General features: G+C 41.8%; 1 protein-coding gene across 1 annotated transcript; it reads left to right on the top strand.

Annotated features, from left to right (window-relative positions):
* The first annotated feature begins 56780 nt into the window (after window positions 1–56780).
* SORCS1 (sortilin related VPS10 domain containing receptor 1) lies at window positions 56781–274664 on the top strand. Its single transcript, XM_081104694.1, has 25 exons — window positions 56781–56838; window positions 105058–105216; window positions 120301–120374; window positions 147009–147073; window positions 158937–159055; window positions 162217–162306; window positions 169173–169352; window positions 177974–178120; window positions 186455–186557; window positions 186822–186898; window positions 188921–189012; window positions 190374–190481; window positions 191996–192113; window positions 193877–194007; window positions 197569–197682; window positions 210845–211016; window positions 224466–224652; window positions 232668–232801; window positions 235617–235740; window positions 241673–241785; window positions 246436–246567; window positions 256695–256794; window positions 272482–272587; window positions 272711–272871; window positions 274308–274664. The coding sequence occupies exons 2-25, from the start codon at window positions 105061–105063 to the stop codon at window positions 274313–274315; spliced, it is 2811 nt and encodes a 936-aa protein (XP_080960820.1). The 5' UTR covers window positions 56781–56838; window positions 105058–105060; the 3' UTR covers window positions 274316–274664.
* The last annotated feature ends 13694 nt before the right edge of the window (window positions 274665–288358 follow it).

Raw genomic sequence — 288358 nt, 5'->3', positions numbered from 1 at the left:
CCAGTATTAAAAAGTGTGCTCTCTTTGACTTCGGAGCTTTCAGTTCAGGGGACACATATTATTTTGAAAATAGCTATTTTTTGTATGAGTTTTCTGTTTTTGATAATATAATTCTTTTTTTTATTGTCTAAAGTTTTACACGTGTCTCCTTTTTCCCGATTGATGTCTCCCCCACCCCCAGCCATTCCCACCCTGGGCAAGCCCCCACGGCCCCCAGTGTCTGTGTCCATTGGCAAAAATAGCTATTCTTTTTTTTTTTTAAATATATTTTATTGATTTTTTACAGAGAGAAAGGGAGAGAGATAGAGAGTCAGAAACATCGATGAGAGAGGAACATCGACCAGCCGCCTCCTGCACATCCCCCACTGGGGATGTGCCCGCAACCCAGGTACATGCCCCCGACCGGAATTGAACCCGGGATCTTTCAGTCCGCAGGCCGACGCTCTATCCACTGAGCCAAACCGGTTTCGGCAAAAATAGCTATTCTTAATTGCTTATTGAATTGATCTTACTTTAGTATTTTTTATCTTAAAATTACTAAATCCCCTGATTAAAATTTACATTGATTTTACTCTCTCATTACTACAATGAATGCCTTGATGGACTTCACTCTTAGTTTACTTATAACTGTATGTTTTAGCTGGGTATAAATAAATTTGCTGTCTCCTGATCTCCTCCTGTGTTATCCAAAGATGGGCAGTATCTAATATGAGCCTCCAGATTTGCCAACAAGGAAGTTATCTTTTTTTAAAAAGTCACCTTTCACTTTCAAAGTGTTTTATTTTAGAATCTATTTAATGACAGAACCCTGATAGTGTGTTCATATAAAACATTTGGTTTGTGCCCAGATTTCCAGGAACCCAGCTATTGTAGAGACCCTGCTACACTTGTAACTCCTTTTAATCAAGAAAAGCTTAACCAAAACATTGCGTTCACTTCTCCCTGGAACCTACTGTCCCTTGGACTCTAGTGTTACCCCCTCAGATACAGGACAGTGTTTTTCTATGGTGTTGTTTTGCTGGGAAGGAACAATTTTTACCATAAAAACACAGAAATAGACTCACAGCAATTATTTGTGAAAAGCTGCATGAACAATTTTCAGGTTATCTAGACATAAAAGGAGAAACTGGTTGTCTAGCCTGAAACATTCTTATTTCTTTCAAGCAATTGTCAAATAGAGGCAACTGTGTGAGGGGGGGAAGTTCTGTTCAGGATTGGAGCAACTCAGGCTGTTACCCTGGGGTCTCAGTGGGAGTTTGAGGCTATCCAGAGGGGCTGTCAATTAGCGTCTGTATTTCAAGTCAATTTCATGCTAAGCAGGGAGCCAGTGTAATTTGGGTGTGAAGTTGCTGCTGTAGGGACAGCCAGTTGAGTGTGGTGGTGGGCCCACCCAGGAGTTCAAGGCAGAGTGTGCACAGTCTAGTCTACCTTGTGGAAAGCTAATCATGCAGAGGGGGCAGCATGACCTGGCTGGCTGCAAGGATCACTGGGGGAATCTGAAGCTCCTTGCTGCAGAGGAAGAGGGGATAGGGGCAGGGACCTTTGTGCTACTCAACAGAAAACCTATAGAAGACAAGATCCAGAATCTTGAAGCTTTGCCTGCTTCCAAAGAGCACTACTGCCAGAGTCTTGATATTTTTAACTTGTGAGGACTCAGTGATTACAGATGGATACATTTTAGTGCATACGGGGTGGGGCAAAAGTAGGATAACAGTTGTTCATATGGAAAATAATATAATAATAAATAATAATACCAAAATAAAGTCTGTGTACTTACAACGGTACTTCTACTTTTGCCCCACCCTTTTGCTGTATAATATATAATATAGGTTCAAAGAGTTAAAGTATAGCCCTAACCGGTTTGGCTCAGTGGATAGAGCGTAGGCCTGCCGACTGAAGGGTCCCAAGTTCGATTCTGGTCAAGGGCATGTACCTTGGTTGCGGCACATCCCCATTGGGAGATGTGCAGGAGGCGGCTGATCGATGTTTCTAACTCTCTATCTCTCTCCCTTCCTCTCTGTAAAAAAAATCAATAAGATATATTTTTAAAAAAAGAGTTAAAGTATAATGTTAGTAATTTTTGAATAGCTATATTTTAGAAAGTATGCAGGCATTTCTGTAGAATAAAGGTATGTCCTGAATGAGCAAAATAATTACTTTGCATAGATCAGAATATCTGATGTTTGTTGAAAACAGAATAAAGACTTATAAAGCCCTGGATACTTACAAAAATTACACAAGGAATGCATTTTGGTGACTGTTCTTGTAGAGAAAACAATTCGCATTACAATCATGTTACCTTAATTGAGCAGAGGTTCCTACTCATCTGCCGCTCAGTGATGTCAGCAGGGTCATGAACATCTGCAGAGATAGAGAGGATGATGGGGGCAACTCTTTCAACAAAATCCTTCCATGCCACCTAATCCTCTTGTTCTTACACTTCCCTTTATTTTTCTTTTGTTTGCCTTTTGCATACATTTCAAAATAGCTTCAAAATATGCCTATATTTATGTAGCTGTAATGTAGTGAAATTTGTATAATTTTTATAATTTTAACAAATATTGGAACTTTTATTGTTGATTTTTTTTACCAGACTGTGTAGTTTTGTCATATCCATTTGACTAAAATGTTCCTTTCAATCATTGAGCAATTTATCATACATCCCTGTCATCATACATTTCTCACTAGAACAAGGTGTTTAAAATGAAAAAGTAAATGATCATTTGAAGAGTCCTTTCAAAAGAGTGAGAAGACAAAACACTGACTGGGAGAAAATATTTGCAAAGGACATATGTAATAGAGGATTGTGACCCAAAATAAAAAGCACACTTAAAACCCAACAGTAAGGAAATAACTCACTTAAAAACAAACAAACAAAACAAACAAAAAAACGCAGGCAAAAGTATGAACAAATACCTCACCAAAGAAGATAATGCAGGTGGAAAATAAAAATATGAAATGATGTTCAACATCATATAAGGAAAATGCAAATTAAAACAATAGTCTTATACTATACACTTTTTAGAATTTCTAAAATCCAAAACATTGGCAAAACAAAATGCTAGGGAGAATATGGAGTAATTGGAACTATCATTTATTGCTGTTGGGAATGCAAAATGGTACAGCCATTGGAAGACAGTTTGGCAGATTCTTACAAAGCTAAACATGATCTTACCTTATGACCCAGCAGTCTTACTCCTTGGTATTTACTCAAATAACTTGAATACATGTCCATACAAAAAACCTGCATATGATGTTTATAGTGTCTTCATTTATAATTGCAAAAGTGTGTATTTAACCAAAGTGTCCTTTAGTGGGTGAATAGTTACATAAACTGGTAAATCCAGACAATGAAATATTATTTGGCACTGATATGAGGTATCAAGCCATGAAAAGACAGGGAAGAACCTCTAATACATATTACTAAATGAAATAAGCCAATCTGAAAAGGCTACATGATTCCAACTATATGACATGTGGGAAAAGGTAAAATTTGAAGATTAAACAGGAATCAATGGCTGCCAGGGTTTGGGGTGAGGGAATAATGAATAGGTAGAACAAAACAGAATACTGGGGAGGAGAGGAGTGGTATTTAGGGCAGTGAAACTATACTGTAAGATACTCTAACACAGGATACATGACATTGTATGTATATTTGTCAAAACCTACAGGATGTACAACACCAAGAATGAGCCCTAATGTAAACTATGGACTTTGAGTGATGGTTGATGGGCCAGCATAGGCGCATCCATTATAACAAGTTTACACCGGTGCAAATGTTGCTAGTGGGGAAGACTGTGTGTGCTTGGAGACCGGGGGAATATGGGAACTCTCTATAATTTCCACTTAGTTTTGCTATGAATCCAAAACTGCTCTAAGAAATAAAGCCCCTAAAAAAGAACACACAAAAAAGTCTTTGAACAATTCTACGTTTTATGATCTCTGTCCTTTGACTTTCTGATCAGCAGTTTTACCTGTATGTATTGTTTGTTTACCCTTATAATTCCCTCAAAGGGGAACAGGGGACTTGTCCAGGTAACCTAGCCTGCTGCAGTCTTCCTGTTGAGCTGAAGTTTTAGGTAGTCTCACCGCCCACCATGTCCCTCGCAAGGCAACCCTATAATCTCTTACACTGTTGAGGTTCTTCATTCGTGCTCAGTGGTGGCTGTATGTTGAGCACATGACATGTGGAAAATGCTCCAAGGAAATCAAAATTTGTCCTTGGCTCAAAATTAAAGAGCCCAAAATAACTTATCCCTTTCATTCTTTCTTAAGCTCTCCTGCTCACCACCTGAGGAGACCTGTCTATTCAGTAAGACTGTCCATTTACAAGTGGCATTTTCAGATTCTTGACCTTTTTATGTATTTCATGGTGGTTTTAACTTCTAGGACTTCCAAAGTTCAGCAGATCAGAGGGGATTTCTCAACTCTGTAGACGATACAACACACAAGAAGGCAATTTCTTAGATTTCCCTTGAGGGAGTAAGGTGCTTGAATTGTATGAGGTAGGACTCTTGAGAGACTATAGTTTTCCTGGAAACCTAGCCAACAGGGGAAAGAAATAAGCATTGTTCAGACTGCATTTGTAATGGGCAGGGGAGGGATGCCAGCCTGCTTACCTGGTTTGGTCTTCCTGGCACCAGACCCTTTATGTTAATACTCACAGAGGGCTTATAGTTTCTTACAGTTTCTCCTGAGTCTGTATAGTTTCTACTGAGGTACCAGTGCTACAGATGTTTTGATTCTCAGGTCAAGTGTGAGATGGAGGCTCCCCTTCCTCCTCAGCCCAGGCCTCCAATGTACTGATTTGCAAGGCAGATGATTTTTGTAACCTGTCAGGATGCTGACAGCCTTCAATCAAACAGAGAGTCGGATAGAGGATATACAAAGAGGTCAGGAGGATCAGAGAATTTTGTAGGTTGGCATCCTTACAAAGAGATCGAAGACAAAGTTACACTCACTCTTATCTTCCTTATTTCAGGAGATGGGTCACGTTGGTTGAGCCTGGTAAGAACCTGGGAGGCGGAGGCATTCAATAGGATTGCATGTGAGGAGCTGGGTGAAGGAGGGTTTCTTGAGAATGAGTTGTCAGAGTGCTGGACTCTTTCCTGTTCATAGGGTGAAGGAATGGGCTTCAGGACAGTTTCACCTGTACCCCCCAAATTTTGTAATACAAACACTGACATCTGAGACGGAGATGCAGTGTTTTGTGGAGTGGGGTCTGACCTCTGCCTAGGAAATCTAGAGGGAGAGGCAGGAGTTGACCACTGCAGGATGCTGGGTCAGAGAGGGTGCTGTGCTTTGGTGCATTGGGGCTGGAGAAGCCGGAGTGTTTGGTGAGGACTAAGCAGAAAAGAATGTCACTGGGTTCCTCTCAGGTCTTCAGGAGGCCAAACGTGAAAAGGGTTGGAGCTGGGTTGCCAGGTGACTATCATCTGGGGGAAGGGTCTCTCTCTAGTTGGTACTTGGACTAGAGATGCAACCATTCAGGTCATGAACACGAGGGAGGGAGCTCAGCCAGGGGCTCTAAAGACTTCACCAAAGAAAAGCATCTCTTTCACCATCTGCCAGACCCAGCGTCTCTGCTGGAAAACAACCAGCCATTAGAATGGCCCTTCCCCCTTCCCCCTTTTCCCTGTCCTGCTCTCCTGAAGAGAGTAGATTAGACTTAGAGAGCAGCAACCCACAGCCCTTTCCTGCCTGAAAGGGGGAGGAGGGTTCAGGGTAGGAAGGTAGGAAAGAGGGAAGGAGAAGGGGGATGATAGAATACAGTCAAATACAGCTTTTTTTAATCTCTGTCTTCCACTGGACATTTTATGTATGGAATTAAGATAGTACATGTGTTTTAAAGTGACTTTGAAATAAACAAAAAGTCCCTGGTCAGGTGGTTCAGTTGGTTGGAGTGCCGTCCCTTAGACCAACGGTCGCCAACCTTTCAGACCTCATGGACCACCAGTTGCGACCACTGCCTTAGACCAAAAGTTTATGGGTTCAATCTCCTGTCGGGGCACATACTGTAGGCAACTGGTTAATCTCTCTCTCTCTCCCTCTCTCTCTAAAAACAATAAATAAATAAAATAAACAAAAAGCCCAGGGACCTCCCACAGAATTGATCTAGGAGTAGGGCAAGATTCCTCCAAAAGGCTAATATTTAAGGGAAGATAGAAACAAACGTGTTTAAAGTCACTAGTCAGGTTTGTTAGGCACCTGGTTACAGATACAGGTGGGAATGTGGATGTGGGTCCTGCATCCCTTGTGGGGATGGGGGCTCTGCCCTGCAGCTCTTGCTCTGCGCCTGCTTCTCTTTGCCCTGGTCCCTGTGTTCTGGCTGACTGTGGTGACGGGGTACCAGTGATGTGAGTGGAAGACTCATTTTGGGAGGGGGATTTAATATTATAGCCTCTGAAGAAGGTGGAGGATTTGTCACCCACTCCCTCAAACCTATCTGAAACCATAAACAGTCTATGGGAGGAAACCTATGACCATCGTAAATGGGATTATACATGAAGCTTAATACATGAAACCAATCACATCCATGGTGAAACTGGAGCCCTGTTTAGAATGACTATATGATTTAGCTTTCAGATTGGGACTCCTTGGAGAGGGGGCACTGAGAATAATCATGTTGAGATAACAGGAATGCTCTGGGGTTGTCCTGAGCAAACCAGGACAGAGATGAGCATTCCACTCACATTCTGCTGCTTCTACTCGGTAGAATTATTTTATTTTATTTTATTTGCTGGAAGCAAGAGATAGAATCATCCCCTGCTTTTGTGCAGCTTCATGCCATTCACTGTGCAACACTATTACACATCCCCTGAACGAAGTGGCTCTGGGAATTTACTGTTTATTCACTGCATGCTTCATGGCACTGTGGCTCACACACTCGCTTATCAGGAGCCAGCCAAGCACTTGAACCGAGGTATCTGATTAGGAAGCAGTGTGTTTCCCTGGGATCCTCACGGACTCCTGGTTAGAGGTCCCAGCACATACTCTTCCCCAGGGCAGACTACATTCAGGAGTGAGAGAGAGAAAAAATGACCTCTACTCTTAGCACAGGGGATGGGGAGTCCCAATTAGGTTTGCTCCTTGTAAGAGCTGGTGGGGCCAGGGTGGGAAGTATATAAGATTTAAAAGCAGGAGACCTGGATTTAAGTCCATCACTCCTGCACCTTGTAAGATTTATCAAATATTTAACTCCCCTGAGTGAAGAGGACATTGCTATCAGACTGTTTAAGAGGTCGGTATTACAGAGAACATTAACATTCATTCTAGGTTATACAGTGTCCAAGGCAGTCATTATGAAAGCCCCTGTTCTTTTTTTTAACACTAATTTTCAATCAGTTTCAGGTATACAACATAGTGATTAGATATTTATATACCTTAATGTTGTAATATACCCCACGGATCACAGAAGGACGCCTCAAGAAGTCGAATTAAAGAGTCACATTTATTGCAATCTGGGACTACAAGGGAGCCATGCACTCCAAATCTCGCAGTGCCCTCCCCAGGCCCACCACACGATTTATATAGGCAAAGATCTCTCTCTCTCTCTCTCTCTCTCTCTCTCTCTCTCTCTCTCTCTCTCTCCCTCCCTCCCCCCTCCCTCCCCCTCCCCCTCCCTCCCTCCCTCCCCCCCCTCCATTGTTGGTGAGACAATGTGTGGGTGAGAGCACAGTCAATGGAAGAGTCCAACCAAATATGTGTTATTAGGAAGCCACCTTGCTCAGGTGCTGTTGTGTCTGGCAGAAGGCCCTGCGATAAAACAGGTGCAGATTCTCCCCCCACAGGAGGATGGAGTGGGCAGGAAGGAAAAAAAAAGAAAAAGTCACAGTGATGAGAACTTAATTGGTGAGTTCAGGGAATAGTAAACAAGATATGAATTCATCTAGTGTTCCAAAGATGTTCCAAATGAGCTGCAGCTATTGAGAAAACAATTGCTGAGGATGAAGTTAGCACAGGCTCCCAGCCAATTTGGCTTCTGTTTCTAACACTTGAAGTGAGCACCGCTCACAGGAGCTGTCAGGTATTTTAAAATATTTGTTCACTTCCTTGACTGCAGTGGAACAACCCCTGGGAGAGTTTGAGGGTCTCTAGGACCCAGAGATTGCCGAGTCAGTTTGCAATTCATTGATCAACACTGATTGGATTCAGCACTTAAGGCTGTGTTCTTAGTGGGGAACGGAGGGTGGGTTTGCCCAGGGATATATTTGGCAATGTCTGAAGACATTTTTTGATTATTTTGACTGAGAGTGGGGTGCTGCTGGCATCTAGTGGGTGGATGCCAGGGAGGCTGCTGAACATCACCAGTACCCAGGGCAGCTCCACACAACAAATTAGTGTACCAGGAAGTAAATAGTGTCAGAATTGACGACCTCTGGCCTCACCTAACTGCAGATATAGCACCATGGAGAACACAAAACAACAAGAAATATGACCTCTGCCCTCGAGAGATTTAGGGCTATAGCTCAGAGACCAGTCCAAAACACCCATTCATTAGTTGAAATAATTCCACATCCAGCAATATTTCCTGAGCACTTACTATGTGCCAGGGACACTGCAAGGTTTTAGTACACTTGGTAGCTGTGGTGCTACCTGTCCACAGAGGCTTAGCATTTCTTGAGGAGGACACATGCTAAAAAGGAAAACACAAAATTCACAGCATGATGGTCTAGGTCCAATTTGGAAGGGAAAGCCAGTGCTGCCCCTACAGGGGAGAACAGGAAGGCTGTCTTTGGTTGGCTGGTCAGGGGAGAACTGTAAGCTGAGAAAAGTTGGCCAGGTGAGAAGTGAAGGGAGACCAAGGCAAGCAGAGGGAGCCATGTGGCTCCAGGCTCGGAGGCAGGGAAAAGTGTGTGGTTTGCATAACTGGGTGGGTAGGAAGTGTATGTAGGTAGGGGGTAGTCAAGCCAATAAACCTAGTAAGAATGCAGAGAAAGGAAAAAGAAACAGATAAGGCTCACAGGGAAAATCGAGGGGAAGAAATCAAGACTGGGGGGGTGGGGGGTGACATGGGAATGCACAGGCTACAGTTCAGAGAGAGAAATAAGCACAGCTGGCTTCCTGGGTTAAAGCAGAACCTGAGAGAAAGAAATGTCAGTGTTCACCAAAGAAATGGGGCCCTTTCTTTGGGGACACCATATGTAGTGATGGGAAAAAAAGTGAACATTTTGGAAAAGTAGACGCTTCTTAGTAAAGGGATGGGTACAGGCAACTTTGCGTGGAAGAAATGAAATCTCTAGCAGGGTAAATCATAAGATTAAAAGCAAGGACTTGGACCTGGATGACTGAAGGTGTGATGGGGAAAAGTAAAACCTATTGCTGTTGGCAACTGTCTGCTTCCTTCCCTTAGTAAATATGTTGGAGTGTGTTAGTACCAGACCCTGGGAACATATGGGAGAGCAAAATAAAAAATGATTTTTGCTCACATGAAGTTCAGGACAGACTCTACTAAAATTAAAAATAAAAAGGTATTCACAGTTAAATACTGAGCTGTATGGATATTTGTACTTATAAAAATGTATGATTAGAGCCTGGCCAGACGTGAGCATCAACCTATGAACCAGGAGATCACGGTTCAATTCTCAGTCAGGTCACATGCCCAGGTTGCGGGTTCGATCCCCAGTGTGGGGTGTGCAGGAGGCAGCTGACCAATGATTCTCTTTCATCATTGATGTTTCTATCTCTCTCTCCCTCTCCCTTCCTCTCTGAAATCAATAAAAATATATTTTAAAATGTGTGATTAGAGAATTCAAGCTAGACAAGAGGGGCAGGAAGGATTTTTTTGAGAAAGGAATGAAGAAGAGGTATGTAGAAGTTGACCTGGGAAGTGGGGTGGGTTGGGGAGGGAGGGTGCGGGGCTTCCAGCAGAGGTATTGGCCTGTGGAGGGAAGAGTCATGACAAGGAGAACTGGGATCTCCTAGAGGACTGGAATGGGGAAGGGTGTGAAATGGTGGGGAGAGCAGGAGGGAAGGAAGAACGGATGGGAGTGGAGTCCCGTGCGGAGGGAGAGAAATGGACAAACATGGATTTCTAAAGGTCCAAGATGAAATGCTGCCAAATCATGTAGGAAAGTACTGCAGAAAATCAGGAGAAAGACTGCAAGGTCATATTGGGGTGAAATGCATTGGTTTGTTCCTATTTAAGAAATGCTCAAGGGGTAAAAGATAAGGCTTGGGGATCAATCAGATAAAGAAGATGGGGGTGTCAAGGGTGGAGGCTAGGTGCCTAATAGGATAGATAACGGAACCATTCCCTGAGAGAGGAAACTGGCAGGGGACCCATTTGGGAGGAGATTACAAGTTCAGTCTTAGAAAGGATGATTTGGAGCTGTGTTTGAGTTATCCAGAAGGAGTTTCCAACTGCAGGTCTGGGCTGCAGATAAGCAGCCACTGGGCTCCTGCTTGATTAAAAGCTGACACTTTCCTCTGCAGAGACTGGCTCCTTGCCCCTGTCATAGTCCCATCTCCTCATAGTTCCATCTCCGTTTATCTGCAGGATTGGAAATGGTGCAGCCCACCCCTGCCAGCGCACAGCACCACTAATCTGAAACTAAGCAAAGAGCCAAGAGAGTTTAAATCCAAGATCAGGGATGAGCATGAGTTGAGGGTAGAAGGAAAGTGAAGGGTCAGGCATCAGGTCAGTCCAAAGAGAGGCACACTTCCGTCCCATGTAACTTGCAGAGAGAGAATTGGGTCTCACCTTAGCCAGTCACATAAGCCTAGAAGTAGCTGATTAATGCTCTGCTGGCTAAGGAGCTAATAGGATGATAGGATTGTATTTTAGAAAGGGATCCTCAAAGTTGTCCAGATCAACCCATGCCGCTTACAGTTGTCGATGAAATTGAGGTCTGGAGAGGATACGGGTCATATCCACATTTACTCTACTTATTAATGATGGTGTGGCTGCCATTGGCCCCCATCTATCTCACTGACCTACTTGGTCTATCCCCCAGAATTTTGACTGTGAAGAGAGTGACATACAGTATTATCTCACTGCTCTGCACTGTGAGTATAAATGTTGATCGCACAGCCCTAGGCCCTTAGGGGAAAGTGTCCTGTGGCTTTTTGTTCGAACACACTTACAAGTCACCCCACAAAAGTCCAGGGGAGTTCATATAATGACATGAACCTTAAAATGTAGCAGGTTGTTACAGTTTCTGGAATTTTTAGCTATCGCTGTTCCAACAGGAGAAAGCGGGCAAACAGTATTAATAGCAAGTTAATAACTTTGATTTTAAAACCCAGCATCTTCCTCCTTTCCCCCAGCAAACGTTGTACATTCTGGGAGTTTATGGTTTGCGTGAGGGAGCGAGCTCCATCCAAGGTGTTTTCATCGGCTTTGAGTTATTTTCTGAGTGCTTATTGCCATGACTGAGGACAGTGATTTGAAGCCAGTCACAGAGCTGGGGGAGATGGGGGCTCACTGTGGTCTTCCCCCTGACTGGGTGTACCTGTTGGTTGTCTTGGTTTGAGGGAACTTAAGAGCAAAGCGGGGATGAGATCTGATTGCCTTTTCTCCATCAGTGGCAGGTGACTCTTGTTTTCCCTTTTGTCACCTAAAAGAATGTGGTCTGGGCACAGGGCACTTCTTAGGGTTCTGTCCCCCAAGTGCTCCGTTTCAGTAGCCCCCCACAGAGTGGAAATGGATGGCCTGGTCTGGGGGTTCATCCCTCCCTGCCTTTAACACTTACAGAAAAACTTACTTTTCTGTGTTAAGTCATGAACTCGGATCAGACCAGCTCTCCATCTCTCTGTATGCCTCAAAGCCCCACTGAAAAGCAAACCAGGCAGTTGAAGCGTGATTGGCTTGGGTTTCCATTTGTTCAGGCCACAATAGCTGCCGCACCACCCACAGCATCCAGCAGGGTGCGCTCCTCTCTCCTTAACAGACAGAATTAAGTTGCATTTCATCCTGTGGCCATTCTCTGAATCCCCAATGGCCAGCATTTCTGAGAAGGCTGTGGACCTGGGCTTTGGAAATGTAAGCACCATCACATTTACATGAAAATCCATGAAGTCCCTGCCTGGGTCTTTACTTATAAGACTTTTAGGTGAAGAATCCCTATATTTCAATTCCAGCATTTCTCTGGCCTCTAAGTCCATCCACAGTGTTCAAAAGTTTGTTTATTAAAGCCGGGGGCCTTGGGTTCCAGCACTGAATAATGAACAATCTAGTGCCCACCGCTTTAAACACTTTCTAAATGTGTGTTCCCTTCTGTGCAAAAGGCAAGTTTATGGAAAGGAGACCTTCTATTTCTCAGTCTGAAGAGAATGACGTAGAGGAGAGGACACTTCGGAGCAGGAGTCATTTGGAGGGAGAAGATCATACATTCAGTTTCAGAGAAGTTGATTTTGAGGTGTATTTGGGACATCCAGGAGGAGCTATCTTGACTGGCCAAAGAAAGATACTGTAGCAATGTGGTCCCTGCATTTTTTTCTTTGTAAGGCCCAGTGGCACTGCCATTGTAATAGAGGCTCACCATCTTTCTGTCTATTGTATTGACATAAGAAATTTCCAAACCTTAAGAATTGTGATGAGTTTGTTTGACAACTGATGACAACTATTGGGAAGCAAAATCTCAACAGATTGAGAAGATACTCTAGAAAATGGCAGCGTTACCACTTATTTTATACGTCAGACTCAAAGGGAAGATGCAAGGGTGTTACATAAAATCCATTGGTGATAGATTAGGGAGCAGGACAAAGGAAAGAGGGGAAATCTATGAAGATGAATAAAAAGGAATACAAATAGACACTTCTGTTACATTGGTGGGTGTAGAATAGCTAACAATTAACATTTCAGCACATAGAGATGGTACGTGGGGAACAAGGTATATATAGTGAGGGGTTTTATAGTCTCTGTGCGGTGATTGTGCCCTGAGGGGTCTGGAGTAAAGGGGTTACTCTGACATTCCAAAGGTATATAATTATAGATGCAAAAAGGCAATAGACAGGCTCAGTTATGGTAAAGGTTGACCTTTCTCAAAGAAGATACCCACCCAGGACTGCCTACCATCCATGGCTCACCTTTATTTAGGAAGTTTTCATTTCAATGTGGTTATTTTATGTCTCTGAGTTTGTAAGGCCTGCCATGCAGGCCTCCCCTGAGCTTGTTAGGTTTTGTATGCGGCCCCTCTTCGTCCTCAATTGCAGGTTTTTAGGAAGCTTTAAAAAAATTAGCAATGCCAGTCCTACACCTGGCCACCTATGGAAGCGTCTGGGTGCTTATATTCTGAAGCTCCAATAGTTCAGTCATTCTCGCACAACCAGGATTCCACTGTCAACAGGATTGTGCAGTCTCTACTCAATGTACTTGCATCCAGAGCAGTGGCCCTAAAGTTCTGTGGATTTAGATGCTCTGGGGAGCCCGTACATTGCAGATTTTCTGGCCCCCAGAGACTGGTTCCTATAGATTTGGGGGTGAAGACCAGATATCTACAATTTAGCAAAATCTTCCTGTGCAAGAAATGAAAAGATCATCTCGTGAGAAAAGGTGGTGTGGGCAGACTGTCAGGAGTTGTTGCTATCATGTTTTTCTTGTTTCATTTCATTTCTGACTTGGTTATTCTGCCTTATGGGATTTAGCCAACTGAAGCTTATTAATTAGATTTTACTCCTACTTCTCTCCATGCTCAGTAGGTGCAGCTTTACCATCTGGCCAAGGTTAACCTAGAGCAGTGATTCCCAAGCAGTGTTCGTATTGGAGAAGCTTTTAATATAAACTGATGCCTGAGCCCCCACTCCCACCAAGAGATCCTAATTAAATTTTTTGGGATGGGGTCCAGGTCAGTATTTATAAACATTTCCCTATGTGACTGACATGTGCAACCAGGATTGGGAACCACTGGCCTAGAGAAACATGAACAGCCACAGGAGTCCTGGGATTGGCAGAGACATACCAGGGGTTGTGCTGTGGCCGCAGGTTCTGACAATGATGAGTGGGGTCAGGTCTTCTGTCTCTGGGGACCTCACTGCTCAACACTGAGTTCAGGATCCTGTCTTCCTGAGGCTGATGGCATAAAGATAATCTGCAGAGAAAATAGAACTGAGACTGTGTGACTGGGGGAAAAAAAAAAAAACCGTCAAGAGAAATAATAAAAGGGCATTTGCGGGTTTCCTTCACTTTCCTGGACTCTGTGGGAGATGTTGACAATCTGTGCTGCTCCAGTAGGGAACCCCAGTGTCCCTCTGGCTGGGGGTGCACGGCCTGCTGGAGTCCTGAGTGACTCATCCACCAGGGAGCTGAGGGATGAAGGAAGCTCTTTTCTCTTTGAAAAGCCAGCTTCTTGGTTGTGGAGGCTAAATCTATACATCTCATCATTAGCAGCAGATAGTTCTTGGACATTTACTGAAAATCAACACCATCCACTTGTGCAATGCTTTACAGTTTACAAAACACGTTCATGCATATTTTCTCCCTGGGCTTTTACAAGAGACCTGTGAACTGGACCAGATGAAGTAAATGGGATCTAGAGTTTAAATGCCTTATCCAAGGGCAAACCTCAAGAATGTATTGTCCAAAGACAGGAGGGGGGTTGGGAGGCTTGGTGAAAATGTAAAGGGATGAAGAAGTACCAGTTGGTAACGACAAAGTAGTCATGGGGATGCAAAGTACAGCATAGGGAATACAGTCAATAATATTGTAATAACTCTGTAGAGTGCCAGGTGGGTACTGGAATTACCAGACAAACACTTTGTAAATTATATAATTGTCTAACCTAAAATTATATAATTATAAATAACTTTGTAAATTATATCATTGTCTGTACTGTACACCTGTAACCAATATAAAATCATACCAAATGTCAGCTGTAATTAAAAAAGAAAAAAGAGTGTATTAACCAATACTCTGGGACAATAATTCAAGTCTTCTGATTCTGCTTTAAATGCAGGTAATTTTCATAGTTGAAACATGAATGGACATATTTACAATGTTAGGTTTTACCACTTATTTTGTGCACATTAAGTGATGATTAACAGCACATCAGCCCTATGAAGTCATGGTTATTACCTTAGATCAAGTGACATGAATAACACCACGTTGGGCCCAGGTGGAACCTGGGGAGGTGACACACAGATGACCAAAACTGGGGTATTACCATCATAGTATGTGCATAGATGCTCGATAGATAATGATCACTGGCTAGGTCGAGTGGAGAAAACCTGTGCTGAATCAAAACAACTTCCAAGAGCTTCGTGTGTCTTTCATGGGAGACACTTGCATCAATGACTCACTGGTAATAATAAATCCACACACTGTACACTTCTTGCAGCAGCGGATGGGGGAGAGGGATGGGATGAGGACTTGTGTGTGACCTTCTGCCTCTGGGGAGCACTTACAGAGAGTTTCCTCTGTGCCAGGCACCCGGTGAACACCTTGCCTGTGTCATCTCATGAAGCCCCACGAGTCAGCATTGCACTTAGCCACCTTTTATGTATAAAAAAACCAGAGGCGCAGAATTGTGACGTAGCTTATCCCAAATGTTACCCTAGTTAGAAGATCAGCCTCCTGATCTCCAGAGCCCAGTTTTCAATCACTGCCCTCCACTTCAGCCATAGAAAAGAATTTCTGCACATGCAAGGTGGGGCTGAATACATCCAAGTTCAGACATAGGGGCCACAGAGAGCAGAGTTGTTCCAGTAATGCATGTAGACAAGTGGTTTTGCTTAGATAAAAAGGAATGGCATGGATGGGGGAGAAAAAAAAATGCCAGGAAGGACTGAAAATTGCTAGAGAACTTGAAAGTCATTTTCCTGCTATGCTGTATAGCATGGATTCCTCCCCACTGTGCCGAGCTCTGGAGACATCATTCTTCCTCCAAACCAGCCACCACATCAAAGCAATACCTGCAGATGTATTGTACACCATGATCCCAGCACCCTAAGATAATGTGTGTGTGTGTGTGTGTGTGTGTTGCTTCTTTATTTCTGTATGTATAATCACAAATAGATAGCTAGTTTAATCATAATACATTTGATCTGTATACTTTTTTCTAATATCAATGTGTACTAATCATAATTCCATGTCAGTAAATGGCAGTGTACATCACTGGTTTGATATGTGACAATATTTATTTAATGTTTTCAGTGCCCCCAGTATTGGACATTAGGTTCTTTCAGATGTGTTACTGTTGTATGTCATACTGCGGTATAGTCCTCTGATCTAGTAATTCCTAATGAGGAATCTTGCAAAAGTTCACACAAACTGTAGTGAATTGTCCTCTCACTAGTTGCACTGAATATATTCCTACTGGCAAAGTTATTCAAGCGCTGCTTTCATACACACTTGGCAGAAGTGGGTATCATCTTTCTTTTTCAGGCTGTGTCCATCTGCTGGCTTGGAAAGGAGGCATGGTGAAATAGCATCTCTGGGTCCGTATGACCTTTTCGTCTGGAGGCTGATTCTTTTATATTATGGCAAATTGATCATTTGGCACAAGCCTTAATTGCACACTCAGCTCCTTCCCCAGGGTGTTACAACTGAACATTCCACACTCTAATAACTAGAGATGCTTGCAGAACAAGTATGGATTTAAACTAGTCTCACCTGTTATTACAACTTAACTAGAGGCCCAGTGCATGAATTCACACATGGGTTGGGTCCAGCTGGCACACCCCAATAGCTGATCAGGCAGTTCCAGGCCAGCTGGGGGGAGGGGATGTGGGAGTTTGGCCAGCCGGCCCCATCACAGATCAGGGTGAGGGGGCTGCTCTGGGGGAGGGGCCGCAGGCAGTTGTCGGGCCAGCCCCATCCCCTGGTCGAACTCCCGGTCAAACTCCCAGTTGAACTCCTGGTTGAGGGGACAATTTACATACTAGCCTTTATTATATAGGATAACTGTTGAACCTAAATACTTCCCCAAACGAGAGAAAAGTGTTGGTATGAGATAAATGAGATTGGGGTTATAAGAGGATAGAAACTGACTTAGTTATAACCTCAGAAATAGTACAGAGTTCTCAATAGATTGTAGGAGAGACTGGCAATAAATTGTGAGATTGTTTTAAAGCATCCTAAAGCTTCCTAAGGTTAAACTTCAGTGTTTCCATGGTTAATAGTAGAGTTGGCCAACATTTACTATAATTCACTTTTGTGACACACACAAAAATACATGAACACACATGTACACATGAACCCATGGTAGTATTTAAATTACTGCCCAAATAGCCTTACACTGGAGCAGGGGTGGGCAAACTTTTTGACTCGAGGGCCACAATGGGTTCTTAAACTGGACCAGAGGGCCGGAACAAAAGCATGGATGGAGTGTTTGTGTGAACTAACAGAAATTCAAAGTAAACATCATTACATAAAAGGGTACGGTCTTTTTTTTTTTTTTTAGTTTTATTCATTTCAAACGGGCCGGATTCAGCCCGCGGGCTGCAGTTTGCCCACGGCTGCACTAGAGCCTTTTGGAGGCAAAAGGAGTGGTAGGGACGAAGGACTAATAGTTTAATTTTTAATAATCTTTCCCCATAATTCTGGTAATTTTTTCAAGTTCTTTATTATATTTTGATATTATCTGTTTTCTTAGAAATGTATATATTTCATCTAGATTTTTAAAATATACTAACATCAAGTTAAATAGAGAAATTTATATATTATTTAAACACGATATGCTTATATTTTCCTTCTCCAACTTATTTATTTATTTTCCTTTATTATATTCACCAGATTCACATAAATGCTTACTATTAATATACTAAATTTGCTTCCCTAGGAAGCAGCATCTGGATTTATTAAGCAATTTTAATGTTTTTCTTCTCTCTTAAGTCATCCTTTTTTGCCTTTATTTGTATTAATTTCTCCTGATTTTGTAAGGATTGTGGTTACTTGTAGCTTCTTAAATTTAATTTTTGCCTTTTTACTTTCATTTTAACTATTGAATTATTAAAACATTTGCGTTCAACACATTTATTTTATCTGTTTGGTGGAGTTGTAATAGACTCCTTGTTTTGATAGTGTTTATACTTTCATTACTTTCTAATTAGTCTGTAATTATAGTTTGTATTTTTTCTTTCACTCAATACTTCTTTTTAGAGATAGTTTTTGATTTTAGTATAATGTCACTTTTATCTAAAATTGCTTAATAATCTATGTTTACTTCTTTTATTTTTTATTTTTAATACATTAAGCGCCCAGCCTGTTTTGTCTTCTGGAAGGAAAGTATAGTGTCAGTCACCGGTGACTAACAGGGCACGTAATGTGTTAAATATATTTTTATTGATTTCAGAGAGGAAGGGAGAGGGAGAGAGATAGAAACATCAATGATGAGAGGGAATCATTGATCAGCTGCCTCCTGCACACACCTTACTGGGGATTGAGCCCACAACCCAGGCATGTGCCCTTGATCGGAAATGAGCCCAGGACCCTTCATTTCGCAGGCCAATGCTCTATCCACTGAGCAAACCAGTGAGGGCTATGTTTACTTCTTGCAGTTAGCAAATTATGTGGCTCACCGCAGCAGAGTCATGGCTCCCAACTTCCTCCTACTTCTAGACCAGATGTCTAAATATAAGTTGGCCAACAGGGGTCTATCCCTTGGCACCATCTGTGGAATAACTAGGTAGGATTTTTCCAAACTTGGCATAATTTAGCTGTAATCTTACTTTATCACCTCTATTGCTGAACATCTTTCTGTGGTTTCCTGGGTTTGTCCAAGAGACAGGAGGGGGCCTCTGGATACCATTAAAACCCTGAAGTTCTGTCAAAAACAGCTGCTGGTCTATTTGAAGGTGTGGTGTAAGCATCCAGGGTACTTGTCTTCCATCTAGCCCAGGGGTGTGATTTTTTTGTCTCTTTGATCCTCAGATGCATTCTTTTCTGTGGCACTTTGTGCTTTTTTTTTTCTGGGCCTGAGGCATTGACATATGGCTCTCCTCTTTTCCATTAGATGGGAAGCTCCTAGAAGACCATTCTGGGTTCTTATATATTTTGATAAAGCCCCGAGCATATACCATACACATGAGTACTAAAGGAAGTTTTGTTTTGTTTTTCAAATACATGTTGAGATCAAGTTTAAATTTGAAACTTGATGTAAATCTGTGTGATTTGCAGATATCATGTCTGCCTATGAGAGTGGTGGGAATAGGCAGAGCTCTGTCTTTACTTGGTGACAATTTCCTTGGTGTTGACATGGAAAATGTTCCAGGGAGAAATTTAAAGGAGCTGGATGATATCCATGATTCCAGTAGCAAACAGGTGAACTTAGGCAATGTCAACTAACTTCTCTCTGCTTCATCTGGAAGCAAGAAGAATCCATGTTTTCCTTGAACTAAGAGTCCTGATTTCTTTTTGTCTCCCTCAGGACTGGGAGAAGAAGGATGGTTTTTATGTTATTACATGGCAAACAATGGCAATGATGCAAACCATTACTTGCCTCAGAGAGACCATAGTAAACAGGCACAAACCAAAAACTAAGTCAACAATCTAGTCCTATGCATACAACCATGGACATCATTAATGAAATTTGCAAATATCTGCAGTCAGGTCCAGAAAACAAAACCAAGCCAATGAGGAAGGGAAACCTTTACCTAGGCTAATGAGCTGTCTCATAGTAAGTAGGATTTGATTTCTTTGTCCCGCTGAGAATGTTGTTATTGATGTAATTTAAAGGTAATTAAAAATACATTTGGTTTAGTTGTTGCTTTCCTTTTGAAATCTTCACTCTTTCTTGTCTCTGAGAAAGCCCTGCTGAGTCAGTTTGAGCTTCCAAAATAAACAAAGTTCATTAATTTACAAAATTTTAGAGAAAATGAAGAAACAGTGATGTGGTAAATCAACACAGGGCCAACACAAAACAGGAGTGTCTTGGATTGCATTTTTTTTTTTAAAGGTTATTCTGCTGGAAATCTTGGAGATGACAAGAAGCAACTGGCACGCACAGTCAACCTCATTTATCTCAATTCAGAAAGTAGTTCATTACCAGATGCATAGCCTTGGCTTTGCTGCTTTTTATGCTTGTCAATTGCCACCCTAATTGAAAATGGAGAAACAAATGCCTTCATAGGGTCCATGAGCCCTTAGAATTAGCATATATCCATTAACCACCACAGACTCTCCAATGGTGGGTGTTATGACTGAAAAACATTAAAATGGAATGTGCAAGGAGACATGCACCATCTAGATTTGGAGGATGCATCAGACAAAGGAAATACTACATACAATATTTTGTTTATTTCACCGGCTGGTGTTTATTCTTGATTCAATGCCTGGTATCCTGTTATGTAGGAATAACCACCCATAGATTCACTTCCCAGGCATAGTCAATACATATTTTAAAATCATTTCACCTGAATGTAAAAATTATGTGTTTGTTGCAGAAAGTTTGGAAACAAGTCACCTGTAATCCCATTATCAATTATAATAAGTCTTAATCACTTGAAGCATTTTTTCCTGTCTTCTTTTCTGGGTTTATGAACATTAAAAATCGTAACTTTGTATCTTATAAAAAAATACAGAGTAGCCAACTTTTAAAGTTTATGTATTATTTTCCATGCCATTTGTAGCTTTCAAAAGCTAAAATTTTAACATTTAAGTATTTTAAAATGTAGTTGAATAACTTTTTTTCTCATGGTTGGCATTTATGTGATTTCTTTTAATTGGCTTAATAAAAATATTGTGGTGATTTTCCTTAAATAATTTTGTTATATGTACATATATGTAGGTGTGAATTATATTATTAAGGCAAATCTATAGTTTAGCGATTATTTTAAAAATCACTGGATCAGATTGTAAGGTCTATATTAAGTAAGCTTTCTATTATAAAATTTCAAATTTATTTTTAGGAAGAGGGGAAGGGGAGAGGATGAGAGAGAGAGAGGTAGAAAGAGAGAAACATTGATTGTCTCTAGTATGTGCCCTAACCAGGAATCAAACCCACAACCTAGGTATGTGCCCTGATAGGGATTTAAACCTGCAAACTTCTTGGTGTATGAGACAATGCTTCAACCAACTGGGCCACCCAGCTGAGGCTCAAATTAATTTTTAAATATTTTTTACCAAATTATACTCCCACTGACACTATACCAAGTCCCTATTTTTCTAAAGTTACACAAGATTTATACATTATTTCAAATTAATCTTTGTTAATTTTGTAATATAATAGTGAAAATCTCATTTTTCAAAGTTGAATGCTATGATTGCTTAAGAAGTTGAGCGTTTTAATGTGTTCTTCTTGTGTCTCATGTTGTAGATAAATTTGTCTCTTGCATATCATTTTAACTTGTCTGGTTTTCATTTAAAAAAGCTATATATATGTATTTTTGCTTCGTACATTATGTTGGTCTATTTTTTAGTTCTTGTTAATGAATCCCTCAGATCTTGGGTGACCATCATGATGGTGATACTGTTTCCAAGACTCTGGAGTGATCTCTGGCCATAATGTGTTCTTAGGGATGGTATTTAGCTTGCATCTTTACTGAGTTGCCAACCTCACCTATGTTAGGTGCTGGGCTATAAACCTTGTCCAGAGGGCAGCCTTTTGGATGAAGGACACCATTAACAACTGGCATGGGAACGTTTTCATTAAAGATGAGAAAAGGACCAGTGGAAGATCAGAGCTGGTAGAGAAAAACCCCATACAGCCCTCCTTGTGGCCTATTGTTCTTAAGTTACACAGCCTCAACTTAATGGAAGTTTAACCTTTCTGTGCCTCAGTTTCTTCATATGGTAATATTCCTAATTCATAGAGTGATATAACTGTTTTTAATTTTAAAATAATATTGTGTACTGTCTTAGTTGAGTACCCCAGAAAACGACTCTGAGAGTAGGATTCTGGAGCAAGTTATTTATTCATGAGATGATCCCTGGAAACAACATTTAGAGGGTGGGGAAGTGAGGCAGGCATAGGAAGCCAGCCAATAAAGGGCACATTTTCCAGCCAGTCAGTACTGTGGGTGATTGGAGCTTCATCTCACTGGGAAAGTCGGGGAGTGTAGAACTTACACTCCTTTCTTATCCGATATTAAGGTTGATAGAATTTGGTTATTTATTCCCCAACTCCTATCTGTCATTGATTGAGGGAGGACTGCTGCAGGGGATAATTCTCTGGCACCTCCTGCCTGCCTCTGCAGTCACTGGAGGAGAAGAGGAGGCCCTGCAACTAGAGAAAAGCCACAGGCAGTTGGAAGTAGAGCGAAGTACATTATAGTGGTGAGGCCAAGGAGACCTGGGGGAAGGACTGACAGCTCAGCTACTATTCCAACACTAGAGACAATAAAGGTCCCCGGACAGACATATCTGAACATGGCTATGACTGTCATGCCTTACCTCAAAGAAGCAATATGACTTCTGATTTCAGTTCTGCTCAACAGACATTGTTCTCAAACACTGTGAAAGCCACTGGGGATATATTGACTAAAACATGGTTTCTGAACTCAAGTCACTCACAATCTTGTTACAAACAGAGGAATAAGTCAAAAAACAGTGTGATAAATGCACAGTTTCAGATTCAAAAACTAAGTGCAATGGAAACTCGTAAGAGAGACAACCATGAGAACTCAGGATGGGAAGCCACAATTTGGGTGTGTGTGTGGGAGTGTGCATTCCAATAGAGGGGACCTTATAAGGTATGAGTAGGAAGGAAGCGACATCCCAAGGAGAAAAATCTATGCACTATAATGAACAAAAGCACGTGCTAGTGAAATAAAAAGGGGTATTGACAAATGCTTCCATGTACCTAGCAGGGAGGGTTTATTTGGTCAGGTGGTAATTGTTGAGTCTAGAGAGCCATGCTGGTGTCAGGTGATAGAGGACATTGTGAAGGACCTCGTGAAAGCCTTGGGACTTTACATAGAGAGCTCTTGGAATGTGCTGTTAGGAAGATACTTTGTGGTATCCTAGAAGCAAGGACACCAATTCAGGAACAACTATAGAAATGCTAGCAAAAAGGTAGTACTCCCTGGTGGCAGAATGGATTTAAGTAATAGTAAAGAGGTAGAATCCAAAGGATGTGAGGTGGCCCATGGGGGTTGGGGAGCTAGAGGAGTGAGATCGAATAGCCTTGGATGATTTTTAGGATTATAGACTAGGCAATTGACTGCATGGCTATGCCACTCGTGGTGTGGCTACTGTAAAGAGAGATTGACCATGTAGGGGCAGGAGGGCTGGATGATGTAATAGGGCAGGGTGTTGCTTACTTAACTTTCTTTGGTATCTGCCATCCCTTCCCTTCTTCTTTCCCCATTAGTGCCTAGTTGAATTCTCAGTCCCAATAGATTATATTTCACTTTTTCCCCCAAACCCTATTGTTAAGTCCCTAGGGCTCAGTGGGGGCTGCCACTGGGTTCATGTGTAGACCGAAAGGAAGGACAAACGGGTTGGTTTTTAACTACTACAGGGGAGAAAAGCAAAAGACAAACAAAAAATCATGATTTGATGCTGGTTTCTCATCCCAACAGTACCATTACCTACTAGTAAAACATTGGGTTGTGTCCTTCTCCACAGGAAAGATTGTTTTGAGAAATGAATGACATGGGAGTAAAAATCTGCTGGGTAAACACTTAAGAAACATATAAATAGAAAAATAACTAATTTACAAAGTAAGGGAAAGAAAGGAAGAAAAGCCAGCACTAATCTCATAAGAAAAGTCAAGACCATTCAGTAGGTCCCTTAAGCATGAACTGGGGACAGAGTCCAAATACTTGTCTTTTAAGGTTTATGGGAAAAGGTAACCATAAAGATAAAGGCAGAAGTCAATGGCTTAGAACAGAGGAGGAAACCATCAGAGTGATAAATAAAACCAGGAGCCCTTTCCTTGGGAAAAAAAGTAAGGAAGAATAAAAAAAGAGAGAGAGAGCAAGAGTGAAAGCGAGAGAGAGAGAGAGACAGAGAGAGAGAGAGAGAGAGAGAGAGAGAGAGAGAGAGAGAGAGAGAAGGAAAGAAAAGGAGAATGATGTAATCAGGCTAGCAGCCCCAGTCTTTCACTCTCCCACAAGGCTGGTTCTGGCTGTGTCAGCCATACCGCCTACATCTCCTCAGCAGTGTAACCTAGATCTGCACTCTGAGAACCAACTTCTGGCACCCCATGCAAAAATGTCCTCTGATCCCTGCATTTTTGCGGCCATTTGTTAGACCCTGGGATTGTGGCTCCCTGTACCATGTGGATTTGGGAATGGTTGTTCTTTAATGAATAAACAGAGGACAAAGATTATGGATGTGGCTGGTTAAATACTGCCTAATCTATCTATAAAACTCCTGCATAGAAAGCCCAACAGAAGGACAGAAATCCTGCTGAAGATGTTGGCTGTCAGACATCTAATTAGGTGGGAGGATCATTAGCAGGCTCAGTGCTGTAGGTGTATTTATTTTAATAAATGATGTTTGGGACATCATTGGGGAGAGTAGCAGTTGATCAGCATGAATTTAAAGAAATATGAAGAGCAAATGACAAGGCTGGAAGTAGAAACATGGAGACATTTAAAAATCTTTTTATAAAAGAACCACTAGGGTGAGAGGTGTTCATAATGTGCTTAGGAGCTTGTTGAAATGTTGGCCATGGCATGGTTTTTTTGAAGTTATTTGTGCAAATAAACATTGTCAGGCAGTGTTTTCTATTTGCAAGCATCAGGGACTAGATGCAGCTAATTTAATTCACGGGAGGTTTACTTGCAGGGGAACTGGTGCTTATACAATCAGTTGGGGTGAAGTCCCAACTTAGGAATGGGTGGTGGCCAACCCCGAACAAGAACAAGAAAAAAAGGGACTTCAGTAACCATCAGGCCAGGATGCTGATAGCAAATGTCCAACCCCACTATGTTTTTTTTCCATGCTTATGTTCTCACTTAAAGTTCAAAATCCTGGGTTAGTGGGCCCCACTGCCTAAGCTTTGGTTATAGGATCATTCTGTGACCCTAAAAGTAAAGGGAAGAGGATTCCCATCCCTTAGAATTCCACAGTGAGAAGTAGACGCTTGTTTTTTGACCATTCCACCCGTGACCCTTATCAGTGGTGGAGAGGGAATTCCCTAGAAGGAATTTGGATGTTGGAAGGGAAGGAAGAATACATTTTGAGTCACAAACATACAGACATGCAGACAGGCAAGTTTTCGTTGTGGAAGCAATATGGAGGTGGTAGAAAAGTCTAACCACAAAAATTGCTTTTTTATAGTGGGATCGTCAAATACTAATATTTCAGACCAAGGTTGAATTGATGGAAAAGGTACATCTCTGGCTCTTCTTCCAGAATTTGGGATCCTTCGTAATATCAATCATGTCAGAAAAATAACAAGTCACTTTTTGTTTTACCTGTTTAAAAGCTTTGTTTTCCTGGTATTCCATGCATCGAAAACTAGGTATAATTTTGAAAGTCTTGAGCAATTGCTTTTCCTGGTCTGACATCTGGCTCCCTCAATTCCTGCTCTTCCTTCATAGGCTACGCAGGTTTATTCCACACAGTCTTTGTCATCCCACTTCGGAGGTCCCCAGCATTGCTGCTGGCAGTCTTGGGGTTATTTTTTGTAAGCTCATTCTTCTAAGGACCTGGCCTGAGATCACCAGGTCTCATTTAATAAAGATGGTCTCTGCAGCCTACATAATTGCTTTAAATTGCTCTCTGCCTGGATTGGAACTAGTGACTTAAAAGTTTTCCTATGTGGGGCATGTAACAGACTAGACCCATGGTAGGCAAACTGTGGCTCTTTGGCCCCTTGAGTGTGGCTCTTCCTAAGCCTTAGGAGTACCCTAATTAAGTTAATAACAATGTACCTACCTATATGGTTTAAGTTTAAAAAATTTGGCTCTCAAAATAAATTTCAGTCGTTGTACTGTTGATATTTGGCTCTGTTGACTAATGAGTTTGCCGACCACTGGACTAGACCAAGTTCTTCCCTCACCTTTACCTCAAACACCTTCCTGTTGTCTACACCACACACACACACACACACACACACACACACACACACACACTCCACATGCTGACAGGTTTCCCCAATTTGCTTTTCATTGAGCTATATTAACTAGAAAGAAAACATGTCACATGATCAAACGTTATTAGATAAAAATGAATTTGCCACCTGCTTTTTCACTCCCACCCCTCCCGAAAATAAACGGAATTGAATTTGCTAAGAGATCCCAGACTTGTGTCTTGTTTTCTTCCTTTAAGGAGCTCCATATGTCAGGGAGAGAGCCACAGCTGTAGTAAGTAGTTGCAAGTCCATCTCTGTTATTAATAAAGAACTTCTATGAAAACAAAAAGCTTCATTTTCTAAGACAAACTTCCTGTTTACTTGCAAACTCATGTTTGATAGCAGAACTGATGATGTATTCAGCCTCATGCCGCTGGCCTGAAAGGCTGTGCACGTAATTATCTATTTTTGAAGACCATGAAGTATTGAATAAAAATGTTTATTTTGGCATCTGAGCTGAATTCTTCCTTTACTCTTCTTCTCCTATTTCTTTTTATTCACATTTTTTTTCCTGTGAATCTTCTAGAAATAATAAAAAAACAACAACTACACACAAAGGAGATTATTTTTCCTGAACCTTTAAAATTATCTATTGTAATTTTCTACTTATTTTAAACTAGACTAGACAAAGCATGTGGTAATTTTTAAATTTTAAGGCTGTTTATGTCTGTTCACAACTTTTTGTGTGTAAGAGTATATTGCATTAATTTCATTCATTCATTTCATGCATTCCCTAAATAAGTAATGATACAGTATTTGCCAGGCATTGTGCTGGTGAAGATAATACATTAATGATCAGAAATACCCATAGCCCTTAACCTTATGGTGCTTTTAGACAAATAGGGAAGGAAAAAATAAATGAATAACTTTATGATGAATGTATCATTATAAATTCTGAGCTAAGATAAATATTTTATATCAAAAGAAGTTTTTCTCAATTATTTTGTGGACTTCATTCACTTGTTAAAGTATTTATGAATGTGATCAGCTTTGGTATCTGATGACAAAAACTTTGTCCTTTGAGCCCGGCTCTAGAAAAATAATAACTCAATCCTTGGGTGAGAGTAGGGGACAGTAGATAAAATTTTCAAATGGGTCTTTCTCCCCCTGTGATTTATTGAGGGGGTTTTAGAAAGTATAAAAAAGACCAAACTTTTTTTCATTTGAAACATGGAATTCTGTAGATAATATATGAGGTTTAATTTATGTAAATCCCTTTAGTACACACTATGAACTGTAGAAGAGTACGAACAATACTTATTTATATATTTACATCTTGTCTGAAAGAGACTTTTTGGAATGGATGAGCGAGTAAATGAACGGATGAATCCTGGGCCTTTGATTAGGTCCCAGCTTATGTGCCTCAAGTTTAAAGGCTTTGAACTGTAAGAATACTTTGATAAATACTCGCACGGAATAGTGAAACGTGTTTGGTGTTCTATAGAGCATAAGAATGACAGAGTCACTGAGATTTCCCAACTGACGCTCTGCTCTGATTGAGGGCATTGTCTAGGGACTACTTGAAATGGGTAAACAGCCACATCTGTTTAAAATAAGTCAAATTCTAGAGAATTTAGAAGAAAAGTTTATTTTTGAATCAGAGGAATAGAATGCAGTTACAATCCTACTTGAAAGTTGTTTAATTCTAGGGTCACCAAGGAGTGTTGGTGACCTGTTGATAGGTAGACCAGTCAATTTGACTATTGGGAAAATCTTGGTCTGTTCCATTTAATTTCACATCTGCAGATTAACCTGAAAGCAAATTAATATAGGGTATAACATGCCTGGAGACTTGGCTCACAGATATGGAGAAGGCTTTGTGTCATGCATAGTCAGGGTCACATGTATATGTAGTCTGGCATAGAAGGGTAGGCTTGGGATTATGGCACTGTTGAAGCTTACCACATTGAGAAAGCTATAGTGGAAAGGATGGTCTATCCCCTACCCAGAAGGAAATGAAAGAACTATATAATCCTTGAAGTGAGTTATGCATGGGAGTAGATTGTCAAATTAAGTTAGAGGTCTTTAAATTCTCCTTTATGTATTTTCAAAAGAATGGATGGATGAATTGGTCCAGTTGAATCTTAAATTAAACTGAAAGTCTGTAATGTTGATTCTTGTTTGGTCTGTTTCAATTTGTTATCTATAATAATAAAAGCATAATATGCTAATTAGACTGGATGTCCTTCCGGAGGAAGCAGGGGCTGCAAGGGAAGCCCGAGTGCCGGGTGCCAGAGGGAAGCTGGTGCTGGCAGCCAGGGGAAGGAAGGCCACTCTTGCATGAATTTCGTGCATCGGGTCTCTAGTCTTGTATAATTGTCAAAGGGGAAATCACTGCATTCAATTTAAAGAAGATCTGAATGAACACTTCCAATTACTTTAGTGTATGACATGGGTCAAGGGAACTCTAGAGTCAAATCTGTCCACTCATTCGTGTATTTGATATCTACTTTACATAGGCATTGTCATTCATTCTGCCCACTCTATCTACTATACACTAACATACTTATCTCTCATCCAAAAATACTTTTTCTTTAAATTTCTAAGGGGCTGCTGTCTAAGAGCACACTTTACCAGGTGCACTATAAAAACAGCTTCCTACTCCCTCCAGACCCATCATCAGTTTGATTAATTAATTTAATCAAACACTCCAGTGTGACAGTTTATCTTAATTAGCTAATAATATTCTATTTCTCAGCATACTCTTGGGACCTAGATATTTTTGTTGTGTAAAATAACACAGTTGCCATGTTGCCTTTCTGTTCTTGAAGGCCTGGGGGCTACCCGAGTTCAGAAGATGTGCTCTACTGAAAGGGAGTCAGAGAAGAAAACAGATCATGAATAATAGTAAAGGAATAATCCTTGAAACTGGAACACATGTTGAGTGCTGATTTTGTTGCTGGAACAAGCATGGTTACTATGATGACAAGGTGGCATCAGTGCTCTGAACTCTGCTCCATATGACAACTTATTCAAATCCTATTGAAATATGTATCCAAGATTTTCCTTTCAGCATAGTTGTACAGAAAAAATGATTTGTGTAATTACAAATGGTGCCAGTAAGTGGCTTCTATGGGGGGTGGGGAGGCTGTTTACAGTGTCACAGATGGGGCCAGTAACTATGTTCTCCCCACCAAAAATTATGAGCGTGTTTTGTTAATTTCAAAGTTTGTGGTGAGCTGCAATGGAGCCAAGTGCCCTATGTTTCGGTTGAGCATTCTCCCCTAGTAGTACTCCAATTATTTCACTGTCTTGTGTTCCTTTGTCTTCTCTCAGATGTCATTTAGAAAAGTTTGCCATCACTAATGCCTCTCAGGGCTGATCTTACATACTCATCACCAGTGATCACATTTTAATTACATGGGCCTTTGTTTGGCTTTCTCCTTTCCTATGAGGCTGCACTGAGGAAACCTTCCCCTTTCTGGGTCTAATCAGATTGTCAGATCAATTAGGTAATCGGCAGTAGGTTTATCACATTCCCTAATCAGGAGTGTAGCCATTTTATTAAAGGAAAACAGTCCTCAGATGGTTTAGAGATAAGAAAAAGGTTCAATCTGTGTACATAGAGGGGAATAGAAAGTCAACCTGAAATGTCAGAATTCTGAATGAGAGAGAAATGGACCCAAGGTCTTCAGAGTCAGACTCCTTCCAAGAATAATGCTGTGTGCATCAGAATCACCTGGACTGATTCCTTAAAAATTCAGATTGCTTCTCCCCACACCAGTCAACTCAGTAGATATGTGATATAGTTCAGAAATCTGTGTTTTTTCAAACACTCAGGTTATTCATCCCAGACACTGGTCCTTGATACAATGCACTTTGAGAAACATCGGTGTAAAATAATGACGATAACAGGCTTTCCTAATACCACCTTAGCCTAGGGCACTGCTTCTTATGCTTTACTGTGTGCACCACTTACCTGAGGGTCTACATATGTCATTATTTATGTGTGTGGTGTGAAGCTGTACTCCTAACAAGCTCACAGGTGATGGTGCCACTGTTGTTGGCAGTGGAATGCTCTTGGGGTGGTGAGGCCCTGGAATCTTGGTTCTCCAATGCTTTGCCCACAGGAAAGTTGGCAGGGGCAGTGGTCAGATTGTCCAGTAGAGCTGCTAAAAGTCATAAGGCAAGAGGTCTGGCTTTTGGACAATGTCTGGCTGCCTGGAGAACCAGAGAATGGGGATGAATCCCAATATGTCTCAGCCAACTGTCTCAGTAACATCTTGACTCTTTCCATCATTCTCTGAAGCTATAGAAGAATTAGGTCTATTTTATGAATACATAACACAAGACAGGCATTCTGTTCTTTTTAATCAACCACCCATTGAAAGGAAGAGTTTATTGGAATGACCTTTATGTTTTATGAATAATTTTTCTCCAGCAAGTCTTATGCTATATAGGCCTCTCCCTAAAAACAGCACCTAGCAATTTGAAATGCTTTCACATTTTACAGATTATTTCACATCTGTGGTTAATGAATTTCTTGAATATGAGTTTTGTTCTATCCCTCCAGTGTCCGACATGCTTGTGGTGAGCACTAGGACTTGGGTTCTTCTATAAAATCATAAGAACTTACAACCTAATTAAGGAAATAAAACATGGTTTCATATCATGTATGATTGCCTGTATTTTTCTTTTTGTATGCAAATAGGATATTCAGTCCAGTGGAGATTAGGTTATTTTTATCTGATAGGGCCACTGAAGTGACACTTCAATTGGACATGGGACAGAAACTTCTGAGGCCAACAAAGCAAAATAGTGCTACTCTCATTTTATGTCATGTAACCAAGGCTCATTGATTTATCAAGAGTAAAAGTAGGATTGAAAACTTGCATTCAAGGAGTACTTATTGCTTATCTACCATTTCCTAACACCACATCCTTGGTAAACAAGGCGGTCTTTTTTTAAAAAAAATCTTTATTGTCGAAAGTATTACAGGTGCCCCCCTTATTCCACATTGACCCCTTCTAGGCCTCCTGCCCCCCTACCAGTCCTTTGCCACACTATTGTCTGTGTCCATAGGTTATGTACATAAGCATATAAGTTCTTTAGTTAATCTTTTCCCACCCAACCAGGGCAAGAGGTCTGGCTTTTGGACAATGTTTCCTACCCACCCCACCTTCCCTCTGAGATTCAACAGTCTTGATGACTTCCCCTATACTGCTCATGGCTTCATCTTTTGACTTTCTTTCAATGCTTTTTCTAGCATTTAAAAAAGAAGAAGAATAGAAAAGGCTCTTATCTCTTTAATGAGTAGGATAGCCTCAAATACCTTATAATTTTGAGCAGGCCTTGGTCACCCGGAACTTACTCAAGAGGCTATAAAGTTAGAAAACTGGAGACTTTATCTCTTTATTAGAGCCCTAACATTTTATTATTTTCATTCAGTCTATAAAATATATAATGCTCTAGCTTTTGAAGAATGGAAAAGGGTTTATGTTCTGTGTTTTTTTGCCTAAGAATTCAAAGAACATTCTCAGATTCTCTTTACCATATAGAGTCTTCCATGACACCATGGAAGGCAGAGGAAAACCAGACCTGTCCCCATTTATAGTTGCTAAAACCAAGGTACAAAAGGTTGGGGATTTGCTTCATGTCACCCAGTAAGTTAGTGACAGAGGAAAAAGTAGAAAACTAGCCTGGTGAGCACACAGTTTTGTGACTTTTCCTACATAGCTACTTCATCTTCAAATATAGTGTATCTGTATGGGCGAGAAAGAAAACAAAAATACAGGGTATTCAGTAAATTGCCCACACTTTAGGAAACAATGCATTTGTAATGAAAATTATAGTCATTTAAACATTAGAGACTGTAGCTTATAAAAGTAAATCTCTGAAATGCTCAACACTAGATTTCTTATTTAAGGTTATTCTGTGTCACTTGTCAAGTATTTTGTAAGCTAATTATTTGTCCTACTAATGACAGTTACCACTTTTTAGAAGCCTACTGTGTGCCATGCACTTTCTATCTCCTTTTTTATTGGGAGTTTACATTTAAGTGTAGTGTTTTAACTCTGTGCCACAGTAATAACATTTTTCATTTTCCAATAACCCTTTAATCCAAGGTTATTGAATGTCAGCTGCAATTTTGCTATCTTAATCTCTATTCTTTTTAACCGAAAATACTATAAGGAAGATTGTATGAATTATTGCTGAGGTCAAATGGTGATGCTATCTCAAAATAGTATAAATTAACACATTTTTTAAAATAATTTTTTGTTGAAAGTATTACATATGTTCTCCTTTTCCCCCCATTGCCCTCTCAATTAACACATTTTTAAATTTTATTTTACCTTATTAACTTTAATATTGGTTTAACAACTTACTGAATTGTGCTGGATTTGTTGAAATATTGTAAGCATGAGCAATTATTAGTTGATATTAATATTAATTATCATTAATTCATTAATCTTCTCTTATGTAACTGACATGTGTCCATTGGTACTTCATTAGTGTTTGTGAATCTGTTTTAACTGATATTTCAGAAGACTTTGACCCTTTAGTCTACAAAGATTGCTATCACATGGGCACCATAATTTTTTTTCAAGCTTTGTCCTTGATGTTGATTACATGTTAATTTCCATGGTTCAGGTGCTTTTGCTTCCCCTGAGAGAAGCATTTGCTTTAGTGAGGGCTTAAAGCTTCCCCCACGTCCTTCCTCAACAATAGATGTTCAGATGCTTGTGGCAGTGACATGACTGTAATTATCCAGTAAGATCATGTTTTGTTTTTTTTTTTCAAAGAAAGTCAGGGGCCTCTCCTCTGTTCCTGGTCTTCTCTTTCTGAATGTTCTCTGTTTAGTGGCTGGCAGAGTCCTGGATACATGATAGCTTCATAAATAACTGCTGGTTATTGAGTCCAACTACTCCAGTCTTAGCTTTGCTCAGTTATTTGTATTGTCTAATAAAGTTGAGCTTCCATATCACACTTTGAGAGAGTAGGTACTTACCACTTAATCCTGTCTGTAACTCTCGGACATTAGAGGTTCAAGATTCTGGAAAGGCAATGAATCTGCTACATCATCCTTCTGTATGCTTGAAAGTCAGTATATTTAGTTTACTTCTAATAAATGATACCTGCAGCGCAGCTCCTCAAGATCTTTAATAACATCCATCTTTCTCTCATGACCAGCCTGGTAATGTTGAGTTTCAACGAGCTGCACAGATCGATAGTAATCACAGGGTGCTTGGAAAAGACTGCTTCCTCTGTAATCCTGGGACAGCTTAATTAGGGTTGTCACTCAACTCAAGATGAGGTGTGTGTGTAATATTTGAAATTAAGGATTTCAACAAAAGCAAAAACACAACACACCAGGTCTTCCTAATTATTAGAAAATAGGCATGTACTGCATGGCTCAGTGGTTGAGCATTGACTTATAAACCAGGAGGTCATGGTTTGATTCTCAGTCAAGGCATATGCAGGCCTGATCCCCAGTGTAGGGTATGCAGGAGGCAGCCAATCAGTGATTCTCATCATTGACATTTCTCTCTCTCTCTCCCTCTCCCTTCCTCACTGAAATCAATAAAAATATATTTTAAAAAAGAAGATAGGCATGTAAATGAAGCAATGGGCACCCCATCCCAGCTTTCCCTCTCCTGAAGGTGTTCTTTACTCCCTCTCACCCCGCCCCTGCCGCCCCCCCCCCCCCCCCCCCGTGGTTCTCAGAGATAGTGGAACAATGAATGCATTCTTTTTTTTGTAAGATCCTCCAAATCTCAGTCCTTCGCTGCTCACGCCAAGGGAAAAAATTATCTGTAGATATTTGGCCATGAGTCCTTTTCTTCAAAGTAAATGATGAGCGATTTACTAATTGTGGGCCAACAAGCAGAGAAACCAGAGCATCCAATCTTGTTTGATCTGAGACTGACCTGTGGAAATTGTAGAATAATTCTTTTATTTTCTCTTTTGTCCAAACTCTCTCTCCAAATATTTTAAATCATCTTTTTAGTATAATAATTCATGTAGAAAATGAGAAAACATAGAGATGAAAAAAACACACAAAAAAACCCCAAAACACAGCATCACCCATAATGAGATCACTATAGCACTGCCTGTCTATATTGACTATTTAAATCCTTTCTGTTCCATGAACCTTTTTCCAGAAATCCAAAACAACATGGCCTTTCACCTCTCCAAAACACATTCTGTCTTCAGCACCACATGGGCACCATGATGTTTTTCAAGCTTTGTCCTTGATGATGATTACATGTTAATTTCCATGGTTCAGGTACTTTTGTTTCCCCTGAGAGATGCATTTGCTTTAGTGAGGGCTTAAAGCCTCCCCCAGGTCCTTCCTCAACAATAGATGTTCAGATGCTTGTGGCAGTGACATGACTGTAATTATCCAGTAAGATCATGTTTTGTTTTTTTCATTACCATTTTAGCTTTTCAGTATGGACAAAAATTTTAACTCTTGAATAGATACATATTCAGGTCTTTTCTTTTTTTAAAAAAAATTTGTTTTATTGCTTAAAGTATTACAAAGAGTATTACATATGTCTCCTTGTTTTCCCCCTTTGACGTTCCCCCGGCCTCCCCTACCCACCAGTGTCTTGTGTCCATTGGTTATGTTTATATGCATGCATACAAGTCCTTCCATTGATCTCAGGTCTTTTCTTAAAAATGTCTTGTGTTTCTGTTGTTTTGGGTGGGTTTCCTAATTGACACCCACTGGTGATATTTGGCATTGACAGTCTTGTGCTCCAGACAAGTGGAGGGAAATTTAATTTGTCTGGTATGGGCTTTAACTGACAAATGTTAGAGATTGACCTTTTCAACAGAAATTTACTTGGAAGTCCTAAGTGAAGCTCTGCTTTAAGCTAAATTTGTCACCAAGACATGATTAAATTCTCTTAAATGTAGATCAATTGCACATATTATTAATGGGAATTGAAATCTCCCTAAATGGTGTCATAAATTTAAAAGAGAAAGAGAAAAAAAAGAATGTGAAGGTTAAGGTGCCTCATTCTCTAAGTGGATCTTATCTCAGAATCTCAGAACTCTGTTTGAGGGAAAGAAAGCGTTCATTCCACAGCAGGCTGTGGCTGCATTATTCAGAATCTACAAAGGCATAGAATGTTATTGTTTTTCATATTGCTGGATTCCAAAAGCCCCACATCCCATAAGACATGGTGGAATGTCATAAGTGTGGTTTAGAATGAGAGAAAGAAAGAAGGAAGGAGAGAGGAAGAAAAGGATCAAGGGAGAGAAGAATACGTTTTGACAACTTTCCTAGCCCACAGAATTAAAAAGAAGGAAACAGTGTTATAGAGATGTGACATGACAAATAACTGATGTTCTCAGCAGAAAAAAATAATAATTGATTGGCTCAGAGCTCTAGCTATGGGTGTATTATCAAGTTTGAGCATGACTTTCTATCTTGATTAGAGATGCCAACATATAAAAACTGAACAAACCAGACACTGTGTGAAGGGTCAGCTTACCTGTTCAAGGTCAGAAACAGCATTATTTTCTTATTTTGTTTACCCTGGTGAGTCAGAAGAGTGTAAGTCAAAGAAATGAGGAGAGAGCAACAGAGATACATCCTGGACCACCAGTTAACAGATTTGCTAATTCTTTTTTTTATGACTGTTACATTAGCTCCTATGTCTCCCATTCAATCTTTGAACAAGGCATAGGATCTATAAGATGAAAAAGAAAGGAAACACTTTCAAAGCAGGAAAATGTGAAGGTATTATTCACATCTGATAATATATTCTAAACTTATGAATCTCACCCCTCATTCAGAAGTACTCTTGTGGCTCATAACATGCTTATGCAGATAAGACACATCACTCTGGTCTGTGGCAAGTGGCTCTTCTAAAATCAAATCAAATTGAAAGACATATGCTTGCTCTGAAATTTCAGTGATTTTCTACAAATGGCAAGGAGAGCAGACTGAGTGGATATCTCCCACGCATGCCCGGGACACCTTATGCCAAACCCCTCTGGGTCTTTCAACAATTATGTCTACATATCACCTGGCTTTGGTGGACAGAGTGATATAACTTTTAATGTATAAGTGGTGATAGTTGTTCAGTTTAATCAGAATGGAACTTGAGTCTATGCTGGTTTTGCTGGCTTTTTTGTTTATTCATTTTGGGGATAATTTAGCACAGAGCTTCAAATCTAGCCCCAGGCTATATCTCCAGACAATGTACTTGTTTTTTGCCCTATTCTTATTAAAAGTCTTTAGGAAAGTCCTCTATCTGGAGAACTTCAGCTTTTCTTTTTTTCTCCCATGCCCTGCCCTAGATCATGTGTGTGTGTGTGTATGTGTGTGTGTGTGTGTGTGTGCGCGCGCGCGTGCGCGCGCTTAAGTAATCTCAGGATAAGAAGGTAAGGCCAGCAACTAGGAATTCTGGTCTAGAGAATCTAGAATCTAGAACAGAGCTATAGTCAAAATCTGCCTACCACCTGTTCTGATAAATGAAGTTTTATTGGAACACAGCCAGGCCCATCTGTTTACATATTGTCTATGCTTTCCTTCTACAGTGGCAGAGTTAAATAATTGCATGACAGACATGAATATTTAGCATCTGGCCATTTATAGAAAAGTTTCTCAAAGCCTGCTCAAGATCATATTACCAACAGTATGAATGCCCAGGATCAGGTTGGTAGAACCAGGTGAATTGCATGTCATTCTGCAGGAATCTTGGTGAAGATGAGGATGATGCATAGACAACCCAAGAGCAGCCACAGTAGATCCAGAGGCAGGGAATTTAGGTATTTACTAGTCTCCATTGGGCATCTGAAAGAGAGAGTAACTCAGATTTCACTTTAGGTGAGCTTGCCCTCAGAGGTGCCAGTGGGAAATGGACCAATTCATATTCATTCAGTGTTCAAGGTATTTACAGGGCCTGTGGCATACAATCAAACATGGTAAATACATGTTGCCTGAACAAATACAAGACTACTAAAGGACGATTGCCACCATAATTATCACCAATCTTCTGACGATTGATAGGATACCAGTAAGAAGTTTATTCCAAAGATAGTGAATTAGGATGGCAGCAAATTTTCAGCTTCTTGTCTCTTGCTGTTAAGGTCATTGGTCTTTAACCACCTTAATGTCTCATTTTCATTTTTTCCTCTTCTCTGTAAGTACATGTTGTAGATCGATAATAGGCTTGAGTTTTATTAAGTGGAATTTGAAGAAGGCATTCCTGATATAAATGATGTTACTGGAACAAATGACTAAGAGATGTTAATGAATTTCCTTTTCTGGCCTTTAAAGTATAATGGGATACAAGCTCATCTCTCTGGAAAGGTTAAAGACCAGGGGCGGGATTAGTCAACTTAGAATATATTTGTCACCCTTGGAACTTTTGTTTCGAATCAAGGAGCACACAGAAGAATAGATATTTCTTAAACAAGCCAAAATCATAGTAGTTATTTTAATTCTCACTACAACTCTAAGTGTTAGGTACTATTGTTCTCATTTTGCGGAAAAAGACACTAAAACTTCGAGAAGATGCAGAAATTACTTATAGCCACCTTGTGAATGAACCAGACAGGATCTGAATGACGTCTAGATGTCTCCAAAGTCAAGGTCTTCCCACTGGACCATTGTAGCCTTTCTGTTGGAAAGTCATTGTTCTTTTTTGTCCTTTTTAAAGAGAGTCACTGTGCTATTGAAAGGAGGATAATGCTTGGTTCTTAGGGTAGCACCTGATTCTGCATACTCGTACAGAGCGGAATTCTATTTTTGTTCTACTCTCTTTTTCCTAACACACACACAAAAGTAACAGACCATTTTCTTTCTTCTACTCATTTGTTAGCCTACTCCTTGTTTATCCTATAGGGTTTCAGACACTCTAAACCTTTTCTCAAAATGGATTGTTCTAAATCCGGGGCGTTGTAGATTCCTGAGCACTTCGAGGACCTGTTGGATTAGAAGCTCTGACGAAGAGACCCAGGAATCTGAATTTATAACAAGCTTTCTTCCTCTCTACAACCCCCACCCCATCATAAATATCAGGGAGACTTTCCTATAGAGAGCTGGCCCTTTGATGTAGTTTGATGACCTAAGATTTACGAACTCTTCAACTTAGAAATGTTTTCCAAATTATGTTTTTAGATTTTTTTATTTTTTTAACATAAAGAGATATTTTCTAGTACTTTAGTCCCAAAGCTACTCTAGTTAATACTTTTTAACTCCAATGTGGCTGAAGTGTGAGACACTTTAGGGAAATTTTCCAGCTTGAAAATATTGGTAGGTTCTATCTGGATCTTTAAACGGAGCCTTGTCTGTTCTTGGCCTGCTCATAAAGTTTTAACAAGTTGCCAAAAACAAATCCCCTAGGTCACACACAAGCTGATCATTTATTCCAGGGGGACATGGATTGGTAGGAAGTGAGGGTTGGAAATAACTGCAGTACTCAGTTCCCTCCTGGGTGGTATGTTTGGGAGACAGTATAAGATAGAGGTTTCAGATACAGACTTTGGGCTCAGATAGACTGGCCTTTGACACCAAGTTCTGCCCTTTATCAGTTGTGTGAGTATGGACAAGTTCCCTCCATTCTAGGAGCCTTGTTTTCACCATCTGTAAAATAGGGACGGGTATCTACTAGTATAAGAATCCCTTGCCAGGTGCTGTAGAATAATCCTCTGATTTTTTTCAGGTATGTCCTCTCCCATGGCTTTGCTTCTCTGCACCCTGGCAGCAGAGTGGGGTTCTGTATACTTCAGTGGACTCATCTTTAGGGGGAGGTGTGTGTTGAATCTGCACAATGAGATTGGGTTCCCAGACGGACTGTACTCTTCCCGAATCTGAAAATTACCACCAGGTCATTCTCCAGAATGCAGTGGGGCCTTGACTTATGAGTTTAATTCGTTCTGAGACCGAGCTCGTTAAGGAGCTTGTTAACTCAAATTAAATTACTCTGTCAACTCAATGCAAAAAAATCGGCCAAGAGACAGCTGGTATCTCAAAAAACTCGTTAGTCAAGGCCCCACTGTACTACCAACAGGTCCTGGAATTTTGTCACGCTGACTACATCAAATCTTTATTTTATTTTTCACTGGTCACCAAACGTTGCCTGTGTTTTTTGCTGAGGGCTGTGCCCATTTTTTGAACCAAGTTCTCCCTTTTCAAAAACACATTGATGCTTGAATTTTATCTTAAAGCCCATTAAGCAGCCTGAGATTTGTTCCCTGAATTTTAAGGACGATTGGTTATTATTCATAATTTGTATAAAAACCCAGCTGTGGCAAAAAGAAAAGGTCTGCCTCAAGATTTTCAGAAATAGTTTAAGCAAACAGGGTTGACATGCTTTTGGAGATATGAAACTAGCAATTGAGTCTCATTAGCCACAGTATTATCAGAAACATTTGGTAAATGCCTGATTACTTAAGGCCGTATGCTAGGCACTATACCAAGGAGACTGTACAGGGCTGATCTCTGTCCCCCAGAGTTTGTTCTAGAAAAATTTCATGGCATGCATAGGCCACATCTTTGGGTACCAGGATGGAAAGACTGATTCAGTTGGTATTCAAGGGTTTGGGGAGATCCCACTTCATTTTGAGAGATTTAGGCTCATGCACCTTGGTGTAGAAACATCTGGGCATTCTGTCTTTTCTCTGCCACCCCTCTCTGCAGCTCCCACACACAGTTCACACTACCTACTATCTTCCTTCCGGGCAGCAGACGGAGGGTGCATCGCCTAGAGCCACCACACTGGCATTTATCTCTAGGGACGTGCTTTAAGGTCACTTCCTGTAAAAATCCATCTGCAAATCCTGTGCTTAACCTAAAGTTCGATGTCAGGGGGACAAAATATTGATTCTCATTTTGAATCATGATTGTTGCTATGAATAGCAAGTTGTCTAACTTGGTAGATCCCGGGGATGCCAAGTGATGGATGAGCTTCTGTTAATTAAAATAAAATGTCCATAACTCCCAAACTATAGTTCAAGTGGAAGTAAACGATAACAATAAAGCACAGCTAATACACGGCTGAATTATTTATGTTGATTATAAAAACCACATCCTCAATCTCAAAGTAGCCACACTCCTTACAGTGTATCAGTAACCATGGTGTCTTAGGAATTGCCCTGTCCTAAGGGAACGGGAGGATCAGGCATGGAATCAAGGTTATGCTAAGAAGTATAAACTGGTAGTTACAAAATAGTCCCGGGGATGTAAAGTACAGCATAGGGAATATAGCCAGTAATATTGTAATAACTATGCATGGGGCCAGGTGGGTACTGGAAATATCAGGGGGATCCCTTTGTAAAGTATATTATGGTCTAATCACTGCACTATACACCTGAAACTAATACAAAATAATAGTGAATGTAAACTGTAAATGAAATATAAAATAAAGTAAATAGAGGGACAGTTAAGGGAAGATTATGCTAAAGAAGAGCCTACATTGAAGAAATTACTCTAAATTAAAAGTAGAAATTTTGTAAATAGAAATCATTATGTTGTTAATAGAAATAATTCTAGATTACTATGCTTTAGTGCAAATGATAATGCCATGGCTACCTCCAAGTATTCCTCCCTAACCAACCTCGCCCAGGAATGAATGACTCCTGACCCACGCCCCTCATCCAAGCCAAACTTATCACCCAACCATCTCACTGCTTTTTCCACTTCTGCCATTCTCTAGTGCAGCGGTTCTCAACCTGTGGGTCGCGACCCCTTTGGCGGTTGAATGACCCTTTCACAGGGGTCGCCTAAGACCATCCTGCATATCAGATATTTACATTATGATTCATTAACAGTAGCAACATTACATTTATGAAGTAGCAATGAAAAAATTGTATGGTTGGGTCACAACATGAGGAACTGTATTTAAAGAGCCAGAAGGTTGAGAACCACTGCTCTAGTGTATCCCCCACTCAGCAGCCAAAGTTATCTTTAAAAAGATTGTCAGTTTTTGACATACCTTTGAACAAATCCCTCCCATGCCTTTCCACCTTTGATCAAATCCCTCCCATGTCTTTTCCATCTCACAGGCGAGAAAATCCAAGCTTCTTACCCTGTATGCGGTAGGAAGCCTATGTGATCTGGCCCCTGCCTGTTTCTCTCTATTCATCACCCTCCAAGCTGTAAGCACAGGCCTTTCTGTGGCTCCTCAAATATACCTTAAAGGCCTTTTTACTTGTACTTTCCTCTGCTTCTGGTGCACACCCACCCCCTCCTCAGCCTATGTCATTGGCTCAGGGAGACCTTGTAAGGCCGTTCCATCTAAAGTAGCCACCACAGTGTCACTTTTTACAACAATACTTTCTTTTGTTTTCATCTGAAAATATCAAATAGTCTTATGGGTGGGATTGATTGTCTTTCATGATAAAATACAGGCTGTAGTAGATAACTAAACCTTCACTGATCTGATTCATTCCCCTCACTTAGGAGAAGAAACCTACCCAATCTCAGAATGAAGGTATTTATAAATGGTAAGAGAAAAAAACTGTTTTAGGCATAATGTTGACTATGATTCTGGGGTCCAGACAGAGGTTTCTGTGATTATGCAGATCTCAGACACAGTGAGCTCATTGTGTATTAGTAAATATTTATAAAGCACTCTATATTGACAGAATGTTTCACAATCAGATTGATTAATGATTCCTCCCAGCAACCTTGTAAGGTCAATCAGCATTGTTAAAGAACAGCTCAGAGAGGTTGGGCAACTTGCCCAAGGTCACTCAGCAGGTCATTGGCAAAGCCTGCATTGGCACCTTCAGAGCCCATTACTGGGACAAGCCTTGGTGTTGACTTCTCTTGAAAGGATGACCCCCTAATCACTTTTCTTGTAAGGTAGGCATATAAACACTGAATGTTCTGGAGGGAGAGAAGTGTGGAGGCCTTGAGTTGAAGGAGTTTGTGTTGCAATTAGAAACTGGAGCCAGCTATTGAAAATTGAAAGTGCTGCTTAACGGAAGTGAATTGGAGGACGTGTTATTTTTGAGAGAATGAGAGAAATGGAGTTTGAAAAATAAGATTGTAAAATGCAGGAAGTACGTAGAAAATAAATTTGAGTGCTGTGGGGGAATAAGTTCTAGGGCAAAAATTCTTTACAAAAATTTTAGTAAAAATATGGGTCATGGTATCAGAGAAAAGTTTTATTTAGAAATAAGTTGAGTTTTCCAAAACAATATGCTACCAACTCACCTCCATTAAGCAGGGTTTTCTGATGCTTTGGGACGATGAAATTTGATTTTCAAATATGTATTATTACAATCCTTGAAGCCCAGTATACATATTACCCAGGCTCAGTATTACCAACATGTCCTGCTAAGGCCCCTCTAGGAATATAGCAAGGAAAGCAATCTCAGTTCTAAGAAATCTTGCTGCATCCCACTTGGCATTCATATTTTTTTCCTGTGTTTTTTCTTCCTCTAGGGTTTACTATAAGTAGTTCTAAGTCAGTGATCTATCAAGTCCCAGATAATTTTGGGCCTTTGGATCTTCAATTTAGATTCCCTAATTCTATTCATTGGAAGCAAATTTTCTTGAACTAACCATCAACCTCAGTAATAGCTGCTTACACTGACAAATACTTAATACATGCCAAGAACATTTTTTGGGAGCGTCTCATGTAACCCTTCCAGCAATCCCATGAGACCATGACCATTGTGATCCCCATTTTACAGGCTGGGAAACTAAGCTCCCAGGTGTAAACCCAGAACCTTCACTCTACAAAAACCTTAGTGAGATCTTCCCCTTCTCAGGGTCTTCCAAAGACTTAACAGCGCAGGCAGACTCCATGTACTTTCGGCGCTGTTATGTTGGTGAGCGACCAACTTCGATAAACAAGTTCCTCTTTGGTTATAGTCTTTGATCCCCACATACTCCCCTCCTTGCCATAAGTCTGGCACCCTGAGCTTGGGCCTGAAGTCGTGTCCTTGTACTTGCTGTCCCCTCTGCCTGTGGCACTTTATCTGGACATAGGCACTTCCCACCTGTATCATTCAGATTTACTGTCAAATCCCATGTCCAAGAGGCCTTCTCTGACTACACTGTATAAAGTGGCCCGTGCCATCTTCACTGTAGGCCCTCCTCACTCTTTCCTTTTGCTTCATGGTGCTTACCATCACCTGAAGAACTGTATGTTAATGTGTTTGCAACCTGCCTCTTTCCACTAGAATTTGAGCTTCACAAGAACAGCAATGTTGTATTCTTTTTCTCCTTTCTGTGCTTTATTGCCAGTGCCCAGAACAAGGCCTGAAACATGGGAAGGGCAGCAGAAATAATTGTGGAATGAATGAACACCACACTGTTTTGCTGCACTGTATTTCTAACAATTAAATTAGGTTAATGGACACTACATATTATGACTGGTTTTGAAGAATCAGTCTTGGATGTTTGGAGAACATTTTGTAGCACCCATTATCAAATATTCAGGTACCACTGATGCTACAGAAAGATGAAAGCCAGGAAGGAGCTGAGTGTTTTAGTTTATCCTGTGTTCATTGTGAAGCACTTAAGAATTCAGAGAAGGGACTAGGATCCAATTGTGAATGGGACTACCAGTGTTTCCTGGATTACTTCGCTTTTTAAATAAAATTGGAAAAGCTGAAGGTACTGGGATCTGGTGGTTCTCCTGGGTACTTGTGGTAAATGTTATGTGGTCTGGAGTAATAGTGTGAGGTAGAACTCCATCCCCAGTCAGCTGCACCGCCCAGATTTTATGAAACAGGTGATGTTCCCTTTGAGTAGGTTGGATATCACTGCATGCAGACTGGAGAGGATAAGGATTAATTGATGACTAATGTATCACTCTATTCCACGAGGGATGCTGGGATACATCTCTGTAAGCATTATATGTATTTATTTAATTGTTAATATCCTCTTTGCCTGACAATCATCCCTAGTCCTCACCCCATTCCCAAATGTGACCGTAATTTTCAGTTTGGTTGATGTAATTCTAAGGTGCAGTTGTATGCTGTTTCTAACACATCTAAGCTCTAGTTTTGGGTTTTGTTTTGTTTTTGTATTGGAGGAGAAGGAACTTTTTCATATATAGTATTGCATTCCTTTCTTAGAATATTGATGACAAGATGGCTAGGCTTTATTAAATTTCTTTGATAAGATGAAGGTCCCTTTCATATTTGATAACTTGTAATTTTGAGAAATGTCATTGCACAGGAATCAGAAAACCTAGGTTCTCTTTTCCCTTGGGCACCAACTAATACGTGGCTCGCTTACTCTGAGTTTGAGCCTCTTCATCAGCAGATTCACATGGTTGGACTTACTCTGTTCTGTGGAAACTGCACTCTGTTGATCCCAAGAGGTCGTGTGAAAGTGTTAAAGAGTTACTAAAGGGGGGAGCAAGGATGCAGGAGGGGAGAGTTGGTGTGGAGGACAGGTGTTTCAATGAGGATAAATCCATATCTGTTTAATATATAATTAGACTAGGGCTTAAATCCTCCCACTGCTTTTTTTCTTTTAATCGAACCAAGGTGAAATCATCTAAGACCTTATTGAAGCTCTATCATTCTAGAAATTTTAGCTTTTTTCAAAGTAATAGGTAGGGACTAAAATTCTTTTAAAAGCTGCAAGTTACGGGTCTTGTATCACAGGAATGTACACATGAAACCTATCTGATTCTATTAGCCAGTGCCACACAATAAATTAAAAAATAACTAAATAAAAAGCTGATATTTTAAAATGATAAAATGATGCACAATAATGAACGCACCATGTTTTCTAACCAGGCTCAATCATTTCACACTTAAAAAAGTTAAGTAGAAAACAGAGAGGATGTAACAGACAGTATGTACCTCCATCCTGACCCCGGGTGTCTCCTGCAATGTTACCATGAGATTTATCTCTAAGGCCAACATCTCAGAGGTCTGTTGTAGGCCTGTCAATGTAGAATTTTGCTGCTATGGGAATTATTGAATGTTCCAGTCATGTCTGGAGATCAGCTGGTCCAGTCCTCTCCCATTACATACGAGGAAGCAATTGTCTCATTTCCCAGTAAACTGAAGACAGCAAATGCTCACTTATGTACCATCATGAGAAACTCAGGCTCCCACCATCTCTGGGATAAAACACAGCAAGGTGACATGACACTCCGAAAACAACTTTTACATTTTAGGATAATTGGATCATCTTAATATCAGGGAACCAAGTAAAGCCCACAGGCACCACTAAATATTTAGTTGATTATGCTTCCGGGAATACATTTTGTATAATGTTCATTTGTATGTTCTGATGGAAGGACTAGGAGGACCTAATAACATTGGCTTCATCTGATAAATGTGTTACTTATGTTTGCTTATTCCCCAGCAAGGCATTCCCAGTGCTCCTTTAGCCAACCCAAGTGCCATGTGAGAGAAGCAGCACAGGACAATGAGCAGTCCCAGCTCAAATTCATTTTCTGACAAGGATTCTAAAGCAAGGAAGATGTATACATATGCCGTTTCAGCTGGGGGCCTGGAACTTGGGAGAAACAACATACAGAATTCTTGAATGAATGAGCATCATAGAGACTACACATTGTGCCTGGTTTTAAAGAACTAATATTGGCTTATTAGATGTTTGGCTAGTGATTCTTTTTCAAAAAGAAAATGGACTTTAGGATGATACCTGGAAGATGTTATGAACAGTGGTGGTTCCTTGTTTGGGAGTCAGGTGATCTAAGTTCTGGGAGCTCCACTGGAAATTTTCATTTCTTTCCAGATAAATGATTCTATCTTTCTACAAAGAGCACAACACATAAATGGTTGAGCTGTCTTGTCTCTGCATTAAGCATGCTGGCTTCAAAAATCAACTGCCTGGGTTTGAATCCAGGTTCTAGTATGATGGTTGTGTGGCATTGGGCAAGTTGGTCATCCTCCTTAAGTCTCCATCTCTACATCTGTAACGTGGGTCATATCAGTACTTATAGGGTATTATGATAATTAAATGAGACAATCCTTGTAAAGCTCTCGTTAGCCCAGAGTAAGGTATGTTTTGAGCATTTGGTAGATGGTCACTGTTATTATTTATAAACCATTTGACACAGTTGGTTATGAGTGTAAGGTAATGCAGTCTATTCATGGGTGACCTTAGCATGAAGATGGAAGTGTTGGATCAGAAATGTCTGGGGATCTTCACCCATGTAAATGATAAATGCATATTGTGTGTTCCATCACGATGTTTATATGTAATATTTTAAGAAATTGATGCATAGTACATTTTACAAAAACATTAGAATGAGTTCTTTCTAAGTAAGAACCTGATTTCTCTTGCATTTGTGTCATGATTAACCATCTGACACAAAAACTCAGCAGGGAGCCCTGATTTTTTTTTGTTTTGTTTTGTTTTGCTTCCTCACCCTCTAAAAAGAAACGAAAAGACCAAATGTGGCATTTCTCAAATTATACCTTCTGATAATAGAGGAGAACATTTCAGAGCAGTGTGTTCAAGCAGTAACATTGTTTGAGCACTTTTTGGATAATAGCAAAAGCTACAATGGTGGAGAGAGGGATAGAAGAGTGGGCGGAAATGCATCTTGCGCTCTAGTAGATGGCCAGCAGGTAGGGAACATCAGATCCCTATGAGGGTAATACCTGGCAGAGAATAAATAGCCTGTGGGAGAGGTTCAGGTGTGCTACATGGGCTATAAAGGAATCATTTCACTTCGCAGAGTGATGTGAGAAAGCTCAGTGGAGGAAGGGATATGTACATCCAGCCTTGAAGTAGACAAATGGATTTTGCTGGGCAGAAAGAAGGGTGAAAGGAGCTCATCCTGCCTTTAGAGAGCAGAGTCTATTAGCACAGGAAACTCTGAACATCCGCAGTTTCAGTGGAGAGGGGTCTGGGGTGTCGTAGAAGAAAGAAGAAAGACTACTGGCGATGGCATTGTCTGGCATCCCGAGAAGGTGCCTGTGGAGTAAGATTGCTAAAGATGGGAAGGAGTATGTGCCCTGGTCCCCAGCACCGGTGTGTCTGTTTAGTAGAGGGTATTGCACCGCAAAGGCACAGAAGCATGAGCGAGGATGCATCTGTGAGAGAGAACAAGCAGTAGTTTTCCCTGTGCTGCTGTGCACAGGTTAAGTCCCAGACACCGCAGAGATGGTCAGGGCCTGCCCAGTATGGAACTTAAACTGAAGTGGAAGGTTCAAATGAGAGACACTGGAGGCAGACAGTCCTGCGTGCGCGCCCGTGTGTATGTGTAGTTAGGAGAATTCTCTTCCTATACCTGTTCCTGAAAAAGCTGAACAGAAGACCTCTAATTTGCTTTCCTTTTCTTTTTTTAAAAAAAATATGTTTTTATTGAGAGAGAGAGAGAGAGAGAGAGAGAGAGAAGAGAGAGAGAGAGAGAGAGAGAGAGAGAGAGAGAGAGAGAGAGGAGAGAGAGAGAGAAAACATCAGTAATGAGAGAGAATCATTGATCGGCTGCCTCCTGCACACCTTCTACTAGGGATTGAGCCTGCAACCTGGGCATGTGCCCTTGACTGGAATCGAAACCAGGACCCTCTAGTGCACAGCCTGACACTTTATCCACTGAGCCAAACCAGCTAGGGCTTTGCCTTCCCTTTCTTAAGCAAAATAGTCAGAAATCCAGTTATCAGTGCCAACCAGTTTGGGTTACCTTTATACTCAACAATGAACTGGAAGGTATTTCAGAGGTAAAGGTTAACCACTATCTTTATTGTTACCATTATTTTAGATCTCCAATTTTATCTACAGCAGAAATATATGGCATGTATGTGACAACGTGCTGTATACTATATCACCTTCTTTTCTGTGGAGCAGTATGCATCCAGTCACAAGCAAATAACATTCAGTTTCTTACCTCAACTGCCCCATGTGACTGGAAACATTAACACCAAAGAAGGACAATGGCCCAGAAAGCCCAGGAAGATAAGAGAGAACTTTCACAACCTGTGAACATGTAGGTACCCACCCATGTCTTACACTGAAAAATAAAATTCTAAATTCTATGACATATGGCAGAGTGGTCATTCCTTTGCATCCCATTGACACCGCCTGCCTCCTAACCCCACAGTTTAACTCCTCTCCCTCTTAATTCTGCAAGTTAACCTGAAAAGTTCAGGGAATCCAAGAAGCAGAGGGAAGCTTATTCAACTCGGCTGCACCATAATGTCTCATCAGCGCGTTTAAATTCTATGGTTAGGCTGCCGGGCGAAGGAATTTCAGGGCAGAATCCTTCGAAAGCAGGAGACAATTGCCTTCAGCTCCCCGCCATCGTTTGATGTAGATTGCCTATTATATTCTCAAGGTATTATGAAACATGCATTTGGAGATCTTTGCTCGACAGTGGGCAGACTACCGGAATCTGGTGACTGTATTTAAAATGTACAGAGGTTTGCTACAGCACGGGCATAGATTATTAGTTGGGCTGACAGGTTAAAAAAATCTGCCAGTGAATGATAATGAAGTTATTTAAATGTCGACTCACACACATTTTCTGAGCCCTAAATTATTCCCATGGCTTTAACCTGGTGCATCCTATGTTATCCAAGAGTAGAGTCTGTGATGCAGCCGTGTGCCTTTGGCTTTGGAAGCTATTTTTGTGCTGCCAAATGCACTAGTGCAATGAAAGGGGCTGTTCTTCACGATTTTAGGAAAGAAGCAAAACACACACGCCACAGCTGCGATTTAGAGGCGAAACGCTGCTCTGCAGGACATCTCCTTGGTGCTGATTTGAGTAAAGCCCTGGCGCTTCCTGTCTCAGAGTTTCCCCTGTCGCTTGTTTTGTGACCTTGGCCATGTGGCTTGATGTGTCTGGGGTAGAATGTTTTCTCTTTCTGGGGTCTGAAGGTGGAGAAGGAGGAGCTCAGGGCATTTGGGTACTTTCTAGATTAGAACCTTTTGAAGAAGTAGCCTGGGTCATCCTTGGTTCAAAGAGTGTGCCCATTACTCATCATGCATTCATTTACCCTCCATGTGCAGAGGGCATCTGTTATGTGTCCACACTGTCCTGGAGAATGGAGATTTGGGAGGAGAAGGTGAACAAAGATAGTCACTGCCTTTGAGGTCAATGACTTGGTCAGGACATGGATGTCAGGCAGAGGTTTCTTGATGGAAAGGTACAGGAGCGTGGAACATGCCCACTCATCCCACTTCAGCCCACATAGCTGATTGTGTCTGCTAAGAGCAGGGAGTAGTAGTCCTTTGCCAGGCTGCGTGAGCTTCTTACTGACTTAGTAGAAATCCAATTGGCCATGCAAGAACAGCAAGCATCTGTCAAGTCAGGATTCACTCAGAACCACACTGTGAGCATCCGGGGTACTCTTCTGAGAGCTAGGAAGCCAGCAGTGAACAGAACGGACATCTTTCCTGCTCCCATGGAGCTTACATCTGGTGGGTGAAGATAGATAACAAAAAACAAGTTGATCTATCAGACGGGGTAAATAGCATGAAGAGAAATGGAAGAGGCTAAGGGGGATCCGGGTGCTGGGGGGAGGGGAGGGGTTACTGTGTCATACAGCGTGACTGTTGTCCAGAAAGGAGTGAGAGGCCATCTGTCGAGGTATCTGGGGAAAGAGCTTTCGAAGTATACGGAATAGCAAGACTAGGATGAGCAGAGGTAGGGGTCAGGCAGAAAAAAAGAGAAGGATTCACGATTATTATCTTTCAGACCTTCAGGTAAAAAAGTAAATGTGGAAATAGCAGATCTGGAGTTTATTTGTTGAGGGAACCAGGGAGCTGAATGGTTACTCAGTTAGACAGGCCCTGCATCAGATTCGATTTGATGCCAAGTGCTCTGCATCCGTGGTATCTTGGTAACCTGCATGAGACATTGTGAGATCATTAAGAGGTGGGCCCACTCATGTGGCCTATATCTCTAGCCTTTCCAGAAGCCAGGGTGGACCAGATACATGACACGGTTCCTTTTCCTCTTGGATCGCTGGGTGAGTTTCTGCTTATACTTTTCTTAAAATTGATTCTTCCTCTGCCCTTTTACTGGATGTGAAGAAAACCCAGGTTTTGATCTACACCATGTCGGAATTTGAACAGTCTCAGTTCATATTTCTTTTACTAAGAAATGCAGGACTAGATTTTGTAAATATATTCTCTTCACCTCTTGTAGCCTTTGAGAGTGTCAGCGTCCCATGGGGTTTAGTGGGGCAAGTTCCAAGTTTGTGGCCTTTGGGAGGCTGGATATACTTCTGGATCCTCCATATATGTAGCATATGGTTAATATCAATGTTCATTTCATAGGACTCTGCACATGAAGTGCTTAGATCATGTTCAATTGTATTATCTGTTAGGTTTGTGAAGCATAATTGTTTATTAAGCAGTGGGATCCTGGCACATTTATTATAGAAGCAGTGTAAATCTTTAACTTGTAAATTTCAGTTCTTATCCTTACTCACCAATCCAAGTCCCACATGAAACTAATGCATGCCTTTTAAAATATGACAGTATGTCCCAACCATTGTGGTACCATTGGTTGAGCATCGCCCCATGCACCAAGAGTCACCAGTTCGATTCCCTGTCAGGGCACATGTCCAAGGTTGTGGGTTCAGTCCCCAGAAGGGAGTGTGCAGGAAGCAGCCCATAGATGTCTCTCTCTCTCTCTTTCTCTCTCTCTCTAATCAATTAAAACATATTAAAAACAAGTAAAATAAGATATAATACTCTAAATTTGGCTTCATTGAAAAATGGTAATAGCTTCACGAATAGCTTTCTGTTCTCAGAAAACTAAATCTCAGTCATTTTCAGAGGTTGAGATTTACCTTGAGGATTTTAATGGATTTTAGTAAGTGTTAGGCAAAGAATACAAAAAAAAAAAAAAAAACAAACCCAAGCAAACAAGAAAAAAAACAAAGGAGTGATAACATGAATAACAGAAGCTATAATTTATAGATTGTTTCTTATATGCCAGCCATTGTGCTGGGCACTTTTTATGGCCTAATTTAGTTTACAGACAATTTTTTTGCTGATTTATTATCTCATTTGATGGTATAAGGTTATAGTAGAGGAAATCCAATCCCACCTTTTACTTCTGCTGCTCCTTGTGGAAACTAGTCACATCCTGTATTGATCCCTTCAAGCATGATGGGACACTGCTATCTGGAAGTGATCATAAGTTCTTGGAAGACAGGTGCCATGCCTTTACCATGGTTCCTCCACCCCTTGAAGCAACTCATTTTAGCTCTGTGCATATGGTAAATGGATAAAGACACACGCTTTCAAATGTTCTAAAAGTCACTATTTAGGATATGTTTGTAAAGAGGGTAAAGTAGGGATTAAAGCTCAAAAGCAAACACGCTCCAGCTTTGATTTAATGCCTTACATATGTATTTTCCTGGAGTGCTTATTTTTTAAGCTTTTAGCTTTTTCTACTACAGCATAGGTGCTGACAGGAGTTCTGTTTTTCCTCTGTAGATAAGTTAGCCTGTAAACAAAACCTGAAAAAAATTTTGTTTTGGAATGTTTTAAAAAATGGTACAGATTGAGACATCAAGGCTACTTATATTGCATCTTAAATATATTTGTGTCTTTGTATGATGCATAATTTTTAAATATTGTTTTCTTGGGTTTTGTTGTTGGTGGTGGTGTTTTGACTTTACAACAATAGTAACATTATGGTTCGCATAGGCTGGCCTTTATGTTTGCAAATTTGGTTTTAAATATTTTTATGGTTCCCCTTTTCTTGTAAAGCCAAGATCCACAATCTTTCTTTTCCTTTTTTTAAACTGATATTGTGTCCCCCAAAGTATGTTGTTCAGAACACTGATCTCATTACATACACCTCAAGAATGGACTTATAATCAAATATATTTGGAAAATGCTATATGACATATACACTTAAGAGTTTCATTGTATTTATTAGAATAATTAAAACTTATAAGTTCTGAAGTAAAGGAACATTAAATTTTGTTTAATCAACAATTTCCTAACTTTTAAAAAAGATCTTGGATAATACTGCTCTGTCCCCATCCCTAGGAATGATACTTAAACTTATTAACAGCCAGTATGTTGGCTCACCAGGCAGCCTGCTGCTCAACTGTCTGTCTGTCCTCTGCTCTTTCTGGCACTTGCACCTGCTGCTGGCGCTGGCCCCGCTCTTTGTTTTTTTCTTGTTGTTTTTTTTTTTTTTTTTTTTTGTATTCTTTGCCTAACACTTACTAAAATCCCTAGGAGACGCAGTTCCCACAGTTAACCATGGAAAGATAACTGGAAGCATCTGTTGGCTGTGAATGGGGTTTGCACATGGCCACTAGGAATTGCCTTCCAGGGTGCAGTGCCTCCCAAGGGCACTGTCGCCTTCACTGGGTGCCGGGGTCCAACCCCAGCAGGTCCAGGGGTCCCCAAAGGTGTGGACGGAGTCGGCGAAGAAGGAAGGACACGGAGGCAGAGTTCAGTTGATCATCATAGCCACGTTCTCTAGGTTCTCCAGCCAGGTTCTGTAGCCATGTTCCCTCGCTAGGTTCTCCAGCCAGGTTCTGTCCAGGTTCTCCAGCCAGGTTCAGTCACCAGGTTCTAGTCAGGTTCTCTTGCCAATTTCTGTAGTCAGGTTCAGTCCAGGATCTTTTGCCATGTTCTCTCGCTAGGTTCTTTCTCTAGGTTCTGAGGCCAGTTTCTGTCCAGGATCTTTTGCCATGTTCTCTCCAGCGAAGTTCTTCTGTCTCTAGAGAACGTTCTGTGTAGGTTCTATGCCTCCTGGTTCTGTCTTCTTAGTTCTGTCTTCTTACATCTGTATTTATACCAGTTGATTCCAATCCTATCAATCTCTATTTCAAAGGTTAGGGCGTTTCTTATCTCCATTCCAGGGAGTAAAGATTATGTAGCTTAAGCATGATTGTTCGTAGTTAAAGTGATTAATTACCCACCTGGCACTTAGTTAAGAGGTTTTATTCCCTCCCTAACTTCAGGGGAAAATCCCTACCTGGGGAAACAACCTTTCTCAGAGACCTTGGTTAAAACACATAGTGCCTAGAAGGTGAGCAAACATATTAAGAACAGTATGCCATATATGCCAGGTCCTTTGAAACAGCAAGGATGGACCGGCTCCCGGCAACTGGGATTGGCTAAAGAATTGACCAATGAGAACATGGGCTCCACTTAGTGTTGGAGCAAGTTCCTTGAGGACCTCTGTGTTGCCAGCCCACCATCTTTTGATTGCTTGACTGTAAAGAGATCTAGGAGGATTCCAGGGGATAAACCATGTGGTGAGGTTGGCACGAGTGCTACCCAGAGAACTTGGTGTTGCAAATATTTGCCAGCTGGTTTGCAAATGTTGGAATGGTTTCATTTCTGTACCATTATGCCAATGTATCCCAACTGATTGTTAGTTTTATCCATGACACATGTCAACTCTCTAATTCTAGTTCTATGCTATAACCTTGAGCAACTGCTAGTCTATGCCATTTTGGGTTTGTGAAAATGCATACTTTTTTTTTTCTCCCTGTCTATTAATAATTACAGTAGAATAATGTTTAAACATGTAGCTTTGCTGGAATTGAGAATTCACACATTTTACTTTACTTTTTGAGGTTTGAAAAATCAAGAGGCAAGAGACAGCACAAAAAGTCATGGCAGATACCTCAGAGGATTTAGATTGGTGAACCTATAAAATAAAAGGCTAATATGCAAATAGACCAAACGGCAGAACAACCGAACAACCAAACAACCGGTTGCTATGATGTGCACTGACCACCAGGGGTCGCGTTTGGAACATGGCGGGCATTGGCAGCAAGTGGGAGAGCATGGAACATGGAGGGTGTCAGCCGTGGTGGGATGGTGGAGCAGGTGAGCGGGAGCACCGGACAAAGGCAGGGTGCCAGTTGCTGTGATGGGGCGAGCCTCTAGTGGTTACTGAAAATTCTTTGCTCCCGTGCACCATGGTCCTGCCTGGCACTTGCACCTGCTGCTGGCGCTGGCCCCGCTCACACCCGCTGCTGGCACCCAACACTGGCCCCGATCACTCGGCACAGTCAGCAGGTGCATGTGGCAGCTGCAGGCTCCAATTGCCCCTCAGGGCTTCTCCACCTCCCCCTGCTCCTGAGGGGCCATCAGGGCTGGCAGCTGCCTCTTGCACCCGCTGCCAGCAACAGCCCTGCTTGGACCCACTGCTGGCGCCAGAGCCACTGCTGGCAGCCGCTGGCAGCGCCTAGCTCCATTCCCGATCACTCGCCCGCCGATGGTGCCAGCTCCAATCCTGCGAGCAGGGCCAGCGCAGTCAGTGCGTGGGAGTGGCGGTGGTGGGAGCAGAGGTGGTGGGAGCGGGAGCGGGGCTGCGCAAAGATGGACTGGGGGCCATAGCAGGAGGGGCCAGGCAGGGGTGCAGAGGATGGGCCGAAACCTGCCCCTGTGCCCACTGCAGCCTTGCAGCCCACAGTTCCTTTCAAGGTGCATGAATTTGTGCACTGCGCCCATAGTGTTATAATAAGAGGGAAGCATCCAATAACATAGTATAAGCTCTCTGAAAAAAAATAAGTTGCTAATGTAAATCTGAACTAGTTCCTTCATTATCATCTTATCACATTGGGATTTCAGTTAAATATACACACCCACAAACTCATGCAAATGAGGATGATTTTATATAAAATTCTTATTGGATAATCTTTATTTGTCCTTGTAGAATATTTTTTTAATCTAAAAATATTCATTGAATAGCTCAGGGGTCAAATTGACAGAAATTATAAGAACTAATCATCACCTCTCTCTGGGCTGGTCCCCACTTCTATAGCCTCCTTTCCTTTTACCCCCTCTAGGAAAAGTGAACCATTTTCCCCTTTCCAACCTAGTTCTACTGATTTCCCTCTATCAATAGCAAAATTTACTAATGTAACAGTATTTGCACATTTCATTCTCTTCACATCACCACCCTTGATGTAGATTTTGAATCTATTTGTTTGTTCTTAAATTTGTAAGTATTGTTCAGAATAATGAATAGTAAAAACTATCCAAGAAAAGGAGCCAGAGAAAGGCTAGTAAAATTTTTGAGACAAATATGTCCTTATAAGAAGAGAAAGATCTCTTCTCACTTACCTTTTAAACTTTTCTCATGTATCCCGGTAAGGCCAGGGTAAGAATGGAAAAACAAACAAATAAACAAATGCTGAGATTGCACTAATTTAGAAAATAAGGCTCAGAGATTTCTTGGAGATAGGAGGAAATTTCACATCAGCATGAGTTTGGGAAGAATATGATCCAGAGGTAAAATCTATGAAAGAGTTTTGGATTTTCTTCAAATGGTCCTGAGGAAAGCAGGTTATATCCTCAGGTTATACAAAGTGCCTTCTAGTTTATAGTGCTCTTACCAGTTCTCTTTTTAAAAGTTCTACCCATTTTCCATTTTCAAGTTCCATAGGTCTTCCAAAAATCTTTGCATAATATCCCAATCCCAATCTTTGGTGATTTGAAATATCATCTAAATTCTATGAAGAATTACTATTTGTAACATATACAAATATATTACATATTGTATTACAATATATAATTGCAAGAATACAATATTATCTATAATATTTATAGGTAATATATATATCCATATAAATATATATATATGTTTATTTTTTTTAGGGTGTAAATACCCTGGATCCTCAACCAGAATAAATTCTTATTTCCTTAATTCCAGAATCACATGTTACACAGCTTTCATGCTGATGTGCCTGGTCTGGAGTAGGCACTTAATTCATGGTGATGAGATTATTAGCACAAACTTCTATTTAGCCTTTCTGACCTGTAGGAATTTGTAACTTTTATCAGTATTAGAAATGAATTAAGGTGATTACATTTTTATATTTTTCTAATTAAACCAACTTTATTTTCTAAGCCTTGTTAATTCTTATCTGTATCATTGCACTTAACACATCATAAGTTTATATGTGTCTGCCTCTCATGTAAAGCTGTTGGATTCTTGAGAGTAGGAGCAATGTATTATGTCCTGGTACATTTTTAGGAGCTCTATAAACATATATAAATGAATGAATGAATGAATGGTATCAGGACTCTCCTATATGTAAAAACTAGGCTGAAAGGAACTTTTATTTATACTTGTTTACTTTAAATAAAAAAAAAAATGAAGCTGTGGCATAGTATTGGTAACACAGCACTGAGGGTCAGAATCCCTAGATTCAAATTCTAGCTGACCACCTATCAGCTATTTTCTTTGAATAGGTCACTTAAGTTCATTCAACCAATTTCTTCAAATACAGATAATATTCTCTGCTGCACATAGTGGTAATAATGGTCTAATACAATTACAATTCTGAAATATATAGTAGCTTTTCCTAGAGAAGGTGATTAAGGCCTATTTATTCAGTCTGAATCAATAAGTTGTTGACCAATGACTGGATAAAGATGAAAGAATCTCCACAGAGATAGGGTCAGTGCCAAGAAGCAATGTCCTCTCACCTCCAGGTTGCTTAATCCTGGAAAAGGCCACTGAGTAAGATGGTGAAATTTCACACTTTAAGACATTTTCTTGCTCTTCAATAACAGGAAATGACCGAATGACCTCTGAAAGGACTGACCCACCATATATTCTATGACTCATGGAAGGAGACACAACTTGTAGATAAATCAGGAGAACCTTTTCCATTGTGCCAAAGATTAAAAGCATCAGTTTGGAAATGTCAAATCTAAATAAAAAATCTCTTTATTCTTTGGTCAATACAAGGGAAATGCTCATCTCTTAAGCTTTTAAAATTAACCACATCCTTTATGCAATGTGCATGCATCAAGGGTTAAGGAGCAGCAGAGAGATGGAGTTTTAATTTTTACCAATTCAATTTAAATGCAAATGTTAATCATCACATGATGCCACTGTGTACATAATTAAGCATCATTATATACTGCATGAATCACTTAGCAACTTCCCTAGAGCCATTCTACTATGGAAAACATACATTATACTGACAAGCAGCCAAATGACGTATCCTTCTGTCCTCATTAATGCTCCTTTTGAATTATAGGTCAACCGATTATGGGACAACCTATGAGAAGCTGAATGATAAAGTTGGGTTGAAAACAATTTTAAGTTATCTCTACGTGTGTCCTACCAACAAGCGTAAGGTAAGAAATGTATATTCAGCATGCTACTTAGTCATGATATGATTTCTGTTTTGCTTGGCTAACCTCTCTAGCCACCTAAAAATCCATTACAGTTAAGCTTTAAGAGATGTATAGATGAGCTGATGAACGTTAAGGTGGTAAAATGCCTGACATTGTAATTTTCAGATCAGCAGCTGTGACTGTAAGGACGGCAAGGCGTAGGTATATCATTACCATTTTCAAAAGGCAACTACAGGCAATGAGTCTTGTTAGATGGAGGCTGCTGACTCTCTCATAAGACCTCTGACCAATCAGCGATGAGAATCAGAATGAGCCTTGACAAAAAGATGGGATTTTCAGCTGATGTCCCCCGTTTTCCATTGACATGGAGTAAATAAATGAACTAGAATAGAAGTGAGTACATTGTTACTATAGCAGGTTGGGAGTTTTATTTCTAAAGTTTATGCAGCCTGCATACAAATGCCAGGATGGAGTTACTGCTGGAATGAACCCGGTAGATCATCATATAGCACACCCTGATTTTTCAGGTGAGAAAACTAAGGTTTAAGGAGAGAAGTGGTTTGCTCCCATGGCAGAGTCATGGGCACAGTTGGGACTAGAATTCAGGTCTCTTGGTTGACAGTCATAGTACAATATACTGCTCCCATTACTCTTCCAAGAGAGAGATTTTCTTAGCAAGAAAATGTTTGCTTTTAAATAAGAAAATTTCAGATATATCAGTAGTGACTGTTAATGGCTTTGGGCAGGGTCTTCATTTTGTTACCCAGACTGTGGAAGGTAGATGAGAACAACTCTAAACAGTTATCTTCAACACTGGCTGCACATTCAAAGCACTAAGCAGTCCCCAAATGTCCACGCCCCGGTCCCATCCTATTGCTCTGGATTAGGGCTCAGGTACCTTGAGCAAACTCCCCAGGTGCTTCTGGTTTGTGTCTAGGATGAAGAACCACTTATGCAAAGTATAATGTTCCCTGTGGCTCTAAACATGTCAAGTTCTTCAAGAGGAGCAGCAGAACTTGCCAGGTGCCCATAGACTCTGGTCCGATGGCTGGAGTAAAAACCCAGCTAAGTCAATTAGCAAGTGTGCAACTATGGTGATCTTCTTACTCTCTCCAAGCACAGTGTCATCAAATGTAAAATAGAGGATAATTATAGGACATCCCTCAGGAGGAGAATTGTGAATATTATATGAAATAAGTCATTTCCAGTGTTGAGCACAGACTAGTTAAGCTTAATCAATGTTTTCTCTTCCCTTTGTTCTTCTTTTCTCACCTTCTTTTTCCTCCTCCTTCATATAATTATTGGAGGTCACAGTAGTGATTATCCTCCATAAATAGCAGTGTTCATTAGAACTTTCTATAGTGATAGGAATGTTTCTCTAAGTTGTCCAGTACTGTAAACAGGAACCACTTGGGGTCTTGAGTATTTTGAAATATGGCTAGTGTGACTGAGGAACTGGGTTTTACATTTTATGTAATGTTAATTCATTTAAAGGCAAGTACCCACATGTGGCTGATGGCCACAGTATTACACAGCACAGTTTAATAATGTCATCTTCAATATTAAGAGATAGACCCTGAACATTCCTATCACCCCCTTACTGGCTGATTATTGGTCCATCATCAATAATTAGATATAAACAATTTTGATCTGCTGTATATACAACTAAATTGAGGAGCTGAACTTATATTCTCTAAAAAAATATTTTTATCGATTTCAGAGAGGAAGGAGAGGGAGAGAAAGAAATACCAATGATGAGAGAGAATTGACTGCCTCCTGCATGCCTCACACTGGGGATCCAGCCCACAATCCTGGCATGTGCCCTGACCGGTAATTGAACCATGACCTCCTAGTTCATAAGTCGACACTCAACCATTGAGCTACACTGGCTGGGCTATCCTTTATTTTTATGATGAGCTTTAGTTATTTTGCTTAGCTTTGAATCAATTCTTGTAAACCCTATTAATTTTTCCTCTAGTTCACATTTTTAATAAATTTTGTTTAGCAATCAACAAACTGTAAGCACCATAGGCTGCAAAGAAAAATAAGCCAGCATTCCACCCTCAGAGGACCTGTATTTTCGTAATGAATGGAACATGACATTTTTGCATTGAAAGTTTCCTCGAGAATATTTCCACCTTGCAGGTGACTGTGGGTGAGTCATTTACATTTCCCCTTTGTAAACTGATCTAGGCAAAACAAAGACATTTACTAGAAGAGGTCTGAGAATTGTTCTAATCTAATGATGTCCATTAGAAGAAAATATGATTTAAAATTACAAGATTTTGCCCAGCCTGAGTGACTCAGTGGTTGAGCATTGACCCATTAACGAGGAGGTCCTGGTTCAATTCCTGGTCAGGGCACATGCCCAGGATGCCGGCTGGATCCCCATGCAGGAGTCAGCCAATTGATGATTCTCTGTCATCATTGATGTTTCTATCTCTCCCTTCCTCTCTGAAATCAATAAAAATATATTTTAAAATATATAAGATGTCAAATATCATAAGTAAGCATAGTCTTTTCATTAGCATCAGAATAGGTGATGACCTAGAGATTCCAAGATTGTTTGCAGGAGCAGGACTTGAAGAGTGAGACTCTGAAGTCCTGAGGTAGGTAGCTCCTGAGACTGAAAGGAAAGCTTAGACAGCATACAGCAAGGTGCCCTGCGATGGAGTCCACTTATGTTAGTACCCCGGTCTCGCTCCCACTGCACCTGAATCTAGAGCAGTGATGGCGAACCTATGACACGCGTGTCAGAGGTGACATGTGAACTCATTTTTTTGGTTGATTTTTCTTTGTTAAATGGCATTTAAATATATAATATAAATATCAAAAATACAAGTCTTTGTTTTACTATGGTTGCAAATATCAAAAAATTTCTATATGTGACACGGCACCAGAGTTAAATTAGGGTTTTTCAAAATGCTGACACGCCGAGCTCAAAAGGTTCACCATCACTGATCTAGAGCTATCTGGAGGACTTTAGAGAGCGTGTTTGGCCACGGGCGTTTTGCTGAAAGCAAGACTTGGCCAACCCTAAGTCCAGAGAAAGAGAAGGGGTTGCCCATGACTTTGAGACAATGGTTTCCTCTGGGACAGCTCCATTCCAGAAGCAGAGCCAGGCCTGAGCTGTTTAAGTCACCATATTTATGAGAGAACCTAAGAGAAGGGACCTTTGCCTCTCTTCCTCTACAGATAACCGAGGCCTTCAGGGTCACTCTCCGTGATGTTGATTGATAGATTTAAGAAATATTGGAGGACCATGGAGGTCTTCCCAGTGGTACAGAAACCGATAAAGTTGACATAGCAATATATTTGTGTACAGTTGTTCTACTTATGAAGTGAAATCATCACCATGAAATACGTATTCCTTCCCCCAAAGGAACATACTTGGACCAGAAATAGTACCTGCACAACATTCTAAAGTGTGAATATATTTCCCCAATCAGTGAAGCTTTAGATTTAAAAAGAGGGGGGAGGAGAAAGAGGAAAAGAAAAGGAAAAGATCAAGCTGTATTAATTATGCAGGACAAAGGCGCTTAAGTTCCTTCCAATTCCCACAGGACTTCTGTGCCCTCCAGTGAAGAGGCGGGCTCCTGTAAAGGGTTTTGTTAGTTCTTTTGAGTTCCCTAGGGAGCTCCGAAACCAGGGGACATCTTTTGTACCAGATATTTCTATTTGCTTTTCATATCTGTGGGAGCAACTGGAATAAAACTGACATTGGGGTCACTGCCTTGCGGTCCCAGAAACCTGTTTTGCCTTCCTGTTCTCGTTGCTATTTGTAGCTGCTCCTGAGGACCAGTGGGGTTCTTCAATCACCCGGTCTCAGGCAGCAGGCCTGCCCTGGCTTTGCAGGCAGTTTGTTAGGGGCGTTCCTGGGATCAGAGTCCAGAACAAAGCAGGCCCTTATTTACAGTTTAAATTGATGATCGTCCACTGGCTGTTTCGCTGCAAGCCTGCTGTAAATTACAGCAGCTTTCCCTGGATGGGTCAGTTACCGTGAAAACTGTAATCTCGTCATAGGTCAAGATAGGAAATCTTGATTCAGAGACATAGAAAGGCTGCTGCCAGGTATTATCCTAGCAGTATATTTGTGTACAGTTTTTCTACTGATGAAGTGAATTCATCACCGTGAAATACATATTTTCCCCCCAAAGGGACATACTTGGACCAGAGAAAGTCCCTGCACAACATTTTAAAGTGTGAATATATTTTCCCAATCAATGAGAATTTATATTTAAAAAAATAAAAAAGGGAGGGAGGGAGGGCCCAGCCTGCATGGCTCAGTGGTTGAGCGTCAACCCGGAGGTCACGGTTCAATGCCTGGTCATCGTCAGGGCACATGCCCAGGTTGCAGCTCAATCCCTGGTGGGGGGCATGCAGGAGGCAGCCGATCAATGATTCTCATCATTGGTATTTCTGTTTCTCTCTCCCTCTCCCTTCCTCTCTGAAATCAATAAAATATGTTTAAAAAAAACGAGGGGGAGGGGGTCTGGGGAAGAAAGAGGAAAAGAAAAGGAAAAAGATCAAGCTCTATTCATTATGCAGGACAAAGGCACTTAAGTTCCTTCCAATTCCCCCCAGCATTATCTTATACTGCCTGACCTCTGATGTACAAGATAGGCTCAAAGGAGCAGGGATGGGGTGGATCCTAGTGGCAGAGGATAGACAGGCTTAGCTGTCTGTCCTGTATCTCCAAAGGAGAGCATTCTACCCCCCCTCCCCCTGACTTCATGGTAAATCCCAATGCTTGTTGGTGTCAGCAGTGGTTTGTTGGGTACATACATATAATCCTCTATGAGAAAAGATGATTTAACCGATGCCCGAAATAAACAGCTGGGTTGTAGAGGGTAAATGAGAAGAACAATTCAAATGTAGCAAAGAAAGAAAAAAATCAATGTGGAAAGCTCAGCCTCCTTTTTAAATTCTCCCGAGTTTATTGGTATTCTGCCTAAAAAGAAAACTTTCTTTATCCTCTGTGTGTATCTATCAGCAATACTTTCCCATTAGCACCAACCAATTTAGCTGTTCTCCCTTCATGAGATGTTAACATCTTCAAGGATTAAAGAATACACAATCCCAAGTAGAATTCATTGGAAGACAAAAGAAACAAAAAGTGTTTTTCTTTAAATGTGTGCAGCAGTCAGTCATTCTGTTGTTAAATCCTTGTACTCTCTGCACCCTATGTTCCCAGCAAAGAAAAAATCCAGAGCGTATTTGTTCTTTATATTTCCTGTGCCCCCTTCACATTCCTATTCCTTCCGCTTTCTGTGTTATTGCCAGTTAATGAATGTAATTCTGCTGAGAGAGCCTCTCAAGACTTTCATCCTATAAATAGGACCCTGACTCCCCAGAACACATCGATCATTCTTTGGGGTCTCTTGGTACATGCCAACATTAAACACTTTTCTCCAGATGTTTGGGTTTTCATTACTATACCATATGTGGCACTTTCTAAATAAGCATTTAATTATTGACTCCTTGCCTTCTCTTTCCATGCTGGACTTCCTTAATTCCCCTTATCATTTGCTTGGGTGGTCTGCATCATGTATGTGCCTGCTGGGGACAGGGAAGAAGTGGTTGATAGAGTATGCCAGTGTCTCTTAGGGAAGATTATGGAGTCACTGAGTCAGATTCTGCCTTTTCACTTCACAGGTATGGAAACCAAGTCAGGGAAAGCTGAGTGACTTGCCTGTGTGAGGCTCCATGTAGCTGCTGAATGAAAAACTAAGAGCATTAGACCTTTAAAGCAAACCTCACATGCCAGCTGTTCTATAAAATCTAATCAATTCCACTAGTGAGATTTTCTCACTCTTATCTCCAAGACATTTGCTTTTCTATTCTAGCACTTTTCTTGCACTTCTGACTATAGTCGTTTTTGACTATATCTGGACTCTGCCCTTTCGAATGCGAAGTCCTACATGGGGTAAAGTGCCTTGATCAGTTTTGCAGCCCCTAACATGCCAAGCATGGGTGTTGGTATAGAATGGGTGTCTAGCTTATGGCTGAGGATTTGAATTGAACTGCTGGATTTTGGGTTGGATTTTGGGTTCCTAGGCTGGATCTTGAAAAGGAAAGTACATTGTGAAATCAGCTTTGACGCATTTATTTTCTCTAATTATAAAATTTTTTCAAGAGAATAAACAAAGATAGTAAAAAAAAATCCCTATAGGTTTCAGTCATGACTAGGCCAGGAGGTATAGTTTTATCTTTTCTAGCCAAAAAGAACATGATAAATATTTAAAATACCGAGACTTTGCAGAGCACTCACCCGACATTATCTGGTGAGGCCACGGGGAGTCAGCGTATTGTATAATACATCAAAGGGGGTGCCTGACATTTCCCGCAGGGACATTCAAAACTTGCTCATTCCACCCCAACTCTTTTATCTGCGTCTTTGTACACAAGATCATGCCTTTGCCTCTAATCTTTTAAAAGGAATGTACATTTCATTCATAAAGAAGTGTGATGCATAGACTCAGAAATAGTGGACATGGCATTTTCCAGACTCCAGTGCAGGTGACTTTGCTAGTGAACACATGCTTACGACCCCCTACACTTAACCAGGGCAGAGGTGGCCACAGGAAGGGACCCTGCCTAGGTACAGCTGAGGGTTTATACGGTTCCAGTCCAGTAGGCGTTGCTCCATTCTCCAGCATCCCAAAAGAAATGGAAACCCAGGAAGGAGTGCCACATCTCTGTTTTTCTCTGGCTGATTTTCCAATAGTCATCCAAGCCCCTGGGTTTCTAACAAGTTATAGAATAATAAGTACAAAGTGTTCTCTTCGAAATAGAGGCAGAGTGCCAAGGGCTATGCCCACTAGTGAGCTCCCTCTTTGCCCTAACGTGGCCCTGGGGAGCTCCGTGGAACTCCTAGGCTCCACAGAACACAGTTGGGAGAAGAAAAAGAACCCACACTGATCCTAGGTCATCCCTCCTCTATATACTGAACAACACTCGAAACAGCCATGTACCTTGTACTATTTTATAGAACCAAAGCACCTATGATAACATTCATAAATTAAAAAGCTAATAAAGCCACAGTCTTTTTATTTCAGCACAGCATGTTACATACGGAGTACCTCTTTTGAATCATATTTGTGTCTAACACTACTGTTTAAAAAACAACAAAAAAAGCAGCTCATAATATGCCTGGTTTCTCAGAACCGATCACCTTAACTAGTAGTTTACTGTTTTATTTCATGTATCATTAAGTAGTACTAAGTATGTTTTTGTTGGAAAGAAGCTTCTTGCATAATAGTACATATTTGTTATCCCTCATTTGTAAGATGTTGTGTCTAGTATGTTCCGTATAATATGTATCTAGTACTTTATGGTTAATCATGAATTTCTCATCTAAAAATTATCATTGTATGATGATCAAGTTTATATGATGTTGATGTTATAATGCAGAGTTTACTATTTTTATTAAAAAATGCAGGTAGTGGCTAGATAAATAGGTAGAAAGATGATAGATAGATCTACACATCAACGTTTTATACATTTAGATAATGTCTTCTTGTTGGCTTCATGAAGTTATTTCTTTACCAAAACAGAGAAGATAAATAAAACTTTGTCTTTTGGTCTTATTCCTTTTTAACAAGGGAAGGTCATAGGATAGAGATAGCCTGTATGGGTCTCCAGATTGTTATGAAGTAAGACTTATCTGGACATTGCGTATTTCTTACACCACTGACTGGGTCTCATAGGCAGGTTGCTCTGTGGCCACGTGAGCAGAAGTTCTCAGCAAGGAATGGAAGCCTGCAAACGGGCTGATCATTCTTCAAATGTGCATAATAGACTACCTGCTTAACCTTCTCTGTTGAGCAGACTTATAAATTCAGTTATATCTCTACCTACATATTTATGTATGTTTGCCTCATCATCTGTCTTTGCTGGAACCGGCATTCTCTGAAGCCTGGCTGGCCTAATGTTAACTGTCCATCCATTACCCTTTTGTGAAGGTCAAATGCATTATTTCAGGTTGATTCCAAGTTACGCTCTGCTGCGGAAAAATGGTCAGAGGTCTTTTCAACATTCTGGTCTGTTTGCTTCCAGCATGCTCCCTGTGGTTTCTCAGAGGTTTCCATCATCTGGTGTTTGACATACTGTATCTAGAACATTTGTTTCTAGTGGATAGCCCGTGCTGCTCTCATGATAGATGGAGATGAATGCCAGCAGCGCCCGGAAATTTGCCATATTTACTAGGATGGGGACATCTCACTGCAATAGATCAGATCTGCCCAAGCTTTCTCTTGGTGCTGTCATGGAAAACAAAGTTAATATTGATGAATCTTTAATAAAACTACTTTTTTTTTCTTCCTTGGAGAAATTAAGAGAGTACCACCAGCCTCAGGGGCTAAATTGTTTCCATGTAGACATTCCTTTTTCTGACCTGATCTTTCTCTTGACCAAATCTTCTTTTGATGGTTTTTGTCCCTCTGTTTCTCTAGGCATCTACCTCCCATTTGATTGGGTCCCTGACTCTACACACCCGTCTCATTCCATGACCCTCCAAGTCAATGACTTAAAATAACTTTTGCAAAACAAAATACTATAGCTTGTTGGCAATAGGATGGGATTAGATATTTGTAGGTAAAAAGGCCTGCAGTAGAGGATGTGCAATTTGATGAATGAAAGAGCGATCTATTCTTCCTTGGCTGCTTGGGGCTGTGTGTGTTTGGGGACTAGAATACCAAGTATTGCCATGATTGACAGCATCTGCCACCAGGAAATGAGCATGCCTATAGAGGAGAAAAGGACCATGAGGGGGGATCCAAAAAAATAAATAATGGGAAAAAGAAAACACCCTGAATTCTCAGCCTCTTACAGATAAGAGAGGTATACGAGGAAAGGCACAGTTGTTAAGCCAAGGGGGGAAGATGGCAGAGATTGGTACAGAGCATTGAAAGTAACAAAATAGTAACGAGAGAAACCTAATACGAGGAGCACGATGAAGACATTGGCAGAAGAAAAAGAAATAATGAAATCATAAGTATTTTCAGCAAGAGATTTAGAATCTCCTAAGATTTCTCAGAGAGAGAGGAGGGCCAATTTCCCAGGAACTTATTAAGACTTTCTGAGGGAGTACAGTTTGCCCTTATCTCTCTGTTCTTCCTGAGTGCTTTCAAAGGGGTAAAGGATGTTGATGGCTGTAGCTGAAAGTGGTTTTGCCAGGAAGGAAAGCACAATTATGACTCAAGTATGGGGGAGTGGCAGATCTAGATCTGGGCTCCCTAGCTCCCCAAGGGCAGACTCAAGTGAAATTGTCTGCAGTTACTGAACTTGTGCCTTTCAATGCTCTCTCTCCCCACTCCTCTGTAGAATGGCCTCTTCTATTTATGTGTAGTATCTGCATATGTTAGGTGTACCAACTCAACACCTATTTGCAGTCACTCTGGAGCTACACTTTAAAAATATTTTTATTGTTTTTAGAGAGGAAGGGAGAGGGAGAGAGCGATAGAAACATTAGTGATGAGAGCGAATCATTGATTAGCTTCCTCCTGCACGCCCCCCACTGGGGATTGAGCCCACAACCCAGGCATGTGCCCTGACCTGGAATCGAGCCTTGACCTCCTGCTTCATAGGTTAAGGCTCAACCACTGAGCCACACCGGCTGGGCAGCACTTTGTCATTGAAGATGGTCATTGTGAATTTTTGCTGGGTAGAGTCACTAGCTGTGGTGTCATGGTTAATAGAGTGAATCCTAGAGCCATCTCCCTGACTTTAAATTCCAGCTAAGCCACAAACCAGCTGTGTGCCTTTAAAAAAGGTTTTCTTTCTAGATTAGTTTGTTATTAACCTCTCCATGATAGTTTTCTCATCTATAAAATATAATGATTGCGTCAATATCAAAAGGTAGCTATGAGAGGACTCAAAACAAGCCAAGAACAGTGCCTGACTCTTAGCAAGCATTCAAAAATGTTAGTCTCATTATCATTGGTATTATCTCTTTCAAATTATATGGTCGTGCCTTATGCTGTTGTTTGTCAACTCAACCAAAATTATTAAATGTGTATATTGTGGCACATCTTGGTTGAGAACCAGGAAGTGGGATGGAAATATAAGGCATTGTCTTTGCTTTTAAGGATGTGCAGTCTGGGAGAGGAGATGAATGTGTAAACAGCCAACTATAGGACAGAACTTATGTATCATAATAGCTGTGTACACAGAACTCTATCTTTGGGGACTCAAGGAAGGCCTTACAGAGAAGCAGGTATTTGTCAACTTGAGAAGGAGAAACAAATGAAAACTATTTTTCAGTGTATGTGTTGTGAGAAACCACTGTTCACAGACTGCAGTGCATAACATAGCTGTGATTGATTTGCAAATATTAAATGGATAATCATGTGTTTTGACTCTTAAGACATGCTAATTTCCATTCATATCTGACGTAACTGACTAATTAGACCCCAAAATATTTCAGTCTCCATGATCCAATTATACTGTAACTCTAACGTAATAGCACAATTTCTTTTTAATTGTTATAAACTTTCTTTCTGTGTTGCCTATAAAATCAATAAATGGGCAGTGGTAACATTCTTAATATTAAGTTAATAAAACTAAAATTTACCTTATGGATTTGTAATATTCATCATTTATCTTAAACAACTTTTGGTCAGTTAGAATTATCAGTAAGATTTGGGGTGAATTTTCCGAACTCAACTGATACATATTTCATGGAACACACTGTCTGTGCCGAGTTCTTTGTGAGCACATTGGTGAATATTTTAAAAAAGCATGACCCCTGCATTGCCCTTATGTAGTCTCCCATCCCAGTGCAGGGATGCAATTAAAGAATAGTGTAAGACAGAAGAGACCGATGATCTTGGGTCAATAAGGCATGACCATACCATCTGAAACAGATAATTATGATAGCAATGAGACTCACATTTTCCAATGCGTGCTATGAGTCAGGCACTGTTTTTGGCCTGTTTTGACTCCTCTCCTAAACTGCCTTTTGATATTGACACAGCATCATCAGATGACAAGGGTTTAGAGAGGACTGTAGCCTGGAATATTCAGGAAAGCAGCACGAGAGGTCTTCAGTTGCCCAATGAAATAGACTGGTATGATGTTCACAACAGAAAAATATGATTTAGTGAACCAATATTTATTGAGTGCTAGGCAGTAGATACAATCATGCATAAAAAAGGGTCCTGTCTGCAAAGACAGGCAGATGAAGGGAGAGGTGTGTAGGTAGAAATGAGCATAGGGTTCACACTGGCACAGGTACTGTGCCTTTCATTTCTTGAACTATCAATAATTGAGTAATATATATTTCATGTCCTACTTGTTGGCATCCTAAAAGTGCTCCTTTGACAGATCGTTTATTCTAAATCTTGATTTAGAAAACATAGTGTCCCAAAATATATACACATACTTTGAATATTTAGAAAGGCATTGCTTATTAAAATATATTTCATTTTTAAAATTGACCTATAAGCGTGTATGCATTTTTTTGGGGGGAGCACCCTGTATGGTCTCATAAAATATCCTATATAATAAAAGGGTAATATGCAAATCGACTGAATGGCAGAATGACCATTTGCTATGATGTGCACTGACCACCAGTGGGAAGACACTCAATGCAGGAGCTGCCCCGTGGTGGTCAGTGCACTCCCACAGGGGGAGTACCGCTCAGCCTGAAGCAGGGCTTATGGCTGGCAAGCGCAGTGATGGTGGCGGGAGCCTCTCCTGCCTCTGCAGCAGCACTAAGGATGTCTGACTGATGGCTTAGGCCTCTGAGGGCTCCCGGACGGCTAAAGGGTGCAGGCCAGGCTGAGGGGATCCCACCCTCCCAGTGCACAAATGTCGTGCACCAGGCCTCTAGTGTTGAATACTTAGGAGAGTGCCCAGATCAGGGAAGTAAGTAACTATCAGGGATCATGGGGAAGTGAAGTGAGAAGCTTGGAGTGAAACATGGCAATATAAGAAGCAGTCAGACGTTTGGGGGATCAGGATGGGAGGGGGATAGCGGCTCATCTTTTTTCCCCAACCACTTTCTAAAAGTGGCCCAGATTCTGTTGAAAGATAGAATAGCTACAACTTATTAAATGCTGATGCTTTCTCTTTCAACAAACCCAAATTTTACTGGGTTCATTGTAGCTTTAGGAGCAAAACCACCCTTCTGGCTTGACTCAAAGAATTACAGCGGTTAAATTCCAGAGCATGTCCAGTAAGAGCCGATTGGTGCTAGGAAAAAGATGTTGGATCTTAGGAAGGCCCTTGTCTGATATTGGAACGTCTACTTTCTTTTGAATGTACACTATGTGGTGTGTTTGTGCGTGTCCACCCCTTATGTTTTATTAATGCATTATTTAACCAGCAGATTTACATATTTTCTTGACTAGCTAATGTTGTCTTTGTTTCTTAGGCCCAAGACCTCTGTGCTTCCATTTGGAAATACATCACTGACATTTACAAACTCCCTTGGAGGACTCAGTTAATTACCACCATAGACACCCATTGTTCCAAGAGAGCTGACCTTCACCCCTAGGCACCAATTAAAATCTATTGCTTTTTACTCCTGCAGTGCTTGCTGTAATTCTGGCTCAAAGCCCAGTCTAACTGGTGGGCTGCATTCCTCTTTGTCCTAAGCTGCTTATTTTTCCTTTTCAAACAAGAAGAGAGTGCAAATGGAAATGCATGCTTTCTGTAGAAGAAAAAGGAGCAGACAACCAGAGTTAACAACAGTTTTTAGTTAGATCACCTTTTGTATCAACACAAAATAAGGACCCGACATACATAAATAAAAGAATTACACAAAATTTGGGACATTGTCTGCAGTTTTATCCCAGATTCACCTATCAGGAAAGCACTCCAATCATAACATGATGGGGATTTGTTGTTAACTGCAGGCCATTCTGTCCTATGCATAGCTGGCCTGCTCCTCAGCAAGCTGATAGAGAGATCAAGGTCCCAAACAGTGGGAGTCAGGCACCCAGCCCTCCACATTCAAATTACATGAATTACTAGTACAGTGCTAGAATGGTAGCTTTTTAGGTAAATGTGAGTTTCTTTTTCCTTTCTATTTTTCCTTTTAAATATATTTATTGATGAGAGAGAGAGAGAGAGAGAGAGAGAGAGAGAGAGAGAGAGAGAGAGAGAGAGAGAGAAGGAGATTGGATTATTGAATTGTTGTTCTACCCATCTATGTATCTGTTGGGTGACTCCTGTATGTTTCCTGACCAGGGATTGAACTTGCAACCCTGGTGTATTTAGACAATGCTCCAGTCAACTGAGCAACCCGGCCAGGGCACTAGAGTCTCTCTTTATAATGGAATTTGAGATCAGGGCTTTTAGAGCTGGAAGTAGTTGGTCTGTGATCACAGATGTTCATCATAAAATGATCACTCTTTTTGGCAGAGCAGTATTCTTAAAATGTGCTAATGGAGGGAAACAAACGTGGCAGTACTCAGAGGTGTATCATCTCCTTTGCAGCTCTTTCTAATCTTTACTTCTGTTTCCCCCATCCTCTGTTGAGCGGGGGTATGATAATGCTGACATTTGAATACTGACCCTGTAATTTTAATAGCAATGACCATAGTGTAAACACAATGACCCAGGAATAAGGCTGCTGTACTCAGAATGAGAGGAGAAGTCCCGATTTGCTGAAAGGAAATGGAGCTTGAAATTTGCCTTTCTTTCCCTGTTTAGTTTACAATTTCAGTTCTAAGCAAGTTAAAGTTTGATGGAAAGCACGGTCCTCTTTTAGAAAGCCTCTTCCTCTCTCCCCCTCCCCCTGCACGTAACCTGGCTGAGAGAATATGGCTCATTCTTTGGTCTGCAGAGAAAAGGGTTTTTGCAGTTATATTATCCTCCCCCCTTTCCCCCTCTTTCCTATTTGAAATTTTATAGACTTCTGAAGGTAATACTTGTAGGAGGGCTTCAAATTTCCCAAGAGCCACAACATTCGCATTTGCCACCCACCAGTTTGGTTCAGCCTGGGAATGTAATGCAGCGAGTGGGAAGTCATCTGGCTCCCAGGAGATCCATGTCAGCATTCCATTACCCAGCAGCCAGTGCAAACTGGCTAAGCTCATATGATGAAGCCCAGAAGATTATCAAATCCAAGCCATTTGGCTCCATTTATCATAAATACCAAGTTTCACCTATGTTTCATTATGTTCCTCCCGTATAAACCCAACTCAGGGGAATAACAAAGAAATAAATATGTGGGAGAGAGTGGTGTTGAAATTGAATATTACCTGTCTACAACTACTTAGTTTGTTTCCTCTTTCATTTTCTTTTCTTATTTTCTCCTTCACTCCCTCGCTTCTTCCCTCCTTCCATCCTTCCTTCTTTATTTTCTTTATTTCTTCTTGCTCTCCCTCACAAAGCTCACTTATATGAAAGGAGTACCAAGATCACCTTATTACATATTTAAAATAGAATATAGTCTCAAAATGCTTACAGAGGTGTGTACCTGTGTGTTTGCATGCCTGAGTGTAATTATCTTTATAAAAATGCTATGAGGTGGATAGGAGAGGTTATGGTATTTGATACCTGAGAACTAATTAGCGATTAAGTAGTCTTTAACTAGAACCCAAGTCTTTGCATTCTGGCTATGTTTCTTCTATCATAGTTTACCATTTTCCAAACATTGCTCCCGTGTCCTTGTCTGGGAGGGTTACTTTTTACTAGTGTTCGTGAGGCCAACGACTGATTTCTCTGTAGACCTTTAATAAAGCTCATGTTTTAAATATGAATTACATAATCTCAGATAAAATGCAAAGCACAGAGAAACTGTGGAGGCAAACCGTATGTCACATTTTTAGTCAGCTTGTACAAAACCATTCAGCCTCCTGCTTATCATTTCGTGATAACGGCCTTGGCAGCTTCGCAGGATAAGCCTGATGCTCTTACAAATCTGAAAAGAATTCCACATAGAGGGTCCGAAGGAAACCTCATTTTAACCCCAGTCCTGGCTCCCAGTGAGAACTCAACAAACACTTGCTAATGAATGAATGAGTGAATGAATGAATAACAGAAAGTTTGAGAATATTTTACTTCCTCAATATTTCAAGATTAGAGTTGCCAACAATAATCAGGACAGCTTTTCTAAGGCAGGAGGATGGATAAAATGACCCTCATAGTACTTTTCAACTCTGCTATGTCATTCCTGTAACTGGCATTATCCCTTGTCCTGACTCTGAGCTCTCCTGGTGGCCTGGTAGGCTGCCTCTATTTACTCACAATATGTATTCGTATACTCTCGCTTGTTATTATCCAAGATAGGCAGTGCATATCAGAAGTACCTCTAGCTTGCTTATCACACCTGTGGTCAGTGACATGAGCAGGACAGCTTGGCCATTGTAGATCCCATTATCCTGATGATGCTCCTTGGAGGAATCACAACTGAGCAGTAGTTCTTCATGTCCATACTGGGCAGGTCTTCTTCTTCCCCTGGCCTAGCTTTATTCATGGGCTCTGACTATATCTGTGACTCTGTCATGCCTTTTACTCTGTAGCAACCACCGGGAAATTTCTAGGCACCTCCTTTTTCTGTACGGGTCACTACTCCCTTGCAGTTTCTTAAGAAGCAGATCCTCTTCCCTGTGGCATCAGTGGCCAAAAAACTAAAAATAAAATGAAAAAATAAAGGAAATTGCATTTATCCTTTAAGATTGGACATGTGGGCCCTAGTGAATAACTCCTTCCCTTCCTTGTTTATTTTTTTCTGCCCCAAATGCATAAAGGAAACTGCTAAAACTATTAGAGGGAGATATGTAAAGAGAAGTGTTAGAAAGGAAAGTGTATAAACTAGATCTAATCAGAACTAGTAATCTCTTTGAGCCAAGCAGAGCTTGAAGTATTCCAGACTCACACTTTTCAAAAAAGAAATAGAACAATAATGCTTTCTGCTTCTCAAGTCAGTGATTATAATAAACATGGAAGCTGTAAGATATGCATATGTGAAATGTACTGAGAATAGTCCCACGTATGATGATAGTTGATGCAGAAACCAAACTAAACAAAACTCTGAAATCAGCAGTCTGAGTATATTAACCCCATTGTAATGTTGAGGAAACTCAGGCTCAGAGAGGGTGGTCCAGGTCGTGTAGGCGGTAACCACACAAGGACCTGAACACAGGGGGATTTCCCCACGCTTCTTGGTTAACAGTCACCATCCTTATGCATTAACTAAAGAGTATAATCTCTCCAGGGCCACAGTTGTTTCCCCTAAGGGTACATGAGAGAGAATAGCATCCACTCACTGAAGTGAGCAGTAACGGTATTTCTGTCTGTTAGCTTTTATGGAAGAGTGCCATGGCTCGAATGTTTTGATATTTTTGGATTTCCCTCTGAAAGATATGTCCACCTGCCTTTCAGAGATCAGTGGAATGAAGTGGCCAAATTAGTGCTGAGGTTCCTAAACTTCATGGCTAGCGTATCTCAGTGGTTGAGCATTGACCTATGAACCAGGAGGTCACGGTTTGATTCCTGGTCAGGGCACAGTGCCCAGGTTGTAGGCTCAATCCCCAGTGTGGGGCGTGCAGGAGGCAGCCAATCAATAATTCTCTGTCATCATTGATGTTTCTCTCTCTCCCTCTCCCTCTCCCTTTCTGAAATCAATAATAAATTATTTTTTAAAGATTCATCTAAAGAGCTTGTTGGCATGTAAATTCTGAGGGTCTGTTTCTCAGAAATGCTGGCTCAGAAGCCCTGAGGATCTATATTTTGACAAGCAGATACCGCCTCTCCACCTCCCCATACTTCTGAGGCATATAGACTTAGGACTGCACTTTATTGAATGGGGGGGGGGGGGGGTAAGGGGCTGTACTCACAGTAGGTATTGGTTTTCTTTTTTCTTCTTCTTTTTTTTAAATTAAATCTTTATTGTTGAAAGTATTACATATGGCCCCTTCTAGCCCATCTCTACCCCCACCCCAGGCCTTCACCACCCTATTGTCTGTGTCCACAGGTTATGCATATATGCATACAAGTTCTTTTGGTTGCTCTCTTTCCATCCATCTTCCCCCCAATGAACTTCTTGGTTTCATTTTTCTTTATAAAAATAAAATAAGCCAATCTTTTGGTGTTGGTGACACAAGTATAAAATATTGTTGTGTTTGGAACCAGCTGCCCCCTACTGGACAACAGGAACTTTGATAGAAATTTCTCCATTTGTCTCTTGGACTAACATTAAAACAGGGTTCATTATTCCTCTCACAGAAAGACAACTGCATGATGTGTTTGACTGTTGGGTGGGATAAAGATCAAGGGCACATAGATGTACTCAGGTTATCTTTGGGGTTTGAGGTTTGAGGACATGGGTTAGCCACTGCCTTGAAGAGTGAATCAGGGAAGCTCAGGGTGCAGGCAGCATGCCCCCCCTTCTGCTCTTCCACCCAGGAATCAAATACATAGGGGTTGAGACAAATAAGTCCCAATTACTTCATGGCGAAGAGGTGCTTACTAACAATTTAACTTTGCAGAGTGGTGGGAGGCTTCCAAAGACCTTTGTTAAGCTCAGGGAGGGGGTGCTTCTTGAAATAAAAACTTTTTGTTGAGAGTTCCACTCCCTTATTCCAGGGTTCTAACTTCATTTCTTTTCACAGCAAGTGCCTCTGTCTTGGTATGAAACGCGGGCAGCCCACACAAGCTTATTCGATACAAAGTGCTATTCAAAGACTCCCTGAGAGAGAAACTTGGGACAAATGCAGATATTTTTTGAAGAACAGATTTGGGGATAAATTCTAACCTGTGCCATTGTCTGCGAGATGAATGAAGCGGGGGTATCATTGATTTGAGTTTAGGCCAATTAAAGGATAGTTTTAGGAAGGCATGAATAGGTGAGCTCTGGCCTTATCACTGAACTTGAACCCTTCTCCACCTCTCAAAAGAAAGAAAGATGCCTCTTTTCTTTCACCCGTAAACATTAGATGAGGGAAATAAAAAACAAAGCAAGAAAGGACTCCCGTTTGAAAAGAGAAAATCATGGATGCACAGAGAGGGTTCTCTCACTTTCGACGAGGAGGTGCCATGTCAGCCTACCAAACAGATTCTGGAGGTTTTGATCAGAGTGAAGGGGAGTCTGTAAAGGCTGGGGATCAAAGGGAAGAGTAAATGGTTTGGACACTGTTCGGTGTGCCTTTTCTAGGCCCTTCCTTTGTACTCAGCAGCTCAGCTTTCCTCTGCCCCAGCATCGCCAAAGCCTGGCTGTCACTCGTCTCCATTCTGCAGTTTGGCAGTTGCGCCTTTCAAGGGTCTGCAGTGACAAGTGGCATTGAACAGGGCCAGCAGGGGGATCCCCGCAGGAGAGGGGGCCTTCCTGGGAGACCAGCAGGTCGGACCCTGCTGCCTTCTCCAAAGGGCATCCTGGCTGCAGGGCATCTCAGCCAAGAGAAGAATGAATTTCTCCAACCCCAGCACCTTCTGTCCCTGTGCCAACCTAAGGTCAAGTTTCATTTCCGATATCCAGGAACTTGGAGGAGATTTTTAATCTGGGAGGCTTTAAAAAAAAATAAAAATGGTATACTTACATAGCCCCTCCTCTCCCACCAAAAGAGACAAAGAACAGGAAGGAAGAAAGGAAGGAAAGAAGGAAGGAAGGAAGGAAGGAAGGAAGGAAAGGAAGGAAGGAAGAAATTAGGGAAGAAATTAGGGAAGAAAGAAGGGAAATAAGAAGGGGAGAAAACATGCCTTGGCTAGAAAGAAATGTGCAAAGACTGAATCAGTGTCTGATTACTTGACTCAAAGCCCATATCTTGTTTTCTTTACAACTGGCAGTTAAAGGGACAACTGCTTTGAAACCCTCTCTGTTTTATTTTGAGCATGTTTAATATCCTTTTTATTTCCTTTTCCTATCTTGGTTTAGCTCTAAAATTTTGTAGGGAAACAAAAAGAAGCAGCGTGACTACTCTAGGTGGCAGTGGGATGGAGCAGATGAATCGGGATACAGTAATTCCATCCTGCCTACATGTAGGTGATGCAAAACATGGTTGAGGGTGGCTCCTAGAGGCAGCCAGTGTCCACCCCAATCTTAGCCTCCGTGATGTGGGGGTGTGTGCTTGAGGTTGTACTTCTAGTGCAAAGAGATGATGACAGGGATGAGTGGTGGTGAACATTAAATGAAATGACACACAAAGCATGTGGCCAATATACCTTTGAGTACTGACTTTGTACTAGGTACCGATTTCCTCCCAAGGTTCGAGGTTTGCTTGTCCTTTGTGAACTCAGAATCCATAGGACATTTCATTCTTAAATGCCTTTTATAGGAAAAAAAACTCAAAGTCCAATGGCAAAGAAGGAGGGATTTTTTCCCCAACCCTCTCCCCACTACCATGAAGGTAGTCTGTTCCTGCTGTTTCAGGGCAGGGGGCCTGGCTAAGGGACCCATCTTGGAGAAATGGAAGCCCAGAGGGATATGAACCATTTATTCTGAGTCAGGAGGTTGTTTCATTTCAGAAGGGGTGGGCAAACTTTTTGACTTGAGGGCCACAATGGGTTTTTAAACTGGACCGGAGGGCCGGAACAAAAGCATGGATGGAGTGTTTGTGTGAACTAATATAAATTCAAAGTAAACATCATTACATAAAAGGGTACGGTCTTTTTTTTTTTAGTTTTATTCCTTTTAAACGGGCCGGATCCGGCCCGCGGGCCGTAGTTTGCCCACGGCTGAGTTAGACTCTTAAACATCTGGGAAGTGGGCAAAGTACTCATCCTCCTGCCTCTAGAAGAGCAAAATGCAATCATATATGAACAGATATGTTAATACTTGAAAAATAAGTTTCAGATGTACAAGATCAATGTGGTTTTTTTGGTAGTTATTTCTGAGACAACTTTTTGGAAAAATGTCACCATGGGGAGAGAATGTATGCTTTATATGGAGGACACATTAGTTGAGATATGGAGAAACAAGTATATGGGGGAAGGGGAGAGTAGGAAGAATATGCCTGAAACCTTGCAGTTACATATATATGCTTTAGTTTTTGCAAAATGTGCAAAGTGCGACCTTTAAAACAGAGAAATTTCAGAAGAAGCAAAGATCCCTAACTGGGATGAAGGCAACAGAGTCTTCTGATTTAATTACCATCCCATTTAGCAAAAGTCATCAAGACATCATTCATTACTTTGCCTTAAATATACTCTTTCCTGAGTACATGCAAAGCCGCAGAGTTTTGGCCGTCACTATTTCTTCATCTCTGAGGAGAGATAATAACAGGTATCTTGTTAGCTCATAGCATGGGGGTGGGGACCAGGAAATCACATGACAAAGAGGTGCATATTTATTGAGCTGAACTCAATATTTTAACGCAGCATTTCGGGGAGGAAGCTGGCAGACGGTGTGATTCATCCCTACAGGACAGGACTTTGAAGGACCCTGTGGAAGAAAAAAGTTTTAAGCTTGACTTGGAAAAGGGGAAAGACTTACCAGTACAGAATGCTTTGACATGGCAAGCGAATGGGGGAATCACTGCAGATGACAAAGGAGGCTCACAGTGCATATTCCCCAAATGACTGAGCTCCAAAAGTGGCTGGAGCTCAGCAGCTGGTATATAATTGGCAGAGGAGCCCAAGAAGACAGCATGCGAAGAGGCTTTGGTTTCAAACTGCCTGGTGAAATGCAATTACTTGGAATGGAGTCTGGCCAGGGCAGTTGCTGTTAATATCACTACTCTTGCAGAAAGTTTCCAGGGAGCCTTGATGACTCTGAGTGGTCAGGACCTCTGTTTTAATTCCCAGTGAAAAGCCTGCGAAACCACAGCCAGAAATTGACAGCAGCCAAGAGAATTCACTATTCTTGCTTAGATCTGCAAACTCAACATCTGAGCCCAAAGAGGAGGGGCGGGCAAGAGGGCCTTCAGGCTCCTGAGGGAGAGATGTAAACCAGAGTCCCAGTGCTTAGCCAGTGGGACAGTTTATTATGCCATGTCTTCAGTGCCATTTACACAGAAGTTTACATTTTTCAGAAGGGGCAGCTTCCCCTTTGTGTTAGTATTTGGTCTCTATCCAGACACGAACATGAGGAGACATTTTTTTTTATAGCCAGCCCTGCTTTCTAACTGACGGAATCCCTTACTCCTTGGCTTCTTTCCTTTCTTCTTTCTCCAAAGCAGAGCGTCATGTTAGCAGAAAACCTTTTGATAGTGTTGTTGACCTACATTACAAAACAAGCCCGGCCGCTACAGAAGTAATCTAAAGCAGGATGAGGAAACAAAAGGAAAAGGGGTTGGGTGCCCCTGAGTTAACCTCATTGTGCTGAATTTCCAAGAGAAGTAGGATGGTAAACATATGTGCTTTTCTCCAGTGCCTTTACTGATATTCCGTTCAGGGCTATGGAAATTAAAATACAGTGTCTCAGCTCCACTTATAGCGTGATAGTAAGTGAGGGGGACAGGATGTTGAAAAGAGCCAAGCAATTATGCTTTTCCATGGGTAGTAAAGAAGATGGAGTTTTCTTCTTTCCTTAAAAGGCTTCCTCTCCCATCAAATGGGCTCTAGCTCGCTGTATAATTTGTAGTTTCTGTATTGTTCTGAATACCCAAGTGTGGAGGTTGCTTCAAGAAGCACTATTTTCTTTAGATTATTGTGAAACGTGAAATACATATCACTTTTTTCTGTGTGTGTGTGTGTGTCCATCCAGAGAAAATACACACACCAAAAAAACTAATGAATGCCATCCCCAGATGCCTTGTGAGCATATAAATTAGGTCCTTATTGGGAATTCTGAATGACAAGCCAGTCAACAGGCAGGCCCAGTGGCCTTGGGCAGCTTCTCTAATCTTCCTGGCAGGTGGGAACAAAACACTTAGCATCATAGGATTATGTTTTTAAATGAGTTCAATGGATAATAACTTTCTGATCTCATATTAATGCTATGGGGGTCCTTTCTACTTAATATTTTCTAGCTCTTTGATGTCTACTGCAATCTGCTCTCTTTACTTGACCTTTACTTTGTCCAACTAAGTCAAAATCTGCAGCTGCTGGCTTTCTGCGTGGGAGCCCTGAAGGTAATAGATTTCAAGCCTTATAAGACTGAGGCACATACTTCATCAAGGACTAAGTTAATCCTTTCAAATCTCTGTGGGTAGTTCTACGCCATCTTTATCAGGCTTTCTGATACTCATTTGATAATATCATTTAATCTAATCAATTGGTTTGTTATCTCCAAATGTCTTTTTAGTCTGATTTGCCGCTATTATGTCCATTAGCAAGTGATTATAGGGAGTGAACTCAAATGCTCCATATTGAAATAAAACACCTTTTCAAGTGCTTTGGAAAGCCTGGGGAGTCATCCATCTCCCCTGCTCAGAAAGGCTTAAAAGGTTATGACAATTGGACCCTGAGGTTGATACAAATGGTTTTGAAATTTAATTTTTCATATTTATAGTTTGCACATAATCTTAGGGCATCAATGAAAGGTCATTCTAGAAATATTGAATGGCTAGGAGCTGGTTTGCAAAAGTAAATATAGATGCATACCCCTTTTCTTTTTCACGTGTATCCCATAATGAGTTCATCTATCTTTAGAAACAATGAGATTTTTTTCTCAGAATCTCAGATTTAGTTCTCTGTGTGTGGGGTGGTGGTGGTGGTAGTGTCTTTATTATGATATGTTCATTAAGAGATGCACATATTTTAATTTTTCTTGTGGGTGCACCCTGCTAGGAGATTTCAGTGCTCTATTTAAGTGGAGTTTCTAGATAATTGAAGCTTATCTTTAGAAGCTCATAGAACCTTTCTTTCCTTTAATTTACTTAAAAAGTATTCAAAATTACATTATAATCCCAAGTTCCTTATTAAACAGAGTATTCTGTATTTGTTATTTCCTTCATTAAATGAACTTTAAATGTGTTACTATTCTTTGTAATAATTGTAGTATATAAGTGATAAGTATTTTTTTTATTGATTGAATAACAGTTTTGTAGAAAATATTGTTGGTGTAGCTAAGCTGCTTTTCTGTCTTTTGTTTGCCATATGGGAGAATGTGTCCTTGGATAAATACTTTCTTATAGCTACACTAGAGGCCTGGTGCAGGAATTTGTGCACAGGTGGGGCCCTCAGCCTGGCCAGTGATTGGGCATGGGGGCCGATTGGGGCTGGCTGACTGGGGGGAAGGTCTATGGCAGGCGGGCGTGGGTGGGGAGGGACCTCGGGAGGTTGGCGGGCCTCAGGAGGTTGGCTGTGGGAGTGCAATGATCACCAGGTGGCAGTCCTGCATTTAGCATCTTCCCCCTGATGGTCAGTGCACATAATAGCTACTGGCCAGTCATCCTTTGCATATATACACACACACACACACACACACATACACACACACACTAGAGGCCTGGTGCACAAAAATTTGTGCACTCGGGGGGGTCCCTCAGCCCGGCCTGTGCCCTCTCGCAGTCTGGGACCCCTCGGGAGATAACGACCTGCTGGCTTAGGCCTGCTCCCGGGTTGCAGAGGGCAGGCCCAATCCCTAGGTTCAGCCCCTGGTCGGGCTCCGAGCAGGGCCGATTGGGGAGTTGGGGCGCCGCCCCGTCATGCACAGAGCAGGGCAGATTGGGAGGTTGTGATGCCACCCTCAGTCACGCTCAGGGTAGGGCCAGTTGGGGGGTTGGGGCACCGTCCCCTGTCACACTCAAGGCAGGGTTGATGGGGAGGTTGTGGCGCCACCCCCTGTCACGCACAGAGCAGGGCCAATTGGGGGGTTGGGGCGCTGCCCCCATCATACACAGAGCAGGGCCCATCAGGGGGTTGGGGCACTGCCACTCTCACACTCAGGGCAGGGCCGATGGGGAGGTTATGGCTCAACCCCATCACACACAGAGCAGGGCCCGTGTGTGTGTGGGGGGGGGAGGGCGCGTTGGGGAGCTCCCCCCTATCAGGCACAGAGCAGGGCTGCTCAGGGGGTTGGGGCCCCACCCCCTGTCACACACAGAGCCACAGGGCGATCAGGGGGTTTGGGCGCTGCCCCCTGTCACGCTGATCCCGGTGCCAGGAGGCATATTACCCTTTTACTATATAGGGTAGAGGCCTGGTGCATGGGTGGGGCCGGCTGGTTTGCCCTGAAGGGTGTCCTGGATCAGGATGGGGGTCCCCACTGGGGTGCCTGGCCGGTCTGGGTGAGGGGCTGAGGGCTGTTTTCAGGCTGGGAGTGACTGAAGTTCCCAACCGCTCCTTTTTTTCTTTTTTTTTCTTTTTTTATTCTGGGCCAGCTTTACCTTGAGGCTTGGCTCCAGCTCTTAGGCCTCCCTCCGGTGCTGAAAGTAGGTTTCTGGCCTTTGCTTACAATGTTGCGAACCTGCTGGCTGAGGTCCGGCGGTATTTGGGTATTTGTTACAATGTTTCTTAAACTGACCGCTCAGAGGCCTGCAGCCGCAGGTGGGGAACATCGGTTTCCTCCAATGATCCTCCGTCACTGAGGCAAGCAAGCCTCATGTTAGTTTCAAGCTGCCTGGCTGCCGGCCGCCATCTTGGCTGACAGTTAATTTGCATATCTCGCTGATTAGCCAATGAAAAGGGTAGCGGTCGTACGCCAATTACCATGTTTCTCTTTTATTAGTGTAGATATATATATATATGCATATATATATATATATATATATATATATATATATATAAAAAAACCTTAATATATATATAAAGGGTTTTATGCTCTTAAAAAGGACTTTTCAAATCTGAAATGATAAAGAAATGAAAGTTTTATAAAGACTTAATTTGAAACAATTACATTTTGATTAGCCTCTTATGAAAGTGAAGGATGTCTGTGGACCTCTTAACTAGTAGCTCCCCTGCTAACCTTTGCATCTCTCTAACAAGGATCACATTCTTTTTAAATGCCTTCAATTTCCCCTGCTTGGCTTTCCATTCCCATCTCAAAACCACTTTCAGATGGTGATATTTGCTTATCCTTGATGCATCATCAATGGAATTCTAACTTTATTCAACCAAACTTCTAGGTTGCTGTTTTACCTGAGTGACATTTATACTTGAATTTCCATATAGGATCTTCAGGGTAGAGTTACCCAGCATACCTGAAGCAGGGAAGAAATGGGTACCATCTGACTGAAAAATAAACAAACAAACAAAAAAACAATGGAAAACAAGGAACTATCCTTCCACACCTACTTCCATCCTCCCTTCCACCTCTAAAACGGATGACAGAACCCACAGAGATAGTCCGTGGATCAGTGGCATTCCTAGGTTGGGTAAGAGCCGTCTCTTGAAGATAGAACATGGCCCATAGTCACCCCATGTCCTTCCACTAGTGGCCTCAATGACTTAACTCGGTTCTTTCTCTGGGGTGGAAATGTTAATGATGGTCTTGAAAAGGCAATCGAAACTATATTTGAAGAAGGGAGACAGAGACAAATCCTACCACAGGATTTTCAATTGCTTTCAAGCCCCTCAATTCTATGTGTAGAGCTTTTATGGTCCTGAGCCAAGTTCCCGTCCCTGTCATGAACAAGGCCATACTCTTTATGATTCGGCCAACACTTACTAAACATCTACACTATGTGAGGCACTAGTCTAAGTAAGCAATATGATGGGCAGGATACATCTTCTCATAGTCTGTGATCTAGTGAACAATGCATATTACATAGTGAATACTTAATTTCTAATTGTTATGCCTCACAGAAGGCAGGAAAAGCCCTCAGCGGAGCACTTGACCCAGATTTAAGGAAGGCAGAGGGTTAGGGAAGGCTTTCCAAGGGAAGCTATGTCTCAGAGGAATTAAGGAAATAAATAAGAATTAGTTTCTCTTTGTGTGGAGGATAAGAAAGTATATCTGTTTAACAAACTGCACTGAGAAAGCATTCATAGGCATCAGGCAATTCCTTAGAGTTAGAATTGTGGATGAGGGAAAGAGTTATATGAGGCTGAAGGAGGAGGCAGGAGGCAGACCATAAAAGGTTTTGTTTACCATAATGAGTTTAACTGTCATGCTGAAAGGGAGAGACATGCATTGGAAATTTTAGTTAGAAAAATGGACTTGATCAGACATTTCTTTTGGAGAGTCAGAGAGAGGCAGGAGTGGAGGCAGTGTCAGGAGTTAGGAGCCTGGGGGCAACAACCTCTGAAAAAGAAGATGCATTCCTATCCCCCAGGAACTGACTGAGAGAAATTAATGAACAAATGTAACCCACTACCTGGCAGTAGCATCAGCTCTATATTATCCACCCAGGATGAGACAGGAGGAAGGACCTGTAGTGCACTTGAACCAGGGAGCGGATCAAAGAGTTTAAGTCCAAACTTATGGAGATCTGAAAACTTGAGATTTGGGAAGACCAGGAATAAAAATTATCATGATGTGTTATAAATATGTGGTCCTGATATAAAAGGCCAAGGGGCAGGTGGATATCTGCCTCTTGAAGAGTTTCAAGAACTCTCCCATTCATACCTTTCCCTTTGTAGATTCTGAGATGAAAATCCCTTTTCCCACTGGGCGGTAGACCTCATATCTGAAGTTTACTCAGAGATATCTGAGGGAGGACTTTGCTTGGGTGATCTAAAAACAAAGCCCTCTGAAGATGAGAAAAATTCCCTGCTCTGTGATTTCAGAGGATCTCAGGGGCATCTGTAGATGCTTTGCTTTCCCAGAGCAAAGCTAATGTAGGATTTCCAGGTATGTATGCAGCCAGCATACCTTTCTTCATCTCTTGTCCAGGATGACATCCAAGAATCATACAATCTGAGTCCATGATATCACTGACCTAGGAGTTTCTCCTTCTTGAGCATTGTTCCCAGCTATCCAAATTCCAAAGTATCATCCTTCATTGCCTCCCTGAAGCAACATTTCACTATACCAGCGGTTCTCAACCTGTGGGTCGCGACCACTTTGGGGGTCAAACAACCCTTTCACAGGGGTCGCCTAAGACCATCGGAAAACACATATATAATTACATATTGTTTTTGTGATTAATCACTATGCTTTAATTATGTTTAATTTGTAACAATGAAATTGGGGGTCACCACAACATGAGGAACTGTATTAAAGGGCCGCGGCATTAGGAAGGTTGAGAACCACTGCACTATACCGTTTCTCCCCAGAGGATGAGATTAATTATTGCTATACACCCAGTTCTTAATTATGTTTCTAAACTGCAACTGATAAGGAAACTTGCCGAAATAGTCCCCAGGCACACTGTCTTCTTTTTTGAATAAAAAGAGATTTTTTTTTTTGATGGAGCAATTATGACAAGTACTTTTTCATTGTCTCTCCCATCAGTTTGTTTGCATTACCTGTGCCTTGCCCAACTGACTTTGTCTTCCTGGTGAAATGCCAGGCTTCTAAATGCCCACCTTCTTTGATGCTATCCCCACATATTGGCCCCATCTCCTCCTCAAATTTAACCTGTATGATAGGCTGACTGTTAAATGGTTGCATGTCAGTTTCACTCACAGGAATCATCTGTAGAGGCTCAGAGATTTTGGTATGAAAAATGTCCCTGTAGAAATCAACTGTAATGGGAAACTTTCTCCAGCAATTCTTTGCCAAGGAGCCTAGATTGGGAGCTGAGGGGAAGATAATCTATCTCACGGAATCCCTTGGCAGTTACGATTCGGACAGATACTACATTCAGAACCTCTTTTATCAGTTTTTTACAAGTTTCAGAGAATGTTCTACTCTCTCTACCTTATTCACATCAATCAATAAACAATAAACTAGCTGGAGAGAGGCCAAGGTGTGTCATTGAGATAACGAGGCCTAAAGAGCTGATAGATGCTAGAGAAGAGATCCTGAAGTGTTTCCAGTACTCAGACCAGCTTGGATTCTCACCACCTTCAGCCACACTATCAAAGGGACAGAATCTAATTGCTCCAAAGTGCAGAGCATTGTGAGAGGGAGAGGCCCTGCCAGGCATCGAGATTGTGTGTGTTTCTTTTTGTGCGAATGATTATAGCTTCTTATAATACATTTAGTCATAAGTGCAGTTTGGTGCCCCAATATTTCCCAACTATTCAATAATTTCCAAATAATTATGTGCTCCTTTTATAACATAAACTATACATCTTTGTAAAGGCATATTTAATTAGAGGGATGATTGTATTGTCATAAATCTGCTTCTTCAAGAATCCTACCCTCATTCTCAAACCATGCTGTATGCCTTAAACTTATTCAGTAATGGATGTCAATTGTTTCTCAATAAGACTGGAAAAAAAATCCAAATTCCCCACCAAAACATAATAAAATAAAATGGTTCCTATCTGTAAACAAACAAAACCAGAATTTTCTTGCATTTTAAAAAAAATTCTTTAAAGTCAGTTTTGCTAAGCATCTATTCCATTGTACATGTTTTCCTCCACAGGCAAATCCTCCCTGAAGCCAGGCTTACAGTATCGACCTCACAATTCTTCTGTAACTACCCAATCTTCAAACATGTCTTCTCTCTACTTCTACATTACTTACAGCCTTTATGGGACTTTGTGTTGACTCTCAAGACATTCACTTTCTATTATAGAAGGAATGCCATGCAAAGGGACTGACATTATAAGGCAGTGGCTAAGACATGTGTACCCCTCAATGCGCCTGACCAAGTGATCTGGACTTTGAATGTGTGCTCAATACATGCTTACAAATCCAAGATGAGGCTCTATAGCATAATGGGTAACACATTGCTTCTGCAGCTAAACTGTTTATAATCTGTGTGATCTTGGGCTGGTCACTTAATCTTGATGTGCCTCAGTATATTAATTTGTAAAATAATAATACTAATAGCAGCTGTGTGATCATGGGGTTGTCACTCAACATCTCTGTTTCTCAGTGTATCCTATATAATAAAGAGCTAATATGCTAATTAGACCGTATAGCCAAACAACTGTCCGACAACCGTCAGGATGACCTTCCAGACTAAGCCGGGGCTGTGAGGGCCGGCCAGGGCTGTGAGGGCCGGCCGCGGCTGCTAGGGCTGCTGGGGCTGAGCCCCTTGCACAAATTTTGTGCATCAGGCCTCTAGTTTATTTATAAAGTGATAATACTAATAGTACCCGACTGATAGAATTATAGGGGTACATGAGTTAATATATGTAAAGCCCTTAGAACAGGTCCTAGCATATAGTAAGGACTATTGAATGCTCACTGTTAATATGATATCTTATGAATTAGTAACACATCAAAATTATAGACTATGGTTAATATATAAAGCACATACCGAGATTTAGTTTAATGACCCCAACAATGTTAGTTGGAGACTTTCTTTCTCCTTCCTTCCCTCTCTTTCCTTTCTTCCCTTTCCCTTTGTCCCTATTCTGCTTCCTTATTTTCCTCTTTCCCTTTCTTTCTTGTCCCAGCTGCTCTCCTTAAAATGATGAACAATGGCACATTTATTATATAGTAACATGTGAATATTAAGTGCTCATCTAAATACCTAATGAGTTAATTTCTGAATAAAAACTCCATATATATATACACACACATATCCCTCTCCCTATCCATTCTACCACCAAGTATTGATAACTAACTAGGTAGAAGGTACTAGAAGAGATGAAAGATTCAGTGTCTGGCATTGACACTACAGTCCAGTAGAGGAGACACAGATAAACAACATCAACACCAAGTCATTTGGGGACAACATTACACCCAGTACCCTTTGAAGGGCAGAGGACAGTGCTGTAGCCCAGCCTGCTGAGGGCATGTGAGGCTTCCTGTTTCTTTTCAAGACTGACCTAAAGCCTAGTTACTTGCTGGTCCCTCTGTCTGTGATGTTGGTGATTCATTGGTGACCTACACAAATGGACAAGTAACCCCTTGTATATGGTTTTGTCTACAATTCTAGAAATGTTCTGGAAGACAGACAGTAACCTTTAGGAAGTCTTGTATATATGTTGGCTTTATGTAAGTATTGTGTAGGGAATACTTGTTCATTGTTTTCAGAATGACTCATGGAAGGGAGCATTGACCTAATATAGTGGGTGAGACCTGTGTGTGCATTTAATTTTTCACGAACAGACTATTTCTTGCTTGAGTGGCTGGAGCCTTGGCTTAGGGTAAAAGTGTTAGAGGACACCGCTCACTGTAGGTGGGTTACAGATGAGGCATTTGCGATGCTGCATCCAATGGGAAGCTTTGCCTGAGTTGCAGCAAATAGGACAGGTAAACAGTTCTGAATCCCTGTGACAGGCCCTGCTCCATCCATTTCGCCCAGTGCTATGTGTGCGGATGTGATGCAGTCATTTCGCCTACCGATCTTTGCCTTAATCTAAGAATCCAAGGCTTCTTTTCAGGAAACAGAAGAATAAAATGACACAAGACAATTCCCCTTTTGGGACCCTTAAGAAATGGAACCTCCTATTTCAAAGAAATATTTTTTGTTTCAGATAGCTTTACTTTTTAGTCCAATCTGTACCTACTGTGCCTTTTTCTTAAAATACATATATTTGGAGGATTGTGTGCTTGTCTTTACTTTCTACACCCCAGTGCTACTCTAGCGACGAACCATTCCCTGGGTGGCCTGACAGAGCCCCAGCCTTCAGAAGCCATCAACTGGGAGCGCCTGGCTTCATGGACTGGAATGTGGTAAAAGCAAATTGGCCATCTGTCTGGGGCTGGTGGAGACACATAATAGAGATGATCTTGGATAATATTCAGATTGATGTTTTACCCCAAGGGTGGCTGGAGGGGTTTTGTTTTGCATGTTTTTCCGCAGACCCGCTTTAAAAATTCATGGTTGCACCTGGCTGTTTGTTTCTATCTTTTGTTTCTCATCTATTCTGGCACAGCCCAAAGACTCCTCAGCAAGAGACTAAATTGGAAAAGGGTTGTATTCAGAGCTTAGAAGAAAATGCATGCCGCTTTCATGAAAATCGCCTAAGTATAGGTGCTGTGAATGGAAAGCATGGGGTGTTTTTCAGGTCAAGATTCCCAAGAGTTAGCAGCATCGTGCGGTTTACTTTTCAATGAGTCTCAGAGCACAGCATCCTTTAGCCAAGTGATGTATTTGAAAAATGGAAGTGTGGGTGGGATTCTATTGCCTCTGAATCCCAAAATGCTCAGAGGTGTGTGAAGAGCTACATGCAGACAGAAGGAACCAGACCAAAATGGCACTGTTTTTCCCAGTCGATAATCTTACTGAATCTCTTACAGTAAAGATGATAGATCAGTGAGAAAAACGGTTGTTATTTGATCAGAAAAGGCACTATCTCTTCTATGTAAGATATAATCTTGGTTCCAAGTGAAACTCTGGTTTAGCTATAGATGACTCCATTTAAATTTTGTTAGGATCCAGGGAACTTAGTTTCAGATGAATTCATCAGTAAAAGTGTCAGTTTCCCAAGCTTCTCTCTCTCTCTCTCTCTCTCTCTCTCTCTCTCTCTCTCTCTCTCTCTCTCCCTCCCTTTCCTTCTCTCCCGTTCTCTCTTCCTCCCTCCCCCTCTCTCTGTCTTTCTCTTTCCCTCTCTTCCCTTTTCTCCAAGAAAAATGAAGAAAGAGATTTAGCCTCAAGACTGAGCTTTAAAAAACAAAGTGACCTTTACACTTTAGCTCAGAGAAGGAAATACAATCTTACAGTATCATATCATTGGCCACTGCGCCTTGGTGGGATGGGGTGCACAGCGATAATGCAGTACTAGAAGAATTTACCTTCAGGGATGAGACAAATTCTATAAAAGGACTGTTGAAAAATGTGGTTTGCCAAGACGATTTGCATCTTCTTGAAAATGTGCCACCTTAGATTTAGAAGCATGTTGACATTTCCACAATTTAAAGCTTCCATTTAGCACAAACGTTCTTTCTGCTGTCCTTGTTATCATAGGTTTACCTTGATTTCAGAAAATATGAACTGCCAACATGTGAATTAAGAAATACTTCACTTGACAAAAGGAAGCAGCACTGCCTTCTTTTAAATAGGTTCCTTGTACATTCTGCTGAATTAGGGTAACGCTTAAGACTCAAATGCCAGAATTGAGTGCCAAGATTAATTAAAGATGAAGCGTGGTGTTTGGGGGAAAGATAATATCATTTATAGGTACATAGGATTTGATTCACTAACATTTGATCTGCCTGTAATCTCACTAGAATGTACCTTTTACCCACCCTCCCCCCCAAAAAATTATATAATATTTGAACTGCAAGAGTCACTAGAAATTACCTTTTAGTTCCAACTCAACATGTTAAAATGTTGAAATTCAGGCTCAGAGAGGTTATGTGACTTCCCCAAGGTCCCCAAATTGGACAGTGGCAGACATGGACCCCATTCCCACTCTACTGCACACTGGCTTCCCCCTGTGCTCCTCAAGCAGTTCACCCACCGCCTGGGAACCGTCACATTTAGAATACTGGACCTCTTTCTCAGCCTCTAGTCCTGGCGCATTTTTTAGCTTGATCATGTTGGGTAACTTGAGTACGTGTAACAAACATCTTGTTTTTCATAAATGCCAAAGATAACAGAAAAAAAAGGGGTTCAGAAGAGATGCTGACTTGGTCACCTCGCCAAACATGAAGGGTCAATCAGAGACAGCATTCTTTCCGCCCACGAGGCCAGTGTCAGCGGCACCTGATCTGTCCCTGCTGTTCCCATTCTTACTATTTTGTACCTGGTTCTCACATAGAAATTTGAAAGTAATGAGATTGAGCTAAGGCCCCAAAAAGTCGAAAGCCAGTTCTGTTCATTTGCTAAAGTCTCTGAGAAGCATATTCTGAAGCAAAAAGAGGGAGATGCGTGTGTTACAAGAATGAACTAACAAATGTTACATGCCTCCTAGGAGCCAGCAATGTAGATAGTCAATTGATAGTTCCCAAACTATATTCCTCAGAGCTCTAGTTCTTCTGAAGTTCCAAGAACAAACCAGATTTTGTCTTTGAATTCATGGCAAATGTTATTACACATGTTATGCTATCTACTTGCAACAAAACTTGGGTGCCAGTCAAAGTCAGCCTATGGACCATGGGGTTTTAACCAATGCACGTCACTGTGCTTTTGGCCAAGGAAAAAAGTCTCTCACTGAAATGATTCTTTTTCGCCTGATGGTTTCCTTCGTGGCAGCTCCACATTCTGTGGCTTGAGGAATTTGTTGAACATTGAAAAAGGCACATACGCTCATTTACATTGGCAAGTGTTGAAGTGGGGAGACATATGTTTTCTTTGTTCTCCCCTCCTGTTGGATCCTTGAAGGGTGTTGATTGTCAGACTCCGCTGTGATTTCCCAAGTTGTGTGCTTCTGAAAAATCTTTTCCAGAATCTCCAGTACTTACAGATTTGTCTGGAAATAACTCTGAAGTATGATTGGGATCCCAGTGGATTGGAAGTCTTCAGGTAACACTTCACTGCCCAGCTTCGGGATATGTTATTAGGTCTAAGATTAAAGTGTTCTTGGCACACTTGTCTTAGCTGAACCACAACAGTAATGTCTACAGAAGCTCCCAGCCCCATGTTCTCTTCTCTTTAATCCACATTCTGTATTACCTCCAAAGTGATCACTGACGGGAGCTATAGTCTTTCTATTTTCTAGTTTAAAATCATGACTCTGTAAGTATGGCTCAGAATAAATAGGTTCTCTTGCACCTTCTCTGACACCCCCTGTGCTTGACGAGTGAAATTCTTTCAACTTGGCTGTAGACTGGATCACTTGCCGTCTGCCACCCTAATGAGCTTGCTGTTATCTGAACATGCTGTGTATGTTCACACTTCTCTGTCCGTGCGTATGTTAACTCCACCACCATGAAAACCCTCCCTGCCCCTGTCAACACCTCGACAGCCTTCAAAACCCACTTAAGTGTCCGATGTTCTATGTTTTCCCTCATTCCAACAACAGGAATGCCATTCTCACAATACTTTGTGTCAGGACCTATACACGTGTACTTTTCCCACGGAATTTTGTCTTTTGTCTCGGGGCAGACTGTAGAAGAATTCGCAGGGTAGTAGGGCATTCATTGCCTTATTCGTAATTTAATCTTCAGTCTTAAGCACAGTAGCTATCCCTTAGTGCCTAAAACTACTTACATATATTAGAGGGGAAAAAGTAGAAATGAATGGTTGAATGGTAAGCATCTGGCCAATCCACAGAGAGTGAACAATTGCTTTAAAAAAAACACAAAAACTTTTTATTTCCTGAATCTTGTTTTTCTATTTGTTCTCAGAATAACTAAAAAAAGGATTCTGAAAATGTTAATTTTGAAGATATTTCTATAATTTTATTGAAATATCCTATAGATAAGAGAGATTATAAGACTGCACTTAGTAAAATTGTATCAAAGAGAGAAAATTCCACTCAGTTACATTTTCTCTTTAAAAAATTTAAACATGTTGTTCAATAACCACTCCAGACCTTGCTTCACTGGTTAAAAGACCTGGATTATTATGTTGTCAAATGTTTAAAATGCAGATCTGGGAACAGGTTCCTGGGCGTGAGACATAGAAATGCCAAAAACGTTCTTGAATTACCATGCAGAAATCATCATGCCCCTCCTTGTCTAATGTTACTCCCTTGAGGTTTCTTCAGTGTCCAGTTGGAATGTCCTAATTCACAGCTGTAAGTGCTGTGTAATTCTTAAATGAAACATCATGTATGTATGCCATCTTCTTGACGAGTAGTTTAACAAATTTGAGTTTCTTTGTGCAGTGGGCTATTTTTTAACAGCTTACAATTTATGATAAATGGGTGATATGAAAGTTTTGTCTATGAATTGGTAACAGTCAAAATGGAGAAAAAAAATTTTTTTTTCTGCAGTTTCTTTATTCAGGGAACACAGTTATTGAAGTTTTATAAAGTTTAAAGTTTCTGATTTCTTTACTGTCATTGAGCTTGAAATACTCACCTGGGATCACCTGTGTGTATGTGTAGATAGTATGTACAGAATGATACTTTATTTCTTTTTTTAGATGGAGATATAAAATATACTTAAGCAGAATATTCTAAATAGAATATGATGTAGGAATGGCAATTTATAAAAATCAGTGAGTAAAAGAGAAACAATGATAATTTAAAATGAAGGAAAAGTATGAACAGGCAATCTACCAAGTAAGGCTATTTAAATGACTAAACGCAAATGACAAAAGGAAGCAAGGGACGAAGGAAAGCGAACTTCACTCTTATTATTAATGTGTATTGACACAAAATAAAATGTACCTTGTTCCCCGGTCAGCTTAGAAAATGTAAAAATTAAAGCGAGGTTGGGGGGAGGGGTGGAGAAAAAGTCTTAGTGTTGGTAAATGGGTAAGTTCCTGGTAATATGTTTCAAAAGGAATTATACATTTATATGCTTTGACCCATAAATTCTACTTTGAGGAGATTACTTGGAGAAACAATAATTGATGTACAGAAATTTTAATCTACATTAGGTCATAAGATTATATTAGTGAAATTCGGAAACCTTCTAATAAGAGATTAATTACATAGTGGTTTAGCCATATAATCAAAGTCAATGTATCCAATAAGAAATGATAACACAGAATAATATTTACTAGCCTGGAAAATGTTTGCAGTACAGTTTTAAACTGGGGAAAGCAGGCTAAAAGTATCATGTGGTAGTCTTTCTCTCTCTCTCTCTCTCTCTCTCTCTCTCTCTCTCTCTCTTTCTATATATACACACAAAATTATGTATATATGTGTACCCATATATACATAGAAACAAAGATTGAGAAAGCAAACTTCAAAACGTTAGTGATAATGATCTCGGTGTAGTGCTATTTGAGTGATTTTTCTCTTATTTTTTGTAACTACTTTCTGGAGGACATATTCTACATTTTCCTGTAATGAATACATGTTAACTCCTACTCGTACTTGAGAAAAAAATACTACTTTTTATCACAAATGGAATGAATAATTTAAAAGAAACAAAGTTATTGTAGCATTGGCACAGACATTCCAACAACTAGACTCTTGCCAAGTAGCTTAAAAACCTGCACCCCAAGAGCACTCTATGGCTTCATCCTTTTATTCCAAACTGAAGGAGTCAGGTTCAGTACCAGCTGTTTGTGAATTGAGGAGACACCAGGTTCGAGGGGGTCCCCGTTGGCAAGACTAAGCTGTGGCCTGACGCAAAGTATGGCCTTCGGAGACCAAGGTCGTGGCCGACGGGGGCTCTAAAGAAGAACCTGCCGGTATTATAGGCTGGTCCCCACAAGGAAAAGTCTAAAATGTCTCAGACTGGGAAGCCACTCAGTGTTTTCCTGGTGTGACTTCATTTGGTGATCGAGATATGTTTTTAGAAAATAATATATTTGTGTTAGGCTAGGTTTACTTTGGAAATGTCTTAATTTAATAAAATATGTCAGAAGACATTTTTTAGATTGAAATGTGGGGGAAAGGATTCAATTATATTAATAGGAGCCTCTCTGACGTGGAAAGGGATGGGGTGAGGAGATAAGAAGAATGATTAGAAGTATGGAAACTATTTAATTTTCAGGAGAGAGCTCAGCATATTTCAGTATTTCCAGAAAGCATTGCTATCCTTAACATGGATTAATTGAGAGATATTCTCATGACCCTTAGTTTCAGGGAAAGCTAACTGATTCTGATATAGCCTGTTAAGGAAGGTGCCAGTCTGTCCATCAGTTTGAGGATTTCTTTGTCATTAAATATGGTCAGTATTTTTAAAAAATTGGTTCAGTTACCTGGAAAATTCACTGTTGGGAGATATTCTGTAAAGGTACAAGATTCAGAAATCTTCCTCTCACTAAGACGAGTATATAATTTGTCATAAGCCATACAGATGTGCATCAATAATAATATTTATGATGGTGCAGAAGGAGTAAACTAGGACTTCCCAGGACAAATCATGGCACATGTTCACCCTGCCTGTGATCCATTCCAATAAAACCAAAATGTCTGTGAACAGTCTCTCACAGACATTTAAATCAAGATCAGCCACCTTTGGAAGTGGTAGGGTCTTTGTAAGCGATAGCGTCTTTGTGGGCATGTTGAACCCATCATGAATATGCATCTGGGTTTTAAAATGCCTCTGTATGGTCACAAGATAGAATGACCATTTTATAACTGGTTTGCACGGTAGCCCCTTGATTAAGAATCATTTTTGATTGGCGAGGATGCTAACTTCTGAGCAACTGTGATTAGATACACAAAAGATATTAACCCGAATACATTAAAGATCATGTAATTTGCAAATGTTCTATGATGGCAAATTTTTTGTTTTGAAGGTTTTTTTGAGAACCCTTATATTCCTTTGAAATCAGGGTGCTTAGAAATACCACTAAACTCAAGAGATACAATTTTGTGGTTATTTTCTTAAAGTGTGGATTCCCTGTTGGTAGTAACTTGAAGCAGTTGAGTGTTTTACAGGGTTGGCATAGTAGCAGGATGCATATAGAATGAGAAACACAAAATAAAAATGTTGGATGGTTTTACACAGGCCTGCGCATGATAAAAATCAAACTTGCTGTATATTTCTGGGACATATTTCTCATTCATCCGTTCATCCTCAGACCCAAATGACCTTTTGTTGTTTTTGTTGGTCCAAGACTATAGAAAAATCAATCAGTTTATGTTAAGATCCATGAGAACAATAAGTATTCTGTTTTGAATTGCTAGGTTATGTTGAAATAGATACTGGTGCTTTTGTTGTGAACATAAAGGGACAAAGAATATTTTGCTCTTAAGAAATCCATTTTTAATGATGTCATATCCTAATTTACATGATGAGATTATAATGCCTAGATATGGTCTTTCCTATTAAAGAGTTAGTTAAGTACATTTTAATAGACATTTACCAGATCTGTCCTTCTATAATTTAACCTGGGTAATTGATGTACCCTGAAAATCCACAGGCTGGCCTTCCTTGACCTTGGGTCTCTTAATATTTCTGAGACTGACTAATAACATAATTCATTTGGTCTTCAATAGACATTCATCTTGAATTGATGCCAGATTAGGAATTTACAGCTTTCAAACATATAACAGAACCACTTCATGGCCCAAACCCAATGAAAAACCTGATAACCTCAAGTTATCTTTATCTCAGATATGATTATGAGAAGACCTTGTTATTCATACTGCAGATAAACTAATTTTCTTCTCATTTCTCCCTTCTTTTAATTATAAGTGACAAATTGTATAGTAACTTGTGATCATAGAGCCCTATGGTGGCTGCCATCATACTTACCATCCGTGTGTGTGTGTGTGTGTGTGTGTGTGTGTGTGTGTCCCTTCAGAGATGGAGTTATTTTTCTCCTCCCTTTCAGTCTAACTTAAAAGTGGTGACTTATTTCACCAATAGCAATGCTGCAAAATGGATACCCTGGGACTTCTGGGGACAGGTCATAGGAAGCCTGACAGTTTTCACTTGAGTCCCTTTGACATGCTTCTCTCGGGACACTCACACTGTAGCAAGCCCGCCACCCATCAAGAAATCCAGCTACTATGAAACTGCAATGCGAAGTTCAAGCCACAAGGAGAGAGAGCCTGCGGGATGGAATGCCCCGTAGAGAGAAAGAGAGAAGCTAAGGCCAAATGCCTGCGTGAAGAAGCCATCGTAGAGGTGGAAACTCCAGCTGCAGCCACCACGGTGATGCCATAGGGACCTGGAACTGCCCACCCAGCTGAGCTTTTCCCAAATTTCTGACCCACAGAACCATGAGGAAAATCACAGGTTGTCTTAGGCCACTGTTGTGAAGTAGTGTGTCACATAGCTATTCATTAGTGCAACAGAGGTCCTTTCCTCTTCTATAAAATGTGCCAATTCGGCTGCTTCTGTAGCATGCATTCTGAGCTGCAATTAGCTAAGATATAGAACTGCCTAGAAAATAAAATCATGAAAAAAACGTCTTAAAATGCTACATTTCTATCTCCTGTCCTGACTGAGGGAAAAGGAGAGAGGAAAGGCAGCTGCTAATGTAATTACACTCAGGGGCATGTCTATTAAGCATATTCCCCCTTTTCTGCCTCTCTAAAACAACTTGAGATGATCAATGTCTATCATTAAATACTTGAAGAATGAAGGAAAAATTTGCATGAAATAGATCTTGCTAACAGGAGGCACTTCTTCCTAATGGATCCACTCCAGCCCTGTCTTCCTGAGAGCTCTGCAGCGGAGGGGCCCAGGCCATTCTCAATTTTCACTTTACTCACCTGCCCATTCTGTTTGAGAGAAACCTCTGGTATCTCCATGGTCTTCTCAGGGGAACTAATAGGCAAATATATTAGCAAGGTCTCATGTGGCCGAGGCTTTGTTAATCCTCCCCCGTACACCCTGCCCGTATTTGCTTGGTCACCATGAAGCACTAATATAAGTAAAGCTAAAATATACTTGTCAGGGTGATGATTCAAGTGCAGCAAGGAATGAAGAATGTGAGTACGTTCTGTTCACTAATTTTTAGAAGGAACTCATTCCTGCAGGCCCTTCTTTTCATTTTCCTGACTTTCAACTTGATATTTATTCAGACTCTCCAATCAAATGCACAACTTAAATATTTTACCAAAAATGCTGTGTCCCTCACCTAAATTGAGGTTAAAATGTACTGAAAGTTTCCCTTTCTTGCTCTTTCTTTCTCCCCACCTCTTCTCCTTTTATCATTTCTAGAATAAGGAGATTTCTTATCATGAAATGAACATCATTTCTCGTAAAGTTTCCCATCAGCAAAGAAGATGAATGCCCATTTCTCACCGTATCTCAGCTCCTTCTGATAGCAGCTAACATTTTAAAATAATGTAGCCTCTTGGCATTTATAGGTTTTTTGGGGATTTAGGAGAGAATTTAGTTTGGGACTTGTAATGACCACAAAAGTGTGTTCTGATTGAGTTTGAACAGAGGCCACAGAATAATGCTGGGATATTTAACATGGCTCAAATATTCTCACGGTATTTGATCAGTCTCCATAGCAACTGCAATAATAAAAACGTCTCTCAAATTTGTACATCATTCTTTTCCTCTAAAATGCCATTTTTAAAAACAAGATGATACCATGCTAAGCATTAATGAATATTTTGTCTTTTCTACTATCCCCTTAATATGATGATGGCTACTTCTCCAGCAAAATGAGCTAATATTTTGCTGCTAATTAAACCTAGGATCAGTTTATTAGGAGAAGGGTTATATTGCTTTTGTTCTGATTGGTTTTAATATAAAATTCCCTGAGAAGTAGCTTATAGGGAAATGTTTGTTTCCCTCCCTATACTACCATTAAGTCAGAGCTTTTTGCCAAGTTCTCACCCATCCTATGATAAAGCACAGGAAAACAGGTTTGTTTTTTTATTATTATTTTTAGTTAAGGTATTACAAATGTGTCCTTATCCCCCCCATTAACCCCCAACCCCCCCCCCCCCCGCCCTATAGGGAAATGTTTATTTCCCTCCCTATGCTATCATTAAGTCAGAGCTTTTTGCCAAGTCCTCACCCATCCTATGATAAAGCACAGGAAAACAGTTTTTTGGAGGAGCAATGATAGAAGGATAAGAAAAAGGAGGCCAAAGCTTTTGTGAAAATCTGATTGTGAAACAGGGCTGAGTATTTTGGTACCATAAATTTATATTTAAAGCAAAAAAATCTTTATTTATTCAAGAATATTCTTACCAATTATCTTGTTATAGAGAGTCTCCTTTGTGTAGCTCCTAGCTTCCATTGCAATGCCCCCCCCCCCTCCCCCCGGCCCCTTCTCCCAGCTAGGCAATATTTTATGGGATACTTATAAGGTTTCTCTCTCTCTCTCTCTCTCTCTCTCTCTCTCTCTCTCTCTCTCTCTCTCTCCCTCCCTCCCTCCCTCCCTCCCTCCCTCCCTCCCTCCCTCCTCAACTATCACCTTTTAGCAGAACATATAGTGCTAAATGTGCCATCCTTTGTGAAGTCATAATAATAACATTTGCTCAAAATTCAGCATCACTTTCACACAGATGATCTGATCTTTACACAGACTTATGCAACGATCTGTGTAAAGAGATCTTTACACATGGATGACTTTACCACTAACCAACTGCATGGCCTTGAGAAAATGACCTCACTTCCCCAACTGTCAAATGGACATAATAATATATATCTGAACTGTGTTTTAACAATTTAATGAAGTGATATATTGTAAAGGTTTAGTGGTGTGCCTGGCACCCAACAGGTGCTCAATAAATGTACACTTCTTTATAGTAGCATTACCCTCAATGAGAAAATGGTGGCTCATGAGAAGTTAAGTGAGCTATGAGCTCTCCAGAGTGGCAGAGATGACACTCAAATCTGTCTTTGAAGACAAGCCCCATGGTATTTTCTGTGATCATAGTATCTATTTATGGTTTGTTTTTCCTTCTTCTAATGGTATGAATGACTGTTACTAAACACACTCTCTCTTTTCTGAGGAAGTGCACACAACTATGGCAACATTGGCTGGGATCAGGTTTAGGATTTGGTCAGGGCTCTTCTTATGGAAAACAGGCCTGTGGTTCATGGGCTCCGTGGGTAGCCCTTCAGATCAACTCGTCCAAACACATGGGCCTGTGTTTCCTTGTGAGAGGTCAGTGCCATCCACAGTCTTGGAAGGCAGAGTCTTGCAGTGTAGCGGTGTTTTTTTTTTCCCTTTAAGATTGACTCAGGCAAGGGTTGTGTTCAGTAATCCCAAGAGAAATGAGAAGAAATCTTACATAAACTCTTTTTCTTGAATTGACTTCCAAGGAGTGTAACCCATATGTGGTCATTCCTGGTGAACCTTACTCTTCTCCTGTGTACTCTATATAGTTGGTCAAAAGGGGTATTGAATGAATTACCATAAATGTTACACAATAATTAATAAGTAGGGTCTTCTGACAAGGCTAGTAAGAGACATGAAGAACTGAAATATTATTATACACTTCTTGAAAACTAATTTTCCCCCTAAGAAATAAAAAGTCATTAGGCCCTCATTGAAAAAAAGTTTTTAAAGTAAATTCACAGAATAAACTATTTAGAATACAATGCCAAGTTGTCCTAGCAATTTCACTGAATTAATGTTCAGGTCACACAGGTAGATGGTCTACTGCCCAAACATTTTTTGGTCTTTTAGTATCAAATAAGCCTACTTTGTGTTAATGATCATGTATGGTGCAGAAGGTGAGCTTCACTGAGTTTGGGGGGTTGGGAGTAGCATTTAGAACGAGTGATTGCACGCTGGGTCCATCTTTCTACAGATTGTTTTTTCTCGGTGTTCACTTACTTAAACATTTTCCATTTACTCACTTTCATCTCCTTTTCTCGCTATCGTTTGTATTTCAGTGATTTCCTTTACATGGGCCATTCTGAGATCCTGTGTAACTTCTCCCACTACTGCCTGCCCAACAGTTGTCAACAGATAAGCATGCATTGCTTTCACTTTCAATTCATCTGGGAAAGATAAACATTCAGCTCACATTGGGAATAGGTAGTTTATCACCCACAGTGGTCTGCAAACTATTCAATTGCTCTGATTACACTTTGCTTAATTTGTTTTTAATACTGAAGCCAGAGGCCTGCAAAGAGCCTGTTATACTGTTCCTAGGTAGAATTTTGTTTGGCTAAAGTGGGTAGATAACTGGAGTGCCCAATTAGTCCTATTGCGATTTTTCATTATCCTCATTATGAAAAGTATTTATTATGCAACTGTGATATGGTCATCTGAATTGGATTTAAGCCTTGAGCAAATCAAGAGACATAGCATCAGTACATTATCTCCTCTTGATTCCAATCCACAGATGATAAGGAGTAGACAAATGAGAGGGGGAAAAAATGAACAAAACATAAAATAAATATTCTTTGCTTTAGGACTGAAGAAATGGTGAGATAAAGTATATGCTTATAGATATTGAAGCTGCTCTTAACTCCACCCTATTAAATTATGGAATTCCAAAAACAACACACCTAGGAAAAGAGTCTGAAAAACTAAATAATAGTGACATTTCTGGAGGAGCAATGTCCCTTGTAGACAACCGAGCAGGATCAAAAAGTTCCTATCCAACCTTTTTGTAGAGTTACATCATGTAGCCATATGTTGAATCTGGAGCAAGTCAAAGAGAGTGAAGATGCATTTAATTTTTGATGACACTAACATGTCTGAATGACTAATACTCAAAAAAAAGTGAGAAGTGACATAGTTGAAATCTCTAGATTGCAGTTCATGTTGTTTTGTCAACTCTTGGAAAAGCAAAGTTTTTTCCTTCTCCAGAAGTGGATGATGAATGATAGCTTGGAGTTGGGTGGTGGGAGCCTGTGTAGCCATTATTGACGTTCTATAGAAAACAGTTAATCTGCAGATGCAGTCAACACAGCATCTGCACACCCTGCAAGGCATAAGTAAACTGGCTCTAATACCCGTGGGCTGATCTGAACAGAATAATTACTTTCCTGTTAGAGACACACTTCCCCTTGTTTTTAACCCCCTTGCCTCCAAGTAGAACAGCAGGGGTTTACTTAGGAAGACGCAGACTCCCAGGGTCTCAGGAATGAAGAGGACTCACCTATTCACTCATTTACTTGTTCATTCGCTTAAAAAGATGTATAGACTTCTACTAGAGCCCAAGCTCTACTGGTATGTCAGACAAATAATGGACCCTCTTTTTAGAGAGCTCACTTCAGGAATTGTGCAGAGTTTGGGTTCATGCCTTTTACAAAGTGCTCCAAAATTCCCGTCATTTGGATCATATTCCAGAATGCAGAGGATTCAACACAACAAAGCACCATTTACTTAAAGTCGCACAATGAACCAGAGGAGGAGAGAGCCAGTGTGAACCAGCAGGCAGTGATTATTGGACATGTTTAAGGAGTGTAACCTACACATTTTTGAGGAGTGTTCATGAATTTGAGGTTGCCATTTTGATATTTCACAGTATAATACCTTCTGGGATAGAACATATTTGTTTACAAATGACATCATTCCTGTCTAAAAATGGGATCACACGTATTATTCACATTGTTCCTTTTTTTCAAATAGGCTAAACATTTTCTATGTATATTTTGCTTAAAGACTTTATTTACTTATTAACTTACTTATTTTGAGTAACCAACAAAATGACAGAACAAACCTCAACCCACTGGAAATAAAACTATTAAAATGTTTAAAGACTGAAATAATAATAATAATTTCACTTATTTAGTTAACAATAATTTATTAAATATGTTCTATGGTTCAGCCACTGTGCTGGTTGTAAACTAATGAAGTTGACGGTTTTGATTAAGTAACACATGGTTTATAGTGGTGTATATTATTATGTGTGCATGCATTTGTGTGCTTTTCATTCAGTTGGATTTGAATATAGGCAGTAATATGAAATTAAAATATTAAGTTAAAAATCAGAATAAAAAATCTATGATAGGGTATGTAGATGTGGATAAAGTAGAAAGAAGCATCAACCTTGTTTAAACTGTTGAAAGGATAGGGTCCTGAGCAGTTGATTTTTCTTTTATTTTCAATTCATCTACTGGAGGTCTTACAGAGTTGTTTGTGCAATAAAAAAGGCTAAGTAGAAATAGATCCCAGTTGACCTGTTTGTTTTGAGTGGATTTGAGCAGAGGTTTGAAAGAAGAACCCCTGGAAAGTCTGTGTAATACAGGCACTTATAAATCTTATAGGGTGTGTTTCCTAGCATCTTCCGTCATTTCTAAAATGTCAAATTCCAAAACAGGGGGTTTTAGGTGAGGGCCATTTAGAGAAGGTGAGATTTTAGTCTACATGTTTTTAGTACCCAGAAAAATCTGCCACGGAAGCCAGGAGTTTCATTTACTCGCTCTTAAGTAGTCATGTGTTTGAGAGAGATTTGCATTATTCTACCTCTGCCCTCCCTTATTTAATAGCACCTGGATGCAGAATTATCTTATACAGTCTCATGACTTGGAGCATAAATAACTGTCAAAGATATTTTAAATAAATGATAAAAATCAGCTTGATTTGGGGATATTCTGGAGGCCCAGTTTTTTATTTTATTATTTTATTTTTATTTTTTGTTAATCCTCACCTGAGGCTATTTTTTCCATTGATTTTTATTTTTATTTATTTATTTTTTTAAAAAATATATTTTATTGATTTTTTACAGAGAGGAAGGGAGAGAGAGAGAGAGAGTTAGAAACATCGATGAGAGAGAAACATCTATCAGCTGCCTCCTGCACATCTCCTATTGGGGATGTGCTCGCAACCCAGGTACATGCCCTTGACTGGAATCGAACCTGGGACCTTTCAGTCCACAGGCCGACGCTCTATCCACTGAGCAAAACCGGTTTCGGCTTCCATTGATTTTTAGAGAGAGTGGAAGAGAGAGGAAAAGACAGAGAGAAACATTGATGTGAGAGAAACACATCAATTGGTTGCCTCCTGCAGGAGCCCCAACCAGAGTCCATGTCTGGGAGGACCCTGCAACCAAGGTATGTGCCCTTGACCCGAATCCAACACGGGACCCTTTGGTCCGCAGGCCAACACTCTGTCCACTGAACCAAACCAGCTAGGGCCCAGTTTTTTTATTTTGCTGAAGTGGTCTGCCAGGAGAAGCAGTGGTGGGGTCTGCACTCGTGGGAAGAGAGGAAAACATATTCTGCTTAACAGGGAAATAGGATATCAGAGGAGGGGGGGAAATCACCTTGCTGAGACAATAGAGGCCCTATAAAATTGAGCCGTTTCATATTATTATGGAAATTACTTTGGGCAGTAGTGCAGATGTGATGCTATATATTATTGTTAATTGTGGTTGGAGACACAAAGCAATGTGATCATTTGATGACTCATTTGTTGATTGGAAAACACCTGTTTGTGCTAGTAAATATGAAATCACCTGGAAATATTCTTGTGAATTTAGGTGCCATATGAACATCCCTGTTTAATGCATACAAGAGATTTTAATGAAGCCATGTATGTGAGTTAGTACTTAACAATTAGATGATGGCTCCAAGCCAGCCATCCAATGCGGGAACCCTATCTACGTGGTAAACTCAAGACAAGAAAACAATAACTTTGCCAGAACTTATGGTGGGGAACAGTGGCTTGACCAGAACATGGATTGAGAGGTATTTAGTCTCCAATTTTGTGTGTGCTTTCCATCTTGTCCGTACACACCGGCAGCCACAGTGTTACGCTGCCTGCCCCACATCCCTCTTCTCCTTTTCCAGAAGGGAGGTTGAGTGTGGTTCCATGCACCAAAACGTTGCCAGTTCAATTCCTGGTCAGGGTACATGCACAGGTTGTGGGCTCGATCCCCAACAGGGAGCATGCAGAAGGTAGCCAGTCCCTGTTTTGAGATGTTTTGCTCTCGCTCTCTGAAAATCAATTTTAAAAATTAAAAAAGAAAAAGGAAAAAGAAGGGAGGTTGAAAGAACAGCAAGGAGCTTTCAATTCTCCCCACCTGACATAAACACGGTGCAGGCCGAGTGTGTCTGGTGTGCAATCCTCATGTGACATTTGCAGTGACATTGCAGGACACCACTTTTGAAGATGATACTAACTATCCCCCCAATTTTTTTTTCTTTTAAATATGTTTTTATTGATTTCAGAAAGGAAGGGAGAGGAAAAGAGAGATAGAAACATCAATGATAAGAGAGAATCATTGATCCCCTGCATGACCACCCCACCCCCCACTGGGGATCAAGCCCACAACTTGGGCATGTGCCCCTGACTAGAATCGAACCACGACCCTTCAGTCCACAGGCCAATGGTCTCTCCACTGATCCAAACCAGCTAGGGAACTATCCCAAGGTTTTAATATGACTGCCTCCAAATGCTTGAGAAATCTCAGTGTGTTTGCCTGGCACTCTGCTCTTCTATGACATGGCTCCATTTTATTTTTCCTTTCTCTCTTCCTCTTCCTATCCTAGAACTGCTGCCTCCTCAGCTGGTAATCTTTAAAAACCCTGGGCTACAGTGATTTCTCTTCATACAGCCACACATTAAGCACATCTTTCATGCTTCTCTGAACCAAACTCAGAGAGTGTCAATTAATACGTTGATGGGGAGGAAGCCAGCGGGTAGCATTAAGGCCACCTGTCAGGAGGCATTAGATGTGCACTTTGACTGAGTGAAAGGAACCTGCAGAGAGTGGGGAATGAAGTACTTCATCACGCATTCCTAGAGGTATAGCATGAGAGAATAAAAAAAATCAGTGTTCGGGCAGCTTCTCCATCGTGTTCCTTTTGTGGATTGTTCATTACTGCTCTGACCAAGATGAACCACCCGAACGAGAGAGTGCAAAGCAGCTGACACTATTAAGTTTCCAACAGGCAGAGCATAGTTTCTTGTAGACAGGAAGACGACTGATGGGGAGATCCAGCAGCTCTTCTCAGGGACCTCCATTCATATGTGCTCACACGGTGCCTGGCATGTTTCTAGGTCCATGTGACTACTCTGTAAACTCTTCCCATTCATTCATTCATTTGACACATATTTACTGAGTATCCTATATAATAAAAGGCTAATATGCAAATTGACTGAATGGCGAAACGACCGGTTGCTATGATGCACACGGACCACCAGGGGGCAGACGCTCATCACAGGTGGTCAGTGCGCTCCCACAGGGAGAGTGCCACTCAGCCAGAAGCTGGGCTCGTGGCTGGAGAGCGCATTGACAGTGGTGGGAGCCTCTCCTGCTTCTGAGGCAGCATTAAGGACCCTTTGGGGGATGTCTGCCGAGGGGTTCCAGACTGCAAGAGGGGCCCCCCCACAGTGCACGAATGTCGTGCACCAGGCCTCTAGTATAATATAATCTAGGTCTTACTGTAGCTGCTGGGAACACACTTATGGGGGAGAAAAATAGAGAAATATCAACTACTGCTATTCTCATGAAATTGAAGTTCTAGTAGAGGGTATGTGGACAGTAATCAAAATAAATTAAGTAAATTATATAATAGGATAAAGTGGCCTTTGTACAATTCACAGAGAAGGCTGTAGAAAACTCAGCCTTTGACACAAGACTAACAAAAAAAATCAGGCTAAACGTAGGATGGCATGGGATATTGTTGACATGAACAAGAGGCCTTGCAAGCAAGAAAATCCTGTGAACTCCATCTCTTTCCGTGTCTTTCCACCTCTCCAACAACAGGTGTTACAAGTCTTGCTCTTTAATCTCCCCCCCCCCCCCCAAATTAAAGTAAACAAGGCAAAGTAGGTCAGGGGAACAGTGGGATATAGTTCAGATGAAGGAAATAATTTTGGGGAAAAGAGAACATCCAGTAGCCATATCGAAGCGAAGAAAATGCAGTCTTCTATTTCCTCTCTCTTCCTTCCAACTTATGCTGCCTCCTTCATTCCATAGTGAATCTCATTTGATGTCATTGGGTCAAGGTAGGAGAGCCACCCTGACAGAGTCCCCCGGTGTTCCTTGCCTGCCCCTTTTCCCTTCCTTGTCAAAATTTTAACTCATTGTTAAGATTTGTAAATTTGTAAATTTAACTTCCTGTTATTATCTTTCCCCAACAATTCTTTGCTGCAGATTATGTTACTCACGGACCCGGAGATTGAGAGCAGTTTACTGATCAGCTCAGATGAAGGAGCAACCTATCAAAAGTATCGGCTGAGCTTCTACATCCAGAGCTTGCTCTTCCACCCCAAGCAGGAGGACTGGATTCTGGCGTACAGCCAAGACCAGAAGGTGAGCACGGAACCTTGTTTGAGACAACAGTACATGGTTCTCCTGGGAGAAGCCCCTAGTGGGTCATCTCCACACTACTTCCCCATGACCAGTTTTGTTCTGTGCAGTCGCCTGAACCGGGTGCCTGGGGGATGAGAGGCAGCAGAGCGGGTCTCAGGTCACTGGCTTGAGCTTGTAAACATCTGACCCAGCCCACAGGGGAAAGCTAGACACTAAGGAACTGAATGTGGAGAAGCAGTTTTTGTTTGTTTATTTGTTTGTTTTAAATGTATTTTTATTGATTTCAGAGAGGAAGGGAGAGGAAGAGAGAGAGAAAGAGAAACATCAATGATGAGCAAATCATTGATTGGCTGCCTCCTGCATACCCCCTACTGGGGATTGAGCTCGAAACCTGGGCATGTGCCTTTGTCCAGAATTAAACCTGGAACCCTTCAGTCCACAGGCCAACATTCTATCCACTGGGCCAAACCAGCTAGGGCAAGAAACAGTTTTTAATGTAGATGTTTCAGGCCACTAGGAGCCCCAGACTGTCATGGAATTTGAGAATGAGTTATGTGTGTATCAAGAGGTGATCATTTTTCTAGATAAAGACCCAGGATAGGTTTTTTAAGACCCTTAAAAGGAAGGATGGCCCCTCTACCCCCCAACCCCCACCAAAGGCTAAGAACACTAAGAACTTTCTAAAATGGTGAGAGGAATAATAATAATATCCACAGAGAACATCATTCAGAAACAGGTTATCTCAAGACTTTTCTTCTCTTGGTGGTTGGATTGAAGGAGAGTTCCACTTTTTAAAGAAAGCATTGCATGAGGTTTTGCTATTTGATCTCTCTCTCTCTCTCTCTCTCTCTCTCTCTCTCTCTCTCTCTCTCTCTCTCTCTCTGATGTATTCCATACTATGGAATACATACTATAAAATATATCATGTACCCTATACTACAGATACACTATAAAATACATATAGCCCCTGCTTTTCAGGACCTTACATTCCCGGTAGAATATAAGGCTGCCAACATAAAATGCAGTTAAAATAAAATGAAAAAGAAACAACATACTAGTATACATTGGCAAATGGGAGAGAGACTCTAGCCATAGAAGCCCAAAAGGAACATAGGGAGATATTGGAATATTGTCTGTGAAATGCATGGCTTAGTGAAGTCATTCTTAGAATTCTCCTTAGAGGGCTCATGTGTTAGAAATTATACATATCGGGCTTCTGCGAGTGAGGGGGATGCCCTCGGGTTTTATCTGGAGAGGGTGGTGATGCGTGGGGTTCTTCCTGAAGGGGCAGAAGGCTGGAAGCACCTTTCCCAGGTCTCTACTGACAGAGCATTTTGTAGGAAGCAAATTAAAATTCTCGGTATTGCAGTTTTATTCATGCTGCCCTTCCTGCCAAATGGAATGCACATTAAGTCTAAAAATAGAAAAGATTTACAATTAGGAGTCGTTTCCTCTTGAGTAGCCTGGCTGCCCTTTCAGCAGAATGTACAGTTTCGTTCCCAGAGTCAGCCCACAGTCCATCTGGTCCCAGATGGCGCAGTGGCCACGGGCGAGGCTGAGAAGCTCCAGACACGGAATATTAGTCATTTAATCTGCTGCGTTATTGCGTTTTATCTGACAGTTGGTTAATTTTCCACGCGATGCTAGAGGCACAGCAAAGGCCAGATTTACCTGGCCAAGGGAACCCTGTGCATCCTTGCAGTCCTGTGGAGGAGATGCCCCAGGATGTAACCCTTCAGGTCCCATTACTTTAAGCAATTCCTCCTGGATCGCGGTGGTAGTGTGGGTAGCGCTGGAAGAGATAGGACCTCCGGGCTTTGGCCCCAGCTCAGCCACTCATAGTGAGTGCTGTTAGTGTTGGCTTCCTTTGCTGTGAAATGTGTTCATACAGATGATTATAATTGCAGGGGCACTTCCAAAAAGATTGGGGGGGAAACCATAAATATTAAAGTCCACATCCATTTGAGGTGTTCTGTATGCTGTAGTGTTGCTATAAAATCACTCTAGAAGGAGCATAACCCATCTGGGGAGAGAAGATTAAATACACATGAGTTCACCAATAGTCTAAGAGAGGCCAAAAGAGCATGCCTTCACCCACATTTAGTAGGTGCCCAATCAAGATAGCTGGATGGATTATATGAAATGGGCAGCCCAAAGTGCAGGAGTGATGATCTCATGAAATTATTTTACCTAGACATTCATGAATATGTCATATTTCTTCGGGGCGGCGGGGGGGGGGGGGGGCGTTGCACATTTACACAAGAGGAATGTCACAGACACTAATACAAAGTTAGAAAACCCCTGTTTACAGGATTGTGAATTTGACTATTTGGCTGAAACTGAAATTTGGTTAAGTTCATTATACACTTCCAGAACACAAGCTTGATTATTTTTTATTGTATTGGCTATTTGGTTGTTAGGCAAAGTAATTTTTGTTCTTCTCATTAGGCATCTTTTGAAAATGTTGGTCAGTGGAATGATGGGTTCAGAGCTACAGATTACAAAAGTTAATCTGGTAGAAATATCATAGTGGATTGTGGTAATACATGGTCAAAAGCCAGAAGTCCAGTTAGGATGATAGCATAGCTATTATGGACTGGACCAAAAAGTATCTTGTGACCATACACCAAATAAATTCTGTCATTTAGGAGCTGGAAGAAACATTAACAATCTTTACGCTGTAGAAGCTAACCAATCTTCCCACAGAGAAAACCCACACTTTGCTACCACATGTTAAAGTTCAGTAAATGACAGAAGGCCTTACGTAGTACTTGGTAGGAGTCTCATGTTTAAGGGTGCTATCTTGAGATGGGCAGATTCCTGTTTCTCCAGGAGAGAATGAAGGTGAAATCATGCTGGAAGAAAGAGGGGTAACCTGCCGGTGCAAGGAGGGGTTGGAGAAGAACTTCACATCTCAGGGCTTGAGTCACAGAATGAGGAGTGGGGCTGTAGCCATCAGAGGAACCATTAGCTAATGGGGTTGGCTGGAAGTCAAGTGGAGAGGGTCTGTGGCCACTCAGGTGGGTCAGTGATATGGAAATAATAGCTGGCGATTACCCATGAATCAGGGAGCTTTTAACAGTAATGAGATGCGGCTCTGAGCACCAAGGAGGGCCCCATGCTGGTGTTGGCAGACCAATGACCGTGTTTGCCCGGGAAAAGGAACATTTATTCTTTCACGGACTGCTCATCAGTTTTTCCTGTGACAGCTGCTATTGCTGCTGCCACAAAACTCGCAGCTCTGAGCTGAGCCTCAGTGCTAGTTGTCTCTGCGGGATGCTGTTTTACACCCACGTAAGGTGGACAGGATTTTCAGACAAAAGGTACTGTCTCTTTGAAAGTATCCTGTGTAGGTGGCAGCTCCTTCAGAACTCACCCCCGAGCAGAATCCTCCTCTCTTTCCTCCTGTGCCCCTCCGAGTCCTTGCAGGCATACACTCCCACTTCTGGATACATCCCACCTTCGTTTCCCCCTTACCTCCCTGCTGATGCCTTTCTTCCCTTCCATGATTGAGACCTGCACGGCCCTGAGGACGAGCACAGAGCATGGATCGCTGGCTCCCAGGATGGAGCCCATGTGGGCTGCGCTCTCCTGCTCCATTTGCATTTCATCTTGAAGGCCTGAACCCTGGGGGAGGCTTTTCGATGTGAGCATTTTAAGACACTCCAAGACTTTGTTGAGCAGATTGTCCGTTCTGGCCCAGGATACAGTTCTGCTGGCCATCAGTTCCATAGGAAGCCAGGGGTTTTTTTGTTTGTTTGTTTTTCTTGTGTGTGTATTTTTTTATTTTTTTTAAGATTTAATCAGGGAGAAATGTGTATGATCAAATGCCCTCAAAATCCATAAAATATGGCTGTAGTCTTTTCTCTTAGAGAGAGACATCTCTCTGTGGTAGTCAGGGTCTGGGAGGTGGCCAAGAAGTAAAAATTTTCTTGAATTGGCATGTGGCTCTCCAGGCCCCACAGGGATGACTGGGAGGAAAAGGTTCAGAGCCTTTTTCCATTTGAGGTTCCAAGAAAAGTAGCTGGGGTCCTGGTGGGTTGCTGAGTTGGTTAGAGCATCTTCCTGATATGCCAAGATTGCAGGGTCATTTCCCAATCAGGGCACATACAAGAAGCAACCAATCAATGAATAAATAATTGGAACTACAAATCTATCTCTATCTATCTCTATCTCTATCTCTATCTCTATCTCTATCTCTATCTCTATCTCTATCTCTATCTCTATCTCTCTCCCCCCCCCCTAAAATTTATAAATACATAGATTAACTAATTAAGTAAAAATAATTTAAAGCATTAGCCTGACCAAATGGGAAGCCTGATTGAGGACTTAGTATTAGAAATAGGAACTGAGTTCCCTGGCCTCTGAAGGGTCTGTGTGAGGAGGAACCTTTGGGAAGCCCTGGAATCTCAAGCAAATTAACGTGACAGGCATTACAGACATTTTCTACCCAATGGGAAGAGGGATAGTGATCATGGAAGATCCTACCTCTTATACTTCTTCCAAAGAAAAAGTGAACCACTTATTATAGGATTGCCAAAATCTTGCTTTCCTTTCCTTATTTCTGTACTTTTTTTTAAATCTTTGCATTTAAGCTGTAGAGAGACCAAACATTCTGCTCATTTATTATTATTATTATTATTATTATTATTATTATTTTGGTTTCTTTGCATTAGGAAATGAAGTGAGTGGGAGGATGGAGATAGAGTACTTCACCTCATTGCCAGTCCCCCCCCCCACCCCCCACCCCATCTTCTTGCCTCAATACAGAAAACCACCCAAGGCAGGCTTAGCAGCAGGCTGAGTCTGCCAGATTACATCTTTATTTTAATTTGGCAATAAAGTAGTGTACAAACTGTGCTATAAAACACTGCCTCCAACAGCATCTCTCATTCTGTCTTAAACACCTCACTAAACATGATGTGTTGGGAAACATTTGAAATGAGAGAAAACAAAGAGCAGATGTGACTGAGAGAAAAAATGAATAGGAGAAAAGTCCAAGGATGTATGCATACTTCAGCTTTGCCGGCCATGCTGGCGCACGGGCTCCTGGCTGCTCTGTTAGGGTTGTTTGTACTGGAGGAGTGATTTGCAAAGGAAGGGAGTCGGGTGGTCCTGCAATGTTGTGAAACCGACATGGGCACTCCCAGGACTCGGGCAGGTGGGGAGCTTGGGAGGAGAGGCCCAGTGACCTGCTGGTTCAGGCTGGCAAGTCCCCTTGGGAGGCCCTGCAGAGGGACCTGTGCCTCTGACCAGAAGCAGGAAGGAGCACTTTTCTCTGGCCCGTGCAGCGTGCCGCTTCTCCCCATGCTGACAGATGTGGCGGTCCATAGGCCATGACCTCAGTTCCTACACAGACAAGCAAGAAATCCCACTGGACAGAGTGGCTGGGTCTGGGCTGTGGGAAGTAGAGGCAGGTGTTCATTTAGAGGAGAGGGGCGTGGTGAGCTCCAAGCTGTTGTTCTTGCCACTGAGGACGGCTCCTCCAATGTCATTGGTCCTTCAGATTTTTTTTTTTTTGAGAAAAGTGATCCTGCTTTGTTTGAAATGTGGTACTCTTTTATTTTTCAGTGTTTACAAAATTTAAAACAGAAATGGTACAGGACAAGGAAAGCTCATCTGCCACCTTGTATTAGTCCCCAAATCTCTTTTTTCTTTTCCTTCTGTCTTTCCCATTGTCTTTATTTTTCTCCTGGTCATGGGTTGCTCTGTCACCTTTATTTCAGGAGATGTGAAATCATTTTGTGATTAAAAAAAATCCATCCAAATGAGCTATCAGTTCTGTGGAGGGAGTACAAACTCTTAAGACAGTTTGGTGGGCCACCCTTCATTCTGGGCAGTTCTGGAAAATTCACAAGTTTATATTCTCACTTCTTTTGGAGCTCTGGGAGTCAGCAGTAATACCACCCGTGCACCTGCATGATCCCTGATCTCCTGTATGTTCCAAAGAAACAGGTTATGAAAAAAATAAATCTTTAAATTGAATGTGGGCCTCACCTTCAATATTTTGGTATATATGGCTAAGATACACATAAAACCAGAACATGGTTTTAAAGGGGGAAGCATGTTTTGATTTGGAGATTCTTGGCACCCATAATTGAAACACAATATTAACAGTCATCATTCTTTTTTTAAAAAAATCTGTTTTATGTATTTTAGAGAGAGAGGAAGGAAGAGGGATAAAAACATCAGTGAGAGAGAAACATTGATTGACTGCCTCCTGCACACCCCTGCTGGGGATGGAGCCAGCAACCTGGGCACGTGTGCAGACCAGGAATCGAAACAGTGAACAGGAATTGAACCAGTGACCTCTTGGTTCATGGGTGAATACTCAACCCCTGAGCCACACTGGTCAGGCTTAATCTTTCTTCTTCTGCCTGGATCCTAAGAGAAGGGTATTGCTTATCATGGCTTTTTGGAATGCTGGGCATTGCCTGGGAAGTAATGACTACTTGATAAGGGAATAGATGCCAATATTTTCCACAGTCAGTCAATCTGGTTTCTCACCACTGATTGACAAAATGGCAAACTAGGTTAGAGCATCAGCTCTCTACTCTCTCAGGCCCTACTAATGGCCCTGTGGCCCTCAGCAGTCACTTAATTTTATACTTTCTCCAACTGGAAAGTGGAAGTAATAATAATAGCACCTGCCTCTCCCAGGACTATTTGAGGATGCTGAAATAACATACATAAAACACCACTGAGCCTGGAACGTAGCAGGCATACTACCCAGTGTATTATTCAAAGACCTGAGAGATAACCAACCTGGTACGGCGTTGCTGGATTTAGACACAAGGCTGCCTTCACGGTAGTTCAGTGTCTTTTCTGCACCTGAAGTCAGAGGCACTTTAGTCAACCTGCAATGCCTTCTTAGTCACTAAAAGGTACCATGAAACCAGAAAGAATGGAGCAGGGGAGATATGCAGTGCTCAGGAAATATCAATGATTATAACAGTAAACCATTAAATATTACAGTATCTGTCTTCACAGTAACTTCATTGGTTTTTGGAGACACCTAGCAGCCCTTTAATGTCAAAGGGCTAATTGAAATAAAAGATAAGTGGCTCCTTGAAATTCACACCCCCTGGGGATATTCAAATGATTCTTGCACAAGCACAAACACTTAGGAAACTGATATCTGCCTAATGCCATCACGTTTTCCCAAGGCCCTGCATTAAGTAAAAAGGCACTCAGTTATTTATAAGGAATACATTGAGCATTCTTTACCATGCCGGGTGGCAGGATTTCCATGTGCTTGAAATTTCCCAATGTCAGAGCTGATTTCTAATCTTATGCATATATACATAATTTAAGTATCCAAATACAAAACTGGCGATTAGAGTGGAAATCAGGGAGCTTGCTAAATGTCAACCCCAATGCTTGTTTATAAAACAAATTTTCGAACTGAAATGCCATCATATGCAAACAAGGAAGGCTTGTGTTCACCTTAGAATCCTTGTTTAACCAGTTTGTGTCATTATTTTTCAGTTGCTATCTTGGACAGTTGGATCCATCTATTCCTAATGGTTTGAGAGAATGGGCTGCAAGAACAAGGACTAATGGGCATTTGAAAAGGACTAATTGGTATTCAGGCTTGGACAGGCACAATGAAGTTATTTAGTAGCTATTGAAGCTCTAAAATAGATTTACATTTTTGCCTGTGCAACTTTTAGCCAGCTCTCTCGATCCGGTCTACCCACCACCATTTGTCTGAATAGATTAAGATGCCTCCTTAATCCAGGTACTAGTGGGGAAGTTTGAAGGACATTTGGCCTCAGAACATGGATCTCTTTCTTAAATGAGTTCAAGGGATGCCCAGAAAAATGCCTATCTCTAAGGCTGGCCCTTTAGAACTCTAGCAATGCTCAGGGTTTCTTGCCAAGCGTAGTCACAGCCAAGGATGTTGCCAAGGAGGGAAGTGGTTTTGGGAGAAGAAAGAATAGGCACATTTTGTGAATTTATGTCCCTATTGTTTTCACCTTCTTTTTAAATGTATATATATATATGTGTGTGTGTGTTTATTGATTTCAGAGATAGGAATGGAGAGGTAGAGAGAGACAGAAACATCAATGATAAGAAAGAATCATGGATTGGTTGTCTCCTGCATGCCCTTCACTGGGGATCAAGCCCACAACCCAGGCATGTGCCCTGACTGGAAATTGAATCTCGACCTCCTGGTTCATAGGTTGATGCTCAACCACTGAGCAACACAGGCTGGGCTTTTTTCACCTTTTTTAAAAATTAAAAATGTTATCTTGCCAACCTTCTACCTTTATTATAATAGGATATTGGAAGTGTGGATTACACATGGCACACTCAGTGTTCTAAGAGACTCAGCGCCCCAGCCAGGATCTCAAAGCTGCCAAGAGGAAGAGAAACCCGAAGTCAGGTGCCTTCCTGTCCAACCTAGCATGTGGTGCCCATTCTAAGAGCTGAGTTTGATAGCAGAGGGAGGGCTGCGGTGTGATAATCATGGTCTCCTCTGACAAGTGCCCACTCTAAGAGCTGAGTTTCACAGCAGAGGGAGGGCTGTTGTGTGATGATCACGGTCAAGGCAGGAGAAGAAGGGACAGGGAGGGACCTTTGGCCAGAGGAATTGGCCCTGGCTGGCTGCCTGGCATCCATCAGCCCCTTGTGATTCATCAGACAAGCTTCTGACACCTTGAGCGATACAGCACTGTGACCCTTGTGCATCTATGCCTCCAACCTTCTCCTGGCTTTAGTCCCAGGGCTCTGCATGTACTTCTCCCCCTGCTCAGGCCAAGTGAAGGGGCTTTCAGAAGTGACCTTCTCTTCTCCACATCTGGTCAGATTTATTTTTACAGTTTAATTTTGTTTATTTTTGTTTGTTTATTTTTTAAATAGTGATCCATTTTATTCTTCTCATATCCAGGGGCCCTGCCTAATTCAAACACTCATCTCTTCCCTGCCTGGTTGTAGTCACCTTCTAACTGATTTGTCGCTCTGTTCCACTCTGAGCTTTGTTGCTCTGTTAATTTGCTCAGACTGACCTGTTCACCCTGGAACAGTGTTCTTCTACATCTTCATATTGAGAAATTGCAGGTGGGGCAGGGGGAGGTATTGTTTCTTTTAGAGAGAGAGGGGAAGGGAGAGGGAGAGATAGAAACATAGATGAGAGAGAAAACATCATTGATTGGCTGTTTCCTGCATACCCCCTATTGGAGATTGAGCCCACAGTCGGGTCTGTGCTCAGGCTGGGAATCAAACCAGCGACCTCCTGGTGCATGGGACAATGCTCAACCAACTGAGCCACACTGGCTGGGCCATATTGAGAAATTTTAACTGCACTCCTAGACCCACCTAGAAAGCTTTGGCAGATTCCCAAATTTTCCTCTCCAACATCCTCCACCATAGCACTCTGAACCAAATACTGCACATCACTAGGTCTGTGATATATCCTGACAAGCTAGCTTTTTCTTTGAGGAACTTATATCTGGTGGGGTTAGGGGTATTGGTCTGGAATGGTTACCATGATTTTCTCTCTATCCATCCCTGTACCCACCCACCAATGAAAAGGCTCATGTCAGCATTTAGTGAAGTTTCATGAAATTATTTCAGGAACCAGAGAATGCAGCTTCCCCTCGGAGTGATTTGTGGCCCTCTCTTTCCCTCTGTGGAGGCCGGGGGAGGAAAGAGCTTGATATTTTCCATGCCTCAGGCTCAGCATTAGGAATTCATCTGAAGTCCTGAAGGTACCATCTCTTTCTTGCTAAAAAGAAAGCAGTAACTTTCAGTGAGAAGTGGAGAGTCATGAGCTGGATGAGAGCTCTGTACCCAGACCATCCCCAGGGCAGCGCTAGGATGAGGCAAATAAAATAGAACTGGCAGGGGTTTCTGTCAGCCTTTTCAAGAAGTGCAATTTGCAGGCCTCCTGCCTCTAAAATGTGAAGGGCAGAGAAGCAAAGAGGATGGAGCAGTAAACCTTAAAAAGAGCCGACAGCAGGAAGTGTTCCACTGAGGTGGATGTGGAGCGTCTTGAGGAGCCTGTGGAGGAGACCCAGCGACCTGCCTCCTGCCTGGGGAAGGCGCCATGGGGAAGTTTCTGGGGAACCACTTCCAATCCCATCAACCAAAGGCGTTGCCATTCTTCCCTCCTATGCAGTTGTGTCCTTGGACCAGTTTTCTAGCTGCAAAAAGAAAGTGTCTAATGAGTTCCTTACAGTCTGAAAGGAGGGGCTGTATTGATGCAGCTTAGGGACATTGAGAAGACGTTCCAGCCGGAAGGTGGTGGCAATGGCAGGCTTTCGTATCAACATAAGGAAGTTGAATTTCTCTTCAAAGAAAGATGCTAAGAGGATGAAAAAGCCAAGTTGGAAACTATCGTACCCCCTTCTCTCGCCCCATCTGAATCGGCTGTAGGTTAGAAATCCTGAGCAAAGCTGACGAGTCTCACTCTGTCCCAGCCCCCAAGCTATGCTGTGTGTCTCCTGTGGCATCCCTCTGTTCGCTCCCTTGGGGCCTGTGGCCCTCATCCAACTTGCAGCTCTACAGGCCTCCTGAGTGTGGCCCCCAAGATGACTGAACAGTTGATTAAAAGCTTAAAACTCACCTTGCCCTGGCCAGGTGACTAAGTTCGTTGGAGCATAGTCCTATACACCAGATGCTTGCGGTTCAATCCCAGTTGTGAGTGTGTCTGGGAGGCAATCGATATTTCTTTGTCACATTGATGATGTCTCCCCCCACCCCTGGAAAAGAAAATCAATAAACATATCCTGGGGAGCATATTAGAAAAAACACACACAAAAACTAACCTTTGCAATAGCATCCTCTGCAATCAACTGTATTTTGTATCTACACTCTTCTTATAGCAAACAAAGGCAGGTGGCAAGAAAACAAGCCAATGTGAGAAATGTCAAAAAAAGGAAAATCCTCATTAGGAGAGGAGCGTAGTAAGGCGGGGAGGAGCTGACCGCCCCAGACCAGCATGAGGACAGAATGGAGGGTCAGGCCCTGAGGCTGCTGGTGGATCCTGGGCAGAGTGCAGCCTCTGGTGTGAGCTTATGAGTTCTATGTCCTAAGGCAAGGAAGGGCCTCAGATAGTTTGGAATGATTTTAGGCAGGAAGGATTTTCTGCCTTGGTTCCTTCTTCCCTCCCTTTATACTGTTTCTGCTCCTTCAATCTTTTCCTCAATATTTTGTACCAGGGTTATTAGCAAAACAAAACAAAACGCCACCCCCTTCACGAATCACATTCTGCTGGTCATGACCAAAGGTTCATAGGTGAACATTGCTCTCCTAAAACGGTTCAGATGCCCTGTTGTCCTCTCTGAGGTCCTCTGCAGGCTCAGCATTGCTGGAGAATGCAGTGGCTGCTGCTGTTGATGCAACAGACGTTGATGGTAGTCCTCATGGTAGTTCTCAGTTCTGTGTTCTGACAGTCCTCAGAGCTGTGGAGGCCAAGACATACAGGGAGGGATGGAAATCTTATCTAGGTGCTGATGACTCCATGAATTTTGTTGTTGTTAATCCTCACCCCAGGATATTTTCCAGTTGATTTTTAGAGAGAGTGGAAGGGAGGAGAGAAACATCAATGTGAGAGAGACAAATAATTGGTTGCATCCCACACAAGCCCCGTCTTGTGCCAGGGATTGAGCCCGAACCAAGGTACATGCCCTTTGACCAGAATCAAACCCAGGACCCTTCAGTCTGCAGGCTGATGCTCTATCCATGGAGCCAAAAGAGCTAGGGTGACTCCATTAATTTTATTGAAGGACATTGAGTCGTTCTAACCAAAGCCTTCTACTACTGCCCAGAGAGTCATTGGTAAAAGTCTTTGATTTCATTCCCTTCTCTGTGGAGAACTTTGCTGTCAGACTCTGCAGGTTTAATTAACACATTAACTTTTGAATGGCCCGAGCTTTTTTTTCCTTTTCTTGGTAGAACACCAGGCTGGACTGTTAACTTCTCAGGGGGCAAATCTGTGAAGTGGTATGTGGAGGACACAGAGCAGCTTTGTGTAGGGGATAAATGAATATACAAGAGCTGCTTGCTGCAAATCCTTGGGAGTTTCAAAAGTGCTGATATTTATAGTTTTGTTTGTTGACTTGTGTAAGCATAGCCCTCTAACTATGAATCCATGGAAGCAAATCTGGGTACTTTACTTGGTAGAATCATCACTAAGAGATTTGCATGGTGCTCAATTGATACTTTTGCCCCGTGATCATCTACTATGTACTAGGCACTGAGCAGGTAAGCAGGGATGGGATTCCTGACATATAAAAGCTTTGTGACCTCCCATCAAAGACGTGGGTGCAGTCTCAGATAGTTTAGGGTGATTTTTACATAGGAAGGAATTTCTGCCATGCATTCATAGAAGAAAGACTCTCTTGAAAGGCTACTGAGAAAATTAAATAGAAACATGTGCCATGTAGTTTTATAACATTTGTTACTATACCATAGTTCTTTGGACATGAGGCCACTATGGATTTCAGTGTGTAGGAGAGGCTTCACGGAGAAGGTGACCTTGATCTGGTCCTAAACAGACCACTGGCAGTCACTGAGGTAGGCACATGCGGAAGCCACCCCTGCCAGAGTGGGTAGCCTGAATGGAGGCACGGCAGGGGAAATGTGCTCAGGTGTGGATGGGAAGGAGACAAGGCAGAGAGTATCTTGTGAGAGAAGAACCCGAAAAGGATGTCACTGAGCTGCCTAAGAGAAGCTTGGCTTATTGGGTTACTCGGTATATCCACTGCTTGAGGGGCCTCTGGATGCTCACAAATAACACAGCAGCCCCTTGAAGAAGATAAAAACAAATTTTATGGGACATACCTGACTGGTCCCTGGGTTTGAATCCAAGCCTGGGGGATCCATTTAAAAAGACATAGAAGGGAAAGAAATACACACATACAGATGCTGGCATCCAGCAGTTCCTCATGGGAATGAATTCTGTGTGGGAGCATGGATAGCAGTCACTTGGAATAGCCATCTGATTTCTCAGAGTTTATATATGACCTTCAGCATATATGTGAATCAGCCTTCACACGGAATTATTATTTTAAATCACCCTGATGCTGTGACACTGGCATAAATCTTTGTATATAAATATTAATATATATTTATATATAGACAGAGGCATACACAATGGTGTGCACTACGTTCTCTTTAAACTCATGCAAAGCAGTTCTGGGTTTTAAAAAAGATAAGAGTGAGGGGAGAGGGAGCAGCAGACGTCCCAGATCTGGTGCTTGCTGTTGACCTAGCAGTCTGCATGTTAAAGTGCAAGGTGTTCAGGACTTGCTGGGATTACAGCACAGGACCTGGGTCCACCGGCTGCTTGGGTTTGAATTAAGAGTGAACGGTGCCCTCCTCCGTTATCTCTGTGAAGGGAGCTGTGTCTGCTTCCCTCCTTCGCACTCTTAAAATGAGTCAGGCATGAAATGTACCCAGGAAAACTTTCTTCCCCAGACATAATGGGGCAGAAAAGAATAATAGGACTTGAAAGAAAGAAGCCACAGATGCTCCTTGGCTGGGTGCCCAAATGCTGTGTAGTTGGAGCCAATCGAACTGCTTGCTTTAGTAGCCAGATATCTCCGCTTTTTTTGGCTGTAGGATGTGTTTTGATCCAATGGACACAATGGTGTAGGAAGCTTTTTCAAGGGTCAGTGCTTACTCACTAGAGCTGCCTTGTTCCTTGGACATGCCGGGCGCATCTGCAGCCCTGGTGAGTCACTTGGTGAGTCATTTGACTCTTTGTTGAGTGCTGGGGCTGGGGCAGGAGGACAAGGCTGGGCTAGCAGGGTCCTCGGTACAGTGACTCACTATTCATTCACTCTGGGATTTGGCAAATGCAATGGTGGGAGTTTGGAGTTTGTGAGTGGGTTACAGACCAGGCATATAGCAGAAAGACGATGTTCCAAATGATATTTTTCAAGACAGTAGCCAAGAGACCAATGGAAACCAGGATGCCTACAGCATTAGGAATCTCTGGGCTACCATCAGAGGATACTTGCAGAGGCACAAAAGGGTTCCATGGTGCTGCAGAGAGTATCGGAGAGAAGCAGGGGTGTCATGTGAGCAAGGAACAACAGGAGGTAGGAGAAGAAAGACATTAGGAGGGATGGAACAGTGGAGGGTTAGACCCTGTCTCCTGAGCAGTGTTTCTATGCAGTTGCCCTTGGAGAGTGCTTACACAGTGGCGCACATGGACTTGAACCATTACCAGCTATATAACCATCTGTAAAATGGTCAAAATAACTTCATATATCACAGGGATGGGGTATGGACTAAATGAAATAGTACACGAGAAGCATTTGGATGACTAAGTAAGAACTTAGTCAATGCAGGCTGCTGTTGTAGCCTGAGGTTCTTCTAGTTACTCTTAGGAAGACTAACATCGGCCTCTCTTGTCTGCAGGATACGCTCTGGTCTCCCTAACTTACCATTCAAAGCCTTTTCCAAGGTGCCCTCAACATGTTCATCCAAACATATCTGGATCAGCCAGGCTTATTCATATCTTGTCCCTGCATATCTCACCTCTCTGTCCTATGCTGTTCCCTTTGTGAGGAATGCTTGTCCTATAGTTGTCAGTTTGAATGCAGTCATTCCTTCTGATCCCCAGGGAATCTCCACAAGGTCTGAAAAGCGTCCCCGGTTGGCTGCTGAGCCTCCTTCCTCGGCATCCTTTTATCACCAGCTGCCTCATGCATCTCTCATTATTGAAGTCAGAGTCAGGTTGCATCATCTGCTCTTTGAGAGCCAGGACTAGACTTTGTACTTCTGTGGATCCCACACAGGCAGTGATCTGCATATGCTGCGTCAAGTGGTTCAGGCGACTTTGTCTCCAGGCAGAATGGGGTGTGAATCCCAGTCCATTCTACTATTTAGAGGGCATGCGATCTCCAGCAGATCACTTAATCCTCCTGAGCCTCAGTTTCCTCTCCTGTAAAATGGGGATATTAATATCTGCCTTGCGGAATGTATGGGGGGAGTAGAGGTGATATGTGGAGCATTCACCTGGTCTGTGGCAGCTACTCACTAAATGGTAGGTGCTCTTATTACTGTTACTGTTCTGATGAACTGATGTTTGTGTACTCAGTGGTGCTAAGTCATTTCTTTTCTCTGCAGTTATACAGCTCCGCTGAGTTTGGGAGAAGGTGGCATCTTATCCAGGAAGGGGTTGTACCCAACAGGTTCTACTGGTGAGTCTCGCTTTATTTTGGACCGTATTAAGATGTCACCTAGTAAACAAGCACTGGATTCTTTTTCTCACCCGAAACTCTCACATGAGGTCTGTTCTGGTTGGGATACGCCCACAGCCCCCTCAGGCAGGACCTGGCACTGGTGTAGCAAACATGTTAAGGGCATATTAGAGATGTATCACAGATTACTTAAAAACCCCAGAAAGATGACTGAGATCAGTGAGCAGCAGGGGCTTTGGAACTGGTGTTTGGATGAGATTTGTGAGATAGACACTTAACATTTTAATAGTGACATTTATTACTGAGACCATTATGCATGCATTTTTTTTACATGTTCAAATAAAGCTTTTCATTGTAAATAAGTAGGTCTTGTTTAGTCTAAAAGCGGATCTTCCTCCCACTCCTGATTCCAAGGTTTCTAGACCTTCTCCTTATCATATGGGAAGCAACCAATATTCTTAATTACTTACTAACCCTTCCAGAATGTTCCATGAATTACCAAATATATTATTAGCTCAAGCTGCTTTCACAAAAAGACGTTGACTGGGGAGCTTAAATAACACATTGATTTCTCAGGGTTCTAAAGGCTGGGAAGTTCAAGATCAAAGTGCCTACCTATTTTCTTCCTGGTGAAGGCTGGAATGTTTCAGAGAATATGGCAGGATACTGCAGAGGGTGCCTTGGTTCTGTGTCCTCACAGGATGGAAAAAAAGAGAGGGAGCACTGTGGTCTCCCTTCCTCTCTTTATAAAAGCACTAATTCCATCAAGAGATTTCACACTCATGACCTCATCTAAACCTATTTACCACCGCCCCCCCCCCCTCCCAAAGACCTCATCTCCTGGTACTACCACTTAGGGGATTAGGGCTTCTACATATGAATTTGAGGGGGGCAAAAACATTTAGCCCATAAATTTGCATTGATATAAATGTTAGCTTACACACCCTGTTCTGTGCCTTTTTTCTTTGTTCGTGTGAGGGGATGCAGTTAACAATACATGTCATCATTTTTTTTTAATAGTTAAATATCATTTTCCTCTAAGGATATAGATTGGAGGTAAAGTCTAGGCTTATTTAATGAACAAAAATAGACTGTGTATATTGGTGGATAAGTGCAAGGGGAAAGAGATATATGTGTGTGAGAGAGAGAAGATAAGGGGAAGGGAGGAGAGAGACAGACAGCAAATGAAAAAGAGGCAGAGAAAGTAACATATGTATTGTTAAACCACCTGAGCCCATCTTCCTGATTAAACTAGAGATGGCTTCCCTCCATGGCCATGGTGACTACAGGTGACAAGAAGAGGAATAGCACAAGCTCCTTCGGCTTTTGTGTTTCTATGACCTGGAAACGCAAAGTAACAACAAAGTATGCAACATTCTAGTGTAATTTGACATTACATGACAAACCCTTGGGAGTTTACATCCTAACCCTGCCATAAGATGCGGCTCCTTACCCGGATATATCTAATCTGCCCATGGAAAAGCCACTGAGTCTGTATCAGACGTTTGCTGCTATAAACTGGGCTATAAAGCACTAGCCCAGAGCAGCTTCTCAGGATGCCTTGTTACGTCATTCATAATCACAGGGGCAATGACCTTTCCGGAGCCAAGGAGCTTCCTGCGAATAGGACAGTGACAGGTGTCTCCCTTCATGCCTCCTGAAATCACACTGCCTCCCATCAGCCTCTGGACTCGCATGCACTTCGAGGAGGAATGCATTTTTCTGTTTCTCATTTTCAAACACGGCCCTAAAACCCCCGTGGGAGTTGAAAGCCAGAGACGTGCATTAGAGAAATCTCTTAAAATGCGTGTGAAACTGCCTGAAAAAGTGAAAGACAACCATTTACAAATAAACTGGTCAAAGATAACACATAGAGACTTCTGTGTGGAATATCTTTTTTTTCCCATCATAAAAATACAGTTATAGCCCAGCCGGCATGGCTCTAACTGTGGTTCAGCATCGACCTATGAGCCAGGAAGTCATGGTTCGATTCCTGGTCAGGGCAGATGCCAGGGTTGCGGGCTCAATCCCCAGTGTGGGGTGTGCGGGAGGCAGCCAATCAATCATTATCTCTCACCATTGATGTATCTATCTCTCTCTCCCTCTCCCTTCCTCTCTGAAATCAATAAAAACATATTTAAGAAAGACATTTTTAACCGAAGGAGGGGAGGTTTTTGTGCCTAGCAGCCGTTCCCCTCTTCTTGCTCAGGAGTGGCGGGAGAGTTGTTTCGGAGTCCACATGGGCCGCTCCCTTCTCCAGGAACTCAGCCCTAGCGATGCCCGAGTCTCCCTCCTCTGATCCTCACTTCTCTGTCTCTTGCTCTTTGTGTCCCTTATTCCTGAGTCACTGCACCTCCGTGTGTTTTGCCTGGAAATTATAAAGTCATTTTGGGAAAGAGGGTCCATGGCTTTTTGTTTGTTTAGTTTCTCTTTCACTTGGTGTTATATGTGCACAGAATGGCCTTGGAAAATAAGTGAAGGCCTGCATGACTGTGGTCCTACTTTAACCTAGAAATGGAGTTGGTGCTTTGCCAATGAGAAGGTGTGAGGGACAAACCTTTCCTCAGGTCCCCCTTCCAAAGTACTGAGAATATCTCCACGTGAACCCAGCACTAGAAGGCAGAAAGTTACAATTCATAGAGCGCTGAATGGAAGTGTATTCCTACCCAGAGGGACAAAGAAAAGTATTGACTAAAAAATTGGACAAGGCAAAAGGACAGAGATGAGAATATTTCCCATGTAGGTGGCACATGGCACACAATATTCCATGGCTCACTGAAGGTCTTGTTTCCACACAGCATCATGAGGTGAATGGGCCCCATCATTGCTTCAACGGGTGCTAATTGCAATCCATTCTTTTCTATTCTTTGAATGAGGGTCTTCTATCTGAAAGTCTGTTTATCTATGGCAGCCCTTGTAACCAAATGTCATAACGGGACCATCTTTATAAAAACTTTGCACATGGTTGTGTAAGAATAATAATCCATCTGTCTGCTAAGTAAAAGAAACAGCACCCCTCCCTCTGCCTTGGGAAACAGAAAGGTACATCTTCCCCATTCAAGCCCTAACAGTGTGATCAGCTTTATGCAAAGCTATTTAATCTTCATAACAATTTTATGAAGTAATCTTTGCATTATCATCATTAAGAGATGGGGAACCTGTGGCATGAAGAGGTTAAGTAATTTAGCCAAGGTTACACAGCCAGAAAGCGACACAGCCAGGGTTCAAATACAGCTTGTCTGTCTCCAATATCTATCCCCTACCAATTCAGTGCACTCTGTAGCCTCTGCCTGTTGGCCTTCTCTTCTGGCCTGGGGCAGTGAGCCCTAGAAATCAGGCCCATTCAGGCAGATGAGTAGAGAAAACCCAAGGCCTGCATGTGTATCTCTCCAGCTGGTCTTGGCAAATGGACCCTGGGGGTTCTTTAAGCTCGGTTGTTTTTGTCCAGAGAGGGCATGAGACCTGGTGAATTGCACAGTGCATAAGACTATTAATGAAAATCTCTTGGTCTCTGTCCACACGGTCTGTATTTTCTGACTCTGTTCAACTTTCTGGACTGGCAGACAAGGTGTCAATTAAAGCAATATATGTTAGACCTACTGCTGGAAACCAGTTAATTCAAATTACATAGGAACTTTGGGGATGTCTGGGATTATTCAGAAGGTGTAATGCAAAGAAGCTCCTTTAATAATTTCAGCTTGGAGCCTGGTTGTGGGGGTGTGGAAGGGACTCAAGGAAACTTTCTAGTGCTAAATTGAGTTGTCACCCTGAGTAGTAACATAGCATTTCCCATAGAGAAAAATGAAGATCAATGGACATATTTTCCTCATCAATTAGTACATTTGAGATATATCTTTATTTTGGGTGGCATTACTATTGCCTGAAAGTACTCATTGGCAATTATAAAATAATTATAGAATATAAAAGCTTATTCTTATACTATCTCAGTGGTTGGTGTTAGTACTACCATAGCTAATATAAATGTAAGTATTCCTCTAAGAAGTACAAATTGCTTCCAAAATCAAGTTACATATATAGGGTATATTATAAAATACAATATCACCCTTCAGAAATCAGTTATATTGGGAGGCAGTACAGACCGGAGGTTAGGGGGCTCAGAGATAGGAAGTGTGAGTTCCAGCTTTGCCATTTGCTAAGTAATGGATCATGGGGTAGTTCCTTAATCTCTGTGTGCCTCAATTTTGTTCTCTGTGAAGTGGGGACAATACCTACTTTATTAAACTAGATGTTTCTTGTAAATTGGTTATATGCTTGGCACCTAAGAATTGTCTTGAGTGCCACTGACTCATAGTAATAATATTATTAAGAGTGGCTGACTTTCTACATCTATCAGTTTTATTGGCTGCCTTCTCAAGTTGGCTTTCCCTAATTTGTGGCAATGAGGGACATCATCAGCTTTGACTCCCCATCAACCCAGTCTGCCTCTTCCCCTCTATGTCCAAGGATTGAATCTGAGTGGCCTGGCTTGGATCAGGGTTATATAAGGCGATGCATTACTTGTTTAGATCAGACATATATCTACTCTAGGAACTAAAATAGGAGATGGGATTGAGACCCAGTCAAACTTCATGGTTCAAAGATGAGGGTCCATGATTTAGATGACTCCTAAAAAGGAAAAAATCGATTTGGTTAACATAAAATGGGAGGATAGATTCTCATTGGGGTTCTAAGATGGGAGGACTGATTGTCCCCAAGATAAAATTTCATAGTAGGTATTTTTTTTTAATTAAATCTTTATTGTTCAGATTATTACATTTGTTCCTCTTTTTTCCCCCCACAACTCTCCTCCTCCCAGTTCCCGCCCCACCATCCGCCCTCACTCCCCACCCACTGTCCTCATCCATAGGTGCACGATTTTTGTCCAGTCTCTTCCCGCATCTCCCACACCCCTTTCCCCCCCAAGAATAGTCAGTCCATTCCCTTTCTATGTCCCTGATTCTATTATAATCACCAGTTCATTCTGTTCATCGGATTATTTATTCACTTGATTCTTAGATTCACTTGTTGATAGATGCATATTTGTTGTTCATAATTTGTATCTTTACCTTTTTCTTCCTCTTCCTCTTCTTAAAGGATACCTTTCAGCATTTCATATAATCCTGGTTTGGTGGTGATGAACTCCTTTAGCTTTTCCTTATCTGTGAAGCTCTTTATCTGACCTTCAATTCTGAATGATAGCTTTGCTGGATAAAGTAATCTTGGTTGTAGGTTCTTGGTATTCATCACTTTGAATATTTCTTGCCACTCCCTTCTGGCCTGCAAAGTTTCTGTTGAGAAATCAGCTGACAGTTGTATGGGTATTCCCTTGTAGGTAACTGAGTTTCTTTCTCTTGCTGTTTTTAAGATTCTCTCTTTATCTTTTGCTCTTGGCATTTTAATTATGATGTGTCTTGGTGTGGTCCTCTTTGGATTCCTTTTGTTTGGGGTTCTCCGCGCTTCTTGGACCTGTAAGTCCATTTCTTTCACCAGGTGAGGGAAGTTTTCTGTCATTATTTCTTCAAATAGGTTTTCAATATCTTGCTCTCTCTCATCTTCTGGCACCCCTATAATTCTGATGTTGGTACGCCTGAAGCTGTCCCAGAGGCTCCTTACACTATCCTCGCATTTTTGGATTCTTTTTTCATTTTGCTTTTCCGGTTGGGTGTTTTTTGCTTCCTCGCATTTCAAATCATTGACTTGATTCTTGCGCTCCTCTGTTCTGCTGTCAGGAGTCTGTATAATATTCTTTATTTCAGTCAGTGTATGCTTAATTTCTAGTTGGTTCCCCAATATAACATCGAGGGTCTCATTAGTTTTCTTGTAGATCTCATTAAGTTTATCGGCGGCTTCTAAACAGTTCTTGAGATACCTTAAAAGTGTGGTTCTGAACTCTAGATCTTCCATTGACAATTTTGTCCTGTTTCTTTGTCTCCGCATTTTGTTATGCTTCCTTGGTGCACCCCCTAGTGGTCTTTGTTCGCAGTCTTATAAATCTTGATTGTTGTAGCTAATTCCAGGGAGGGTTTGACCTCCAGGCCAAGCGGCTATGAGAATCAGCTGTGTCTGCAGTGAGAGAACTTCTGTCCTCTAGGGAGGTGCTAATCTGGCGTTTGCCTGAGGCTATCCGGCAAATGCCTGTGTGCAGGGCTTGGGCGGGGCGGGTCGCACAGGATCAACAGGGTGGGACGGAGAGAGCAGTTATGGCCGCTCTCAGTCCTGTCCCCAGGGGCTCTGCCTCTCTGAGTCCCAGCACCCGCTGCAAAGCTCGGAGAGAAAGCTGCACTCGCTCTGACCGAAGCCAGACAGTCCCGCTTCTCCCGTTTGAGTCTGGGTCCCTAAAGACTCGCCCGGATCTGGAGCTCAGAGTCTGCGACTCCCTCCCGATTGAAAACGCCAACCGCGCCCTCCGCCGCCAGCCCCCTCCTCGCACTCCGCACCTCAGAATTTGACTTCAGCACTGCGCCTCCTCTGAGTGTCCGTATGCGTTTCTCTTTCCTCCTAGTTGTAGGACTTCCACTCAGCCAGCTTTCCAGTGGTTCTGGGTGATGTCCCTTCCGCCTTTTAGTTTCACTTTTGAAGTAGTTGTTCAAAGCAGCAAACTCCGGCGTTAACCTATGCCGCCATCTTGGTTCTCCTATCCATAGTAGGTATTCATATTTGTTAAGTAAATACAATGGTTCAGGCACTTGATAACCCATACTACTTAATTCTCAAAATAAGATTGTGAGGTAGGGATTCTTACCCTCATTTTGATAAAATTACGTAATTTATCCAACATAATACATAATATGCAATACAGTCAAGTTTTGGAACTTGGTCTGTCTGGGTTCTTGGCTCATGTTTTCAGTAGCCAAGATCAGCCCCAAATTCAAGACCTATTTCCCACCCACATCCTCCAGTAATACCTGTTAGTATAACAGTTCAGTAGTTAAGGACCTCAAGTGTTGACTTTGACGTTGAAGAGGAACATGGTATTGTAGCATCAGCAGTACTCAAATGCTGTGAATAAGCCCTAACCAAAAGCCAAATTTGCTATTAGAACTTGATGAATGTGGTTTGTTGGGATCTAATTCAAGTTTAGGTCAGTGCAACAGAAGACAGTTTCAATTATAACCCACTCAGCAATCTATCATCTATGCAAAAGACAAGGCAATCTTAGGGCTGCTTCGCTTAATTAAAAGTAGGTTCAGACTTACCTTATTGATTATGTTTCTCTGACATATAGGGAGCTGACTGGAAACAGGGGCAGATGTCTGGTGATTACATATTTTCTGTGACTAATTCACACATGGAAAACTAAGAGTTGGCTCAACAATGAACCTCTGTTATTCTAGAACACCAGCCTTGTTCCAGTGATGTCCCTCAGAGGACATATGACAGTGGTATTACATAGCAGAGAGATAACTCCATCCTTAATACGTTTGAACATGTGTACACACCCTCATTCTTCCTCATGGCCCAATGCCATTTATGTGAATGGATTCCCATGCCTCGTCTTTGGCAACAAGTCACATTTGCTAATTCTTTGTGTGCCAAGCTGTGTGCCAACCTCTTTGCACATATATTTTTAAGTACTCCTCAAATCAATAATGAGAAATAATTTACTGATCAAAACTCATTCTCAAGATGTGATAGAAAAATGCAACCTATTTTTAGCAAAAAATAAACAGGAGATATTGGCTTATGAGTCTGGAAGGTCAGAAGGTCTTATCTAGGCTGTACTAGATGTAGAGGCTCATTAAAGTCATCGGGTCTTCATCTCTCCCCACCGCTCAGCTCTACTGTCCGCTGTGTTAGCTTCACTCTCAGCCAGACTCTCACCTCCTGGTGGCCTCTGCACCTCACATCTTCCCAGATTCACTCCAATGGAAAAGAAAACACCATTTTCTTGTTGCTCCAGGAAAACTCCTGGGAGTAAAACTTATGGGCCTTGATTAGGTAACATGCTCACATTTAGACCAGGGGGTACAATCAATTCCAATTAACCACATGGATAGAAAGTAAGGAATGGTGAAACCCCAGAAAAGGCTGGGGAACTTTTACAAAAGAAGGGAGAATGTTCATGGGAAGCTATCAACAAGAAGTGTCCATTAGTGGGAAGTGTTGTCATTTTATTTTTAGGATGAGAAATAATTAAGATAGATATAGAAACAAAATCCCAGAGAGGTCAAATAATTTTGCCTAATGTTATATGTTATTAAGTTATGTTGATGGAATGTATATTAGTCATCATACTAGTGTCTTCCTCATAGACTTGTTGGGATTAAAGTGAGAATTCAGGTTACATTGTAAACATGTGTAATACATGATGAATAAATATTAACTATTATTTAAAAGTGAAATAGAGAAGAGTTAGGTATTCATGAGTTTCTGAAATGTGGCAGCCTCATTTTTTTATTCAACTTAATAATTTATTTTCAATGAGAATTTCTAATGTGTACAAATCTATTTTTCTTTGTTGCCCCAGAATCAGGAATAATGGATAGAAAATCAGCTTACTGTTCTATTTTATACCTTCTCAGTTATTTGCAAACTTTTGTTACCCAGTTCATTTAATTTGTATCCATTGAGTAATTTTTAGAGCTAACTCTTGGCCATGAAGATAAAGGGAACTTGCTCTTGAGGGCCTTGTAGCTTGAGGTGGAACTTCCAGGGAGCCCCTACAGAAGTATATGGGAAGGATCTTGCCCCTGCATAGCCACCCCTCTGCGAATTTGCAGCCAAGATATGGGGTCAAGCTGGCCATGGAATTGGGAAGGGAAGAATAAGGACAAGTTCATAACTACCATTACTTCTGCACTGCCTCTCACCACCTTTAACCAAAATGACCTTCAGAGTCTGCTGCTTCTCTCCGATCTACTAAATCCCACACACATTTCCTTCTGGCCCCTCCTAACCTGCAACCATGCAAAGACTCTGGGGAATATAGTCGTAGGTCAGCCAAGTTGATCCAGCATGGAACATCACAGTCTAGCCCTTGAAAACTTGGCACCTGTGCACATCTTTTTCAACCACATATAACTTTCAAATGAAAACAAAAACAAAATTATGCTTGTACCTTGCCTGATAGGATTTTCTCTATACAACTTAAAACGTGACACATCTTCCTCCCAAAATGAGAACAAATTGAAAATGCCACATTATCTATGTTTGGATGACATTTCTCTTCTAACTGAGTCATACTTCTGCCTTCTGTACAAGGGTGGGCAAAGTAGGCTTAGAGTTGTGAGTATACAAAACAAAGTTTATTCTTGTCTTATTATTTATTAATTATTGTAATATTTATTTGTATTACTTGTCATTTTCCAAACAAACAATTATAAACATATCTTTGCCCCCTCCCCCATATTCTATAACCAAAATACTGAAATGTAAGGTCAACCACTACTAACACATCTTTCTTGAAACACAGAAGAAGAGTGGGAGAGATGAAAAGGAAGGGAAATGATGTACACACACACAAATATATATGCATATCTAATCTAATAAAAGAGAAACATGCAAATTGACTGTCCCTCCCCTATACCCACAAGCCAATCAGGAGTGAGTATGCAAATTAACCCAACTAAAATGGCGGCAGCCATGAAGTTGGAGTGATCAGGAGGCTTGGGTTGCCCCCAGCAATGGAGGAAGTCATGCTTCCCGCCTGCCCTGCTGACCCTGAGCTCCGCTCAAGGCTACAAAGTTTCAATTATAGAAGATAAATAAATTCCAGATACCTGCTTCCAGCCTGCCTGTGGGCATGGCCAGCCTGAAAATGACCATCAGTCCCTCACCCAGGCTGGCCAGGCACCCCAGTGGGGTCCCCCACCCTGAAGGGGCTGTGGCAAGCCTGAAAATAGCCCTTAGCCCCTCACCCACGCTGGCCAAACCCCCATGGGGTGAGGGTCCCTGCTGGGAGGCTTGGCTAGCCTGCAAACAGCCATCAGCCCCTCACCCAGGCTGGCCAGACACCCTAGTGGGACCCCCACCCTGACCCAGGACACCCTTCAGGGCAAACCAGCTGGCCCCCACTCATGCACCAGGCCTCTATCCTATATAATAAAAGGGTAATATGCAAATTGACCCTAACAGCAGAACGACTGGGAATGACTGGTCACTATGACACACACTGACCACCAGGGGGCAGATGCTCAATGCAGGAGCTGCCCCCTGGTGGTCAGTACACTCCCACAGGGGGAGCTCTGCTCAACCACAAGCCAGGCTGATGGCTGCCAGCAGAGCGGTGGTGGCAGGAGCCTCTCCTGCCTCTTCAGCAGCACTAAGGATGTCCAACTGCAGCTTAGGCCTGTTCCCCACTGGCAAGTGGACATCCCCCGAGGACTCCCGAGCTGCCAGAGGGATGTCTGACTGACAGCTTAGGCCTTTTCCCCCTGGAGAGCAGGCCTAAGACAGCAAGTAGACATCCCCCGAGGGGTCCCAGACTGCGAGAGGGCACAGGCTGGGCTAAGGGACCACCCCGCTCCCCCGAGTACACAAATTTTTGTGCACCAGGCCTCTAATTAATCTATAATGTGGTGGGAAGTCTCTAGGGAATGTTTCCTAAGGAAAAGGATTTGCCCTTTGATGGGCCAAAGATAAGAAGAAATTGACCAAAGAGCTAAGATAGGTAAGTTCCTAGAACAGTGGCTGGCACAGACCATATATCATGAACTTTATAAATTTTCATTGAATGAAGGTGCACCCTTTTATTATGTATCTCAAAAAATTTCTGACAAACTTTATCATTTCAATGATTGTAAGATAACTACTGATTTAAAAGATGTTAAAATGAAAAAAAAAAAGTTAGCATTTTGGAATTGATGGGATAGGTGCACAATAAATATTTGCGGGATGAGTGAAAAATGAAGAATGGATATTGAGGGTGAGGCAACCAAAGATATTTATTTTTCAAATCAAAGGTTGGGTTAGAGAGGATTGTCTTAGTAGATAACTAATAAGATGTGGGGCCGTAAATTCTAGACAGGAGCGTAGAGAAGACCCAGAAGACTGGCTCATTTGACTAGGCAGGAATGAAAGGCAGAGCAGGTTGAGAAAGATCCAAAAAACAACTATCAGATGAGTGAATCCATGTAGATGACTGGCCCTGATGTGTTTTTGCATCAGAATCTCAGGATTCTCACAGAACATAGAAACCATTGCATCAGAACTCCTACGACTTGCAGGACTCCCTTCTACCAAATTCTAGTTAAATGGCTGAAAACAGCCTTCTGGGTGAACTGAAACTTTTCTATCTGTCCATCAGGATTTATATTTCTATAAAGAGAGTAACCGAGGAAATGGACCTGTCCCACTGTTTTTTATGGTTGGCTCTGGCACTTAAAACAGCAACACCTCAAACACAGCAATTCCATCACATAGAGAAAGCTGTCAGGGTTTTCACAGGCATGGCGAGATGTGCCCTGGGATGGGGGACAGAACCTGCTGCAGCATTTATGAGATTTATGGTAAAGGGATTTACATGAAGGCTGAAGTTTAAGGCAAATAAATCCCAGAGGACAAATATTACCCATAATTGAATTACAAAGTCATTATCATGTGCTGAACAGAGCAACTTTATGACTCTATTGTGACAAGAGGAAACTTGTTAGAATATTTATGTGCCTGGAATCCCTTCTGCATCACCAACCCAGAGAACACACCATTTCTTCCATGTGTCTCTCATGAGCAGTTAGCCTTCCTGAGTAACTCAATAGCCAAGAGGTAGAATCCAAAATAGATATAGCATAGAGCCACATCAGCACAAACCCCACACTTGACCTCACATTCAACAGTTCCTGTACCCACCATATTTATATTTATATTGTCAGCCTACGTCAGGCTCTTCCCATAATAACCAGGGCAGACCTAGAATAAATAAAAACTCTGGATGTCCATATTGTTTTCTACTTCTGAATAAAAGGAGAGTAAGAACATTTCAGCAATGAGCCATTTTTCCAATCATCATTTAAAAAAAGAATATAACTTTATTTTTGTGATTGCTGAAGTCTGTGAATCATGAACTAATGACAGCCTGAAATGCTACAGTAGTTTATCTGCTTTACATGATGAAATTACATCATCAGTCCATCACAGTGATCTGATTTAGTAAAAACAGATCACTTGAGTATTTATAGTAGCTTTGCTATAAATAAGTATATTCTTACAAGATTTGGCATATTTTTTTCCCTTAACTTTTTATTTTGAAATAATTTTAGAATTACAGAAGAATTGCAAAGATAAGACAGTTTCCATATCTCTTCACTCAACTTTCTCTAATATTAACACCTCATATAATCATGGTGCAATATTCACAACCAGAAAATAGCATTAGCATATTATTCCATCTAAAATGGAAATCTTGCTTGGATTTCCATATGTTTTCTACTAATGTCCTATTTTCCAATCCAAGATTCAACCCAGAATCCTACATTGCATTTATTTATCATATTTCTGCAATCTCACATATCCTCAAATCTGTGGCAGTTCCTCAATATTTCCTTACCTTTGATGAACTGAATAATTTTAGAGATCACTAATCAGTTATTTTTTTAATTACCATTTAGATTCAATTTTATTTTGTATTAGCTTCAGGTGTAGAGCATAGTGGTTAGACAATCATATACTTTACAAAGTGTTCTCCTAATATTTCCAGTACCACCCGACACCATTCACAGTGGTTATAAAATTATTGACTAGTGAGTTGTTTTGTAGAATGTCCCTCAGATTGGGTTAGGCTAGTATTTTTTTCATAATTACAGAGTTGCAGATTGTCAGGAAGTATATCACGGAAATGATGTACACTTCTTATGACATTGTATCAAGAAGTACAAGCATCAGTGTATCTCATTATTGATGATGTTCACCTTGACCACTTGCCTAAGTGGTGCCTGCCAGGTTTCTCCACTGCAGTTACTGTTTTCTTTGTTTCATGCTCTTATTTTTTTGAAGTTCATACTCAAGTGAAAGAGAATTAAGCTCCAAATCCTGGCAGGAGGAGTATCAAAAATTGTGTGATCATATGTTAAGATTGCCACAATAATTAGTAAATATTTTGGGAGATACTTTAATGATATGAACTTTACCCACTAATTTTAGTGTTTATCAGTCAATTTTGCTTTTAGCAATTATTACTGTGGCATTCTCATGGACATTTTCTATTTTGATTACTTCTTATATATTGGAACTAGTTGCATGCAGCCCGGACTGCCTCAGCCCTCACAACCCCGGCTTTGTCTGGAAGTTCATCTGGATGGTCATTCTGCTGTTTGGTCTAATTAGAATATTAGCTCTTTATTATATAGGATTCTTCTCTAAGGAATAATTGCCTCCTCTTGGATGCTTACTAATACCATTGTGTAGTTTCTCAACCAATAAGGTGACTGGAAAAGATGGTGAATAAGCCCAATACTGGATTATGTTTTGTTTCTTTATTGTCTCAGGTATCTCTCTGCCCTTGATTGGAGCTGGTAGCTAGATAATTCCTGGTAGATATTACTGTGTCATTAAGATGTCAGCTGTTAAATAAGGGCAAAACCTCTCTGCCTAATAAAGTTCTTTTGAAAGGAATATTTTAGGGTCTGACCTGGAATGAAGATCTCAGAAGTAAATGCATTTTCCCAGTGATGCATTCCCTTTAAGGGTCTCAGAGGTGGGGATTCCCCCCAGGGGTTCTGCATCCTCCCCTCTTTGTTTAGTTGGGCATCTCACCGCATCTTCACCATAAGGAGGGTGATGTGCAGGTTCTCTCTCTCTCTCTCTCTCTCTCTCTCTCTCTCTCTCTCTCTCTCTCTCTCTCTCACACACACACACACACACACACACACACACACACACACACACACACACAAACTCTTCTCCCTTTCCCTGTCTCTCTGTCCTAGCCAAGGAAATATGCAAGACTTGCTGCTCCCTCAAAACAAAACAAACCTATTGAGGGGTGCTGACCTCTGTTGTTTCACAGTGATTTTAATTCCCTGAACAAAGAATCCAGGTTTCTAACGGGCCAATTTTCAAATATATGAAAAATATGGTACAGAAAATGGGTAACTATCCTAAACAAATAAGCATTCTTATAAATGAAAACCTTGAATGATACCATCTCTGTAGACCCACAATATGGACAGACAGTTTATAAAAGAATAAAGTGGCAATTAAATAAAAATATTTAACCTCACATGTAGAAAATAAAAATTGGAGCAAAAATGGCATGGCTTTTATTAGTCTATCAAATGGATTAAATTTTTGAGAAGGTAATGCTTAGCCTTGGTGAGAACTTGGGAAATGGACAGCTTTATATGCTGTTCCTAGGAGTGTAATTTGTATAAACTTTCCAGGAGACAGTTGGACAATATATCAGGAGTCTTAAACAAATATCTGTTCTCTTCAAGCCAGTGAAATTCCCTTTTTTAATAGTTCTTCCAGTTGAAAAACTGAGAGTTCAGTGAGACATGCTAATATTTACCTACAAAGATAATTAGCACAGTGTCATGTATAGACAATACCAATACCCTATGGTCAGAATGTGACTTAACTATATTATAGAATATTGTGCAGCTGGAAAAACAGTGATGTCCATAGTACATTGTGTTGTGTTATATTATTAGTATGATGCAAAAATTATTTTTTTAAAAAGGAATGCCTACACAGAGAAAAAGTATTAAGGATCAACAACAACACATTAAAGGTGGTTATTTCTAGATGGAAGGATTGTGTGAATGTTGTTGTTTTTCTTTTTAGACTTCAGCACACTTTCCATTATGTTTGACATATTGCTTCTAGTATTAGAGTTTTAAAAAACAGTGTGGGCCCAGCCAGCATGGCTCAGTGGTTGAGTGCCAACCTATGAACTAGGTGGTTATAGTTCGGTTCCCAGTCAGGACACATGCCCAGGTTGCAGGCTTGATCCCCAGTGGGGGGGCATGCAGGAGGCAGCCAATCAATGATTTGCTCTCATCATTGATATTTCTATTTCTCTCTCTCCCTCTACCTTTCCCTCTGAAATCAATAAATAAAAAATAAAAATAATAAGTGTGATTTATATCAATTATGCCAATTATATTAATAAAGCAATCAAGCATATTGCCCAATGAGGTGGATTGGTGGACGACAACCAACAGGAAGGCACTGAGACCACTGGAGAATAGCCACAGAAAATGGAATCTCTTCTCTCCTTCTCCTCTTCCTCCTTCTTCTCCTCCTCCTCCTCCTCTCCCCTTTGTCATCCTCATCATGTCTCCAACCCTTTCATCTACTTCTCTTTTTCTTCTATATTTTCTTCCTCATTTTCTCTTTCACTCTTTCCTCCACCTGCCCTGTCCTCTCTCCTCCCCTGTTTACCCACCTTTATAAACCCCCCTCTTCTCCCACCTCTCCTCTTTCCATCATTCTGATAGGTTTTCAACTCTAACTTTAGGAATTTACACCCATAGTACAATATTAATTTCTTTTAAAAAGGTAAATTAAGCCTGGACGGTGTTGCTCAGTGGTTGAGCATTGACCCCTGAACCAGGAGGTCACAGTTTGATTCCCTGCGAGGGCACATATCTGAGTTTTGGGCCTGATCCCCAGTGTGGGGTGTGCAAGATCAATGATTATCTCTCATCATTGATGTTTCTATTTCTCTCTCCCTCCCCCTTCTCTGAAATCAATAAAAAAAATATTTTTAAAAAAGATACATTAAAAGGTGTATTTGTCATCATCACATTGGTTTTCTTGGTCAAGCAGTCAAGAGTTCAAAGGCAAACTGGCATAGTCTTCAGAGTATTTTCACAGGATCTCATCTCGGTGTTTGCCCATTGCAAATCCCTTCAAACCTGGACTCAGAACTCCACAGGTGCTTTGTAAATAAGCAAAGTACCAAGGAAACTAGCTCCTTTTGACAGCCCAGGAATTTTTGTCTCTGCTGTGAAGATGGATTTAATTCCCAACTTCAAGCTTAGAAGCCCTGATATTTTCAGGTATAAACTAAACTTAATATTCAGCCTGTTTCCAATCACTAGGACACGGAACTCTCTAATGTTCCTACCTGCGCTACCCTAATTGCCAACACACCTCTTAGTCTGTTCTGGCTGCTGTAAGAAAGTACCCAGGCTGGATGGATTTTTTTTTTAATTTAAAATCTATTGTTTATTTATTTGAGAGATAGAGAGAGGGGAATAGAGCGATAGAAACATCAATGAAGAGAGAATTCATTGATCCGCTGCCTCCTGCACACCCCATACTGGGGACCGAGCCCGCATCCTAGGCATGTGTCCTGACCAGGAATCGAACTGTGACTTTCTGGTTCATAGGTTGACACTCAGCCACTGAGCCATGCTGGCTGGGCTGGATGGTATTTGAAGGACAGAAATTTATCTGTCACCGTTCTGGAAGCTGGGAGTCTGAGATCGGGGTGCCAGGGGGTTCCGATGAAGGCCTTTTCTGGGTTTCAGTCAGCTGTTCTCTCCTTTTGTCCTCTCCTGGTAGAAGGGGTGAGGGATCACTCTGGCCTCTCTTATAAGAGCACTAATCCCATTCATCAGGGTTTCACCCTCATAACCTAATCACCTCCCAAAGGCCCCCACCTCCTAATACCATTACCTTGGGGTTAGATTTCAACATCTGAATTTTGGAGAGACACAAACATTCACACCATGGCAACACATAATCCTTGCAGGAAGTCAGCATAACTGAACTTGCCCCATTTATTTATCCGATATTTGTTAGTGTGAGACAAACACATTGATTTCTGAGTCAACACGATTTCCCTGAGATACAAAGAGGTCAAAGGAAAAGGGGTTCTTGGCTTTTGGGTTTTCCCATGAGAAGGGTCACTGGAGTGAGTCAGGAACCTGGATTGTGTTCCCATCCTTGACCCTGTGTGAGTGGCGTGACCTTGGACAAGGCATTTGCTCTCCTGAGGATTTGGTTTCCTTAATTGTGACATGAGGGGTTAGGGCTGGTTAATCTCCAGCAAACTTTTCACCTCTAAAGGACCCTTAACTCATACCGTTCACCAATACTCTCCACAAATCTTATTATTACATTTTATTGTCATTATCCTGTTTTACAGATGGTACATAGAGCTGTAGAGAAGTTAGGAAGCATAGGTTCCAATCTGATTGTATCATTATTAATTGTATGCCCTTGAGCAGGTAAGTTGCTTTCCGAGATAATGCTGCTTTTCTTTTATCTCACCATTATTTTTTCCCCTGAATTTGTGTCACGTGTGAATTTCCTAGGCACACAATTTCCTTATCGAAGCTGTTGACTATTACTGAACAGGTCATCAACAAGGGCACAGCCTTACAGGGCCTGTATTATATCAGTCCCATGCTTAAAATATGTACACCAGCCACAGATCAGCACCATGTGAAAAACACAATATATTTTTTAATGTAGTTAAAGCATCCTTATAGCTCATATACATTAACATTTTTTACTATACAACTTTCAAGAGATATTGTCCTGATCTGATATAATTTATATTTATATTTATGCTATTTATATTATTTATATTTGTATACACTATCTTCGCTATTGAAATATAAGCCACACAAGGGGTGGGACCTTGCTCTGTTTTATTCACTGCTAAACCCTCAGCACCTAGAAAAGTCACTGGCACATTGTCAGCGTTCAGGCAATACTATGCACTCATTAACAATTCCACTGAGGTTTTACTGTCTTCCTGGCTGCTGTTCAGTGTCAAGGCTACCGCAGGCATCTTCAGTCTAGAGCAGGGGTGGGCAAACTTTTTGACTCGAGGGCCACAATGGGTTCTTAAACTGGACCGGAGGGCCGGAACAAAAGCATGGATGGAGTGTTTGTGTGAACTAATATAAATTCAAAGTAAACATCATTACATAAAAGGGTACGGTCTTTTTTTTCAATAGTTTTATTCATTTCAAATGGGCCGGATCCGGCCCGCAGGCCGGACGGCTGGTCTAGAGCAATTGTCTCCATGGCAAGTTCCCTGCAACAACATCCTAGGAGATGTACAAGATGATTCATTGAAATGTGGGAAGAAAATTTTACAATTTCTGATTTATTTGCTTCTGTTTTAGTTTTCATTTTGTGTATATTTTCTAAAGTTAATATGTACATACTCTAGTATATTTCTACATCTTACAACGCACATCCTATATTGGGCTCTGCTAATTTTTTCCCCTTGCTTGATATGTTCAAACAAAAAAGAATTGGAGAGTGTCATTCTTGGAATTCTTTTATGGAATTTAATTTCTCTGGGTCAGATAGTTTCCAACATCCAAGTGCTCAGGTTTCCATTAATTTACGCTCATATTTGCTCTACCCTCTATTCTGCAATTCGTTGTCCTTAACAGAAATGGAAAGAAAAGGGTAGTGGAAAGGTTCTCTTCGCTCCTTGTCTCTGTTAATATGGCCCCTCTGGTCCCAAACAAGACCACCACACCTTCTTCCTCTCTGTCTGAATTGAAGATGAACAGGAACACACACCTGGTGTCCTTAGCATTGTCTTTCGCTGCCACCCTCTTCAACTGCTTAGCTTTCCTAGCAGTCTTAGTAAGATGGTGTCAGGGTTTTAAGTATTCTGAGATTTGAGAAAATTCCAGATGCTCTCTTCACATAAATTTTACTCTTCTATTTTTCCGGTTGTGATTTGCACACATTGATTACATCTCCTCTTGAACTTTGTTTCCCAGACTGAAGAAATATTCTTGTTTTTATTAACAATGCAGATTTACTAATATTAAGAATAATCCATAACTACATCTTCCTTGTAAAAGGTTTTTAAATTGCTGATGAAGATAATGATCTTTTTGACTATCACCCCCAATTCTAAAGTCTCCCAGAGGTGGCTACCATTAGGAATTTAGAATGTGTACCTCCAATAACTCTTTTTCCATTCCATGGGTATGCTTTTTTTTTTTCTTTTCTTTTGGTTAATCAATAGACAGTATTTAGATAAATTGAGTATTTTCATTTAATAGATTGCAAGAAGTAGTTAGAGATCTATCTCATTAATTTTATGTTCTGGCATGGCACAGTCTCTAAGATAAATTGACTAAAATTAACAAGTTGCTAAAAATACATGGGGTATGATATCACTGAAGTTTAAAAAGATAATAAGAAACCTTATTTAATAATATTGTGAGTTACTCTTTCCCTCCACCCCAAACTCTTTGATCATTTTAAATGTGTTTCTCTGCATCTTACCCACCCACACTATTATTTCCAAACAAGGGGTCAGGAGGGTGATCTTGTCATCCTCCCTGGTGTCTCTCTAGATCCCCTCATCTGTATTCAGGAAAAAAACAAAAAAAAAACAAAAAACAACCAAAAACAGACAAACAAGGGGAGGAGCCAAAAAGTTGGGAAATAAGAAGAAAATAGGAAATGCAGACAAGGGAGAGTGGGGAAGGGGAGGAGAGCATGGACACAGAATGGTTTGTCTTGACCAATTTAGACCTGGTCATTTGATGTCTGCTGAGGCATGTTTCCTGTTTCTAAGCATGGCTCTTCAAACTCTCAACTTTATTTCTATCAAACACTTTGTCAGGCAAATAGCCTTATCTCCCACAATCTTCCTAAGCATCATATATTCCTTCATTCTGGGTCAGACACCCCATTCCTGGTTTCCCTCTCTCCTCTCTCCTCTTCTCTCTCCCTCTCTCCCTCTCTCCCTCTCTTCCTCTCTCCTCTCTCCTCCCTCCTCCCTCCTCCCTCCTCCCTCCTCCCTCCTCCCTCCTCTTTCTTTCTTTCTTTCTTTCTTTCTTTCTTTCTTTCTTTCTTTCTTCTTTCTTTCTCATATAATTAACAGTGAGGCTTCTGGTTCTAGGAGTAAGGATGGCAAAATACAGAATTCGTTGAGTTCAAAGTTGTTGGCCATGCTGATTGTCAGTAACCACCATATGCAATAAAAAATAAGCATCTTTTTACTTGTCTGTCTATAATAACTACCTTTCTTTCTGGGTAACCCATGTGACAGTATGGAGACCAGATGAAAGAAAGCATGCTTCTTGGGCTTAAGGTCAAGGTTAAAATTACACCTTCAGATTGTGTTGTATGTTTTTCTAACCCATTTCCCTTAGATGGGCAGAGATGAGACCTCAGGCTAAGCTGCTTTGCTCAAGAATAAAAGTTGCCGAGTTTGCCTGGACTCTCCTGATGATATCTGTCTTGAGAGCCTAACTGAAGTGGCGAGTGAAGGGGAAATGCTTCACTACAGAAGAGGAAGTCCGGGTGTCCAGTCGCTAATACCTGTGGGCACTTTGTTTCTTCCCTCTGTAGCAGACAGCACCCCTTGCCTCTATGGGCTTTGTTTATGGAGAGACCCGTGGGACCAGGACTGCTCCATCTACAACAAGACAGAGGAAGACAGGTGTCTCCACCTCCCCCGCTTTGTCCCTCTGCAGATTCCTCCTCACTCCTTCTATGGCATTTACTGCAGATCTCAACCCCAATAAACAGGTGCTGTCCCATCACCATGTTTATTTTTAATGCTTGCTCTGCCGTTATCTCATAGGGCATTTTTGGCTCTGCAGCATTTATTGAGCACTACAGTAAACTGGTATAAACTCGGACAAAATGCCAGGAGAATGATAAGCCAGTGACATTTCTGACTCTCTCTGTAGAACATGTTGACAAAGGCTGCATTTGGCGATTGTATTTCAGAAAGCTAACATTGTGTTGCTCACATCACAGTGGACTGGACCAGGGAGGGGATGTTTTGTTTGCATTCTTGACATTGGTAATTCTCAGATTTTATTCATAAATGGCTTCTACATGTGATGCCAGCTGAAGATACTGTGAGTATAGATACAGGAGGCTGGCTTTGTCTTGTTTTCATCAACAGAGCTGGATCTGGGATGGCCTGAGGGCCTTCCCTTTACACTTTGCTTTGACAGGTAGGACTACACATAGATAGATGGGGACACGGTCCTTTTCAGTTGTTTATAAACTTGAGCACTTAACTTTCTTCAATGGCCTTTTGCATCAAATACAAAACCTTAAACGTGGTGCACACAGGGCCCCTGACTAGCCTTTTATTGTATCTTCTACTATTCTCCTCTGAAAACATTAGATTCACGCTATTGACTTACTAGCGGATGCCTACCTGGGTCATCCTCTCTCTGACCTAGGACCTTTTTACCTTCTATGCTCTTTACCCCCTCTCTATTGCATCTCCTTTAAGATTCAATCCATTTACTCTAAAGACTTCCTGTTCCTTCCTTCTCCCCCAGGTCTCTCTCTGCAAGTGAAAGGACAGCAATCCTGTGTCTTCAAGAGCACCTTGTATATTAGAACTCCATCTCATTGGGTTATTGTCTCTTCCATAGTTCGGAGGCTTCTCTGGACAGAGCATCTGTAGCTCTTGTTCTTATCACATAATAGGGCATTGAGATGTTTCACTGAGTGCATCAGTGTTTTTATTCATTCGTGTACCTCATCTCTGAGCTGTTGACTCTTTTTTTTTTGGTCTATTGATTTATGATGATTAATCATTTCTGCTAATAGGGTACCCGTGATCTCTCAAGAAGCTTTTATTACCAACATTAATTTTAATTTTGAGATGAGTATTAATATTCTCCATCTGTCTCCTGAATAAGAAAGGGAAAGAAGAGAAGAAAGAAATCGGATGCATTTCTGAGCCCTTGCTATGTGCCAGGAATCTGCTAAGTGCTTTAAGATATATATTCTAGGAAAATGTATTTTAGCCTCATTTTATACATGAAAAAACATCAAAGTACAGAGATGTTAAGTGACTTGCCAAATATCACACACACACAGATAAAGTGATAAATGCGGATATGGCTGGTTGTGCACTTCTTCTGTATCCAAAAACATTCAGTAAACATGTATTGGATATCTATACATGGCATGCTTGGTGCCTACATGGAAATTCAGAAAGGTTTGAGCTTGTCTGTGAATAAGAGGGATAGACAAATGAGTCACCAGTTGAAACCCGGCCTCATTTATGCCAGCAAATGTACGCCTATGGTTCTGGAAGTGTCAAAAGTGAACCAGCTTAGCTTAAGTGGCACCCCTGCTAGGAAGCCTGTTTTCAACTTCACGTGTCTGCAGCTGAGCCATGACTGTAAGTGTTAACAAGGTAGAAGGAGGTCAGAAGGCTTTCTAGACACAGATGCAAGTACACACAAAGACCTGCAGACTTCCCTTCTGTGAAATTCAGTTCAAGAAGGAAATTCTCTCAAATAGACCTAAAGGCAATATGAAGATATAAAGATACAGCCGCCCTGTTGCCTTTTCATATCATGAAAGGACCACGTTTTTCCTCTCATATTTATGGAGAGATTCTTTCTGACCAAAGGGAAAGAAGATAAGGACCTTTCCATAAAGGACCAACCAGATGGATCAGATAGATATATAGGAAATATGGACCCGTGTAAAAGTGTTACCTATGTATTTATTGAGGAAACTTTTTTTTCTCTATGCTCTGGTAAGCACAGACAGTTTACTGATAAAAAATGAGCAGCTGCCTTTCTGGAGCCCAGAGAAATCAGAGAAGCATTTATGTAAAGAGGTCCAGCCAACCATGATGAAGCATGACTGGGACATGTGCACAGGGCAGGCTAGAAGCATCAAGCAAAGGTGCCCCACACTCTGTACTTATTACTAGCTAGACACACTTTAAGCCATTCTTTTTTTTTTTTTATCCTCACCCAAGGATATTTTTCCATTGATTTTTAGAGAGAGTGGGAAGGATGGGGAGGTGACACAGAGAGAGAAACATCGATGTGAGAGAGAGACACATCGATTGGTTGCCTCCTGCATGCACCTACAACCAAGGTACATGCCCTTGACCGGAATTGAAGCCGGGACCCTTCAGTCCACAGGCTGATGCTCTAGCCCATTAAACTAAACCGGCTAGGGCTTGATGCCATTCTTGACATCTCACTCTGAAAATAAGATGAAGAGAACATTTTGGATTAAATTTTATGTTTATGCTGTTTTTCTTTGGTTTATCATCATTTCTAGCATTATTTGGGTAAAATTGGCAAATAGAATCATTTTTTTAATTTTTTTTAATATATTTTATTGATTTTTTACAGAGAGGAAGGGAGAGAGATAGAGAGTTAGAAACATCGATGAGAGAGAAACATCGATCAGCTGCCTCTTGCACATCTCTTACTGGGGATGTGCCCGCAACCCAGGTACATGCCCTTGACCAGAATCGAACCTGGGACTTTCAGTCCGCAGGCCGATGCTCTATCCACTGAGTCAAACCGGTTTCGGCTAGAATTATATTTAAAGTGTATAATGTGTACACTGTGAAAGGGTACTTTGAGTTATTACATCCATCACCTCACATGTTTAACTTTTTTGTGTGTGAGTGTGAATCCATAATTTCTACTCTCTTAGCAAAGTACAACTATAAACACAGTATTAGCAACTGTAGTCACCATGTTATTATACATTAGATCCTCAGACCTTATTCATTTCAAAATGGAAAGCTTGTGCCCTTTTACTTACCATCCTCTCCCCATTTCCCCTTTCCCCAGCCCCTAGCAACCATCTATCTATCTATCTATCTATCTATCTATCTATCTATCTATCATCATCATCAAGTACAATATGTGGTCTTAAAATGTACAGAAAACCACCAAACTGCAGTTCCAATCAACATTTATAAATGGGCTAGAGAATGATACGTTGTTCAGTGTACCCATGAGCTTCTGTAAGGTGCCTGGTCAATGCCAGGACCGTTAAAACCAGCACCTCCGCAGACATTTAGCGTGGCTTGGTGTCCGCTTTTGAGAATTCACTAGTGCTACACATAAAAGCAGCAATAATTCTTTATAACCTGGAGGTACTCCTAGACTGCAAGAACATGGGTGAGAGCACATTAGCAAATAAAAATAGTTGGAAACTCGGTGGTTTTGGCTTGAAAGTTTTATTTTGTTGTTGCAGTTGTTTTATTACGGATGGACAAGTATTCAAGCAGGGTACAGGAGCCGGTTAGGCCCAGCAGACGCTGGAGAAATGAAGGCCTCTGTGCTGCCCCCGCCTCATTTCCTTAATTAAGGGGACAGCCCCTTGAAACAACAGCTGCTGCCCTTACGCACATCAAAAGATCTTCAGAAGCTACTGCTCTTATTGATTTGGGGCAGGGGTGGGCAAACTTTTTGACTCGAGGGCCACAATGGGTTCTTAAACTGGACCGGAGGGCCGGAACAAAAGCATGGATGGAGTGTTTGTGTGAACTAATATAAATTCAAAGTAAACATCATTACATAAAAGGGTACGGTCTTTTATTTCAATAGTTTTATTCATTTCAAACGGGCCGGATCTGGCCCGCGGGCTGTAGTTTGCCCAGGGCTGATTTGGGGCCATGAGCACTTGAAACGATGCAACTGGGTGCAGAGTCATCATTTTGCCTCCCATGTACACTAAGCATAAGCCAAGCAGATAGGTTCACATGCTAGTTTCAATATCATGTTTCACGGATGCCAGTCTTCTAGGAATAACTGGTGCTACTCATTTCAAGGAAGGACTTCTGAGCACGCAACATGGGAGGTGAACAGTGGGTAACTACCCAGTTGTCATTTGCGAAACCAGTTAACTGTTGGGTTTTTTAGTTTGAGGCCTGTCAGGGAGCTTGTTTGCTTTTTAATGCTGGTGACCATGGCCTTGTCAGAAGAGGTCAGCTCTGGATCCAGTCAATGCTTCAGTATGGAAGTGGAGGGCCACTGTGCCTGGACAAGCAGTTCCAGCAAAACTTAACTGAAATGGGGGTGAAGGTGTCACTGTCTGCCTGTATTCAGATTCCAGTGATGAAATTCACATAAGCATGTGCCCTTATCTCTTTGGGGTAAATGATAAACCCTTATTAGGGCATTTCTGCTTTCTGGAAGAAGAAAGCAGGACTTAATGTTTTGAGCATAGACTAACTTTCAAACCATCTATCAATCAGAAAACTTACTGACAGTGATAATAGGGCCTTCAGGAGACTTATTTTAAGATGAAGAGAGACTAAGCCACCTAGGTTTCAGAGTCTTTGAGCTGGGAAAAATGGGTTCAAGTAAGAAGAGTTATGGGAATGCCCTTAGGATAATGATTAATTTACTTATTTTGAAGAGCTCACTAACCATTATACAATCTCCCTCCCTCCCTCTCTTCTCTCCTTCTTCCCTTCCTTTGTCCCTTCATTCATTTATTTCTTCCTTCTTTCCTTCAACATTTAACTAGTATAGCTCAAGCCTACATATAGAAAAAAATCTCCACTAGCTCTCAGTTGGGGCTGGGGGTGGGGTGGGGTATGCAAGTTGGAGAAGGGGCTGTTTTGATCTGGGGGAGGACACAAAAATTATGATAACAAACTCTTACAGGATTTATATCAAAGTATTTGTTGGTAGGGGGAGAATGATTTTCCTGGTGTAACTGGGATATATTCAATGGAGGAAGTGACTTTTAGTTGTGTCTTAAAATTAGAGTCAAAGAAAATTAGGTGAAACTGGAGAAGAGCATTTCAAGTTGAAGACAGAAACTTCCCAAGGCTTACAGAGGGCTGAGAAGCTAGCGGGCACTTTTGGGGGATTGACAATCTTTCAGTGTGCCTGGAGATGGGGCAGTGCCCGGAGATGGGGCAGCAGAAGAGAGATGGGACCCATCAGGTAGGGCCCCACTGCGTCCTGACTCTGATGAGTATTTTTTAAAATCTTTATTGTTGAAAGTATTATATATATATTCCCTTCTTTCTGCCATCGAATCCTTACATCCTGCCCCCTCTCCCCCCAGGCCTCCACCACCTATTGTCTGTGTCCATGGGTAACATCTGTATGTTCTCGCATGGATGTGATGGCCGGGCTGCACTAGCTCAGGGCAGACAGAGGTGCAGTTTTGAGGCATGTGACTTTTTCCATGTAGAAATGAAACAAATTAAATGGAAGTTCTGCAGATCCTGATGAGAGCAAATTATAGACGGTCCCACATTTAATTCATCTTTCTGTATAGAAGTCTGAGAGAGAGCATGATCACCCGTATTACTTATGTAACAAAATAATTGTTTTCGATTTAATATGGCTCGCTGCAAGATTACACTACATAATATGCATCTCTGAGGCATTTTAAATAGGCCCTTATTTTATTTACACATATAGTTTCAGGCACATACCATAGTGATACATCTGTATTTGTCCCTAGCATTGGTCCAACAGTAAAGAGAATGGTTATTCTTTTGCTCTACTGCATTCACATTGGTTGGGTCATGTGTTTTGTTTTCATAGTTCATAGGGTAGCAGTAGGTAGTTCTGCAAATTTCAAGTGAGAGAATTAATTAGATTACTTTGCTATGCAATCACTGTTCAAGTCAGGCAGCTAAAACCACCTGCCTGGCATTGCCTGATAAGTCTTGAAAGTTTAATACACTGTCAGGGAGATGGTTGATGGAGACCACGTGCCATGCGTAGGACTTATTGAAAAGCCTGAGCTAATAACACACAGTATCTCTGCCCGAGTCAAGCCTGGACTCCACTGAAGAAAGGTTTCATTATTGTTTTTATGTGAAGTGGAAATTTTGCTGTCAGACTTTACAAGTAAACAGGGTAGATGTGCCCCAAGGATGGTGGTTTTAGAATCCTGTGGCCATCAGTAGTCCGCAGGCTCAGCTGAGCTTCCCTAAGGCACGTGTGAAGTTGCTAAGGTTGATGTTTCTTTTCATGTTCCTTCACTTTTTAGGTCTGTGATGGGCTCAAACAAGGAACCAGATCTTGTGCATCTCGAGGCCAGAACTGTGGATGGTCGTAAGTAAATCAAGTTTTCCAAGGTGTTCACAGTGATACTAGTTTGATCAATCCACCACGAACCACGTCTTTGTTCAGGAAACTCGTTGGCAATAATCCAACTCATTTGGACATGAGGACTTTTCCAGCTTTTAGTAATTCAGAATTGTCTTAATCATTTTTGACAACTCTCATTCAATCAGGCTCTTTTGCTTTCCTAGTAATGTGAAAAGTAAAAATTCCTTATTTCTACCATGTTTTATTGTTGTGATTGCTGCTGCTTTGTTTTGGTTGGTTTTTCCTGTTTCTTTATTTTATTGGATGTCGTTTGAGCAATGCCTCCCTGTCTTGTTCAGAGACACACAAAGCATTTAGAGGGCACAGGGGAGAGAAGAATCATCCCGTGTGTCCTATGATAAGCAGCAGGAGGGCAAAGTCTGCACCTTAGGCGTTCAGAGCAGCCCTAGCTAGGCCATCCACAGTGAAGGACTCCACATTATGTGAAGATCATGGCTTTAGGTACATGACCGAGAGGAAAGTAAGGTGCAAATCTAGAATTTAAACCCTTGTCAGAAAAAATCAAGTCTGCTCACTAATTGTATGACCTTGAAAAATCTATTTACACTCTTTATGCCTCAGCTTCTTCACTGTAAATTAAATAAGTTAACAATAGTGTGTCCTATAGTAGCTAACATTTACAGAGCACTTACCCCGGACCAAGAATTATGTTAAACACTTTATCTCCTTTAGCACAAGGAATCCTAACAATTTGTGGGTTGTTGTTCCTGTTTTGCAGATGAGGAAATCAAGTCATAGAAAGTTTAACAAACATATTTAAACAACAGCAATAGACCTTTCCTTCTTCTTCTCTGGTCCCGAGGTTCTCCTGAAGGTCTGAGAGTTGATGGGGTACCACTAGGTCTAAGATTGGGCACTAAAGGTGAAAAGGATGAAGGGAAAGGGAACATGTATAGAAGAAAGGGATGAGGAAAGAAAGACAGAGGAAGAAAGAGGCCCCAAACGTAGAGGAGAGAAAGAGAATGGACTGTCTACAGTTACCACCAAGCAATGAGGCTGTTAGAGGTTGTCCGATACGGAGCAAGAGAATGGTAATTTAGTTATGGAGACATTTCCTATCTCAAAAGTATCCCTCAAAATTCAAAAGCATCACCGTCACTGGCGCCTGCACCTGTCTACTTGTCCTCAGCTCTTTGAACACAAAGACAGCAGCGATGCCTGCATTTTACCAGCTGACAACTCAAAAGTCACCGGTCATCCCTGCAGCCCAGACTCTTCAGAAATCGCATGTGCTCTGCACCTCTGCACACACCATGAGATTCTGCATCTCTAGAGGTTTTGCTTCCCTTTCGGAGAATGAATATATGCTTTGGCAGAATCAATGGGAGGATAGGTCAGGGACCAGCACCTTCCTCCTTTTTAAATTTAGGCAGGGTAGTGGTATATCATGGCATCTGCCCCACCCTGTGCCTGGCACAGAATGAGAGGAGACACCTCCATTGCCCTGCAGCTGATTATTTTATCTTGGATCCCAAGGTTCATTTCTTACTACCCAATAGCCTGAGCAGCCTTTTCCTAAGGTAAAAGCAATCCTGTCATCTGTTTCGAGCTTTGATTGACCTCCCACTGCTCTGGCGATAAAGAGCCAAGTTCTCACCTTGACCTTTAGCTGCAGCATAAGCTGGTCCCTGGCCATTTCCTCAGCCGCATCTCACTCTAACCCTGTCCTCACTCCTTGCCTACAAACCCTTGAATTTGCTTTCAAGTCTTGGACCACCCGGGTTTCTAGGTCTTAGTTTAAGGCCCAGATGCCGCTGTTTCCTCTGCCTGGAATGCCCTCCCCGCTTCCCTGATGAATTCAGTGTAATTAATCGCTATAAGTGTTTCAGATCTCAAATTAAGGATCCATTTCTATTTTTTTTTTAACTTTTCACTTTGAAATAAATTTAGACTCACACAAAAGTTGTAAAGAATAGTCACGTTCCCCTGGACTTTTCAACCAGCTTCACCTAAAGATAGCATCCAGTAAATCCAGAGAACTATAACAAAATCCTGGAAAGTATCATTTCCCAGGGGAAGTCTTTCTTGAACTCCCAATCCAAACCAGTTTCTCAATTTGTTTGCTTTCATCCAACTCTAATATTTTTCCTTATTGTGCTCATCTCAGTTTTTTTAAAAATATATTTTACTGATATTTTACAGAGGGGAAAGGGAGAGGGATAAAGAGTTAAAAACATTGATGAGAGAGAAACATTGATCAGCTGCCTCCTGCACACTCCCTACTGGTTATGTGCCCGCAACCAAGGTACATGCCCTTGACCGAATCGAACCTGGGACCCTTGAGTCCGCAGGCCGATGCTCTATCCACTGAGCCAAACCGGTTAGGGCTCATCTCAGTTTTTAATTGCACATTCCATTTCCATGATTATTGGAGCTTAATAAATATTTATTCAATGAATGAATGCATAGTTGACCACGTGTCAGGGTAACCAGCTGGCTACCTAACCTCACTTACAGATCCCACCTACGGACCTTGTTAGAATGTAAATTCTGATGTAGGAGGGGCCCAACAGTCTGCATTCCTAACAAGCTCCGTGGTGAAGCTGATGATGCTGGTAGTGGAACATGCTTAGGGTCAGAAAGTCCCATAATACAAACTAATGAAAGAGCTTCAGGGTCTGTCTCCCATGACTACACCCTTGTTTTGAAAGCTCTGGATGGAATCCTAGATTGCTTTCCTTTCTGAACTTTTGGGGACGTGGCTACTTTCTGGCTTGTGGCATTTAATGCCCATAACCCCATATCCTGAAAACGACAAGGCCATCACTTTTCCTGATCTGCGCTTTTTTCCCCACCCATCGTTATTCCTGTGTTCCCTGCAGGCATGGAGGTTGATAATGTCAAACTGTCATCTCAGGCTCAGCTTGCACGAGGCATGAAATATATCAGTTCTAATTTTATTTATTTTATTTTACTTTTTTTGCAAAGGCAGCATCTTCAGAAACTATTCAAGAGTGAAAATTCAATAAAGGGATTTAATTTGAAAAGTTATCCCTGTCAAAACAAAGCAGGAAAAAAAATTACCTACCGATTGAAGAAAAGGATCTAAGCCTGACCTGACCGAATGTAAAAAATGAGATTTTCTCGGTTTCATGTCCTCCCTCCTCCCCTCTCCCCCGTCCCTCCCTTCTCTCTCTTTTTTCTTGGTATCTTTCTCCAACACAGTAACCCTGGCACCAAGTAAAAGAAACAGAGAGGAGGAGGAGGAGGAGGAAGGAAAGAGCTCAGCTCAGCAAGGTGTTAGCAAATGTAGCTGAGAGTCATTTGCTCCAAGAATTCCAATATCTATGTTTTCTCTTTCCCATTCCCTGACTGAAACCCCTCTTGATTCTCTATTTCTTCATTATTATTTAGTATATAATTTAAGTATATGGAACTCATTGTTTATATTCTAGGTTATGGGTCTTGTAGGGAATGTGCAAAAATAATGTAATACTTTTTAATTTGAATATTGTTGTTGTGTTTGTTTGCTTTCTCTGATTGTAATGGGTTTAGGGATTTTGTAGCCTAGGCACTGAGACATGTGACACAGGAAAAATGTGTTCACTTGCTTATTTGGCTCATCCCCATGGGATGGGTTGCAAATGCTTATCTGGGTTTGTTACTCAAAGGTTTGTGTTAGTCTCATTTCACATCTCCCTAGATGATATTTTAATTACTATCTGTTTTATTGGAAGTCTCTGTATGTGAGGGAGGTGAGCTCTGGGAAGCATTGGCTTACAAGGGTCTATGGCTGGCATAGATGTGTCATGCCCATTGTGCTGTGAGACCTGGATGTGTTGCAGTTTACAGTCATGTCAAGGATGTTATTCTTTCTTGTATCACCTCTGTCTTGGGAGACAAGCTGAAGTACAATCTCAATTACAATCAATCACAGGAGGTATTATTGGAAACTTTTGAACATATTTCTTGAATATGGCATTTGTTATTGGTCCCCACGTTCAACTGAGAACACATTGGCAGGTCCTCATCCAGGAAACAAACATGTTAATGTTTACAAATCACACATGTGTGTTTGTGTGTATGTGTGTGAGTGTGTGAATGTGTATACACCCACCCATGCATTGTATGCACACCGTACATTAAACCTGCTACCCACACACTATAAGCATAGATTACTTTTATACCAACAAGGGTAGCAAGGACAAAAAAAGGGTAAGCAGTACTCAAGTGTATCCAGGGCTGATGTAGATCAATGCATGTGTGCACACACATACATCACACACTCACAGATGATCATGTTGCAAAACTCTTACTCCAGTGCAGTGCTAGTGGATACAATCGCAAATTAAAACTCTTTTCATATCAGCACATACAAATTTAGCCCCTTCATGAGGAATCACTACATAGATTCCTCCTTGTACAGTTTACTATAATTTAGTAAGTCGCTATCCTGTTAATAGATACATACATGTTTGGCTATTTCAAACAGTGCCGACACACATACACCTGTGAACATGCAAACTTACATAAGGAGCAAGCACTGCTAGCACTGCTGAGAGAGAAGTTACCAGCATCCTGGACTTGAGGCTATATATATATATATATATATATATATATATATATGCTGTAGATGTTGTCACATCGCCCTCTGAAATAGTTAAATCAATGTACACTCTCTCAAGATGAGAATGTCTGTGTTTGCAAGCCCTCAGTCACCCAGGACACTATGAACAATTTTTTAAACAGAATCTATCTACTGAGTAGAATGCATGGCATTATCTTTATTGTTTTAAATTGCATTCATTGAATTATGAGTGAGGTTAAGAATTTTTATTTTATTTTTTTCTTGGCTATTTATATCTCCTCTCCAGTGAACCTTCAAGAGATATAAACGCTCTTTCATGGTCTAGGTAAGATGGACACTTTGGCATTTATATAAAAATTGAAAAATATCAACATTACCACCCCCCTACTCCTGCCAAAGTCCCATCACTATCTCGCAAAATGACCCTGTTGAACCCCTCATTTCAGAGCCTTCATTTACCTTGTTTTTCAATCAGTTAATTTATTCATAGCTTCAAGGGAAGAGGTTAGAAGTTTGCATTTCTGCTCAGCCTCAGACTGACAGCTCCCCTCCACTTGCCCACACACCAAACAGGCGCCTCTGACCTCCTATCCTCATGTCAAGCATCAGGACTAGCTAGTACAGGGGCACCGGGCACTTTGCTTTTCTCTCTCGCAATGTCATTTTGATCCCGTTGTTCATTCTGCAAAAGTCTCTAGGTCTCAGTTACTCCTGATTTCAGCTTGGCCTCTCTGATTCAGTAGCCGAGAGACAAACTTGAACACTAACTGGCAAAGCGTGAAATAAGGTAACACGAGCTTCCACACACAGCAATGGAAAACCTGAGTGGGGACGTGCGACCACAGGCTCAGCTGAGCAGCTCTCACATCCGGTTCTTCGTACCCAGTTTGTGTTGTTTCCCCTGCCTCCTGCCTGTCTACCCATCTGTGCAGAGACCTGTGCCCTTTCAGTCCATCCTGAGGATGAGAGGATGGACGTGCACAAGAGACAGTTGTCATTCCCCCAGCCTCAACTCCAGGACAGAGGTCTGGGTTTCTTTTGGCTTCTCAGGATCCCCAGTGCACAGCAGCACCAGTTCACATAACGTGTGTGTGGCAACGTCCAAGTGTTTGGGAAATTCCTAATGCTTCCAGCTCTTGCTTTAAAGAAAAAAAAAAAGGAGCATCATAAAGATTGGGGTACTTTCGTAGACATCTCCTCCTTTCCTGCATGTTCTCAGGCAACATTGATGCTAGTCCCATGCCTTGTATTCCTATCATTTGCCTGGGACGCTGCAAGAGATACTTCTCATCTGCACTACTTACACCAACTCTTGGAAGTAGGCTGTGTTGTTATTTTCCTCATTTTAACTCTGAGGAAAACATGGCCTGCAATGATTAAATTGTTTTGCTGTTGCTTCCGGGCTAGAATTTGAAGCCAGGTCTGGCTCACTCCAGACCTATTATTCATTCATTCAATAAATATTGTTGGACATGTATGCTCCGGTAGGAACTCTTCTAGGCATGAATGATGGATAGTAGGGGCCATTGTAAAGGCCCTGCTCTCATTGAGTTTACCCTTTACTTAGGGGGACAGATCATAAACAAATGGATAATGCCGGGTGGTGATAAGTTCTAGAAAGAAAAACAAAACAGGTGAATCTCTGGTAAGGTGACATTTGATATTTTAGCCAGTTCCTTATGGAAGTAAGGGAGAGGGCTATGTGTCTGCCTGATGGAAGAGACAGATGGAATAGTACATGTGAAGGATATGGAGTATGGGCCCGCTTGGCATGGTGAGGGATAGCAGGCAAGCCAGGTGGCTAGAATAGAGAGAGGGCAGCAAAATGTGTCATATGTCTTTGTCTATTTAAGTGACAGTGTTGTGGAAGGCAGAGATTGTACCTTATTGATCTCTGCCAAACTACTACCACAGTCTAAGTATGATATTCAATGTTAAGGGCACCTGCATGGGAATTGGCATGCCCCTGGCTTCCTTCTCATGTCCTCAATTTCTAACCCTGTGCTTCGTGAAATAATATGATCCCAGCAATGTCTCTGTAGTAGTCGTGGCCTCCTGAATGTCCAAAGGCTAACAATCAAAGGCAAGGTTTAGAAAGTCACACTAGACGAAAATCAAGAGCCTTCCTAGAAGAAACCACTGCTACGAGCTCCTCGCACCAAAGGAGACCATTTGGTCTAAGTGAGTAATTTTCACAGAAATGTCTTCTCCTCTGCATAGTCTTTCAGGGGCCAAGGCTAGGGCTTCGCCTTTGAAGATCTCAGTTTCTAACAGGCACATGCCAGAGAGGGCTCTAGAGCCTTGACGGGAATGAGCACAAGCATGTCGACACATGTGTGCCCACATGCATGCACACCTGTGTGTGTTGGGTGGGAACATTTTAATAAGAATGTTCTAAAACAAATAATAGAACCATAGAATGAACAAAAAGAAGATTTATCTGCAGAGGTATGTTCTCCTTAAAGTTAAAAATTAATGGGGTTGTGGAGGGAGCTTCACAGTACTCATGCTTGCCTACACAGTTGATGGCTTTGTTTGAAATTAACCTTTTACAGTATTAAAGCATATGGAAAGACTTGGTGCTAACTAAAGATTTGTTGACTGAGAGAATCAATGGATAGAGTCGTGGAGATCTGTGAGATATAGTTTCTGCTCTGTCATTTACTAGCATATGGGTTTCTGCAAATCTCATCCCTATGTCTGGAGTGCAATTTTTGGTGAAGTTACAAAAGAAAAAGCAAGTGCTCTATTTAGAATAGTTCCTGACCCAGAGTAGAGGTCCTTTGGTTAATCCGGAGGTTAATGCTACTGCAGATGCCATCAGTGGAGGCAGGCTGGGAAGGGAGTGGTCTACCTGAGCTTTAAGAGAAACTCCGCAGACGAAGGCCCAGGAAGGATATGGACAGGGCAATAGGACCAGAAAAGACAGATCAAACTGGGGGAACTCTGTGAATGAGCATAGGGTCTCAGCCTGGAGTGGACACGCTGTTTAGACATAGCAGAAGGCCTGAAGTCACAGACTTGCCAGCATCAGGGAGTTTTTTCTGGGCAGGAATGGAAGGAAACAGGTTTTAAGGGATAAAGCATAATAAAGACCTGTCAGGGCATAAAGTAATAGTCTGGTTTTGACATCCTTTTTTAGTTCTAAAACTCTAATAACCTTCATTATATCGCTTAGTACGTGACCGCAGAGTCACACAGTTTGTTGGAGATAGAGGTGGGATCTAGAACGTCACTGCAGCAGGAGGGAGGGCACGCAGGACAACACGGCGCAGGCAGGCTGGCCCATGCACTGGGCACCAAGGTCACGTCCAGTTCTGCCCTGGTCACCACCTTACACTGTCTGCCCAACATAGTTGCTACCTATTTATTATTCAAGGAGGATATTTTTCATGACTTTTTGAAAAGTTACTTAAGAAAACTTTAACCTAAACCAAACATTGACTCTGGTAGAAATGTCTGTACAATACTTTACAGTTGGTTCCCTTGAGACTCAGTGAGCAGTCCTGGTAATGGAAGAGGGAGGAGTTCCGTAACTACAGGCACCTGTTTAAGCACAGTCCAGCCACACACTGGACCGAACATACTTAGTACAAGTGTCACAGCCCCTGGAATGATGGCTCTTCTTTATCCCCACTTCACAGATCAGAATTTAAAGAGGCCAAGTGTTAGCTTGGATTTGCCAAGCAAGCAGGCTCTGAGGTTGCAGCTAAACCCCTGCTCCTCCGCTCCAAGCCTGGCCTGTCAAAGGCAGCTTCCTTTAGATCCTCATGCATTTGGGAGGATGGGGATTCCATTATTCCAAACGGCAGCTGTTGCAGAGCGAGAATGCTTGAAAAGAGCCACGCTGTGTCCTAATTACCTACGGCAAGGAAAACATCTGTGTGGGGAAAGTAATGAAATTAATTCTAAAGTCGAGCAGTTGCATACATTAATTGACGTTAATTAATGCCAAATTACACGATACTTCCTATGGAATCACATCATGCACTCCCTGGAATTGAATATGAAAAGAGTTCATCATACTTAATGCTATCACTGCCAGTCCGAGGGGAGGGGAGTGAGCGTGATTGGTCCCTGGTTAGGAAGCGCAGCCAGCTTCTTTCTGTTGCCTTTAAGAGGGGAAAGGGAAGGAACCAGAGCACTTGACCAAGGGCAGGCAGTGCGACACTGAGCCTTGCCCTTGGGCTTGAAATTTCACTCTGAGCAAGAAATGCTCTCCAGACCTCTTCCTGGGGCTTTTGTTGCATCACCCAGTTGTACATTTTGTGCAGTCAGCCCAAGGATGGGCTCATTGCAGCAAGCCCCCCATGACCTCCTACCCGACCCAGGTGAGGGGTGCTGACCAGAGGCTTGTATGCAGGTTGTCTGCCTCTCTTGCATTGCTGCCTCTATACTATTGTTGACATTTCATATACATCTTTTATTCATTTTTCCTGTGCAAACATACATCTATAGATATCTATATATACACCTGGCACAAAATCGGGTCCATATGCACATATTTTGGTAACCTACTTTTATGAAACTTTTATTTTGGAATAAATTTAAATAAACAGAAAAGTTCCCAAGACAGTACAGCTTTACCCAGCTTCTCCTAATGTTAACATCTTATACACCCATGGTCTATTTTTTAAAACTAAAAAATGAACAGTGACAAAACATTAGTAATTAGTAACCTCTGTTTATAATGTAAACTATATTAAGCATATCTATAACACCTTATATACTCTTTAGAAGCAAGATTTTAATAGCAGCTCCTTAAAAGAGCTCTCTCACTTTTTGTTTACTAGATCTGGATTTAAATGTCCCTTTCAACCAGTGGTGAGAAACTAGGTAGACCTTGAATGGGTATAGACCCAAGAGGATTATGGAAACTTCTGAATCACGTGAAGAAAGGATGAGCCAACAAATCCATTTTGGCTTTTCCAGCAAAGAAGCAGGGAGGAATGGGTATTGGACACCAACAGTACCTGATGCAGAGATACAGCTAGAGTACTCAAATCCAGTTCAACCAGTCCTTTAAAGGACCTACTATGTGCCAAAGACTGATATAATATTTGTGAAAGCAAAAGAGAAAGCAGGGATTTTATCAATATTAATAACAACTGGCCTTTGTAAAAGTTTGAGTTTCAAAACATTTAGCATATGTTTTATTTATTTCAGTTAATTCTTACAGCCACACTACAAGATAGTTGACATTGGCATCTCCATTATGAATGAAGGTGGCAAGATTCAAGAAGAATAAGTGATTTCCTTTGAACTATGCAGCTAATAAGTGGCCACACCAGACAGAACTTAAGCCCAAGTCTCATAGTCACCAATTTCCATTGTTTCAATGACCCCAAGCTACCTTTGAAAAACAGACGTCAACTAAAAATTGTAAAAGGGTCTGGTGAAGTGTGAAATTGTGAGGCAGAGATTTCGTGTGCTGTGGGGAGGATTGTTCTTGGAAGGGTTAAGTCCCAGAAATTGTCTTCAAGGACAAAGACCTTGAGTTATGCCCTAAAATGGAACTATTATAATGTCTGTAAAAGAGGATAGGAAAGGATCAGTAGAAGGCTCTTCTTTAGTTTATCATTGGAAGTGATTTCAGCAGAACTAGATGGATTAAAGGACTTGAGAGCTATCCCCATTTGTCATTTATACATGTGGCAGCCAGATGGAGGAAGGTTGAGGGTAAAGCTTTCCCCCATCAGTCACTGTTCAGATGGAGCACATGTGCTGGCCACCCCTCATGACTCTCCTGGCGGAATTCAGGGATACCCAGGTTCCTTCAGTAAACGTCCTGGAACTTTAATTAAAGGAAATTAGTGAACCCTTATATCCAACTGTATATGGTATTGCTACCCCATTCCATGTAAATAAGTATATTTTGATTTATTTGAAAGAAAGGATTTTTGCATACATCACTGATGTGTTAAAATCAAATTCATTAAGCATCAACAAAGTAAAATGACTTTCTTTTTCATTCAAAAAGATACATTCCAATAAAGAGGTATGTTTCAATGAATATTTATTGCCTACTATGTGCCAGTAATGTATTGCAACCCAGGTATGTGCCTTTGACCTGAAATCAAACCCGAGGCCTATGGTGCGCAGGTCAACACTCTACCTATGCAAACACAGGTCAAGGCAGGAGGAACATTTTAAGTAGAGGAAATACAAATGAAAATAAAGTGGTAGGAAGATTGGCCCACTTTCTGAACATAAAGTAGGACAGATTAGAAGAATCACAGTGGGGAGAAGAAGGGATTAGCATGAGGGGAGGTTGCGTCGGTAGATAGTGGAGGGTTTGAATTTATTCTAAAGTCAAGGAGGCCAAAGGAGTTTTAAATAACCAAGTGACATCTGAATAGTAGAGAGAACAGAATAGTTGTAGTTGAAAGCAAGGACAGCCTCCCTGATACAATATATGTCCAACAAAGGTCACAATTATGAGTTATTATATGTTTATCATCTGGCTTAGAGACTTAGATGGAAGTTGAGATCTTAATTAATTCATCTACAAGATGAGAACAAAGTTTTTGACTCAGGAATCCCTTCTGTATTCTGTTTCACTTCCAATTAGTAGTAGAAGGAAAACCTTTATCTTGACAGAGAGCCTTCTTATTTATGACAGCAGCACTTCTAGCATGAGATGATGGATGATTGCATATATAGGTGTGTATTTCCCTGTTTTTGTTAATCAAAGGTCAAAGTGTAGCAGTGAAGCCTAGTGAGAAAATATACTATGAAAGCACAAGTATTGCTCGGCCAGTGTTGTTCAGCGGTTGAGCATTGACCCTTGAACTGCAAGGTTGCCATTTGATTCTGGTTGAGGCACATGCTGGGTTTGTGGGCTTTGATCCCTTATTGTAGGGGGCTTGTAGGAGGCAACCAATCAATGATTCTTTTTCTTTCATTGATGTTTCTATCTCTCTCATCCTCTCCCTTCTTCTCTCTAAAATCAGTAAAATAAAAAGAAAGCTCAAGTATTATTGCCAGTTTTTGAAAATACTTTCATTTGGTTTAAACGGGAAAGAAATGAATTAAGGAGAATTTAGTGTTTAGGATGGCATAGGCGCTGGGAGACAACGTAGTGGGTTGATAGCAAGTGAGTAAAATCGTAATGACAGCGATGATAACAATGATTATGACAACAATAATGTGGTTAACAGAGAATGTGAGGTTTATTTAAATACTTGGAGGTAGCAAGGGAAATAGAAAATATACACTCAGACTCTAATTCTCTGTGTGCATATCACCCTCCCCTGTTTTTTTGTTTTTTTTTTCCAGATTCGCAATACCTGACTTGCCGCATGCAGAACTGCACTGAGGCCGACAGAAAGAGACCTTTCCCGGGCCACATTGACCCGGACTCCTTGATCGTGCAGGATGATTACGTGTTTGTTCAGGTGGGAAAGATCCACTTCTGCTGATTGTCTCAAAGACCTTTTCCTTTTTCTGTCCCTAAGGCAGCCCCGCCTGCCTGCTTCAGGAAAAAGCACAAAAAGCATTATCTTTTCAACAAAAGGACCATTACCAAGCATCAGATCTCCTCTACTAGCAGAATATTAATGAGTTCCTTTGGGCAGTGTGTGGAGGACCTTATCAGCCCGGGTCAGGGGTCAGGGGTCAGGGAGGCACAGTGCAGAGTGCTGTTCATCCCTCTCATCTGCATTCTGAGGAGCTCCCAGTAGCCAGCAGCCAGCAGCGGGACTGAGCAGAAATGTCCATCTCTTCCTACCAGGAGAACGGCCAGCCCATCAGCCTCCTCCCCAATATCCAGTTTAAAAATAGGCAGCTAGGAAGAGGAAGCAGTGGGGTGGCTGGAGGTGGTGGGAGCAGAGAAAAGGTGGTAGTAATCAGCCATTATTGTCGTGCCCTGACTGTGATTAGGATGAAGCGAATTTAGATGAGATGTATTCAGACAGGCTTGGCACCTCCTCAGAGAGTGGGAACAGCTTGAGTAGCTGAGGTTTCATGAGTGTTTAGAAGAGACAAGAAGCAAGTATGCTTTACTTCTTATCAGCTTTTAAGGAACATCTTAGGCTTATTTGGACAATGCTGTGAAAAATTCAGTTCTTTCTTTCCATGTTAAAAATGGTAAAGGTATAATTGCTAACTAGTGTGTGTGTGTGTGTTTGTGTGTGTGTGTGTGTGTGTGTAGGTATACTCTCTCTATATATACATATATATTTATACCTACACACACAAATACTTATGATTTCACTAAGCTTGATCCACACTATTATATTTTAGAAAGAAACCATAATATAGAATATTTAAGCCAATGATTTGAGGAAGCAAATAAATGTTCAAAATATCTAACATCAGCCTATATACTTTAAAAATGTTTCACAAATGATTACACACACACACACACACACACATTTTCTTTTTCTTCAGGGAAATGAGTAATGACTACTCTGATAACTTCAGCATCAATTATCAAGTGACATTGAAATGGTTACACACATTGGTTCTCTCTCTAATTTATTTCTCTATCAGGGTTACTTCCTGGAACTTTCTTTTCTGTTTTCTAATAACCATTTATAATATACATATATGAGTTACATATGAGAATCAATTCTGCATTTAGAGTTTTTCTTATTTTTCTACCCATGCCACTGTGAACGTGACCCTTCAGCTCATCACTGGGAAGAGTAGGTGATCTGGCAACATATTGATGAATATTTTAGTTATGTTTTTATGTGTCTGGTGAACAGTCACCAAAGCATATGTTGGCATTCTGAGTATGCAAACTCCAGTTGATATTCAAACTCCAGAGGCTTATATGGGTTAAGAGTGGCTATATGAACTCAAAAATAGAGTAGATTAGTGGTTTCCAGGGTCTAGGAAGTAGGGAAATGGGGAGATGTTGGTCAAGGATACAAACTTCCAACTATAAGATGACTAAGTTCTGGGATCTAATATAGAGCGTAGTGACTATACATAATGATACTGTATTAGACACTTGAAAGTTGTTAAGAGCTTAAATGGTATCCATACATTTATACAATAATCTTACTTAAGTGAAGGCGTGGAGGTATTAACTAACTTTATTTGTGGTAAATATTCTGTACAATATATATGTGTCAAATCATCACATTTTACACATTACTTATATATGTCAGTGATTTTCATCCTTTTTAATTCTGCAACACACAAAATATATATTTTTTGTGGACCTAATAAAAATTAGATACAATTATGACTCATTCACAGCAGACAGCTACTGTTGCGTTGGCTGTTGTCATTTTTTAATTTGAAAATCTAAGGGAAAAGAGGTCAGTGCCCCTGACTAAATAGTCAGGTATTGCATATTTTTAAAATGTGGTGGGAATACTGGTTGAAAATTGCTGGTATATGTCAATAATATCTCAATAAAGCTGGGGGGAAAGGAGTGACAACAGAGAGAGAGATTGGCAGTGGCACCCCTAATACTCTGCACTGAATGGTGCTCATGCTGGGGTAGACACCACACCCTACTCGCCCTCCCTCACACTCATGGTGTTCATCGGACTCTGTGTGCTGGACAAACTTGAGGAAGGATGCTCAGAATCAATTCTCAGAGATAGAGCTCTCTGAACCATCTAACGTGTCAGCCCTGCTGTGTGTTGGACATGCTCACAGCCATCAATGTCACAGCCACACACTGGAATTAGTGCCCAGAGATGTGGGGCCTGGACCGCTTCCTTCTGATAGGACTGGGGACCTGTCTGCATGGCCATAGTCTTGGGGCTAGATAGCTGGGCTGCTGATGGACATTGATCCAATATCCCTCGAGGCTTGTATCTTTAAAAGTTCATAATCACTGACAATGTTTCCTGGCTTCTGAGCCACAGTGCAAATTGAAGAATTGTATTTTTGTCCAGTGGGTTCCATCTGGGCCTCTTACCAACTCACATGCACTGTTTAAGTTATTTTTGAACTGAAAGCCAATTCCTGACACTTGTCCATGGTAGTCATGCACACTGATGTGTTGGCAGTGACCTCCTTTTGTAAGGTCCCAAGACCCCCAGTGAGTCCGACGGAGGGGGCGACGACCCCAAGTCAAACGCGGAGACCGAAACTTGATGCAAAAGCAAGAGGATTTTTATTACAAGCGCGGCGCAGGGGCTCTCAGGCAGACAGCAACACAAGGGAAGTGCTGGCTGACTGGAGCCCTGAGCAATTGCAGAACATGAGTTTATAAAGGCAAAAACCACACGCAGGTGGCCGGAAAACAGGGAACTAGGTTAACAGTTAACTCATCTCCTGCAGGGACAGACCTTTGTTAGTAGTTGCCTAAGGGGCAGGGTGGTTTGTCTTTACACAAACCGATCCCAGGAAGAGATAACATAGCTATGCTATGACCAGACCAGGGCACCAGAGCTTACTGGAAAGGTCAGTTAAAACACAGGAGGAGGGGGGGTTTTCTCTTTGTTCTTACAATAACCAGGGCTTACTGGAAAAGTTAGTTAAGAGGGGGAAGGGAGGTTTCAGCGGCCTTACACTTTTGTTTAGTGGCTGTTCTTCCAAGGCCTGTGACTGTTACAGTAGCTCCTCTTACAACTGTGTGTTTCTGGTCCAGCTGACGTCGGGAGGACGGCCGCATTACTACGTGTCCTACCGAAGGAATGCGTTTGCCCAGATGAAGCTGCCCAAGTACGCTCTGCCCAAGGTATGACCTGAATTGTTTTTCATTTTAGTGTTTCCTCTGATTCCCATAGTCCTGCCGCCTCCCTCTTTCCCAAGCATCTTTCCATCTCTCATTGTCATGTATTTATTTTCATCTATCATCTCTCTTTCTCAAGTTCATTTGGCGTCACTATTTTTTTTCCCAATCTTATCACTATCCTTTCTCAGCATATTCTCTCTCTCTCTCTCTCTCTCTCTCTCTCTCTCTCTCTCACTCAAACTCTCTCTCTCTCTCTCTCTCTCTCTCTCTCTCCCTCTCTCCCCCTCTCCCTCTCCCTCTCCCTTTCTCTTTCTCCATGCCTCTCTCTCTCTCATCCTATAGGAGCATCTGAATAAATAAATTGATAACTGATTTGCTTTTGCTTTTCAATAGTAAAGATTTTCAAGCAGTAGGTATTGGTTTTCTAAGCAGTAGGTATTGGTTTTCTAGCAAGACAGAAAATACACTTGGGATACACAGTGTTTCAGTGCAATGGGTATGATATGTTTCCATCTCAATTTTTTTTCTTATTAATTATTGAGAGGCGACACACCTATATGGTATCCAACCTTTGCTTTCTCTTTCAATGGAACTTGAGACAGGTTGTCTTTAGAGTTCTGAGTCACAGCTAATTTTTCAGATGCCTTTCTAAACAGTGGCTGATAAGAGTTAGAGACCCTCATCTGTGCAAGTCCCTGGCTCTTTCCACACACTCTGAGGCACTGCGTTAATATGGAGCACCACCTAGTGGAGGTCAAGCTGACTTGGGAGCTCAAAGTTTCAGACCTGCGGTCTTGCTGCCATTGTGTGTACTAAAAGTGGCCATAAATTGTTAATGCATTGGACCTTGATTTTAGAGCAACAGAGGTGTGTGGCTATAAGACAGAGTCTGTGTAAATATAGTTACAGCTCAACTTTGAAACCTTTGGGTTGAACAAAGTACATAAAGCACTTACTTTTGATGGAGTTTTTATGACTCTAGTATTTTTAATCCATAACTTTGTAGTATGCTTGTCTGACCTAACACCAGTGTGCTGCCCAGGAAATCAGGTGACAGATATAACACAAGGGCATTGCAGAGCTCCTCTTCTAGGAGAGCCAATGGTAGCTAGTTGCTCTGGCTTCTCCGGGAAGAATTCTCCCTTCTGGCCATCACTCTGTCCTTATCCCTAGCACCATGAAAGGTGAGCTGTAAACCTCAGCCCATTAGAGATAATAATACACATTAAATTGCGCTATTAACTGCCAAGAACTATATTCATGTTAGTAGTTATTATGTTCAGCTGCTAAGAGATTCATGACAGTGGTAATTGCCCAGAACTAACTATATGTCTCTACCTGTGTACATTTAAATCCTCCTTGCTCTTGATTTGGCTTAAAATTATTACCAAAGAGACAAGAGTTTACAGCTTTGGGGTGTGCCTAGATGAGAATTGGGTAAAGTCAGTATGTAAAGGGAAACTGAGTGTTCTTTTTTAAAAATATATATTTTATTGATTTTTCACAGAGAGGGAGGGAGAGGGATAGAGAGTTAGAAACATCGATGAGAGAGAAACATCGATCAGCTGCCTCCTGCACACCCCCAACTGGGGCTGTCCCTGCAACCCAGGTACATGCCCTTGGCCGGAATCGAACTTGGGACCTTTCAGTCCGCAGGCCGACGCTCTATCCACTGAGCCAAACCGGTTAGGGCGGGTGTTCTTAAAATTGCCCTTGCTAATCTCCTAGAAAGGCTCTTGAGGGAGGTGAACATGGTACCTCACTAAGTCCAACGGACCTGATTTTCCTGTCTCTTGAGCATGGAAATCAATTGCTGTTTCTTTGATTGACCAGCAACTAAAGCAGTTGGCTTACAAGATTTAACACCTTTAAAGGGGAGAATTATACTCAATGCAATGAGATACTAAAAATGCATGAGGGAGGTGAGATGAAATTAGTAAATAGCAGATTCAAGTCACTCATCTCATGCTCACTATTAGAAATACATTTTTTAAGTGGAATAAGTCTCAGCCAAACAAAATTCTATTTGAAGCAGCATTGAGGCTAGAGCTTAAGTCTCCAGACTCCCAAACTAGCATACTTTGCATTATACCTTTCTTTTCTTGGGATAAATTAATGTATTCTATTATTGGAAGATAGTGGTATTTCCCCCCTCCCCCAATTTTGATCAGCTGAGAACATCAAGAAAAATATTCCCATTGACCTGAGGAACCCCAGTTTAAAGTCAAAGAAACATCCTTGCACCTGTTGGAGAATGTGAGGAAACACACTCCTTGCATTTCTCGTTCAGAGCCGTCACACAGATCACTGGTGGCAGTTGCCCCCAGTGGCATGGAACCAATCTAGAAGGACAAGTTTGACTTTACACCTGAATCGGCTATCTGTCTCCTCCCCCTGTTCTCCCACATGGGCCTGTCCCATTACTCAGCCTGGCCTGAGCTCTGAGGGTAAAGGGTAATGATTCATTTGAGGGTAGTGATTCATTCAGCTCGTCCCCGTATAGCAAATGAATGTATTCTTTGGTCCAAGTGGGTGTGTACTATTTAAGGCAATGAGATGCCTCATTACAATCCCATTACCCCTTCAAAGAGCCTGCTTGGTGGAGTGATCCGCAGTGACGGTGCGAATATTTCACGGCCCTCTATCAAAGCCGGGGCTGCTGTGGCTGGAAATGAACAAAGCTTCGTGTCCCCCAAAGCAATTGAGACAAACCAGCACTTTTGTGCTCAAATGATCATCCACTGCCATTGCGTCAGCTCCTGAAACACCATGGTTATGCAGAGCTGTGTCAAAAACACACACACGCACACAGGTTTAATATAATGGTAAAGATGACCAGAGAGGAGGATGGGGGGAGTCTAATATCGCTGTCACCATGAAGAGCATGAGTCTCACCAGACAGGGAGAGATAGCGACAGTTTCCTTCCCTTAACTTACTTGGAGCTCATTCTGAGCTACTCAAGTGAGATAAATGAGGCAATACATATGAGAGTGCTCTGAGCATTTCGGAGGACAGATACTCTATAAAAGCAAGGTAATATTATTATTAGTATGGATCTGGTTGTCTGTGTGGTCGAAGATCGATGCAAACTGGGGTCTGGGTTGTGCAAAGGCTGTTCGATTCACAGCAGAAGAACAGAATTCCAGACCTACATCTGCCACTACCCTGCTTTGAAACCTGGCTGGTTTACCGATTTCTCTTGCCCTGTTTTTGTTTGTGTTCTTTCTTACATTTTTTAAAATAAGGAGTTTGGACTCACGACCGTATGTTCTCACATGTGATACTCAGAATAAAATGTCCTTAGAGATGATTCGTGAAAATTTAATTCTATGACCAAATACATTAAAAAAAAGAAATAAAATCTATTCTTTGTTTCTTGACCAGAGAGTAACAGTAGCTAGCTGGTATGTTGAAGGCTCTAGGTCTAGGACATCTTGTTAACAAGAAACTTATATACTAGTAATTCAGCATAAATCAAACCATTTTACCAAAGGACCCATTTTTTAATCTATTAAAAATCTAACAATGCTACTTTCCTACGGAACAGACTTTGGGAAAGACTGTAGTAGAAGATCTCAAGGATCACTTCTAGGTCTGTAATTCTGTGGCTCAGGAAAAGCATTCAACATAACATGCTACCTGGGAGAAAGAGCGAAAGAGCATGTTTTCCTGATAGAGGAGGTGGATGTAGGTAAGAAGAAATAATGAAGATGTCATTTAAATATGTCAAATCTTCCAATTAAAATATTTAAAACCAACTTCATTTAAAAAAAAAATTCAAAGGTTCTGGCCAGTGCGATTCAGTTGGATGAGCATCACCCCATGCACTGAAAGGTCACCTGTTCAAATCCCGGTCAGTACATATACCTAGGTTGTGGGTTCGTTCCCTAGTCAGGGTGTGTACACGAGGCAATCAGTCAATGTTTCTCTCTCACATTGATGTTTCTCTCTAGCTCTCTTCCTTTAGCTTCCTCTCTCTGAAGTCAATAAAAACATATATTTCTTAAATTGTTCAGTGTATGTAATTAGATTATATGGAGAGAAAGACACCTCATCTTGGTCCTTATCCAGAGGTGGCCACTTTAATCTGCTATTATTATCTGCTGTGATTATATGACTACTACTCTGAGTGACAGAAACACTTTATGTGTCTATGTTTTCAGTTCAACATCCAAAAACTAAAGGTTCAAGTGTGTGGCATAGTTTAGAGGATGTACCTTAGCCCCTGGAATTATTTAATGAGATTTCTCTTGTGACCCAGACTTCAGAGTTTCACTTTGACTCCAAAGGCATAGGAATGAGTTTTGTAGGGGCCAGGCTCTTGCCGATGTACCTTAACTTGAATGGAGGGATGACAGTGTATCCCGCTGACATGGAAGGGAACTTGGATTGGGAGTAGTTATTTGAGGATTCTAAATACCAGGGTATGGCATCTGGTCTTTATCCCATAGGAAATGGGGAGCCATAGAAGGTTTTGCTCTTCATGGTTGACTGGCCCTGGCATAATTTCCACAGCTAATTCCCTCCATTGGAAAGGAACAAAACCCTTGGGTGAACCAATTTTTGTAGAGTATGTTAGCGTTGGCTGTGAACAGGAAGGCCACATGGACCTTGCTTAATCATCAAAGGGGATGTAAAGGCGTGCTTATCTGAAAACCACTGCTAAGTGGAGCAGATGTTCAGTGCTTTGAACTCCCTAGCTGATGTAATTCCCTCCCCCACACCCCACCCAGGTCCATGGAAGTCCCACGAGAACTCCTGAGGCACAGCGTTCAGTTCATAGTTAAGTTACAGAGCCCAGATTTGGACTCAAACAGTTTATTTCAGAATCCATTTTTTAAAATAATTTTGCTCTATTGTCCTCTTGAACCCAAAACTTTACAGGTGGGGCAGGCTTTTAAGTTGTCCACATTCAAAGACAAAGAATGTCACAGAATTTGGCCTCTCTTCTCTACCTTTCTAGACTATTTTCTTCAGGATTGACTTCATCTTCTACCTCAAAAAATATGTCTTCATCAGATCCAGACTTTAGAAAATTCTTACTATTTACAAACCAATAGTAAGAGATGCTTTCCCCCCACTCTAATAGTCCCAGCTTCGTTCCAGATTCATGTGTTATTGATTTTGCATAGGTCATATATTCAACACTGATCAAGTTGCTATCATCAGGGAAATTAGATATTCTGAATGCTGGGCCTACCAACCCACTTCTGGTGCTGAGGGTGAAAGAAAACAAGAGAGACTGGGTTAAGAAGGAATTTGTCTGAGAGGGATGAGGATGTTTTTCAAAGTAGATTGAGATGCAATTATCAGAAAAAATATAAATAGACATTGGCTAGATACATGCAATGGCTCACTTTTATTCCAAAATTTAGTTTGTGTTGTTGATTATAACATTGATTCAATGGGAAGGATTTATTTTGGCCTTCCAACTCTGGGTTAATTCTACAAAAGCTTAACCAAACTCTAGGCCTGAGGAATGCAAAGCCCTATAGATAAAGACTTCTTCCTTCTGGACTCATTTGATTTCACTTTGATCAAGGCTGAAAAAGAGGGAGTCACTTGTTCCTCTATGTTTAAAGCACAGTCAGAGCTGAATTGCTGATTGGTTGAATGATTGGTTGATTGATTGAGAGAACAGAGGCATATATTACAAGGAGAAAATCAGGTTAGAAGGTAGGTAGAATTTTGCTGTACTGGAATTTTGACCAAGGAAGATTGACAGATCTCCTAAAGCTTTTCAAGGGTAGAGGAAGGTTCATCTGGAAAAACTTGAGTACTAAGCTACACAAAAACCAAGAATCTTTCCTTGTTGTTCTTTGTGATTATGTATAATTTTGTTGTTTTGCTTTGATTTTTGGTTTTTGAAAGTTATATCAATGTCTACCACCTTGGGCAAACAGCACCTGGACAGACATCTCCTAAGGGAGACAGCAAGCCTTGGTCTGTGTCTGCTTTTCTCTGAACGTTCACTTCTCTGGAGTTCAGAATAGGGGAAGAAGGAATTGAAATTCCCACCCCAGGGACATCTTCTCACTGCCCCCACATTACTTTTGCCTTCTTTTTATCTTCCAGGACTACCAGGGTATGAAAACATCATCAATTATGCAGTCTCTCTCTCTCTCTCTCTTTTTTCTTCTTTTACTTAAGGTTTCCTGCTGAACTAAGAGTAAAGGTTTAGATTAGCAGCTAAGATCTTGAACACACATTAACATGAATATTAGTGCTCTGCTTTCTCAGGTGAACATTATTCCTCAAGGTCTTCCAGGGGTTCCTGAACCTTTGGGCAGTGCTTCTCAAATTTTATTGTGCATATTAATCACCCATGGATCTTATTAAAATGCAGATTTTTGATTCAATAGGTGAAACCCGAAGTTCTGTGTGTCTAACACACTTGCAGGTGATGCCCGTACTGGTCCATGGACCACACTGGAATATGCAGAGCTTGTCAGGTTTCTCTCTGTTCCTCCAGATTTTTATGAAGGAATAAACTCCATATAATCCTTCTGAGCATGAACCATGTTGTAGTTGGGAAATATATCAGAATGACTGATTCTCCAAAGTCATACATATTTGAGAAAGTATTCTTCAATTATCTAATGAGACAAATCATAACTGAGCTACCAAGCATCTCTCTGTCCTATTTTCTCATAACACTGCTGCCTAACCCCATACAAGAGAAAGGAAATACATGCATAACACTTAACTAATTAATTATTACATCACAAATACGTGAAAGGAAAATCTCTACCTTCCCTTATAGTTGCCGAAGTGCCTATTTTGGTATTCCTCATTAGATTCTACGCTGTTTGGATGCATGCCAGATTTATTTATAAAATTCTTCTTCACTTTCCTGTGTTTTATTTAGGACATGCACGTCATCAGCACAGATGAGAATCAAGTGTTTGCAGCGGTCCAAGAATGGAACCAAAACGACACCTACAACCTCTACATCTCAGACACCAGGGGTGTCTATTTCACCTTGGCCTTGGAGAATGTCCAGAGCAGCAGAGGCCCTGAGGGCAATGTCATGATCGACCTCTATGAGGTATGTCACAAGGCACGTGTGGTCCTGAGCCACTCCAGTGCCTGCACTGGCTGATGAAGGCCCAACTGGCTGTTTCCTTCATCATTCTGATATGAGCAAATTATGTGGCCTCATTCAATTTGGGAGAGGGAGTGAGTTGCAGAACATTTGTAATGCAACCCACAGAACAGCTCTGGGAAGGATCTTTTGTTCACCAAGTTCACAGGCCAGGAAGCCCCAGAGGACTTGGAGAGCATCAGGGGAAGCAGTAAAGCAATTACAGGGTTTGAACAAGAGCCTGGATGCTGTTGTATGTCAGTGGTTGTATATCACCTCATGAACCAGGAGGTCACATACAACCGATTCCTGGTCAGGGCACATGCCTGGGTTGTGGGCACAATCCCCAGTAGGGGGCGTGCAGGAGGCAGTCTATCAGTGATTCTCTGTCATCATTAATGTTTCTCTCTCTCTCCCTTTCCCTTCCTCTCTGAAATCAATAAAAATATATATATTTAAAAAGAAGGATTTCAACAAGATTCACAGAATATGCGATTTGAAAGTAGTCTTGAGAGGCCAGCAGGGTATCAGGATGTAGAGCAGTGGTTCTCAACCTTCCTAATACCGCGACCCTTTAATATTAGTTCCTCATGTTGTGGTGACCCCCAATTTCATTGTTACAAATTGAACATAATGAAAGCATAGTGATTAATCACAAAAACAATATGGAATTATATATGTGTTTTCCGATGGTCTTAGGCGACCCCTGTGAAAGGGTCATTCGACCCCCAAAGGGGTCGCGACCCACAGGTTGAGAACCGCTGATGTAGAGCAAAGGGGACAGTGGTCCCTTATCTCTGTCTGAGGAAAATAAGGGAGGAGACACCTTTGCATTGCATCAGAAGACACTCCCTTGGACTTGAACACCTTTCCAACTAGATAACCTCCACTGGCTGACTACCTGCCTCTCAGAGGAACAGTGAGTGAGATAAGAGTAATAGATCTTTCTTTCCTAAATGACGGATGGAGGGGGACAAAGCAGAGTTTCCCAGGCTTCCTTAAAGGAACTTTGGCCCTTTGTTTCTCAAAATGACCAAGATTGAAAATAAAATGCTATATGTTGGATCAGTTAGCTTTTATGGCAAACACCAATGCTCTAATTGCCATTTAAGGCACAGTTAGGTAGAAAGAAAGCTGCTATTTTGGGTTGGATTTTAGCCATTTGTCAGTCTTATCTTATGCTATGAATGATTTATAATGGCTTATAATGACCCATTTAAAAACACATTCAGAATGTGGGACGTTTAATCATATGCCTATATTCTATGTGAAAAATATTCTAAAACTGATTCAAATATGTGCAGTCACAGTGATGCTATTGTTTGGCTGAGTGTAAGCTCTGAAGGTCAAGGGGTTTTATAAGGAGAAATTTGTATCAAGTATGTCAAGGATATAAACCAATGTCTCTGAAGAAATTCAAATTTATCATTTTAATTTTCTGAATGCTCTCTATACTATTTCTCTTCTAGGAGTTCTTAGGGATTTTCTCCTAGTAGTTAAACTTCTCTGTATGTATAAAGGCGTGATAACACACTATATGCCCAATTCAGAGCCTGGGGATTTGTCATGGAAATTGTGGTAGACGAGCATTGAGTGTAGTGTGTGTATATCTTTAGAAAAACACTCTGCAAACTTTTTTTTAATATATTCACAGTTTCTTCCACTTCCTTTTCTGCTCATGTCCCAGATAAATATAGTATCATAAATCTCAGCCTCAAACTAAACATGTATTTGGGAAAACATTTACATTTTCTGGTGATTTAGTTTCAAATTACTGTTGGATAAAATTGTGACTTAGAGTATGAATGTTGGAGTCAGGTTTTCTGGGTTTAAATCCTGGCTATACCACAGATATGTATTCTTGACACATATCCAGTAACTTCTGATACTCACTTTCCTTACTGAAAATATGGAGATAAACAGGGTGCCTACTTGACAGGGTTTCTCTGAGGATTAAACAAGTTAATCTTCTTGAAGTACTGTGAACAGTGCCTAAAATACTCAACAAATTATAGATAGCATAATTAGTATTATGTTCCAATAAGTTTAAGCCCCAGTATGATGTCCTATTTTTTTTTAAATCTGCCCACATTGTTTAAATGTCTAACACATTTCCACTATTTCAGATCTCTACTTCTCCCATATTGCAATTAGCATGGCCATATGACATTCTTTAACACCAACGAGTTGTCTCCTTATAAATAAGTGTAAATTGCTACATTTCTTTCCTCATTTGTAAATGTCTTATAAACATTTAAACTTTAAGAGTGTTGCGTTGAAATGCCATGTGTTGTCTTGTTTTCATCCAGCACTTGCAATGGAAAGCTCTTGCTCCATGTGTGGTATTTGCTGGTCTGAAGTCAAAGTAGCTTGATTCCCTGATCTTGTCTCTGTCCTGGCTCTCCCTCCTTGTGCCCCCCCCAAAAAAAAAACAAGAACAAAAAAACCCACAAAAACATTTTCTGAAGCATCAGTATTTGGGATTGTATTTGATTATGACCAAGGGATGAGTTCTTCCCTTTCTGATTATCCCCTCCCCTCTTCTCAACTCAATGTGGAAAATTTTCTCTGCATAAATTTCGTTTTCTGCAAAAATAGACACCATTTTAATTGGCCCCTTGATGATAGAAGAGATGACAGGTTTGGACAGGAATGACTTTGCAATGTCCTGTTATTTTAAACTGTTTGCTCAAGTGGTTTTCTGAATGTAAACATCACTACCACGGGTACAGAATGAGAAGAAGAAACTGGTTGACCTCTGGCCATGGCAACCATTCTTTGGTAATTCCTTGTGTTTCCCCTTGTGTCCCTCTCGGCTATCTGTAGAGGATCTGCGGGCTCTTATTAGTGTCACTGTGAGCAGTGGTGCGACTGCATTATGTAAAGGTGCTCTGCATCCTGGGGCTGGGAAGAAGAGTCTTTCTTTTATTAGCCTGACAGTTCACTGCAACTTGAATTGAAATGGATGTGATCAGAATGGCAGTGCCAGATCTTCTGATTACCTAGCTAGAAGGGATATTGGCTGACACAGAACCTGGCACCAACGTTACTTCAGTGTGATTGTTCTGGCTAGCAGGAAGCTGAGAACCAACCAGCATGAATTCCCCAGGAGAATTACAGTGAATGATGAGCACTTAGACATAAATGAAAAGTAAGAAAATCCGTAGCTGATTTAAAAAGAAGCAGAGATGAGCCGCATAGGAGGTAATGGGTGATAAGAGAATACTAGTACATGTCTGCTCACCATTGGGGGTAACTGTGGTGACTTTTGGTATGTGTTCTTTGCATGCCTGCCAATTACCTGCGAGTCCTGTATTTGTATGCTCTTTAAGCTAGTTTAGCAGAGGGAAACTATAATGTGTAGATGTATGACGAGTCTGTGTATCAAGGATATGTATTGTTGATGAGTCTTTGTGGGAAATGCAGAAGGAATTAATCATTCTATTCCCACACACATTGGACCCTTGTGACACATGTAGTTCTCTCTACACTAGAACATGTGTATGTGATGAGATAGGAGAAGGGGAAATGTTGGGAACAAAGTGTTGTGGGGGTAGATTATATGTTTTAGTTATGGAAACACCAGACATTTCCCTCAGTATGAGTTATTCAATTGAACATGGACTCCATTCAAGAGAATCAATAAAAATGAGCCATTGACTACACAGCAAAGAGTACTAGAAATTGATTTTTTTTAATGAAAGAGCATAATAATAATAATAACTAATATTTTGGATGCCATTATGTGCCAAGCACTATGTAAAAAAACATTAGTGAATATTTATTTCAATTCATATATGAGGGACTATAATTCCTCCCATTTCACACATAAGTAAATGCAGGCAGAGAGAGTACAATCATTTCTGCAAGATTACAAAGATAGTAAGTGGTGGATTTAGGATCTGAAGCCTAGAGTATGCAAATTCTTACCTATAAACTATTTTGTGTCTCTGGAAACATCAGTGTTTGGGATTGTATTTGATGGTGACCAAGTAAAAGCTGTAAGATAGAAGGACATTGAAGGGCAGGATGACTAGTATTGGACTTAGCAGTAGAAGAAATTAGACTGGAAAAAGGAAATGGTTTGGGGAAAAGCCAACATAAACAGAATGAGCAGATGATTGCTCCAGACCTGCTCACTACCTTCTGAACCAAGACCGGAGCCTGCAGCTGTAGCTAAATTCAGTGTTATAATAATGTGGCCCTCAGTGCTGTCCCGTGATTTGTTTTTGTAAAAGCAGCCTAGAAACAAGTGTCTGAAAATCCTGTCATTCATGAAGAGCACAGCATTCCCGTGGTACCATGTGGACGGCTAACAGGAGACAGCATGCCTGATGGTGACCAGAGCAAGAGAGCTGTGACGAGCGTGTCTGCAACGTGTGGTTCCTAGTGTGTTCATCTGGTGTGGATGATGAGAGGGAGTCTGACAGCTTTAGACAAGATCCTTCCTCCTCGGGGAAGGGAATATTAATTAATGATGATGAAGAGCACTTTGGCTTAATGGACAATGACAGTCCACCCAGCCAAGCGGAAAGGTTTGTGTTGGCAGTCAAGCCATCTGGCCAGCAAATTCAGAATGCCCAGAATGCATGCGCACATGAGTGAGCCACACTGGGTGCCATGCCAGACACGGTGTGTTTTGTTAAGCACATGGGGTCTTCTCCACGTTATGAGTGTCCTAGCTTTCATAGAGAAAGCTCCATAGTTATGGGCATGGAGCTAATACCCTGATTTCTTAGGGAAAGACTGCCTCATACAATCCAGCACAGGAGGTGGGAAAGAAAAAGGCTTTCCCATCCAGGACATATTTATTACAGGACATGGAACGTGCCATCTAATTATTGAAGGTGATTGTCTCCCTGGGAGGGGAGTGCTGTCTGATCAAGGCCCCAGGGAGGAAAGAACATTTAGATTTTTTTTGGCAATGGGTTCTCTGGTAGCAGAGGCACCCCTGTTCCCGCTGACTGTCTCTCCTGAATCTTCTCTTCAGAACGGAAACATACCCTATCCTCAAAGACCAAAGAAATCAAGGTCATGAATATGTTCTTTTTCTTGTCACAGGTTTTGATTCATCTTTTTCATTTTCTTCACATGTTGACCCTTTGGATTTGTAATTTCAGTCAGAGTCAGAGAGGGTGGGAGGAAGTATCTGAGCATCAGATTTGGAAAAGAGCAAAAGCAAGAATCTTCCCAACTTAGCCTCCACATGCAACATATGAAAGATTGGGATCAGAAAGGACCCTATGGTGGCAACTATGAAAAGTATAAGGGGATAACTGGGTTCTTCCGTTAAAACACCAAAGAAATCCAAGCCTTGCATATTCTAACTCTCAAAAAAGGTCTCTTGAATGAATATATAATTGTTTAGACACCCTGGGTACTATGACCCCAATACTTACAAGAATGCATGATAAATAGAAGCTCAAAAATATTTATTGAGCAACTATTGAGTAAATGTACTACTGAATGAATAAAACGCAGCTTCCTGTAAGTGTGATATCCATAGGTGGTATTTCCCTCTGAATGCTCTGGGTTGAGAGAGAAGTTGGAGGAAATAGTACAGAAGTGTATGGGTTCTAGCGTTAGACAGACTGACTTGGAGTCCAGTTCTAAGATTCCCTAGGGGATGACTTCAGACAAGTGATTGGCCACATCTGAACGTTGGTTTTCTCCTCTGTAAAATGAGGATAACATTGACTATGCCACTTAGAATGCATGGGCAGATTAATGCTCATGCTTGCAAAGCCTGTCATGTAATGCCTAACATTTCATAAGTGCTTATTAAATCCGGGGTGCTGTTATTGTGGTTATAGCTTCCAATGCAGAATTCTTATTACCTGTTACATTAAAAACAAAACCAGGACTTGCAGACAAGTCCAAAGAAGCAAACAATAAAAACACACCTCGAATGGGACTTCCATGGAGCAATGCCCTGGCCACAGGAAGGAGATAAGCAGACCCTCTCCAGCTCTATCCCCTCTTGTCACACACTCCCTGCACTTTGCCAGGTTTTTATTCCTCAAGATAAACCTGAAGGCCAAGCTGCCAGAGATGAGTTACAAAGCACAGCTCTCAGCTCAAGTGGCCTTTGATAATGCCAAGCAGTCGGGGGCCAATAAAGTCACCACTTCCGCTAAGCAAATGAACCAGCTGCTAAATGTACAGAGCCTTGCTCTGACCAAAAGAGGAGGAGCCGCGCAGGAAGGGGAATGGGCAATGAAACTCCCGGGAGAGGCAATATTTCTATCCCCTCTGTACCTATGGTCACCTCCCAGCGTGTCTGATGGGTAAGACAGTGCCATTTCTCATGTATGGGTTTCCCTGAGGAGGGAAGACCAGTGCGACTTTGTGAGAATTCTGATCTGTGAAATTTAATTTTTAAAGAACTGGCAGTTTAGCTGTAGTGAAATATGTAGCAGCCTCCCGAACATATGCAAAACCAATGTGGGTTTCCCTGGTGAATCACCCTTCAGGAGCTGGTATAGTGAGTGAATAACTAAATGCAATTTGTAATTCACATGCCATTGTTGGGAGGTCAGTGCTCCTGGAGTGCAGGCCTCCCACACTGTGGAGGATCAAGAAACTGCTCCTGCTGCTGCTGATTGCCCCCAATGAGGCTTGCTGCCCTAAGTAGTAGTTCAAAGCATTCCTACCAGGCACTCATTTCTACGATTTACTTGCTTAACACACTTGTCTTCCAAAAGTGTATGAAGTTGGCCCAACTCTACATTACCCCAGATGCCAGATCAGCAGGTACAAACTAATGAGGTTTGAATGTGTCAAAAGCAAAGGCAAGCCCTGGATCCTCTACTGATTGAAACCCAGCCTCTTTGAACAGACAAATTCAGAGCTGTAGTTGTTGGAAGATCAGCGGAAGTCAGAAAATCCAGGTGTGAGTGAACCCCAGCTCTGTTATCTTAAACAATTGATTTTTGTTTACACCTCAGTTTCCCCATCCATAGAATGGGTATAATAGCTGTGGTGGCAGGTTTGCAGTGAACATCGAAAGTTTTTTATATATAAAGTATTGAGCATACTTCTTGGTGCATGGCAAGGATCAATGCTGTTGTACTTGTCTGCCTAAAACCTTTATAAGATAATATAAAGGGCCTGAGTTAAATGAAATGGGCTCAGATGTGCCCATGAGCTTATTCACTTCATCCCAGTCTGTGCAACAGAAAGCCAGTTAATCTGTTTGTTTCCTCATCCTCAAAATGTGAGTAATGCTAACTGTATCATGTGCTTAATGTGAGAGTTAAGTGAGGTCACCTGTGCATAGTGTTGGAATGCACAATTTAACATATCTCAGACCCTTTCCTCACTGCCCTCCAGTTTTCCTGGGTTGTCATAATTCCAAGCAGAGTAAAATATGCATGAATGTGTTTATTAAACACAAAAACACCCAAAGATATAATGCATCCTTCATGATTTGTTAGAGCACAGTTTGGGCAACTTACCAATTGTTACCTCTTTCATAACTTATAGAACAGAGAAGGCATATTTTCAGAGCCAGGTAATTAATAAGGACTGTTTATAGTGGGGACAATAGTATTATGGGCATGGAGGAGGGATTAGCCAACAATTTAGGGGGATTATTACTTCTTTAAATTTAAGAGCAGTTATCTTTTGCTCAGTGTATTTTGGTGGCTTAGTAGAGCAATCTCTTACAGGGAAAAAATAGTAATTGGATCGTTAGCTTTCACTGACCTCTTTTAATCGCCCACAGCTCTAGAGAGCACCATGATTTAGATAGTTCTTAAGAGCACGGGCTGTGAAGACATTGAGTTGTGGGTTGAAATCCCAGCCACTTACTAGCCTGTGTACCCAGTCTTTCTGTGGCTGTGTGACCTTGGGCAAGTCACTTAACCTGGATAAGCCTCAGTTTCCCCATGTGTAACATAGAATAGGTGATAATTACCCAAAAGAACTGTTACAAGATTTAAATGAAATAACATATTTAAGACTGTGGGTGCTGAGGGTAACATAAAATAAAATAGTGTCTATTTATTTATCATTTATTGAATAGCAAAACTGAAAGCACCAGAGTTTATCTCTAGGCAACAGCAAGCTACTACCAACCTACCTTAGGGGCCATAAAAATTCTCTATCACAGTTGCATTAGGCCCCCCATACCATAGGGAAGTGATGGCGAACCTTTTGAGCTCGGCGTGTCAGCATTTTGAAAAACCCTAACTTAACTCCGGTGCCGTGTCACATATAGAAATTTTTTGATATTTGCAACCATAGTAAAACAAAGACGTATATTTTTGATATTTATTTTATATATTTAAATGTCATTTAACAAAGAAAAATCAACCAAAAAATGAGTTCGTGTGTCACATCTGACATGCGTGTCATAGGTTCGCCATCACTGCCATAGGGGCTCAGGTCTGTTGCTTTCTGCCTCACTGTCCAGGGAGTCATTATACTTAATCATCACCCCCTCCTTCTACCATCCTCACCCCCTCTTCCCTCCAAGACAAGTGCTCACTGCTGAATTAAACAGTCTGCCTCTGTTCTTTTAAGTAAACAAAGACATCCCTTCTCAAATCGATGTATTTTTCAGCCATGTCCATTTTTCCCAGGTAGCAGGGATAAAGGGGATGTTCTTGGCTAACAAGAAGATTGACAACCAAGTGAAGACGTTCATCACCTATAACAAAGGCAGAGACTGGCATTTGCTGCAGGCGCCGGACACGGATTTAAGGGGGGACCCTGTGCACTGCTTACTGGTGAGTCTTCATATTGGGGCAGAATGTCCCAGTCAGTGGGGGCTGGACATAGGTGTTAACAAACAGAGGGAGGTGATTCCAGGGTTCCTTGCTTAGTTGCAGAACCAAAGGGGACAGGGACAGGCATGAAGGCAGCATGTAGAAGAGTCACTGGACTGCCTTTTGAGATGGAACAAAGAGATCAGAGAAAAGCAGAAAGTTTCTTACTCACTTCCAAGGATGTTCAGTTGTGCCCCGGATTCTGATGGGCAGCTCACATTGTCGTTTAAGGGAGAATCTGATAGCTTCCACTGTGGTGGGGAGATACACCTTTAATTCCCGACAAATAACTTGTTACAGATCAAATGACACATACATTCCGCTGTAGAATAGATGAACTGAATGCAAAATTTTGTAGTCGTATTTTCTAGAGGAGATGCTTATTCATATTTTCAGAGGAGTTTATGCCTCAAATAAGGGTAAGAACTACTGATGTGAATTTTAATTGGAACTCTTTATGATATGTTCCATTCATTTATGCTGCATTATATAAAGTTGGTAGTGGCAAACAATGGTCTGTGAGGCAAATATGGCCCACCACTTGTATTTTAAAATAAATTTTTATTCTTATTCATGTATATATTGCCTGTGTGCTACAGTGGCTGAGTTGAGTAGTCATAGCAGGACTTTATGGTCCACCAAGCCTAATATAGTTATTATTTTAAAAATACTTAAAGAATATGTGATACCCTTTGTAATACTTTAAGCAATAAAAACAAAAAACAAAACAAAAATCACAATGTTTGATTAAGCAAGAAACTCTGACCTCATTTTCTCCACAGAGAAATCACTGACAGCTATTTTCAGAGTAGCGTATCTCCAGATTTCAAGTCATTTGCAATAGTTTCCGTAATACATTATGAACCTCTGCATCTCTAATCTAAAAATTTCTCTCCAGTTTCATCTGACCATCTATTAAAGAAGTATACTACTCATTGTCTCAGTTGTTTCAGGACAGAATATTGCTGATTGAACAAATATTTATATTCCCTGAGTCAAGTATATGCAATTAATAACAATAGGTGATAAACACAAAGCAAAAGTCAATAAAATATTCAATCACATGGGGAAAGTGCTGGAGTGCAAAAAAAAAAAAAATTTGCTGACCCCTATTTTGAAGTATGGCTCTCTCTTAATTATCTAACATTTGGGGAATAAATAGATCAGCATGAACTTATTTATAATTTGATTATATGTTGGGGTCTGAGAGAGGGATCAAAAATGGGTGTTGCCTCCACAGAGTGTGAGGTCTGCTTGAAAGGGACTAGACTAATAAATGAAAGATTATAGGGTTACATTTCACTCCCCTCAGTGATGCTGGTGCCTGCCCCATACTTCACCCAGGAATGGATACTGAGTGAATGAAGAAGGAGGGGAAGAAGAGATTATTTTCAAAACAAAGTATAATCAAATGCTAACGTCTTTAAAACAATCTAGAAGTTGTATTTATATTCACAAAAAAAAGGCTAGTATGTTAAGCTGGAGGAAAGACCTCTTAGTTTTAGTAAGAGCTTGGAGAGAGAGAGAGGGAGAGGGAGAGAGAGAGAGAAAGAAATTATGAATCAGTATTCACAGTCATCATACAATTCTGACTTTAGCGATATCCACACTCAGCTTGCTTTTTGTGTCCCATGAAGTCGGAACAGTCACTTTGCAGGTTCATCTCCTGTGGCTGTAGGCAGGTCGCCTCCTGCTCGAGAACATGCCAGCAGCTATAGGGTGACCTTGTTAGTTGCAGAGGATATCACGGTTGTCACTGTGCATCAGGAAAGCGGGCTGCAATTCAGCCTCCCACTCAGCTTCTATCCTTATAACTGGCAACTTACGGAGGGAGTGGGGAGCCACTTGTTACAGAGAGTGCACAAAGCCAGTGACAGAGTAAATAAACGGGGCAGTTATTACTGCATACCTTCTCTATGCGAGGCATAATTCAGCAGCATTTTGAAAACCAGGGCCACCTTCCTAGTTTAACTATGGCAAGTTGGAGCACCCTGATATTTTGCCCAAGGCGCATGGCCTGCACCATTGCCTTAATGTGGTCCTCTCTCCTTTTATGCATGTTGGAGATGAAATGTCCATGAGAGAATTAGCCATGTCATATGAAGAGACTTCCCTGGGTCCTCTGGTGTCATAAATGAACCATTAGAAATGCCTCTTCCACAATGCACTTGGCAAGGTGTTCCCTGCTCCACCCCATCCCAGTGTTAGAAAGTCCTTTTGCTCTGCCCCCAAAATATAAATGCTGAGACCATCCTCAGAGAATCCATCATGATTTCTACTCCCCCTACAGTGACAGGCTCCTGTCTGCTCCTCCTGTCTCTACTTGGAAGTCTCCTGTGTGAGTGTGTGTGTGTGTGTGTGTGTGTGTGTGTGTGTGTGTATGTTTAATCCAACTTTATTGCGTTAAAACATACATACATACATACATAAAAAGTACCTTTCTAAGAGAGTACTTTGATGAATCTTGACTAATTATATACCCATGTAACCATTACCACATCAAGATAGAACATTTTAATAACCTCCTCAAATTCATTTGTTCCACTTTGCAATCACTATCCACACCTCTGGCCCTAGACAGCCACTAACCTCTTTCTTTTATGGTAGGGTTTTCTTTCCTACATTTTTATGTAAGTGGGATCAACTTGAGCTTGAAACATTCAGGTCATGTCTCTCTTTTACTTAAACCTTCTATGACTAAGTTAGGTCAAATGAAATGCAAATACTTTCCCTTAGCAAGTATTCCCTCCAAGGTCCCATATGGTCAGGCCTCTGGCTACTTCTGCCTGGTCCTAGGCCTCTCTCCCCTTCCTTCCTTACACAGAAAACATGGTGGGGAGGAACTTACCTGTTCCCCTACCATTAACCTACCGTGCTCATTCATGTCTCAGACTGTTAATTTATCATTATTTTTCTCAAAATGCCTTTTTCCTTGTCTGGCCTTCCTCTTTTTTCCTTATTTTTTAAAATATATTTTTATTGCCCCCCGGTTTGGCTCAGTGGATAGAGCGTTAGCCTGCGGACTCAGGGGTCCCGGGTACGATTCCGGTCAAGGGCATGTACCTTGGTTGCAGGCACATCCCCAGTGGGGGGTGTGCAGGAGGCAGCTGATCGATGTTTCTCTCTCATCGATGTTTCTGGCTCTCTGTCCCTCTCCCCTCCTCTCTGTAAAAAATCAATAAAATATATTTTAAAAAATATATATATATATATAATATATATATATGTATGTATATATTTATTGATTGATTTCAGAGAGGAAGGTAGAAAGAGAAACAGAAACATCAATGTTGAGAGAGAATCATCGATCGACTGCCTTCTGCATGTCCCCCACTGGGGATCAAGCCCGCAACCCCGGCATGTGCCCTTGAAAAGACTAGAACCCGGGACCCTTCAGTTCACAGGCTGACGCTCTATCCACTGAGCCAAACCGGCTAGGGCCTGGCTTTTTCTTAAAATTCAGATCCTTGATTGACTACCTTTGTTCAGAGAGTACACTTAAACTTTTTCTCAAGTTGTATTTGTCCCAGCTCCTTTTCATGCGTGAGCCTTCTCACTCTTTGAAATCAGCACGTGTAATTGCCCGTGTTCCCCTGCTAACATGTGAGCTACCCAAGCCGAGGAACTGTTGCTCTCTTTTTGGCCAAGAATCAGCTCAAGAACCAGACCTGCCGTAATGCAGGTGCTCAATGCAGGTGTTGTGGCAGGCGTTGTGTTTGTTTGAAGCAGAGACTTGACTGTGTTGTTGAGGTTTACGATTGAACTTTAGTGGATGCCCTCCCTTCCACTGAGAGTCACAGGAAAGGACTTATAATGCCACCTTCTGAAGCTCCTGGGCTCACCTTGACCCCAGAGGTGACAAAATCAGCAGGCTCATTAAGACAGAGTAAAGATGCGCTAGTAGGATGGGGATGGGCAGTGCCCAGGAGTCTTTTGGCCTCCCTCCCTCATTAACCTTGTTGTTTAATGTCTTTTTAACCTGAGTTTTAGAAAACAGGCAGCAGGGTGAGGAGGGGACATAACAAAGGGGGAGGGGAGGACAGACCAAAATCATTTTATAAAACCCGGCAAAGGCACGAAATTGGAAAGAAAATCTTTGAGCTCCGGGAGACCCGGACGGTTAGAAATCTTTCGGCTTGGGAGCTGCTGGAGATAAGAAGTGATTTTGAATTGTGAGTACTTGGAAAGTGACAGTGTCACCAAAAGCACAGCCTAGTGATTAGAAGAGAGATTTTCCAGGGCTGTTAGAAATGTGGAGCAAGTTCAGAATTACAGCCCCAAAAGGAATGTTCCTGCTAAAATGTACTCTTTAGAAATAAGACATCCAGGGTAATTTATGGCTGTATTTTTAGGACTTTCAGACTGATTGCCTGGAGGGCTCAGCTGGGATTTCTTTCCTCTGAAGACTGGGTAGCACAATTAGATGGGGTATTACAGGTCACGGTCTACCTGCCTCCAAAGCCTCAAGATTTGGCCCCTGGGAGGCAAGATGTGAGTTGAGCCTGTGACAAATCCTTGAGCCCCCAGGGGAAGCCTAGTGTTTCATGGAGAAAGACTATGATTTCTCTATGGATTCATTGGCCGCTTTCGGTTGCAGCTAAGGAGCCAGCTACCCTAGAGATTCTCGCCTCTGCCTTCCACTCCTTTTCACACTTGACTGTGTGTGTTGTGTGGGTTGGAGTGGGGCCGAATGCCCCATACCCAGCCAGCTGGTCCAGGGCCTCGCTCTTCTTTGCCATTGACCCTCTTCTTTACTGAAGATCTAATGGATTCCCAGCTCCAGCTCAAAGTCAGAAACAAGTGTGTGTGTGTGGGGGGGGGGGGTGGATTTGGAGGCTATTATTTGGGAATTTATTATTTATGAAAGCTCGGATCTGGGTTTTCAGGACAATCCTCGGATTAGGATCCCCAGGGATAATGGTACCATGAAGATGAGACCTAAAGGTTATTGATACAGAGGTTTCAGGAGAAAGAGGAAGTGGAATGAGAAGTTGGTTGACCCTCAAGTAATCTAACCATTTTTTTAGTTGATCTATTGCATGGTGGGGAAATATCTTCTATCATTTAGTAATTCTGCATTGGCCATTCACAGTGCTAGGAAGACAGATCAGTTAAATGCAACAGATATTTATTGAATGCTTGCAATGGCCAAAGGAATTTTATTTGCTAAAATAAGACATAAAAGGATAAGATGAAAGAAAGGTAATTGGGACCTAGAAGTCCACCATGGACTTCAGGAGTTTGTGCACTCTTTGAAATCAGATATAAAATTCTGTGTGCCCTTTTTCTTGGGAAAGAGTCCTTCATTAGCATCAGGCTCTCAAAGTCTGTATCTGACCCTGCAAAGATTACAGATTAAGGATCCAGCTGCTCCTAGAATTGGTTGATGATATTTCATGCCCTGTGACTATGCAGAGACATATCAAAGGGCAGCATCCACACATGTATGCTGGTCCCTCCATTCCCTGTAAGTCAGGTGCTAGGTCATGGTATTTTTAGTGCACAGTTCTATATTGTCCTAATGTGGAAGAATAAGAAAAAGAGAGAAGTGCCTTTGGGACAAGCTGTGTTTTTTGACGCCACTGAATTGGAGATAACTCTGGAGAGATACTCACGTATGTGGTACTTGAGTGCTAATGGGGGAAAAGAAGGCAGGAAGGCAGAAAGGAAAGAAGAGAGATGTGGACAGAGTGTCCCCTATCTGGGCAAAAAGTACAGAAGAATCAGAGAACTGTGTTCTGTCCTTCAGGAGTCTGTAGTGGCTCGATAGCCATTATAATAAACCTCTCTATTAAGCTTTAGTGACTTAACTTTGACAAATGTCCAAAACCGGCCAGGTATAAACGTTTAAGTTTAAACATGTGAAGATGAATCACTTACCATTGTTTTTCATCCAACATTGATGTAGATTATCTAACTTCCTTGAAAAAAAATGGGAGAAATAAAATAAAGCCACGGAATATTCTCCTCATACCAGCTGGGGGCAATCCAGTACTACAAATGTGAACACGGAGAAAAAGTGCACGAGGGAGATCATTTCTAATGTTGCCGCTACTGCATGAACTGCTGTCTTTTCTTCTCAAAATAACTTCTCTTGGGCTCTGAAAGCCATAGCCACGGGCTGTGCTGATATGGTCATTTGGAAATGCACTCTTTCCTTTGCAATGGCAAGTCCCCATAGCAAAGAAACCATGGGTCCCATAGCAACTGAGCTTCACAATCTTCCAAACCGTTGAGTGATGAAGTTTGTGGCAAGTGGCCACTCAAGATTGCAAGCTGGATGCTCCCTTGTCCAGGGATGTTCCGCCTTGTTGGGTGGTTCAGAGGTGCTCCATTCAACCTATTTACCTACGCATTTCCCAAGGAGTGATGCGGTTCTAATGCCATGGAAGTGCTCATATTACTCTGATGATGTGGTTTACAGATAAGCCTGGGTACTTCTGGCATTGTTCTGAGTAAAAGAGTGGTATCGTTCACTTCCTAACATAAAAGCATCGCTTGTTACTTCAAACTTTCATTTTTGATTCTAGGCTGGGTTTCACAGACGATGCAATGGAGTACTTGACATTTTCTCTTTATTTGCAGAGTGTATCTCTTGGGGGCATAGAACCATATGTGAGGTATGCGAGGTACAGGATGGTGCCTAGTAAAATAAAGCGTTGTAGACCAGAGAAGGGGGATCCTGATAAGCTGCCGCTGTCAGCAAAACTTCCATGGAAAAAGAGTCTGACACCTCTGCTTTATCCTGTTTTAGCACCTGAGAGCTGTGCCGTGTGTTCCTGGGACCTTGGCAATTTAACGATACCCATTCTGGTCTTTCTCTTGGATGAAAGGGAGCCAAGTGTTTGGGTCTGATTATTTCTTCCTATAGAGGGGAATCTTCTTTACTCTTTTGGAACATTATAAAGTAAAAATTCCCTTTTTTTGAAAGCTTTACATGAAATTTTCATGTAAAACTGATAATATATTACTATTGTCATTCCTTGAGAGTTTACTCTCTCTGTCGGTGGAAGAAAACGACCCTATTGTGGTCCACTGTTTTAGTTCACCAGTATTTTGGTTGCTTTTCTTCCTGAGTTTCATTTTTAGTTTGTCATTTTACCCTATCTGATATAAATTTAATCACTGCCTCTCTAGATCTCTGAGTATCTGCTGGTTGCGACTTAGAGAGCAGAATCAAAGTAATAACAGAGATACATTGGTGATTCCAAAAACTCGAGTGGATAAGATTAAAAAGTAATCTTCCTCAGCGATGAAAAGAAGAGTGGATTCAGACACAAATTCTTAGTTTTTGACAACTCAGTATAAGAACTATTCCAAATGAAGCTTGTATAAGATTTATTATAAAACTGGTAATATATTAATCAGAAAATTTGATCAAGATTTTCACACACAAATAAACAAGTCTCTTAAATTTTCATTGAAATTGCTGTTATTGGTACATCTTGCCTACAAGGGTGACTTTTCTATTGAATAATACTGATTCTGATAATACCCTGCTGATTGTCTGTTGGACGTTTAGGATAGTCTCACACATCATACAGTTTCTTTTGTACAACTGAAACCAAGTTCTCACATGGAGAGTGGCTAAGAGATGCCAGCTGACTTCTTAACAGCTCTCCCAGCCTCACCAAACCTTTTTTCCTGATGTCATGTCCTATTTCTCCTCTTTCGTATGACTATATACTGAATTGTAACTCAAATCTTCTGCGTGTTTTTCTTTGTGGTTTTTCTTTGTGACTGAAATGCCCTTTATTCTGAACATCTTACCTACCTACCCATTCCTAACCTGCCCATCTTTGCCCAAGGCACCACTTTCTCCTTGGAGCCTTCCTGATCAAAAATTGGACATCATTTTGTCACCCTGTAGAATCTCATATTCTATCTGTACTGATCTTATGGTATTAAAATATTTTCTATTTATGTTAATCAATCAAAAGATCTTAAAATCTACACTCCATGATAGTCAAGACCAAATTTGAGTCAATGTAACTCTTTCATATGCTACACCTAGCCTTTTACAGATAAAATGCTCAAATGTTTTGGTAAATGCTCAAATGGCAATGAAGGCAGTCAGTTCAATTTAAAATGAAGAGGCCTTCCCTCACCAGCTTGGCAGCTATCTTATGCTTAGTGGACACTAGGTATTTGTGGAATGAAAACAGGTGAATGAAAGGGTACATGAATGGATGCATAGATGGGGTGGTTGGATGATTGGATAGATGTCCTGAACATGAGATTGAAATGACTATTTAGATTGTGTGCTTTCCTGACACTCATTTTTCCTCTTCTCAGCCTTACTGCTCACTACACCTTCACCTTAAGGTCTCTGAGAATCCCTACACATCAGGGATCATTGCCAGCCGAGAGACAGCTCCCAGCATCATAGTGGCTTCAGGTAAGAAGCTCACCTGGTTTGCTTGCTGCTGTAAATTGTGTTTATTTTAAGAAGCTAGATATCTCTGCTAGGAACTTCATGAGCAAGCTAAAGATATTTTTCGAATTGCACCTAAACTATTGACCCTGAATCAAGTATGCTGAAAAACGCTGCTCAGATATGTTTGCAATCTCAGTCCATCTCAGGCGATGCAGACTGCCCATGTGGCTCATTGTTAGCTTGTACAGAAAGTTCCGTCCACTCATGGCTCTGTGCTCTTTCTAGGTAACATAGGTTCTGAATTGTCAGACAGCGACATCAGCATGTTTGTCTCTTCAGATGCAGGGAACACGTGGAGGCAGGTAAGAAAGCGTGCTGGGTCAAGTTGCTGAAGTCTAACTGACATTAAATTTGCTCAACTCGATTCCATTCTGGGAACTTATTCTCCTACACATAATAACTTATTCAACTACATATAAATCCTAAAGCTTTCCAATGCATTTATTTAGTCTTAAGTCTTTGAGGTTAGTGAATCTTTTTACAATTTGATTTTTTTCTTCCCATTCAATAAAAATGACCCATTTGCAGAGCCTTTATAGAAGAAAGTTTATAAGGGACAGTGAAACCAAATTAGATCTGATTGAATTTTTCCCATAAAAGAAAACCAGAACCCTAAAGTTTATCATATAGGGAACATGGCGCCTAGAAGGTAGATTATATACCTAATGCTAGGTTATCTCCATAAATTCCCCATGCCTTGAAGTCAGAACAGAGAGCAATGCAGTGATATAGAAATAGCAATTACCCAGGTGGTTTTCTGAGATGTTTAAATCTCATGAGCAAAAGACAGAGTAATAACCATCACCGTGCATATGCTAGGGAAAGTAGAAATGGAATCACTTTAAACCAATGTGTTTAGCTTAAATGCTTTCTCTCTTTCTTCTGAATGAAAATTAGATACCCATAGCATATAAAACACGCATTTAATGAGCTTTTGCAATCATAACAAGATATGTGCCTAATGCATGGTTGTTACCCTTCAATAAATATGTTTTAATAACCCACTGACATTTAATTATCATACAATAACTAGCACCGTAAATTGAAATTTAATGCACAGGTAATCACAGAGCAATGAGAACAACTCTGCTTTATATTTTAGTCAGAGATCTCCATGCTATGGTCCAATTGCTATTTCCTAATTCCAGGCCCCTAATAAGTCCTCAGTGGGATTCACGTATTGTGAGAAGAGCAGGGCAAGAAAAAAATTTGCCTAAAAACCTCAGGGCTCTTGATCTTAGAGGCGATGAGCACTGTTAATTTTCCTCTAGAGAATAGTTAGAGAGCCAAGATCCTTTTTTTTTCCTTCCAAAACCCCAAACAAAGCAAAATAAGTCTCTATTCCTATGGTCCTTGGATAGGATATACCTTCATATGGGCATAAGAAGTAAATAAAGGAGACTTGACTTGGGGTAGTGATCACACAATACAATACAAATGATCCATTATGGAATTGTACACTTGAAACCTAAATAATTTTATTAACTAGTGTCACCCCAATGAATTTGATAAACATTTTAAAAATTTCAAAAAAGAAGTAAAGGGGAAGAATATTATGTCTATAGTGTAACCACAGACAGAGCTATACTAACAGTGTGACTGTGAGAAGCCAGCATGCATCTTACATAGAGAGGACTTAGAAATTGCTTTCACTCTATTTCCATTTGACTTCACATTGGTTTCTCCACGTTTAGAAAAAGATCCAATGGCACATGTACCCAAATATGATGATTCCATTTTCATCAGAGCTACTTTATAACTTGGTAGAGACCTATTAATTGAACAAGAACACCTTTTTTCTAGAATACTTGGCAAGTTTGAAAGAACTGTATCTGGAGGGTCATTGTAATGCTGCAAGCTCCAGCTCCATCAATCACTACATACATGCTCGTAGGCAAGTTTCGACATCTCTCTCAACCTTAGTGGCCTCCTATATAAGCATGAGAATGTGAGATTAAAGTATCTCTAAGGTTTCTTCTACCTTAGAATGTTACCCAATGTGAGTTATCCAATATTCTGACGTGATTATCAATGGGAATCAATAGAACATGCCACAAAATAAGATCAGAATATAAACATCAATACATAACTATTCTTTACATTTGTTTTGTGGTGCACCTAAAACAATTCTGTGTAACTCCAGGGGTACATGTAGCCCATCTTTTGAAGCATTGTTCATTATTGTGTCTTCCCAAAGATTTGGGGAAACCTTGTTCAATCAGGAGAGGGATTATTTTTTCTCCTCATGTGAAGACGAATTATCTGAACTCTGGATGTGTGTGGACATGGATGTGTGTCCATGTGGATGTGGTTTCCTCTTCCAGATCTTTGAAGACGAGCACAGTGTCCTGTATCTGGATCAAGGTGGAGTCTTAGTTGCTATGAAGCACACGTCTCTTCCAATTCGACATCTCTGGTAAAGGCACCTGTTGCCCATGAGTCATAATCCTTGCAGTTCCTCACTGTGAAGGCTAGGAGTAGCGCTATCAGACTGTGATCATGTTTGTTGTAAAATGTCAAGGTCTACTAGAACATAATTTACACCTTTCCTCTTTTAAAATAAGATTGTGGCCTATTGGAGAAGGAAAGGACATAGGGAGGGAAGGAGGGAGGAAGGGAGGGAGGGAGGGAGGGAGGGAGGGATGGATGGGATGGGAGGGAGGGATGGGATGGGAGGGAGGGAAGAAAGGAGGATGAGCTCTGCCCCTGAGAGAGGAATTACATTGTAGTTTTTAAATGTGACAATACCCTCTCCAGTACCTTATCCTTTTAGCACAATTGTGGGTAGAATGCTGCGCCAGGTATAATCTCTGGGTAGCATAACTCCTTTCCCAAATAATGCCTCCTCATTACCAGTATGTGTGTTCTGCACAGAGATCAGGATACTGTTGCTGATTGTACTTCCTTAGTTTCCCGTTTGGGGGTGACATTCTGCAACTCTAGCTGTAGGTCTTCTGCAGATGGATGTGCAAGTCCTACCTTCCAGAGGGGTTTCCCACAGACTCCTTCATGTGTGTTTTTGAAAGTGACTCTCTCCACATGCGAGCTTGTTCCAAGTCAAAAGCCTGATTTTCCCTCCTCTGGTAGCTACTCTGGCGACCGAAGGGAAAGCTGCAGAAATAAGAGAAACAGAGGCTTGGCCTGGTGGAAGGCATCCATAGGGAAGGGCAGAGCAAAAGAAACATCCCGCGTGACGCTCAGAGTTGCAGACTTCTCTCCTCTTGCTATCAAGAGTCTGTCCTTCTGCACCCATTCATTCACTCAGTGAGTCAACCAGGATTTATAACGATGTAAGAGAGATTCTGTAAGGCTCTGATCGCTTGGAGAGATTCTGTAAAGCTCTGAACGCTTGGAGGTGGCTGGCTCAAGTCCATCTAAATAGGTCCCCTATGGCCATTGCTCTTCAGAATCACCTGAAAGGTTCACTACTAGACTACCCTGAGGTTTTGGAGAGAGTCACATTGAGATCTAAGATCTAATAAAATATCCAAATTTAAAAACGGATTCTATCAAAGACTCATTATTATTCTCATTTCATGCAGCTCTCCCCTTGTGAATGTAATAATACACCCGGGTCCCAAATCGCTGGGCTAACTGTATTTCTACCTTCTCATGTAATTAAGGACACTTATTCACGGCTCACTTTGACAATGCCTTAGGCACTTTGCAAATGGATTCTCTCCTGGTTGGTAGTATCTTTCTTTAGAAAGGATTTTTATTTTTCCTTTGGAGATCTGAGGACTGTAATTGATTTTTTTTTTCTTCTTCTGTCATTAGGTTGAGTTTTGATGAAGGGCGATCTTGGAGCAAATACAGTTTCACATCTATTCCCCTTTTTGTGGATGGGGTTCTGGGTGAGCCTGGGGAAGAGACTCTAATCATGACGTAAGTGGAACACGTCTTGATATTCATCCAGAAACGTGTTTTTTAGCTGTTTGTTCGCTTTGCTGCTGTTAGGTTTGGAGTTGCCGGCAAAGTCCGAACATGTGATTTCATGATCCCCCCGTAAAGAGGAAAGAAAAGTACGGGCACCAGTTTCCTGGCTTTTACTAATTATGGGGAGTCCCACGCTGAGGGTGGGTGGCAAACTAGCTCATTTCTTCCCCTCCTGCATGGGCTGAGGGAAATTAGAAGAGATCATTGCAATTGAAAAGAAAGCTATACATTTAAAACTTTAATAATAAACAAATTCAATATATAGAAAGACATGGGCATATAAGGAATGGTTTCACTTTAAGGCAGAACTCAGAGCTTGAGCAAAACCCCACGCAGGCTTTCCTTTTTCCCTGGCTCTTTACCTAACCCAATTGTGAGGCATATTAGGGAAACCCTGAGAACAATCTGTTCTTGGGAAATTGCATTTGCACTCATTCTTGTCTGGAAAGAGATGATCATTAATTTGTGAAAGACTTGATTAATGACTTGCCTGCCTGTGGGGTTCAAAACATTGGCTTTGAATTTAAAATATGAAACTGTGCCTTTTCCTTTCCCTAGAAAATTGGGCATAGGAAACAGAGGGAAGGTTTTAAAGTAGTTGATCCTGTCGGACATGACACTGTAAAAATCAAAGCCATGAGTTGGTGGATTTTCTAAATTTTCTGTCCCCTTTTCTTTTTCTTTTTTTTTTTAATGATAGAAAATAAATCAATAAATATTTAATATGCCTAATAGCTACACTTTTGGCCATGGTAAACATAGCTATATTAGCAATTTATTCCATAATTTGTCTTCATTTAATTTTTATATTTGCAAAACAGATAAAAGATGCTGACCAAAAAGGCTGCTTTGTGGTTTTTATCCTTATCTGCGATTAGTGATTCAAACACCTCATTAAATACCTGTGTCTTTTCAGTAAGCAGAGCAGAATGCACAGTGTAGGAAGCAGTTGTAAGCACTTGGCCTTGCCGCCCACTTTCCCTAGCGACTGGTAGGAAATTAAATAGCATGAAAATCATGTGCATTAGCAAGACAGCCTAGAAGTGCAATCTCAGACCATGTAGAAAGCAGTATCTGTGATTGTTTTCTCCATTATTGGTTGGTTGGTTGATTGATTGATTGATTTTTTTTTTTTTTGTTAACCATTCTCTGGTACGATATATAGAAGTGGTCTTTTACGCTAAACACTCTACATTCTGCTCTACTAGTTCTTTAGTGATTTGACATTGGTTTTTTACAAATGAACAAAACTCTTTGAGCCTCACATTACCCATAGGTGAAGTGGAGCCAATAATAGTCACCCCCTTTATAAATGCGTTTTGAGGATTAAGTGGTATGATCAGTGCAATGTACTTATTAGCATTTTGCTAAGTTCATAGTAGACACTGGGCAAATGCTAGCTGTTGTTATAACTATTGGCATTTTTATTATTGCAATTATCTTTATCTTTATGAATTCTGTAGAGTGTTTGGACACTTCAGCCACCGCTCTGAATGGCAGCTGGTCAAAGTGGACTACAAGTCCATTTTCGATAGAAGGTGTGCCGAGGAGGACTACAGACCTTGGCAGCTGCACAGCCAGGTAGGAGGGAGAGAGCAGAGGGTAGATGCTGAGCGAAAGGCATGGGGAGAATTGGGGGCATGCTAGTCATTCAAGTATAGGAATTGGGGTTCTCTAAGCCAGAATGCTCCTCTTGTGCTTTCTTACGTGCTTTGTGTTCCACAGCAGTGAACAAACTCTACATTTTATAGCTTGTTGTGAAGTAATTTCTGTTTTTATTGTACTGGGATATAATGAGATAAAATTCAAATGTGTTTGGCTTAGACTTACAACTCGAAATGAAATACCAACTCAGCACAGGCATCTAAACCTAATTTATCTGAGCATGTCATATGGATGCAGGGTGGAGGCAGGGGTGAGCAAAGGGTCTTGAATCTGATCTAGCAAAGCAAACAGAGACATAAAATAACAAGCTTATGCTCTTTGAGCAATGCCAAGAGTATCCTTCCTCCCCACTCCTGTGACTCCCTGGGACCAGGTACTGATTCTCGCATCCTCCAGGGTACTCGTGGTACAAGAATGCAGAATTATTAATAGGAACCTTTCCTTCGTCCTGGCCCCTCAGCTATTTAGCTCATATCAGAATGCTTGTCTGAAAGCCTCTCTCCTTTGAGTTCCCAAGCCAGATGGCATCCAGGGCCCTGAAAGGATGGTCCATTGCAAAACCATCGCCATATTTAGGCAATAACACATCGTTTACCCCCAGCCTAGACTGTGATATATTTACATGTATGTGTGGAGTGGAGCCGGTTAAAGTGAGTTTTGTAAGAGGGACAGGTTGTAGTAGCTAAGACAGACAGAGCTGTCCTCTGGTCCTTCAGACGTGCAGAGGGAGCTGTGTTTGGCAGTGCCGGATGCATCCGCTGACTCGCCCACTCCATTCAGAGATGCAAAAATAAAATTATCACTCATCTACATGGCTGATATTTTCCCCTTTGGGAGGCAGGAGCTTTGTGTGTTCAAAGCTTTTATTTTGTGGAGAAACACTGAATTCAGTTTTCTCGCTTGTCTGATAGATGGATATAAAATCAGTGTAAAAAGCTGCGTGGGCAGAAGCAGCATAAATCGGGGCAAAAGGGATCTTTATATTTCTTAGGCAATGCTCTACTTTCATATGCTCATGAGTGAGCAAGAACATACATCTTTTCCAATAGGAGGATTGAATGTAATTATCCCAGGTTTGTTGGCAATACAGTTATGGGGCTGAGTCTTCATGATCCATGTGCCCCTCACAGCGTTGCGCCTAACACCTTGCCAAGGAGACCTTTGCTGAATGCGCCAGGAGTGAAGGACACTTTTAGACACACCCTCCCTGCTTCTTCAGACTGACTTTATTAGTCACATTCTATTCTGGGGCTGCTGACACTGAAAAGAAGAAGCTGACAGCCCTAGTGGTTTGTCTCAGGGGATAGAGTGTCAGCCCGCAGACTGAAAGGTCCTGGATTTGAGTCCGGTCAAGAACACATACCTTGGTTGCAGGCTCCCTGGCCCTGGTGAGGGTTCATGCAGGAGGCAACCAATTGACGCGTGTCTTTCATATCAATGTTTCTCTCTGTCTCTCCCTCTCCCTTCCACTCTCTCTAAAAATCAATGGAAAAATATCCTCAGGTGAGGATTAACAAAAAACCAAAACCAAAACAAAACAAAAAAGCCGTCAGCACAGAGCAGACCACCTCAGCCAAGATCGCACTGAGGTTTGAGAACATCTCCCTGGGCTGCCCAGTGTGGCACAGGGAAGATCCCAGTGTTGTGCTCAAGTACCTGAGATCCCTGTCTCTTTCCAGGGGGAAGCATGCATCATGGGAGCCAAAAGGATATATAAGAAGCGGAAGTCAGAGCGGAAATGTATGCAAGGAAAGTATGCAGGAGCCATGGAGTCTGAACCCTGTGTCTGCACAGAGGCCGATTTCGACTGGTGAGCTGGTGCCTTTATCCCAAGAAGTCCCTCAGTGTATCAAATCCTAGTTGTTGTTATAACTGTTGGTGTTATTACAGTTAGCTTTATCTTATGAACTCTGTGAACTGGATGCTGAGCAAAAGCCATGGGGTTTATTGGGGGCAAGCTAGTCATTCAAGTGTAGGAACTGGAGTTCTCTAAGCCAGAATATTCAACCCGTGCTTTTTTATGGGGTCCTTAATGAAAGCTGTGATTTGAAATAATAGTGACCTAGCTAGATAGAGCCTCCTATTGTTATGAAATTACCTTTGAAGACATCATGGTGTACTTGTACATGTGCATATGGAAAAACCAGGCATTTCTGTAGACTTAAAGAGGATTCCAAAGATGGCTGGTAATTATTTTCCTCTGTGTGATAGATCTTGGGACAAAACACCCTGAGTTGCTTCAGATGGCAACAATGGAAACAAGGAGTGTCTTTTCAGAGAGCAAACATATGTGTGCTCAAGATTAAGCTTTCTAGAATCTAGGGATCCTGGGGATGAAAAGATGGCCTTAAAAGGCAGTAGATTTTCTATCCCTGGAAGTTTTCGGTGGTCAGCTGATTCTTGCTTATGTGAGCATAGAAGGCATTTCTCCATTTGATGACATTGCCAGGCTACAGCTCCGTGATCCTAGCACTAAAGGTGCAAGTCTCCCTTTACAGGGAGTAGGTTCATTTAAACTGGAAAAGTCCTGAGAAGATTAGATGTTAAGTAAAAGAGTCCCAGTGTGAATCTCCTGTAACATTTGGGAAGCAGAAATATGGCTCACGAGGCCAGGAGTTCCCTTGCTTTGGTCTAGGCCAGTGTTTAGCATTCAGGTGAGGTTGAAAAATTATTGAGAATGAGTGGGTGGGAACTCCATTGATTATATCCATTTCCTTGTCTGCTCCTCCCCCACCCCTTATTTTTTTTCCTTTTCTTTGATATTTCTTTCTATGTTTTGAGTTTAGAAAATGCAATTGCTAAATATGTAGGTCAGTGTTAAATGACTGAAACTTGTCCTGCTTGAGAACCAAAGTCATTCCTTTAAGAATTTATTTCAAGCTGTGTAGCAATCACTGGTCACATCTCTGATCATCAGAATATCTGAGAGGTATTATGTACATACACATCACAGATCTTAGAAAAAGTAAGTCTGCTCTAATGGGAGACCTCTGGAGATGTCTGAATAAGTAGCACTGGGAAGGCCTGGCAAAATTGGCCGCCAGCACTCAGACTGATCACCAAAGGCTGTTCCTCACTTGTGGGTAGACAGGTAAGGCAAGAGCCAATGCTCTATTCTGGGCTCAGCCAGAGGGCAGAAGAACTTATTACAGTGGTGCTCACAATGAATTCTACAGGGGCCTCCCCAGCCATGACTTGTGTTTTAGTCATTGCAACATGATTCCAATGACAAAAATACTTTATCCCTTTCCTACCTTTCAGGATTGACACCCTGAAATACCTTGACAGGGAAAATGTTTCTGGGAATTTTAAGTCATTCATCCCATCCCTCTTTCTGAAGCCAAAATGCTTCTCCTTCATCCACTGTATTCAAAGGGGATTTGTAAAAGAAGTGAGCATTTCACCTTTGCAATTGAAGTTTAGCCTTATCAAACAGCCATTCTTGTGCAGGGAGCAAATGTATCCTCTCATAAAAACCACTGGGAAGAAGTGAGGTGAGATGTCCCAGTTCCCTGATTTCTCCTGGAAATATGTCTTCCTTTGGGAATCTTTTTCATGAGGTGCCAAAATAAGCTAGACGTTTGTTGTCACGGCCATTTTTGTTTTTCTCTTTCAAATTTAAGCTAGTCTAGAGTAAAAGAAACACAGGGGAAGGAAAGCAGTCAGGTTTCTCCCCTCCCCCACCTCTCATACCCCTCAGTCTTGGCCCAATTCTTATATTCATTTGAGATTGGAATCTGCTTCTCTTAGCACAAACTGATATGTATTCTGAGAAGTGGGAAATGAATTGTGAATGAGGCCATTGTGTTGTTTTCTGTCCAAAGGGGATTTTTGTAATGGCATAATTTCTGAAAGTATTTTGGAAAGCTTACCATGACCTTAGGAGTTTCTACCAGTAGCTAGAGCGTTATTGATCCCACTTGACTGTAGCATAATGAAAGGTGGTTGTCATTGAATGTTCCCTGTTGCCTTGGCTCTCCCCTGGACAGTCCCCCGGGTGACCTTGCCTGTCATTCTCCAGCAGTTGTAAACTAATTATCTGAAATGAACACTGGGTGTCCTGTGGGCATCAATTCTGAAGGCTTCCTACCCATGCTGTGTTGAACCAGCACCAAGTCCAGCTGGTATGTGCAGAATTTTAAGTGCCAGCTGCCTGGTGACAGGCCCCTTAAACTGAGCCTCTTCTCCCTTCCCAGCTCCTGTGCGCCAGCATCTCACCTCCATCACACAGATGGGCCAGTTCATATGAGCGCTTGCTGGTCACTGCCTGCCATTTGTATGTGCATGTGGAGGTGCACTTTGTCATCAGCCTCTGCCTGGGTTCATCTTCCAGAAGCCGAGGATGTCAGGCCACTCGGAGGCCCCTGGGGGCAAGAATGAGAGGAGGCCGAGAGAAAGGGCTTTGACTGTTCCCAACTAGAGAGAGGATTTTTAAATCCTCTTACTTAGCTAGTACTGCCAGTTGGGACCAGGACAAAACTTTTCCTTGGGGAAATTCTCAGGACACTCCTGAAGGACACTTCCTTTCCTGCTGTGACTTTGAAGCATATGGCTTGTGCACAGACAGACCTGGCTTCTCTACTTAGTAGATCCAGATGTCTTGGAAGAGCATCCCAAAGACATCAACATGAATGAGCACCATGCCACATGTTGCTGTGTTAAACTCTTCAGTGAAACTTTACACCGAGGGTGGAGCTTCCTCCACTGCCTTTTCGCTAGCTATAGCTTCCTCTGGACCAACCACGATCGGTATTGTGTATCCTCCTAATGAAAATTGTATCTGCTCTCTCAGCTTCAAGGTATTTACTTAGAATTATTGGGCATTGAGCCCAGTCATTGTGGCTCAGTGGTTGAGCATCGACCCATGCATCAAGAGGTCACCCAGTTTGATTCCTGGTCAAGGACATGCCTGCATTGTGGGCTCGATTCCCAGTATGGGGTGTGCAGGAGGCAGCCCATCAATGTTTTTCTTTTTTCTCATAGTTGTTTCTATCTCCTTTTCATTCTCCCTTCCTCCCTCTCTAAAATCAATTAAATATCATATATACATATATATATATATATATATATATATATATATATATATATATATATATAGTTTCTTTAGAAAGAATTATTGGTCATCAAGCCTTCATTTCTACACAGGCATCTCTCTTGCCTCCAAGTCAGCATTTCTGAAAATGGCTTCTGTAGGATATCTTCATGGGTAACATGGATATTCCCTGGGAAAAAAATTCCATTTTTGGAATTTAGTGAATACCTCTTTCTTGCCTAAGTGACTGGAGTTGAAGTTGCCTGTGGACCAACAGGAAATTGTTCTCAGTAATTTTGCCACCTACTGAAAGGCTTCTCTTGGCTCTTTCCCCAACAGTGACTATGGCTATGAGCGACACAGCAATGGTCAGTGCCTGCCAGCGTTTTGGTTCAATCCATCTTCTCTGTCCAAGGATTGCAGCCTGGGACAGAGTTATCTCAACAGTACTGGGTGAGTGTCTGGAGCAGTGACCTTGAGAGGTCCACCTTTGCTGCTTTCAGCATGTGTTAAAGGTACAGAATGACTTCTGATCAAAAACCAGGCCTATTTCATTACAGCACAATTTATTTGCTTTCGTTCATTTTAGTAAGGAAGCACAGATTTGCATTAATACCACACATTTCATCTGAGAATAAAACCCCAGTTGTAAATAAAGAAGTAAAACAGATTCGAAGATGATGGTGATAATATGTAAATTGCCTCATTTTTTAATACTTTATTTCAGAACTCCTCAATAAAGACTACATTTTACCCTCCATGCATCCCTGTGAGGAAGGCCAAGTAACTATTTCATATCTGCATTTCCTGCATTGTAGATGTGGGGATGTGGGACCTAGAGTCAGAGAAGAAGCTCATTGACTTTTCAAGAGTATATTAGCAGAAATGTTTTTTTCCGTGTCCGTTCTTGGCACGTTGAAGGCATGCATTCAGATTCTTATAAATCTGGAATCAGATTCTAAAGTTTTGGGTTTGATGTTCTATGTTGTGGAGTTTATCCAGTATTATTTAAGAAATAGAATAAAAGGGAAAAGAATCCATGACTTTTCCACAAATGTAACTGATGTTTATAGACTTAAAAATAGTGCATGTGATATATGTGGGTGCTAATTCAATCTGTACAAAGACATATTTTAGCTATTTGGGGAAATTTGAGTATGGACTTGTGATTAGGTGATATATTAGTCAGGGTTTTCCAGGGGTATGTTTTTATATCAGACTAGAGGCCCAGTGCATGAAATTCCTGCACAGGTAGGGTCCCTAGGCCTTGCCAGCAATCAGGGTCGATCTGTGGGGTGACTGGTGGGGCGATCGGGGGCCCCCTCGCACTGGCACCCACCTTGGCTGGCCTGAGGCCTGTAGACTGGAGGCAGCTCCTGCGTTGAGCGTCTGCCCTCTGGTGGTCAGTGCATATCATAGCAACCAGTCGTTCCACAGTTAAGTCGATTTGCATATTAGGCTTTTATTATATAGGATAGCTACCTAGCTAGCTAGCTAAATGGATAGAGAATTTATTTTTATGAGGGATTGGATCACATATTTATGGAGGTGGGCCAGTCCAAATCCCAAGATTTGCAGGGTGCATGGCATGTTGGATAACTGATGTATGCTTGCAGTCCTAGTCTGAAAGCAAGAGAACCAGGAGAGCTGACTGTGTACTTTCTACCTGAAGGCCAGCAGGCTTGAAACCCAGGAAGACCGCTGCTTTCCTATGAGTGTGAAGGCAGGAAAAGCACTGATGTTTAGGGGAAGGACACCAGAAAGGAAGAATTCTTTCTTACTTAGGGGAGTGTCAGCTTCTTTGTTCCCTTCAGACCTTCAATAGATTGGATGAGGCCCACCCACATTGGAGAAGGCAGTCTGCTTTATGCATTATACTGATTTACATGTGAATCTCACTCAAAACCACCTTGGCAGAAACACCTAGAATAATGTTTGACCAAATATCTGGGCACCCCGTGGCCTATTCCAGTTGACAAATGAAATTAACCATCACAGGTTATATTTAAATCTAAATATTTATATTTATGATATTATATTAACAAAATATGTTATAGTTATGTATTTAGCTATGATCATTGTATTTTGGTTAGGCCAAAATAAATAAATAAATCTACCTTATCTTTTCAGATACATAATGTGTGAGAGTTCCTATAAATTGTTAAAAAAGGAAAAGATACTGGTAATATTTGAAGATGTTAATAGAGACATGGGGATTTATTATATTATATTCTATCATTTGTGCATATTTTAAAATTTGACATTAAAAAACTAAAAAGAGGGAAAGGGAAGAAGAGAGGAAGAGGAAATGGGAGGGAGGAGAGAGTAAGGTATAGGCATCTCACCAGCAGGCCAGTTCTACTTGACAGCTCCTCACTTCTCATGCCAGCTACATACAGCAGTGGGGACTTGCGGGTTTTCTCTTATGCACTTACCTTTAGTTGAAAATTTTATATTTTTATATGTAATTAAAAAAATATTTCCAAAATAATATATACTGCTCTTCAACAGGAAGTGAAAAAACATGGACGAATACCTCAAATATAATTTTCTCTGATGTCATGGATTCCTAGAACCTTTGAATGAAGGAATAAGTTGTGATTTCTTTGGTCCATGACACAAAATCTAAGAAAAATACAAATAACGTTTTCTCAGCAATGGGTCAGTGAGATCATCAGCATCTAATACCTTGGGAAACAATTGAAAAGGGCTGATGGAATAGATAAACTTAATGTTATAACTAAGTTTATAACATTAAACACATAACTTAAACTTATATTGCTTGTATGTACCGGCATGTTTAGAGCTTGTGAAGGGCATCGGAAACCCCTACAGCTAATTTCAGAATCGATTTCTTTTCACTACTTCAATCAGTCAAGGAAGTTATATTACTCTCTCTCTGGTATTGATGAGAAGAGGCTGAAGTATAGAGGATTCTAAATTGTTCCAGATGCTACTCAATAGGCAGAATGAACACACACACACACACACACACACACACACACATTTTTAAAGCTACCTCTAAATAGGTTTCACCAATCCTTAGGCAAATCAGTATTTGAAATCCGAATAAATTCTGACTTACCATATGTAAAATGAAATGTCACAGATGCATAAATTATTCAATGGCATTTTTCATCTATTCCCTATAAAATTAAATTTAAAAGTGTGATTCAGTGATCAGCGTCCAGGTGCATTAGTTTTCGTCAATGCAGTTATGTTTATTAATCACAGAATGACAAGCTTTACTCCCAGGGCTCGGCCTTCACTCTCAGAGGTTGGTTCATGTTAGTGGGTTTTACATGATAGCATCTGATCCTAAAGGATTTTTAAGTTACCACATCTACTGCCTTCATCTATTCCAGGCAAACATTGTGCAAAAAGGCACCATCCTCAGTGAGTAAGCTTGTGTAAAGAGAGCATGTGATAAATACCAGCCATCAGCAGGTCTGATAAATCCCTGCTGTTAAGAGTTAGATGCTCACAGGTGGAGTGTCTACCCACAGAGGGCTCAAGGCTCAATGGGCGTGTGTGTGTGTGTGTGTGTGTGTGTGTGTGTGTGTGTGTGTGACAGTAGTAACCTCAGTGGTCAGTGTGCCATCTAAACACATTGCATTTTGCAAGAATTGGCAAGAGGTAAAATGTGGATGAAATTGGAAAGGAATTTTCTGCCTTTCTGTCACTCCAGCCCCTCACCTGAGATGTCACTTGGCTGTGTGTTGATTCATTGGCATCTAAACACAGGTTCAGTATTTAATGTTATAGCCGCTACAGTGCTGTCGTTAAGCACTTAGCTTTTCATTGAAAATATTTAATTACAAAAGAAATGTATACACAGGTTCTATGTTTAAAAAGTCCATTTAGATCATCACTCCAATCCTGCCCCCTTTTCCACACAACTGTGATCTGATTGCCATGTGTGTTATCAAACACTTTTCATTTGCCAGTGGATGATTATGCCAAGGAAAAATATATGAAATTAACTGGGGAGGTTGTTTTTATAGGTGATGTCCTACTAGGTATATTGTTTTTTCCCCACTTTTCATTCAAAAACGTATCTTCAACGTCTTTTCAGGTTGGATTATACAAGGTTGCCTTCTCTAAGTACGTTTAATTCCATGCTATTAAAGCACCTGGGATTCTAAGGCATCCTCTTTTTGGACATTTTGCTCATTTCCTATTTTCTTCTATAAACAGTGCTGCAATTAATAGTCTCATACCTTCATGATTGTTGGTAAAAGCATACAGCAATAATTAGTCTCTTTTGGCAGTGGGAGGTGTTTCTACTGATTTGTAAAGCAAATTCCACCCAAGTGCCTGGTTCTTTCTTGGACCTTTGTATCCAGGCTTTGCCAGATATCTGCCCCATATGGGCTAAAATACTAGCTTCCTGCTTGCAAACCTCCTTGGAGTCCCACACAACAGAGATTCATTTGTACTAACTGACATTCTCCTTTAAAATATAAATGCCCATAGATTCTGTAAGGCAAAGCTGAGAGGAAGGGTGAGGAGCATTACCCACATTAACAAGGTGAGGAAGGTCATTTCAGACAAAAGAAACCCAGAGACTACCTGGTGAAAGGGCCACCATGCCTGTAGAATTAAGGAGCCACCATGCACCCCAAGTCGCTACAATGCCAGTTTTAACCCATCTGTGGGCATTGCCTGCCTGCTCAGTCAGTACAGAATCTGTATTAGCTTTGGGCAGGGATGAAGCACAGGGCATCACAGGTGCAAGGTCTGCCTGAGCGTGGACTTTCCATGAATGTTGCTCCCAGACACCTCACTTTCTCACTCACCCTGTCTCCTACAGCAGAGAACACCTGTGGTCATGCAGTCAGAGTTTGAATTGAATGGGTCTAGTAAACAATCATTTCTTGTCAGTCAAGCTAAATAAGCAAACCTCCCAACATCACCTATCTTGCAGTTTAGCTGAAAGCATGCAGGTAAACCTTCCTTTTCCTTTTATTCTTTTTTAAATGCCCTACTTTATAAATAGTTCTGTTCACTTTCACAGTCAGCTTATTACCCTGTATATATAGCAGTGTTCTCAGGTTCACTCACTTCACCGTGATGGAAACATTCTAGCATCGACTAATATCATGCTCCATAGAAATGCTATCTTGAGGAGATGCCAAAATATTTATCAGCTTCACTGTGCAGAATAATTGTGCAGGTTTTGTTTTAGTTCTTGGCTAGGACTGAGAAGAGATAGTTGGAATAAGAGCTGAAATGGGTGCAGAATGTCCCTCCAGGTGGCTGTAGCCACCAGTCCTTAATCCTTGGTCCATGGAAAAGTGTGTGAGCAGAGTCTGGCTGTGTTCTCCACTGTAAGCTCCCTGTCTCTGTTCATTCACCCTTTACCCTCACACCTTCCATTAGCCATTTTGTGGAAAGCAAAGAGGCTGCTGCTGGAGCTTAAGCTTGTTATGGATGGAGAATGAAATATAATGGGGGATGTTTTATTTGGTGAAAAACAGCTATTTTAGCATTAAACAAATGTTATTTTTTAAAATATATTTTTATTTATTTCAGAGAGGAAGAGAGAGAGAGAGAGAGAGAGAGAGAGAGAGAGAGAGAGAGAGAGACAGAGAGAGAGAAACATCAGTGATGAGAGATAATCATTTATCTCCTGCCTCCTGCATGCCCCACACTGGGGATCGAGCCCACAACCTGGGCATGTGCCCTGACCTAGAATGGAACTGTGACCTCCTGGTTCATAAGTTGACGTTCAACAACTGAGCAACACTAGCTGGGCCAAAAAAGGATTTTAGTATAACTTCTGCCATTTACCATTCTTAGCATATGTCTTCCTTTCTTTGAGTTTAGTTTCCTAGTCTATAAAATGTTTCCATTTGCTGTTGGGATAAATATAATACTACAGAAGGCCCAGTGCACGAAATTCATGCACGGGTAGGGTCCCTAGTAGCTGCCAGCTGCCGGCCGGGGACTCCCTTCCTTAGCTGCTGACAAGCCGGGGCCTTACTTCATTCCACACCACCCCATGGTGGTCAGTGCATGTCATAGCGAGAGATTAAACTTCCTGTTGGTTGAACTCCCAAGGGATCACTTTGCATCTTCGGCTTTTATATAGAGAGATATTATGAACATATAGCAAAATGCCTAGCAGACAGTAGTCACTTTACAATATGCCGATACCATCACCAATAGTCATCAGCTAAGGGCTCCTCTGCAGTAAAGAAAAAAAGGGGGGGGGGTTGCTTTATTGTGTATATATAGTTCAGACATTTATTTACTACTTAATACTGAGATCTAAGATGTGTTTAATCTAAGTCTCCCTTGTCTCATCTGTAAAACATGAAACCAGTATTCATTTGTATATTTTCTTACATGAAATAACCCCCAAATCATTTCTTTCTGTTTCTCTATCAGAGTCTGTATATATCTCAGTCTGCACATACACAAGCACAAGCTCATTCAGTTGTACTCATATGTGGTTATATCTTGTTTCTACTGTACGGGATCCAGGGAATGTGCTGCAAATTTAAGCTGCTAAATTAACTAGGACGTTATTTGTTTCATGCCAACCATAAAAATTTCTGTAAATATGAAGTGGGTGTTGGTCTGGTTTATTCTAAGAAACCAAGATAATCTTCTCAAGGGAGAGATTATGTTCTTGCTATTAAGCTAGAGATATTTCTAGATGTGTTGAAAAAAAAGGTGAGCATAGACATTTCTGCCTGTGGAGTTTCTTTAGATGAGCTGTGAATTCCTCCTGGACGAATGTAAAATGAAAGCTTTTATTGTTCCTGATGATTAGTTTCTCAATATACAACAGGGATATTTACTCAGGAAGCTTAAAAAATGATTGGAAAATAGCATTAATTTAGTGGTTCCAGAAAAAAAACATTTATATACATACATAAATTCTAGCAAAATAGTAATCTTCCTACTATCAATATACATTTGGAATACTTTTAAGTGCTTTTTATAAACATTTTCCTCCCTATATAAGCCATGGAAATACTTAGACTCTGGCTACCCTGCCTTTACAGGCTAATGGAAGGTATGAGGGTAAAGGGTGGAGTTGCTATTTCCAGGGTCTTTGGGGACTCTGGCTTTTACCCAGGTGACCACATTTCTGTGCTTGGTGGGGACTTCATGTTCAGTTTGATCTCCTCAGTGTGTATCATGGACAATAACTGGTCCTCAAAGTGGTGCCTGTGTTTGAAGTGCACAGAAAGGACATCGCTTGCATTATTTACAGACTCGACACTGCAGGGGCTTACAGAGCTGTTTTCTAGCAAAGCATGGTGCAGTCTCCCAGAGAGACTCGGTCATTGTCGCTACCAAGTTGATGCTTCAGAGCGCCTTTCTTAGATGTTGTGTTCATGGATAGTACTGGGTTGGGAAATGAAGAAGGTGAAGTCACTGTATGCGGAGAGCTTGTTTCTCACATAGTTCTTCTTGTCCACTTAGTGGTGTTACCAATTCTCAGCCAGGTGGCAAGGCATGGTGGTAAGAGAACACCAGTCTCCGTCCAGAGGCCCAGAACTGGTACTAGTCCCCCGTGTGACCTGGGAACCTCTCTAAACTGTGCCTGCTTTCCCTTTTGTGCAAAATGAAGAGGTTGTGCTGGATGGCCTGAGATCCCCTCCGGCTCTGCCATGTCCATGGCCAATTTGAAATGATTATCAGGATTCCTTGGATTGCAGGTGCTCAAAAGAAGGGAAAAGTTCTTTATATAAATTGGTTGTACAACTAGTTGACTTAGTGGATTCCATGAGTCATTCTCATGATTCTCAATTTTAAGGCATTTCCTTTAGTATTGCCATATGCCCTATTTCATCAAGTTGGCATTTAAAACAAAGTCACTTTCCATTGATTGTTGAAATGAAATGACATGTACTTCCATCCTGCTTCTTGCAAGAAAAGTTTTCCTCCACCCCTCTAGGACTGCCTTATAACAGTCCCCTAATTCCAAGGTCCACTTAACTTAGTTTAAGGGGAACAACCTGCTTAGTCAGCCATGGCGCCCAATTCTTTCTGAATGTTGATGTTCTGTCTCCTGAACAAGATCATTGTTAAATATGAATATACTGGGTCTAAGAAGATTTTAAGTATTATCTCTACACTGTACCCAGAACTAGCCCCCGTTTATCGCCCCAAGGCTTATTCTATTTCTTGTTGCATTAAGTCAAGTGTTATTATAACAATGCAGTTTTCCCTTGAAAACAAAGGCATATAGTACCTACAATCCCCAAAAGTAAACTATTTAAATTCTTCTCATGAGCACAAATGTGGACTCCCCAGCTTCAGGGTCAATAAGACCAGCCTCGGCTACAAGAAGACCTAGAGTTCTAGCTCTGCGCTAGTCACTGCATGGGGTAACTACTGTGGAAAAGGGAAGAGACAACTCTACAGAAAGGTGTGACGTCTAAGGTGATTTTTACAGAATAAATTGGAGCTTGACAGGAGGAAAGAGCATTCTAGGCAGAATGAACAGAACAAGCAAAAGAAGGCTTGTAGAAATCAGCTTGCCAGAGCTGGGGAAGTGCGTTAGACAGTGGGAGGGCTTAAGCTAGAAAATGACATTAGGCCGGATCTTGCACCTCTATTTGCGACCTGAACTGTACCCTTCATGAATAAGCCCACAGTAAGTTTTGAATGATTTTAAGAAAAGAATTGGCCTGGATACATTTGATCTTGATATAATATTGGCGATAATAGCGTAGCTTCTATTTGAAGTATAGTTTCCGTTTTTAGGGAATTTGCTGGATAATAACAAGTCAATGTTTAATTATGTGAATACTAATGATTTTTACTAACTTTTGATATTTTAATATTTGTTACGTTCTTACAGTGTGCCAGACTCTATCCTCAGCCCTATTGAATTCATAATCTCACTTAGTCCTCCCAGGAGATGCATGAAAAAATCCTGTAATTTCCCCTATTTTATATTGGAGAGAGATTGTGTAAATTGGCCGAGTTCATATGGTATGTAAGAGCCTGAATTTTAACTCAGGCAATTTGATCCTACATTTTAACCACCTGGGTAGTGGTTTGTAATCTGTATGCATACTAGAATCATGAAAGGAACTTAAAAACAAAACACACAGATACCCAGAATTCTCAGTTAAATCATAATTCCTGGAGGAGTTCTATTGGCATTCTTTTATTTTATTATTTTTTAAAAGTGTGTTTTTATTGATTTTAGAGAGAGGAAGGGAGGAGAGATACAATGTTCTGCTGCCTCCCGCATGCCCCACACTGGGGATTGAGCTGCATCCCAGGCATGTGGGAACCGGTGATCTTCCAGTGCATGGGATGATGCTCCACCAACTGAGCCACACCAGCCAGGGCATCATTCATTTTATTTTAAAAGTTCCTCCCAGTGATCCTATACAGCAGACAGGATTTCTATAGGCTGAGCATGACTATAGTGTCACCTCAGCATAGACTGAATAGTCATAAACATCTGTATTCCAACCCAAATCTCAAGATTTAAAAAAGCCTGCTAAATAATAAAATAACAGTTTTATTCTCACAAAGAGAAACTATGGCCTTCATCTTTTTTAAAACTGGCAGAAATAACAAAAGCAGAATCAAAGAAAGTAGAGGTAAAAAGGAAAAGGTGACAGGAGTATCAAGATAAGAAGAGAACAGTTGAATCGGGGTTGTTGAAGTAATAAGACACTATCTACTGATGAGTGGTCGGTAATATCAAAGGCACACTTGCAGAATGTTTCCTTTCGAGTAATTGTACAGACTCCCCTGCCATTAGAGCTCGCTTTTCTTCTTGGTAGATTGAAGAGTGCTTTATCCACTAAATGCATCCCAGCAATATTCAGAGCTTAGGTCCAACATAATCATAAGTTGCCTTGTTATTGTGGAGGCAGCAGCCCCATTTAATAACATATTAAATGCATTATTCATTTATGTAACTCAGACCCAGGGACAGCTGCGGGTATGAAAATAGGAGCATTCTGTATTGCAAAAAGCAGGTGTGTGCTTACTTGAGTAAATTAACTGTGTATTTATACACAATTTTCTTCTAAATTTCCAGGACAGGTCTGGTCGGGCTAATGCGATTCCATTTTCATCCAGGAAATGAAATAGTTTCAGAATGGTTTTTAATGAGCGTTTAAAAAAATTACCAAGTCTTCTCTGTGGCAGAATCCCAGGGGGAAGGATCCGTGCTTTGGATTTAAGCAGAACTCCTGTTGCTACAGGATTCAGGAAAGCCTGAGGCAATGATGGGGCAGAGCCCAGACAAACAAAAGGAATGTTCCCTAGATGATGATGACAGTGGCGATGGTGAGCCCATGCCTCGATAGCTGCTCGCCAAGACCGTCACAGGTGTGCTTGGATGCTAAGTGATTAAAAATTGTAATCTGCCTTCCATTTGCCTAGTAGTGCCTCACCTCACAAACAGGGAGTTAACCAGCGCACAGTTAAATTCAGTGGGATGCCATATTCACTATGTGACTTTGACAGTTATTTTTTTGCTACCATTGCTGGTACCAGAATGCCACTATGCTCCAGTATCCAAGGAGTAGAGATCTCGGTGAAGGAGCGGGTTTGGTTTTTTTAATATATTTTATTGATTTTTTTACAGAGAGGAAGGGAGAGGGATAGAGAGTTAGAAACATTGATGAGAGAGAAACATCGATCAGCTGCCTCCTGCACACCCCCCAACTGGGGATGTGCCCGCAACCAAGGTACATGCCCTTGACCAGAATTGAACCTGGGACCCTTGAATCCTCAGGCAGATGCTCCATCCACTGAGCCAAACCGGCTAGGGCAGGAGTGGTGGTTTGAGGCTGCCACTTGTGCTAGGTGTGAATCCTTCAGTTGCTGAATTGTAAGAAGAAGCAGGGATTCCAAAGAGAGGGATCTGCACAGCTGGGTTGGTGGGTGTGGTGCCTGAAGGGCTATTTCAATATTTAAAATGGAACCACATCCCAGTGTGGACCTCCTGATGACCAGGCTTGCATATGCAGGGCACAAGGATGTTCTCAAGGAGCTTAAAGTTCACAGTCATACACAGGAAGACAGTCCTGCAAGGCATACATGATTCCTATCAAGTCAATCAGAAGGATTCCTTAAAAAGTTTAGAGGAGGGATGATCTTGCCCCATTTAAAGAATCGGTACAGCGCAGCAGTAAAAAGCAGATGTGTTCCAGAGACAAATTGTCTGGGGTCCTGGCTATGTCATCTTGAGAAAACGAGTTAACTTCTTTGAATCTTAACATCTTCATCCCTATATCAGGAGTAAGAATCCCTTCTTTATTAGGAATATTTTGAAGATGAGTAAGAAAAGTCTTATTAAGAATTTAGCCCTATGACTAAACTACAATGCAATAAGAACTTTCTAAATCTGAACTTTGTGCTGGCCAGTGTGGCTCAGTTCATTGGGTGTTGTCCCATGCACTGAAAGGTTGCCGGTTTGATTCCCAGGTAGGGCACATGCCCAGGTTGCGGACTCCATCCCCAGTAGGGGATATGCAGGAGGCAGCTGACCAGTGTTCTGCTCTCACATCGATATTTCTCTCTTGAGCTCCCTCCCCCTTCCTCTGTTTCTAAAATTCAATATATTTTTTAAATGAACTTCTGATGGGCCAGCATGGCTCATTAGTTGAGAGTCGACCTATGAACTAGGAGGTCACAGATCAATTCCCGCTCGGGGCACATGCCCATGTTGCAGGCTAGATCCCCAGTATGGGGCATGCAGGAGACAGCCAATCAGTGATTCTCTCTCACCATTAAAGTTTCTATCTCTGTCTCCCTTTCCCATTCTCTCTGAAGTCAATAAAAATATATATTTTAAAGAAATACGAGCTTCTTACATCTTACTATTTTACTATCACAGTCAGGAAAAGACAGGTGATACGATGTAACTGAAAGCATGATAGTGATGGAACATAAGGGAGGGCACAGAAGCAGAAAGAGCAAAAGAAGATAAATACTTTCAATAGGATTGAAAAGAGAGGTGTGGCTGGAGCAGAATGAGCTGTGGGGGAGACCGTGTCCAGAAAATTAGAATGAAGCTAGCTTGTGGAGGGCTTCTGGCAGAAGCTTATGGCATTTGTGACTTATCCTAAGGACATTTGGAAGACATGAAGGTTGTTAACAGGTCAAATAATAATATTAAATAAAAATAATTGGTAACATTATTATTATTAAATGGAAATAACATTTCACCAGCACTTGCTAATTGCCAGGGTGGTTTTAAGTACTCTGTGTACATTAATCCATTTAACCCATACGACTACCTTACAAGGTAAGTTAAAGATTAATAATTGACCTTGTAGAGACACATAGTGGTCACAGCACTTTCTCACACAGTATTTAATTTGACTTTCTCAACCATGGGCTTAGGTAGTCAATTCTGAGACTCGGAACCTGAGGAAAGGACTTTGGCTAGCTCTGAAGGGATTGGAAAACAATAGCCTGTGAGCCAAATCCAGCACACTGCCAGCTTTTGTAAATAAAGGTGTTGTTGTTGTTTTTTTAACCCAGCTGCATTCATTCCATGTTCAGTTTCATGCTACAACCAAAGAGTTGAATGCTTGTTACAAAGATCATATAGCCCACAAAGCTAAAGCATTTACTATCTGGCCCTTCATACCTGGTCTTGAAGAGTGGAAGATCTTGGGCTTTGCTTCCAGTTTGAGCTCTACCACTAATTGTAGACACTGATCTTGGGTAATCAAATACAGGGTGTCCCCCCAAAATGGATACACACTCTGAATAATTATTCATTGCAATGGGTTACATCTGAAAAGAAAAAAGCATCAATTGAGCTATCAAAAAATGTATGTGTATATATTTTTGGAAGGGCATCCTATATATGAGTACATAAAATGGTTACTGTAGACCACCGCACAAAAAAGATGATGAATAGGTAACACTGAACCTACAAAGCCTTAAAGGTTAATCATCCTGAAACCACAGATTTAATTTTTTATGACTCTGATCAATTGTATGGAGTAAACTTATAGGGTAATTTATTATTTTATTAAAGTGAAAATAAGAAGAAATAAGCAAAAGTGTAGGAAGGATTGACTCAATCTGCAGAGTGAAGTCTCCTTAATATGAAGTTTCAATGCTTTAGCCAGTATAACCCCACATGAAATATTGAATAGAAATGATTAAATTTAGCCAACTTTCTGAACTATGCCATTACTATATCATGCTCTGTAAGATCTAATGTTAAGCCATGTCATCAATAACAATCTATTCTTTCTCTGAATTGCAAATTCCCTTGTGATATATATTACTCATTCTAACCCTTAATTATATAACCTTTGGAGTATCTCCTAGATTATCCACATGTCTCTTCAACTAGATTATAAACTTAGTGAGGGCAAGGACCATGTCTTCTACTGCTGTGCATTTCCCGCAGCGCCGAAGTGAAATGATTTATTGACTGACTAAATGAATGAAAGAAGCATATGAAAGTGCTAGTAATAGGTCCAATATGCTGCTATGATGATCCATCTTCCTGTTGGGTGCTTTATTATCCTCAAAGCAACATGAAATGTAGTTATTGATAGCCCTCAGGGCTAGGCAGCAGGTTCCGTTTAAAACATGGGGAGTGTGATCTGAATTATAATGAGCTGGGTTACAACTTGAGCTCTTCTCCATGTAGGTATAGGAAGGTGGTTTCCAATAACTGCACGGATGGCGTGAGAGAACAGTACACGGCCAAACCGCAGAAGTGTCCAGGGAAGGCCCCACGGGGTCTCCGGATCGTCACGGCGGATGGAAAGTTGACAGCAGAGCAAGGGCACAATGTTACTCTCATGGTGCAATTGGAAGAGGTAGGACCAATTCCCCTCTCCCCTCTGCCTTCCAGAGCCAGTGATTTTTGCCCAAGAAATCATGGCTTAGTTTATATACATCTTTTGGGGCTTTATTTACATATTTTTAATGTTATTATTTAAATTTTTATTGTATTCTACTTTTGGTTACTGTTTCTGTGGTTATCATTTCATCTTCTCTGAGACATTTTTTCAATGATTTTCATTGCAGTATTTCCCTCAAGAACTTTGCCAGTTCATACACCACACTGTGTAAGAGGTCAGATTTCAGATTCCCCGTGGAAGTCCAAACAGAAAGTGTTGACTCAACTGCTCTTATGGACTCACAGGGATGGGATGATCACAGTTGGTTTCAGGGCCAACCAAGGCAGCTGGGACTGACAAGGTCACCTTCCAGCGGGAAGGGAAGCACAGAGAGGCAGCATGATATTCTGTGCTTTTTTCCCCATCCTTGGGTTATTGGACAATATCTAAGTGATACGGGAAAAATAGCAAGTAGTCTCTAAGGATTAGAAAGGCAAGCTCAGGTTTCTGTTTTATTTCTAAGAACACAGTAGAACCAGATCTGAAACAAGAACTCACTCCTGGTCAGCTCTAGCCTTTGTACAAATGGAGTGCACCTCCTGGGGCAGAGGCCAGGCTCTTATCTGTACAGCTTTGCTTTCCTTGTAAGATTATCGGGCACCTCAAACTTGGCTGAGTGAAGTGGGAACAGATTGGGGAATCTGCTTCTAAGATATGTAAATGCATGCCTTCTGGGCACAAGAAAGGAAAAAAAAGTAAGTCAGGTCATTCCAGTTGAGTGGGTACAGCTGCAACAGCAGGGAAGAAATCTGCTGCCTTTGCTGTCAGACTTGGCCCCTTGATGCTCTTGTCAACTGGTGCAGAATACCAAGCCCAGAGGCCTGTGCCCACATCAGGAGGCCCTGGGGACCTCATGTCTGACCATAGCGTTCTGTGCTAATGATTCACCAGCTCCTCTTGCAGAAACAACTTCAGTTTCTCTATTGATCTCTGGATTATTTTTTTAATTTATCTTTATTGTTGAATTGTTGAAAGTATTACAGATGTCCCCCTGTTTCCAATTGACCCCCTCCACCTGGCTCCTACCGCCCTCCCAGGCATCACCTCACTATTGTCTGTGTCCTCGGGTTATGCATATAGGGATATAAATTATTTGGTTAATCTCTTCCCAGCCCCTGCCCCTCCACTTTTCTCTCTGAGATTCCTCAGTCTTTCCCTTGCTTCCATGTCTCTGGATCTATTTTGTTCATCAGTTTTGGCTTTTTTTGTTTTCATTAGATTCCATCTCTGGATTATATATGTAAGCATGGACGATGCATGTGATAATTTGTGCAGAATAAAGAGAAGCGGGATGTCCCTGAGTAGCTGGATAGCACTGAAATAATGGCACCAGGACAATTCAGATAGGCCACACTTAGCACTGACAGTGGTCTGGTTTGTGCATGCTTTCACTGATTGTCACATTTAGATCTCACAGCAGCCCTATATGAGTAGAGATTATCATCATTGTCATTTTATAGGTGACCAGCTGAGGCACAGAAAGGAAAAGTAACTTACCTAATACCACAAATCCAGGCTCCATGGTATCTTGCCTGTCCATGGTGTTTCTATGGTGGAAAGAACCATTTTCTGGGAAAGAACTTTATGTGGTTGGTAAGGCTCCCTAGAAATGCTTGACTGCGGACAGGGAGTGACAGAGATCAAGCAATAGAAAGAAGAGGTAAAACGATCAGTGTCGTAGCCAGGCTGGTCTATGGCTGCCCCTATATTCTGAGACACTAGTCCATATCTAAACCAAGATTTCCCCCTCATTGTCTGAAAAGGTTCATGTGTGAGATCAGTTTGTTAAAAACTATTTAAGCCAAGAGAGAAGTCAAATCCTCTCCTGGGTTTCCCCCTCTGTGCAAGACCATGCCTTCACTGAATGGCTACTGTGTATCTGGCACTGTTTGATCTATTTTAAAAATATCAGAGAGCACAGGATATGAAGGCAGCACTCAAGGAGTTTCCCATCCAACCTTAATGATGCTATAATATTTTTAAAATTTAATCTAGAACAAAAAGAAACAAAAATCCCTGACATATGTCACTGGCAATACATGGAGTTTCGATGTCCTCAAAATTTCTAAGAGTCAGTTTCTCGTTTGAATTTGATGCTCCTCAGTTTACTTTGAATATAATGTATTAACCATGCCCCCTTACCTCATGCCTATTCTTCCTAACAGTAGGGAGATATGCCATGCTTCTGATGCCCTAAAGCAGAAGGTCCTCCAGTGCCAGAGGGACCAGGAGGTCTCTGCTACCCTCTGCTATGACACTACAGTGTGATTAATGCAGCAGTGGGCAGAAGACTCACCTCTCCATGTCGGTATATTTTGTCACTTTGGCACCAATGATTGTGCCTGTGTCTCATGGTTTCTCTTTCTCCTATAAGGCTGTGTCTGTCCACAGGGCTAGGCTGGGCTAGAGGCTGATGCCACCCTCCTTTCTTTGCCCCCAGTGACTTGCATACAAACCCCTCCATGTAAGTTCCATCTCGTGTGCATGCCAACCAAAGCATTAGAGACCTGAGGAGTCACCTGCCCCACCAAATAGTAAGCCTTGTGTGTGTGTTTATTTGTGCTTTATCAAATATTTCATTAAGTTTTGATTTCAAACCATGTACTTTTCATTCATGAGTATACATATATAGTTCAGTTGGTAGAAATCATGTTTTGGGTTAACTAAGACCTCTGCTGTATCAAGTTTTAAATAAAAAAAAAAACTCACCACATGAAATAGAACATAAATATTTTGTGTCCATTTAAAACAAAATTAAAAACTAATTTACTACATTATATTGTAATATTTACCCACCCAATAAATTATGAATAATTACTAAGGTAGGGGTCATGCCATTCCTGGTTGCAGCTCTAGCATCTCTGCTCACTGTGCCCCAGAGATTGTTAGGAACTCAATGTGTCTGGGTTTGGGTAGGCTTCCAGAGGGGTCACAAAGCCCAGCCTTTGAATATAATTTGCTTATAATTTGAATAACATCCAAAAGCTATTAAAGTCTTGGTCTGAAACCGAAGTCCCCTCCTTTATTATTTACTAGCCTATGTCCTAATTCTAACAAGACTATCAATGAAAACCTTGCTAAAACCAGAATCAAGAAGAAAACTTCTTATTGACCAGAGATAATCAAAGGCTAAGCACAGAGATGCTAGCTTGTATCTCCATGTACAAAAAGATGTACCCAAGTCAAAATTTTTCAGATTTTCACATGTACCAGAAGCAGAACCCCTTCCTGCAAATAGCATATGAGGCCACCGGCCACATCTAAGTGACAAAAGTGACTCCATAACCAACGTCTTCAAATCCCACAACGTGGCTCACCTGGTGGATTACTCCATGAACCACATAACTATTGAAGTTGATAAAAAGGTGCCTTGTCAGGAACCCCATCCCTGCTGCTTTTACGCTTCTCTCCAATATATTCTAATGAGAGAACCTTAATTAGAAGTCATAGGGTAAGGAGCCAGCCTTGATTCCATTCGAGACTCAAGAGGAAAACACACACGCGCACGCACACACACACCACCACCACCACCAATGCATTCACGCATTATTGGTTCTTTAAGGAAAAAGAACAGTTGATCAAGGGACCAACCTAGAGGGGAGAGGAGGAGTCCATAAAACTCTGTCAAAGAAGCTGCTTTCCAATTACACCTGAATTTCGGGAAGCTGATCAAAAGTGTTTTCTGAGACTCAAGCATTCGGTGAGGAGTGGCATCACTCTGTCTGGAGACTTGCTGAAGATGGATGTCCTCTGGACCACTAATGAGCACTTAATGAGCCTATAGACGTTCAAGGCAATCACTCCGGCTTCCCAGAGAAACCCAATGCAAGGCCCTGAAGGCACAGAATGGATGGTGAAGGGCCTAATTATTCTTAAGAACTCAGCGAAACCGATTTGGAATGCATTCGTTTGAGAGGACTGCTAGGCAGAAGTAGTCTCTGCACGTTAGGGAAGATAATTAAATACATTTTAAACAGCCATAAGAATAAAGAGATGCAATTCGCTGCATAATTTAAGACTTTTAAATTAAATCTGAGGCGAGAGACCAAAATGAAGACTTTGATCTGTATCTCATTGTTTTAATACTTTCATTTACATACAAAGCCTGAAACTTAATAAGGCGAATTCATGAGTATTGCTTCTGTGAGATTTAACTTCAAGGCGTGAAGTTGTGTCCTTGTTTGATGGATTTCAGTGATCACATACATTGACAGATGTATGACAGCATGGGAGTGACCATAACGTAATAACGCTCCATAAATATTGCAGGGCACTGCCAGCCCTCCGATGGTAGGGAAGATGACTCCCACTGAAATTTTCTGTGAGACGCTCTTTGGTTGAAATCCTGAAAGACTGTGACCTACTTTTTCATCTGAAGAAGAATTGGGGCTGTTAGCGATAGCAACAAAGAGGTCGCAGGCAATGTGATGTCTAGGCAGGTGTGAGTGTCTCAGCCAGCCCAGATCTGAGCGAGAAACCTCAGCTCTTTTCTCCTTCCACACAAAGGAGTAAGAGCTGATTTCAGTGAGCCATGGGGATTCAGAGACTTTCTCATGTATTATTCCTTACTCCATTCAGCTTTATTCTCTTTGACTCTAGAAAGGTAATTGAGCCTCTTCGTTTCTTCTTTCTTGTTGCTGCCATTTAAAAAGGAAGGACGGAAATGAGACGGGCAATATAGGTTGTCTTTAGTCAGAGGCCTAGTGTCTGAAGTTCAGGTTGGATTGGTTCGAACTCTTTCTAAGATTCCACTTCCCTCTCCCCTTAATACTGGTCCACAGCCATTGGTGCGTTGCTATTCTCTAGGGTTTCAGGGACTAGATGTTTGCAAAGAACTTCCGTCTGCCTTGACAAGCAAAGAGAAAACCTGTCTCATTACTGGGACTTTTAGTTCAGTGACAGCATAAAATAAAACAGTACAGTGATCCCAGTGTTACTGTGGTGGTGGTGATGGTACATTCACATTGGCTAATATGGTATTCACTAATCTGTTAATGTAATCTCTGGGTGATAAGATTATGGGTGATTTGAATTTTTACCCCTCATTTTATTTATTGTTTACAGTTTCTCAGTGAGACACCATGCTTTTTCTCTTTATTTTTATTTTCTAATAAGACTACCATATTTCTATTATATATTTTACTGCCAAAAAATTCATTACATAGGTATATTCCTAAAGAAATTTTCCTTCTGCTCTTTTGTTTACGGTGTAAATTTTGTTCTATTACACAATTTTCTCTATTACATATCATACTGTTTTACTTTTAGAGTGATTTTTTTTACAGTCATTCAAAAGCATTTGTAAGTGTTAAGTTATTTGGCAGTGCCATAGTTTTCCTGCCAAAGCCTGCTGAGGTGATTCTAAAGCTACCATGCAAAGGTATCAGTATAGCAATGTCCTTTATCACCTGAAAACTGTTTACAAAACACAAGTGGCCAAGGTCCTGACCTCGCTACACCACAACGTCTAGATGGAGTGCAGAGGCTTTGGATCATAGTCATTTATCAGCTTACACAAGCCAAGTGTTCCTCCTGCCGTATGGCAAGCATTCTGTTCCATTCTAAGCCAGGCACCAAGTGCAGAAGACACAAAAAGGAACTTATGAAGCTTGCTGTGCATTCAAACACAGGGTGCTATGGCTTATTTGCAAGTGAAGATTTAAATTATTTTGATGTTCCAATGGGAAGTTCTTGATATGGAGAGCTAGGCAAGTCCCAAGGATCAGAGTCCTCAAAGAAGAGCCCAGCCATCTGCATTTCATCAGAGAAAAGGTGACATATCATGTATCCAATCAAATGATTGGGTGGGTCCTTAGTCTGGTCTCCCTGGCGTTGTCACACCTGCGGTCTCTGGTGAGGTCATAAAACCTATGCACTGCCCTCCTCACCTTTGTGAATGTACTCCCTCCAGGTCAGGGCATCCAAGTTCTGGGCACTTGGAGAGACACCTGTGCTATAAAGCCATCTCTGAATAGGGAAGAGGAGGCGCTGACTCTGTATTCCGCAATGATGAGATATCTAGATATCTTGATACTGTTTTCCAGGGCTCGGTTTTAAAAAGGAAAAGAAGCTCATAGGGCATGATTTGAACCAGACATCCAAGAAAGACTCTCTCCCAGCGGATTTAGTGAGGCAGCCCCAGCTTTCAGCAAGAGTAGTGCCTTCTGGAAGGGATACCAAAGAGGACCAGAATGAGAACATGCGTGTTCAACTTCCTTTTATCATAGACTGATGGGCCTGTACCAGAAGGGCTCAGTTTACTGTTATAAAATAGCAGGTCAAGGACAGATACAGTATTTGATTCCTGTCTAGACTTATCTCACTCTCTGTTGAACATATGCCAACCGGGATCTTTGCAGGCACGCCTTACACTTCTATGGTCATCTGTAGAACCTGGCATCTTACACTGGGCTCCTCTTGCATCATTACTTAATGAAGAATTTGATGCATGTTGGCATTCCTCTAAACTTCTAAAGGGTTTCAGTTAATGCAGCTTACAAAACCTGTTTGGTTTCACATGTCAGTGTCTCCATTCTTCAGCACCCACCTGGGAAGGAACACAATAGAATAGTTGAGAGTCTTCTGTGAACAAGTAGTAGGCATGGTGAATTTGGAGTTAAGAACAGCTTGATTCAACCTCATCTTGTGATGCTATGCAAATTTTAGCCGTCTTTTAAGTCTGACTCTTTTAGGGTTGAAGATTAAATGAGATATTATATATATAGCAGTTATTATTTCTGTCTGAGGGTTTCAAGAAATGTTCTCTCTTCTCCCTAATGACCATCAGGAGATGTTGTAGAACAATCTTCCTTGCACGCTTTACGAAATAAGTCACATGGCAGAGTTTGGATTGAATAGCACAAGTTAGATAGCACTTCTCTCCATATGCTCATGTCCACAGGCTGGTGGGATGTTTCGTTTGACAGCCAGGATACATTGTACCTTAGTTGTCTCCTTTCCTGCTTCTGGTCAAGACCTTGTTAACCTGATTCTACACCTACTAACCTCAGTCTACCCCTACTAACCTCAGTCTACATCTACTAACCTCAGTCTACTCCTACCTTAAGAAGGGTTGCTCAAGCCAGTGGTGGGCTACTTTCATTTCATGCTCCTTCCTCCTCCCACAACCTAAATATCTTTAGCCTTGAGAATGACTGAAATATCTGATTTTTGTTTCTGTCATTCAATGCTCTTAATGATATTTTGAATCTTACTTGTGTTCTAAAGAGCATTGGAATAACAACCAAAATCCAATATCAAAGTTGACTGTATCTTGTCATCAATCTAACCTATATCTGTGTTACCTTCCAATTAGTTCTCATATACTTAACCAAGATTTGCATGTTTACAGTGATAGTAGAGACCAAATAGTGTGTGTGTTGTTGTTTTTACTGTTTCTTGTGCTATGCAGTACTCTACCCCCTATTAAATCTGGTGAAATCTTTTCTTCCCCTCATTTGTTCCCCGTCTCTCTTAACCCTGCTGCTCTCCCTGCCCCTCACCTCGCTTCACCCTCAGCCAGAGTTAACAGGCTGGGTTATATCTGCTGGCACCTTCCCCTGCACAAACACACAGGCTTATAGTACTTACAATGGTGCACAAAAATAGGTTTTACTATAGTCACTCCTCTACAGTGTACTTATTTCCACATAAACTTTAAGGATGCCAGAGTCAGGCCCACGCTGAGGTTCTTCAGGGACCAGGCTCTGACATATGAGCCCAGTGTCTACCTGCCCCAGGTCCCTAATACAACTGGGAGCGTCTGGGAGTCTCATTCCGGTCTGAAGCTGTCCCTGTTGAGTCACTGCCTCGTTTGTTTTCCCATTTTTCTCTGAGCCATGTTACAGGAACTGATAGGTTCACACACCTTTCCTTCCTCAGGCTAATCTTGGCTTCACTGAGGCCATTTGATGTATTTGTTTTTCTATCACAGAGTCAGTGTTGCCCTTGGAGAATCTCCATATGGGTTTCCTTTGGCTTTTGTGCCTTTCTCTGGCATTTCTTTTGAGCTGGTATTCTCAGTTCTGTATCTATATTAGGGCATGTGACTGAATGGTGTTCAGGCTTAAGAATTGTATATGATAGTTTAGGTATTTGCCAGCCTAGGTTCTGTTTCAGGAATGATGACTTGTGAATTATTAGCTTAAAGCTACTCAGTTATACACAAGATTTTCCCAGCTGCTCATTCCAAAACCTGCTGTTTCCCATGTTCTCTATCTCCTCTATGGCTTGAACATGATAACTGCTTCACCAGGGGGGGAGGGGGGGTGCATAAGAATGGTGTATGGAGGGAGCGTTTGAGATCTTGCTTCCTGGCAATTGTCATCAGCTTGGCTCAGTTAAACTCTTATAAAATTTCTCAAAAAAAGAAAAAGAATGTTGTGTAGACCTCCTGACAGCCCGTCCTTCTACTTGTAAACAGAAGTGTTGTCAGGGGGGAAACAGGTAGCGCCAGGAATAGAGTCTAACAAGAAAAGAAGAAAGGGAAGCCCTGCCTTTGCCATCACCTTCCGCTCACTCTGAAAGGATCTCAAGTACCATTCAATCGAAGAAGCTCAACAAGGGCTGAGCTGCATGGGTAGCGTTAAACCACAGATCATCCTAAACCCTTTCTTAAGTCTCTCTAGCTGAGGGGCTTTAGGCATCTTACTTAGCCTGTCTGTGACCCAGTTCTTCTGGAATATCAAATAGGAATGACACCTGTCCTCGCTGTCTCCCAGGATTCCTAACAGCCAAATGAGGTAATACGTAAGAAGGCACTTTGGTGAACAAACATTAGAGATGCACCATATTCAAATTTTCTTCAGCGAAAAAGAACCCTCTGTGGGCCCTGTATTAGCTACTGAGGATACGGTCATGAAGGACACACCTCAGCCCTTAGAAGTTTACACGAACTGCCCTCATCTTACCTAGCAGCTCGTTTTCCTAGACCAGTGAGCATGGATCCTGGAACTTCTGTTTGTGCTTATGTACCAGTCGCCAACAATGGGTTCAGATCTTCCTGCCTGACTTTATTAATGCACCCTTAGCACTGGGCATCTGAAAATGTCCTGGGAAAACTTTAGCATCCCACCAAAGTAAAATAAGGACAGTGTCAGCTTGTCCTGGACTATATGTTCATCTTCAGAATTCCATCCCACGAAAAACTAATGTTGAAGAATCTGAACCGAAGGGCCCCAACCCTTGGTGCATCCAAGCATCAGTTATAGATGTTCTCAAACCACAGCAGGGCCTGGCATCTTCCCCAGAGGTCCTGACCCAGGAGGTGGGTCTGGGATGGTAGCTGGACATCAGCATTTTTCCTTTAATTTTTGTAAGAGAGGCTGATATCAAAGGTTGAGATTCCCTGATTTCAAAACTAATAAACCATGGGAGTTAATTTTGCCAGGAAGGTGCATATAATTTCCTGTTGCAACCCATATTTCAATGCACCATCATCTGCCCTGAGCTCCCTTAATTGGATTCCCAGAAATCGCCTCTTTCTAATTTAGCCTCTGTATTGTAGCCAGAGTGATATTTTTGAATTAAAAAATATCATGCCATTATCCCCCAAACCCCTGCTTAAAACACTTGAATGGCTTCCCAGCTCTTAGGAAAAAGATCAAAATCAGAAACTTGACCCACAAGTCCTAACATGTTACTTTCTCCCCTCCAGTCTCATTTCATAACATGGTCCTATTGCGTCTGTATCTTCATCCTCCTTCAACGATGCCACCCACTCCTGCCACGGCCCTTGCATTTCTGTTTCCTCTGTCCTCATTGCCTGGACGCCTTGCCTCCATCACATTCACTCACGTCCTTTGTTTGATTCATATATTCCTTTGCTTTAAGCTTCCTCAGCTCAAATATCACTTCTTCTGGGAAAGAAGCCTTTCTCTCCGTTCTTAATCAGATCAGATCTTCAGTATGCCACCTCTCGCTATTGTATAGGTTAATAACGTCAGGCCCTCTCCTTCATATGACCCCCTACAATGTCTTTTTGTTTACTGTTGAGATTATTTATTTAAAGGCCATTTGTCTCACTAGTAGTCTGTATGCTCATGAAACCCCGGACCATATCTGTTTGGTTTGTTTGGTCATATCTATTGTTCTCATGTAGGGCAAGACACAAGATAAACACTCAGTAAATATCTGTCAGTTGCATGGTTAGATGGATGGTTGTTTGGATAGTTGGATGGATAGGTGGGTGGATGGATGGGTGGGTGGGTGGATGGATGGATGGATGGATGGATGGATGGATGGATGGGCAGACAGTCATTTAAAGCCAGGTCAGCTTGCCTAATCAAATGGTGACCTAGGACTTTGACACCATTTTTTAATCTCTAAAACCTTAGCCCTGCCCTAACTGGTTTGGCACAGTGGATTGAGCGTCGGTCTGCAGACTGAAGGGTCCCAGGTTCGATTCCGGTCAGGGGCATGTACCTTGGTTGCGGGCACATCTCCACTGGGGGGTGTGCAGGAGGCAGCTGATCAATGTTTCTCTCTGATGTTTCTAACTCTCTACCCCTCTCCCTTCTTCTCTGTAAAAAAATCAATAAAAATATATATATATAAAAGAAAAACATCTTAGGCCTGTTTCTTAATCTCTGAAAGGAGTTGGCATCCCTGCCTCAGATGATAATTACAGCCCAAGGAATTCAGAAGCTGATGTCAGGTGAGCCCAGAGTCCTGGAGTTAAAATGGTATTGGGCTTACCGAGCCCTTAAGAGCTCCTGAAGGCAAAGGCATGTGATCCATGGAACAACACTTGAGTGGGCAAAGCGACAACAGCAGGGATGAATCTGCTTCCGTCAACTGTCAGACTAGACCCCTTGAGGATCTTGCATCCTAGTGTGGAGTACCAAGCCCAGAGGCCTGTGCCCACATCAAGAGGCCCAGATCTCACAAATGCTGATGCCCTGAAGTCTACTCTGTCCCCACAAAGAATCATCTCTCTCTCTCCCTCTCTCCTTCCTCCCCTCCATGTCTTCACTCCCTCCCATCCTCCCTCCCTTCCTCCCCTCTCTCTCAGAAACTGTATTGCTTGTTTTATTACATGGGTAACCCTAACTCTCCCTGCTATCTCCCTGTCCCAAATAATGTGAGTAGATTTAAAGGTGGGCTCTTCTAGGGTTGGTTGGCAGCGACTCTGTTGAAAATTCAGAAAACATGGGAGTGAAAACTGACCAGAAAAAAGAATGAGGAATTGATCAGTCCACGTTGGTTGTCCAAATGAAGGACAAGTCAGCAAGAATGGTTGACATTTATATTTATTAGTGATGGGAATCCAAGTCATTGAACAATGTCTAGGCTTGTAGATATTTGTTCTGCAGTTGTGAATGGAGTTTCTTTCCCACCCTAGGGAAGAATACTTGCCCATGTCCTTACTGAGAGCTGTGGTGTGCCCCCCTCACAATGCCTGGCCTGGCATAGATCAGAAGAGCAGGTCCCATAGATTCATAGGATTTGAACTGCTTTTCCTTTCGCTGTGAATTAATCTTTTAAATGTCAGCATTTTCAACTTGGCCTTTTCAAAATATGATACCATATGAACCTCACTTAATCGAAAATACATTTCTAGTTCAAAGGGTCTCTCTTCCCCCTGAAAATGGGAAAAGCTAACAAAACAAACAAATAAAAGTGTATTAAAGTATAGAACTTATGTTTTCCTGCCCACCTGCAGAAAATTTAGCACCCTGTGATTGTAAATAAGCATTAAAAGGGGCATTGCAGGTCTTCTACAGTTGCATTGTTTTTATAGTCATTTGTTTCAGTATATAATTTTACATATCACTAATTACTCCCATTTCTATTATAAAAGTGGGTTGAGTTAAGACAGGAAGGTATTATGCCCATCTCATAGACCAAAGGAGGTAGAATGACAGGCAGGAAATCATCTTGCTTGTGAAAGCCATGCTAAGATTGAAGCTTTGAGAAGCTGTCAATTCTTTAGCCACAGATAATGAATGAAATGCAACCCAGGAGATGGGTTCAAATCTCCAGACTGGTGCTAACTAGAGTTGTTAACTTTGAGCAAGTGATTAAACCTTTCTTGACTGAAGTTTCTTCATCTGTAAGCTAGCTGAGCAAAGCCTGCTTTTCTCTCCAGACTAAGATTCCGTGAAGAATGAGATCATTTTGATAGTAAACAATGCTGAAGTATAAAGGAATTAACCATCATTATCTTAAATAATAATAGAGCTGCACTATCTGGTTTGGCTCAGTGGTTAAATTGTTGGCCCTTGGACCAAAGGGTTTTGGGTTGGATTCCCAATCAAGGGCATGTATCTTGATTGTAGGCTCTAACCCTGGCCCTTGTTGGGACCTCATTCAGGAGGCAACCAATTGGTGTGTCTCTCTCACATTGATGTGTGTGTGTGTGTGTGTGTGTGTGTGTTCTCTCTCTCTCTCTCTCTCTCTCTCTCTCTCTCTCTCTCTCCCTCCCTCCCTCCCTCCCTCCCTCCTTCCACTCTCTCTAAACATCAATGGAAAAAACAGCCTCAGGTGAATAATAATAATAATAATAAGGCTGAGCCTAATGTCATATCAGGTGTAAGGGAAGGTGTCTCCTATCCTTTTTCCAGCGTGGTCAGGGAACCAGAAATAAAGCAGGGGTCTCAGGGATCCAAGCACATGGGAAGTGTTCTGTGACGGTGTCAGGTAGGCGGCATATTTAAAACTGTGCACACCTTTTTTATTCACATGGAGGGTAAGCCTATAGGCCAGTGATGGCGAACCTTTTGAGCTCGGCGTGTCAGCATTTTGAAAAACCCTAACTTAACTCTGGTGCCGTGTCTCATATAGAAATTTTTTGATATTTGCAACCATAGTAAAACAAAGACTTATATTTTTGATATTTATTTTATATATTTACATGCCATTTAACAAAGAAAAATCAACCAAAAGAGTGAGTTCGTGTGTCACCTCTGACACGCGTGTCATAGGTTCGCCATCACTGCTATAGGCAAAGCCTTCAGAGGAATTGGTTATCAAATTGGAGCTGATGATCGGACACTTAAGTTTTCAAACCTGGAAACTTTTGGTAGAGTCAGTGCCCTTCGGATTTGGAAACATCCATCTTAGTAAATGCCTGAAGCCACAGTTGCTAAACGAAATGAGCATCTCTGTTCACTTGTTTATTGGTGGGTTTTTTTGTGTTTTTTTTTTGTTTGTTTGTTTGTTTGTTTGGTCTCGTTAGCCTAGTTGAGCCACTAGGCTATTGCAGATTGTCATAGGGATTCTGTCACCCACAGACATATCCTCCCAGCTCCTGGAGGGAGCCAGGGTTGCCATTGTTCCTGAGCCAGCAACCAGGATAAGCCCCAGCCCCCGAGCTAAGCACCCTCGTACAGACTCCATTTCTTCTGATGTTGGGCTGTTTTTCAGGGCGACGTTCAGAGGACATTCATCCAAGTGGACTTCGGTGATGGCATCGCAGTGTCGTATGTCAACCTCAGCTCCATGGAAGACGGGATCAAACACGTTTATCACAATGTGGGAATTTTCCGAGTGACCGTGCGGGTGGACAACAGTCTTGGGTCTGACAGCGCCGTCCTGTACTTACATGTAACTTGTATGTTATTACTGTTGTTGATTTATGACATCATTTAAATATTGTGCCCTTTTAAAATATGTTCTAAAATTTCATATCTAGAGGAAGCTTACTAGTTAGTTACATTGTAGCAGGAGGGGAAAGGAGAATAAGAGAGCCAAGTGGGGAGGAGGTAAGAAGGAAATCAGGGAGTGGAATCTGAATAATCTTGGACTCCGCTTTGCTTCAGATTTTTTCATTGCCCTTACTGGGCCTCATTGAGGTACCTGAGCACCCGAGATACAATCCCTATGTCTGGGGTTTGGCCTGAGCAACTTGCTAAGCTATTTGATTAAATATGGATTTGTTTTTGTCAGAAATGTTTGAAAAAACATGCATGGCTCAATCTAATGCATTGATAATTAGCATCAGTAAAGGAATTTCTCCCCATTTGATTATTCTTCTCCTACATTATATCTCACTATTAATATTCTTTTAGAGTTTTGCTCTCTTTTAAATATGTTTTTATTTTGTGCTTTTCATCACACTTATCCCCCTTATTCCCTTGTCCACCTCCACCCACACCCCTCCCCCCCCACAATTGCCACACTGTTGTCCATGAGTTCTCTCTCTCTTTTACTTAATATTTTGCTCCTTTTTAAAAAGTGCGTTCCCTGGTCTGGGGATGATTTGTTGTTAGGGAGAAGGTGTATAGAGGGAAAGAGTGTAAACAATGATAAGGAAAGTACACTAGGAAACAGCTCCAAGAAACGTTAATGCTTTTGCCCATTGCGGGATCTAAGGGTGCACTAAGTCTGATGACTCCATGACAGCTCCTCAGTCGTGTTGAGTAATAACGGTGCCATGAATGCCTTTTATAGTAGGTTTGTCAATGTCCCCTCAGAGGTAAAGGACTTGTTTAAGTTCCTAGAGAAAGAGTTTACTTTAAAATGACTGTAGCTCTTTTATATGAATGGCCTTGTTCAAGTGAATTCCAAGTTGTAGGCCAAGAGTATTAAGGCCAGGCAATATCCCATGCCTCTCACCTGCCCTTTGCCCATTGAACCAAATTGAGTGCAGAATGTACTGACTGAAGTGTTTTTAAGCTGCTGTGGTCCAGGGGAGGACACACTGTTTAGGGTCCCCAGGAGATCGCTGGGCTCCTGAAGAATCCTGGTCTATCAGTGACTCTCCTTCTGTCTCTCTGGAACCTCATGACAGAGGAACTTTGAAGAGACACTCTACCTTCTTTCGGTTTAAACAAAGTTGCAAGATTCCCAGGTTGCCAACTCCACCTCCCTCTTTTCATTTAAAAATGTTTAATTCTTAGTATGCGCCAGGCTTTGTGCTAGACAGGCTCTTTATGTGTGCAAGCTCAGTCCTCAAAGCAACCCTTTGAAGCAGGCACTATTGGAAACTCTACTTTCAAAGGCCAGTGGGATCCCAAGAGTTTAAATAATCTATTTGAGTTTGTAGACCTACCATGCCGCAGAGCCAGATTTCAGACTCGGGCCTACCCGCCTCAAATCCCAGCTCTTGATCGTGAAGATTATTGTCACTGCCAACAGTGGCTCAGGGTTAGAGGAACTAAGTCTCCATCAGCCTTTCTCCCTCTTCCACGTGTTTGGAGATTGTCCTGAAGGAGCATGCGTATTGAAGTTAGGAGCAGTGCATTGCTAGTCAGTGACGTAGGTTCAAGACCCACTTCAGAACTCCCTTCCTGCTGACTGCCGTTCCTCAGCTGTCTACTCAGACTTTCTGGAGTTGCCTCTGACCAACAAATAATCTCAAGTGATGATATCATAGGAATGATCATAAAATTTTAAAAAATGTAACGCAAGCATTGGTTATTAAGATAACTTGCAACCAAGTGACCACACATTTGCTGAAGATGCTTGCCTTCTTAGCCGCCTATCTCTGTCCACAGTTCCTTAAGGGAGGTTTTTGTTAGAAAGCTATTCTCCTTAACAATTACAGTAGCTTTATTCCACATCCCATATATGGATGAAACAGCTACTGTACTCTAATCACGTGTAAATACTGATGTCAAATTCAGCAGTAGCTTTGTGTCTCCTGGTCTCTGGTCCATAGCTCTCCCTCCTGGTTGCCCCGTGGATTCTTTCTCCCCATAGAACTGGTATAAATGCTCATATCCCTGAGGGGTCCCTCCAGGCCCCAGCCCTCTCCCAGGTTTACTAAATCCAGGCAGGGAAACAGCGCAAAGCTGGCCTCTGCTAAAGACCCAAAGTTGCTGAAGCCACAAGTGCTCATGGAAATGAGCTTGAATTTTGTTTGGTCTCATTAGCCTAGTTGAGCCACTAAATGATCTGACCTTAACCTTGGTGGAAGGTGATCTGTAATAGAAAGTTTTGTGTTCTGGTTTTAATTTTGTTAGACTCACTGTGGATTAAGAGGCTGGATTAGCATGCCTCATACAATGGAACCCCTTTCTAAACCCGGCCGTGGGGACAAAATTAACTCTTTCATACTAACTGTATTAAAGAGGATTATTTTACAACTTTCACTAAATCACAGCCATCCCAAACCCATGTCAGGAGCGTTTTCAGCCTGTTCTTGAGCGCCTCTCTCCTGAACGCCACAGGGTGTGTTACTCTTCTCCCCACCTCTCCACCCTGATACCCTGGCAGGCAGCACGGGCCCTTTCAAGTGGAGGAAACACGGATCGGAGAAGTTCTGTGACTTTGACCTCTTTTATGATAATAGGAAATCAGAACAAGACCATCATTGACTCGTATTCCTAAAACCTCAAACTTGAAGGGTATCCTGGCAATTTTCGGTGTCACGGTGCCAGGGTGGGGTAGGGGTTGGCATTTAGAAGAAAAAAAAGTACAAAAACTGAGCCTGAACTGAGTGGGAGGTGCAGTGGCTGAACTCCTGGCCCCTGAACTCCTGGCCCAGTCACTCCTTTCCTCTGAGCAGTTTGTTTCTGAAAGTTTCTGTGGAGCCTCATCTGTTGCCCCCTGTCCACTAGTACAGCTTGGGTGTCACTGATCACAGAGGAACATATGCACTTGGACTTAGTCGCAGCGGTTCTCAACCTGTGGGTCGCGACCCCTTTGGGGGTCGAACGACCCTTTCACTGGGGTCGCCTAAGACCATCGGAAAACACATATATAATTCCATATTGTTTTTGTGATTAACCACGATGCTTTAATTATGTTCAATTTGTAACAATGAAATTGGGGGTCACCACAACATGAGGAACTGCATTAAAGGGTCGTGGCATTAGGAAGGTTGAGAACCACTGACTTAGTGGGTTCACAGCAGAAACTCAGCTCTGCTTGCCAGGCCTGCCCTCTGCCCTCTCACCCAGCTCCCTTCCCTCAGCCTGGGGCTCTGCCTCCTTCCACCTGGGGACTCTACCCCCATTGCCCATCTAGCACACACACACACACACACACACACCCACGTTCCAGATCAGTAAGGTGATTTGATTTCAAATCAGAGGCTTTTCAGTAGGGGTTTGCAAAGGTCATGAGAAACTAAGGGAAAGGGTGCTCCTGCTGAAAGGTTGCTAGGCATGGGGGTGGGTGGGCTGGGTAATCTGTTGAAGCCTTAAATGCCTGAACCCCTTGGAGAGAGTATTCATTGTGCTCTGCTTATTTACAATCTAATGAGACCCTTCCCCTGAGGTGCAGCCAGGGTTGCCTTGGATGGGACAGAGAATTTAGAGGACATGCAGGTTTCTGCTCAGAACTCTGCCCTAGCTAAGCCAGTCTTGCAGAGGAAAAAAAAAATCACAGAAAAATGCAAATTTGCAGAATGGCAGGTAAAAGAAATAAAGTGGCTTTCCTAGTCCTTCCCACACCTCTCTCTTCAGCTGGCGCCTTACAAAGGTGCCCTGTGCAGGTGCCTCTCTGCCCCCATCTTAGTGATCCTGTGTAGCTTTGCCACTTTTCACAAGATCATGATATTGGCCAGCAAATGCCATACTTGGATTTTGTAAGGTGTGGTTTAATGAGTCACCTGCCTAGAAATTACATGACAAAAATGTAGTGTCCCAGGCCCCATCCCAGACCCAGTGAATTAGAACTCCCACAAGTGTGGCAGCATAACCTGCTTTGAACATGATAAGATGATCCTTATGCTTGCTGAAGTTCAAGGAGCTCTGTTTTAGGTTCTCATGTTTATACTTTTATGCTTTTGTTTCTTCTGGTGGATTTTGAAACATTTCAGACAAACAGAAATATGATGCATACACAATATTTAATTTGGCGGTCAGAGGAGATCTCCAGAACACACACACACATTCATTCTCCCTCCCCTCTCTCTCTCTCTCTCTCTCTCTCTCTCTCTCTCTCTCTCTCTCTCTCTTACACACACACACACACACACACACACACACACACACACGATGTCCAGTCTCAGACGTCAGCTGTTCCATGCAGCACAGGAGGACTAAACAAGAAAAGAGCAGGGAAACCTCATTCACACAATTCTGCAGTCCCCTCTGCCACCCTGCCAGGAAGATTCATATGGAGTGATGCACTGCCACCTGCCGTTCCTTTGTGGCATTGCAGGCACCTCTGTGATGGAGAGGCATCAGCCAGCTTGTTCAGCTCCTGTCTCGGTGCAGCAAGCCCTCTGCGGCCTCCAAGGGCTGGAGGTTCAGTTCCATCGATCCATTAGGGCAGACTGCACTCTAAGTGAAGAAAATAGATGTTAGAGAGTAGGCTTTGGGGCAGCAGGAAGTAGGTGTAGTATATTAGACACCTAAAAAGTAAATGAATACAAGAGGATGTGGGAGTTTGAAAGATAAATAGCACACATTCGTATGAGCATGGAACGTCTAAATATGCAGCAATGAGTTCATGCAAGCACACACATGCACACCTGAGGGTGCACAAGGCCGACATGCTGAGTGTCCTGAATGCCTCTCAGATCTCAGGGGCTTCCAGTCCCCTCCATTTGCACTGCAGCCCATCCTTGCTATTCCTCACACATGGAGGGCAGGTGCTCTCCCCAGCGTCTGTGCACTTGCTCTTTCCTCACCCCAGATCATCACAAATAGACACCTGGTTCCCTCCTGTACTTTATTCAGGGCACTGCTCAAATGTCATTTCTTCTTCTGAGATAGTTTCCTTGACCAGCCTGCCAAAGACAGCACTCTCTCACCGATCCCATGCCTGTCCCCCTCATTAACACGTAACGTCCATCTAGTACCAGGTGTCCCAGCACCGAGAACAATGCCCAACACGTGGTAGCACTCAAAACCTATTAAAATGAATGAATGACCATATTTTAGTAACAAGATTCAGTTTTGTCCCTAACAGGGCACACAGACATCATCCCTCCTGTGTGTTCTGACTTTAAAATGTGGTTAAAAGTCCTACATGACAGAGACCAAGAAAACGAACCCCTTTCGATTGGAACTAACCGAGCTGGTGTGGTACTCGCATTCCAGCGGATTCATTTAACTCAGATCTGTCTGAGGAGTCAGGACAACTGATGCACAAGAGGGGACCCTGGAACTGAGCCTGCAAATCTGACAGGTGCCATAAGAAAGGTGTAAAAGCTAAGGCCCTGGGGTGGAACACGGCATGGCCTTCCGGAGCAAACGGGACTAGCAGGAGCCATGCAAAGTCTGAGAGCATGTGTCAAGTTCTTTTTCCAGTGCCTGGATCATAGTTAAATCGTCAGTAACTAGTGACTCTTCCTAGCTCTTTTGTTAAAATGGGAGAGTTTTATCGAGCAATTTCAGCTGGCAGAGCATGGGCTCTGAAATCGAGCTGCTTTAATGCACAACCTGGAATCAAGGAAGGTCACCTTTCTTTGTTGGTCTCTAGATGGGGGTGATGGCAGTGCCTGCTCCGTGAGGTTGTTGTGAGGATGAAAGGGGGATAAAGAGCCATTAGCAGAATGTGTGGTGCACAGCTGTCCCTCAATAGTGCTGCCTTTGGTCACCTCATTGAACTATTCTGACTTATGACCAATGACTTTATATTGTATGGCTTCTAAGCCAGAAAATCAATTCTATTCTGTATGCTGGTCACAAAGCCGAACCTCAAATTCTGTAAAGAGAGAGAAGCATGGACAAAAGCAGAGACAGGGAATTATATCATTTGTTACCCAGCGAATGTTCGAGTATCTGCTATGTCTTGGAAACTGTCCTATTCTTATCTTTAAAAGTAAATGCATAGGGCTCCTATCCTTCCAAGTTGGCAGCCTGTGTTCCCTGTCTCACAAATGTTATATCAATGTGTTATTATTGTTATTATAATTAGGTAATGGGGGTTTTAATTTGAGCAAGTGAATAGCATAATCCACATGACTTTCTAGGAAAATCTCTCTGAGAACAATTTGGAGGGTGAGAAGGTACCTCACCATCACCATGCTTTGTATGCATATGTAATGTAGATACATGCAAGAATGAAGCTACACAAACACACGCATATAGTTCAAGGCCTACAAGGCCGACATGCTACGTGTCCTGAATACCTCTTAGATCTCATTGGCTTCCACTTCTTCCCTCCATCTCTGCATTGCAGCTGTTCGGACTTTCTTACTATTCCTCCAACATGGAGAGCCACCTCTCCCTCAAGGTCCATGTGCTTGCTCCACCCTCGCCCTGGAGCATACATTGTATTCTAGGTGCTGAGACACCTGGCATTGGGTGCCGCTTATGTGTTATTGAGGGAGGCAGGCATTGAACATGTAGGGCAGCAGGTGGATCAGGTAGGGATAGGTTAGAGGCAGGAAGTCAGTGAGAGAATGGTAATGGTCCAGGTAGCAGTAGGGGGGGATGGTTAGTGCATGAATCAGGGCAGGATTGGGGTAGGTGAGAAGAGCTCTAGTGGAGACATATTTCTGAAACCAAATAAATGGTGGCCTAAATGGATGTGGGAGGTAAGAAATAAGCAATCTAGATTGACTTTCTACTTCTGGGTTGCTCCCCTGGATAAACACTGGTTTTATTCGACAGATGGAGAATATAGAATGGGGGAGAATCATGCATTTCTCAGAACCCTTTGGCTGCTAATTGAGTCTGGAGTCCAGAAGGTGGTTTTGGAGCCCATAGCATGTGGTTGTCAGTTGAAGGTCAGGGTATGGGTGATATGACTCAGCGGAAGAGCATGTGGAGGGAGAAAAGGCCAGAGACGGTATACCAGGAAACACATGTAAAGGTCAAGCAGAAGAAGAGGCGGTGATTGAGCATGGGGAAAGGCCTGAGGCACCCCCTTCTTCTGCACCTTGTGGAATAATGGTGGAGGTGATAGATTTCTGTCATTTTCAACCTCAGAGGAAATCACATTTTTCCTGGGAACAGCGACTCAAAGGGAAGGTCAGGGTCCTAGGAAAGGTCTGAGTGGTTCTGTAGGAGGAAGATATTGGTATCTTTGTGGATTTGTTCATCTGATTAAGATTTCTGGTCTGAGGGGCCTCCATGGATAGCATCATCCTTTGTTTAGTTTAGCACATCCTGAGGAGTGAGAACCAGAGAGCTCTCTGCCCACTTAGGCATGCCTTTGTCCTGGACAAGCTTACCTCAACACCAAACACAGTTTACTCCATGGCTACCTAACCAGGTGCTTTACAGACAAGCCTGCACACACACACACACACACACACACACATACACACACACAGATCTTTAAAATCCAGTAAATAATAAAGAATAATTATCCTCTTTCTCTCACCACGCAACATGGAGTCTATGAGATTTTTCACAATCCTGGTTTATCACCAAGGATATAACCTCTTGGAAAGACTCTCTGTTTCCCTGTGAAACCTCCTATTATGCCTTTTCACCTAAAGACTTCATAAATTATTTGTTAATTTTTAAACTTTTACACATAAAAAACTCAGACATTTTAGGCCTGGAAGAAAGTCGGTAAATGGAAAATGTTGAGATGTAGTTATTCACAATATATCCTTTTCTCCAAGGTAGCAAAAGCTCCAAAGCACTTTTCCCAGGAAAATGACTGCTGTGTTCTGGAGGCATTAGAATGAGTCATGTGTATTCTCTCCAGAGCAGCGAGGTTGTAACAGAGAAAGCTCTTCCCTCTCCATCTCTCCTCTCTCCTCTTGTGCCTCAGGTCCCCTGGAGCATGTGCACCTGGCCCTGCCCTTTGTCACCACGAAGAACAAAGAGGTCAACGCAACCGCCGTGCTGTGGCCCAGCCAAGTGGGCACCCTCACCTACGTGTGGTGGTACGGGAACAACACGGAGGTGGGTCATGCTGGAAACAACACCCATGGGAGCTGGTGGCTCCTCAACTCCAACTGGCTGAAGCAGAAAGGGAATGAGATGGCTTGTGGAACTCAAGAGTCTGGGGGCGGGGGTTCCTAGCCTCGGGGCATCAGGCCCTTAGAGCATCAATGTGTGTGTTCTCTTTGTCTCTCTGTCTCTGTTTCTCTGCCTGTCTCTGTTTCTTTCTCTCACCATGCCGTCCCCTACTTCTTGCCTCTGCCTTCCTCTGTGTAACTGCCCTTCTCTAGTTGGACAATCCTTTGCAGTGACCCTTTGCAGCAGCCCAAGCTTACACCCTCACAGCTTAGCAGAGAAAACAAACTCTTTCTCCAAAGTTCTAACACAAATCCTGGGATGGACTATGATTGGCCAGGCCTTGGTCACAGTGCTGGGGTGGAAAGAGGTGTGGAAGTCAGCCTCCTGAGAACCACATGAACCAAGACAAGGGAGGGAATGGTTCCCAAAAGGAAAAGAGGTGAATGGATACGGGCCAGGCAAAAGCAACAAATGCCCATTTGCTGGGGCTGACCAGCAGACCCTGAGCTATGGATGAATGATTACTCTGGCACAACATTTGCTGTGAAAGAGAGGGCTAAGGGACTGCCTGGCTAAAGGAACCAGGTAGCCTCGATCGCCTGCCTCGTTAGGTTTTTATTGTAACAGCAGTTTGAGATAAAGTTTATCTTTTAGATACAATCGATAGGATAAGTAATCTTGGGAGAGTGCATGTGTTTGCAGTGTCCTTTAAGCAAGGACACCCAAGATTAAGCATAAGGATTCCAGTAAACACCCGGGGGTCTGCAAGTGCACAGACTTGTTTGGAAAGGTCAAGGAAAAATTAGGGACGCCACCTTCGGCACTACCCTAAGTTGGAATTCTGATCAACAGGGCAGGCTGTCTTCAGCACTCTTCCCTTTTCTCAGAATGTCCTCCTTACAAACTTTCCAACCAAGTCCCCTGTGCTCCCCAACACCCATTACCACCCGGCTCCCCAGATGGCCTCCTCACCCTGCATCAGACATGCCAACTTCTTTAGTCAGCTTTACCTTTCTGTTTTCCCAAAACATCCCCTGTGATCAAAAGTCAGCAGCCATTTTTAAACCAGTAGAGACCATCACCTAATTTACTCTGAGTCCTTCATTTGGCACATGAACAAAAGTGAGGAAGGGGTGGACCGAGTGGCCTGCTCCAATCCCATTCAGCTGCTTCATGCAGGGATCAGATCCAAGGCCTTCTGATGCCTACATGGATTTTTATTCTCCTTATACCTGGCCGTGTGCTCTGTTTCAGTTTTGAACTCACTCCATTGTCATAAATTAAAATAAGGCCCCAGAGTGTCCGCCAACATAGGGCACAGGACAGACTGCCCTGGACTGGAAGCCTCATGTTCTGCCAGCAGAGTCCCTGTCTCTTGATGACTTAACTGTTCTGACGCAATGCATTTTATTTTAATGCAAATATTGTTCTACCCCAGAGCTGAACTTTGGCTTTAACTCCAGACAATTTTGCACAGGCCAACGATGAACACTCCCTTATAGCCCTGCTACAAGCCTGACAGTGGAAGGAATCTCTCATCTCTACAGTTAACATTAACTCAGCTGAAAAGAAGCCCATTTTTTATTACTTCTGAAACTATACATGTAAATTCATCCCAAACTGAGAGGACATGACCCACAGGGAGAGAGTAGAAATCTATGTTATTGAAAGCTAGTCTTGGAAGGTGAAAGTCCTAAACAATGTTATTCTCTGTCTCCTGTTATTTACCTTTTAGCAGAAAACCACATTTTCAATAGATCATGTTGAGCAACCTTCTTATGCTGACTTTCATCTTCCCTCTGCCATCCAGGGAATTAAATGACTTTTGATTTTAAAATTAATTAAGAAAAGATAGGAAAGAAATGATTGCGGGGAGTGAGTTGAGGGAGGTCATGGGCTAATTATCTTTTCCTTCAGGAGCCCGGCATCCAATTGTAGCACAGGCACTGGTCCAAGTCATTGTCTTTATTTATTTATTTGTTTGAGTCCTCAAACCACCATCCAATTAGTACTTTTTTCCATGGAAGCTGCTTCCATGAAATGCTGATAGGCCTCTCAGAGGAAGCCCAGCCATGCCAGGCCACTCCTGTTAACTGCTGTGGTTTTGGTGTTCACGGTTGCTGTGTTCCATTGCAATTTATTATGACTAGTATACCCTGGAGATAAACAGCTGGCAGTTTGTAGATTTTCAGTGACTGCTGCTTAAATCAGGGTTCCTATGGCCCTCTCTTTTGGTCTGATCTGAATGTTTCCTTGAATGAAAGGATCTGCTTAATATGAGTAGATTATCCATAAAGACACATGTATCCCATCAACAAGCACAATATATCAATCTTCCCAGCCCTCAGTATGGTACCAGGAGAGAAGTGTCAAATTCAGAAGACATGGGCAGGGATACTTGGGGCCATAGCTCTATAGCCCCTTTCTGGTCTGGATTTGAGATGATGGGGAGGTATGGATGGACTCAGATGTCACCAAAAAGAGCCTCCACTGATTTAAGATGCTTGCTGATGGCTGTCTCATCTGAAGAGCTTTGGCTCTGCTAGTGTTGCTCAGTGGTTGAGAATCCACCCATGAAACATGAGGTCAAGGTTTGATTCCCTGGTTGCGGCCTTGATTTCCAGTAGAGGGTGTACAGGAGGCAACAGATCAGTCATTCTCTCTCATCATTGATGTTTCTCTCTCTCACCCTCCCTTCTTCTCTGAAATCAATAATATATATAGCTTTGCCCTTACTCCATGCTTTTGTTAATTCTAGCCCTTGATCACCTTGGAAGGCAGCATATCATTCAGGTTTACCTCCGAAGGGATGAACACCATCACAGTGCAGGTCTCAGCTGGGAATGCCATTCTGCAAGACACCAAGACCATCGCAGTGTATGGTGAGTACTCTGTCTTCATTGATTCACCGCTGGCCCCCTGATGAGAGGTTACTCGGTACCAGAGTGCCAGAGGCCATCTGGCTTATGACCTCTAACCAGAGCAGAGAGGACAGTGGTTGAGAAAGAGCTGAGTCAGGTCTGGTCTCCTCTTTTAGGGAAGAGACCCCAGCAAAATAGTAGTCACAAGACCCCAGAGGGGTTATTGTTTTGTTTTGTTTTTCTCTCCACGTGTCTCTGGTGCACATAGAGTGTCCATTCGCTCACTCACCTTAGGTAGGGTGAGCTTCATTATGTGTAAGGCTCTTCCATTCCATTTGGCATCTTGGTGTTGTTTGAATAGCTAAAACCAATTATAAAAGAAAATGGTTAATATTGAGGCTTTCTACAAAAGTCAACGTTAAGGAATCTACCAATATCTAAATACTCTGATAATATTTTACACAAATCTGTATCATAAAAATGATGCTAGATTAAAAGAGATGGAAGGGTCATAACAAGCAGATGTCATATCCTGGATATTGATTTGAACACGTCACTGTAATTTTGTAATCCATTGGGGAAGTTGAATATGGTCAGATTATTAGATGGAATGAAAATGTACTGAACTGGAAAGGTGGAATTATTAATTGAAAATGAGGATTGAAAAAACAGTTTATACAAATTGAGCTCATTTGGGAAATTTTTTTCTGCACAGAAGGATATTCAGATGGATGCACTGTTATTAGTGGATAACAAAAATGTGAGCTTTTATTGTTGATATGGAAGTGGTACATATGCAGTATGGAAAATTAAAATTAAAAAAAGAATTTTAAAGAAGATAGGGACAGTAAATGCTGTGCAGAGAGAGAGTGCACAAAAGGGAGGGAGAAAGGAAGGAGAAAGAATAGATGATAGATAGATGGATAGATAGATAGATGATAGATAGATAGATAGATAGATAGATAGATAGATAGATAGACAAACCAGCTGGTGGTTCAGATAATATCAATTGTCCCAGTTCCAGAATTAATTGATTCTGATGCAGGTTCTTTTTCTCATTTCTCATATTGCCAACTTGACCTTCAAATTCGGAGAGTAATTTGTAAGCAACTTGGAACGTGTCTGAGGAGGATATTCCCTGCATAGCTGGGTGTTAGATTTCATAATGTCCCCTCCCTTCTCCCCCAACCCCCCCCACCCCTGCCAAGAAATTGATAAGCCCAATAGTAAGTGCAAGTAGACCAGGGCTGCAATTTTCCTCACAAGGTCCCATCAATGAGGCAATGGCCCAGCCAGAGTTCAATCAGGAGGAAAATATGGCTTCTCTTTACTTCTTTACCCATTTCTATGCCCTGGGTATTGCATTGAATCCTCATAACAACCCCAGTGTAGGATAGGTGATATTATTGTTATTGGTGGGGAGCTCTCTGCATCCCCATCTGTTGCTGGTGAATGTGGGGTTCTTGCCATGTCACAAGAGAGGAATTTTCTGAGACTCGCACAGGAGATTGAGTGACTTTTAGTTGTGTGAAATTACATCCATGATTTCCCAAGATCCCATTTTCCTTCATCCAGTCAAGGAAGAAGTCCAGCTGTGTCTTTAGCAGCACTAGGATTACAACCATTGCTCAAGGTTCTGTTCCATATTTGCATAGCCCAGGCTAACTTGGACTGCAGCTTGTGTTCCCAGCTGCAGTCTATCAGCCCATTGCCACATGGCTATGAAGGGAACATGGGTAAATGCAAGGAAGCAGGAGCCAAGTCAGAGAAACAAGAGAGCCAAAAGAGAGTGAAGTATTCCATTGTTTGGGGGATTATGTATCCCCCAATTTTCCCAGGCTTTCAGTGGCCCCACCTCCTCTAGCCAATTATTTTTGCTCCCAGGTTAGACCAACAGGCACCTTCCCTATGTCACCCCAACTTTATTGCTCATGCATCCATTCCCCCTTTGTCCACTCCCTTCCCCCAGTGATCTGGAGGGAGTGGACCCATGGTTCTCTGGGGAGGGTAAAGTTGCAGCTTCCTGGTAAAGCTGCCCAGATGGCAATGCTTGGCTCCCTTTTGCTTTCTTCCTATTCATAAGAACTAGCTAATTACGACGGTATAATTATTACTCTCATTTTTTGCAGAGGGGTAAATAACTTGCCCTGTCTAGTAAGTGGTGGAACTGGGCTTCCAACACAGAACATCCATACCAAGGACTCATGCTTCTGAGATTTCCCGACTGCGCTGGCCCTCATGTCTTTTCCATTTGATGCTCTTTTTCCTCTCTCATCTTCCTGGATGGCACAGGTGTCACTAGGGTCACTGACCCATTCTTCCCACAGATGTCCACTTGGTTAAGAGTATCAAATATTTTCTTACTAGAACAACAGAGAGAACTTTAAATCTACGTATTCTCTAGGCTTACATGGTCCAACTAGTCATTTTGCAGATAGGAAATTGTGGCCCAGAAATGGGAAATTACTGACTTCAGTGACAGATCCAATAATGATGGTAGTGCTAATAATTAACATTGATGGAACCATTACCAGCATCTGTTCTAAGCACTTGATATATATGATCTATTTTATTGAATAGAGTTGAAAAAGACCTATGAGAAATGTGCTATAATTATCCTTGTTTTACAAATGAGAAAATATGAGGTAAGTATAGTAAACAGAGTCTAAGACTCTGAATTCAGAGGGAACATTTATAACCACTTTGCTACTTAGTCGTTCCTCTTCCTAAAACTCCTTAAAAGGCATAATTAAAAAGAGAGTCACCAGTGGCGCCGCTGGTGTAGTGGTATCATGCAAGATTCCCAAAAGAGAGTCACCCCTTCAGATGGGTTATCTTCATTGAAAAAGGTGAAGTGGTTTCCCCTCCTCTAATCAAGTCCCTGAACCATCACACTTTTTAAAATTTGTCTTTAGTCAGATGAGTTGTCCAGAGTTGCATATGAATGACTAGAAAATTGTAATGACACTTTTGACATATTAAAGGCAAATTGCAGCACATGGAGTTCGGCAAGATTCAATTCAACCTAAACAAAAGGCAGGGAGATGTTTAAACTCTGGGATGAGCTAGTGGAAAAGTACTAGAGGACTTTGGGGGATTATCAATGTAATTAGGACATCAGTGTTCGCTAATTGGTGCTTAGAAAGTGAGGCTCCTGCCCCGCCCTCAGTGGTAGGGGTCTTATTTTCTTGATGATGACATTGCAAAGGCATGGCTCCCTGGTCCTTGAGAAAGCTATTCATGGCTTATAGAAGATTTATATCTCAAAGGGGCAGAGAAAGTTTACCAAAGTAAATGCTCTTAGAAAAGAGAGGTCAGGGACCTATAGTCAGGAAGGAACCTGTCTGGAATGCAGTCAAGTTACGGGAACATTAAGGCCATCGTGGTCACACTGAAGGAGGCATCATATTTGGGAAGTAGACAGAGGAATGATTATCCACCTAAAGACACGTAATAGACCAGAGGAAAGAAAATCTCCTTTTTATTATTGCCTTTAATGTGCTTCAGGGCACAGGCTTACTCTTTTAATACAACCAAGAATATATGAATATGTAGAATTTCCCTTTCTCTCAGCAGCTACTATATATATATATATATATATGTATGTATGTGTATATATATGTATGTATGTATATGTGGACGTGTGTGGATGTGGATGTGCATATGTATTATTGATGTTTACCCTTCTCAGTCCTCCCACATGCATCCCCTATTTGTTGAATGAACTTAAGTATAACATTGCTCAGCCATCCCCCTCTACCCCGCTCCACTGTTTAACATGCTAAGTAATTTCAGAGGGAGCTTCATCATTTGTGTCCTTTTATTAAGATAAACATCCTTCCCTTGTAGATGAAGTTTCTACAGTTTGATAAGAGGTTCTGGGGAAGTGAAAATGACATAAACATATCTTTGAAGTGAAAAGTTAGGACTCAGTGGGTGATTTTCTAGCACTACCATTGACCAGGCTACTAATTAGTATGCATTTTACTGCGCTCCATCAGAATGGACATGGTGGTATTCACATTGGTAACCTGTGACTCATAAAATAGTCAAACTCTGAAAATAGACATCTCTGGACTGCCACTAATGCACACCTTACCATGTAGGAGTCATCAAAGCTTGTGTCCCAGGAGTCCTTGCATTGTTAGGAAATGCAAGTGGGCGTTTATGTTTCCTGAATGTGTGCGCAGCATTGCCCTTGCTGCTGAACCCCCAAACACAAGGAACTGCTTAAGTCAAGAAATGTTAGTTAAATAGTAAATGTAGAAATTACAGAGAGCCTGCACTGTAATTCATGCATTTATTTATTCAACAGAAAAATTTAATCATTAAATGACTTATAGATGGGAATTGAAAAGCCATGAACAGGAAACCATTTCATAGAGCCAGGAATACAATACCCCTTTCCTCATTGCGTTTATATTCCAGTGGGAAACAGACAATAAAAACAAAATAATTTAAGCAGCAAGAAATATGAAAAAGACAAGAAGGGTCATATGATAGAGGGTGTTTGAGTTGGTGAAAGGGAGGATACCAAAGTGGCTGGTGGGACGGGGTTCTCCCAGGAGAGCCTGAAAGGTAAGAAAGTTGAGAATGCTATAGTCTAGGGACCTGGAAGCATGGTGCTAATGTGGGCAGATTGAGGAACCCAGGGAAGGACTGGGACCTGGAGTGGGGACCCTGCAGGACATGAGGCAGCAGAGAAAGTCACTGTTGGGTTGTGTGGGATGAGGGGCTGTGGTAAGAATCTATTAAATTGTATTCCACATGCTGTGCGGAGCCATGTGCCAAATGCTGAGCTGAGTTAAGGTTCTGGGCTATGCTCTGAAACCCAGCACCATCCTGGGGCCAAGGCTACACCTTCTGTGTGCGGATGCCCACCAGTGACTGACTAAGACAGGAAGTCCAGGGCAGATCCATTCCTGGGGCACAGGGGACCCCTCTTGCTGACTGTGGCTGGAAGACTCTCCCACAGTCTTTCTGAACCTCCCACAGACTGCAGAGCCTGTCTGTGATCACAGTCAGGGGTGCTCAAGCTCCTGTGGCTTTTTCTCCAACTCTCTCCTCATAAAATTCTCGCTTCTGTCATCCCACCTACTTCCTGGAGGAGTGGGACTAACTCAAGGGACCAGGGAGACAACTAAGAAAACCCTTGAACTGAGGAGCTTTAAATTCCATTACATAAAACTTTCATGCAAACGCAAAATAGCAACAGATTGTAATAGAATCAGGGGCATGTAAAGGGAGCAGACTGACAATTCTCGGGGGGAAGGAGTGTTGAGGGTGAGGGAAGAGATTGGACAAAGACAATCTCTATGGACGAGGACAGTGGGGGGCGGGGGGTGAGGGCCTGGAGTGTGGTGGGAAGCAGATGGAGGGGAGCTGTGGGGGGAAAAAGAGGAACATCTGTAATAATCTGAACCATAAAGATAAAAAATAGCAACAGAATGACTATAATAATAATTATAAGTATGCAATCATGTAATAATAATAATGAAAGTGTATGCAAAATGCAGTTGTGCCATAAAAAAGAAAATTAAAACAAGATGGGAGAGGGCACTCATTTAGTAAATGCTCTAAGTTTGCATGGAAGATGGGAAACATGGGCATTCTAGGCAAGGGATAGTGTGTGCAAAGGCCCAGGGTCATGAACTTGAGGTGGATTCAGGGTGCTCCAGGTCATTTCATGTCAGGAGTACAGAGTCTGGAACTGGGGGACAATGGACAAAGGCTTCGGAGCTGAGCAGGGACCAGGGCCTAGGGCTTTGGTCTGGAAAAAGAGGAGCGGGGAGATAACAGGGGTGGGATATTGAATTTGCCTTCTAACAGGGTCTTTCTGGTGAGTGTGGAGGAAATGGACCCTTTATTAGGGCTTTGCACACAATGCAAAGTATACAGACTTCTTGAGAGAACTACTTGACTTACAGTGATCACCCTACTCTTGTGTTCCCAGAGGAATTTCGATCTCTTCGCTTGTCCTTTTCTCCAAACCTGGACGACTACAACCCGGACATCCCTGAGTGGAGGAGGGACATCAGCAGAGTCATCAAAAAGTCCCTGGTGGAAGTGAGTGCACATGGTTCTCTCTTGCCCAGGCTGAGAAGGGACTGTCCCTGAAGAGCTTCACGGTGAGGGAATCCTTATGCAAAGAAACGACAGGAGAGACCTGGAGCCCCTGGGAGATCTGTCTGATATCTGCAGAGCTGAGCTCCGTGATTGCAGATGCATCATAGATGCTTCCGGGGGGTGAAGCTGTAAACAAATATGTGGCCATTAACTCTACTTAGAGAAGAGCGTGGGAGTTTGTGACACAGTCATATCGCAGAGTTCATGATGAGCCATTAGTACATATACAGTCAGCTTCTGGTTTTACGTGTCTTAATGCTGAGAGACACAGTGTGAATCCAATTAGGAAGAGCAGCCCTGGGTTCCAGCTCCACAGACGGTGAGCATAACGGCACAGTGAGCACTCGGAACATGATGGTTAGTCATCCTTCTATGACCAGGTCCTTTAAAGGTATTTGTTGCCTGCAACAGCCCTGACAGGAAGGAAGAATTATTTGTCCTCATTTTGCACATTGAGCAACTGAGGTTCAGAGGGGTTAACTTGCCTAATGCCTCAAAGCGAATAAGTGATGAAGGTAGAACGTTGAAGTGAAGGCTCTGAGTCCAATGTCTGGGTTGCTACCTGTGAAACACAGCTCCTGGGGTTGCTGGGAAAATAACCAGGTGATGGGATGTGTCCCTCTCCAAGCAAATGTCACTGGCATTTCGAGAAGACACCTTCTTTTAGACACACTGCCCTGTGCAAATCCACTTTCATGAATGATCAGAGGAGGGATGTCTGCTTATGGAGCTGCTTGGAATTATTGCACACACCCAGAAAATCAGAGCTGAGAGACCTTTTCCTAGGGTATATTCTTAGCCCCAAAGGAAAGTCAATGTAGGTGTACCTTTTTGTACATTCTCTCCTGCACCCAAAACGTGATAGCGATATTGGCTAAAGGCATTCAGATAACCTTGTTCATAAAAGTGATCTTGCATCCACCCTTTTAGCAAACAGCTGGCCTGTCCCATATTCATACTATTATTTTTGTTGATATTTACTTAGCACTTACAATATTCCAAAACTCTTCTCAGTGCCATTGCAATTTTAACACATTTCATCACTAAAAAACTAGCTTAGGATGTGGATAGTATGATTATTCCCATTTTACAGGCAAGGAAACTGAACTTAGAGATATAACTTGTCCAAGGTAACAGTTAAAATTCAGGTTCTGGAGTCAGACCATCAAGGTTTGAGTCTTGATTTCATACTTTCATAACCACTCCACTCTGCTTCCATCCTTTGTCTTATTATATGGAGAAACAGGGGTAAGTGGAACAGTGTGCTGTGGAAGGGGTATCTTCAAACACCTCTGGGTACATGCCTTTCTCAACCTTTGTCTTCAGGACTCAGCATCCATGACATTTTGGGTGGCTAAACACTATGGCCACCAGAGGGCGCAGCTGCTAGACCACAGGACCCACTGGAATAAGCCCTTCTGCCCTTGTGGCTATTTGACTCTGGTGTGATAACTGGCTTCTCTCCTCTGCTGTCCAAGAGAGATGACTGATGCCTGCCCTTCAATGAACTCACTGCCCTCCTCCTTCAGTCTGCAGTGTTCTAGGGATCCATGTCCCTATAGATCTCCCAGGCAGCTGTTCAGTGTCCCCACATGATTTATCAATCAGGCATTAGCTCAGCAGTGACCAGTTTTTCAGGCTGATTTCTCTTCATATTTATTGTCTGGGGATCAGATGCCCTGAGCCTCCAACTTTCCACCAGCTGTCTAGTGGGCTAGAAATGACTGCTCAAGAATATTTCTAGGCTGACGTATAGCATAATCAGCCCAATGCAGAGTAAACAGGCTCAACATCCCTCAGGACAGGCTGTGATGGATAGAGGCAATTTTGAAAACTCCCTGGTTCCCCAGTCCCAAGAGGCAGCTGACCCAGCCCCTGGTGCCTAGCGCCCCCACCCTGCCTTTGGCCATTTTCTTAAGTCCTGAAGTATCACATTGCCAAGTTTACCATAATAAACCCAACAAGAGGTACAACTTGCGGTTAACTTATTTGTACTTTTCTTGTTCATTACATGACAGAATTAAGGCAGGGGGAGGGGTAAGAGATCAACCAAAGGACTTGTATACATGCATGTAAGCATAACCAATGGACACAGACAGTAGGGGGGTGAGGGCATGTGCTGGGGGGCAGGAGCAGGTGGGGAGAGGTCAATGGGGGGAAAAGGAGACATATGTGATACTTTCAACAATCACCTTTTTCTCATCAAATGGGGTTTTTCTGTTGACATTTCACCATGGGATCTTTCACCAAAAGTCCTCATTAAGCATTTTTTAGTATGATAAGGATGGTTTAGACAATCTTGAGTTAAAAATCTAGTAGGGGCATAGAACAGTATAATATTGGCTGTGATAGGAACTGCTGTGTGATCATTGTCAGGAAAGGGGAGGTAGTAGAGCACTGGTGACGAACAGAGGCTTCATGGTCAGACCAAAGTCCCAGACTAATCATCACCACTCACTACCTAGGTGGCCTTGAGCCATTGTTTCCCTTTCCTCCATCTGCCATCTGTCCTGTGACAGAAATAGAGATGCATTGCCCAGATCCCCATTCGGGAAAAGACTGTTGTCTTAACTGCTAGGAGTGCTGTGGGTAGAGGCTTCACCTGCCTTGCTCCAGGTCATGTCAGTGCTCGCATCCAGTGACTGATGCAGTTAGAGAAGGGCCTGGCTTAACCTCACACACACCTGAAGCACCATCCTCACTCCTGTAAGGCCACCCGAGGCTGCCATGGGCCTTCATCACAGCTCAACTTCTCCCTCTGCTCATTCTTGCTTCCTTCCCTTCACTCCCATAGCTGTTGATCCCAAGAGCACCCTTAATAAACACCCCAAATGCTAAACTCAAGTCAGCTTCCTGAGGACCCCAACCTGTGATATGTCTTTACCAACAAAAAGGGGCATGATGATAATTGTATCAAAGAGTTGTCATGGAAGGTTGCATTACAAAATATTAAGTTGCTTAGCACAATGCTAGTCACATGGGAAGGACCCAATAAGTGGGAGGTCTTACAACTTTGAAAAAGTTATAAATCAAGGTGGAGTTCAGAAACAAACAAACAAAAAAGTCACCTAATTTGGAAATCTTGAAAAATATAGAGAAGCAAGCAGACTTTAAAAGAAAACTCATGAAGGAGAGTGGGGTTTCAGCAGCCAGTGTAGAGAAAAGACATTCTCAGGAAGCTGGAACATGCAGAAACATTTTCAGGAAAAGGCTGTACTTCTGAGAAATTGTATATGATTCCATTTGGCTGGAGCATAAGATGACTGTGTGAGTTGTGGTTAATTTCATTTGGAAAGGAAGAGGAGGACCATATTGGAGACGACTTTGAATGTATATTCAATCCAGTTGGTAGTGGGAATTACTGCAACGATTTAGATAGACAAACAGTCTGAGTTGGACTGAAGGAAACTAAATCTGAAAGTAGTAGCCAAACCCCTGGAACTGGGGAGATTATTGTAAAACTTGAGGGGAGAGAGTATGTAAATGCTGAATTGGGATATTGGCAGCAAGTATTTAAACAGGAGGGAACCAATAGGATCATTGCTGTGGAGGTTGACTTGTCAAGATCTCTCAGACTGAATAGATAATACATGGGAAGGGGAGTGTAATGTCAGAGTAAATGGAAGGCTTCAAGCCAGGGTGTCTGGGAAAGGACCACCCTGAGTCATCCACATGTAGAATTGATATTTTACTGCTGAAAATGAGAAGGTCCTTTTTTGACATGTTTGCTGGAAGTCCTAGTAAAACAATGGTGTTCTGACTGACCGAGGAAGAGTATGGCTGGGGTTGGAGCTATTGATTCTAGGACCATCTGGAAAGTAGACTCAGGGGAAACTCTGGGATATAAGCTCAAAATAGAGCAGATGAACTAAGAGGAAGTCCTTGAGTGGTAACGGTAACTTTAACAGGATTCAGCATGGCAAAGGGAAGGGCTCAGTGTGCTTCATGAAACAGGCTGGTCCTCAGGTTATTGTGATGTGGAGAAGTCAGCAGGTGCCTGAGGGGTGTGATATGGGAGAGTTATATTAGGTTGAGTCATTCAACCAGATGTGACTGGTCCATTTGAAGGAATAACTCTAGTGCTACCAGGAAGGAGGAAGTTTGGTTAAAAAGGGTTAAGGCGTGAGGGGCAGATGATAACGTTTAGTAGGTGAGGTTCTTCTCCTCACAAGGTCCACTCACCAGAGATGTCCTCTAGGAAGAGGAGCTAACATTTGAGTCCCCAGGCATGGCGACAGATGCTTTAGGTGAAACTTACTTAATTCTCAAAACCACCCTTTCATAAGTACTGCCAGTCTCCCCACTTTTTACTTGAGAGAATGGAGGTACAGAGGAGATAAAGTATTTAAGGTTTCACAGGGATGGAGCTGAGATCAAACCTCACACAGTCTGACTCTGAGCCAGCACTTGCAGCCCAGTGCTGGTTCTCACATCCTTTCCTACAAGGTGCACCCAGGACCCTGCTTGCACACCTCACCCACACCCCCTTGCGTCTTCTTACCACCCCACCCCCACTCCCTGCTGGATGCTTGGCCCCTTCTCATCATCTTTCCTGCAGGACTTACATGCTCCTCTGTGTTTCCCCCTCAGGCCACTGGGGTTCCGAGCCCCCACATCCTGGTGGCAGTGCTCCCTGGTTTACCCACGGCTGCTGAGCTCTTTGTCCTGCCATATCAGGATCCAACAGGAGAGAACAAAAGGTCAGCAGAGGATCTGGAGCAGGTGAGTCCCCCAGGTGACATTTCAGCTTTCCCCAGAGGCCTGCATCACACTCCTGCTAGTGTCTAACCACCGCACAGTAGCTCTCAGGGATCTGGGCTTGAGAGCGAGAGCACCAACTGTTGGTGGAGCCTTAGACTCTCTGGTCTTCCATTTCTTTTTCATAACCTGTTGATCTAGCTACAGCTTCACAAAAAAACAACAACGCACAAGTGTTTGTTGTACACCGTGGCTCAGTTACTCAGAGTATATCCACACTGGAATGCTCTGCAGAGTTTACAGTGAATTAGATAAGTCTATGCATATTGACATGACAAACTGTCCAAGATGTTAAGAAAAAGGCAAGTGGCTGAACAAAATGCAGAATTTGAACCTATTTATATCTTATTTTACTTATTCTCATCACCAGAGTATCATGAGAATTAATTGGCTTCATATGCATGATATCTATATATATAAAAACCCAGCAACCAGAACGGCCAAACAATCAGAATGACCGGAACGACTGGTGGCTATGAAGGGCACTGTGGCAGCCAACCAGCCTGATCTGGGCCCCAATCAGGGACCCCCCCTCTCGCCCCCCATCCCCCCAGCAGGCCCTGTCCTCAATCAGCCTCCATCACCCAGTTTGGGGGTGGGGCCAGCTGGCCAACAACCCACAGCCCCCCCCCCCCCCCCCCGCCACCACCACCACCAGCCTGGCCCAATGGGCCCCCATCAGGGCAGGCCAGCTGGACTCCACCCATGCACAAATTCATGCACCAGATCTCTAGTTGTTTATAAAAGCTACAAATTTTGTACAGATCATGAATCCTCTTTATCACACTATGTTAAGATGTTGACCTAATGTGTGCTGATAACAAATGAGTAATATCGGCTCCAGGAAACCTCCACCTCTAGAATATTAATGTAACTCTGTGTGTGTTTATATCTGTGTGTATCTCTGTGTGTTTCTCTCCTACCTGTCCCCTTTAATTCCTTCCACCCCTCCTTTTAACTTCAAGTCTCTCCAATCTCTGTAGTGGATATTATTATGATGTTGCTGTTATTTTTCTTGTTCTTTTTCTCTGCCCACTGAGTTAAAATGATCAGTCTTCATTACCCTGTTAGAAACTATATGACTTCAGTTTCTTAATTCTTTCTGGCCAATAGATTAAAGATAGGATTTCTCTGGGGCACTAGGTAAATATTGGCTTTTTCCCCTGTAGTACTTGGAGCTTTTCCATTTATTTAGAATGAACCCCTAATCAAGTCCCATGATCAGTAGTCTTCCAAGATGCGTTGAGAATCCCCTAGAACAGCCTGACTGACAACAACCCCAAATTACAGCATGGCCTACCTCCTACACACTCTTCTTTCCCCTGCCACCTTGTCACCTGGCAGAAGGCTCACCTCTGTCATTTTCTCCAGGTGCAAATAATAAACACAGCTGTCATGGAAAGCAAGCCCTGCTGACCCCAACTTCCCAGTGAACGGCAATGGAAGCGGGGGCAGCAGGTAACCCATCAGATTTGCATCTGACCTTGCCCACCACTCAGCATCCCATCACATTCTACAAATTATTACCTGCACCTGCAATTTAGTCGGAGGGGGAAAAAATGGATTATTTCTTATTACAGCATTACTAATGAAAACCTACCGGGAAAGGAGATCTGAGGCCTTTAGGTCCTCCTCTTACTGATGATTATCCATGAAGTCCAGATCATAGTCTTTGCAAGTATGGGATAGTCCAGGTGTAAAGCCAGCAAATTCCCTAGCCACCACATCATCTGTGCATCTATATTTTTCATTCTTTCCATTTTCTCTGAAAGTATAATTCATTCTAGAAGTTTTCCTTGGGGGGAGGGGCATGTAGAAAGAAGAGGGGTAAGTTCTGTGAAACTTCTACTTGTGTAAGGATGTATCTTGTTTTGACTGTCTATTTTCTCTGTAATTCTTCTTTCTCTGTCTTGTCTGAGTGCCTCCTACAAAGGCATTGTCAGAAAGCTGAGGGATAGTCCCCAGGTAGCCTGAGACCAGGTATTAATAGACCATTAATCAGAGACCTGATGGTGGCTGTCGTCTTTGAAGGCTGTGTGACTTAGCATTTGGCACATGTATAGGGAGTCCAACTACTTTATTAGAAAGAGCACAGGTTTGGAGAAATGTAAACCAGGTTTCTAGTTTAAGCTCTATAGTCATTGTGTCTGTTTTATAGATGAAGAAAATAGGACCAGAAAAGTTCAATAATTCAGCCAAAGAAACATCCATCTCAGAGGATGTTTGAGATATAATTAAAGAAACGATATGGCAAGGTACTTGTCCTATCGTGGATGTCCAGTATTGATAAATGGATAGTGGTTAGGTTTATGGCCATTGAGGAGGAGAAAATATGGAAAATGCAAAAATAATTTAAGACTACTTGATACAGTCAGGGCATGTATTGGAAGAAAGAGGATGGTGGGAGTAAGGGGGGAAAGATTAATGAATGAAATTACACAAGCTAACAAGGTCAGTAGGAAACAGAAAGAGCATGTATGAATGACTATACTGGAGTGAGGATGACACATCTAAGTCATCATGCAGATTTATAGCATTAAAGGAAAACAAAGTACCAAGCCAAAGATTGTAACTCTGTTTAAGGAATTTGCCAGTATTTCAGCCTCATTCAGGACTCAAACTAAACTAAATACAACAACCAAACAAATGCCAACATAAGCACATGAGATCAGTTTCTTAGTTGGGGAGAATGGCGGTACCCTGGTGAAAAAGGGCAGTAATGAGATCAACATATAAAACTGAGCCAGGTGTCAAGCACCTGAGAAACATGGGCTGCCCATCAGAAACCTGTAGTTTTCCTCCAAAGAGGGGTCCTTTGACCCTTCTCTCTGACTCAGTGGCTTTAAAATGAAGGAATTCAGGCCCCAAGGTAGAGGTGTGACTTGCCTGAGGTGAAACAACTCTTATAGTTCTGTTTCTGCAACTGACTGTCCAGTCTAGTGCTCTCCTCCCCCCCACATCCCATGCTACAGACATGGATTTGGTTACCACTGTACTTCTGTGGGCCCAGAAATACCAAGGCTAATGCACTATACTAGGAAATGAATAATATATGCTTTGCATTTGTGTGTGTTTCTGAATGCAATTAACAGCTATCCAATTCAAACACATTGAAGGGAAAAAGAGAAGTTATGAGCTTATTTCGTTGAGAAATCTAAGGCTATAGTTCAGGCATGGGTGAATTCTGGGTCACTCACAAGTATCATCAAATTACTCCTCTTTCTTCCCCTCTCCCTCTTTTTTCTATCCCTGCTCTTTGCTGCCACATGGGAAGTCTGCCTAAGAATGAAGCTAACACTTAGGAAAGCAACAGTGGCCACAGGCACTCCCGGCTGCTGTTGAGTCAGCTGTTAATCCCATCCAGTGCCTCCCTGATTGTATCTCGAGAGCCCAGGTTGACAGTTCCCACTGGCCTGACTTGGGTGCTGTAGTCATCTCTTAACTTGCCCAGTGGTCAGAGGGATAGAGTATGTCAACTCTGATGGGTTATATCCGCCCTAAATCAGGGATGTAGGTGGAGGGGGCTCCTAAATCAAGGACTAAAATAATAAAGGACATGGTTCTCTAAAGAAAAGCATAATAAGAGAGAAGGAACACTGGGCAGGCCAAAGCAACTGGCTCCCTTTGTAGTAAATTATACAGAAATTTTAAATGAATTCAAAGCCAAACCAAACCAAAGGATCCCCTGCCCCCTATTTGAAGGCTGTACTCTGAATCCCAGGTGGAACTTTGGAAGGACTCACCTATCCCTCCTCTTAATGCCCTGGCCCCTTTCTTGTAAAGATACAGCATAGGACCACCTCCCCTCCCCCCAGCAGGGGAAGAAATGGGACCCTGGCCAGATGAACCCTGGAGACTGTAAGGACAAGACCCCAGCAAAGGGCTCCTGCCTTTCCTCCTTTAGCTTCCTCTATCAGCATTCCCTGGGAGAGGGATGATGGCTTAGACTGAGCTATCTTTTCTGTGAAATAAATTGAAAATCCCCTCACAGTGAGAAGTACTTGACCTTGTTATCAAGTAACGTGGGCCGGGTTAATCAAGTGACCTCTGTCTGGGAGGGTTCCACCCGCCTTGATTTCAGATTTCCAGTGAGTGAGGAGAAGCTGGCTTGCCCTTTGCTGGCCTCATCAGGGACAGCACATTCTGCTACCCTGAGGCCAGCTGCGCAGATATAGAGCAGTCCTTCCCCTCCATGGCTGTGCCTCCTCTCTGAATCATCAGAGGTAAGCAGATTTGTATCTTACTTCCCGGGAGGGAGGAAAGAGCATCCTGCTCTATGAAGGTTGTTTGGGGTGCTTGGCTGGAGAGATAGGGAGCCTACCCTACCGGTTCTTTTGCAGAATCTGTAAAGGGCATGAAAACACTTAATAGGAAGAAAACGACTATCGGAAAAATGTCAACCACCAACAATGTATTTGAGCCTCAGTTGTTTGTGTTCTCATATACACTTCACCACAGATGCAGAGTCTAAGATTCAGGGAAAGGAAAGGTGTCTCTGAAAATGGGACAGTCTATTGGCAGCACTTTAAGGAAGTAAACATTTATTCTGAAATATAATTCATAAACAGCCTATTTTTTATATGCCCACAGAGTCTACTTTGTCTGGATTTATTAATGTGAGAAGTTGAGCCATAGAAATCCTCTGGAGTTCACAAAAAAAGATCATTAAAGTAAGAAACCGTAACTAAAAGTAGAGTAGGTAAGATTTGGCCCAAAAGTTACATGGCAAAAGGAGGCCGAGCTTAGAGCTGGTTCTGAAGAATGCGAGAGGAGGAAGTGTGTATGGCCGATCTATTTCTTCCTTAGATCACCCAGGAAACTTCGTAGGCACTTTCATCACACTGATTATCTTGGGCGAAGAAAGAATGGAAATAGGTGAGCTAGTGTTAACTAGAATTAGCATTTGACCCCGTTGCTTTCCCCACTAATTGTATGAGTTGGGGAAGATCTTCCTCTGTGGAATCTAAAAAAAAAGATTCTTCCATTGCTAGTTGAAGGGACCTTAATAATGTAGCAGAATCAAGATTGATTGAGTAGGTCAGCTCCAAAGTCATTCCAGGAAAGTCTCTCTTTAAATACGGCACCAGGATGCTACTTATATTTAATAGGGTTTCCATTCCTTCTATCAACTTCAGAGATAAGCGCTAGTATTTTAGCCCAATGTAGCTTTGCCATTGATAAGTCTGCCAAAGCCCCTTTTGAATCTATAGTTTCACATTTACCACATCTTTGCATGACATGTTTTATAAATTTATCAACTGCTTTGCTGTCCTTCTACTCTTTTTTCATGTTTCGGTGTTTGACACTACCATTCTAATAATCTGAGTCTGAGTTTGCCCCCAATTTGTTTTATTAAAAACGGTTTAGATGTTGAATGTGTGATTTGTGCAGTAACCGTCACCATTATTACCTACATATTTCCAGCTCACTGACTTCTGGATACACAGTAGGGTTGTTCCCATAATTTCCTTCGGTCGGGCAGACCCATGTGACTAATTCTGGCCAATGACTTGGGAGCCGAAGTGAGATGCATCACTTCCAAGTTGAAGTATCCAAATGCCATCTGCAAACTCCTTTGCCCTCCTAGGGTGCTATGAATGCAGCACTGAGGGCGCTGCTTCACCAGCCTGTATCCCTGGGTCAGTGGTCGGCAAACTCATTAGTCAACAGAGCCAAATATCATAGTACAACGATTGAAATTTCTTTTGAGAGCCAAATTTTTTAAACTTAAACTGTATAGGTAGGAACATTGTTATTAACTTAATTAGGGTACTCCCAAGGCTTAGGAAGAGCCACACTCAAGGGGCCAAAGAGCCGCATGTGGCTCGAGAGCCGCAGTTTGCCAACCACGGCCCTGGGTGATCACAATGAGCACAGCACCACTGCTGACCTGCAGCTTGAGCAAGAAAGGTACCTTCAGTGCTTCAGGGCCCTGGAGGTTTTAACCTAGTGACTTCAGCCTCACCTCGCTTGCTGTCATTGCTACCCTTAAATTTCATACTTGGTGAAGAAGATATGGAGAAGATTGGTGTTTACCCTTCAGCAGGTCCCTCCCCCTGCATCCTCTTGAAGGTAGCTTTCCAAGTATTTTCTGGAATCCCCACTGTCTTCTGAAGTGGTACTTTGGGTGAAGTGTGAGTTATATGTGAAGCACAGGCATATTCCACCACTTGGCAGATGCCAAGGATAATAAGTTGTTTCTTCGGTCATGATTATTTAGCTGAAGGAAACCAGAAAATGGACTCTGTGGGTCAGCAGCAGAGGAGGTTGGGGGGGGGGGGTGGTGACAGAACAAAGGATAAATGAGATTTGCTAAGACAGTACACTCTCACTGGACAGAAAAGAAAAGTAAATTTAACTTGCTTCAGCGGGCCCAATCTCCCAGCAAGCACGCATTATTTCACTTGATTCTTTATCACGCAAGGTTTTGTCCTTCTCACCACACTTTTCTATAGATTCCAGTTTATTTTACTCCTTTCACAGCCGAAGACTCTCCCAAACATTGCATGTTATATTAACTGGTAAACAGACTGTGGCCATTCTGAGGATAAAGTTAGGAGTTGCTGATTCCCATAGCTCATGCTGGTCAGCTGACATGGGACTGGAGTTACAAGCTGTGTGCTTCACTGGTGAATAAGAGATGGCAGATAATGAATGAAATGTGTCTGTAAAACCTCCTAAGCCTGCCCAGCTCCTCCTCTTTCCAAATATCTTTTGCTCTCTTTCTTCCTCAGCTGGTTAGAGGAAAATGTTTCTGCCAAAAATGCCCAGGGACTAAGAGTCAAACAATATTGCAGTCTAGACTCAACTCTTCAAATATTAAAAACTGAGGTATATCCTGTAAGGTCCGTGTTCCTTCCCAAGCAGATACCAGCACTAACACCTGAAAGATTCGGAGTTAGAAAAACAAAACAAAACAACAAAAATATGCAATTGTACCGATATAAATTGTGCAATGCATAGATAATATACTTAAAACACATACATGACCATTGACCTGATGAAAACAATAGAGGACAAACACTTCTGTAAGTGGCATGGAAAACATTTAAAATATTGTCAACAGTTTGACATTCATTTATGTGAGTAGAGAAGTACAGGTTGTAATTGAAATGATTCTTGTATGCAAGGTGAATTTTATTTAGTTTTATCTCCGTGTATAATTTCTTTCCTGCAAACGATGTGTTCTTCATTGCATGTCCTTTGACACAAGTTAAATATATGAAACATACCTTTTGCTGTTGGATGATTTTTTCATAGCCTGCTTAATTTGGTCAATGACACAGATAAAGCCAATGAAGCAATGTTATAAATGAAAACAAATAAAATTCTGGGAAGTTCATCATATTCATAAGGGACTATCTAGAAGTATGACATTCTGATGAACTTTATTTTCTTGTTTAGTTATTTATATTACTCACTTGAGGAAAAAAACATTCTCAGGGATAAGAAATCTATATCACTCCACCTGCTTGAAAAAGAAAAGTCTTTCTTTGGCAAATGCATATTCCCTTTTGTCCACATGATGGACTCCACGACACAGAGCATTTCCTTAATTACCTCTGATCAGTCTTTCCTATTTGAATTAAAACATTTTCCTATAAATATGTGTGTACATGTACATATCTACATGATAAACATATTTTATACATACATGATTACTATCTACATATTTCATATATATATATTTACACATTTCTGTATGTGTACATGTGTTCATTTCATAATCAAAACGTTTATGATTGACCTCCACTGAAAATCCAGGGTCAAATCCCTATAAAGACCTTACAAATTGAATGAGAAGAACAAGGTTAAATGGGAACTGGGTGTCACAACAATGTAGAGAACTCGGAGGAAAAGCATTCTTCAGTCTGTGTTAGAAACCCGCTCTTCCTGTAAACCCGGAGCGTAATGAAAGGTACCCAGTGCCCAGGGAAAAGAACAGCCTAATATAGAGAACAAAGCTGTTTTCGATATAATTGTATGATGATCTTGTTTTTATGCATGGTTTGCCAAATGGAAACGTTAGAGAGGCTGAGCTTGCACGGATCCCAGGTGCTCAGCTACAGGTAACTGACAGTCCTCCAGCAAAGAAGTTCATCCGCAGGGCAGTCCACTCTGTGACCAAGGAGAGGTTTCCAGAAGGGACTTGGCTTCAAAACAAAACCACCCGACCCTGCTTAACTGCTGAAAGAATTAAATGCGTCATTTCTGTGACTCAGTGGATTAAATTAAATTCTATAAATATAAAAGGAAACACATGTAATAATTTAGCAGAATCATGGTCAGGGAGCATCTAATTAGACTTAAAAGTAACATAAATAAATACTAAATTGATGATTAGGATATTAAAAATAAGGCAAGGTGACCAAATCATAATAGGAGTGAGCCCAGGCTAGTGTGGCTCAGTTGGTTGGAATATCCTCCCATGCACCAAAGGGTTGTGGGTACCATTCCTGGTCAGGGCACATATCCAGGTTTCAGGTTCAATACCCAGTCAGGGTGCATGCAGGAGGCAAATGATCCATGTTTCTCTCTTTCTCTCTCACATCCATATCTATCTCTCTCTCTCTCTCTCTCTCTCTCTCTCTCTCTCTCTCTCTCTCTCTCTCTCTTGCTAGCTCTTCCTCTCTCCCTCTCAGGAATGAAAGCACATCCTTGGGTTCGGATTTAAATAAAAATTATATATATAAAAGCCTAAGCTACTACCAGCCAATTGGCTAGTAGCTATGATGCGCACTGACCATCAGGGGGCAGACGCTCAACGCACAGGCATGAAAACATGGAACAGACTGATGACTCTCAGGGGGAGAGAGAAGTGGGGAGGGCAGGAAGAGATTAACCAAAGATCTTATATGCATACTGGGGTTCCCTGGCCTGGCCTGCTGGGATAGGGCCGATACCAGCTCTCCAACATCCCCCTAGGGGTCCCAGATTGTGAGAGGGCACAGGCCAGGCCTAGGGACCCCACTGGTGCACGAACCCATGCACCGGGCCTCTAGTAATAATAATAATAATAGGAGTGTGTTGATAACTTTTCATAATTTGCTCAAAAATATAAGCAAAGCAAAGCAAATTGAGCTGGGTTTTTTACTTTAAACTGAACAGTTTTACTTTGACTTTAAAACCTTACCTTATACTCTTACTACCTAAATAAAGCTCTTTGTCCCATGTTGGGGTTAAATATTCTGAGGCCCAGAATTCCCTGCATCTGTCTAATACACATGTCAGCCCAAGTAGCCAGTCAGCTGATGTCCTACACCTGAAACAAGGGTCAGCCAATTCATTACTTAAGTTGTGGTTGCACTTTATTTCAACTATATAATGTATTATTTTAGAAGAACTCCATTTGTCATTAAATATTCATAAAGTAGCTATCCTGTGAAAACCACAAGGCATAGGTTGGGGAAGGGGTGGGCGGCATAGGGAGGAATAAGGTGGAATCTAGCAGTTAATAAAATACTTGTATATGAATCTCACCACACTGTATAACTTGTGCATGTCTGCTTCTTTTAAGCTCTGTGTATGACAGATTTTAAAAACTGGGAATGACTTTTCTAAGCTATCACAGGATAGTTTTTAATTGTAAAAAGTATTTGATGTACTAATTATTTGACCTATTTTGTAGCATTTAGCATGTAAAGTCAGGTCATGCTTAAAAATAATTATTTCTACCCGACTGGTGTGGCTCAGTGGTTGAGTGCTGACCTATGAACCAGGGGATCACAGTTCTCTTCCCCATCAAGGCACATGCCCAGGTTGTGGGCTAGATCCCCAGTGTGGGCATGCAGGAGGCAGCTGATCAATGATTCTCTCTCATCATTGATGTTCTCTCTCTCTCTCTCTCTCTCTCTCTCTCTCTCTCTCTCTCTCTCTCTTCCTCTCTGAAATCAATAAAAATATATTTTAAAAAATAATTATTATTACTTCTTCATATTCTGGAATAAAGCATCCTATTAAAACTTATTTATGTAATTCACAAGCATACTATTGGGAATGCCTTGGTAAACGCAATACATATTGCTCAGCACATGTGTTTATAGTCAGTGTGACAGTTTTGGTGGCACCCACTGTGACGCTGCTTCTTTCAGATATCGGAGCTGCTGATCCACAAGCTCAACCAGAACTCGGTGCACTTTGAGCTGAAACCCGGGATCCAAGTCCTCGTCCACGCGGCACACTTAACAGCAGGTCAGTTTGCATGTCCCCTGTCTTTCCTAGTGGCTCCAGTAAAGGGGATTCTCAATCCTTTCATCATAGCAAAACTGTATGGTGTCGCTCCTTATCAGAAAGGCAACACAATAAAGTGCATTTTCTTAGTCCTGGCGAAAACCAATAATGATTCACCTAAATACATACTCCTCAAAGAATAGCAAGTTTCATCTGAACAGAAATCTTAAATATAAAGTTAATTCTACAAATAACATTTTTTTCCCCGGTCTTTCTGCAAAACCTTATTTTCAAATTATTCATGTTACAAATATTTTTTTAAAGTTTTGAGATACAGTAGTCAGTGGAAATACCTGGGACTTAGCAATTGTACAGGGCTATAGCCAGGAATTGAATCTCAAGTTGGTCATGATCTTACAAATTAACTAATGTCATTGAGTTTCTGTCTCTTCACCTATAGAAGGTAGGAGACATAAACCCTCTTCCTAAGGCTAAATAGAAGTCTCAATGATAATGCAGGTAATCCCATGTAAATAGAAATAGCTATCATTGGTTGTATCAATACTAAATTAAATTAATATTTATTGAGTACTTATTTTTGCAAATTACTTTCCTGGTACAGTAGGAGATGATCTTTGTCCCCAAAATACATATGATCTGGTTGTGATGGGGCAAAGTTTGCTGTAGCAGTGGTGGTGGTGCTCTGGAGTGGGGGGGATGGGCAGTGGTGGGGTATCTCAGGGAGTAACGTGCCTACATGCTCAGGTAGGGAGGCAAAAGGGCATACTTAGGCACTTAGAGTTTTCAATCTTGCAGCCAGACCAATGGTTTTCATCTTGGCCCCATCACTGACTCACTGTATAGAACTTGAGAAGAGACTTCATTTCTCTGGGCCTTAGAGATGCCAGTAGCACCTATGTCAGTGGGATTGTGTGAGGGTTGCGTTAATTTAAGTAATGCACTTAGAGTAATGTCTGGCAGATAGTAAGCTATTGTGTGTGTTTTTCTTTTTACTCCTTATATTATTAACAAAGATGTATAGGAAATGTAAATCAGAAATAAATTATACCCAGTCAAATGATACAGGAAAGGATCTTGGAGAAGGTGGATGGATGGTTAGGATTAAATGCCAGAGATATTCTAAGCACCAAAGCACCAAGGAAGGAACATGGAATAAGTAGGGACAAAGAGCAAGAGTTTCCAAATTTAGTCTCTGGTTTCCTGGAGACTATGGAAGTGTGCCTAGGTCTATAGGAAGGCCAAGAAGGTTGGCCTCTTTTCTCTTAATATTGTATCTTTTCCTTTTATTATGATTTCATAATTTTTTGTTAAAAAATAATCCCTCTGCCTTAAAGGAATGAATATTTAAAAGTCACTATGCCTGCCCATCTGGTGTGGCTCAGTGGTTGAGCGTTGAACTATGAACCAGGAGGTCACAGATTGATTCCCAGTCAGGGATGGATTGATTTCTAGTCAGGGCACAGGCCCAGGTTGTGTGCAGGAGGCAGTCAATCCATGACTCTCTCTCTCATCATTGATGTCTATCTCTCTCTCTCTCCCTCTCCCTTCCTCTCTGAAATCAATAAAAACAAATTTTAAGTCAATCTTCCTAAACATGGGATATGGAGGTAGAGTGTGGAACTCCGCCAGGCTTGGCAGTGTGTACTTCCTTTGCTGGGCTTTGGAAAAGCTTTGAGCAGAGGTATGGCTGATTCTGAGAGTGACTTGAGGAAGATGACTCATAAGAGGAAGGGGGACTGAATCAAATTGATTTGTTATTCTACAGCTTGCTATCCTAATGCATCCATTGAACAGACATTTATTGAGTGCCTGCCTGCTCTGAGCCAAGCAGTGTTCTCTGAATGGCATAGTCTCTGCCTTCATGAAGCTTCCATCACAAGGGAAAGCTGGGCAGGAAGCAAATTAACAAATGTCATGTTTCGAATTATATTGCTGAAGAAAATGCCCTGAAGAAATAAAGTGTAAGAAATCAGAAGTATTAAGTAGCCCCTACTAGAGCAACCCCTTAGCTAAAGGTCTGCCTACTTATCTCAGGGCATTTGATGATCTAAATTGGCCGTTTCCTACCAAGAAGGTTGACTTTTGGCCTTTGGTGAATAGTGGTGACTGACACATGACTGTTACACATAGCTAGTTAAAGCGAATGAACAATGTCCAGAAACATCATGCTAATAGCCATGCCACTGACAACTTTTGTCAAATCAGTAGAAAGCAACTACTTGAAATAGTTTTAAATGGGTTTACTGCACTGACCTGTGTGTCGCAGTGGTTAGAGCGTTAGCCTGCAGACCAAAGATCATGGTTTTGATTCCTGGTGAGGAGCACATACCTGGGTTGAGGGTTCGGTCCTTAGCCCCATTAGGGGCACATGTGGGTAACCAATCTATGTGTCTCTCTCACATCAATGTTTTTCTCTCTTTCTCTTCCTTTCCCTCCCTCCTTTCTATTGCCTCTAAAAATCAATGGGAAAAATATCCTTGGGTTAGGATTAACTGAAAAACAAAAGGTTATTTGTTTATTTAATTTAAATGATGGTCCAATCTGTTTAGGGGGAAGACTGAACCTCACCTACTTCATCACCTGGGAGGCAAAATTTGCTTTACAGCATGCTCACCTTCTAAATAAGCACTGTCTTCAGGCAGTATATTTTGCTTTCAGCTGGGTGCCTTGATTTCTTAGGAAACACTCCCCTGTTATTTACCAGGGGCCTCTGTTAGAAAGGGGAGCATCACAGATCAGAATAGAGACCTAACCTACTTTCCCAGTCTATCATTCTAGAGGCCACTAACATTTCATTCGTTTCTTCTCCCAAACCTCTCATCTATCAGTTATGTTATGTGCCTGGTTTTTATTGACCTCATTGTCATATCACATTCCAAAGATGGTCAGATGGTCAGAGCATGTTGCTGAATTTGAAATCTTATCTCAAATGTTTCTTAAGGATGCTTTCCTATAATGACATCTGGTATAGAGCTGGGATCAAGCTGAAAAATAAGAATAAAAAAAGTAGGCATTTAATTGAAACTGGTTTGGCCAGTGGCTTGGCCAGAGAAAGGGATACAGCAAAGTCATCCATGAATCCATGTGGGAGAAAAAGCCCATTCCCCATAGCAATGACAGGTTTATTGTGATTGGTTTAAGCTCCAGGTGGCAAGGAATAATGCAAAATTTGGAAGATCTGGAAAATTTCCCTAATTAATGTTCATAGTTTATTCCGTAATGGGGAATTTGGAGAGCAGGACTCAGATCTCTGGGAAGAAGGACCGGCCAAAGGGAGGGATATTTCTGGGAGCTCAGGTAAGCACACTGAGATTTGAATGAGAGCGCCCTGCAGTTCACGTATGTATAATGTGAGGTTGCCAAAGAATAAGACAATAACAATACAGTTCAAGGCAGAAGCCCAATCTTAAATGGGGCCAATTTGGATAGAGTGAGAAAAATATTTGATTTCCAACCATTGTGGCTGTTTGAGAGTCTTCCCTGTTAGATTTGATAGTAGGACCTTTTGGTGTTGTAATTCCCAACCCAATCAACTGGCTTATTGAGCTTCCTGTTATGACTGGCTCAGGGGCTGGAGTGGATGTAGACTTGTATTGGAATAATTAGCTCTAGTTAGAAGAGTAAAGGAAAAGAATGTGAAGGGCTGACTCAGTAACTTGGTTTTGGAAACTTCTGTTATGTTGAGTTTAGCCATGCTTGTCATAATAGTGTTAGAACTGGTAGTACCCACAGGTACCAGCTCACTCAGCCAGACTTCTATATACTAAAGACAATGTTTGTGTTAAGATTAGTATTTCAGTAATTGTGATAAAGAAGTAAGATATATGTGGGCCAAGTTGTCTGTTGAAGATTGTTACTAAGTTAGCTGCAACTGTATGATTTTTTAAAAAACTATTTGAACAGAGTGTTGGAGTATATCTACTGAGACAGTGGAGGAAGTTCCTTTGAACATAGAAAGCTTGGCATGTGGGGTGGGGGAGTCAGTGCATTGAGACACTTGCCACAATTTCTTTTATTAAGTTAAAATGAACACATTCCTATTTATGGGTATGAAGAAACCTGGGGAAAAGAAAAAACAAGGAGGAAGAGTATTTGATGCAGATCTTTCACCTCAGCTATCTTTCCCTCCTTCTTTTCCTCCTGCCGCAGGCAGAAGAAAACACAATTTTTTTTTTCAAAAAAGGAAAAAGGGCCACTGTTTGCAACATTTCATGTCTCATAAGCAGGATTGCTAATACCTTCCCAGGGACCATTATAGCACACTGCTGCATTCCATTAATTGCTCAGCAGATGTTCAGCAGCCTTCTTTTAAAAATGTTTGAGCCAGAATATGTTGCTGGTGAAAGAGGCAATGCATAATTTGGTTTGTCTCCAAGGAAAAAGAACTGTCTCCTTTCAGGAATTTACTATCCTTATTTTGTGTCTCAAATTCAGCTCCCTGTTAAGTTTTATGGGAACACAAGGTAAGCATTTCCAGATACCTGGGTGTCATTAGAGATTGGATTGAATTCGTTTCCCACCCCCGCTCTCATGGTCTATCGGGGAATTCATTAACTTTGATACCTAAGCTGAGCTAAACTTCGTTTTAGCAGTCCTTGTTTATTCTCAGCCTTTCCTCTGCTTCTCCATTTCTGTGCAATTACTCTTGAGACCATACCACTTCTGACAGATATGTTTCTGAAATTCTCCTTGCAGAAAGGAGAGATGTGAAAATGTGTGAAACGGGGAGAGAAAGAGGTGTTGTCTGGAAGTTTGAGGGAGGGCGATGGCCATGGTGGCTCTCTTTGGCTTTTAGAACTTGATGGTAGCTGGCATCAGTGTTTAGCAGAAAAAGGCTAGGATGTTACAAAACAACCCAGGGAGTTGGAAAAGGGAGTAGACATCTATCAAGCTGGATGTTGGACTGGACACACTGGTGTTTTGACTGAAGTGTACCTTTCCTCATTCTATTCCCAACTGGACTATTTCTCCCCCTTCTCCATCTGTCTACACCTCCTAAGTCTATTTTTATTTTAAGGCTCAACTCAATGCCAACATGTGCATGAATCTTTTCTAGAGACCTTTCCCTGGATTTCATCTATCCCTTGTCTGAGCTCACAGACAAGGGATAAATGAAAATCTTTATTAAAATATTTAAAATCTTTATTGTTGCCATCATCATCATCACTCTTATTTAATTTCTTAAGGACACAGTTTAGCATAACTTAATATTGTCTCCACCGTGGTACCCAACAGAGAACTTGCAACATATCAGGTGCTCAATAAGTATTGCTTTATAAATAATTAGATGTATCATCAGTTTCTAAGTTGAAGAGATATATTCAAAATCTCGTTCTCCCACTTACCTGCAGATTCAGTTTGTTTAATTTAGAACCTGTTCTATGAGATGCTGCGTCTTACCAAATAATTGATAAATGAATAGTCTAGCATTCATTTATCTAATAAGCATCCAGGGAAAACCCATCTCTTGTTTTTCTTGTGCCAGAATATGTAATTTATTACATATTATAATCATTGTTATACACATTTTGGGAAAGGGAAGGTTGAAGGACAATGAGAGTTCTGTATTCTGGAAGAAGAGGTTCTGGAGACAACAGGAGTAGGGCAGGCTTGAGGGGCTGTTCCTGAAAGAGACTAAAGCAGGTGTAATTTAAGGGCCATTATTTTCCTGCTCTGGCCCCTGGGGGGAATGTTTTAAATATCAGAGAGCACCCTCACTTCATGAAAGAGCTCAAGTCACACACCTTAGGGCGCACTATCCTCACTTTATCAGACAAGCTGGCCCTTCCTCATGTCATTTGTGACATCTCCCTTGAGTTCTCTCTCCTCCATGCTTTTACCCTGCCTTCTATTTTTTCACTTATTTATGTGATTTTGTACTTCTTTATATTCTTTTTTTAAGAGCTATGATGTCATCTTAGAGAGAGGGTTTTTGTTTGTTTGTTTGTTTGTTTGTTTGTTTCCAGCAAGACTCACAGGACGGCTCTGAAACTGCTGCAGAACATTTCACCTCTGTAGGTTCTTATGGAAAAAGAAACGTGGCCCGTTACAAAAATATCCCTAAAATGCCAATAATCTTCTCATGGCCTCTAATAGCTTGGACTTTACTCAAGGATAAGTTCCAGTTTAGATTTATTCTCTTGTTTATCACATGATTCTGTGCCTCACTTTGTCATTGTTCCTTTAAAACGATGGTTCATGCAGGGATATGAAATGAATTAGAACCCTCACTCACTCCACACTGGCTAGACATGAGGCACAAATACTAATCGCATGAAGCTTTACTCATTCTAAATCAAGAGGATGAAAAATATTCCATATAGAAGGTTCAGTACAGACCAGTGATGGCGAACCTATGACACGCATGTCAGAGGTGACACGTGAACTCATTTTTTGGTTGATTTTCCTTGTTAAATGGCATTTAAATATATAAAATAAACATTAAAAATGTAAGTCTTTGTTTTATTATGGTTGCAAATATCAAAAAATTTTTATATGTGACACGGCACCAGAGTTAAGTTAGGGTTTTTCAAAATGCTGACTCGCCAAGCTCAAAAGGTTCGCCATCACTGGCCTAGACGAACCTTCATGTTGAATAGGAGCTCACCAAAGGAAGGAAAACGAAGCACACCCAGTTGGAATGCTGTGTTGAGCAGAAGCACAGCAAGGTGATACCATATGGTTTATGTGTTGAGTGAGGCATAGTTGGACATGGTCTGGAACACCTAGATACTTGCTCTCAAATATTCCCATTGGGTATATTTCCTGAAGGTAAAATTATGAGTCGGGGAAAGAGAAAGGGATGAAATTCAGGGAAGACAAATATGCCTTATATATTATTAACTTTGTTTATCATCCGTGCATGCTAGTGAGAAACCTTTTGTTAATGAAGCTTTGAGATAATAAAATATGATAAACATGGAAAAGGGAAGAAGGGGCAGATGAAGGGATTTAAAAAATAGGTTTGGGCAACAATCCATAATCCTTCCTCTTTTTAAATAAATTATTTACGTATTTACAAGAAGTTTTCAACCCAAGTGGCAACAGGTGGTAATTTATTTGATGGGGGCGGGGGGTGGTTTAGGGGAAGGGGAGAAGAAACTAAAAACCTTGTTGATTCTTCCCTGGTAGAATAGATGAGATTCTTCATGAGAATAGACGTTAAAGAATGGGCTAGCATCTTATTTGAGAACATAAAACCTAACTAGAGTGATTCATACTAAATTACAAACAACAGCACTTCCAAGGTCATTTGCATTTCTCAGGATTTATTTGTTGGGCAAATAATCTGAAACTTGGGGAGCAGGACCTCTACATAGAGGGACTAGAAGAGATGGAGCCCACAGGTTCCCTCAGTACATGTGGGATAAATGAAACCCTGTTTGTGGTTGGGGAGACTCTTTCTAACTCCGTGTAGATCCCTGCTATAAAGACGCTGTTCCTGCGCCTAACTCTGCATCACTGCTACCCAGGAAGATTCACAAAAGCAGAGATTTCTCAGGCCTCACCGCGCACACACCCTGAATCAGAATCCCAGGGAGTGATATCTGGAAATCTGCAATTTTAACAAGTTCCCACAATGATGCCCACGCAGGCCGCCCTGCCCTTCACCAATCTCAACAACCACTCTCACAGAACATTCCAGGGTCAGAAACTCATCTGCATAACAAGGAAAGGAGCCCATCTATCTCTAGCAATAAATCTGATTTATAACTCAGAGCATCCAGTAAAGCAAAGGCATGCTTTAAAAAAAAAAGGGGGGGTGCTGCTGTGATATTAAGAGTAGGAGGAAATTCGTCATCAACATTAAAATCTAATTTCTCGGCATATCTGGTGCCAACCTAATTGGCAGCCTGGGTAGACGACAGTGGGAGTAAGGGGAGAGAAATGAAGCATGTCTCTGGATCTGAGATAGACCACATCCATAATCTAGATGAATGGCAAAGGCCAGCCAAACGCTGTGGCCATGAAGCAGTTGACAAATGATTTGAGTCGCACTAGAGTCTTAGTGGCAGATGTGCTTGGAGAGCCACGAGTTTTATGCAAGTTAAACAAATGATGTTTTCTAGATGCCATTAATGTGCTAGTATGAGCAGAAAACGATCCATCCGCATCTCACTATATTTCTGCATGTCTTGGAGAATGAGGGTGCTCATCAACCCTTAGCTTTTCAGTGGGGTCACTGCCCTTCTGGGGTTTCTGAGACATATGCTTTTAAAAAGAGAAAAGTTAATATTTCTCAAGGGAAGAGCCTCAAATCCCAGGTTTAATTTTTAAAAAAATAATAATACACAGTAACTGCACCCACCCCCTCCCATCTGTCTAGCAGTTGTCTTGTGTAAGCCGTTCTGTTCTAGGAAAACTGCCCTTTGTCAAGGGTATGTGTGGGTTTTTCATAAAACTGTTATCTCGGCCTCCATCGTTGCTGCTGACTGGTTTAATTTCTTTTTCAGGTGTAATAAAAAAGATAGTATCGCAGAGATATTAGAGAATTAATATTTCCAGGCTGCCGTTGTTGTCACTGGCTATGTTATGAGTAAATGTGTGAGGGGCTAAGGAAGTCAGAATTCCAGCCTAGGTCAGGGTACATTGTGAATCCCATGTGAGAATTTCACACGGAGGAAGACCCCTGCCACTTAAGGTAGAATTAACATTGGTCAAGAAGCTTTAGAAAATACAATATAATCTACACCGCGTGGTTATAGATGCAGATGCCAGATTGTGGAGCTCTGAACTGTAAAGTGAAACAAATTGTTGCAGTAACATTTTCCATTTAGGGATGCAATTAGTACTAGTGAAATTCTTCCACAGCCAATAAATTGATCTGTCTCTCTAGTCTCTGGTTTTCTTATTATTTACACAGTTGTCATTTACAAGTCTTTTGTGACTAAAGTCATGCTAATTGTACTTTTCACAAAACTAAATACAGTTTTTTTCCCCTCTATAAATAATTAGGCTTTTTCACAGACACATAGACCCAGTGGCTTCTGCCAGTTATTGAGCTGTTGTGATGTTATAAGTAATAACAGATGTGAAGATATCTAAACATATCCCTATCCCCAGTGTAATTAAATGAATGTGATATTTTCATAAATGTGCCAGGGACCCACAATGAGGTTGCTCCTTAGCTTCTAACAGAGTCTGTCTTCACCATTTCCTGATTCTCTGGCCTCATTAAAGGGCCTGAAATGAGGACAGGGTAACTGGCCTGAATTGGCCAAGCTTGAGGATGTATCTAGAAACTCTTGGGCAGAGGTAGTCAAGGGGGAGGGAGTGATCAGATGAACAACTCATGGGCAGTACACAAACATCAAGATAGAATAAATGGTAGTTAGATGATACTGTTTCCCAAGGGGAGGGCAAGGCAGATAGTCAAGAAAAACTGGCAGTGAAAAAAAGAAGGCAGGAAAATACATATAAAATATAGAGAAGATTCCAGAACCTAGGAAAAGCTACCTCTTAAACACCAAGTTCCTTAAACCTAGAGTGGCCAGAACTGTTGGATTATATCTTTTGTGTCTGCATAAGCTTTATTAGCACTCCCTTTCATTTTCAAAGTGTTCTGGTTTAGAAGTGAACATTTATGGTCATCATACTTAGACCCTGCTACCCTACCAGTGGGGACAGAAGTCCAGAACAAGATAAAGAATTGGATAAAGTAGAACCCAAAGGTGAGAATTGCTCATTGGATATTTAACTAGTAGAAAGAGAAGAGTTCTGAGGAAAGAAGATATGCATAACCTATTGCTATGTAATCAAACACCTAGGTATTCAGTGGCTTAACAATAAGTATGTGTTACTGCTTATGAGACTGTGAATCAGCTGGGTGGTTCTGGTCTGTGCTTATTGTGTGTCTACAATCAGCTATGGATTGTTGGGTAGAGAGCTCTATTGACCTTTGCTGGGCTGCCCCACATATATTGGGGGTCAGTTAGATGTAAGCTGCTCTAGAATGGCCTCAGTTGGAATAATTAAACTCCCCTCCACGTGAAGGACGTGTTCTCTTATCCTTCAGCAGGCTTCTCCAGGCTTGTTCACACATGGCAGTGATAGGATTCTGGGAGGGGCAGAGAAAGAGAAAGTACTCAAGGCCTGGAAGCTCACAATTGGCATACCATCACTTCCATTTCATTCCACTCCCAAATCACATCATAATGTTAGCTCCAATTCAAGGGGTGAGGAAATAGATGTCACCTCTTGATGGGATAAGTTTCAAACTCAAATTGTACAATGTGTGGACACAGATAGAAGTAGAGAATTGACCCAGCAATGCAGTTTATCCATAGCCAGCTTGGTCCACTGTTAGCAATAAAGACATGTATTTTTGTGTTTTGTTTTGCTTTGTTTTCTTTTAGTGACCCAGAAAATATAAAGTTCAGGCACACACTAAGGACAAGGACTAGAGGTTTTATGAGTAGCAGTAGGTGGGGCCTTCTATGTGGTACGCTCAAACACAGATGCATATGTAGCTTGTTACATATTCTGGGACCTACTCTCAGAAACTGATGTATGTTTTCTCAAGTGAACCCTTAGAAACGGCTTTTTTACAAGTTCTCCACGTGATTCTATTCAGGCAGTCTGTTAACTATACTTTGAGAAATTATTTACTTAGGAAGTAGGATTCTTCCTTGACTTTCAATCCTAGAAAACAAAGGCATCCTTCTCTTCCTCTCTGTTCAGCATGGTGATAAGCTTGGTCTTTGTGGTACCCATGGTTGTTATTAGTTGGCCAAGTGACCTCAACATCTGGTGACTAGATGTTCTTAGAGACTCATCCAAAGTTGAGAATTAGCAGCAGAACTTCATGAGTCATTAGAGCTTCCCTGGGAATTCCCACTCAATCTGGCCTCCAAGATCTTGGCTTCAATTCAGTAGGGCATAGCCATCCTTAAGACTTCCCAACTGGGTTGGATTTGAACCAGAGAAAAGGCCTATTGGCCAAGTGAGGGTGCTCTGTACATGTAAACCTTTCTGCACTCTAGATAATCTTTCTCTCTGTGCTCATACCATCTCAATTTCTAAAAAAGGTATTTCAGACCACATGGATTTTATGATATTCAAGGCATGTCACTAGAAGCCTAGCTTGGCTCTCTTTGGAGGAAAGAGAAAAAAAGAAAGAAAATCAAGCTGTGGTGAACTTGCTTTTGCAACCTTTTGATAGAACCAACTTCTGGATTAGGGATGTAATAACAGTTCAAAGTGTCAAGATCATAGTGCAGATAGACGCTCTCTAAGGAAGTCTCTTGGATAGAATGAGAGTGAATACAGACAGCAACAAGGGTTTTCTGCATGGCTTTCCTAGTCATGGTGTGGACTTTAAAACTTGGAAATAACCATACAAAGAGCCAAGGCTGCAGCAAAGGGGAAAGTGGTGCTCAGGAGGAGGCATTTCTTAACATGTGTTGTGTGGCACATGGGTCTGTGGTCTAATGAGTGTGTGAAACTCTGAAGTTAAATTAGTTTTGTTCATGCACGATTGCTGTGAACTTTCAACATAATATACTCTTGAGCATCATGCGTCTCCAAGATGGGGAATTCCCATCTAACACTTCTAAAAAGTATTTGACCACAGAACTCTTTCGTCATCTTTCAGGGCTGGTTTTCTATAGAATACGCTTTCAGCTATATGGTAGCAATGACATGATGATATTAAAAACTAGAGGCCCAGTGCACAAAATCATGCATGGGTAGGGTCCCTATGCCTCGCCAGCTCTCGGGACTGATCAGGTTCCCCGCCTCACCACCTCCCTGCCTCCCTGCCTCCTCTTTCCCTCACCACCCACACGCCACCACTGCATGGTTCCCTCTGATTCCTCGCCTCCTCACCTCCACTGCTGGTCACCCTTCATGTTTGCGCCACCCCCAGGTATCAGCGCACATCATTTACAAGCGATCAAACTTCCGGTCTCCCAGTCAAACTCCCAAGGAGACACTTTGCATATTAGCCTTTTATATATATAGATATTGGGCATGCCTGGCCAATGTGGCTCAGTGGTTGAGCTTCAACCTATGAACCAGGAGGTCACGGTTCGATTCCTGGTCAGGGCACATGCCTGGGTTGCGGGCTCAATCCCCAGTGTGGGGCATGCAAGAGGCAGCCCCATCAATGATTCTCTTTCATCACTGATGTTTCTATCTCTCTCTCTTTCCTTTCTTCTCTGAAATCAATAAAAATATATTTAAAAATATATATTGGGCATGTACCAGACACTATGCCAGTGATGGCAAACCTATGACACGTGTGTCAGAGGTGACACGTGAACTCATTTTTTGGGTTGATTTTTCTTTGTTAAATGGCATTTAAATATATAAAATAAATATCAAAATATAAATCTTTGTTGTACTATGGTTGCAAATATCAAAAAATTTCTATGTGACACAGCACCAGAGTTAAGTTAGGTTTTTCAAAATGCTGACACACCGAGCTCAAAAGGTTCGCCATCACTGCGACAATGCTAAGGCTTCAAAGATATTATCTTACTTTATTCTCACAACTTTCTAAAATAAACATGTTTTATCTCCATTATGTAGATGAGGGAACTTAGATTCAGTTTAAGCCACTTAGCCATAAGTGGAAGAGAATCTGACTCCACAAAAGGGACCATATCTATCAATTCACCCTAAATGTGGAATTTTGACTTTGCTCTCACACATGCAATCTATGACCATTTATTTAGCTCTCACTATATACCAAGACTGTTGTTATTACTGTAAGCATGGCTATTATTATGATCAATCTAGGTGTTCATGCACAGAAGGTGAAACTTCGGTGCATTTCTGAGGTCCTCATGGGATTTTAGAACTGTGTTTGCCAGCACCCACACTGAGAAACGTCCGGTGACTTGCAGTGCTGTCCTGTCCTTGTTGCTCTGTGCATGAATAATGGCAGATAAGCTGCTCAGCACTTTCCTCTCTGCTTCCACCTTGTTTATGCTGCAATTGGAGAGGGATTAAGTTTTGCTAATTCCACACAACAAGCTAAAGCCCATTTATCACAATTTTCCATTCCTCAGCAAAACATACAAACGCCCCTAAGTGTTGGGCAAACTAAGACATGCAGCTGCTGTCGTATGGAGCAATAATGGCCTGTTTATATGCGGGCGCAGCTCAGCAAGAAGACTACAGAGGGCAATGGTATCGGTCTCCCTCCCTCCTCTGCCTGCTGCGTCTGCTTGCCCACTGGCCTGCCTCTGTGAAGTGCGGAACGGGTGGGAGAGGGAGAGGAGTGGGTTATAGAACATGGGACACAGAAGCTCATTTCCCAAAATAATGTGCTAATTACTAAACAGTATTAATGCCGCTTGCTTAGGAATGTGGATTTGAGTGGGAGTGGTTTAGAATTGGAAGAGTTAAGCTAGAGATGGGGGAAGGGAAGGAGAATAGAGTCCGTGTGTGTGTGTGTGTGTGTGTGTGTGTGGTGGCTTTCTGTCTTAGAGAGGCTAGCCAAAGTAATTTCTTCTCTTCAGCTTTTCATTTATTTCAAATGCCAAACCCTTAAAGCAGCCTTAAGATTCTTCCTAGTTATAGCACAACACTGATATCCTGCTTATTCTAAAAGAGCTGTCAGCTAGGAATTAGAAGTTTAGCAAATAACCTGCCTCTAACCATCCTAACCATCTTCATCCTCTCTGGGTCTCCATTTGTTCCCAAAGTAAAGGTTTGCATTAGAAGATTGCCTTTAAAATATCTTCCTATTCTTATTTCCTTAATCGTGATAATGTGGAGAGAGCAAGAGACCTTATCTTTTAGAGGTGTATATGAATTTGTAAGGTAGCTGAGATTTGCTTCAAAATAATCCAGTGGTTGGGGGGGTTGTGGGGAGTAGATGAAGGTAGAAAGGAAATGATAATACTGTTGATTTATGGTCATGGAAACAGGTGGTGGATCCATGAGACTTCATTTCTCTAGGCACACATAATACACATATATACAGATATGTGTATATACATGTCATCCAAGTTTCAAAGTGTATGATTTTAAAACTTAATATTTTAACTTGTGCCATTTGTTCATTTACTTCTTGTGCTATTGTTCTTGCCTTAATTCTCTGTCTGAAAACTATCTTTTAAAATTTCTTCTATCCCTCACTGAAATGCAAGCCTAGGGTTGAGTATATATGAAGTGGTGGGGAGGGGCGTCCCTTAGCCTGGCCTGTGCCCTCTCGCAGTCTGGGAGCCCTTGGGGAATGTTCAACTGATGGCTAAGCTAGCAGGCAGTCGGACATCCTTAGCACTGCCCTGGAGGCAGGAGAGGCTCCTACCACCACTGCTGCGCTCACCAGCTGTGAGCCCAGCTCAGGGCTTCTGGCTGAGCGGCACTCCCCCTGTGGGAGCGCACTGACCACCAGGGGGCAGCTCCTGCATTGAGCATCTGTCCCCTCGTGGTCAGTGCATGTCATGGCAACTGGTCGTTCCACCATTCAGTCTATTTGCATATTAGCCTTTTACTGTACAGGATGACCAGACAGCCTAGAGAAGCCTCGAGCCTTGTCAGAGATCATCCGTATTACAGTCACCTGCTCTTGAACTTTAGTGACCAAAACTTTGCACTCTTGGCCCTCAATGGAGAAAAGCCAGAGAAAGTGGTGCTTAAAGGTCACCCACATTTCTGAGTATCAGGCTTTGCTTCAATTGATGGATATTAAAAGGTCAGCATTGAGGCTTCTAAGGGGTACATGTTGCTTGTCTTTTATGCTTGAGCTGTACTATTTTTGCAAAATGTCACTTTTCAAGAGGGCGAAATTTAATTGGAAACAAAGTTTTAAAGTACAACAGATTTGATCCTGAGATGGAAGGGGTTTGGGAGTGGAGAGAGATGTTCCCTGGACCTGCAATCTAAGGGCAGGCTCCTAGAGGGAGAATCCTCTATGGCAGCAAAGGCATCTGTTTAGTCTGAGAGGTGAATTCCACTCACCTAGAAGGCCGCTGCTCCCCAGCACAAGCTGTCAGGGCTTCCAGAGGTTGTAGAAACCACACCCATCGCACACCCCTCCCCCAGCCCTTGAGATATATTCACTAAGCTACCAGTTTTCTGTGTGTAAAAAACATTAGCGTGTTCTGTGACTACTTTTCAGCTCTTCCTTTCACATGACAATGACTGGGATAGCAGTGAGAAAAAATGGATAATTCATATACATATTCCCTTAGTAGATTTTCTGATTATCTGCATTGCTAAGAAGGAAATGCTTACATTCAGTTTATAGGAAAATTGGCTAAGTATATTATTACAAATATTGGTTAGAAAAAAATAGCGGCAGCAGTAGTGGTAAAAGCTAATATTTATAGAAGATTCATATGTGCCCAGCACTGTTATCAGTGCTTTGCATGCATTAACTCATTAGATCCTGACCAAAGCCCCATGAGATATGCACTGCTGTTCTCATCTCAGCCCATGAGGCACATTAAGTTGAAATGACTTGCCCAGGATCCCACACCTTGCTCGTGGTGGAGCTGGCCTTGAATCCAAGTAATCTGGCTTCACTGTCCCTCTGCGGCAGGCCGGCTGGAGCATTCTGAAGGCGGGGACAGGCTCTGACACACCCACGTGTCAGCTGTGTGACGTGCATCTTGTATGCAGGTGCCACGAGGTTTTCTGGGACTCCCCCTGCCTGTAGGTGAGCGCCGTGAGCCTCCCACAGAGTCCCGCCTGCCCACGTCCCTGCTCATGCCCATGCCTTGCTTCCCCCAGCCCCACTGATCGACCTCACCCCGACCCACAGTGGATCCGCCATGCTGATGCTGCTCTCCGTGGTGTTCGTGGGGCTGGCCGTGTTCGTCATCTACAAGTTTAAAAGGTACGTGTGCCTCCGTCCTTGGCTCCCCGCCCCCTTCCTTCTCCGGAACAGGTTCAGAAGCACGTGTCGCACGTGATGTCCGTCTCCCGCGCACGGCAGTGATGGTTTCTGTTAATGTTTTAGGAAGATCCCCGGGATTAATGTTTATGCCCAGATGCAAAATGAGAAAGAACGGGAGATGGTCAGTCGAGTCAGTCCCACTGAAAGCAGGCCCCATATCTCTCAGACTGAACTGAGGAGGCCTGGCCCGCTGATAGATGAGAAGGTGGAATCCCAGCTCATAGGTAAATGATTCCCAGTAGCTGTCAGCCCTTCAGCCTGAGTAGTCAGCGGCTGACTCGCTCTCTAACCCCTTTCTGGCTTGACATAACCACTGTTTTCTACACTAACATCCCTCAGAGAAGCAGCTAAGAGACCTCCTTCCTTGCTTCCTCCCCTTAGAGGGAAAAAGCCTCCCTGCTCCTGTCTAGTTGTCCCCCTCCTCCTCGTGGCTTTGTTCCTCTCTTTGCAAAACCCCTTGCGAAAACGTTGGGCTATAAGCTTTCTTGGGCAAAGAGCAAAACATTGGCTCTGACAAGACTCGGGAAGGGCTGGCTCCAGAGGCTGGCCCTGGTGGCTTGGAGGGCTGGGCAGGGTGTGAGGGACGGGGTACGTGATGACCAGAAAGATATGGCAGCCTCACCTTGAGACCACTTTAAGGAGGGCATCCTGCCCTAGAGGAGTACCAGCCCGATCACCCTGGGGTTTTAAAAAAATCTAGCAGTCATCTAAAAATCGTCCTCCAGAAAACACAGAACCTGTGAATTTTAAGGACAAGAGGCACCAAGTTTGTAGAACAGCCCAGGAGTGGGCTTTCCTGAGAGAGCTACTGGAGGGTTAGATGGGCAGCTCTCTTTCTCCTTTTTTCCTGCCCCCTACCAGAAGTGTTAAAGTTGGCTTTGTCATATACCAATAGAGCCTGTGACGTAAGCATGCAAATCCAACAGTTAGGAATAGAGTCTCCAGGGTGACTGCGAGACCCTCTTATTTATGGCAGAGAAACTTTCCCAAGAAGTTAGACAAATGCGTGAGGCCACCATTGTGACCCATTTCTCTTCTTGTTTCCTCCTGTCTGTTGGCAACAGGAGTTGAAGCCGTAACTGTTCCCACCTAGACCCTGCAATGCTGACTCCGACGGATAAATTACTATGTAACCATTCATGCTTCACTCTAATGTGATGATGTCAAGCCACCTAGCAGGCCCTGATAAGATTGTCACTTGGGGGAAAAATGAGCACCTAAATGAAAACATCACCCTGTCTTTAAACCGATAGCGGACAGCCCCGTGGCTGTGTTAAGGGGAAATTTAAATGCAATGACTGGCTGGTGCTGGAGGTAATAACCACTGCAGCCACGAGGGTGTCCGGTTTTCACAGCGCACTCTCTTTTATCTGGGGAGACAGGGCGATAAATGCGTAATTGCTTTGGGTTGGAAAGAAAAAGGCTTTTCTGTCTGCAAGCCCAGAGAGGCGTTCACCCTGTGCATCCGCTGCTGGAGCTCCCAGGTTGCCTCTCGGTGGGTCACTTGCTTTTCAATCCCATTTCCACGGGGTCCGAAGCACAGCCGCTATTTTCCTTTATCCAAGTAGCCCTCCCTCCCTCGCCAGGACATTGCAAAGTCTCTGACACCTTTCTGTTTCCAGTGTCATTAAATGAGTAAGTGTTACACGTTTTCTCTTAGGAGAGTAGCTTTACCCTCCCCTCCCTCCCCTTCTGCTCAACCTGGTGACTCATCTCTCCGATTGCAAAGAGCAAGACACGCCACTCCACCTTCAACGCCAAAGCGGGGATCTGCTGGGGCACACTTTGCAATTTAAGGAAAACCCCCAGAGGCTCCAGGCGACCTGCTTGCCACCCATCAGGAAAGAATTTCGCTCTTGTCAAGTGCATCACCCTTCATGACCACTAACTCTGTGTTTTCTTTCTTTCTTCTGTTGTTCTGTTTCCTATTTTGCCAGGAAGTATTTCCATAGTTGCTGAGAATCAAAGCACAAACGAAATCCCTACCTATGTAAATGTTTGAATGGAGGACGCCAGTAAAAACAAACAAAAACAAACAAACCAAACAAATAAAGTAAAAACAATCAAAATCCAAACAAACAAACACTCACTGCATCGGGACTTTTTAATTCTCCAGACACAGACGACAAGGGTTGTTAGCTTTAAGCCTGTGCATGTGGACGGTACCTTGAGAACACGCTCGGAGGGGCAGTGGACAGGTGCTCTTTTCATGGAAAAACACTCCCCTCCCCCTCTCTTCTTCTCTCTCTTTTTCTGATCCGTCGTGTTTGTAGAAAATTCCTAACATATACAGGCCAAGGAAATCTGCATGCATTTTTGGAACTCTTCTTGGCTCTAGATTTCACAGCTATTTCAGCTCTACCGGCTGATGGGTGGGTTAGCCACCCCAGCCCCTTTTCACAAGACACCAGGACATGCACAGAAGTTCGAAACCCTGAGCTATTTCTCTGTTCCATCTTCCTTATTGCCATGTCCACTTCCAAGTTATCTGTGTTGGCCAGCAGTGGCCACAGGCTGTTTTCTGCATCCTGTGTGGCCATGGGGATGAAGCTCTGAGTTGAAGTTCCCTGTATGCAGGCAGAGTAGGGAAGGACAGCAGGCAAGGGCAAGCATGTCAGAAGTGGACCTGTGTTTCCTGTTCAGCCTTTCCGGTTATGACTGCTTCCCTTACAGCTTTCTTTACTCCTCCTCCAATTTATAGGGAAAACAGAATCTTAGTTACCCATGGACCTGCCTTCTCATTTGTATGCTGTCCCTGTGGTCATGATCTGTAGATGTCTTTATATCTGTCCCTTCCAGTCCCCAAGTTACCCTTCACCTGTTCCTGCCTTTTCTTCCCAAACATGTTGCTAGATTCTGGACCTTAACCCTGACATTCCCTAAATAATGGTCTAGCCTCTGCCACCCCTACCTCCACCGCCCACAAGTTCCTCGTCACTGTCAATTTTGGACACTCCCAAGCATGCCAGCTTCCGTACTCACTCACCAACTGCATCCTGCCTTGCAGGGTTCAGCTTCATGCACCCTCTGTCTCCTCCTCTTCCAAATACCCTTGTCCTCTCCCACCTGGACACATACCATGTGTGTGAAAGAGTTGGTATGTCTGCGAAGCAGTTCAAATCTGGCCATGTGCATTGGCAAAGAAAGCATTCCAATGAATGGTGGTATCCTCACACCCTCACAAAACTCTCATGCAGGCAGGTTTTAGAAGATTCTTGTGAGAAATGTTTTGAACATGTTACTGTATGGCAGGGCAATTTCCTTCTGTGATGGTTGCTGTACCAGTATTTCTTGTCTCCCAGTAGAGTAAAAATATTTGTAAAATAAAACCGTTTTCAGCAGAAGAAGCAGGTTAATGGGTTCAATGTTCAAGGTCTGAAAATATATAGAGGTCTTGTCTTACATAAGGATGAGATTTTGATTGTATAGGATGATCCCAGCTGTTTCACTTGCGTGCTCCCAGATCTCTGAGTATCATAGGATTGGCAAAGGCAACATTAATAGCATAAAGGGGAGGGGTTAGCCCACTAACTTAAGCGATTGACTCAAAGCATGAAGAAATTCCAGTTTTCCGCGGGCAATCAGGAGAGAAGGCCCCTAGAAAGAAGGAAACGAGAGTATGTCCAGCAGAAGCCCTTGGAATATTCTGGATTGGGCAAAGCCCACTCTAAAATTCAGGAGAAAACAGTTTTGAAAAAACTACTCAGAGCGCGGCCTCCTTCTTGGTCAACAACAGGGTATAACAGGGCTCTGGGTGTCCGAAAGATCCTGAGGACCCCGGCCCTCGGTAGCCCAGGCAGAGGAAGACTAGCAAAACTGATGTTAGAAGTTAATCAAGCAGAAATTTTTATGGTTGAAGATGCCCTCTATGGATTTGGGAAATGGATTGTGCCTGAGGCGGCCATCTATTTGTAGAAATCAATTGCTCCCTGACCTGCCAGGCTTCCTATCCCATAGGAAACATCCTCATTGATCCTCTTCAGTTAGATCCTCCCAAATTTAATCTGGAAGACCAAGTGTTTGGGAACCAAAAGAGGCCCAGGGAGTCCTCAGAGTTGCAGTTCTGTTCATTTTAATTGGAAAATGATGAAAAAGGGACCAACACTCAAACTAGCACAGTGCCTTGCCTAGAGTATCTATAAAGATGGTTATTTGTTGAAGGAATAAATGAATGATGGATGATATGAGAAGACATAGGGAAGAATGGGCTTGTAAGTCCTAACGAAGAGCAGAGGTGGACATGAGATGCTTGGCATTCTGGGAAGTGACCAGAGATGGCCAGCTCTAGATGCAGCATCTCCCAGGTCCTCATGTGCCTCTCCTACCTGTAGGAGATTCAAGAGGCAAGGTACTGCTCAGTAGGAATCTCATTGTTCTTAAGATCTAGCTCCGTGTTTCTCAAAGTGTGGTACTGGACTAGCAGTATCAGCATCACCTTGGACCTGTTAGAATGACAGTTTAGGGTCCTCACCCCATCTCTACTGAATCAGAAACTCCAGGGATGGAGCCAATCAATCTGTGTTTACAAGCCCCTCAGGCAATTGGGAAATACACTGAAGTTTGAGAACCACTGTTCTAGGCCATTCCAGCTCAGTCCCTGAAGAGAACTTAGTAATAACAGTCTATAGTTGGGAGGGACCCAAGTGCCTACCTACTCGCTAACAGCAGGTGCAAACACAAGGCAGAGTGTGGTGGGCTTGAGGCCAGAAGAGTGGGTGAGGAAGGATAGATGTAGAGGGTAAGATTCAGGGCAAGATAAAAATCTGACATCGCAATGTTTTCCAAATCTCAGAAGGCAAGCTGTGCATGCTCTACCCTGAAGTACCCAGCCCACATTTTCTCCCTTGCCTTATTCCTAATTGGGTTCCCTGTCCAAAATGCAAAGGTTTGCTTTGCTTTTTTTTCTTCAGAAATTCAAAACAGCAACTTTGAGCGCAATGGGGTGCTTGGCAGCTGTTCTGTGTTTTTCCAGGATTCCAACTGAGCATTGAAATCCCTCATTTGCCAACTTATTTTTATAGGAAGCCAATTTAAAAAAGAAATAAAGTTTTCTTATAGTATTGGAACTACTTCTAATTTTCAAATGACTTTTTTGATGTATTTTTTTGTTAAATACTATGTAGTGTAATGTATAATTGCTCTTGTTTATTGCTTTTACAATCATATTTATTAAACAGATAATGTCTCTAAAGTCTTGGTTTCAGGGTGTTTATTTTATCCCAAACCTTAATATTCAGTCTTGATATAGAATTGATCTACCTCCTTGTTTCTCAAAGTATGGTACCTGGACCACACCTGAAGGATTTCGTAAAGGCTAATTTTATGAGATTATAATAAAGGTCACAGGTTGGAAGGGTGATTGGTTGATTGATTGATTGATTTTTCTATTGTTTTGTTTTTTGCTAACAAAGTAGAATATATTCTACCACCTGAATTCTGTCTACATTTCAGTTGACTATATAATGTTTCCTGCTTTATTCTATTTAAAAATCACTCCAAACTCGTTACTTTGAAATACGTAACATGCTCATTAGAAGTGATTATTATGGAACAAACCCATTCAAATTTGTTCATAAGCTTGGAGTTACTGAAGGACCAAACCTGCTTGAAATGAACTTGGGGAATGGTAAAGGCTCCCATGGTAGTGTGAAATTGCCTTTGAACCTGGAATTAAGAGAGCGGCATTCTCCTTCTGGCTGTGCCAGCTGTGTGACTTTGAGCAAAGCTCTTCAACATTCAGAAACTTTAGTGTCCTCATGCATCTCATTTGAAGGACCAAGACACCCAGCTTTGATATTCGGAGTGGGCAAGTCATTCCTGAGAGTCTCAAATAGCTGATTTAAACTTGGTGGATTGGCCTCGTGGCTTGCCTAACACCTCTCTTCTTGGGCAATGTTTTGCCTTTATATTTGATTGAAATATGTGTGTAGGCACATAACATCCTCCTTAGCCTTCCCAAAGAGTCATGAGGCTCAGCATGCAGGATTCCTGTTGTTGTCAGGTGGCCTTTAACCTTTCCTTCCCACAGGTTAAATCTGCTTTCTGAACCTTCCTTCTCTTCCAGGCCAGACCCTAGGCCGCTCTTCCCCACCAGGAGCAGTTTGTCTCCTGTGTTCTTGAGGGTCCAGGCAGTCAAGCAATATCCTTACTAGAGATTTCAAACAGGGGATTTGATACAGGGAGTTTTTTGCTTGAGTAACTGAATAGCCAAGATGCAAAAAGGGGGAAAGGGAGATGACCCCAAGTTTAGCATCAATAGGAAACCTTTACCTTCCCTGGGCTGGAAGGACACAAGGATTCCCAGAGGCCAGGACCTAGGACCACCAGGTGAAGGAAGGATGTGTCTCGCAGTTGTTGGAGCCATGGAGGAGACACGGAGGACTACAGGACGATAGTCAGCTATGCTTCCCAAGCTCTGGACTCCATCTCCACTGAGCACCCCTAGCCACCAGCCGGGGGGCAGGGGAGCCTGGGAAATGTAGTTCCCTGAAATACAAAGCAGAGCAGGGAGCAGTGGGGAGTGGACTTGAGAGAACACAGGCAGGTAACTGGCACAGCACCTTCAAGTTCAGTCCACATGAAAGCCAACAAATCTGCCCCAACCCAAAGGCACTTATAAACAGTAGATGCTGTTTCTCTGTGACATTCTGTCATATAGTCCCCTTTAAACAGCATGGATTTAAGACTTGGTGTTGTGTTTCTGTGCACCACGTTCTGCCTTTCTCGCCAGGTTCTGTGCTCATCTAGGGGAAGATCTTGATTTAATTTTCATCTCACTCCTTCAGCCTTTAGCACTGGGCATTGCCATTAGAGGGCACTAGATAAATGTTTGCTGACAAAACCCTGTGTTTTCAGTTGCAGGTATTGGGAGCAAGTCCATTTTATTTAGCAGCGAGCTCCGAGGGGTCATCTTGGGTCTGACTCTCAGGTGTTTGTCAAGAACACATGCTCACCTTCCCTCTCTGTTATCCCTCCAGCTGCTGAAGTCAGGAAGCTATTCTTAGATATTAATTTAAGTAAAACAATTGCAGTTTAGAAAAAGAAAAAAAAAACTGGCTAGAAAGCAATGTGAAAACCAGACTGTTTGGTTTCTGAATTATTATGTAATCTGTTTATCTATTTCTTAGGACTTAATAATATTTTGAAAATGCTTGTTAGGCTAATGCTTCCTAGTGAGGGAACCTCAAATAATTCCAGTTGGACACATACAAGGAAAAAGCTGTTATAGTTTTCATTTTCAACACATGAAAAGTAATCTTTGGTTTTCAGAATACAGATATTTATTAATCCATATGTGGTTCAGACTTTTTCAGGAGCATGTAGTCTGATAGGAACAATGAACAGATAAACATTGTTTAATGTAACATATACAATGCTGTCATAATATAGGGTCATTTTAAGACATTGATAGGGGAAAATAAAACATAGGAGAGACCAGAGTGACCGGGGATGGGGATGAGAGAGGGGGTGTTGGTCCCTGGCTTCTCTGAGATCTGAAAGCTAAAAAGAAACCAGCCATTTGAAGACACATACATTGTACCAACTTTTTCAAAGTCAGTTGTGGAACCTCAACCAGAAAACAAAACAACTTTGAATCTCAACAACATTTAGAGATGCTTCTGAGTTTAAGGACCAAATAGCTTCCACAGGAATTTCCCCAGGGAATCATATATTTATAGTCAATTCTATTACATAACATACATGTTCCTAAAACTCACCACATTATGCCAAATAGCACAGTAAAAACCAGAGGGCTTAGGAAAAACTGGGACCAGGACACAAGACAGAAACTTTCTCTTGTGTCTGTTCAACGAGTCAGTGTCACATTAAAGATACGAGCCTGTCTTAGTCTACTATTATATACACAGTGCCAGAGACTGGGTGGCTTACAACTAACAATTTTTTTCTTACAGCTCTGGAGGCTTAGAAATTCAAGGTCAAGGTACAGACAGATTCAGGAGACTTGTTCTCTGGTTCTGAGATGGTGCCTTCTCGCTGGGTCCTCACATGGTGGGAAGGGCAAGGGATCTCAATGGGGTCTATTTCATACAGTTTTATAAAGGCACTAATCCCATTCACGGGGGCTCTGCCCTCCATGACCAAATCACCTCCCAAAGACCCCACCTTGTAATACCTTCACGCTGGGTGTTAGATTTTCAATATATGGATTTTGTGGGGGACACAAAACATTTTCCGTAGACCATAGTAAAACCTAATAAAAATGATATCATGGTTTCATTCATGTTAAATGGTAAAGAAATACACAAATAAAACACCTCCCTTGAAAAATACCCAAGGCTCGCTGCTTGTGAAGGTGGGCAATGGAGTGCTCACAGCTTGTGGTTACTGTTAAGAGGTGAAATCTGTAAGTTGTACCACTGAATGGATGGTATGGCTGAAAACACACAAGGCAAATGGAGGTAGCTGGCAGATGTATGAGGGGTGTGTGTGTTCTATGTATTTTTTTTTTCTTTTTACCTTGTTTGAAACTAGCCCACAGACTACAAGCACTGTGAGGCCAGCTTCCTTATTATTTTTCCTCCTTTACGACCATGTTATATGTATTTTTATATGGCTGAATTCAGCTGAATACAGCTGGGTGTAGTTTTCTGTGTTCACCTAGTATTTCTCATTGACAAAACCACACAAACACTCATCTCTATGGTTAGTAGGTGGTGGGTCAAGACTCCAAAACCAGACAGGCCTCAGGCCTGGGCAGCTTAGAAAAACAACTGGATCAATTCCAAATCAAAGTTGTCTCATGAGCTGGATTAGCTAAGAGAAAAATGCAATGAGGACTGTTTTCCAAATCCTTCAGTGCGATGCATTGCAGACGACTCATAACAAGAGACCGGCCATCCTGGGTGACATGCCTGGCCAAGTTACAAAACCCAGAAAAGACTCAGTTTGTCCTTCTCACTTTGCAGAAGTTTTTTCCTGTTTGGGGTTGAATTGATGTTTCTGGGGATTTATGAAATCAGATTTCTGGGCATCCATGAAGGAGGGTAGGCATAAGTTGGTAAAATGGATTTCTCTCACACACATGCACTTTTTTTTTAGGTGAATTGCTAGATTAGTATGAACAAGGAAAATAATCATTAACATGAGATGCGATTTTTCCTATAGAAATAAGCTGAAAATACTCCCAGGAAATCCAGAATAGATAACTATTGATTTTTTAAAAATATATCAGATAAACAATTCAGAAAGTTATTTGTTCTGCCTTGTATATATTCCAAATTTATAGATTATTTCCAAATGTGCCATAAATAGTATTTCTTCTTTTCCATATGCAATGTATTGTGAGGGTATTGGGACTATGGGACAGAATATGAAGGTTTTGATATAAGTAGGGGACAATGAGCTATCAAAGGAGAGAAAACAAGTTGGTGAAGTGTGGTACATTTCCTGTGTCATAAAGAATAAATGATTTTAAACATGCAAATACTTTAAGGTAGGAATATTCATTTAATAATGCAGAAACCTTGTTCCGGGAAGTTTAAGACTCCATCCATATCCATGGTCAAATAGTTCATCAAGTACTAAGTCAGAATTTCTACCCAGGATTCCTAATGGACACGCGTGCTCCTGTCTCTATTCTACCACCCTCCCCTCCACTGCTACAGGTAAGCCACACATTGGTGATGGTTCAAAACAAGTAAAGTGCATGTTCACATGTTTCTCTGCTCTAATACGGTGGTGGGAAAGTATTTACACAAGGAAAAGAGATAACATTCTTTGAAAGCACCAACCAAATCCCATCTCAGCCCTTACTACTGAGTTACACGCATAAAGACTTATATTCCTTTTGACCTTACTTGAGGTGGTAAGAGGGAAGATAAGCCACCTAAGCCCTTCTGGAGGAAAGAACTGGCAATTGCTACTAACTTCAGTGAACAAGTGGTTACGGAGAAAGTGTTTTTCAAATAACGAGACTAAGTAGTCTGAGACCCAGCCGCTCCTGTAAACCCAAGTGCTGCACGTAAACCACAGACACAGGCACGGCCTAGCCCATTAGAGACTGGATTCCTTACTGCAGTTCTCAGGCCTCTGCCCGAGGTTTCCTTTCAGTGGCCTGATTGCAGAGCAAGACCTTCCTTCTCCACTTTGTCCCATGGAGTGAAAGTGTTTTTGCAGTAACTCCGAATGAAGCTCTGTGCCTCTGATGTATATGGGCACATGTGACCAAGAGTTGTTTTTATTTTATAACGGGTGACAGTCCATAGTAGTATTGAAAATAGGAAAAATCTGCTTGGTTTGACATGTCCTGCGCCGTCATGATGCATCATGGGACTTTATTTAAATGGGAAGAAAGAAGAAATCAAGGTTGGAAAGGATGGGTGAGGCAGGACTGACTCAGGTAAGTGGTTGCTTCTTGAATTTTGTGAGGTGTCCAAAAAGACATAACAACATTTAGATTATGTGAGACAAAATCCCAAATGTGGAACTTGTTACCTGAAGATTCCAAGCAGCGATTAAACCAGAAGTCAGGCTGGTGGCCATAATCCAGGTGGTACCTGGGTATCCGCAATCATCGCTATCAGTCTATTAGGAATAGGACTCTACTGAGGCCCCAGGGGTTGGGAGGTGGACAAGGTCTGACCCTGCAGGACAGGGAATGGCAGATATAAGTCAGGGCATCAACTTCAACTTCAGTGTAGGTGCCCTGTCAGGGGTTTGGAGTCTAAGCAAAAAGCTGAGATGAAGGCAGATAGCTAGGTGTGAGCTGTGTGTTGGAGACAAAAGAGTAGCTGGGATTAAGTAAAATACAGCAGCCAGAGGGAGTCCCAGGTACACCAGACCCACAGCTGAAAGTGTCCCAACCTCTCTAGGCTGAAGACCTGAGCTGGTGACTCCTAACAGACTCTTCTATCCTGGTAGCATTGGTGCTGGGACCAGGTGGATTCTACTTCATCCAAACTCGGGATGGATTGGTGATTTCTGAGCTTCTTGACGGCCTCTCAGAAAGTGACACGATAAAAAGCCAAATAAATCAGAGCAGTTGCCCATTTGTTAGTTTCAAATAGATTTTGTCTGCACTTTCGCCCCTCTCCCCACAAGTTCTCCACTCTGTTCCTCTTTCTTTGTTATCGGCACTGATCCAGGTCCCAGCTCAGTGGTGTTAGGGGATAACTCTAAAGAGGCCACCAACTCACCTTGAACTCTTTTTCCGGGAAAACTTTTTCGTGAACAAGCAGATTTGTGTACTCTGTGTATATGCAGACACACAGAGTATAATGTATAGTATGCAGTTTCTAGGAACAAACAAAGACAATGCCAGGATGGATTAGTAAGCATCTTACAGGGACCCACTCTGCATAACTGCAGAGACCTTACAAATGCATCTGCCATCCATCCACATGTGGGAAGCAGAAAGTAATAGCCTGTGTCCAAGTTTTCAGAGCCCAGGGGACAATTGTATTAAGAATCAAGTCTGCCAGTACTGATTTTCTAGAATCATAGACTCAAAATTCTCGAGTGGGGAGGGAAATTAGAAATCATTCCCTAAATATTTTTTGACTACTGACTGGGTGTTGTGTATCATGCTGTGGACTTGCCAATCACCCCATTTGACTGAGGTCAGCTGTTTTCTCATGGACACATAGCAAGTTAGTAGCAAAGACTCGTGTATCCAGATTAAACTCTCTTTCCTAAACCCTTTTGTTAATCTCTATTCTTTCCTCTGTGATACCTTCTTCTGTCTTCATCTACTAGTATGCAGAACACAGCCAAGATTCTTGGGGGGAAAAAGAAAGAAAGAAAAGGATCCAGGGGAAGTAAGTAAAGAGGCAGAAAACCCAGGCTTGGAGGGTGTGCAATGGCCCTCAATTCGTTTGCTCACCAAACTCAATCCGAATAACTATTGCATTACAAGACCGAACCCAAGGTGTGTAACTTAAAGAAGCAGTCTAGGCATCACTAGTAATTAAAAAAAAATGTCTAACCTTTACTGGCATTTTTCAAGGGCTATCATTGGATGTGATTCATAACTAGTAAAAATTTTCAAGAGCACTTTTTACATGTACCAATTATTCTGCTGTTCACGGTTGCTTAGGGGTCTGTCACAGCCAAATCTGACCCATAACTTTTCCTTTAATCTCCACTCCTGCAGGCACTCACCTCCCAGGCTTCTTTCTTGTGAAAATCAATGTAGACTGCTGCTTTAATCCAATCTCTGGCCAGATCTTTACCCATTCACTGGATTCTGTTTTCCAAAAGATCTCTTTTAGACTGGTGGATCAGAGGGAGGTGGGAGAACACGTACATTTTAATAAATCTTGTTTGAGAATTACATGTATTCATGAATCCCATAGGAATTCATAGGAGAAAGTAGATTCAATAGTTTAACAACATGAGACAAAGAGGAACTAAACAGTAATATGACATGTGGAGTCTGGAGAATAGTAAGGCTATTTGAAAAAGAGGACCTGGGTAAAGATAATGATTTCAGATTTAAATAACTTGCATACAAGAGGCATACTTACAGCTGTGGTGAGCAGTACTAGCGGACAGTATAAGACATAGACAAAAATATAAAATCTCAGGCATTTAGGGCTCTGCAGTGCAAGAACAATATCCTAAATACATCATTAGTTCTGGGAGGTGTCTCTGTGAACAAAGGGATGTCATCATAATGGTGATCCTATGTCAGAAACATGCATTTGAATTATGTTCAGAGTCTCTTTTTGGGAGGATGGGTGGCTAGTATAGTATATTTTAGGGGAATCCATTGACAATTATTTAAAACTGGTTTGCCATTTAAAGTCATATGGTTCAGCCATTTTAAATGCAAATAAGAAAACCTCACTTATGTAAAACTCCTAATGCCTCAATGGGGTGTGAACCCTCTATACTCAAATTATTCTAAAGAATCCAGGCAACCTGGAGGTTTGATTTGTAGAGTGTCTCTGTGTAAGGACTCATGCTCCTTATTTTTTCAGTTTAGGCTTAACCCATTTCTCACCAGAGGCCAGCTACTTATAAATTGCCTCAGTAATGCTATGAGGATCACTAATATCAGAGGTCGAGTTCACACATTACTAATGGATTATCCTGCCCCTAAGATCATGTTCTGGTACCAGTGGGACTTTTGGGGTTCAATCTGGATCGGTGTCCTCGATCTTCTTACTGATAGTGTGTACAAGTGTTTGTTTATTTATTGTTTTTCTCTCCTGTCCTTTCTTTTCCTTTTTTTTTTCTTTTTCTCCCTAAAGCCAATTGTATAAAATGAATATACAGCAACTTCAAATGTCTAATGTATGGTTTAAAAATATAACCCATGAACAATATTTAGTGCAGAGTTCTGTATGTAGTGAGAATTCAACACATACTGGCCAGGAATTCTAATAGTAGTGAGCAGTACCAGTAGCAAACGACAGCATAAATGTTCCTGTTTCTGGTTATTTAAGTTAATAGGCGATAAGCATGGCTTCAATGAAGTAGCATCTTGTCTTACACATGGGTCTCCAGAGAAACAACCAACAGGACATGTACATAGATTTCAGATTGGCTCATGTGATTACAAGGGCTGGCAAGTCCGAAATCCACAAGACAAGCAAGCTGGTCATTCTGAAGAGCTTTTGTTATATTCTTGACAGGGCACAATGCCTTCCTCCTCTACAGAAGTCAGTCTTTTTTCTTAAATGCTTTCAATTTATTAGATAAGGCCCACAGCCATTAGGGAGGGTAATTTACTTTATTCAAAGTCCGCTCATTTAAATGTTAATCACATCTGAAAAATACCTTCAGATCAACAGAGGTCAAAATGTCTACCCTCCCTGCAGCAGCTGCTGGTACACGAGGGCTGGGCTACTGGGTTTATTTTTCCCCACTAAAATAAAAAGTGTCTGTGTTGGACCAGACAACCGGGCACCATAGTCCAATTGACACATAAAATTATTTAACCATCACATGCCATCAGCATAAGTCCCTGGAATATGCACTGGTCGGCAATTGGGTAACTGTTTGCCCCATTTGAATCCATTAAGAAGAAATCTTAGTGTCCTTGGCCATGTCACCAGTTTTGCTGAGCCTCAATTTTCTTCTGTAGATGATATTGTCTTTATGATCTCTCAAGCCTCTTTCTAATTCATTTCCTAGCCCTGCCAAGGCAACCAATAAATTTATGAGCTTTGTTCATAGCAACATAAATGTATATTAAGTTGCAGGAAAGTTGATAGGTGGTCATTGTGTAAGAAATGTCACACAAATATGTGATAGTCCTGAAGAACAAATATAGCTTCTTTTTCTTTTTCAGATACAAATTAGTAGTCTGGTACTTGAGGAGGTTACAAGTCATTGCCCACTCTAAGAGCATATCGGATAGTCTGGCCTATGCCTGACTACTGTGTTCTCAGGGGGGATTTGAGCAAAGGGCGGCCCTAATTCATTCATATGAATAAATTAAGTTGTTTTAAATCAGGGGTGGGAATATCTGGCCCAAGGGCCTTATAAGGCCCATGAAATCATTTGGTCTGGCCCTGCCAAGTCAACCAATAAATTTATGAACTTTGTTCATAGCAACATAAATTTATATTAAGTGAATTATATAAATATCCAAATGGCCCTGACTGGTTTGACTCAGTGGATAGAGCGTTGGCCTGTGGACTGAAGGGTCCCTGGTTCAATTCCGGTGAAGGGCATGTACCTTGGTTGCGGCACATCCCCAGTAGGAGGTGTGCAGGAGGCAGCTGATGGATGTTTCTCCTTGATGTTTTTAACTCTCTATCCTTCTCCCTTCCTCTCTGTAAAAAAAAAATCAATAAAATATATTTTATAAATAAATATCCATGTGGCCCTGGGCAGAACAAAAAAAAGGTTCCCCACCCTTGGAAATGGACAGTGTGCATCAGGACTTAAGTTGTCCCTACCATGAACTGAAAGAAAAACATTCAAATTTTTCTCATTTATAGATTACCTATGATCATCAGATATGGTAGATGGGACTGTTCTTGTGATGACATCATAGGCAAAAATAAGAACGTCTATGGATAATCTGAGGAAAGATGGAGAGAGTGTGTTTGCCTCTGGAAAGGTTGAATTTGTGATATTAGTAGGCCCACCATATGAAAACGCTAGCAGGGGGGAACTGAACTGTGAGTCTCAGATATGGTCAGAATCTGCACTGAACAGTAATATACACCAGGCAATGAATGAGTCGGCCAAGGGAGAAAGGGTGAAAAAGCTCAGTTCAGACTCAGGAGAAATAGTTACGTTGAAGGGAAAGAGGGAAGAAACTGACCTATTGTAACTGACCAAGGAAAGAGTCTGGAATTACTTGAGGCCCAAGAGATAACAGTATTGCCAGAGGACAGGGAAGATGGGATCAGTTTACATTGCCAAATGCTGGGAGATCAGGAAGGACATTGACAGTCCCTGCAGAATTTGGAGATAGTGCCATCTGTGGCATCTAAGTGAGGCTTGCAAGCGGGATGAAAAGTGAGGCAAAGAGCGCATGGCACAGAGCTGAGTAGTGAGTGGCAAACTTCAGTGGTGCCCTGGAAAAGGTTCAGCAGCGGGCTCTCACGTGCTGTGTGCGCTGGTTGTACATCACTGCAAGAACTGGAAGATGAATGAATGGTATATGCAAGGCCGTCTTTTGAACTTGATTGTGCTCTGTAAATGTGGGAAGGCATAGCAGCCCCTTAGAAAGCCACCAGCCATCCTCACAGTATCCAGAGGACAGAGGAATTATTTTTTAGCTCCACTCTC

This window comes from Myotis nattereri, assembly GCF_964212035.1.
Source record: "Myotis nattereri genome assembly, chromosome: 13".
Taxonomy (NCBI): domain Eukaryota; kingdom Metazoa; phylum Chordata; class Mammalia; order Chiroptera; family Vespertilionidae; genus Myotis; species Myotis nattereri.
Note: the sequence above shows the minus strand (reverse complement) of the source record. Positions and strands in the feature narration are given on the sequence as shown.

Bases quoted from the DNA above. Each gene is read 5' to 3' on its own strand.
- SORCS1 (XM_081104694.1), top strand. From the start codon at position 105,061: ATGTTACTCACGGACCCGGAGATTGAGAGCAGTTTACTGATCAGCTCA. The intron at 186,558-186,821 runs GTAAGAAGCTCA...TGCTCTTTCTAG, and splicing joins CAGCATCATAGTGGCTTCAG to GTAACATAGGTTCTGAATTG. The intron at 272,588-272,710 runs GTACGTGTGCCT...TTAATGTTTTAG, and splicing joins GTCATCTACAAGTTTAAAAG to GAAGATCCCCGGGATTAATG.